The sequence below is a fragment of the Denticeps clupeoides genome, unplaced genomic scaffold (assembly GCF_900700375.1).
Source record: "Denticeps clupeoides unplaced genomic scaffold, fDenClu1.1, whole genome shotgun sequence".
In the NCBI taxonomy this organism is placed as follows: Eukaryota; Metazoa; Chordata; class Actinopteri; order Clupeiformes; family Denticipitidae; genus Denticeps; species Denticeps clupeoides.
In genome coordinates this window covers 4,538-253,322 of record NW_021630004.1, presented here as the reverse complement: position 1 = coordinate 253,322, position 248,785 = coordinate 4,538, and the positions used below count along the sequence as shown (strand labels likewise).

The window sequence follows — 248,785 nt, the reverse complement described above, 5'->3', positions numbered from 1 at the left end:
GGGACTCATCAGCAAGAACAATGAGTCAGCGTACAGAGAGGAGCTGCAACAACTTTTCGGACCGGTGTGAGCTCAACAATCTATTTCTGAACATGGACAAAAAGAAAGAGATGATTGTTGACTTCAGAAGACAACGGAGGGACCACTCTCCACTGAATATAAACTAATCTTGTATGGAGAGCGACAAGAACACAAAGTTCCTCTACGTTCACCTAGAGGAGAACCTCTCTTGGACTCAACACCAGCTCAACAGCCAAGAAAACCCAGCAGCATCTTTACTTCCTGCGGAGGCTGATGAAAGCTCATCTCCGACCACCCATCCTCACCACCTTCTATAGAGGGACTATTGAGAGCATTCTGACCAGCTGCATCACTGTCTGAATTGGCTCGCTACTGTTAACACCCACGGCGTCTGCAAAAAGCCTTGGAGTTTGGATTGATGACAAACTGAGTCTGAACCATCACGTTGCTGCGATCTCCAGATCCTGCAGGTTCACTCTCTATAACATTCGTAAGATTCGGCCTTTTCTCTCAACAGGCTACGCAGCTCCTCGTCCAGGCAATGGTCATCTCTAAACTCGACTATTGTAACTCTCTCCTGACTGGAGCCTCTTTAGTCACCATAAAACCACTCCAGATGGTCCAAAATGTGGCAGCCCATCTCATCTTCAAGACTGAAAATTCTCTCTTCATGGGGTCAATCAACTCTGTTCTCCATTGTTGTCCCTGGCTGGTGGAACCAACTATTAAAAAAATATTTCAGACAAATCTAACACTTACACATGCTCATGCATACACATTGCACAAACAATACAAATATATATATATATATATATATATATATATATATATATATATATATATGTGTGTGTGTGTGTGTGTGTGTGTGTGTGTGTGTGTGTGTATATATATATATATATATAAAAATTTTTCTTCTTCCTCTAGCACTGAACAATCTCCGAGCATGCTCTTTGCTGACAAGTTAGGCCTTATCAGTGCTCTTAGTTTTATAAATCGAACAAGAATTTCTGGTGTCTTCCTCTTGTAAGTCGCTTTGGATAAAAGCGTCTGCAAAATAAAGTAAAGTAAAGTAACTGCACCGTATAGAACCGCAACATTAAAAAGCAAATATTGAGGACAGCTGAGAAGATCATCTGAGTTTTTCTTCCCTGCATAACGGACATTTACAACATACGCTGCATCAGGAAAGCCACCAGCATTGTGAAGGACTCTACACACCCCTCACATGTTTTTTTTGTTAAATGTTATTCTTGCACTGCCTCTGTCCCCTGTTATGCTAACCAGTGTCCCCTGTCCCCATTTGCATTTTATATAGCCCAATTTGCCTGTCACACGTGCAGTTTCTGTCAGTATGTAACTTAATTTTTATTGTTCGAATGTTACATGTTGCACCAGGTTCCGGAGTCTAACTTCATTTGTCATTCTAATGTCATTTCAGTGTGTAACTGAAATGACAATAAAGCTTCAACTTCATCTTCAACTAAAAATGCATCTATATTTGTACAGTCAATGGGAAACTAGTCCATTGTTCTTCTCACAGTTTCCGTCACGTAGAGAAGTGTTTCTGTTGGTCCCACAAGCACCACTGTCAGCCTGTTTGCTGCATAGAGTTGAGACACACAGTAAATCTTATTCACTTTCCACCCCAGCAGCTCATAAAGAGAACGTTAATGAGATGCATAATTTTTTAAAACTATGCAAGACCTTTTTTTGTTCATATTTGCAACAGTGAGAAGTGTTATTGTCGGCTTTGAATATATTTGATATAGACCATCCAATTAAGGTAAATGTTATGTTCTCAGTTATAATCTGATGAGGATTGCCACCTTGTCATGGTCAGGGGATTTGTGTGCCTCAGTGACCCTTAGATAAGCCTTCAGGTGGGACACCCAAGATGGACAGGTCTTAGGATAGAGGCCTGACAAAGTACAGTTATCCACATCAGCACTCCACATCACCCATTTCCTGCCTCATTGCCACAATGTGCCTCCTTCACATTTCTGTGGCCCTCTGGCAAATGTGAAAAGAATGACAGAGATGGTACAGACTGTGCCAGTATGATGCACCTGACACCTCTTGACTGTAATAATCCAGAATAAGGACTGTGATTTTGCTGGGAACATGCTGTCGGCTGAGCTCGAAAGCTTGTGGAGCAAGTATGGCTCTCCAGGGATCTCTCCCTTCTGAACAGAGGTGTTCGATGCTTCACAGCGAAATTATTCTAAACTGTTCTTGGAGCGCACTTCCCTGGTCTTCCTTATTACACCTCGCACTGCACCTCGTATACTCCGAGCCTCCAGTACTGCTCGCCTGGTCCCTCCATCTCTGAAGGTAAAAGGAAGACGCTCATCTAGACTCTTCTCCGTCTTGGCCCCTCGGTGGTGGAATGAACTTCCCATCTAGGTCAGAACAGCTCAGTCACTGAGCACCTTAACACGGCAGCTCAAGACCTTCCTCTTTAAAGAATATTTAGATTAAATTGTAATTTTCTTGTTGTTGAACTTTGTGTACAGAATCTACAACAGAGTGAATAAAAAGATTGTATTCATATTTGGGGGTCCTAGTGAACTGGAATTGATCTCTTCATCGATGGTAACTTGAAAGCACGTTGTAAGTCGCTCTGGATAAGGGCGTCTGCCAAATGCCGTAAATGTAAATGTCATCCACACACTCTCTGCACTCACTGACAGTGGGTATCTGAAGTATTCATGAGCCAATGTGGTAACATCCTTTACAGAACGATGTTGGTTTTTAATGCAGTGCCACATGAGGGATCGAAGGTCACGGGCATCTAATGTTGGTTTTCATGGTAAGAAAATGGACCCATAATCATATGGTTGAATCTCAAACCACCAAGGTGCCACTGAGGTGCCACTGAGCAAGGCATCGTCCCCACACACTGCTCCTTTGGCACCTTAATGACTGCCCACTCCACACCATGTTGTATGTTGTCCTTAAACTCTCATTTATGAAACTTTCATTTAGAACTGATACTAAAAATGTTCATACACAAAGAAAATGTCAGATTTCTGAAAACATGCACACACAGACTTGCACGCAATATACGCCTTATAAAACCGGGCTCTACCCACTGTGCATAGACATCTTTGTGCGTCCCCTGTTGGTCATTTAAAGGTGCGTATATTGCGTGCAATCTTTGTGTGCATGTTTTCAGAAATCTGACATTTTCTTTGTGTATGAACATTTTTAGTATCAGTTCTAAATGTCGTCCCTTTCGAAGGGGCGGAAATCTAGGGGTTTTATGCGCCGTCAGGATTGGCCACCGGTGATGAGCCCAGCTGCAGTCAATCCTGACAGAGCCCCCCCTCCAAGGGCTACAACCTCGGAGCCCCAGCAGTACCATCAGTGGAAGCGGCGGGGCGGACGGCGGCAACCACAGGGCTCCTGCCCTGCTGTATGCCCTGCCGGTCCCTCGGGCAGGCTCCCCAGCAAGGTCAGGCGTGGCGGCCCCGGTCCCTCGGGCAGGCTCCCCAGCGAGGTCAGGCGTGGCGGCCCCGGTCCCTCGGGCAGGCTCCCCGGCGAGGTCAGGCGCGGCGGCCCCGGTCCCTCGGCTTGGCTCCCCAGTGTTGTCCCGCTTGGCGGCCCCGGACCCTTGGCCTGGCTCCCCAGCATGGTCCCGCTTGGCGGCCCCGGACCCTCGGCCTGGCTCCCCAGCGTGGTCCCGCATGGCGGCCCCGGACCCTTGGCCTGGCTCCCCAGTGTGGTCCCGCATGGTGACCCCGAACCCTCGGCCTGGCTCCCCGGCATGGTCCCACATGGCGGCCCCGGACCCTCGGCCTGGCTCCCCGGCGTGGTCCCGCATGGTGGCTCCGGACCCTCGGATCTGCACAGAAAAACCAGGGCCGATCCATCCGGGTATGTGCGGGCCCTGTCTCTGCACGTCCCCTCTGACGCGTCCTGCGTCTTTCCCTGCACCGCGCAGGGAGGTGGTCCTGGAGCCTCTGGCGACCATTCAAGGCACCCCAGACCAGACCATCCAGCTAGCCCCTACTGCATCCGTTGGGACAAGCAGGCCCTCTTCCTGCCTGTCCCAGCTGGGTCCTCATGCCTACCAGGGGGCCCTCTGGAGGCGGACACAGGCCCATGCCTGGCCCGCCTTCCATACCGGCTACCGGAGACTCCAGCTCTGTTGCTTCCCCACCTACCCTCCCCTCGGGAGGAGCCCCCAACCCAAACTGCACCCCCCCAAAAATTCTTTGGGGGAGCACCCCCACTGGCTGGACTTAGGGGTACCATGGGACTCATCCACCTTGCCTTTGACCAGTGCAGTCAGGTTGGGAACTCCCTCCCTGGGGTTCGGCTCCCCTGCTGGGTCGCCATCTGGTGGACACAAAGAGGGGAAGTGGGGGCAACATACGGACACAAATGCCACACAGACACACACAGACAGAGACAGACAGAAGAGAGGGTCGTCTGGCTCCCTCTCTGGGCTCTCCGGGACCTCCTCAGGGGGCACAGCCAGGATCTCGGGAGGCTCGACCTTCTCATTGCCCGCCAGTGCTGGGTCTTCTTGCCCTGGATTCTGACTGGCGCTGGATGTGGTGGAGGGGCAGAGTTCGATCCCTGGCTCAGGCCGATCAAACTCCGCCCTCAGTCTCTGCTGGAAGTCCCGAAAACTCCTGTCTCTCCCTGCTGCCAGAGGGCTGCGCCCCAGCCCCATGCTGACCCAGACAGACACGCGAGGATGGTGGTGATCTCATCGGTGTCTGCTGCCCCACTGAAGGGTCCCGGGGCCACACGGGGTTGGGCACATCGCTGGAGATGGTGGTGGGTGTGTGGCGTGGAGGGGGGTGGACATCTTCCCCAGCAGGCGTGGGCGCTAGTGCTGCGCTGCCATTCAGCTGGTGAACGTCCGGGCAGAGAGAAGTCGGGTCGGTGACCGGAGCTGGGAAGGCGTACTCCCCGCAAGGCAGTCCCGGCAGCGCAGTTGCTGGCTGGCGACCTCCTGTCGCCCTCTTCCATCAGCTGTCCTCACACTGCTGGGAGGGACTTGGGTCTCCACGGACCTTACGACGATCTGGGACGGGCACACTTTCTTCATCACTCTCGTCATCGTCCGTGTCTCCCTCGTCTTCCTCATACCCCCGGAAGTTACGTGGGTCATCACGGATGTCGCGACGATCTCGGACACTCGCAATGGGCGGAACCATCCCGGCACCGACCGCCCAAAGAAAATCAACGTCATTGCCGCCTTCGTCATCCGTGTCCTCCCACTGGTGACTCCGAGGGTCGTCCACCCTGCGGACATCCTGGACCCATGGCGCGATTATCTTTCATGGGCAGTACTCTGGCCATTCGGGCTGGAGCCTGCCCACCTCCTCGCTGGAGGAACCACCGCTGGGGTTGTCGCTTACCCCCCTGGAAGTGATATGGGTCCCCACGGACCTCGCAACGATCACGGACTGGCGCAAACGGCGGAGCCCAACTCGCGTCTCCAGTACTTTTGTCGTCGTCGTCGTCCGTGTCGTCCCAGTCCACGGGGACATGGAATGATATATAGACATGATCTGCACGTCCATAAGACCTTTAATGCTTAGTGGGATGTAGCATCCTGTTTCAGTGCAATGACAATAAAGGCATAACTAACTAACAGGTTAAATCAGCCGAGCAGTTCGTCAAGAAGTTATTCGTCCAGAGCAAACCCCCAAAAATGACTCATTCAGTTGCAGTTCTTTCATATACAGTCTCTCCTAATTTTAGTATGTCTACGACCAATACCAAAAAGCAACATGGAAGATGGAAAAGACAACTCTTCCAGCCCAGTTTTTCCAGCCGAGCAGTCCAGACCCCCCAGTGGGGCTGGCACGGTGTCGCTGGTGAATGGAGACCTGTACGGCAAAGCTGGGGACAGAGAGGACGGAATGAGATATTTAAAATGGTAAATTGCTTTCACTCATTAACGCAGTCCCAGCTAGCATGAAGGAGATGACCTGCTACTGGACCAGCCCCTTTAAGAGCAAAGTCCTAACCAAGGGATACAGTAAGCTGAAAGTCCAAGGGATGAAAGAATTGGGGTTGGCCGAACTCCCAGCAGTGGAGCCTTCTGTCGCTAACCAGCTTCAAACCAGTAGCGGTTCTATCTTATCCAGCATCTAAGATGATGCACCTCAGCATTTACCCCGATTTTGGCTAAATGGGGACAGCAGGGGCTGTATTCAGTGTCACTAAGCACTTATTTATCCTGCGGCCATAAAATTCTTACCAACGCATCCAGCCCAAGAGCCAAGGGCCACACACAATATAATACCGCCATTAGCCCTCTGGGGGGCGCTTCATCTCCATCAAATGGTGGTGACTTCATCAATGTGTGAGCACAGAAGCACACTGTCAAAATGCGCACACGTTTAACTAATGAGAAGATCTCACTTCATCAGTTAGGATCAAATTGCTTGTTGCCAGCTGATACATAACCCTCCCCAAAAAAAGCTGGTGGCTGAAACACCCTGAAACCTGCATCATGTACAACATGTATTTCTTATATAGCCCATAATCACATACAGTATGTCTCAATAGGCTTTGACAGGCCCTACAATTGACCCTTCCGACCACAAGGAAAAACTCTAGGCGAGAGAAAAAAGGTGGGAAGAAACGTTGGGAAGGAGTGATACAGAGAGTGAGCCTGCAAGTGGTGTCAGTACAGGGTGTAGGGCAATTCACATGGTTGTGTTCAGAGTGGAAATTGATGTCATTAAAAGCAAGGTACAGCATTTTCTTCTATTACTATTACACTGAAAGCAAAATTAAGATATTTATTCAACTTGAGGGAATAATATGGTTCTGTTTAACAGCATAAAAAGTGGAATAATGTTCATGTAAATGAATAAAAGGGTAAAAAGGGTGGAAGGAGATTGGAAGTGCATTCTTTTTCACATACAGTATGTTAATAACTCTGGGACATAAAGTAGACATACGTCCCAATATTATGGATGCCTGTCAATTCTGATCATTCATAATTCAATTCTATCGCACAGATTCTGGAGTTTCAGCGAAGAGCGTATTTTACGCGTATTTTACAAATCGTATTTACAATTCTTTAATACACATACATTTTAAAAGCTCTGGCCCAGTAAAAAACACACTTGTTAAGGGTAAAATAGGATGTGTAGAAATAGCAACTCATATCCCAAAACATTTTTCACTGTACAATTGACCTTGGAACTTTGCTCATTTGTGATGAATATGGACATATTAAATCATTATTAAATCCTCTGGGGGCTATAAAAGAAACAGTTATGCAACAATTATGTCACTACATAATAACACATTAGTAAAAAGGAACGTGAAACAGAGTAAATGTTATTTGACTTTGAAATGTAGTAAAATTCTGAAAGAACAGACACATGAAATACTATTTACAGTAGAAAATTATGTTTACTTTGTCACTGTCAACCTCTGATGAAGTGATGCCACCATCATGCCCAGGTGCAACTGTACAAGCCTGTGTGGGCGGAGCTATGGTCTGGGGCTGCTGCAGTTGGTCAGGTCGAGGTCAGCTGACTACCTGAATCTACTGAACTTCCAGGTTATTCAATCAGGGAATTTCTTCTTCCCTGACAGCACGGGCACATTCCAAGATGACAATGGCAGCATTCATCAGGCTCAAATAATGAAGAGTGGTTCATGGAGCATAAGTGCAGCCTTTAACCCCATTAAGAATTTTTGGTGTAAATGTGCTATAGATGAATCTTGGCTAAATACAACTCTGGACAGAAATAAACGTGTTGCAGAAGTTTGCTCTGGATAAGGGGACGTCTGATAAATGCTGTAAATGTAAATGTTAATGCATGCTGTAATCCAGGCTAAAGCAGGCAGTGTATATGGTCAGCGCAATGGCGGCGCTCTGCCCATAGTCCCATGGTACCCCTAACTCTAGGTATCTAGGTATCTTACTACATTCAGGCTTTATAATGGGACAGCCATTCTAATGAAGCCATTTGGTTTTAATTGAAGCCAACTGTAGTTTGGTCATTGTACTTTTCAGGTCACAGGGCAGGTACTGAGCTGTTTGTCAGTCCAACCAAATTGCACGTAAACAATTCACTCTACCTATGTACAATTTAGAGTTTCCAATTTTGTAAATTATGGAGTTTTGCACACTCCATACGCACAAAGCCAGGACTTAGATTTGACCTGCCAAGACCCCCTAGTTTTCATTTTAAATGAACAATGACAATTTGAACCTTAATGCAACCCTTAAATACCATTGTATTTCAAAGGGACTCAAGAACTTTCGAATGACACAATTAACATGTCAACATTTTAATACCCTCTTAGATTCTGGGCCTGAATCAGATTCATGATGTGACCTATAGTGCACACCCCTGGATAAAAGACATCCTATATAATGTCCTAAGTTGAGTTAATGCTACATGCAAATTAAATATATAGTGGGATTACGCAGTAGACATTATTTTACGTGCTTCATTGCAAAGATACAGGCATTTGAAAACAGCCAACAAATCCTTTTTACAAATAAGGAATTAAATCTCCTTCAATTTAAGCAAGTGTAACTACTAAATTCAGAGACAATCTAGAACATTTTTACATTTTTCACTTTAGAACAGAGGCAAATAAAATGCATTTCTGAGATGGCACAGGAAGAAAATAATAGCATGTTAACATCATCATATAATCATATAGGTCTTGAATGTTCAGTGTTCATAATGTTAATTCAGCTCTATACCATGAACAAGGCAGATTATTAGGGATATTAAACATTATCATAAGGGGTATAATGCAGTGGTTTATCCACACATGCAGAACAACTGCAATGCGGGTCTTGTCTTTGCTTGACACTGTCTTGTGGAAAGAGGAGCAGATGTGCATCAGTTAACATCAGTCTCTACTGCAAATGTGACATGAAGATGTGGCTGTGCATGTAGCTACTGGATAAGAAAGGATGCAGGACACTCCCAGTGGTGGGCAGTGGAACTGCACCAGTCGAATGGAACATCACGCTGCTTGTTCTGTATGGTGGGAAAATGTGATATGTGTTGGCAACAGAGCAGAGATTTGGATGCATGCTGGGTAAAGAGTTTGAGTCGGGTGGAAGGGTAGAGTCCACACTTGGATTCTGCTTTTTCCACTTGGTCCTACGGTTCTGAAACCAGATCTTCACCTGGGTTTCTGTGAGACTGAGGGACAGGGCAAGATTGAGCCTCTCACATACTGACAGGTAGCGTGTAACGCGGAATTTGTTCTCCAAGGCCACAAGTTGTTCGTACGTAAAGGCAGTGCGTGCACGGCGCGGCTTCGTGCAGCCATGGTCCAGGTTCTGCCTTTTCACAAGCGACATGCTGTTTGCCACAGACTTCTCACGCCTGAGGTCCTTGCTGTTTGAATCATCTCCAGCCTCTGTGTAAGCTATATCTGGAGTACCTGGCTTATCTTTAGCTGGAGAGTCAGAGCTGCCTTTTTGACATCTGGAGTTCATAGGATCCACCCTAGCACAGCTGGTGTCACCTGTTTAAAACAAATGGATCAACTAGAATACACGTAAAAAACACGTAAACCTGCTGCTATGGACAAGAAGCATTTACAATGAACATTCACGTTATTCACTATAGACACAAAAATAATATTATGTAAACCTGTCATATTTCTGCTCATTTTTATAATCTCCTCATTTAAAAGTGTACAATGGAAACAGAACATAAAAAAGTACTTTATATGAAACAAAACCATGTTATGTTAAATACATATAATATCATGAACTAATCATTTTTTCTGTCTTGCTTTTTGCAAGTCAAGTAAGACAATTTGTGTCAAACACAAATAGACAGATTATTCTATCCATATAAATGGATCCATATCCATATATACATGTTAATAAACTAATATTAATAAAAGTAGCCCTATATTTTCACCGTGTAGAACCACATACGATGCGCACATCCTCCTCTGTCACCTGCCATACTTTCGTACTTGTTGGCGGCTCGATAAATGTCATCTATTTAAAGGGAACTTTTAATCGAGCCATATTTGAGATCGGGCATGGAAGAGGCTTGGAGCTTGTAGCTGCAAGGTGCTGGAGGGAGATATGCAGGATGCTGTAATGGGATATCGATCAATGTGCGGGCGAGTATCCTCAACGGCGCGATTTACACAATTATCTGCTCCCCCCGTCCCGGTGCCAATCACGGAAAGACCTGACGCAAGGTCAGACAGACAGACAGACAGACGCTCTTCTTAACTCGACACATTAAATATGATCAATATACAACCAATGAGCAGACAAGAAAGGAAGTTTGAAACGGTACCGTTATTCGCGGGCGAACTTCGGAACTTCTGCTTCTTCCTGGGAAATTTGTCCGGATCCAAGATGTCGCAGATGGAGAAGGAAATCCTCTGGCTGCCTGGGGGTTTTACCTGCGACATGCTGGTCCGGTGGCCGAACTCCGGCTGGCTGGCGCGTCAGGTGTCCGTCTGGTCGCTTGAAAATGCGCACACGTGACCAGCCATGAGGTTCCTCGGAGGGGCTTTACGGCGAGATGCGTTTCATCCAATGGCACAGCGAGAAAGCATACAGAAGAATGTTCCAGCAGCACCAGATCAATAGTGAGTGCAGGTGTCCATCTTTGATAAGTCTAACCAACAATACTCTGAAGGGATAAACGTCCATCAAAATGTCCATCAAACAATAATTGTGGTGTGACTCCCTGTGCTAGAAAATCACTTCCAGGATATTTTCTTCTTCTTTACATGGAAGATAGTTCTTTATGACTGCTGTACATTTGGGGGTCATTGTTCTGCTGCAGAATCCTGACCAAGTCTCCAACTTCATTTGAAGAAACGCCACAAACTTGCAAGAAACCACTACCATGCTTCACCGTCGCCTGCAAACACCCGTTATTATACCACTCTTCAGACCTTCAGTTAACAGGTTTTCTTGGGTAATATAACCATTAACATGTATAACCAAGCAAGGCATCTTCAGAAAAGGGGGTTTAGTATAAAAAAAGGCCAAAATAAGGCAAACATGACAAACATGAGCCTCAAACAAATCCAAAGACACGTGGTATGAAGACCAGGAGCTGAAAAACAAACACAGAAGGTCAGGATTGCCAATTAATGATCTCCGTTTATCCGGTCCTAATCCTAATTTGATTTTTTGGCTGTGTGCCCGCCACCTGGTGGTAGTGAAGGGAAGCGAAGGGGCTTATCACCCAGGTAGCCAATATGGAAGATGTCATGATCTGGTTGGGAAGGGGTTACTCCAGGTCCGGGATCCGGACCGGAGTTTCATGTTCGTTCTGTGACATGTTTCCTGGTTGTTTTCACCTGTGTCTGATTGTATAAAGCTGCCCTGTTCGTGTCTGTTCACCGTCGGGTCATTGTTACAGGTTACATGTTCACTGTTACTGGATGTCTCCCCTGTCCTGTTCATCGCGTATTAAACCACCGTTTCAAGACGTCGTGCAAATGCGTCCTTCTTCCTCATCATGTCTTGCCATCGTTCCAGATCACCTGCCAAACGGCCGTGACAGAAGGCGGGTCAGTCGCAGTCCTGGGTCCACTTCCAAGGGGTCCCCAGGGTAGCAGGTGGGGTGCAGGTAGAGGGTCTGCTCTTCCCAACAGGTGCAGACTCGGCTGAGCCAGGAGGGGTCCCGCGAAGCCAAGTACTTCCAGCAAAGACATGCAGGGAGAGGGCCTACATGTCTCTTGCACCACTGGAGTCAGGGACATGCAGTGGCTGCACATGTCCTATATTCGCCCTGTGCTAAGGTAAACGGTCGCCAGATCCCCTGAGACACAGCGAGGGATGTTGGGGGATCCAGCAGGGACATGCAGAGGCAGGGTAGTGGACGTTCCCAGAAGGCGCCGCCCTGTGCCAAGGTAAACGGTCGCCAGATCCCCCGAGACACAGCGAGGGACACTGGGGGACACTGGGGGATCCAGCAGGGACGTGCAGTGGCAGGGTAGTGGACGTGCCCAGAAGGCGCCGCCCTGTGCCAAGGTAAACGGTCGCCAGATCCCCCGAGACACAGCGAGGGACACTGGGGGACACTGGGGGATCCAGCAGGGACGTGCAGTGGCAGAGTAGTGGACGTTCTCAGAAGGCGCCGCCCTGTGCCAAGGTAAACGGTCGCCAGATCCCCCGAGACACAGCGAGGGACGCTGGGGGACACTGGGGGATCCAGCAGGGACGTGCAGAGGCAGGGTAGTGGACGTTCCCAGAAGGCGCCGCCCTGTGCCAAGGTAAACGGTCGCCAGATCCCCCGAGACACAGCGAGGGACACTGGGGGACACTGGGGGATCCAGCAGGGACGTGCAGTGGCAGGGTAGTGGACGTGCCCAGAAGGCGCCGCCCTGTGCCAAGGTAAACGTTCGGCAGATCCCCCGAGACACAGCGAGGGACACTGGGGGATCCAGCAGGGACGTGCAGTGGCAGGGTAGTGGACGTGCCCAGAAGGCGCCGCCCTGTGCCAAGGTAAACGGTCGCCAGATCCCCCGAGACACAGCGAGGGACACTGGGGGACACTGGGGGATCCAGCAGGGACGTGCAGTGGCAGGGCAGTGGACGTTCCCAGAAGGCGCCGCCCTGTGCCAAGGTAAACGGTCGCCAGATCCCCCGAGACACAGCGAGGGACACTGGGGGACACTGGGGGATCCAGCAGGGACGTGCAGTGGCAGGGTAGTGGACGTTCCCAGAAGGCGCCGCCCTGTGCCAAGGTAAACGGTCGCCAGATCCCCCGAGACACAGCGAGGGACACTGGGGGACACTGGGGGATCCAGCAGGGACGTGCAGTGGCAGGGTAGTGGACGTGCCCAGAAGGCGCCGCCCTGTGCCAAGGTAAACGGTCGCCAGATCCCCCGAGACACAGCGAGGGACACTGGGGGACACTGGGGGATCCAGCAGGGACGTGCAGTGGCACGGTAGTGGACGTGCCCAGAAGGCGCCGCCCTGTGCCAAGGTAAACGGTCGCCAGATCCCCCGAGACACAGCGAGGGACACTGGGGGACACTGGGGGATCCAGCAGGGACGTGCAGTGGCAGGGTAGTGGACGTTCTCAGAAGGCGCCGCCCTGTGCCAAGGTAAACGGTCGCCAGATCCCCCGAGACACAGCGAGGGGCGCTGGGGGACACTGGGGGATCCAGCAGGGACGTGCAGAGGCAGGGTAGTGGACGTTCCCAGAAGGCGCCGCCCTGTGCCAAGGTAAACGGTCGCCAGATCCCCCGAGACACAGCGAGGGACACTGGGGGACACTGGGGGATCCAGCAGGGACGTGCAGTGGCAGGGTAGTGGACGTGCCCAGAAGGTGCCGCCCTGTGCCAAGGTAAACGGTCGCCAGATCCCCCGAGACACAGCGAGGGGCGCTGGGGGACACTGGGGGATCCAGCAGGGACGTGCAGAGGCAGGGTAGTGGACGTTCCCAGAAGGCGCCGCCCTGTGCCAAGGTAAACGGTCGCCAGATCCCCCGAGACACAGCGAGGGACACTGGGGGACACTGGGGGATCCAGCAGGGACGTGCAGTGGCAGGGTAGTGGACGTGCCCAGAAGGCGCCGCCCTGTGCCAAGGTAAACGGTCGCCAGATCCCCCGAGACACAGCGAGGGACACTGGGGGATCCAGCAGGGACGTGCAGAGGCAGGGTAGTGGACGTTCCCAGAAGGCGCCGCCCTGTGCCAAGTTAAACGGTCGGCAGATCCCCCGAGACACAGCGAGGGACACTGGGGGACACTGGGGGATCCAGCAGGGACTTGCAGTGGCAGGGTAGTGGACGTGCCCAGAAGGCGCCGCCCTGTGCCAAGGTAAACGGTCGCCAGATCCCCCGAGACACAGCGAGGGACACTGGGGGACACTGGGGGATCCAGCAGGGACGTGCAGTGGCAGGGTAGTGGACGTTCCCAGAAGGCGCCGCCCTGTGCCAAGGTAAACGGTCGCCAGATCCCCCGAGACACAGCGAGGGACGCTGGGGGACACTGGGGGATCCAGCAGGGACAGGCAGAGGCAGGGTAGTGGACGTTCCCAGAAGGCGCCGCCCTGTGCCAAGGTAAACGGTCGCCAGATCCCCCGAGACACAGCGAGGGACACTGGGGGATCCAGCAGGGACGTGCAGTGGCAGGGTAGTGGACGTGCCCAGAAGGCGCCGCCCTGTGCCAAGGTAAACGGTCGCCAGATCCCCCGAGACACAGCGAGGGACACTGGGGGACACTGGGGGATCCAGCAGGGACGTGCAGTGGCAGGGTAGTGGACGTTCCCAGAAGGCGCCGCCCTGTGCCAAGGTAAACGGTCGCCAGATCCCCCGAGACACAGCAAGGGACGCTGGGGGACACTGGGGGATCCAGCAGGGACGTGCAGAGGCAGGGTAGTGGACGTTCCCAGAAGGCGCCGCCCTGTGCCAAGGTAAACGGTCGCCAGATCCCCCGAGACACAGCGAGGGACACTGGGGGACACTGGGGGATCCAGCAGGGACGTGCAGTGGCAGGGTAGTGGACGTGCCCAGAAGGCGCCGCCCTGTGCCAAGGTAAACGGTCGCCACGTCCCCCGAGACACAGCGAGGGACACTGGGGGATCCAGCAGGGACGTGCAGTGGCAGGGTAGTGGACGTGCCCAGAAGGCGCCGCCCTGTGCCAAGGTAAACGGTCGCCAGATCCCCCGAGACACAGCGAGGGACACTGGGGGACACTGGGGGATCCAGCAGGGACGTGCAGTGGCAGGGTAGTGGACGTGCCCAGAAGGCGCCGCCCTGTGCCAAGGTAAACGGTCGCCACGTCCCCCGAGACACAGCGAGGGACACTGGGGGATCCAGCAGGGACGTGCAGTGGCAGGGTAGTGGACGTGCCCAGAAGGCGCCGCCCTGTGCCAAGGTAAACGGTCGCCAGATCCCCCGAGACACAGCGAGGGACACTGGGGGACACTGGGGGATCCAGCAGGGACGTGCAGTGGCAGGGTAGTGGACGTGCCCAGAAGGCGCCGCCCTGTGCCAAGGTAAACGGTCGCCACGTCCCCCGAGACACAGCGAGGGACACTGGGGGATCCAGCAGGGACGTGCAGTGGCAGGGTAGTGGACGTGCCCAGAAGGCGCCGCCCTGTGCCAAGGTAAACGGTCGCCAGATCCCCCGAGACACAGCGAGGGACACTGGGGGACACTGGGGGATCCAGCAGGGACGTGCAGTGGCAGGGTAGTGGACGTGCCCAGAAGGCGCCGCCCTGTGCCAAGGTAAACGGTCGCCACGTCCCCCGAGACACAGCGAGGGACACTGGGGGATCCAGCAGGGACGTGCAGTGGCAGGGTAGTGGACGTGCCCAGAAGGCGCCGCCCTGTGCCAAGGTAAACGGTCGCCAGATCCCCCGAGACACAGCGAGGGACACTGGGGGACACTGGGGGATCCAGCAGGGACGTGCAGTGGCAGGGTAGTGGACGTGCCCAGAAGGCGCCGCCCTGTGCCAAGGTAAACGGTCGCCAGATCCCCCGAGACACAGCGAGGGACACTGGGGGACACTGGGGGATCCAGCAGGGACGTGCAGTGGCAGGGTAGTGGACGTGCCCAGAAGGCGCCGCCCTGTGCCAAGGTAAACGGTCGCCAGATCCCCCGAGACACAGCGAGGGACACTGGGGGACACTGGGGGATCCAGCAGGGACGTGCAGTGGCAGGGTAGTGGACGTTCTCAGAAGGCGCCGCCCTGTGCCAAGGTAAACGGTCGCCAGATCCCCCGAGACACAGCGAGGGGCGCTGGGGGACACTGGGGGATCCAGCAGGGACGTGCAGAGGCAGGGTAGTGGACGTTCCCAGAAGGCGCCGCCCTGTGCCAAGGTAAACGGTCGCCAGATCCCCCGAGACACAGCGAGGGACACTGGGGGACACTGGGGGATCCAGCAGGGACGTGCAGTGGCAGGGTAGTGGACGTGCCCAGAAGGTGCCGCCCTGTGCCAAGGTAAACGGTCGCCAGATCCCCCGAGACACAGCGAGGGGCGCTGGGGGACACTGGGGGATCCAGCAGGGACGTGCAGTGGCAGGGTAGTGGACGTTCCCAGAAGGCGCCGCCCTGTGCCAAGGTAAACGGTCGCCAGATCCCCCGAGACACAGCGAGGGACACTGGGGGACACTGGGGGATCCAGCAGGGACGTGCAGTGGCAGGGTAGTGGACGTGCCCAGAAGGCGCCGCCCTGTGCCAAGGTAAACGGTCGCCAGATCCCCCGAGACACAGCGAGGGACACTGGGGGATCCAGCAGGGACGTGCAGTGGCAGGGTAGTGGACGTGCCCAGAAGGCGCCGCCCTGTGCCAAGGTAAACGGTCGCCAGATCCCCCGAGACACAGCGAGGGACACTGGGGGATCCAGCAGGGACGTGCAGAGGCAGGGTAGTGGACGTGCCCAGAAGGCGCCGCCCTGTGCCAAGGTAAACGGTCGCCAGATCCCCCGAGACACAGCGAGGGACGCTGGGGGACACTGGGGGATCCAGCAGGGACGTGCAGAGGCAGGGTAGTGGACGTTCCCAGAAGGCGCCGCCCTGTGCCAAGGTAAACGGTCGCCAGATCCCCCGAGACACAGCGAGGGACACTGGGGGACACTGGGGGATCCAGCAGGGACGTGCAGTGGCAGGGTAGTGGACGTTCCCAGAAGGCGCCGCCCTGTGCCAAGGTAAACGGTCGCCAGATCCCCCGAGACACAGCGAGGGACGCTGGGGGACACTGGGGGATCCAGCAGGGACGTGCAGAGGCAGGGTAGTGGACGTTCCCAGAAGGCGCCGCCCTGTGCCAAGGTAAACGGTCGCCAGATCCCCCGAGACACAGCGAGGGACACTGGGGGACACTGGGGGATCCAGCAGGGACGTGCAGTGGCAGGGTAGTGGACGTTCCCAGAAGGCGCCGCCCTGTGCCAAGGTAAACGGTCGCCACGTCCCCCGAGACACAGCGAGGGACACTGGGGGATCCAGCAGGGACGTGCAGTGGCAGGGTAGTGGACGTGCCCAGAAGGCGCCGCCCTGTGCCAAGGTAAACGGTCGCCACGTCCCCCGAGACACAGCGAGGGACACTGGGGGATCCAGCAGGGACGTGCAGTGGCAGGGTAGTGGACGTGCCCAGAAGGCGCCGCCCTGTGCCAAGGTAAACGGTCGCCAGATCCCCCGAGACACAGCGAGGGACACTGGGGGACACTGGGGGATCCAGCAGGGACGTGCAGTGGCAGGGTAGTGGACGTGCCCAGAAGGCGCCGCCCTGTGCCAAGGTAAACGGTCGCCACGTCCCCCGAGACACAGCGAGGGACACTGGGGGATCCAGCAGGGACGTGCAGTGGCAGGGTAGTGGACGTGCCCAGAAGGCGCCGCCCTGTGCCAAGGTAAACGGTCGCCAGATCCCCCGAGACACAGCGAGGGACACTGGGGGACACTGGGGGATCCAGCAGGGACGTGCAGTGGCAGGGTAGTGGACGTTCCCAGAAGGCGCCGCCCTGTGCCAAGGTAAACGGTCGCCAGATCCCCCGAGACACAGCGAGGGACACTGGGGGACACTGGGGGATCCAGCAGGGACGTGCAGTGGCAGGGTAGTGGACGTTCCCAGAAGGCGCCGCCCTGTGCCAAGGTAAACGGTCGCCACGTCCCCCGAGACACAGCGAGGGACACTGGGGGATCCAGCAGGGACGTGCAGTGGCAGGGTAGTGGACGTGCCCAGAAGGCGCCGCCCTGTGCCAAGGTAAACGGTCGCCACGTCCCCCGAGACACAGCGAGGGACACTGGGGGATCCAGCAGGGACGTGCAGTGGCAGGGTAGTGGACGTGCCCAGAAGGCGCCGCCCTGTGCCAAGGTAAACGGTCGCCAGATCCCCCGAGACACAGCGAGGGACACTGGGGGACACTGGGGGATCCAGCAGGGACGTGCAGTGGCAGGGTAGTGGACGTGCCCAGAAGGCGCCGCCCTGTGCCAAGGTAAACGGTCGCCAGGTCCCCCGAGACACAGCGAGGGACACTGGGGGATCCAGCAGGGACGTGCAGTGGCAGGGTAGTGGACGGGCCCAGAAGGCGCCGCCCTGTGCCAAGGTAAACGGTCGCCAGATCCCCCGAGACACAGCGAGGGACACTGGGGGACACTGGGGGATCCAGCAGGGACGTGCAGTGGCAGGGTAGTGGACGTTCCCAGAAGGCGCCGCCCTGTGCCAAGGTAAACGGTCGCCAGATCCCCCGAGACACAGCGAGGGACACTGGGGGACACTGGGGGATCCAGCAGGGACGTGCAGTGGCAGGGTAGTGGACGTTCTCAGAAGGCGCCGCCCTGTGCCAAGGTAAACGGTCGCCAGATCCCCCGAGACACAGCGAGGGGCGCTGGGGGACACTGGGGGATCCAGCAGGGACGTGCAGAGGCAGGGTAGTGGACGTTCCCAGAAGGCGCCGCCCTGTGCCAAGGTAAACGGTCGCCAGATCCCCCGAGACACAGCGAGGGACACTGGGGGACACTGGGGGATCCAGCAGGGACGTGCAGTGGCAGGGTAGTGGACGTGCCCAGAAGGTGCCGCCCTGTGCCAAGGTAAACGGTCGCCAGATCCCCCGAGACACAGCGAGGGGCGCTGGGGGACACTGGGGGATCCAGCAGGGACGTGCAGTGGCAGGGTAGTGGACGTTCCCAGAAGGCGCCGCCCTGTGCCAAGGTAAACGGTCGCCAGATCCCCCGAGACACAGCGAGGGACACTGGGGGACACTGGGGGATCCAGCAGGGACGTGCAGTGGCAGGGTAGTGGACGTGCCCAGAAGGCGCCGCCCTGTGCCAAGGTAAACGGTCGCCAGATCCCCCGAGACACAGCGAGGGACACTGGGGGATCCAGCAGGGACGTGCAGTGGCAGGGTAGTGGACGTGCCCAGAAGGCGCCGCCCTGTGCCAAGGTAAACGGTCGCCAGATCCCCCGAGACACAGCGAGGGACACTGGGGGATCCAGCAGGGACGTGCAGAGGCAGGGTAGTGGACGTGCCCATAAGGCGCCGCCCTGTGCCAAGGTAAACGGTCGCCAGATCCCCCGAGACACAGCGAGGGACGCTGGGGGACACTGGGGGATCCAGCAGGGACGTGCAGAGGCAGGGTAGTGGACGTTCCCAGAAGGCGCCGCCCTGTGCCAAGGTAAACGGTCGCCAGATCCCCCGAGACACAGCGAGGGACACTGGGGGACACTGGGGGATCCAGCAGGGACGTGCAGTGGCAGGGTAGTGGACGTTCCCAGAAGGCGCCGCCCTGTGCCAAGGTAAACGGTCGCCACGTCCCCCGAGACACAGCGAGGGACACTGGGGGATCCAGCAGGGACGTGCAGTGGCAGGGTAGTGGACGTGCCCAGAAGGCGCCGCCCTGTGCCAAGGTAAACGGTCGCCACGTCCCCCGAGACACAGCGAGGGACACTGGGGGATCCAGCAGGGACGTGCAGTGGCAGGGTAGTGGACGTGCCCAGAAGGCGCCGCCCTGTGCCAAGGTAAACGGTCGCCAGATCCCCCGAGACACAGCGAGGGACACTGGGGGACACTGGGGGATCCAGCAGGGACGTGCAGTGGCAGGGTAGTGGACGTGCCCAGAAGGCGCCGCCCTGTGCCAAGGTAAACGGTCGCCACGTCCCCCGAGACACAGCGAGGGACACTGGGGGATCCAGCAGGGACGTGCAGTGGCAGGGTAGTGGACGTGCCCAGAAGGCGCCGCCCTGTGCCAAGGTAAACGGTCGCCAGATCCCCCGAGACACAGCGAGGGACACTGGGGGACACTGGGGGATCCAGCAGGGACGTGCAGTGGCAGGGTAGTGGACGTTCCCAGAAGGCGCCGCCCTGTGCCAAGGTAAACGGTCGCCAGATCCCCCGAGACACAGCGAGGGACACTGGGGGACACTGGGGGATCCAGCAGGGACGTGCAGTGGCAGGGTAGTGGACGTTCCCAGAAGGCGCCGCCCTGTGCCAAGGTAAACGGTCGCCACGTCCCCCGAGACACAGCGAGGGACACTGGGGGATCCAGCAGGGACGTGCAGTGGCAGGGTAGTGGACGTGCCCAGAAGGCGCCGCCCTGTGCCAAGGTAAACGGTCGCCACGTCCCCCGAGACACAGCGAGGGACACTGGGGGATCCAGCAGGGACGTGCAGTGGCAGGGTAGTGGACGTGCCCAGAAGGCGCCGCCCTGTGCCAAGGTAAACGGTCGCCAGATCCCCCGAGACACAGCGAGGGACACTGGGGGACACTGGGGGATCCAGCAGGGACGTGCAGTGGCAGGGTAGTGGACGTGCCCAGAAGGCGCCGCCCTGTGCCAAGGTAAACGGTCGCCAGGTCCCCCGAGACACAGCGAGGGACACTGGGGGATCCAGCAGGGACGTGCAGTGGCAGGGTAGTGGACGTGCCCAGAAGGCGCCGCCCTGTGCCAAGGTAAACGGTCGCCAGATCCCCCGAGACACAGCGAGGGACACTGGGGGACACTGGGGGATCCAGCAGGGACGTGCAGTGGCAGGGTAGTGGACGTTCCCAGAAGGCGCCGCCCTGTGCCAAGGTAAACGGTCGCCAGATCCCCCGAGACACAGCGAGGGACACTGGGGGACACTGGGGGATCCAGCAGGGACGTGCAGTGGCAGGGTAAACGGTCGGCACGTCCCCCAGACACAGGGACACAGCGCACACTGCTGAAGAACCTGTGATCAGGGCCTGATCGCTCCCACCTTAAACAGGGCCGAGCTAGATGCAGAATGAATGTGGGAGAGACATTACATACCTCAGGCTTTACTTTCTTCCTGGCAATAGGCATACATCTGAAGGTTTGTATTTGTTCTCCTTATTTCACTGTGTTGGGCTCTCGTGCCGTTTCTTTTATGTTTAAAAATACAGATGCCCTGCGCTTCCTTCCCCCTTCAGCCCTCGGTTGTGACAATGAATAACACACTCATCTATGAACCCACTTACTATTTACATCTGATAAATGACATAAATGTATTTACATCTCTAACAAATACATTAATACAACACTACTCTGCACTCTCTGGAGATATATCTTTTCCTACTGAGCAGTTATGGTGGTTTAAATAATTGCCTAATTTCAGGAAGAAACATGATAATATAGAGCAGAGTTTGTCTACCCGAGGAAAAGCGGGTTCTGGAGACACCGGAGGGTTTAGTTGTTAGAGGAGATTTAGTTGGTTGGTGTTTTGTCGGGTTTACACTTTTGGCTGGTCCCTCGCCTCTCCAATAACTCATCATTAGTGGTGTAGACAGTAGGTGTAGTATTCATCCAAGTTTGGCAAGGTACTATTTTTCTACTCAGTCTTTCCAAAATCCTATCCACTGGCAGATGAGAAAAACATACTGCCGAATGCCGAGCCGCCAAGGTGCCACTGAGGTGCCACTGAACAAAGCACCGTCCTCACACACTGCTCCCCGGGTGCCTGTCATGGTGCCCACTGCTCACTCAGGGTGATGGTTAAATACAGAGGACAAATTTCACTGTGTGCACCGTGTGCTCTGCTGCTGTGTATCACATGTGCCAATCACTTCACTTTCACTTCACTTTTTTGCACACTGCTTTTTAAAATCTAGACAACAAAGACAATTTATTGCAAAGCAAATATGGGACAGGGTGGTTTGAACATTCTTTTACAGAACTTGAAACGTGATTTTATATGGATCAACAATGGTGTTGGTCTGAGAAAATAATTTGACGACACACCAGATGAGATATTTATGCTACATATTTATGCTTCGTGTTACACAGAAAGTGAAGTATGTTTGATGAATCTGTTTTTTCACGGCTGCTTTGTTCAACTGTCTTAGTTAAAAGCTGCTTGATGAGATGCTCATTAACATGCGTGAAGGATAAGAAAGTGTTGAGCATAAACCTTCATGACTGTTGGAAACCATCTCCGTTGTCCAACTTGAGTTGGTGGAGAGAATATCAGAGTAGGAAATGCTGCCATCACAGTAAAGGCTCCCCGATTTGGAGAGACGCAAATCTTTTTTTGTTTTTTACGTGTTGTTTCATAGTTCTGTGTCTTCATATTTGTTCTATAATGTAAATTATAAATGGGTAGGTGCATCCAAACTAGTACAAACAAGTCTATGCATTAATATATGACACTACAATTTGTCAAGGTAGCTTTACAATTCCAATAAAATCAAGTTTACAATTCTATTATATTTCATTTCAGTGTTCAAACTACAATTTGCATTACAGTGGCAATGCATGACCATATGCAGTGGTGCCCTAGCGGTTAAGGAAGTGGCCCCACAATCAGAAGGTTGCCAGTTCGAATCCCGATCCGCCAAGGTGCCACTGAGGTGCCACAGAGCAAAGCGCCGTCCCCACACACTGCTCCCCGGGCTGCTCACCAAGGGTGATGGTTAAATGCAGAGGACAATTTTCACTGTGTGTGCTGTGCTGCTGTGTATCACAATGACAATCACATCACTTTGTTTGTTTAAAGTCACAGAAACATGCACTTCCTGTTCATGTACTGGTCCTCTGGAGCAGAGACCTTTTAGAAGAGTGGCGGAGGAGCAAAAAACTGCAATATTTTGTAATGATAGCTTGGGGAGGCAGACCGTTAATATGCATAACCAGTTAGAGAGGCAGTTGCGTGGAATGAGCAGATGCTGACGTGCAGCAGATGTGAGGAGCATAGTGGTGATTTGTTAAGATCCACTTAACATGAGAGTGGAATACAGACGATGACCAGGTTCCCTTTGTTTGAAGGTAAAGGTCAGTTCATTCCAACCATAGACCATGCTACGACTGCTCTTGCTTACAGGGCTGGGTATATTGGGAGTGTTTTGTGTAATATAAAGGCAATTGTTGAGCTATAATAGGCTGTATAGCTACTTTGACCATGTGTGGTCAATATGAAAATAGACTTCAATTGTTAATTGTATGACAGTTCTACATAATGATTGTTGTAAACCTCATAGACCCCATAATAGTAACAGTATTTTCTGATAGCAGTTATAATGCTCACACTGCATAAAACGTTCAGGAATGACTGGAACATTACAAAGAATTCAAGGTGCTGACTTGACCTTCAGATTCTCAGTCTAATTGAGCATCTTTTTTTGTTATAATTTATTAGTATGGTTAAAAGCTTCTTTGATTTTAACCATCACCCTGAGTGAGCAGTGTGTGGAGGCGGTGCTTTGCTCAGTGGCACCTTGGCAGACCGGGATTCGACCTTCTGATTACAGGGCCTCTTCCTTAACCGTCAGGCCACCACTGCCCCCCACTAGGTCACATAAATGAGCTACTCCATTGGGGTACAACTTCAGAAACTTAAGAACTTAAATGACCTGTTAATGTTGTCAGATGCAGAGGTCTTGTGGTAACCATGTGGCTTGTCAGTGTCAGTTCTCCATTAATCTCCTTTTTAAAAATCAGCATTGATTGCTGAGAAAAAAATTGGAAAGAGAAAAAAATGACACTCACACTCACACACAGCTGACATATTTAAGTCTAAGCAGACTTAAAAGAATGTTTGCTGTGGGAGAGTCAAAGCTTCTGTACAAAGCTCTTTGTTCTCAGAAGGTTGCATCATAATTCATTAGTAACTAATGACTCCCCTGATCCCTCTCACACCTTCTCTCTCTCTGATGGCCATGCTAAATTACTGCCGGCACTCACGCTCCACACACCGCACAATGAAGATGTATTCAGCATTTGGTGGCAAGAGCTATTAGTTGCATTATTTGAATGGGCCTGTTAAAAACCAGGGGCAGCAGATTTCAGGAAGGGCAATTAAGTGCTAACTATAATTGATAATTCATACTGATCTCAATTAGCTTGAATAAATAGCATGCCTGGGATGAATAGCTGTCAACCAATGTGTTTGTGAGAGCAAGCATGAATGTGCCTGTGTGACGGAGTGTTTTAGATTGTGTGTGTGTGTGTGTGTGTGTGTGTGCTTACAGTCAGGCATGGCCAACACAGAGGCTATATCAGTTTTTGGTTTGTTAGGCAGATTGCTGGTTGTACCTTCATGTGCTACAGTACAGTCACCTTTCTAATCAAGAGTGGGAGGAATAAGTCACAGACTTCACCTGTCAATCATTTTCAATGTCAGACAGTTTTATGAATTCTCTGAAACACAGTCATAACTGTTCCCTCAAGTGATCTCATTTAAAGTTATGCAGTATATATATATATATACACTGTATATACAACTGAGAAAAAAACATCACAATTATTTAAACTTGGTTTAATAATAAATAAATTAATACAAAAATCTAATTTACTCTTTATGCTAATTTCAGAACAGTCTTGCCATTTGTCCATCAAATCTGCAACACATGTCTAAGCATGCATCAAAAACATTGTTGTGTCCTAGTGGGATGGCCAGGGTCTTCTCGTTTCTGCCCCTGGACGCTGTTTCATGGTGCTGTCAAGTCTCCCGCTGATGCAGGACCCTGTCCCCCTCTCCTGATCATGGCTGCCGCTCCCTGGAAGGGGAGGGGGTGCTGAGCTGGGATCCATGCACGCACCTCCACCATCACCATCACCACCACCATCAAGACATGAAAGACATATTTATATATTTTCACTGGGTGAAAGTGTTGTGGTCAGACCCAAATCGAGCTCTCTGGCATCAACTCACGTCATGTTTGGAGGAGGAAGAATCACTCCATGAAAATGCTTTGGGGGTGTTTTTCTGCCAAGGGGACGGGTCAACTGTGATTGCGAACAAAGGCCACATACTAAAGCCATAACAAGTACAAATACTAAAGCACATTTTGCAAAAGGGATCAAAGGGACAAAAATGTTAATTAATGTATCAGGATTTTCTTTTGTTATTGTTCTGTCTTTCACTGTTCAAATAAATCTACAATTGAAATGATATCATTTCTTTGTTAGTGGGCAAACATACAGAGGCTCAAATAATTATATCCCCCCTATATATACAGAAATTGATACAGCCCATAATCACATACAGTATGTCTCAATGGGCTTTGACAGGCCCTACAGTTGACACCCCCCACACTTGACCCTTCTGCACACAAGGAAAAACTCCACACAAAAAAGTGGGACCCCCTTCCAGGGTAGAGAGAGCCTGCAATTGTTGTCAGTGCAGGGTTTGCGATGATTTGTCAAAAAAGGCCTACAGTTGTAGAGGTCGAGAAGTCCAAAGTGTAGTCCAGTGTCATGGTGTACATTACGTGTCCATTATGATGCTACAGGTCCATTTGAAGATCCCTGAAGCTGTAGTTGTTACAGTGGTGGTGGCTGTGGTGACCCTCTGGTTCGTTTCATGCTAAGTCATCATTTACAGTTGTCAGGAACCAGGATTTACCCTTGGAGCAAGTCCATTAGTTAAAACCACCGCAACTGGTCTATTATATAGAAGCATTTAATACATTTACATTTAAGGCATTTGGCAGACGCCCTTATCCAGAGCGACTTACAACGTGCTTTCAAGTTACCATGGATGAAGTGATCAGTTCTGGTTCATTAGGACCACAACTATGAATACAATCATTTTATTCACTCTGTTCTAGTTTCTATACAGAAGTCACACAATAAGAAAAGTTACAAGTTCATCTAAATATTCTCTAAAGAGGAAGGTCTTGAGCTGCCATTTGAAAATACTCAGTGACTGAGCTGTTCCTCGACCTCAAGGGGAAGTTCATTCCACCACCGAGGGGCCAAGACGGAGAAGAGTCTAGATGAGCGTCTTCCTCGTACCTTCAGAGATGGAGGGACCAGGCGAGCAGTACTGGAGGCTCGGAGTATACGAGGTGTAGTGCGAGGTGTAATAAGGGCTGTGAGGTAGGATGGTGCTACTCCATGTTTGGCTTTGTAGGCCAGCATCAGTATTTTGAACCTGATGCGTGCAGCTACTCGGAGCCGGTGGAGGGAACGTAGCAGAGGGGTGGTGTGGAGAACTTGGGAAGGTTGAAGATTAGTCGTGCTGCTGCATTTTGTATGAGTTGTAGAGGTCGGATGGTACATAGTGGTAGACCAGCTAGAAGGGAGTTACAGTAGTCCAGTCGTGAGATTACTAAGGACTGAACCAGTATCTGGGTGGCCTGTGTTGACAGATAAGGGCGGATTCGTCTGATATATTAATACAATTTTGTCCCAAACAAAACTGTTCTAGAATAAAGAACACGTAAGACAATTCAGAGAAATGGTCTTCATTGTTGCTGAGGAATTCAACCATTTGACTCTCAAGTGTGTCTGTGTGTGCCAGGAAGTGGAACCGAAGGTTGCTGGTTCGAATTCCGATCCGCTGAGGTGCCACTGAGCAAAGCACCATCCCCACACACTGCTCCCCAGGCACCTGTCATGGTGCACACTGCTCACTAAGGGTGATGGGTTAAAATCAGAGGACATATGTTGTTGTGTGCACTGTGTGCTGTGCTGCACCCAGAAATGGATGGCAACAAAGTGCTGGAGGGTTCTGTAGTAACCAACAATGAGCCCAGATCTAAATCCCATTGAACACCTGTGGAGAGTTCTTAAAATTGCTGTTGGGAAAAGGCATTAAGTTAATGGTGCCAATCATTTTGTCCAGCCCATTTTTCAGAGTTTTGTGAAACATTATGTAAAATTTGTCTTCCTTTCCTCTTCTTTTTGTTTTGTTCCAATACACAAAAAAGGAATAAACATGTCTATAGCAAAACGTGTTAATGCAATACTTTTCTGGGAAAAATGACAATAAAGATCAACTTCAATCTATGGCCTTCTGTTAAAATCCCAGACACAGTTTCACTTATTGAGCCTATTCAAGGTGGGATTGAGGTGAAACCAACCTTGAGGATAAATTTGTGGGCACAAGCCAACAAAGTTCTGTGGATGCAGAATGAAACGTCTCCACATTAAAGAAAGAAAGTCCAGTTGCCACGACTCAACTTTCAGTCTACTGCACGCTCTTGCTACCCTGGAAGGGGGTCCCTCTCTGCATTGCTCCTTTCCAAGGTTTCTTCCGATTTTTTTCTCCATGGGAGTTTTCTAGGGAGTTGTTCCTTGCATCCAGAGAGGGTCTAAATCAAGAAGTATCATCTGTAGTGGCTGCAAAGCCCATTAAGACATAGTTCTTGTGATTTTGGGCTATAAAAAATGACTTGTTGTTGCTGCTCTGTGGCCTTGGGGAACTAATCCCACATTCCCATAGCTGTAGCTTCAGTGCGCCATAAGCTTTTTGTTTCTTCAGCACTACATTAGTGATGAGTGATGAGTATGAGTAGTTTTACTCCACAATAACTATACTCATGCACACATGTACAAAGTATCATTCCGAAAATTACTCTAGTATTGTGAAAAACTGCAGCAGAGCACACGGTGCCCACAACAAAATGTGTTCTCTGTATTTAACCCATCACCTTTGCTCAGCAGTGGGCGGCAATAAAAAAGGGGCCCGGGGAGCAGCGTGTGGGGACGGTACATTGCTCAGTGACAGCCACGTTTTCAAGTAGTCCACTGACTGTCCAGACTATGTGCTCTCTGTTAGACAAAAATCCAAGGTGCACAGTTTTAAATACGATAATTGCGTATAAACTCGAGTTAAACTCCCCTCCGAGTCTGACAAAAATGATGTGCTCAACTCATCGCTATGACATTACCCCCAATTTACTGCATATTTTGATATTGATCCATTTTCCATAATTTGGTTTCTAGTGCTGAGAATTTGCCATCCTGAAACAGAGGACCATACAGATGCTCTGATCATCATTGTTCATCTGCTGTTCCCTTCACGATTGCCTATATCTCCACTCTGATCATTAATCAATCATGTCCGCACTTCAAAAGGAGGAAAGATCTGTGTGTCATTATTTTTAATGAAAGTACATTCAGACATGTCCTCTTTTGATAAAACAGCCATGTATTGATCTATTGAGCTAAAAATACAAATAATAAATAATTAATTGTGTGGATACAAACTTAAAACAGTAATTATAAACAGCAGCATTATCATTTCAGCAGCATTACAGCACTTCTAACCTCTGATAAGGAATAGCAACCACCTAGGGTTTTAAAAAACTATTCATCATGAGAATAATGATGAGAAATTTATTTTGAGAATAAAATCTCTCAAAATAGCCCTCTTTGGGCTAAACTTGTCTATAAATGTCGCTCTGCATTCTTGATTTTCATAACAATAGATCTACAGTGACAACTCCTACCTTTAATTTACAATACAGTATAGATGGCTGGTTGTTAATGGTCAGTACTGGGAAGATGATTGTTTCCAGTGGGCTATTATTGTATTAAATAAATTCACAAAATACATTTTTAAGACAATAAACGATCCACATGATGAGGCTGTTAAACTGGAACAATGTCCACTTTAAAAAAAAGGGACCCATGACTTTTGCCCTTCTGCCTCCTTTCCCTTTGGTTGTTATTTTCTGAAAAATTAATGTTCCCACTCTCTCATGCACACATATGACTGTGGAGTAATTGGGCCTGCTTTAGTGATTGTCCTTCACTGGCAGTGAATCAGATGGGTCATGTCCTAGGGTGTGGACAGCACCATATGCCTCTCAACCACAGGATGGTCTTTGCAAGCATCAGTACACACAGGGAGGCACACATAATGGACTTTTGACTGAACACTCTTTGTCCTGTGCAGGCAAAACACAAAAGAGAGCATGCAATAAGCATGCATTTACAGACCCATCAATTTCAATACAAATATGCAGTCACACAGAAACCACTTTAGAATATATCTTATTGAGGTCATGCTCAATTTCCACATGGGCACTTTTTGCAGTGTGTGTGTGTATGTGTTTGTCACCTGTCTCAGTACACCTTAATTGACCCATAAGTCTCTGCATGACACATGGTGAATCAGACCACAAGGTGAATAGGGTCACGGTCGCATAAGAGTGGAGCGTGTTAACATACAAAGCCCTGTCCCATTAATACAAAAACAAAGCACAATCACATGTCTTAGAAATATGGTATTGTATTATTACCAGTCAAATCGTTGCATTTTTGTGTAATATTGTGGTGCAATATGAAGTTATCAAGTTCTGAAAATTATTGCATACATATTGAAGTAGTTCATTGGATCTTGGCTCTCTATCTGTCCTAATCCAGGCCTTTTTTTGCATTTTCTGCTAATAGACCTGGTTCTCATGTGTCACACTGAGCAAAAGGGAGCAAAACAAAAGGTTATATATTATTAGGCTATAGTCCCATGGTCCAGTCAAGATTTCTCGGTCCTGTCAAAGAAATTTACATAGACATTTCTTCATTTAATATTTCTTAATGTCAGAAACCTCTAGACTAGTGCAGAAAGTCTATTCTGGGACAGTGATAAAGAAAATTCACCAGCCAGCATTGCCATCCCCACATGCGTATCATTGCAGCCCACTACTGCACATATGAGATAAATGCAAAGGTCACATTTTGTGTGCTGTAATCATTTCAATGTTTTGTATAGTTTGAGGACATCAGTGTGAGATAATTAATAAGATAATAAGATCCAACTGCATATAAAAATGTTTGGGCTGGGTAGTATATTGTTTTATTAATTAGGGTTAGTACAGGGTTTTGTAATGCTGCGTTTAAAGTGAAGTGATTGTCACATGTGATACAGAGCAGCACAGCACACGATGCACACAGTGAAATTTGTCCGCTGCATTTAACCCATCACCCTGAGTGAGCAGTGGGCAGCCATGACAGGCGGAGCAATGTGTGGGGCGGTGCTTTGCTCAGTGGCACCGCAGTGGCACCTTGGCAGATCGGGATTCGAACCGGCAACCTTCTGATTACGGGGCCGCTTCCTTAACCGCTAGGCCACCACTGCCCCCGGTTTACCTGGGTTGCATTTAGATCTCAGTGAGCAGTGTCTGTACCATCAATCTTGTGTATTAAAGAATGGTTGTTACCTAGTGGGTAACACAGCCACCTATGATCCAGAAGAACCATCCCTTTAACTAATGATTGTACGGTGCTCTCTCGCAGTCGTACGCGCATGCTCATGCCTACATTCAGGCCCCACTGTGCATGCGATCTACTCACTTGTTGGCACTGTGGAAGAACTACTAGCTCTGGTTGTTCTGGTTTATAAATATACAATATAATATAGAAATGGTTGATTGAAGGACGATTAACACATTATGATTCACAGGAAGATTAAGTAAATATGGCCACTGCAGATAGGTACCTACAGCTTTAGGCCAATTTCAAGTGAGGGTTTACTACATTGGCCAAGAAAGCACAGCAGCGTCTTTACTTCCTCCGCAAACTTAGAAGAGCAAGAGCACCAGCCCCCATCATGCACACATTCTACCGAGGAACCATCGAGAGCATCCTGTCTAGCTGCATCACTGTGTGGTTTGGAGCCTGCAATGCGTCCTGCCAAAAAACTCTCCAACGCACAGTAAGAGCAGCTGAGAGAATCATCGGTGTCCCTCTCCCCTCCCTCCAAGACATCTACAGTACACGCCTCACCAAGAAAGCCCTCGGCATAGCAGCTGATCCCACCCACCCAATGCAAACCTTCTTCAGCCTGCTGCCATCAGGGAGGAGACTGCGGAGTCTCCAGGCCAGGACCAGCAGACTGAAGGACAGCTTCACCCATCAGGCGGTCAGGAAACTCAACTCCCTCCCGGCTCTGCCCCCACTCCCCTCACTCCCCTCTTCTGCTCCACAAACTTTCTGAACTCTAAATCACACAAACTGACCATGCACCAGTCACTCTGTGCAGCTCTGGTCTGCCATCTACCTCACTTTCACTTCGTCACTTTAAACTTAAAACTCTGTTGCACTATTGGTTTTTGCACTCTCCTGATGTTGCACTCTCCACCATGTGCCCTTATTTGTATATGGTGTCTTTAAAATTGTATATTGTGCCTTTCTTTTTAAATTGTATTTATACTCTGTATTCGTTACTGTTACTGTTTTTGTATTTAATGTTATTTTATGGGTCAGAGAGTAACGTAATTTCAATTCTCTGCATGTCCTGTACATGTGGCAGAATTGACAATAAAGTTGACTTGACTTGACTTGACTTGACAAACTAAACACTATACTAAAATGACTTTCCCCACACACTGCTCCCCGGGTGCCTGTCATGGCTGCCCACTGCTCACTCAGGATGATGGTTAAAAGCAGTGGACACATTTTGTTGTGTGCACTGTGTGCTGTGCTGCAGTGTTTCACAATGACAATCACTTCACTTTCTCTTCTGACGAGTATTCTAGGAACCACTTGACTAATAAAGACAAATGGCAGTCCATCATTACTTTAAGACTGAAAGTCATTCAATCCATAACAATCCATAACAAGTTTGAACATATCCTGACGTGCACCGCTGATGGAACGGCTCTCATGAGGACCACGTCCAGGAAAGCAAGAGCAAGAGTTACATCTGCTGCAGACAAAAACTTCATCAGAATTGCAGCCTCAGAAACCTCACAGTAACAGCAGACACACCTCAACATCAACTGTTCAGAGATTGAATGAATCAGGCCTTCAGGGTATTAAATATTAGATATAAATTTTTAAAAACAATATTCAAAACTGATGTTCTGTGTTATGTTCCAAGTATTTTTTTAAAAATGCAGCTGATGGCTCCAGCTTTAACCAAGGAAAATTTTACTCTTTCATGTACAACTTCAAGCATAATTTCAGAGAGGTACAAAGTTTGGTCCAGCCAGACCATATTTCTTGTCCTTGCTGTAGAACCTTCCATACTCTCCAAAAAACTGCAGTTCCATGTAGATGTTCCATTGCTGAAGCGTAGTCCAGAGTTCAGGGTCGACGTTTAAAAACCAGCGATGTGACACTGTTGCCTGTCACTCCTCCAAACTGGAAAACAGGGGTGGGTAGCTCCATCTCAACATCAAATCCTACAGCAAAAAAAAAAAAAAAAAAATCAGATTTCCCCATCAGATTTCTCAGCAGCATAAGAAGTTGTATGTTTCAATGGGTGTCCTGTACCTTGGTGGAAATGCTGAAACAGCTCATCTTTGGTCCAGTTACAAGAAGTGATAGCGAAAAAGCCTTCTGGGCGTAAAATACGTCTCAGGGATGACACATACTGTCGCTTTCCCTGCTGCGTGTCCACAGGGTTAAGACTGATGGCATCAAATGTGCCCTTGTCAATGCACAGGTCAAAAGTTCCCAAAGTGGATTGAGGATCAAGGAAATCCATCTCCTATAAAAAATATTGAAATTATATTATAGCAACATGATGTGGGTGTTGTTAATCTAGTGGTCATTTTTCGAGTCCTCCTCTTATCTGCAGACTAAACTAATGCATCTACTATTGTAATACTGGGAAGCTATTTAAACTGTTACCATACATATCTGATGAGGAAAAAAAGGCTGATATGCAGTGTTCGAAAGAAAAACTATCCGAATCACAATTAGAATAGAGGATATTACAGCATCTTGATTTCTACTTACTAAATTTCTTTCTATAAATCCACTGCAACTGCAAAAAAAATAGCATCATATTTTGCAATTATTTCTGCTTTTTCAAGCTTTTCAAATGCAGGTTTGGACTGTAAGCAAGTAACACCGCCAGCACACACTTGTGTGTTGAACAGATGTACATAGGCTAAGAGAATCTTATATGGTACGTCAACCAACCAACTTGCAAATCCCCTGCCAGCCAGGTCAAGTCAAGTTGAGCAACTTGTAACTTTTTACAGGTTAGTGATGTGATTGTCATTGTGATAAACAGCAGCACAGCACAGCACAGCACACGGTGCACACAGTGAAATGTGTCCTCTGCTTTAAATTATCACCCTAAGTGAGCAGTGGGCACCATGACAGGCACCCGGGGAGCAGTGTGTGGGGACGTGTGCTTTGCGGCTCGGGATTCGAACCGGCAACCTTCTGATTACTGGGCCGCTTCCTTAACCGTTAGGTCACCCCTGCCCCACCACTGGGTAATATTAGATATTACATATGGTAATATTAGATGACTATAGATATTAAATAGGTAATATTAGATATTTATCTAATATTACCCAGCTCTATGAACATCCCAATCAAAGGTCATTTGGGCAATTGCCTCACTTCAAATAACAAATCAAGGTGAATTGGGTCTTGAGACAAAAGCCATTTAGAAGGCACTAATCGGGTATACACGCTTACATTTATAATTTTTTTTTGTGTCTACATATAACAATTGTAACCGTGTGGGAGACATCTTCTAACGACGCTCCCGTAACACCAAACATACCTCAACTTTCACATCGGTGAAACCGTCTTTCTTAAGTATAGTCCTTGCCAGCTCCACAGAGGATGCACTGTAGTCTATTCCGGTGAGGTTCTTGAATCCATACTTGGCCTGTTACAGAATATGTGTACATATGACATGCATTTAGTAAACAATAGTTGTGTGTTCATATTTACCAGCTCTAGGAGAAATATGCCATTCCCAGTCCCTATGTCAAGAACAGCAGTGCTTCTTGGCAGATTCTGTTCCTCCAACCATCTTATGACTCGACTCATGCTCTCTTCTCCAAACCTTGAGACAGGATACATCAAGCTCAGATCAAATAAATAACTCATTATTTATGCCAACAGTAAGCTTACCAAATCTCACCCACTCCCCCAAAGTCTGAAAAGGTCTGCAATTCCTTTTGGTAGACTTCATCCCAGCTGAAACAGGAACGGAAAAAAACTGAAACACCGAATCGGAAACTTGTTGGCGTGCTTTAACGACGACTGCGTGATCTCACTATTCTTTCGTCCCGAGTCGAGAAGGCGCGAACGTCGGGGAGTCTTCCTCCTTCATAGTTCTGCACGGACACGGAGAGAATCGCAGCCAAGGCTGACGCACATTTCAGTGCACGTCGCGCACGGATGACGTCATGCCGCCCAGTCGCTGCGTCTTATGCTGTGCATATGATAACCTCATAAACGCAGTCACATATCATATGTATAATACTTCCGTTAATAATAATGTGTGGATCCCCGACGCAACATGGCGGCGGTTTGGACGTGTGTCTGCACAGCAGCAGGCCAGGTGTGGGGATCTGAGCGCCGAGTCCTGCAGCGGAGAACCTCCCGCTTGGACCCGCCCCCGTCACCACACAGACGTCGCCTTATTGGCTGAAGATTTTAGTCACGATGTGTGACGTTTGTATCCCACGAAGTTCCTCTGCGCGAAAATAATCCATAGCAGCGACTTTACCCGATAATATAAAGTTTAAATAAATGCATTGCTCGTTTTAACAGGTTAGTGATTTTATTATGAGACAAAGATCCGCCTCGAAAGCGTCTCTCCTGTCGAGCGAAGTGACGCGTTAAAGACGTGGACGTGTGGCCGCGGTGCACGCTGGGATCGCTTGGGATGTTTTCATCATGGCGGCGTTCATTTCGGGCTATACCTTTAGTTCTGTGTGCTACCACAGCTCCAATAGCGACTCTGATCATGTAAGTGTTCGGTCGGAGGGACCAGGGACTCTGCGCTCGCCCAGTCGGGTCTGATTAGTCGAGGCCGCCGTGTTCTTTCCCGTCAGTTCCACCAAACTCCGATTAGTCGGTGTCACTGAAACGAGCTTCTGGTTCAGTGTGTTTCTGCATTTCCTGTATTCCTCGACCGCCCTTGTCAAATATCATTTTAATAATTTACATTTTCACATGCTTCATGTATAAGCTGCTTTATTGCCTCCGATTATATTTGTGGTTGAAATGAAAGTGCAAGGTGCAATGTTCATCGTGCAGGAAGGCTTTCTGCTGGGAGAGGTGCGGCAGGAGGAGACTCTCAGCATCAGCGACTCCCACATTGGCACTTCGGAATTTCTCCAGGTTGTAGGTAAGACTTCAGTGAAAGATGGACTCATTCCTGGAATGTGGTTCCTTTATCTGCAGATACCATCTCATGATCACCTTCACCGCCTCTCAGTTCGCATTTCACGTGTTTTCTTGAAATACAGACTCATTTAGCTACTTCCAATTTCAACAGCTCTAGTTCTGAACTTTGTCTACCCCATAATACACATGGAACATTGTACTCAGATCATGTTTTACTGATTATTAAATATCTGGAACGAGCTTTTTGAGGATTCTCGAGATTCATCTGAAAAGTACAGATAGCAGTTGCTGAAGCAAAAGTTAGTGGACGGGAAGATTTTGGAGTCACCACAGAGAAGCACTTCTGGACAGCCTTGACACTATACTGGAAAAGCATTGTGTGGTGTGACCAGAGAGGGGGCGTTCCACCACCCCTGAGGAACTTGCTGCATTCTTCTGGAAATGTTGAAGGAGTTGCATGGTTAACACTAATCTTCAATGCTGCAGATTGAGGTGGTGCTCTCATGTTTGAAAAAAGACACTGATTGTGGAGGATCAACGTGGTTTGTGATTGAATGGTGTTTATCTTGGGACTGCCTCTCGAATCTGCTGGCCAGTCATCCAAATCGTCCGTTGAGAATGTCCTGTTATCCGGTTGCGTACAGGAGAACAAAAGCATACAGCAAGTTAATTTTTATTGCATTATTTTATATTGCATTGTGAGCAAATCTGGTCCAGTTTTATCTTTTTAGATTTTTGTTATTGGATTTATATTATTATAACGCTATATAGATCAATTCTAATATCATATATGAGCATTCTTTCACTTATTACATATACTTACAATGTAAAATAATTAATATTAAAAAAATTTCCCCCTCTGAATTACTTCTTAGTTACTTAGTCCTGGGCACCGTTTGGGCTCTAATAGATCTAGGGCTGCAACAACAAATCGATTGAATCGATAAAAATCGATTACTAAAAGAGTTGGCAACGAATTTCCTTAATCGATTCGTTATGTCGCGTGACGCGGAGACGTTTGATTATTAAAAAAAAAAAAACTATTTGAGAGCGGAGTGAACGCACTCGGTCTCTCTCGCGCACAGATGCTAGCAGAGTTTGGCGCCTCATAGACAGCGCGGAGCAAAAATAAAAAAAAAACGGAGCGGAGGTAGAGGACGGATACATGGCGGATACATGACAGATACATGCAAAAGCGACATGGCACAGCACGGGAGCACCACGGCAATGATCCTGCACCTGAAACGCAAACATGTTGGAGTGTTTGAGGAGGAAGAGGGAGTTCAGCAGCAGGGTAAGTCGCTACAGAATCCTACTTTAGTTCCGTTTTGAAGTGAGGAATGTAATGTCCCTGGTGCTGGTGTTTAACTCACCGTGGAGGAGAACTAGACGGGGACGTACAGCGCCACCTACAGGTGTGGAGGGGGGATGAAACAGCGTTCGGACTCTTCTCTGTGTCTCCGCGTGGACGACTCGTGTCCCTGAGCAAGACACTTAACCCTAAGTTGCTCCAGGGGGACTGTCCCTGTAACTACTGATTGTAAGTCGCTCTGGATAAGGGCGTCTGATAAATGCTGTAAATGTAAATGTTTACCCGTCATCCAGCTTGACAAGCATGACAAGTTAGCGTTAGCGGGTTAATAACAGTAGTAAAGCAGGGGTGTTATAGTTACTTTGCATTAAAAGACTAAAGACATGTTTTTATTCACTAGCCTTTTTTGGACCATTCATTTTTCAATCTGTTGTCATGTATAGCTACACTGCAAAAAAAGCTTTTCTTACCTAGTTTTTTTGTCTCGTTTCCAGTCCAAATATCTAAAAAAATCTTAAATCAAGATTACTAGACAAGAAAAATGGCATGAGAAAATTAAGTGATGCTTAAAACTTCAGTTTGAGATTATATCTCATTAAGATTAGTTTTCTTACCCCATTTGGACCGAAAAAGTTAGAAAAGCATTTTTTGCAGTGTGTGTCAGTGTGAGAGTTTGTGAGTGTGTGCATCTGCAGTGTAGTGTAGAGAACAAGTTCTGACATTCAAACAAATCCTGTTAAATTTTCTGATTTGTATTGTTCTTTATTTTTTTATAAATGATTTATCGTTCTGGCAGCTCAGGTGGCACTTTATTTAAAAAAAAAAAAAAAGAAAGTCTATATTTGGCAGATGTAAAGCATACATCCATTTTTATTTTATTTTTATTATAAAAGCTCAAGGAGCAACATGTTTGTGCACTTTCTAAAGATTTTGGTTCTGTTTTTGAATAAAGGGTTGGAAATTAATGCTTTTCTTGTTTTTTTTTTTTTTTTTTTTTTTATCCGATTCTACGATTAATCAAAAACAAATAATCAACAGATTAATCGTTAGTTATTAAAATAATCGTTAGTTGCAGCCCTAAATGGATCTCTAAATGTGCCCAAATTGATAGTTTCGTGCAGGTGGTGGTCATGATGTTGTACTGTGGACTACCTGAGGTTTTGCAGGTTCAGATGGATAATCACTGTAAAGGTGTACACCTTTATTCTAGGTTGCCATTGAATCTTTGATCTTTCTCACACCTGGTGCCATTTCTGAAATGTTAACTTTTATGATAACAAAACAAAATGTTTTAGGATTTAGGGCCCAGTATTGAACAGGTTAAAGGGATTATTTAGAATTATAAAATTCATTGTGGTGTTTAATAACCAGTTTTTCTCTCCACAGAAGTCCATAACCATGAACCTTGTACACATCTCTTTAGGTAAAGGCCTGTCTTTATCTGGCTGTTACATTTTGGAAAAGGTTATGTCATTATAAGGAATCTTTTTCTCTTTGTTCCATTTAAGCTTTTATGACTATGCAGGAAACATCAGTGAAGAAAATCTCAACCGGATTCTTAAAGACAGAAGGAAAGTAAGTGTAATCTAACGTGTGTAAAGCTTCTTCTTTTCTGTAATATAACTACAAAATCTAATTTTTTTTTGTTCTTTTTGCAAATTTGAATGCCATTTGAAAAATGATTGATCCCCTGTGATTCCAAAAGAATGTTATTGGCTGGTATCGTTTTCGGAGGAACACCCAGCAGCAGATGTCATTCAGAGAACAGGTGATCCATAAGAAGCTGAGCAGTATCCTTGGGGTCCCTGATCTGGTCTTTCTGCTTCTAAGCTTCATCTCCACCGCCAACAGCTCAACACATGCTTTGGAGTATGTTCTGTTCAGGCCAAACCGCAGGTGAGGATGTTATATATTCCTTTGAAATAACTACTGTAAATTCTGGATTATAAGACGCTGCTGCTTTTACAACAGCTAATTTGTGGATTTTTTATAGGCCAACTAGCTTCCTGCCGCCAACACGCTTATATCAGACTGATCTGGCTGCATGATTCACTTGAGTCAGTATTGCGAAATAGACAACTGTGACTCAACTGAAGTGTTTCAATAGTCTTTTAAAAGAAAATAAAATGCCTTGTGTCACGTTCCTAGGTCTAGGGGTCTAAGAAACGCGACAAGGGTGTGGAGAGGAGGAGGTCCATTGTTACATACAGGACCAAACAACGAGTACTAACAGTGCTTTTATTCACAGTGAGCTAACAGGTACAATAAACAGCGGACTCAGGACAGCTAATAAACATCAAAACAGCCTAAAGGAAGGGATGGGATAACAACAGGGATATCTCAAAATGCGCACAAGTCAACAAAAAGGGCACATAACAGGCTAACAGCTAACAGGCCAACACAGGCAAACAACAAAGGGTCTATCACACAAAGCAACAAGAAATACAAATGAGATCCCCAACGGCGCTCCATGCAGATCTCCGTGGACCCTGGGGACGTCCCAAAAGCATAAGGGCCTACCAGACCCTGGGGACCTCCTGAACACAATCTGAAGTCTCTTTATATAGGTGGAGGTGACCAATGGCAGATGGTAGGTGGAGCTGGAAGGCTTCAACTACTCCCATGAAGTCAACCTAAAAGAGACAGGATGCAAAAACACAGCCAGACACACAGAACACTAAGATGTCTTAATTTAAGAGAGTTTACAATTTAGACATGGTATAGTCAGGACTAGAAGGATCCAGTTCATCCAGTAATTAACCCGGCTGAGTCATGAATCACAGTACTAGACTCGCTCGGTTATGGACGCCACATTGCATGCCCCTCTGGATTGATTGCTACACCCATATTATGAGTTGAACCTGTTGCTTTAAGTTGTGGGAAATTGTCATCGGGGGTGGTGTGTCGGTGGAGAAAAAAATTAGAAGAAAGAAGGAAATTAATATTCCCGTTCCAGGAAAATACAAAAAGGACCAAGTCTCATCTGATTTGTCTTGGACCAACACAGTTGGCGTGCCTGTTAAACCAAAATGAATAAAAGACTACACCCGGTACAAACCAATTTCTGAAGACGCCAAACCTTGCCCCGTCTCCGCTGCTTCCCACGAACACTGTACAGTCACACTAAGCGGCGATCTTCAGAGCCATGTTACCATGGGAGACTGCGGTCTACGCCATCTTTTCACTCTTAATTTTCATTTCTATTTATTGTTATATTAAAAAATACTAGTATCATTCTTTCGAGTATGATACTAGTCTTGGTCATAAATGTAAATATTAGATATGATTTGATATTAATCGTATATCTATATATCAGAATAAAATACATATTACACTTAGCATGCCGTAGATGTAGACTACAGAGTACCCTACATCCATGTTTCAATCATTTTAAAGCAATAAAATCTTGAGTTGAATCAGGTTTGGTGGGTCAGGGAAAAAGTAATCTTTGCAGTGCCCTCCAGGTACTAGTACCTTCTGGGGTAATTCTGGGGTATAGGTAGTTGCAGCCCCTCTTGATGTCTCTGTCTTTCTTTCTGTTCAGGTATAATCAAAGGATCTCGCTGAACATCCCCAACCTGGGCAACACCAGTCAACAAGAATACAAGTTGTCCTCAGTCCCAAACACATCTAAAACATATGTCACTGTCATCAAAGAGCATGGGTGAGGAATGAATAATAATTGTAATATTTTAAAGTACCTTTCAGACAGACTGAAGAGCCAGAGAGAAGGAGACAGAATTCACAGCAAGTGATCACGTAGTACTCTGGGCAACCATAAATGTTTGTTCTTTTCCAATGACTTACTGAGGTAGTCTATACTTTTCTTACAACAAATCAGGCAGGCATTAGATTATATTTAATTTATTTACTTAACTTAATTTGTTAATTTTAGATTTTCAGTTATTAGTGACCGTTTTTCCTCCCCCAGAGCTGAGTTCTTTGACATGGATGGGGTGATGAAAGACATCAGAACCATCTTCCAGGTCTATAGTGCACTGCAGGAGAAAGTCCAGGTCAGAATGACCTTCAATCATATGTGTGTGTTCATACTGTTGAGTGTTATAGAACTTTATTTAATACGAGTTTCCCTAGCCTATGGTCCTGTAATGGCTAGAAATGGTGATAGGTGTAAAGCATGCTCAGAGAGCAGCAGCTCAGACGGCCATATCTGGAATTATCTCTGCTTTATTTTTTTCTGAAAAAACTCTTGACACGACTTCCTGTCTGAACCAAACATTGTGGTTGATGAATGATGGCATCATTTCCACGAAATACACTCTCAAGTTCTATAGGCTTCTCTCCTCCTCATCCCGCCTCTCTCCTCCTCATGAACATTTAAAGCTACAAACACCAAAACGGGGAAATCTCATTGTGGGGCTCAAAGTGGCTGTAAATCTGCACCAATGCTGAATTTCAAAAAGAGACTTCAGATACAGTATTAGGGGATGGCTATGACTGATATAAAAGCAAAAAAAAAAACCTTTAATAATAGGGGACCTTTAATCATTTAAGTCAATATTGCCAGTATGCGCACAGATTTAAAAAGAAATGTGAACCTGTTAAACTGCATTGTTAAAAGCAACTAACTTTAGTGCTGGCACACCAAAGTTTGTTCGAGCCGTGTATTCTGCTGCGAGCCAAATGAGTGTCAATGAGGCGAATGAAATTTTTGTTAGAAGTTGAAGTGGATTCACATAAAAAGGAAAATCCTTGTTATTTCTTTAGAGGAATGTACAACATATGCTTTATTTTTTTTATTAATCAAATGTCGATCCATTTTAACATTAAAGCAGTAAACAGGTGACAGATTAATGCTTGCGGCTTCTCGCGCTCTTGTCATGAGCTGGCTAGCTGCAGTAAAAGTAAAGCATTTTATTGGTTTAAAGTGTTTACATCAAAACAACAGACCTTATACACCTTATACACCTTTCTGAAAGTAACTAGTAGTGTTAACATAGCTCAGATCTGAGATGACCTAGGTGCGCTCTCTTTTAATGCATGTACACAATGGGCAGGGATCCCAAATGTTGACTTTCATTTGAACTTCCTGTCAATCTTCTTAAAAACATTTTTCCACAGATACATCACTTTCAGGTATTGTAGGACCTGGAATCATCTTTCCTTCCATCATCTATTACAACAGTGGCATATCCACCACAACACATGTATATGTGGTCCTCAGGATTTTTCTTATGGAGTTTGCCCAATATGTAGTAACACTCTTGCTTGATTTTAAGTGTGATAAAGCTTTCATAATGGATAACACACTCAATAACAGCTCTTAGTATACATTATTTCTGATGTAGGCAATTCACTTAATCTGTTTTTCATGTTTAATGTGTTATGGTAGAAACAAAACAGTTTAACTTTCGTGCTCATAAAAACATAACATAGTATGTGAAAAGCAGTGAAATTCTGCAGCCGTGGAGATGGAAATATTTTTTTTAATTCTATCATTCTACATCAGGTCAGCGATTTGCTGTTTTCGTTATTGTCTGTAAAAACATTCCTATGAAGACCAAGTAATATACTGTACAGTTTTATAACCATGGACTTTTCTGTAGCTATTTAGCCACATTTTCAGCCTTTGTTGAGAGCATATGCAATTCAAGGTTGTGAGCTGGGATCAGGGTGCTTTTATCATTTTCTCTGGCCAAAACTGGGCTTCTCAAACTTTTTTTTTTCTGTCTAGGCTGTTTGCGGAGAGGTTGACCAGAGTGAACGTGTCAAAGAAAAAATTCAGGAGGAGGTGAATAAACTCAAACAGCAAATTGAGCTCAGGAAACACAAAACTGTAGAGGAAGAGAGTAAGTGATCACATTCTTTCCATTGTGGGTGCAAATCTGTTTAACCACCAATCAAGAAGTTCTTAGACTTGTTGATAGGAAATTTCTCAGGAAATACATCAGTATTCATTGAAAGCTTACAATTCATGCAAGGATTGTGCTATTGTATACAGTGTTTGTTTTGTATGCTACAATTAAAGTAATTACACATGAACAGGAAGAGTAGAAAAGTGAAGAGATCCGTAATATAATGACTTGGAGCTCATGGGTCTAGGTCTTAGTTTTTAAAATTTCAATTGAATTTAGTTCATTTTTGGGAGCTTTTGAGCACCCAAATCATAAATAATTTAGTTTAAACCTGTATTACATGCTTACATTGGAGTGTTGCATTGTGAGTATTTCACATAATTTATTCAAATACACCCAGGGACAAAAGTATACATAAATGCTCAAATACATGCATGTGTGTGAGTGTGAATATGCTCAGAGAAGTTCTCATCGTCTTCGTCGCCTTTGCCTTTTGTCCACTTATCCGGGTCGAGGGGGCATCATCCCAAGTAGGGATTCCAGACAGCCCTCTCCCCAGCCACCTCCACCAGCTCCTCCGGCAGGACCCCAAGGCGTTCCCAGGCCAGACTGGAGATATAATTTCTCCAGTGTGTCCTGGGTCGACCTGGGACCCTTCTGCTGGCAGGACATGCCCGAAACACCTTCCAGGAGGCATCCTGAGCAGATGCCCAAACCACCTCAACTGGCTCCTTTTGATGTGGAGGAGCAGGGCTTCTACTCTGAGTCCCTCTCAAATGTCCGAGCTCATGACCATATTTGAGGATTGGGACGTAGATCAACTGGTAAATCACCACGACAGATCAGTTCAGCGGTTCAGCCCCAATCCGCCTGTCGATCTCCTGCTCCCTTCCTTCACTTGTGAACAATACCCCGAGATACTTCACTTGAGGCAGGACCTCTCTCCTCCACACCACGGCTGCGCACCCTCCACACCAGGGCTGCGCCTAGAAATTCTGTCCATATAGAACCGATGACAAAGGGCAGCACTGGTGGAGTCCAACCCTCACCGGGATCAGGTCTGACTTACTGCCAGCTATGCGGACAAGCTCACGTTCCTCTGGTACAGGGACTGAATGGCCCTTAACAAAAGGCAATCCACCCCATACTCCTGACACGCTCATAAGCCTTCTCCAAATCCACTAAACACATATGGATCGGTGGAGGGGGCATGGGAGTTTGCTCGATCACCCTAGAAAGGGTAAAGAGCTGGTCCACAGTTCCATGGCCAGAAGGTAAACCACATTGCTCCTCCTCAATCTGAGATTCAACTATCGACTGGACCCTCTTCTTCAGTACCTTGGAGTAGACCTTTCCAGGGAGGCTGAGGAGTGTGATCCCCCTATAGGTCCCCCACCCTCTGGTCCCCTTCCTTAAAAGCGGGGACCACCATCCCTGTCTGCGTGGACATCGGGGGCAGTTCCGGTAGAGTGGCAATGTTGCAGAGACGTGTCAACCATGACAGCCCTACAAGATCCATAGCCCTGAGATACACAGGACTGATCTCATCCACCCCCAGGGCTCCACCGCTGTGTAGCTGTTTGACTACCTCAGCAAGGTGCCCCAGAGATTGGACAGTCCATACCCAGTTATCCCAGCTCCGCGTTGGTGGGATTGAGTTCCTCAAATTATTCCTTCCACCGCCCGACTATAGCCCCAGTCAACATCAGCAGCTCCCCATTCCCACTGTAAACAGTGAGGCATCGGATGGTTTGCCAGAACCTCTTCGGCGTCGATCGGTAGTCTATCTCCATGGCCTCACCGAACTCCTCCCATGCCTGAGATTTTGCCTCTGTGTTTGTCACTGCTGCACCCCACTTTGCCATCTGGTACCAGTCTGCTGCTTCTGAAGACCCACATACCAGCCATGCCCTGTAGGCCTCCTTCAGCCTGACTGCACCCCTAACCACTGGTGTCCACCAGCGGGTATGGGGGTTACCATCATGACTGGCACCGGCCACCTTGCAACCACAGCTAGCAACAGCCACCTCAAAAATCACAGAGAGCAACAAGGTTCATTCTGACTCAATGTCCCCCACTGCTCTCAGGACGCGGTCAAAGCTCTGCTGAAGGTGGGAATTGAAGACCATCTTGACAGGATCTTCTGCCAGACGTTCCCAGCAGACCCTCACTATTCATTTGGGTCTGCGTGGCATTTTCCCCTGCCATCTGATCCAACTCTCCACCATGTGGTGATCAGTTGACCGCTCCGCTCCTCTCACCCGAGTGTCCAAAACATATGGTCGCAGGACAGATGATATGACTTAAAAAGTCAATCATCGACCAACAACCTAGGCTGCCCTGGTACCAAGTGTACTGATGGGCATCCTTTTGTTCGAACATGGTGTTCCACATGGCCAAACTGTTCCTCCCAATCACGCCCCTCCAGGTCCTGCTGTCATTGCCCACGTGAGCGCCCCCCAACAGGACAATGGAGTCCCCAGTTGGAGCACTATCTAGCATTCATCCAAGGGACTCCAAAAAGGGTGCTATTTGGCGCCTAAGAGCAAACAATAGTCAGGATCCATTCACCGACCCGAAGGCACAGGGAAGCTACCATCTCGTCCCTCAGGGTAAACCCCAACAAACAGGCTGAGAACTTGGGGCTAACAAAAAGCCAACCCTGGCCCTCCGCCTCTCACCCGGAGCAACTCCAGCAAAGGAGACTCCAGCAAACCTCTCTCAAGGACTTAGGTTTAAGAGCCAATGCTATGTTTCGAGGTGAGTCCGACTATTATCTACCCGGTACCGTTCAACCTCTTCCACAAACTCCATCTCCTTCCCTGCCAGAGAGGGGAGTTTCCATGTCCCAATAGCCAGTTTCCTTGTCCAGGGATCGGACCACCAAAGCTCCCATCTCTGTCTGCTACCTAATCCACATTACACCGGACTATTCATGTTCCTCCTGCGGGTGGTGAGTCCACAGTTTGATGAGGCCACTTATCTGTCTGGACCTGGCCGGTCTCCATGGGCCACCAAGTCGCTTGCTCATGGGCCCTAACCACAGTCCTGGCTCCAGGGTCCCTGGTAACCCTCCAGGCCAGGTACATGAAGGAACAAAGAACTGAAGGAACAAAGAACTGTACTTTCTGAGTACAGTTTTGAACTGTACTTTCTCTCACCCTTTACCTAAGACCAATTTGTCATGGGAGACCCTACCAGGGGCCCCAGACAACATAGCTCCTAGGATCATTAGGGCTCTCAAGCTCCTCCACCATGATAAGGTGACTGTTCAAGCAGGAGTCAGTGAAGTTCTAAGAAACAAAATTGTCTGTCCCAACTGTATAATCCACTGTAAATTAAGGCTGCACTGTTTATAATCAATTTCAAAATTAAGAATACAATTAGAAAGCACACTATATTAGTGCTTGAAAGTTTTTGACACCTAAGAACTTTATTTCTGTGTATAAAGTTGAGGCCCAAATTATTATCCCCCCCTTATGAAATTCAACACCATTTTTTCATGTAAATGACCATTAACAACACTATAAATAACAATTTCCACTAAGTTTAATTAGGATATTTTATTTGATGCACCAAGTTGAAACAAGAAAAAGCAAAAAAGAGATCCAAATTGTTATTAATAATCAAAACTACCATTTCTGAGTCACAACTTACACAAATCTTTTAGAGTAGTTCTTACGGTAGTTCTCCTGCGCTTAGGTCAACGACCAGGTTGGTTTCTTACAGAATTTGTCTCTTACTTGCAAGTTATGCAACGTCCAGGAATTATAGACCCTGTGAATCATGTGGAGATGGCAGCATAGCCTACTCCTTAGCATGAGCCTATCTTCTTTCTGAGCTCCAGACTGATTTCCTTTGAGCAAGTTTTCCCTCTCATGTGGTGATGTACCCTGTTCTTTTTATGCTGATTTATTTATTTATTTATTTTTTCCTTTTGAGTTTTTAGGAAGCCAATTTCACAGGTGTGGTTTCAAAGCTGATTGGTTACCTTAAATTCTGGACTATAAACCGCTACTTTTTTCACATGCTTTGAGAACTGCTAATTTATGGATTTTACTGGGCTGACTAGCTTTCTGCCACCAACATTTAACCTAGTCATATCAGACCGGTGAAATTACCGAACAGGTCACAGTGGACCAATGAAACTGTTTCAGCAGCCTCACTGTAACGGTAGTCACATGTATGTAACTTTTACCTCAAACACTGGATAGGCACTCTCATGAGAGCGAGGCTAAGAGAGGAGAGTTCCTGGTCAGAATGCGGGGAGGATGGAGAAGGCTTGGTTTGAGAAGGCTGGTTCTTGCCCCTTCTCTTCCACTTCTTACCCCGTGCAGTGTATACCGATCTGTCACGGTTCCAGACCGCCCTTCCAAGGGGGCGATTGGTCGGACCCGTGGAATATGACCCTGTCACGGACAATGATGGTGAGGGTTCTAAAGCTGGGCCGCAATCTTGGATCCTCGCCCACTTAACATTTGTGGAATTAACCTGGTGCTGCTTCTAGCTATAATAATCGTCTGACAAACCTTAAACTAAGCCCTTTCACCAGCTTCGAACTTCAGCTTTTGGATCGCACTTGCCTGTACCGTTGCCCGAGTTCTCTCATGAATGACTTCCGCCTGAACCTGACCAACCCTCCTGAACACTCCCCTTGAATGTTCCTGGACTCAGATCTCTCCTGCTGACCGCCTGAATATCACCACGCTCCCCAGTCCCTCTATGCTGGCTGAAGCCAGCGACTTTCTGCTTCCACTCTGCCACTGCAAAGGCATCTTTTCTCTTGCCTCCATGCGCGTCTCCCAACCGTGGTGCTGCAGCTGTTCCTCTTCCCTCTGCTCTCCCACTCTGCTCTCATGCCGTCTGACCCGCGCTGCCTCCGGCATGTTACTGACTTTGATCAAACGAATTTAATACGAACTCCAGCAATGTCTGCGTCTGTGTTCTCAGCCTGAAGCCCTCCGGCCATGGCGTTCGCCTTCTGCTGCACAATCCCGGCTCGAGATGTGCACCGCACACTCCGACAGGACAGAGCGTTACATGCTGTTAAAAGCACTGTTCTGAAAAAAGCATTTGCGGTATGTATGTAGTTGTGGATGTCACCGTCGATTAATTGAAAAAAAAAAAAAAAAAAAAAAAAATTCCCTTAATATCTTGCTCAGTTAATGTCATGTTTCAACGGGGACACATGCGGCTTATTAATCTACAATTTCTTGAAAGGGATTTAAATTTAGCAAATGGGAGAGAAATATCCACAAAAATTTGTCACAAAATCTGCGCAAAACCTAATTTCATCTTGAGGCATTTGTTTTGGGGAGCACTCAGGGTTTCTGCGGAAAGGGAAAAAAAAAAAAAAAGACTAGTAAAATGTTGATCTTAAATCTTGAGTTTAGGGGTGTTAAATTCTGCAGACCCAATAAATAAAATGGTTGGGGTTATTTTCTGACTTTTCTGACTCTGTAAAGCTGAAAACCCTAAAATGTTATATAATCACTCACATCATACAAATACCTGGTATTTCTCTGGCCTTATGGTGTGACAACGTTCACTTTCAGTAGAATTACCCAGATATTGCTTTATCTGGTATACAGTTCAGCTCTATGTTGATGTATCTGTAAAAAAAATCATGCTGCGGTACCTTTGCTATTGACAAATGTTACCTTTTCAAAAACTGTTGCATTTAAATGTACATTCAAAAGTTTGGACACCTTGTCATTCAATGTGTTTTCTTTATTTTATATATGACTATTTACGTTGGTAGATTCTCACTGAAGGCACCAAAAGTATAAATGAACACGTGGAGTTCTGTACTTAACAAAAAAAGGTGAAATAAGTTTTTATTTATTTATATGCTAGTTTCTTTGCTCTGGTCGATGAGCTTCAAGAGGTCGTCACCTGAAATGCTTCTCCAACAGTCTTGAAGGAGTTCCCAGAGGTGTTTAGCACTTGTTGGCCCCTTTGCCTTCACTTTGCAGTCCAACGCACCCTAAACCATCTGGATTGGGTTCAGGTCCAGTGACTGTGGACGCCAGGTCATCTGCCGCAGCACTCCATCACTCTCCTTCTTGGTCTAATAGCCCTTACACAGCCTGGAGGTGTGTTTGTGGTCAAATTAAATGATTGTCCAACTAAACACAAACTGGATGGGATGGCATGTCGCTGCAGGATGCTGTGGTAGCCATGCTGGTTCAGTGTGCTTTCAATTAGGAATAAATACCAAACAGTGTCAGCAGCAAAACACCCCCACACCATCACACCTTCTCCTCCATGCTTCACAAGGGGAACCAGGCATGTGGAATCCATCCATTCACCTTTTCTGCGTCTCACAATGACACGGTGGTTGGAACCAAAGATCTCAAATTTGGACTCATCAGACCAAAGCACAGATTTTCACAGGTCTAATGTCCATTCCTTGTGTTTCTTGGCCCAAACAAATCTCTTCTGCTTGTTGCCTCTCCTTAGCAGTGGTTTCCTGGCAGCTATTTGACCATGAAGGCCTGATTTATGCAGTCTCCTCTTAACATTTGTTCTATAGATGGGTCTGCTGCTAGAACTGTGTGGCATTTATCTGGTTGCTGAGATGATCTGAGCTGCTGATAACATGCGATTTCTGAGGCTGGTGAATCTGATGAACTTGTCTTCAGAAGCAGAGGTTACTCTTGGTCTTCCTTTCCTGGGTCGGTCCTCACGTGTGCCAGTTTTGCTTGATGGTTTTTGCGATTTTCTGAACTGACTGACCTTCATTTCTTAAAGTGATGATATGAATTTCAACAGTTGTCCAATAGGACTGTTGGCTGTGTAGTAACCTGACCTCTCACAACACAACTGATGGTCCCAACCCCATTAATAAAGCAAGAAATTCCACTAGTTAACCCTGATAAGGCAGACCTGTGAAGTGAAAAGCATTTCAGGTGACGACCTCTTGAAGCTCATCGAGAGAATGCCAAGAGTGTGCAAAGCAGTAATCAGAGCAAAGAAACTAGAATATAAAACATGTTTTCACTTATTTCACCTTTTTTTGTTAACTACATAACTCCACATGTGTTCATTCATAGTTTTAATGCCTTCAGTGAGAATCTACCAACGTAAATGGTCATGAAGATAAAGAAAACACATTGAATGGAAAGGTGTGTCCAAACTTTTGGCCTGTACTGTATTTATTAAATTATATATTGCAATATATACTGTTTATGGTTCAATTTATATCGCAATATGAATTTTATTGTGTTGCATGGCCCTAGCCTACAAACAGGTGCACACTATAGTTTGGAATTTACGGTAATTACTGAGGCACGTTTTGACCGCAAACATTCACATGGAGCGAATATATTTGACCTGCTTTTTTCGCCACTATATTTGATAAAGCAAGCATAAAAATATATTTTATATTTACAAAACTGCACTGGTTATTGTATGATTTATATCAAGTTTCATCAATGCTGCAAACATTGGGAAGAAGTTTAGGAAAATTTTCAATAATTCCTGGGGGTGTAATAATATTGACCTCAACTGTTTTTTCACACTAGTACATAACATTAATGTAAATTTACCAAATCATTCAATAATTGTATGACAGACGTGTGCTGTGTCTGTGAATTTCAGTGTTTACTATATATTTTTTTATTGTTCCGCGATGTTTGATGAATGTCACGTTTCCACCTGGGAAAAAAAGAATCACCTGTTGTGTCCCTTTTGTCCTCTCCAGCCTCCGCTCTCCAGGAACCAGGCACTTCTACGTTCAGTGCGTCTCTTGAGAGTTCAGCACGTCTGTTGAATTTGTCTGGGCAGCAGCCACCACTTCTTACACAACAGACATCCCATGTGCCCTTACAGCAGGGATCTCTGCCACTGGACTGGTCTGGGACCACCTCCCCACTCACTCTGCCAGCAGCAGGAATGGCAGTAGGAGCTGGTACCTACACTGGCCCTCCCAGCCAGGACTCCCCTAGTGCACTGCTTCTGCCCAGGCCTCAAGCAGTGGGTTCCCCTGGACATCCTCCCCTAGGCCTTCGCCTTGGGAACGATGATGGATCCAGTTCCAACTCCCTGGAACGCCATCCCACAGGGTGGGATGTAGACGAGGAGAATGAGGACAATGTAGAAAGTGAAGAAGAAGATGATGATGAGAACAGTAGTGAGTATGAGAATCTGATGAGTGAAGCGCTGTCACCACTGGTGACAGAGACCCTCATGTTGGGTCGACCTGCTGCGCTACAACCAGATGGCGATGTGCAAAGTTCCCCAAGCTTGTAAACATTTGTGTGGGAATACAGGACCAGAGGAGGGGAGTGGAATGGTGAAAAGAGGAAGAGTGCCTCAAGTGACCCTGCAAGGTTGTTCATTTAGAGAAGAACAAATTAAGCATGTGTGTTCTGGTCTGTTCTGCCTGCTTGAGTTGCTCGTAGGACACTTTCCACTTACTTCCAGGAGATTGCCCGAGAACAGTGGGCAGTATAGCAAGGTCCACCTAACTGTTTATCTTGCCTTTCTTTATTTGCAGATTGTTTCACATATGCACACAAGCTTAGATCTATCACATTATGCATCTGTTTTGGGCACTTCTTTGCTTTCTTTTATTATTAAAAAATATATCATGGTTGGAGATGATAAAATGAGTATTTTGAAGTATGTAATCTGAATGACACAAACAAATCAAGTTTTTGGTGTTCCTTGGTTCTATTGTGCTTGGAGCTCCGTAACCAGGTTCCAGGGCATGAGGTATCTGCTCTCTCCTTTGCCACTCAACTATTATGACTGGTACTTTTATAGGTTATGTTTGTTTTTTGACTGCATAGACTATAATAATCCAAAAAAAGTCAACCTCACCTGTTTAAATATATATTGGTCCTGATTCTTCTGTGTTGCAGGTTTGCTTGGGCTTTCTACTTTATGACCCTTCATATGATCTGATGTCATCAGTTTGTTTCTTTACCCGATTTATAGGGGAAGTTTGAAATCTGCTGACATATGTATGCTTTCCTAGCCTGCTTGCTATGATTATTCTCCCTGTTCTATAACCAAGTAATGCTCCCATCACTGCTGTGTCAGCACAATAGCCATTCAAATTCATCTTAAAGCACTAAGCCAGCTTTTTATTCATATAGCTTATGTGCATTATGTGAGTGTGTGCACTGGCTCCCCAATCGCAGCGCTGATAGAGGCTGTTATGTAAAATTTGGTTGATTTTCTTTTTACCATGGAAGCTTTGATTGAACTCATGCTTCTTAAAATCTGTGTAGAGAATGTGTAATAAGTAAATGAATGTGTGTGTGGGCCAGAAGACTTTGTTATATATGATCTTCATTACAGGATCCCTCGCCTGAACTCTATAACCTACAGGGAATACTTAAGTTGGCTTTAGGAAAAGATTTGTAGATTCCATCATGCACTGGTGTGCCCACCTAACAGTGAGCTTATACTGAGCATTAAACCTTACACACATCCTCATTTTCATATATGAAACCTTTCATGCACTTAAGGTGTCTGGAACTGTTTTATGTACACAGTGAAGGATTGGGAAAAACCAAATGTCATCCATGTATTAATGTGTACATGTGTAACATACTTGGATGGTAGGTGACTGTTAATTCTGGACTGCTATGAACTCTGTATAAGCCTCTTCCATTAATGTGTCATGGGATAACCATTGGTGGCTGTCATTCTTTACTTCTCAATGTGAAATACAAGGCGTGACATGGTCAGTGCATGAGATTGGAGACCCCTGTTCTACTGCAATATGTCTGGACTCAGTGGAAAGTGGTTTGGGGGATTGAACTGGTTCAAGTAATGGGACTGTGAAAAGCTAAATACTAATAAAGTTAAATGGTTGCTTTGGTCCCCCAGGGCTCATTGGTGATTAATTTTGTTTTGAATTTGGTCCCTATTGATAAGGTTTAACTTTGTGTTAGTGAAGTGGTAACTAACTAAGAAAATATTTGCCTCTCCCCATACCACAATTATGACAAGTGTAGTGATTGTCATTGTGATACATAGCACTGCACACAGTGCACACAACGAAATATGCCCTCTGCTTTGTACCCATCACCCTCTGTGAGCAGTGGGCCGCCATGACAGGTGCCCGGGGAGCAGTGTGTGGGGACGGGGCTTTTCTCAGTGGCGCCTTGGCAGTTTGTGGACTTTCGAATTACGGGTCCGCTTCCTTACTAGCTAGGCCACTACTGCACCACTGCACCAATCTATGGTGGGCTGGTTGCCTGTCCCAATGGTTAATTAATGTTACTGTAATTTTTTTAAACAAATCAAGTTAGGAAATCAACTGTCTATTTGACAGTTTAAAGCATTGAAGTATTGACTGTAAATTTAAATAAATGCTATTATACTATAATTACCCTACCAGTGAAGAGCTTTCACAGTAACAGAACTCTTCTGCTTTGGAACAGCCTTACTGTTAATGTTTGAAAAATTCGACAATGTGTCCATATCTATTCTGTGATGGGATGGGTCTCCTGGGTTGTCCTATATAGACTTCTCGGGCCATTGTTGCACTTGACTTGTATCCAGGCATTCTACCATAACCATTTTTTTGTAAGCTGCTCTGGATCCTGACACCAAGCAGCAGTGTGCAGGGTATCAGACCCTAGCTTCTCACACAATTAATGCTGAAGGGTTTTCAAAATGGACACATCATATAGATGATGTACAGTATACTAGGACTAATATCTGTACGCTTGTCAGTGCACCTAGTTTTAGAATGGGTCTGTTCAGAATGGGTATATGTTTAGTGGTTGCAACTGTAAGCGTCTGTCGAGAGTACCCATTGAGATATGAGAAAATAAATGTAACCTCATTATAATTCATTTTGTTATACTTGGCACCTTACTTCACTTCTAGTCCACAGAGCACCAAGCATTTTAACTTGGACCTCTTATCATAAAAAAGACATGTATCCAGAATCTATTTTAGTTTGGACCTATCACCTCCTGACCTCAGTTGCACCTTGGTGGTTCAAGATTTGAATTAGCAAACCTTTGCAGTACACCATAGACTGATTGAAGCCTAAAATGAGAAACCCAAGTACAAAGTTCAGCGAAATATATGTAGAATACCAACTTTAATCAACCAACTTCTGACCCCTACAGTTATTTTTTTTTAAATCGGAAAAAATGTGGGAGCTTATACAGCCATCGGAGGCCCAAGAAAGGGTTTAGTAAACTTTTACTTATTGCAACCGTTTTTGCATTTATTCAGCAGCATCTGAGAAAGTAGCACATTACATGCAGAACACAATTCTACACTGTACTTTTGGGGGGTTATAAATTCACTGGAAATAGCAGGCTACAATTTCACAGTGTTACAATAAATCTGCAACTGTATACAGTGATTTCACAGAAGCCATGGCCATAGAATTACAGTGGTATAGCAATTTGTAGCTGTGGAATAAATGAATTACAATAAAATCCTTTATATTACATTTTTACTGAAAAAGTAGTTCACTGTAGAATTTACATATTTTACCACAACAGATACATTGACTTAAACATTTTATTTAACTTTTTTGACAATATATGAAGCAAAAAATAAATGAAATAGCCTGGTGGTTAGACTGATGCAGGGTGGTTTTTGTGAAAAAATGAGGGCAGTGGTGGCCTAGTGGTTAAGGAACCAAACAAGGTTGTCTGCCGAGGTGCCACTGAGCAAAGCACCGTCCACACACACTGCTCCCTGGGTGACTGTCATGGCTGCCCACTGCTCACTCAGGGTGATGGTTAGAAGCAGAGGACACATTTTGTTGTGTGCACACAATGGAAATCACTTCACTTTCACCTGGTGCTGCATGTAACATTTAAACAAAGTTACACACTGACAGGAAGCGGCCCCGTAATCAGAAGGTTGCCGGTTCGAATCCCGATCTGCTGAGGTGCCACTGAGCAAAGCATCGTCCCCACACACTGCTCCCCGGGCACCTGTCATGGTGCCCACTGCTCACTCAGGGTGATGGTTAAATGCAGAGGACACATTTCACTGTGTGCAGTGTTTCACAATGATAATCCCTTCACTTTTACTTTACTTCAGAGGTAGTGTGTGTGTGTGTGTGTGTGTGTGTGTGTGTGTGTGTGTGTCAGTCCAGAGTGGAAAGTCCCTGAGTGTTCATGTGTCTGATGGCCTGTGGGATGAAGCTGTTGCAGAGTGTGGCAGCGAGGGCCTGGATGCTTCGGTACCATTTGTCCGGATAGTAGGAGGGTGAAGAGTGCATGTGAGGGATGTGTAGAGTCCTTCACAATGCTGGTGGCTTTCTGGATGCAGGATGTGTTGTAAATGTCCGTTATGGACAGAAGAGAGACTTCAATGATCTTCTCAGTTGTCCTTACTATCCGCTGTAGGGTCTTGTGGTCTGATACGAATGCTCTCAATAGTCTATAAAAATGGTGAGGATGGGTGCTGGGAGATGGGATTTCCTCAGCCTCCGCAAGAAGTAGAGATGCTGCTGGGTTTTCTTTGCTGTCGAGTTGGTGTTGAGATTCCAGAAGTGGCTCTATTCAAGATGAACACAGAGGAACCTTGTGTTCTTGACAATCTCCACACAAGATCCATCAATGTTCAGTGAAGAGTGGTCCCTCCGTTATCTTCTGAAGTCAACAATCATCTCATTTTGTCCACGTTCAGAAATAGATTGACCTTAGCTTGACGGACTGGTGTAAGGTTGACCTTACACCAGTCCATCAGTTGTTGCACCTCCTCTCTGTATGCTGACTCATTGTTCTTGCTTATGAGTCCCACCACGGTCATGTCATCAGCAAACTTGATGATGTGGTTGGAGCTGTGAATCGCTGCACAGTCATGGGTCAGGGTGAACAGCATTGGACTGAGCATCCAACGCTGTGTGTCACTGCTGTCCTGGAAGTGGCTGTGAATTTTCTGCTCGTGTACATGCTTTGCTGCTCTAATGGCTCGAGAAAGTTTGGCCCTTGGTGATCTTAGGGCCACCTTGTCACCATTTCTGAACGCAGAGTCTGGAGCTTTGAGCAGCTCATGTACCTCTGCAGTCATCCAGAGCTTCTTGTTTGATCATCTGCTGATTGACTTGAAGACTGTAACGCCATCAGGGCATTTCCTGATGTAGCTGTTGAGTGATGTCGTGTACTCCTCCAAGTTGATGGTGCTTTCGGCATTGGCTGCAGCCTCCCAGTCAGTGCTTGCAAATCACTGCCGGTCAGGTTCTCACCTGCTTCAGAACCGGTTTTGTGCGTCTGATGAGTGATCTGATTGCCTGAGATGGGGGTGGGGCTTCATCTGGTACGTGCCAGGGACATTCGTGTAGGCGAGATCCTACGCCATTTCCCCCGGGCACCGGCATCAGGCAACACCGGGGCAGTCCGGGACACCGGACGTCATCCTGTCGGTCAGCAGGACGACCTAGCTGAAGGAGTTTTTTTTAATTTCCCAGATGACCATGTATCTTTTCCCATGCGCTGAAAAACAGAAAAGCATAAAAAACGCTATTGTGGAACCGGAGAAGCCGCTGTGAGCTACTGTCGTGCCGCCATCTTGGAACACAAAACACAATCTACCTTCAATATACACCACACATGTGTTAGTCCTACACAACCCTACATTCGAGGTTCTAAACAGAAAGGAAACAAAGTCTAGATTCCTACCTTTCCAGAAGAGACGAACACAAAGAAGGATTTGAAGCACTTTGAAGGAATACACGGGTTGCACATTGATGACAGATCTGGATAGTTTTTTGCAATCTGATTTTTGCATAATGCAGTCTGTGCACAACCTTAAACTGAATATGGTGTAATCTAGAATATATATATTTTGGCAAGTTTTTGCATCAAGCTGTCGTTTTAGTCTTTATTAGTCTCAGTCATGTCCAGACTTATTTTAGTCTAGTCAAGTATCAGTCGACTAAAATTCAGAGCATTTTTGTCAGATTTTAGTCAGAATTATTTATGAAGATTTTAGTTTGTCATCGTGAACTGATTACATTTTAGTCTAACTTAAGTCAGTGAAAACTGTATTTTAGTCTCTTTTCTTTAGTAATGCAATTCTATTTAACCCAGTCAAGATAGTACAGGTATCTAGTAGAACACGCAAAAACAACATTTTATTTTAGGCAAATCCACGTCATAATCTTGTTAATAAAAGTATTATTATATTATTGTTACCTTATAGACTCATTCCAGACATGGAAGATGCTGATTTGTTCTTTGTTTTTTGACCACACATTCGATTTTCTTTAAGGTCTTGTCTTGTTTTCATCTATAAAAATGAAGAGACATTGTAGTATAGTTTTATCTTGTAAACCATATTTAGCCTTGTTTTTATTCTTCAACAATATGATAGATTTTGTTATAGTCATCTTCACATGACCAGCGTTTATGTAAGTTTTCATCACGTCAAAAAGGTTTGTTGATTAAAATATTTCATCATAAATTTCGTTGATTAGCACATCACTAGTCTGAATTTGATAGAACAAGTTTTAATTCCACTCAGGGTATCAGCCCAAGAGTCACTATCAATCCAGGAGTTTACAAGATTTCATTTTGATGACGGTGGAGCTTCATGTGACCCAAAAAGAAGAGCTAGAAGAGAGGTGCCTGAGCTTAAGCCAATTTCAATACCAAGCCATAGGACAGTCATGAGATGTCCTCAACTTGATTTCCATATTGCCAATATGTCAAGCCCAACCTTGATTTCTGAAGGTGAATCTATGGATATCCTGTGGGCATCCCCCAGATAAAAGGCCTAATGATGGTGTCAGAATAATTTGGGTATAAACAGTGACATTTTTTTAAATAAATATAGAAATCTTGATAAGGACACAATTTTGACAATATTTACCTGCCCAATCTGGTATGGTTTTCAACCTTTTAATATCTGACATCAATTTATTCAGCTTCTAAGAGAAGTTAACTTTAAATAGTTTCCGCGTTATTGACTTATGAATAAGTCAATGTTTAGTAAATGAATCAGTAATAATCTGTTTAATAAAGTTCTTTATTTGAAGCACAATTGTACAAAACAAATACAGAAAATGTGTTGGTGCTTCACTGAAATTAAAACAAGATAAATGAAATAAAAACAAATCTAAAAAAGTGCAAGTATTTTAAGGGCTTGACATTGATTATCATCTCGGCCTAATGATCTGTTTTCTGCTGCCTGTTGCTGAAAGGCAATGGGGGAGAAGGGGACACTTGACCTCAGTGATCAGGTACTGTGTCTAACTTTTTAGGCCAAATTAAAGCTCTAATCTATGACTATGGCTATCTCACCTCCCTCTGACTGCAGCATGTGCACTTTCAAACATGCAGGAGGCCAATCAGAGGCGGGCCCCACCCTTTACAATCTCTGTTTGTGAACGGCTGGTCCCACTGGTACAACTTTTGAGAAATTAGGTTGCATCATCTACACCTGGAATTCTTTTCTTGAAAGAATTTGCAGACTTCACATAGTTAGGGATTTCAATGTACACATAGAAAGTTAAAATGATTCTCTTAGAACTGAATTTAATTGAATTCTTGATTTCTGTGATCCAGAATCCAAACTAAATATTGTTGGACCCACTGACAGCCATAATCACTTATTTACAACCTTGTTTTTTACTAGTCAACAACATAGCATGATATATTGATCTATTTCATTATGGTTATCAAATGTCCAGCATTTATGTCTCGTTTTTGTCATGTTGTAAAAGGTTCGATGACTGTGATTTTCATCAGAAATTTTGTTGAGGAACACAACACTAAATGATAGTATCCATGAACTCAAGCTTGCTACCAAAAGGATGGACTGAAAATGGCAGAAACACAAAATGGAAACAGAAGCGATTGCCTGGAACGAAAGCCTTCATCATTTCAGGAAAGCAATGGAGACGGTCAAGACAGAATATCAGTACAGTCAGTAGCAAGAATAACAGCAGACTGCTGCTTAACACAATATCTAGATGAACTCCATGCAGAGATCTCACCCCAAATCCCACCTGCTTTTAACAAAATACAATTAATCCAAGAAACAATGTCAAACAGAAGTGGAATCTATGACAGCCTGGAAAGATTTCATCCTACAAAAGTCTTCGCCTCACTGTGCGTGCAAATGACACTTGCCTGTTGGCATTCCTGAGCAAGCTCTACACTAGTGGCACTCCGATCCCGCAGCTGAATTATCTTTAGGAGGCAGTCTTGGCTATTGCTGGACTTTCTTGGGCGCCCTGAAGCCTTCTTCACTTGAACCTCTCTCATTGAAGATTTTGATGATCCAATAAATGGATGATTTAGGTGCAATCTCACACTCTCACCTGTGTTAATGAGAGGATCACTGAAATGATCTCAGCAGGTCTTTTTGTGTCAAGGCTCCTGGAAAAACTGGTCCTGTCCCAGATCCAGCACAAGATCCTTGAACCTTTACAGTCAGGTCTTGAAGGCCTCCATAGCACAGAGACTGCCTTGTTGAAGGTTTATAATGATCTTTTATTAGCTGCTGATTATGCCATCCTCGTACTGCTGGACCTTTCAGCAGCATTTGATAAGGTCGAATATGATATTTCATTCTATTTCATGTGATATTTCATTCATATTTTATGCCAATGATATGCAAATCAACCTGTCCCTAAAACAGACACATATAAGCTTTGGTGGGTAGCCTATGGATAATTTGACATTACTTTTTCTGTACCCCAATAAACTCTTTTAGTTTTTCATTGAACCCCTCAGTGTCCATCATTCCTCTGCACCTCAAAGTGACAGTCAGGGCCAGCAAGTGGCATAGGCAATATAGGCAAATGCTAAGTGCACAAACGGCTAAAGAGTTTCTTAAGACTAGTTTGTATTATTGAACCAATGATACACATGAATTTACCTTCATAGCAAAGCCTATTAAAGTCCCCATCATGAAAATTTCACTTTACGAGATGTTGTATTAATGAAACACCCCCGGAATCATTACCAACCCTGCACTGACAACTATTGAATGCACAGGGGATCCCTCTCTGACAAGTTTCTCTTTTTTTTTTGTGCAATTTTTCCGTGTAGTAGCCTAGTGGGTAACACACTCGCCTATGAACCAGAAGACCCTGGTTCGAATCCCACTTACTACCATTGTGTCCCTGAGCAAGACACTTAACCCTAAGTTGCTCCAGGGAGACTGTCCCTGTAACTACTGATTGTAAGTCTCTCTGGATAAGGGCGTCTGATAAATGCTGTAAATGTAAATGTGTGTTCAGAAAGGGTCAAAATGTGGGGGGTGTCAACTGTAGGGCCCACTGATACATACTGTATGTGACACCTGTTTTCAAAACCCGAGAGGCTTGAATATTTATAATGCCATGTCAAGAGCCGTAACATTATTAATGCCCACGTCCCCCGCCCAGTCTCATCCTGGCCTGTCCTTTGTCACTGGGGACGCATTCATACTGCAAGTGAAACTCAGTGAAAATGAAGGGATTATCATGGTCAAGGAATTTGACCAATCATCCTTTGTGAGCAGTGGACAGCCATGAAAGACAACCGGGGTGCAGTGTGTGGGGACGGTATTTTGCTCAGTGGCACCTTGGCTGCTCGGGATTCGAACTGCCTGATTACGGGTCCACTTCCTTACCCGCTAAGCCATCACTGCCCCTGAAAAAATATGAAATGCTTCATTGATTTGCGTGTCATTGTATGGAAGAAAAGCTGTTTCATCTGACTCAAATTTCATTAGCCTTTAAATTTCAATAACTTTTTTTGCATTGAAACAATGTGTATTTGGAATATCTAAATTTTCTGTAAATAATTTCAGTGTATATTTTTGAATGCCAGTAAATTCACAGTAGAAGATTCAAGGACCAACATTTCTAGTAATATTATTCATCATGCTCAAATTCAACTTATGGCAAACTAAGCATGAGCAATCAATCAGCAATCAAGGCCACACCCTGCCGGTCTTTCAGGTCAACTGACCAGCTACTCCTAAGTGTGCCTACAACTAAGCGTAAGCAGGACTGCGCTTTCATGTAGAATGATCTGCCCATGCATGTTAGACAGGCTCTGTCTGCTTTAAATCTCTTTGGCTTTCAACTCCCTGTGAGATGTTGATTTTATTTAGTTATTGTTTCATTTTAATTCTGTGTTAAAAGCCCTTTGGTCCTGCGTGGTTGTTTTGCATTGCTTTATAAATAAAAAGTTGATATGCTATGTTGTGGCATAATGCATCTTTGTGATAATGCAGCTTTATGCGCCATTCATAATATGAGATCATAGAACAGTCATCAGTCATTTATTTCTTATAAATATGGCCATACAGTGTGTCTCAGGGGGCTTTGATAGTTGGCCCTACAGTTAACTCCCCCCACCCTTCTGCTGGCCCCTTTTTTAATATCAGTTTAAGTTCTTATATTTTCTTTTTGTCGTGGGTATCATGAGGAGATAACTGAAGGAGTTATTTATAATAAATGTTCATCTTCTTACTAACCTTTTTCTGAACGGCTCCGCGCTGTTTGAACCCTCCCGGATGCCGTAGAGCCTGCGTCATTACGCACGGAGCGTCAGCCAATGAGAGAAGAGCGAGGTGATATGGCAGCTGTGGAAGCAGCTTGGCGGAAACGGCTTTCTTAATTCTTCTTCTTGTTGCTAGAAATGCTTTATCTTGTCTTAATCTCCGCCATCTCCGGCGCGCTGCTCACGATGCTCCTGCAGCTCCTCCTGCTGTATCGCCGGAGTCCGGAGGCGGCGGGGAGAACCGTGCAGTATGTTAAAGTGGAACCGGAGCGCCTGCTGAAGGATTACTTCGCCGAGCAACATGTCGACTCGGGGCAGGAGGCGCAGGACGGTGCGGGGACGGAGGCGGGTACCCAGAAGCAGCAGCAGCAGCAGCAGCAGCAGCAGGAAGCCCCTGTCCCGGTCCCCACGTCCACGCCGCCACCGCCGCCACCCTCTCTTCCCTCGGACCCAGAGAGCTGCGCCTTCCTCAACGCGATATTCCTCTTCTTGTTCCGGGAGCTGCGCGACACGCCGCTGGTGCGGCACTGGGTGACCAAGAAAATCAAGGTGGAGTTCGAGGAGCTGCTGCAGACCAAGACAGCCGGGCGGCTGCTGGAGGGACTCAGCCTCCGGGACATTTCCCTGGGCAACTCGCTGCCGGTCCTCAAGACGGCGAGGCTGATGAAGCCCGTCGCGCTGAACGCCGACGGGGTGCCGGAGGAGCTCAACTTCGAGCTGGACGTCGAGTACAACGGCGGCTTCCACCTGGCCATCGACGTCGACATGGTGTTCGGCAAGTCCGCGTATCTGTTCGTGAAGATGACCCGCGTGGCGGGCCGCCTGAGGCTGCAGTTCACCCGCATGCCCTTCACGCACTGGTCCTTCTCCTTCCTGGAGGATCCCGTCATAGACTTCGAGGTGAAGTCGCAGTTCGAGGGACGACCCCTGCCTCAGCTCACCTCCATCATCGTCAACCAGCTGAAGAGGGTGATCAAGAAGAAACACACGCTGCCAAATTATAAAATAAGGTAGGTCTCCCACATCCGTCCAGCTGTCCTCAGCGTCCAACTCATCATGGAATGAGGATTTGCACCTCGACATGTTTCTGGATGGTGGGATGAAGCATTACAAACAGCACCTTTTGTTTGTTACACAATTAATTCGATTAATTTCCACGTTATAATTACCGCCCTGATGTCTATATGTCTTCACGTCCATATTAGTCAAGCTTCAAGTTGACTAAAAGACTGACTTTTTAGTCTTATTTTAGTTGGAATTATCCATGAATTGTTAGTCTAGTTTTAGTCAACGAAAATTGTATATTAGTCTTATTGTTACATTGTAAACTCAGCAACACTTTGCATCCATTCCAGACACGGAAGATGCTCTGATTTGAATTTACGTCGTATTTATTTTGCCAAGATGTAAAGGGCGGGAACCCTCCATATACAAGGTCATGTCACATGCCGCTCTGCGAAAATGCAAATTCCGAAGTGCAAGCTTCAAGATCCTGGAGCAGCACAACCTGTCATTTACACAAGGGCTAGAAATACCGCAGAATAAACTAAAATAACATGATTAAATGAGAGGAAATAACATCTCGTTTAGTTTGTCATTAAAATGAAGATGTTTTAGTATAATTTTTATTAATCAACAATATTACACGATAGATCATAGTCACATGTCTGGAAGTATGCTGGCCATGCAAGAACTGGGACGTTTTCGGCTTCCAGGAATTGTGTACAGATCCTAGCAATATGGGGCCTTGCATTATCATGCTGTCACATGAGGTGATGTGGCACACGAATGGCACAACAATGGACCTCAGGATCTTGTCATGGTAGCTCTGTGCATTCAAAAGGCCTTCAATAAAATGCACCTGTGTTGTCCATAATAGGGCTGCAGCTATGAAATATTTTTGTAATAGAATACATGATACATTTTTTTCATCAGTTACTCAGATAAGTCCTACTGTTGTGTTTTTAAAACCATTAAATCTATAGTGTGTTATGCAACATGAAAGGCCTCTTAAAATGAGCAAGCAATTTGCAGTTATTTCTTACAAAAAAGGTTTTTATTTTAAAACCTGTGGTTTATCTGCTCTAGAACTAAAAGGAGAAGCGTGTGAGAGAGGGACGGACGGTCTGTAATTTACTAAATGTTGAGAGTTGAGACCAGGCGGCTACGGAGCCGAGGTAAACGGGGATCGTCGGTCCCAACGCACCCCAAACCAGGATCGTTACACTTGAAAATAGGTTAACCTTTTTTGCTAATGTCAGCTTTTGAATTTCAAATTACAATACCAAACGCAAATTTCTGAGCATTCTAAATAAAATTATTCAGCTTGCTCAGTGTAAATTAAAACTTTGAAATGTGCTTCAGTTAAAACAATGACCCTGCACAGGAGCCTACAAAGCAGGACTGATACAATAGTAGATGAGTCTACCTCAAATATTTTTTGGTAATCAAATCATTAGTTACTTGAAGACTCAGTTCAGCCCTAGTCCATAACATACACCTGCCCATACCATGGGCCACTCGATCCACAACATCTGCTCTGAACAGTGAAAACTGTGACTATGTCCAGACCCTGATGAGGATGACGAGCATGCAGAATAGCTTTGATAGTTTGACCGTTTGTGCAGAAATGATGCTAACGGATTGTTTCTGCAGCTGTCTTGGGATTTAGGTGATCATGGAAGTGAACATCCTGGATGGGGCGTCCTGGGCTGACGTGGTTACACGGCACACCTGTGCAATATTCATGATGTCCAATCAACAACTGAATATGTGTGGACCTGTGTGGCCACTGCTCAGTAACACAGATTTAGACAGATTTGTGAACAATATTTGAGCATAATTGGACTTTTGTGTATGTACAAAGCACATTTTTTTGTGTAGAGAACAAGTTCTGGCAGCTCAGGTGGCACTTTATTTTAAAAGTCTATATATATGGCAGATGTAAAGCATTTTTGTTCGGCTGTTGAGATTCTCCTCGATGACTTTACACAAGACAATAAAGGAGCAAGACGGGCCTTAAGGAGAGGTTTGTATCAACATAAGGACCTGCTGCATGGGTATGGACATACAAGGAACTGCTGCAAACTGGAGCAACAAAAACAGAAATAATATTTTGCTTTGCATAATAATGGTCTCCTTTCTTTTTTCTCCACAGGTATAAACCATTTTTCCCCTTTCAAGTTCAACCTTTCCCAGCATATTTTGACCTTGACCTTTCGCTTGGAGAGACACGGTTGGTTGAGGGTCGTCTTCGTGTGACACTCATTGAATGCAGCAGGTAAGATGAATCTCTGTGAAATGCTGGAGAGATTTTATCACATAGTGCTCACATAATAATACAGGGTCTTCTCATGGTCAGTTCCCTGATTTCCATTGGTTTAGAAATGGATTGGGAGTAATGGCTGCTGCTGGAGATGTGCCAGGCCCACACCATTCATCCAAAAGTTACAGGTTGTCCTAATGCATGATTGACATTGTGAGACATTGCAGCACAGCACACGGTGGAAACAATGAAATAATCACCCTGAGTGAGCAGTGAGCAGCCATGACAGGCACCCGGGGAGCAGTGTGTGGGGACACTGTGGGTCTGATTATGGGGCCGCTTCCTTGGCCGCTAGGCGAAGTATCTGAATAGGCCCATGGCTTTAATTCTGTTATTTGAAGGTTGTAATAGTCTTTTTGAGTTCAAATTACAAGTGTTTAGAGACTTATGCCTGGACAATGCTTCTAAAAGAATTATTCTTTTGCTACAGAAACTTTTGATGTTGAGCCGTATCATGTCATTTACAATAATGCCAGTAATTACATTTTTCCTAAGGGGAAATAAACTCATAATATGCACCACACCATTGCACAATGGTTTAAGCCCTGATTTTTAAAATGTGTTTTCTGGTGGAAGGGCTGTGGGAGTGGGGTTGGTTTTGGGAAGTGCTGCCCTGTTTACACATTTAACAGTGGGTACGGAAGGTATTCAGACCCCTTTGTAATTGCTGCAAGTAAATGTACACACAGCAGCCCATAGTGACAGAAAAATACAGAATTGTTGACATTTATTAACAAAGGAAAACTGAAATATCACATGGTCCTAAGTATTCAGACCCTTTGCTGTGACGTTCATATATTTAACTCGGGTTCTGGCCATGTCTTCTGATCCTCCTTGAGATGGTTCTACACCTTCATTTGAGTCCAGCTGTGTTTGGTACTGGATTGGACTTGATTAGGAAGCCACACCCCTGTCTGTATAAGACCTTACAGCTCACAGTGCACGTCAGAGCAAATGAGAATCATGAGGTCAAAGGAACTGCCTGAAGAGCTCAGAGACAGACAGCTTTATAACAGCCCTCCCTGTCCCTCTCGAAGAATCTGATGGCAAAGTATCGACTGTGGATTGATACTGATAACACTCATTATCAGTGAAATGAAACACACGCACACGCAAACCCTCAAATAAATACTGATAGAGAAAAGTTGCACAACTTGCTCACTCATTGTTTTTCATGCTGTACATTGCTGTGTTTGGAATAAGATTTAGTGTGCACTGTGAGGCAAAATTTTAAAATGTGGCATGTCTGCTAATACCTCTGATGCATTGTCTGTGACTGGCAGGGTCCCGTTCCTCCACTTTTTATTTTTACGCTATCATTTTACTCATTTACATTTATCCTACAGTTATAAACCACTGCAAAGTCAAATATTTAACATTCAAGAATACTGAATAACATGAGGAACTTAATGTTTTGTTGGTCCTCCAGCACCCGCTCAAAGCACACCTGGCAGGCCAGTAGCGTCTATAGTATCTTTGCGTATTGAAACATGTCATGCGGTGCTTCCATATTCCAACACCTGCACAGCTGCATGTCTCCTTTTAAATGTCACGTAATTATGTACTAATTAACATGTCATTTACATGTACAATTACTCTGGCTGTGCAAACTTGGAGGAAGAAACAGTCATTTAAGTTAAGCTTTTCAGCGTTTTTAAACTTTTCAAGTTTAGTTTAACAATTTTCTCGTAAATTTTAATTTTGTAAAAATGTGTAACAACCCTGCAGACAGCAGTTGTAGTTCCTTTAAAATGCCTTCATAGAACTGACCATGTTGCTTTTATGCTTATCCTTACCCTGCAGTTACATTAAGCTCATTGAGAAGTTCAGTAAGATCTAAATGTAAAAGGTTGTTCTCTAGCTGTACATATTCACATTGGAAACTTTCAGAAAATCATTTATTTCATGCAGCAACCCAGTGCAACTCGGGAAGCACCAGTGCGGCCAACCATTGCTCAAGCACCATCAGTTGTGAGGGAAATTAGCAGCTCTTATTAACAAATATTACACAACACAAAGGCCACATCTTTCTGATCCTGTCTCTCGTTGGCAAAAAACAATAAAAACGTTGGATAGATTTTATGCCATTTGGCACTGCTATCGATACTTCAATTCTAGTTTTGCATCAGCCGGTAGTTATCACAGACTACAATTTTCACCAGGCATTGCAGCGGACAGCCTCTGCCCTGGATACCTAGAGGACCTGGTGAGAGACACACTTTAACAATAATTCTGCAGAACCAACCAACCTAGATAATATGATGAATGGATTTGTAAGGCTGTTCTCATCACAAAGACCAAAGAATAATGCTTTTTTAGAAGAGCAAAATGTACAGTACTCACCCACAACTTTTTCTATGTTTGTCTGAGATGTTTTGAACTGCAGTGATGAAAGCATTCAGGCACTACGATGGACCTGCCGCACTATGATTTTTTAAATATATATATCAGGTTGATCCAGAGATCTAACTGTACATCTGAGAGGCGCATCCATAGTCAAAACAGTGATATGAGCAATGAAACACAACTCATGTTAGAGCGGTAAATCTTGGCGGGCTCAGGCTCAATACAGTTGGGCTAGTGTCGGGTCGAACTTGCATGGAAAATAATCTGTCAGCAAACAAAGTATTTGTGTATGTATCCTTTCTGTATGATTTTCTACCTTTTTAAATGTTTTGCAGATTGGTAAAAGTGGTTTGCAATTTGTACATTTTTATTTTGATTTGCACATCTTGGCTGCTGATGCGTTTTCATGAAGGTGAAAAAGGATGCTGAGGACATGAAACAGAGCTTTGTTGAGATGCAATCCTCTCCTAAAACCATTTTATCAGTCCTCATCAAGGGAAAGTTTTGGCGAGGGCCACTTCCAGGCCAGTGGTGACCCACATTGCATGTGGCAGGGCATCCAAGCAGTCCCAAACTACAGGACTACAACCTCTGTGACGATGCGCCTCCCTACCAAGATGCGCTGAATGACTTCAACACACAAATCAACAAATAGAACAACGTGACTGCGAGGAATTCCACCCTTCTTGTTGTGATCAGGTGTTTTCTAACCTGGAAGATGGTCAGAGAATGTGCAGGCCAGCTGGCAGATGTTCTAATCAACATCTCACTGAACACCACTGTCTTTTCTAACATGTCTGAAGGCCACCACCATTGTGCCTGTGCCAAAGAAGTCTTTGTCTCAATGACTACCATCCTGTTGCACTTGCACCTATCATGATACCCTCGCACTGCCTCTGTTATATTGTAATATTATCTATCTGTAATATTAACTATTAATGCACCGCTCCATTTTGCACCGCAATATTTGCACTTTTACTTGCACATTTATTATTCATATCACCTGTTTAGCGCGGTCTGTCTCATTGTTGTATACATATTTTTTATTGAATGTGAATCTTGCACTGCCTGTGTCCCGTTCGCACTGTTGCACGTGCACTTTGTCAGTATGTAATTTTGATAGTTTTTTTTTTTTTTTTTTATTAAAAAAACTGATCATTTATTATATATAAAATGTTGATTGCAGTCAGCTTTCAAATTATAGACCAATATCCAACCTTCCGTTTATATTCAACAACATTCATGAAGTACATCAATTGGGTTTTAGACCTCATCATAGCACTGAGACAGCGCTGGTTAAAGTGGTTAATGACCTGCTGTTGGCCTCTGATCAGGGACGCATCTTGCTGCTTGCAGTGTTTGAGTGAGTGCAGTGTTTGACACTTGATCACGCAATTCTCCTTGCTAGGTTAGAGAATTTAGGGAACAGCTCTTGTATGGTTCAGATCATATCTGATTGATCGGTATCGGTATTGTGGACACCAATGGTGATTCATCTTCACATAGTAAAGTAGAGTTTGGTGTTCCACAAGGTTCTGTCCTAGGTCCGTTACTATTTTCCTTATTCATGTAACCTTTAGGTTACGTCATCCGCAAACATGGTATTAGCGTTCATTGCTACGCTGACGACACACAGCTGTATCTGTCAGCAATGCCAGATCAGAGGCAGCAGCTGAACAAAATCGAGAAGGACATTGGACAGTGGATGCTCACCAACTTTCTCCTGTTAAACCCTGACAAGACAGAAGTGCTTGTACTTGGGCCTCAAACAGCCAGACATAAGCTGGCTGACTACATCATAACTCTGGATAGCCTTTCTATTTCACCAAGTATTGAAGTAAAGGATCTAGGTGTCATCATTGATGCAGGTCTCTCATTCAGTTCGCATGTAGATAATGTCACTAGAATAGCATTCTTTCACCTTAGAAATATTGCGAAAATAAGAAATATCATTTCAATGCATGATGCAGAAAAGTTGGTCCATGCATTTATTACATCAAGGTTAGATTACTGCAATGCATTACTGTCTGGATGCTCTAGTAGGTGCATGAGTAAACTCCATCTAGTACAGAATGCTGCAGCCAGAGTTCTAACTAGAACCAGGAAATTTGACCACATCACACCAGTCTTACAATCACTGCACTGGTTACCCATCAAATTTAGGATTGACTACAAAATCCTACTTTTGACTTATAAAGCTGTAAATGGTCTCGCCCCGCAATACCTGAGTGAACTTTTAGTTTTTTTTACAACCTGCCACGCCCCCTTCGATCAATGGTTGCGGGGTCACTTCTGGTACTGAAAGTACAGAAGGTCACAGCTGGGAGCAGATCCTTCTCTTACAGAGCTCCCCACAGGTTTGGAACGGCTTGCCGGTCAGTGTCCTGGACTCCGGCACAGTCTCAGTGTGGCACACATCTGTTTTCTCTGGCCTTCTGTTAAAATCCCAGTTACTAAGTCCACTTTATCATATAGTTACCTTGTTAAGCACAGACAGTGTTAAATTCACCCTAGTTAGGCTGTCCTAGTTAGGGTACCGGGCCACTGTAGCACCAATATACCACTATAACCACAGATTTCAGTATCGGTGGTACAGTGCAACCGTCTGCTGCTGCTTCTGTTTGTTTTCTCCGAGACACGGAATCAAGCACCCAGACTACTGGCAGACACCAGTGAAGAGACCAGCAAATAAATCCTGGTTCCAGGACAACTGCTAAATGAAACGAACCAGAGGGTCACCACAGCCACCACCACCGTAACAACTACAACTTCAGGGATTTTCAAGTGGACCAGTAATACCATAATCAACACGTAATCTAGACCATGACACTGGACTACATTCTGGACTTCTCCAACCCTACAACTTTAGGACTTATTATTATATCATCCCCAACCCTGCACTGACACCATTTGCAGGCTCACTCTACCCTGGAAGGGGGTCCCTCTCTGTATCACTCCTTCCCAACGTCTCTTCCTTTCTTCTTTCTTTTTTTTCTCTCTCCTAGAGTTTTCTTGTGTGGAGTTTTTCCTTGTGTGCAGAAGGGTCAAGTGTGGGGGGTGTCAACTGTAGGGCCTGCCAAAGCCCATTTAGACGTACTGTATGTGATTTTGGGCTATATAAGAAATAATTAATGTTTAGGAAAAGTTCTGGTGGTTTTGAACTTCCCCTTATGGATGATTGAGGTTACTGTGCTCATTGGGACCTTCAAATCAGCAGAAATATGTCTGTAATCTAACAATCCCGTATCAGAGGTCTACAAACAATTCCATTGACTTCAGGTTTGTGCTCTGACATGAATGGTCTGTGGGACCATATATAGACAGGTGTGTGTCTTTCCAAATCAGGTCCAATCAACTGTTCCACAGATGGAATCCAATTAAGCTGCAGGAACATCTCAAGGATGATCAGGGGAAACAGGATGCACCTGAACTCAATGGATTCATGGCAAAGGCTTTGAATACTTAGTACATGTGCTTTCTCGGTTGATTTTTTTAAAAATAAATTGTAATTATGGGGTGTTGTGTAGAAGTCTGAGGGGGAAAAATGAATTTGATCCATTTTGGAATAAGGCTGTAACGAAAAAATACTTTTTGGATTCACTGTATATCATGAATATTGTCAGATAATGCAATTTTTTAGGAAACTGGAAGTCTGTGGTCTGGACTTGTGTTGACCCATCCCTCCATAACCACAGTAATCTCATTTTCTTGGCCCTTTGTTGCGAGACACACAAAGGGTTTTATTTCATTTGGTTACCCTGAGTAACATAATGCAATTGGGAAAGACCCTCAGCAGCAGTCAGGTGGATTCTGAACATGCCATTTTTTGTATTCTTGTTGCAGTGCATACAGAGGAGTACAATGAAAACTGAAACCTGTAATCTGCCTTCACCACATGCTTTACATCTGTGTGTAATGTCTTTAATGGCCTTTTTAAATGTGCGAGGATTTGGTAAGAAAACAAGACCTGGAAATGATTCTGGTCATCGCCATCTAGCCATCAGTAATTGCTCTCTTGGATTAGATCCCACATCCCTTCTATTCCCCACATCTAATAATGAGAAGCTGTCTGATATTTCTTTGCATTGCATTGAGTTTGTTTTTGCACATCACCATCACCAGAGGTCGGTATTGAGTCATTTTGGGGGTTCCAGACTGTGTCAGATAGCATGTTGCTGTGTTTGTCCTGTTTTTTCAACCACATTGGGTTCTTCTGTAGCAATAGAGGGCAGCAAAGCTCTTTTTGGCAGTTTGTCTAATGTTTGGTAGTGACCACAGTATGGGCCTGAAACCAAAATCCTTAATGGAACATATAAATGAGAATTTATGCAGATCCTATTTTCACCCAAATGGAGGAATTTCTTTTTATCAAAAATCCTCTCATGTCATGATCTGTAAACCTGTCAATGTTCAGAAAAATGTTTGATCTGCCCTGGATAGTAAAAGAAAAATCTCTGTGTCATTCATATATATATAAAAAACATACCTTCATTGTAACACGTGAAGATGTTGTACTTTTTTTTCTTTTTTTTTTTTTTGGTCAATTGCCATCAGGTGTTCAGTTTTCTCTCTTTATTTTTCAGGCTGTTCATACTTGGCTCATACGAACGAGAGACGTATGTGCACTGCACCTTGGAGATAAGTGAGGACGAGTGGAAGCAGAAAATTCGCAGCTCCATCAAAATGGTCAGATTTAATTTTTCTAATTTTCTGTTTCATTTGTTTGTTACCCCTACATTACAAGACCTTAACATGAAGTTTTGTAATTTTCCAAACATTTCAGTTCAAAAGTTGAAAACATTTGAAAATTCTTTGCTATTCATCTGATACCTTTTGTCAAAATGCTTTTGTACTTTGGAAATGTCTTCCTCTGTGCTACAGCAGATGTACCTGCTGGTATTTCAGTTGTTGAAACTAAGGTCTGGACTGCTGGGGGTCTGGACTGCTGTTTTTTTTTTTTTTTTTCTCGCTTCTAATTTCAGCAGGTTCTTTTGTTGCTTGTACAAAAGTAGCTTGTAGATTTAGCTACAGCGGATGAACAGTCTACATTTCCGCCTATTCTCTGCAGCTTCCTCTTCCCACCAACCTCCTCCTTTCCTCCTGCCTGGTAGCTCCATCCTCAGCATCCTTCTCCCAATCGACTCAGTGTCTCTCCTCTTTAGGAGGCCAAACAGACGCAATCTTGCCTCTCTGACTCTTAATGCGCTCATTCTTAATCCTGTCCATTTTAGTCACCCCCGCAGCATCTTTAGCTCTGCCACCTCCAGCTCAGCCAAACACATACAACATTGCTGGTCTCACTACTATTATTGTAAACCTTCCCTTGTGCTCTTGCTGGTTCTCGCCGATCATAAAACATTCCTGCCACGGTTCTTCACCTAATCCACCCTGCCTGCACATTTTCACCTCTTTCACACTTCCAAGTTTAAGGGTGCTGTCTCTAGTGGCTTTAAAGCCCTTTGAGACATACTGTTTGTGTTTTTGGGCTGTACAAATTGCCCTGAACTGTTGAATCCAAGTATATGAACTCCTTCAGCAGCTATGCTCCCTGTAACCTGACAATCTTGCTGTCCTTCCCCTGTTTCACACACATTATGTTTTAGAATGTGAGCATGCCACAAGATGGTCTGTTCCAATTAAAATGTCTGCTTGTGTCAAGGCGCCTGCCCATTCTTTTTAGGAAATGATGTTCTGTTCTGGACTTCAATATGAGAATCTTGTGACCTGAATGAATGCGTTTGGGTCCATTTTTTTATACCAAGCCAAAATTTGGTTCATGGAATTGTGTGTTGCTGGCTACTGTAATTTAGAATTTTTACACACTTGATGAGATCAGACCTGGCATTTGAGTTGCTTTATCAGAGTGCACCAGACCCCAGACTCAGCAAGACTCCAAACCCAGGATTATTGGAGATACCATCTGGAAAATGTCATCTTTTCTCTCTCTTTCTTTCTCTCTCTCCCCCTCTCTCTCTTTCTCTCTCTCTCTCTCACGCTCTGTCATATTTAGGCATAATTTTTTGCTTGCTGTTGTATGTTTACATTTACATGTATGGTAGACACCCTTTAATAATTTATTTTATTTTGAGGCCTAGTCTGCATAACCCACCTGTTTGGCTGGCTCTTAAGAGGTGGAGGTCCAACTCTGTATCAACCATATAGGGTGGTTGTAGCCTAGTGGGTAATATACTCACCTATGAACCAGAAGACCCAGGTTCAAATCCTGCTTACTACCATTGTGTCCCTGAGCAAGACACTTAACCCTGAGTGTCTCCAGGGGGGGACTGTCCCTGTAACTACTGATTGTAAGTAGCTCTGGATAAGGCCGTCTGATAAATGCTGTAAATGTAAATATTGATTGGCTGATGTCTCTACTAGATTTGCCCTCCTGCACCCATCTTCTCAGGGAAGATTGAGCACATCTGCCAGACATTATTCACCTCTTATAACATTATAACACCTATTCTACTTTCTGAAGACTCTCCAGCTGCTCTTTTCAAAGCTTATATCAGATGAAATGATAATTTCTACTGGCAATAAAACCACCTATCCACTGGATCGATTCCCTCCACACTACTTCAAACAATCTCTCCTGACTGTGTCACCTTCATTCCTCACCTCGTAAATGGTTCAATTTACATCTGGTCATGTGGCAACTGCCTTCAGAACAGCCAGGGTTCTTCCGCTGATCTTGCAGACATCAACAACTACAGACCAGTGTCTCTTCTCACCTTTCTTTCTAATGTCCTTGAGCGCTGTATCTACAATCAGCTATCTTTTCATCGTTCTCAGAACAACGTCCTAGATCCCAACTAGATCCAACACCTCTGAAGGTAAAAGGAAAAAAAGCTGTTCCTCATCCTGGCAGATCTGATGCTGCAGTACCTTTTTTAGGAAAAGTCCTTGTGAGGGGTCCTGCTTTTGTGGAATGTGTCCAGTAGTGGTGGAAAGTCATCCTGATGATTATCTCAGCAGTCTTCACTATCCTCTGTAGGCTCTTCAAGTGAAGTGATTGTCATTGTGATACACTGCAGCTCAGCACACAGTGCACACATCGAAATGTGTCCTCTGCCTTTAACCATCCATGACAGTCTCCCTGAGAGCAGCGTGTGGGTATGGGGCACCTCTAGCACCAAACTGCTTGGGACCTGTCTGTGAGGAAGTTTGGGACCCAGTTGCAGAGAGTGGTGTTCAGGCCAAGCCCACTCAGTTTCACAACCAGCTTTAGGAGGATTTTGTTAAAGGAACCTGTTCTCTCCTCTTTGGTTCTTTCTGTACCTCATGTACACTGCTCAAAATAAAAATTAAGGGAACACAACATATGTATATCCTAGATCTGAATGAATTATATATTCTCATAGTTGAATGTGCAGACAATAAAATCACACAAAAATTATTGATTGAAATGTATCAGCCCATGGAGGTCTGAACAATTATCCAGCGGTAGTGTCCTTAAAACAGGTCAAAATGAGGCTCAGTAGTGTCTGTGCCTGTCTCCCTACAACACCTGGGCATGCTCCTGGCATCTTTTCCTAGACCTGGACCAAAGCATCCACCAACGTCGCTTTGGTGGGTGTCCTAGATGTGCTTAATTAGATTCAGACCAATCCATAGCAATAATGCCTTTGTCTGGCAATAACTGCAGACATATCTCCAGCCACATGAGGTCTAGCATTGTCTTGCATTTGGAGGAATCCAGAGGCAACCACACCAGCATATGGTCTCTGAGGGTCTCATCTTGGTACCTAATGGCAGTCAGGCTACCTCACAATACAACCTCCTCCACATGTCCTGATGTACTGCGCCTCCATGTTCTGGACACTAAGTGACAGACACAGCAAGCCTTCTTACCACAGCTCTCATTGATGTGCCATCCTGGATGAGCTGCACGACCTGAGCCACTTGTGTGGGTTGTAGACTCGTACTAATACTGGACCGCCAGCATTCAAAAGTAACCCAAACATCAGCCAGAAAGCATAGGAACTGAGAAGTGGTCTGTGGTCACCGCCTGCAGAATCACGCCTTTACTGGGAATTTATTGGGAAATTGCCTATAATTTCCACCTTATAATTTATATTCCATTTGCACAAGAGCATGTGAAATTGTCAGTGATGCTTCTTATGTGGACCATTTGATTTCACAGAAGTGTGACTTTTTGAGCAGTGTATGTTTAAGAGATCAGTGCTCCTTCTCTGTTGCTAATGACTACATATGTTTTAATGAATTTTGGATGTGCCTCCCCACACCTCCCTCCGTCTTTGTTTGATGGGACTGTATTTGTGTCTTTCCTGAGTATTTTTCTGTGGCTCAGCTGGTCGAGTGTGGTGTTGTCAGTGCTGGAGTTATGATGCTATATGTGGTTGGTCAGGTTCCATAGATGAGTGTTAAATGTAATATCCTGTGGCAGGTGAGTACACTGTTTGTTCCACCTTAAATTTGAGAATTCTTTATTTTTTTTCCTTTGGGGAAAAACATTTGGACATTTTTAAATATGAAAATGCAAACACTAAATATCTTAACCAATTAAACAAATCTAGCAATAACATTTACTGCTCCTGATAATAACACACACTGCGTGTTATCATCATAGAGCTTCTATAGAGCTCAGAGGTTTTAATCCTGTGGCTGATTCAGGAAAATATGCACACAATCGAGTATCTGCAATTAATCAGAATAAGGTTTTTTCCACAACATTACTTTGAATGACAAAGTATTTGAATGTAAAAGCAATCAAGGATAAATAACATGGAGGAGACTGCAAACACTTTCTAATGTTATAGTTTATTGATAGTAAGTAAAAGGAAACCATTTTGAAGCTAAATGCCAGAGTGATAAGAGAAGAGTCCTTGAATGAAAATTAGGAGCTTTTCCTTTTTTCACTTATTCTCATTTGGCTCTACCTGAACATTAAAGCTCAGCCAATATGATGTGCAGATGCTAAAAGAGCAGGGGAAGTGTTCAGTTGGTGGGGGTTGGGGGTCACGCTTACAAGTGCAAATTAGAGAGTTCGTTTTTTTATGTCCCTGTTTCCATAACAACTTCTGTTATCCTTTTTTCTATTGAAAGGCATCCTTCACTTCAATTGGATCAGAAACAATGGGGGAAAATGCAAAACCACCTTGCAAGCAACTCTAAAGCTTTCTCCAAAACCAGATCCTTTATGAACATTCACACATCGAAGATATAGCAACAGTGTTTTTGTCTTTTTGTAGGACTGCATTTTGTAGGACTGCATATATTTAAACATGACAAATGATCCGCCAGGACGTTCAGAGAACTGGCCTACACGTTTTTATTGAGGTTAATTTGTGCAGGTTCCAATTTGGCTTGGAATGAGTGTTCAGGAAATTGTTAGTGACGAGGCTGAAATGTCACCTGAGCAAAATGATTGAGGGCTGATTGAGTTATTACAGCTGAGGAAAGGGTAATTATTAGCAAATGTTCCCCAATGAAACCTCTCACGATCCTGAAATCAGAACACAAAACACTGCGGTTTTGTCATGTTTGATTCATTTTTATTGTCATTACAAAAAGAGTTTGCTGGAGCTTTATATGTGCATTGATATATAACCCCCCCCCCACACACACACACACACACACACACACACACAGGTCACTGATTAGATGTGACAGCAAATTGCTTGTGTGTCTGCCTGGAAGCAACTTGTACCCTATAACCATGCTCTAATCGATTTGACATGTGCTATTAGATTTGGTTAGATTACGGTGCAGAGCAGTCATGGGCAAACAGATTTGCCTTTTTTTTTTTTTTTTTTTTTTTTTTTTTTGGTAACTCTTCATTCTGCTCTTTGTTCACAAGACGGGCTGCCCAGCCCATTTACAGGCTGCATGGTGCCATGTGTGAAGAAATTCCAATTTACCTGTTTGTATCTCTTTCACTACCGAAGATCAAGGAAACATCTGCAGTTAACATAATTTCATTAACTCTAAGGCCCTGTAGTCGCCACATGAATTTGCAACATTTATTCTGTGAATACAGAGGGGTAAAGTTGTCCCACTTAAAAATGATTTTTTAAATATTTTTTTAATTCATTTGTATATAATGCAGAAAATAACTATTTTGGTAACACACAACGTTGTCATGGATTTAAATCCTGCAGTGCTCGAAAGGTCTTCACACAGTCACACATCTACAGGTTTGCCAGAGACCATCTGGATGATCTAGTGGAGGATTGGAATAATGTTATATCTAGTCAGATGTAACATTTACATTTACGGTATTTATCAGACGCCCTTATCCAGAGCGACTTATCAGTAGTTACAGGGACCGTCCAATCCTGGAAACACTCAGGGTTCTGTGTCTTGCTCAGGGACACAATTGTAGTAAGTGGGATTTGGACCTGAGTCTTCTGGTTCATAGGCAACCTTTTTTTTCACCAGACTTTTAATTGCTTTGCTTTGAATTTCATTGAAATTAGTAAAAACTTTACATCATGAGAGTTCAGTGTTTCAAATGTCTGCAAAACCTTGAGGTTTTTAAGTTCAGTGAAATTAAATGATTTTCCACATTATCTGAGTACCCATCTTAAATATTATTAAATGTCCATTATGGAGGCAAGAGAGATTCCGATGATCTTCTCAGCTGTCCTCACTATCTGCTGTAGGTGCAGTGCAGTTCCTAAACCAGACAGGGATGCAGCTGGTCAGAATGCCCTCAATAGTCCTTCTATAGAAGGCGGTGAGGATTGGTGGAGGGAGATGGGCTTTCATCAGCCTCCGCAAGTATAAAGATGCTGCTGGGCTTTTTTTTTTAGCAAACCAGCTGGTGTTGAGAGCCCAGGCGAGGTTCTCGAGGAGCTTTGTGTTCTTGACTATTGCCACACACTCCATTCTCTTCTGAAGTCAACAATCATCTTTTTTCTTTTTTTGTCCACGATCAGAAATAGATTGTTGATTGTTGATCGATTGTTACACCAGTCAGTCAGTCGTTGCACCTCCTTTCTAATTCATCCCCCTCTGCTAATTCATCTTGCTGATGTCCTCCTGCTTCTTCACCCTGAGTGAGCAGTGGGCAGCCATGACAGGCTCCCGGGGAGCAGTGTGTGGGGACGGTGCTTTGCATAGTGGCACCTCAGTGGCACCTTGGTGGATTGGGATTCGAACCGGCCAGCTTCTGATTATGGGGTCACTTCCTTAATCACTAGGCCACCACGGCCCGGGAGCTGTGCATCGCTACATAGTTGTGGGTCAGCAGGGTGAACAGCACTGAACTGAGCACACAGACCTGAGGAGCTCCAGTACTCAGTGTGGTGGTGCTGGAGATCCTTTTCTCAATCAGTCCATCAGTCAGGAAGTCCAAGACCCAGTTGCAGAGGCTTAGCTTCTTGATCAGGTGCTGAGGAATTGTGTTGAATGCTGAACTGAAGCCTCTGAACTGCATTCATGCATTTTTATTATCCCGATGGGTGAGGATGGTAGCAATGGCACAGTCTGTGGCGTGGTTCGTACGAGGGGAATTGCAGTAGGTCCAGGGTGGAGGCAACAGCTTCTTTATATGTTTCATCACCAGCCTCTTGAAGCAATCGGGACTGTAGTCATTGAGACAAAACACTGGCACGATGGTGGTGGCTTAAGACAGTTTGACCCTCACTGTTCTTAGGGCCACCTTGTCTAATCTTTGAAGCTTTGAGCAGTTCATTGACCTCTGCAGTCATCCACAGCTTCTTGTTGGATCATGTGGTGGTAGACTTGTCATGAGTTATTTACTGTGATCCACTGCCCCTTTTCATTCTGCTACAGTGGTGCAGCTGTTGTAGTGTTTATTTTTTATCAATCTCTCCATCCATCCACTTCACCTTAATCTAGGTTTGTTTTTTCACCAGTATAACACCATCACACATCGTGCAGGATTATTGTAAAACGTTTGTCTACAACTTGAAGGCAAAACGTACAGGTAATTTTATCAAATTGTCCTCATTGAAACTGTTTTTAAAAATCCACCTTGTAGCCACCTTGTTGAATCACCTTCCAATTTAATTACACCATTCAGTCGTCTTGGATAGGATTCTATCAGCACGGCACATCTTTACTTCACAATATTTCCCCACTCTTCCTTGTAAAAGCATTCCCAATCTGTCTGATTGCAAGGGCATCTCTTGTGCACAACCCTCTTCAGATCAATAGACCTCCTCGGGTATTACTTGTATCATACTCGTATACATGCATTCCTTATTTTCATTGTCATCTTATAAACTCGTTTATTTTGAAAATGAATTTTATTTGCATATGACATTAAGTGTTTTTGTAACAGCCTGGAAAGAAATGCAAACATTTTTTTAAATGTAAGGTTGTGTTCATCGTACTGTTAATTGTACATTTCTGCTTAGCATGTCGTCTAACATTAACGCATTTACATTTGTGTGTGTCTATGGGCCTCTCAGTATTTGCACTTCTGAAGACCTTAGTACTGATAAGCTAATTGGCAGCAAGCTAAAAGAAGATCAGAAGACAAAAGGCATGCACACAGACACTCCAAGCAAATGCATAATAAACACGAGCATCTGCTGCATAATGGCAGTAAAGAACACCTGTCACCTACAATTCGCCAACCCACACAATGTACTTGCATACATTGTATTCATGCATCACAGAATGCAGGCCAGATGCTGACATGGGGATCTGTCACATGTCTAATGTCTAACACTAAACCCATAAAACTTTTCTTAAGGAGACGCGGAGGGAGGAATTTGTTTGGACAAAGATCTGTATTTGTTTGACTAATAAATGTTGTCAGTCATCTGTTGCATTGTGTTGCAGAGGCATTTATTGAAGTTTGTATGTTAACTAGCAAGCAGTAAGGCTTGCAACTATTTTGTAATGCTTTTCAAATAGTGCAAGAAAGATGCGAAAATGAAACCTGTATTTGCCTGCACCTTTACCTCTTAGCCAGGGGCTAGTAGCACACACAAAAGCATGCATTTACATTTACATCATTTATCCAGAGTGACTTACAATCAGTAGTTACATGGACAGTCCCCCCTGGAGACACTCGGGGTTAAGTGTCTTGCTCAGGGACACAATGGAGGGATTTAAGTGGGATTTGAACCTGGGTCTTCTGGTTCATAGTGTGTTCCTGTCATTTATGTTCAGCTTTTCATGTTTCATTGTGCTGGAGGATCTGAACCAGTTTAAATAAATCTTTGTTTAACAATATTTTTAGTTTAGAAATATTTTAGTTCATTTGACCGTTTTCTTCTTCAAATTGGCCTTAGAGACACTGGAAGGTCATGGATTTTTTTTTTTGTAAAAATGTTAATGAACCAGTTCAGTACGCACAGTTGTGTGGACATGTCCATTTTGCAAAGAAATTAATTTCCTTTGCAAGTGAAATAGGTCCATGCATTCATAATGAAACTTGTTTGATTCCGCAGAAACTTTCAATACATAGACATCCCTGCTGCGGAAGAGCTATGCACTTTTGCTCTCCTGGCATTTGCTCTTTTCTCTTCCAGTGAGCAGCTATATCAAACTCTGACCCACTCCTTTTGACATCTGTCTATTTCCCATTAGGGCAGTAGAGCGCTGTTGTACAGCTTTGGGGATCTGGCCACAGAGTGAAGAAGATTTTTGCTTGTGGGGATTTTTGTAATGTTTTGAGTCATAGCTTTGATTTTGTAGAGCCCAGCTTGTCTGCTTTATTCTTGAGAGTTCAGGAAATATAGATTTGTGCAAAGATAAAGATCAACATAATGTGAAACGTAACTTGACTAAAAATTTGCTGTTTTGAGCTGGATGATGCCATACGCCATTCGCAAAGACACTCGACTGCGGTCCAACTGCATCTGCAACTGAAGGGCTTAAAGACCTAAAAATGCTTGAGGGAGGTTTCAGCAAACCAAATCTTTTTTTTTTTCCTCATTGAAACTTTGACTGCCTTTATTTACCTTAAAAAGGTCCAGGTCTATATTATGAACAAATAATATGCCATCCCCAAATGAATTGTTACCATGTAATGACTGGTTTTAACTGTGTAGTTATGGACTTTCCTTTATGTGCTCGAATACAGTTGTGCTGGTATAGAAAAGGGCCTTCCTCAAACTGTTTTCTGAAATATCTGCTCCACCAACCGTTACTTTATTTCCAGTATATGTTTGAGGTGGAGAGTTAATGATTTTTGCAGCATTTTGAGTCTGGTCATGTTTGTTTTTTTGTGAAATGATCTATTCAAAAATAAATTTGTCATTTAGTTTTTGAAGACATGTTTGCATCCTCCTTTGAAATGACTGTATGTTCAAATTGTCTCATAGATTTATTGATGTGACATTTCCCAATGCTTTCTGAGTGATTTCTAAGTCAATAAACAGTCTAGATGTCAAGCGCTTCCAGCTTTACTTATCATATCAGCAATCTAGCGTTTCCCTGTTTGGTGTGAGAAGCTGAAATTAATATGGAATTTTGTTTGAGTATGTGTGTGTATGTGTGTGTGTGTGTGTGACTCAAGACCTGAGCTATATTAACGTCTAAATTGTGTCTTAGTGTGTGTAGCACGTGTGGTCTGAAGAGGCGTAGTTTATTTACCTATGGCCTGCCATTCTGGGACTGAATAGATCTTACCCATGCCTCAGCTACACTGTACTAATGGTGTTTGTGTGTGTGTGTGTCCGACACCCAGAAGATCACTTATAATTGCCGATCAACACCAGATCATTAAACTACAACTTCCAAAAGGTGCTAGCATCTGGCACTCTCTTGCAAAGAAAGGTGTTGTGAGACCTGGCAGTAGTGTCATTCACAATAACTTTTATTCATATTAAAATAAGACACAAAATGGCACACTGCACCTTGCTAAGAATGACACCCAAAAGAAACCGAGGATATCTTAGCCAGTACAGGGTCTATTAGTATATTTTGGTATCATTATAAATATAACAATTTTGAGATTACTATATATAGACTCTTCTGTCTCGGCCCCTCGGTGGTGGAATGAACTTCCCCTTGAGGTCCGAACATCTCAGTCACTGAGCACCTTCAAACGACAGCTCAATATATCAGAATATTTAGATTAACTTGTAACTTTCTTATTGTCTGATTTATGTACAGAATCTACAACAGAGTGAATAAAATAGATGTATTCATAGTTGGGGTCCTAGTGAACCGGAATTGATCTCTTCATCGATGGTAACTTGAAAGCACATTGTAAGTTGCTCTGGATAAGGCCGTCAGGCAAATGCCGTAAATGTAATGTAACCATAAGCTAACTAGGGCAGCCTAACAAAGGTGAATTGATCACTGTTTATACTTGATTAGGTGACTTTGTGTTAGTGGTCTTCTTTCAGGATTTTGTAATCAATCCGAAGTTTGATGGGTAGCCAGTGCAGTGATTTAAAAGACCTGGGGGGTTTGGTCGATTTTTACGGGTTCTAGGCATTCTGAACTAGCTGGAGTTTACTTATTCACCTACTAGAACATCCACACATTAATGCATTGCATCAATCTAATCTTGATATGATAAAGGCGTGGACCAACTTTTCAGCATTGTGATCATATTTCTTTTCTTTGCTATATTTATAAGGTGAAAGAATGTGAATCGAATGAGAGACCGGTATCAATGAGGACACCTAGATCCTTTACTTCAGTACTTGGTGAGATAGAAAGGTTATCCAGAGTTATGATGTAGTCAGACAGTTTACATCTGGCAGACCTGAACTAGGAGAGGGCTATTCCCTTAATCCCAACAATATTCTGTAACCTGTCAAGGAGAATAGCGCTGTCTCAGTACTATGGTGAGGTCTAAATCCTGACTGAAATACTTCATGCTGTGTAGGTAAGCACACAGCTGCTTGGGCCTATTTGAAAAATTTCAACATAAACGAGAGGTTGATTATTGGTGTATAGTTTGAAATCTGACTGCGATCAAGAGAAGATTTTCGATAGCACTATCAACAAAGCTGTTTTTTTTTTTTTTTTTTTTTTTTTTTTTTTAATCTTCTCTATTCGTAACTATTTCAGCATTAAAGTACATAAAATTGTTGCTAATATTATTATATAGAGTGATTTTAATATCTTATTCTATCTGTTTTATTCCTTGTTAGTTTAGCTATATTATTAAACAGTATTCCATGTTAAGATAGATATATTACTAGCTATATTATTAATCGTATTCCATGTTGATACGATCAATTTACTTCAAAGCCATTTACTTTCTAATTTCCAGGTGGTCTGGTTTAGTGTGCATGTGTGATTACCAACATATTAACTTTTTATATCTGACTATTTTCCTTTTCAGGGGAGCAACATTATCTAACGTACTATAGTGTGTCAGTTTTTAGCATTTAGCCACTTGGTCGAGGGTGGGTGGATCAATGGGATTCAATCTGGTAGGAAAATAATAAACATCTGCACTGTACTTGATGTAATTTTCCATTTGCCTCTATTTTGTGAGTACATTTTTTTTTGTTGTTTTTGAAATCGTTCATTTTACTTTTACTCAAGGGGCAGTGGATGGCCTAAGCAACGCACCGTCCCCGCGCACTGCTCCCTGGGTGCCTTTCATGGCTGCCCACTCTACACTGAGGGTGATGGGTTAAATTCAGCAGACTAATTTTGTTGTGTGCAATGTGTGCTGTGCTTCAGAGTTTTACAATGACTTTCACGTCACAGTTTTGGATATTTTGTTTGATTATTTGTATTGTAATGTTTTAGTTGGACCATACAATTCACAATTTAGCACTTTTGCCAAATCCATGACGTGAAAATTTTTTAAAATAAATAAAAATAAACAAAAATGTATTTGCGAGTGTCTGTGTACATATAATATAAGTAAGAGTAGATATGTATGCACACATATTGCACATAATATACACATTGAACATAAGAAAAGCAAAAATGTTATTGGATGTGTGTGTTTGTCAGAGTAGGTCCTATTATATTTTGTTTAACTGAGTCTAGTATAGACAGGAATGCTGTTCCTAGCGAGTCTTCTAATTTATCACAGTGGATGTTAAAGTCGCCGACAATTAGGGCTTTATCCACAGATACAACCAGGTTAGAAACAAAGTCCGTAAATTCACTAAGAAACTGAGTAAGGTCCAGGGGGTCTATAAATAATAATTAGTGGAATAAAGTTATGTTTTTTTATTTTGTGAGACTACATAGGTAATGTTCGTTTAGTCAATCTCATAAGAATTAAATCCATATCTGGCTTTATTACTGCGATGCCACCTCCTCTTCCAGTTAAGCGAGGTTGGTGTACATAGCTGTATTCAGGAGGACTAGACTCGTTTAATGCTACAAATTCATTAACCAAGTTTTGTTCAGGCCCCATAAATCAAACCTCTGATCTGTAATAATTTCATTAACAATGAGCGCTATATATAAGTAGGAATCAGTAGGAATGATAATAATGGTTAATAAGTTGCTGAAAGTCACCTTGCCCTGCCCGGGGAACTGACCGTGTCAGCATATTTCTGCATTCTATTATTAATCTTTCGGTTTCTTGTTTGAGCTCTTGTTTAAATATAGTGAGGTAAAGACAGTGTCAATATTGTACATGCTGGGTGGCTCTACGCAAAAGGCAGACACTCTGCCGCCTGGTCTCAGCTCTGGCGAGACAGATTCGTTTTTTTGGTTCTAAGGCTATGAGAGTCCGATTTTTTGATAACTGAGTGGCGCCCGCCCAGTTGGGGTGGATGCCATCTCGCCCAAAAAGACCAGGCTTCCCCCTAAATGTTGGCCTGTTATTTATCAAATCCACTTTATTTTTTGGACACCACTCCGACAACCAGCGATTTATATCGAGGAGCAGCTACAGGTCTCGTTGCTACGCCAAAACTGATGTAAAGGGCAGGAACACACCAAACAGTACCGGAAACTCAAGGTTTGATCTGGTGAAGGTGCTGGAGTTTAGATACTTGGGCTCAATTGTCCAGAGCAATGGGAGGTGTGAAAGACAGCTGCTGCTATTTGGGTTGGAGACTTTTTTTGGCATTGATGAAAACAGAGTTGGAGGTGGCAGAGCTAAAGATGACGAGGATGGATAGGATTAAGAATGAGTGCATTAGAGGAACAATCAGGGTTGGATGTTTTGGAGACAGTCAGAGAGGCAAGATTGCCTTAGTTTTAGCATGTGCGCTGATTATTTGGGAGAAGGATACGGAGAATGGAGCTACCAGGCAGGAGGATAAGAGGAAGGCCTATTAGGAGGTTTATGGTGAGAGAACATGCAGGTGGTTGGTGTGGAAGAGAAAGATGCAGAGTGTAGGGATCAAATTGAGATGACTGATCCGCCGTGGCGACCCCAAACGTGAGCAGCCGAAAGTAAAATGTAGAAAAACAAAGATCTTGGATATTGTTTGGTGGTCTTACACCATTTCATGATATTCACTTTTTTTATATTTTGTCTGTCCTGGACCATCAAATGACATTGAAAAAAAAGTAATAGGTCATAATAGGTAAGTAATAGGTGGTAGTAGCCTAGTGGGTAAGACACTCGCCTGTGAACCAGAAGACCCAGGTTCGAATCCCACTTACTACCATCGTGTCCCTGAGCAAGACACTTAACCTTAAGTTGCTCCAGGGAGACTGTCCCTGTAACTACTGATTGTAAGTCGCTCTGGATAAGGGCGTCTGGTAAATGCTGTAAATGTAAATGTATAATCGTTCTCATTTTAAATGACTGGAAGGACGATGGTGAGAGCCTTTTGCTGATTTCTGTTGTCAGAGCTCTTTCCTCCCTCTGTTATCCACACATGTTTAACTTGATTAATCCTCAAAGAGGAAGTTATAGCAAATGACAAGTGGGTAAATTGCAGCCATCCATCATTGAGAATATTGCATTTCATGCTATATTCATCTGCTTATGTACGCTCTCACACACACACACACACACACACACACTGGGCAAAAGTCAACTGAAAATGTTTCAATTGTCCTACCAGTTGGCCTTACTGTTAGATATAAAGAATGTGTTTAAAAAATATTACATTTAGCAAAACTAAAGTTGTGTGCCTTGAATTATCTGGGGAAACTGGGTTAAGGGCGGTGAAGTTTTTCCATAAAATGAGTCACTGTACAAATACGTTAAGACAGTGTTGAAAGCAGGACAACAGATGAACATCATAGAATATAAGAAGATTAATATGGTATGATTATAACATTAAAGTAATAGAACTGTAGTGCAATAAGTAAAATAATGCAGAAAGTATATTTACACCTTCAGTAAATAGTCCTCAAAAAAAATGATTTAGCAATGAATCACAGCACAAACAAATGACATTTTCAATAACTTAAACTCTACTCGAAAACTCTTTATGTTATTGGTAACAATGCCATCAACAAATGGAAGCAGGTCTTGACAAGTCATCAAAGCCTATTGTGGGTTGGTCATTTTTCTATTCAATTCCAATTACTTAAAAAAAAATTTAATTGTAATACAATTGGACACACCTTCTCATTCAATGTGTTTTCTTTATTTTCATGACCATTTACATTGGTAGATTCTCACTGAAGGCATCAAGCTCTGTTGCACTACATTGTTCACATTGTTTATGTGGTTTGCACTCTCCACCATGTGCCCTTATTTGTATATTGTGTTTTAAAATGTTATACATTTGCTTATTTTTATACCTTTGTATTTAATGTTACTGTTTGTATTTAATGTTACTTGTAAGCACCATGGGTCTGAGTAATGCAATTTCAATTCTCTGTATGTCCTGTACATGTGGCAGAATTGACAATAAAGCTGACTTTGGGGGGGGAAAAAAAAAAATAAAAAAAAATAACTATGAATGACCACATGTGGAATTATGTACTTAACAAAAAGTGGAGACCTGACCTCCACAGTCAAAGGACCTGAACCCATTTGAGATGGTTTGGGGTGAGCTGGACCGCAGAAGGAAGGTAAAGGGGCCAACAAGTGCTAAACACCTCTGGGTAATCAGAGCAAAGAAACTAGAATATAAAACATGTTTTCACTTATTTCACCTTTTTTTGTTAAGTACAGAACTCCACATGTGTTCATTCATAGTTTTGATGCCTTCAGTGAGAATCTACCAACGTAAATGGTCCTGAAAATAAAGAAAACGCGTTGAACGAGAAGGTTTGAATATATAGAAACACACACCCACACACAAATATATATATATATATATATACACACACACACACACATACATACAAACACATACAGGATGGGTCATTTATATGGATCCACCTTAATAAAATGGGAATGGTTGGTGATATTAACGTCCTGTTTGTGGCACATTAGTATATGTGAGGGGGCAAACTTTTCAAGATGGGTGGTGACCATAGTGGCTATTTTGAAGTCGGCCATTGGATCCAACATTTGTTTTTTCAATAGGAAGAGGGTCGTGTGACACATCAAATTTATTGGTAATTTCACAAGGAAAACAATGGTTTTAACGTAACTTTATTCTTTCATGAGTTATTTACAAGTTTCTGACCACTTATGAAATGTGTTCAATGTCACCAAACATTCCCATTTTATTAAGGTGTATCCATATACATGGCCCACCCTGTGTGTGTGTGAGAGAGAGTGAGAGAGAGAGAGAGAGTGCCTACTATGATGTGTAATATGCATTGTTTTTGTGTGTTGCAGACTGAAGTGGTTAAAGGTCCATCAGGCAGTGTGGGAATGACCTTTAGGCAAGTCCCGGCCAATGAGGGCGATGCTGTGCATGTCAGCATTGAGACGGTTATGCCCAACTCTCCTGCTGCCCTGGCTGACCTGCAGAAAGGAGACCGTCTCATCGCCATTGGAGGTCAGATGTGACTGAGATGTTATAGATTGATTATTTTATTTTAAATTTAACCACAATGTAACATTTATTCTTTGGCCTGCATTTTACCTTTCAGAATGTGAAGCAGATTTATACACGAACCTTTGTTGTACCTCATTAGTGGACTGAGATCTGTGCATTCAATTGCTTTCAACACACTTTTCATGGAATAAGCTTGTGATTGAGTCGGCTACATGACAAATGTGTGCATTTTGTGCACAAGGGCATAACTTCTTCTGCTATTATGGTTGATAAACAGTGGTTAAAATAAGTATTGAACATATCACCAATGAAGATGCTATTTAAATGATGACCCATCCAATTCACACATGCAAAGAAATCAAACCATAAATTAAATTGTGTAATGAAACTGAATGACACAGGGGAAAAAACATTGAGCACGCTTACAAAACCCTTTTTGGTTATGACCGCTTCGTTATGCGTTGATCAAATGGGATTTTGGCCGGTTCTTCCACACAGTCTTCAAATTGTCCCCTTCAACCAACTCAGAATTTTTCTGTAGGATTTCTGTAGGATTCATGGCAGGTTATATGCTGGGCCATTCTAACAGCTTTATTTTCTTACTCTAAAAACAATTAAGAGTTTCACTTTTCTGTGGTTTTGATCATTGTTTTCCTAAAACGTCCACCCTTGATTCATCCTTATCATTCTGATGGGTGACACAAAGAATGTCTCTACATATTTCCATTTATCCATCCATCCATCCACCCCACATCATGATGTTCAAACTTTAATGTTGAGGTTTAAATGCAGTGCCTGTTGACCTACAGACACAGGGTGTATTATTGCATCCAGTGAATTCAATTTTGATCTTATCTGACCACACTATAGTCTACCAGAATTTTACAGGTTTGTGCTTAAATGGGCAGTGGTGGCTTAGTGGGTATGAAAGTGGACCCTTTATCCAATGGTTCTGGGTTCAAATCCCAAACAGCCAAGGTGCCACTTATGAACCCTTGATCAGAGACCAGATTTCACTCTGTGCACTGGGTGCTGTTCTGTGTTAAGTTAATCACTTTCAAAGAGAAATGTGTTTCAATACACCTTTTCTTCAGTGATCATGAGTGCATACAGGCCATGACACTTACTTATTGTTTTCTTTGGAATAATCTTGCAGGGAGCACCCAGTCATGGCTTTTTTATGGTGAAAAGATGTTCTTTGCACTTCAGGATTATGGCCCCAACCGTGCTCAGTGGAACCTTCAATAGTTTAGAAATTCATAATGAGATCCTACAACTCCTCACTTCATCCAACCCAAACACTTGTTCAATGGATCCAATCTGTTTCTCACAACCTCCTCACCTTCATCACATCCATCATGAATAAATCCATAAGATTTATTCCAACTTATCCCAACTGCCTTCAACTGGGCTAGAATAATTTCAATCCAATCCCTCATATATGTCCAACTGCAGACCAGTCTCTGTCCTCCCCAGTCACATTTTCTGATCACTCTACAGATACTGCTCTTCTGGCGATTACAGAGAAATTACATGCTGCAATTTTCATCAGTTCTACTCTTTCTGGACCTTTCAGCAGTATTTTACAGAGTCAACTACATGACCCTCCTGACCAAGTTTAGGAGATTTGGAAGTAGTGGCTCTGTATGCCAGTGGATAGCTTCTTATCTTGATGAGCAATCTCATCATGTGACATATCAAGGAACTACATCTGATCATTGCAAGCTCTCTTCTGGCGTCCCTCGGGGCTCAGTACTTGGCCTTCTCCTGTTGTCCCTTTACACCAAATCTCTTGGATTATCCTAATAATCCAAACTCCCCGTCTCTTTTTCACCATCAGATGTACACAAGTCTGCCAAGATCTCTGCTTGCATGTCTGATATGTCATCCTTGATGGCGAATTTAACTATTCATCCCAGCTGATTGGCCTAAGGACACACTTCATGTAATAATCCTTTTGTAGTTCATGATCACACTGGAATAAAATGTTTGAGATGTGAGTGCATATGTATTTGAAGTGTGCATGTTTACTGATTTGATCTGATTCTTTATATCTTGTAGTACACAGGAATGACAGTGCATGTTTGAAAAACAGCCTCTTACAATCACACAATGTTTTAAAATGACAAGCCGATATTGAATAATTGCTGGATTTTAAGGAGAATAAAACAAGTCTATCCTTTTTTTCACCACTTAAAACAGGAGTATTGTAGCAGCTGGGTGCAGTCATTGGCAGCGTAGGAGATTTGTCCTTTGGTGTGGACATACTTTCTGTGTTCAGATTGGTGGTTTTATGGCACTTTCACACAGGGGGGTGTTATTATAAGTGATTTTAAGCAATTCTGTTGCAACCTATAAAAACCATGAACCTCGAGATTATTGGCCCTGACTGCTTGCTATACATGACCGCTCATTTACTGCACAGGCCAGTGTAAAAAAATAGTCGGGTTCAGGCTAAGATCTTCAGCTCTATCTGCGCCTAATGCGCCAACTGGTGTAATGCCAGGCATTACAGGGAAAGGTCAAACTAATGCAGTTATAATTATGGGCAATTTGGTGCTGATCTACGGCAGGCTGGATTAAAAAGACCAATGGGCCATATGTGGCCTGTGGGCCCATAGTTTGCCCACCCCTGGGTTAAATGCGGAGACCACATTTCACTGTGTGCAGTGCTGTAATTTTTCACATTGACAACTAATCACTTTGACTTCATTTCACTTTCCTCTCAAACACTTTTTCACATTTCCAATCTCTCTTACTCATACCGATTTTTTTCTCTTTAACATTTTAAGGATTTGTACATTTTTATAAACACATGGTCTGCTTCTAAGCACTACTTAACCTCTTCAGCTGATCCAGAGCACTGCAGCACATCATCTTCTCAACCTTCCCAATTTTTTTCAATCCACTCCATTGCTACATTCCATCCACTGCCTACCTGTAGCTGCCTGCATCATATTCCAAATACTGATGCTTGTCTACAAAGTCAACGACGTGTCTGCACCCTCCCACCTCAGACCACTCATCACTCCTCGCTTTACCACCATCTCTCAAGGTACCAGGAAAGCATTCATCTAGATACTTATGACTCTGCGGGTGGTGGAATGAACTTCCGCTTAATGTTAAAACAGCTGTGTCAAAAAAGGTCTTCAAACATGAGCTACAAACCTTTTTAGGAAATACTTAGTCATCTTAAATATATTTTTTAAAAGAAAATCTATTGCAATATTAAGCTAATGGTTTTGTACAGACTGGTCCCTAGTGAAACAAATGTTGTTAGTCTGCCATCTAATAATGATAGATTTCAGCTCTTTTCATGACTTTGCATGGCTTTTGCGCCTTCGTTCTTCATGTGTACTTCAATATTCATTTCTGTGTCATTCCATTCTATTACACATAACTTAGTTGTGTTGACGTTTGATTTCATGTTAATTAGTGTTTTAGTCTAGGTGATTTAGGACTAAATATCTATGTCAAGAAATCCTTTTGATATGATTTAAGATGAGACGAGACGTAAATGCTTGTCATATTGTATCTGGGTAAAATGCAACACAACCACCATTGAAAAAGCATCCTGCAATACTTTGTGTTTTGCTACTTGTAACGAAATCTTACAAATATTTCAGTGACCCCTTTCATGGTCGCTTCAGGCACAGAGGAAGTTATCTTTAATGTTACAACAAATTCACAACCGCTGTTAAGAGAAGGTTGCCCAGATAATTAGCATCAGTTTTTCACTGCTGAGTGTCTGTTGCCTAAACCTTTACAGCCTGTTCGCTGACAACACCTGTTCAGAACAAGTAGTCTCAATCATATTTCTTTATCACAGGATGAATAATCATCTCTCTTATTTTGCGAAATAGGCTAAATGATATTATTTAATTGTCTGTACTATGTATCAAATCTTTTATTCCACAAGTTACAACAATAACATCAAAGTAACATCAAAACTTGAGAACCCTCTGTCTAATTAGCCTTCACCTTCTACTTGGGGGATGGTCAATTTTTGATGTAAACAAGCTCAAGTATTTTAAATTTGCAATTGTTTTTTTAAACAAGAATTTCTAAGACAAAGCTATTCAGTTTCTTGTGAGTAAATCTACACAAACAGTAAAATTTACTGCAATGCAAGGTGGCGCCACCTAAAATCTTGCCTAGGGCTCTAAATTTGTTAGGGCCTGCCCTGAATAATATAATAATAACATCTTGTTTTAATTATGAAATGGGTATGACTAAAATGTAGCTTTTTTCTGTTCTACTAGGTGTGTGTACTATATTGAAAAAATATTAAAATTGACTAAAACTAGACTAAAGTGTACTCATGGATAATTCTGACTAAAATAAGACTAAAAAGCTCTGACTAGTCAACTTAACTAGACTAAAATTATTTTGGATGTGATTAATAATAACTAAAATGACAGTTTTACTCAAAAGACTAGACTAAAACCAAATCAGACCACCAAAAATAACTATCAATAGCACCTTTAAGAAATATATTTACTTACAAAATTGTTGATGTGTTCAATACTTGTTGCAGATACCTGTTGAATAATGGTTGTAATTGTATTGTTTTCTTATAGGCAGCAAAATTGTATTCAGTTTTTAGACCTTAAAGCAAAAACTAATTATGATTGAAATTGTTTATTTTATCAACAAATGATGTGTTTATGAGAGTCTGACAGTGCTTTTCTCATGAATACCAGGGATCAAGGTGACTTCCTCCGTGCAAGTGCCAAAGCTTCTGAAACAGGCTGGGGAAAGGGTGCAGGTCCTGTACGAGCGCCCTGTCAGGCCTCAGACCTCAAGCATGGGTGTTACCCCCCCACAGGAGTTGCTTAGTAGTCTGGAGGAACCAGGGCCTATGCCTCAACCAACCAGTTATGAGGAAGATCCTGCTCCCATTACTACTCTTGATATTATGGAGAACATGGAATCTGAATTTGAAGAGTTAATAGTTGAACACAAACTAGGTTCTCCAGCACCACATGTCAATGTGGAAGGAAAGGAGGATTTCCTGCTGACCATTAGCCAAAGCCCCAAAAAGACAGTGGCTACATTAGCTTCAAAACCCTTAGGTACAATCTCACCAATTCTTAATCGCAAGCTGAACTTGACTGGACTTCAATCTCCTTTGAAACCCATGCCTAAAGAAATACCAAAGGCCTCACCACATAAGATTGTTGATCAAATTGATGGACCACTTCGACCAACAGTTGTCCCTCCTGTACAGTTACCCTTTCCCCTGGCACGCCCCCCAGTGCCTCCCCGTCCACACATCAAGGTCCCCACAAACTCTGAAGCACAGAAGTTTTCAGACACATCCGATTCTGCTGTGGAAAAGACACCAGAGAAAAGCCCACCCTCCACTGCAAGCAATGGAGAAAAAACTACTTCTGAGAAATCTCCTGTGAAGCCCCCTGAGCCAAAGCCTGTAACCAAATCATTGGAACTTGCTGAGGACAACCCCACACCAATAACCAGTAAAAATGAAACACCCAAAGACAAGATTTCTGATAGTTCATGTACCACCAAGGACAGCTTAGATGAACAGGGATTTTGGGAATCTTCAGAAACTATGTATCGAAACAGAGTTGCACATTGGTCCAAGGCTTCAGTTGTGTTTGAAGTGGAGAGCCAGCACAGATACCTAAATGTAGCACTGTGGTGTAAGGATCCATTCAAGCTGGGAGGCCTGCTCTGTCTAGGGCATATCAGCTTGTGTCTTGAACATGTAGCCCTAGAATGTCTATCAACATCTTCATCTGAGTACCAAAGTTCCTTCCGACTGAATCCCCCAGAGCCACGAGCGAATGTGAGTCGCACAGCTTTGCGCAACCTCAGCACACACAAGGGCTTCAATGAGAAGCTTTGCTATGGAGATGTGACTCTCAACTTCACCTACTTAACTGAAGGGGAGCCTGACGTTCCTGTTGGCGGACCACATGAGCGTGAACAAGAAGGAAACAGCCAGGAGGATGATCCAAGAGAGAAAGAGCGAGACCAGACTCCAGCTGCAACTCAAGAGTACCTTGCTCCTCAGACTGTTGGTGAAGTCAGGCACAACTTCCAAGATACACAGTTCCAAAACCCAACATGGTGTGAATATTGCAAGAAGAAGGTTTGGACCAAGGCAGCGTCACAGTGCATACTCTGTGCATATGTGTGCCACAAGAAGTGCCAGGAAAAGTGCCTCACTGAGTACCCTCATTGCATGGCAGCCAATGAACGACGTGGCACTGATTCAGAGGCTAAATCTACTATCAATCGTGCCACAACTGGACTGACACGCCATATTTTGAACACCAGCTCTCGTCTGCTCAACTTGCGGCAGGTCCCTAAGGCAAAGCTGCATGAGCAAGTGTCCGAGACAGTCGCTGGTGTAGCTGAGCCCTCTCCGAAGCATACGCCAAACACTTCTGACAATGAAAGCAGTGACACTGAAACGTATGTGGGAGCCAGTCCTTCCAGACAACCTGGTGGAGGAAGCAGTGGAGCTAAATTAACATGCAAAGAAGGAGGACTAGATGACAGTGTTTTCATTGCAGTGAAAGAAATTGGCAGAGACTTGTATAGGGGTCTGCCACCGGATGAGCGCTCTCAGAAGCTGGAGCTGATGCTTGACAAGTTACAGCAGGAGATTGACCAGGAGCTAGAGCATAACAATGCCCTGCTGCAGGACGAACGAGAAGCCACTAATACTGTGGACTCTCGCAAAAAAATTCTCCTTACTGCTGCCCTGGCCAAGTCTGGTGAGAGACTTCAGGCTCTCACACTCCTCATGATTCATTACCGTGCCGGCATTGAGGACTTGGAATCAGTCGAAGGTACATCTCCATCTGAGATTCATGGTTTTTCCAAAGCCAAAACATTTGATAGTGTCCTGAAGGAAGAGGATGTGATGATAGAGAATGATGTATATGGTGGTGACATCTGCAGCCCTGTAGATCTAAGGTCACTTGAGGACATCACTGAAGAGCAGATTTGTGTGGAGGCACTTCCTTAATTAGAGATGGACTTGTCCCCCTAATGTGCTGATCCAAAATCAAATATGAGGAAATCCAAATCCTTGTCCGTCTCCCTCATTAAAGGGTAGTTTCATGAGTTCATGAGATCAACTTGATAGATTTTCCTTGCTTTCCTCTCTTACATCGGTATACTTCCATTCTGATATCAGCCAGAATATGAAAATGATAACTGTTATTGTTAGTTCAGTCATGGGTATAATGGATAAAATCCCCTTGCAATGGCTGGGGATACATTTATCTTAGAAACATCTGTTCTTTTACTGCCTTCAGAGAAATTCTCTGAGCCCATTCATCGTGAGGCACAAGGACACATTAACAGTTCACTGGACAATGAATTTAAAGTATCAAATGGCTAGGGTTGTGGATTTGGTAATTGGTTAGTAGCTGACTGTCTGAGTTTGTTTGATACACAATGCATTCATGTATATAGTGTGTGGTCACTGCAGCTACAGTTAATGTGTGTGTTACTGTCATAATATGTTTCTGCAACTTATCTTTATGTGCTTCCTTATCTCATAGTAGTTTCCAGTGTTCTGACTATGTCAGCCACTGGACTATGTTCTGACCATGTCACCATTTTCAGGCTCACCCATATGGCCTCATTCAGTTATTGTATGAGTCAACATTGTGGGTTTGGTTTTATTCCATGCTAACTGGGAATATGTTTTGTCCTTTAAAGGCTGCTAGGGAATTGCCCTCCTTTAAAATGTGCTGCAAGTTCTTTTTGCAAACATATCATATTTGCTTATGACCTTAGAGATTAAAAAAGTTGATCTAAAACAGAAGTCTGTTTCTTGTTCTGAATGTCTGGGGGAAAACATTTTTCCAGCAGATAAATATTTGAAACACTCTTTTTACGAACATGATCCACAGCTCATAGCTTTAGAGAATGTGTAGTATTACATACATTTTGTGGGTGCTCTGTCTTTTTGTCATTGTGATCAGATCACTACATATTGCACCCCAAATAAATGCATGGTAAGGAAATCAATTGCATGGGTGGGAAATAAATGTATCGGCTTTTATGCGACTTTGCCATTTTGGGTGGCAGTTTGCTTGTAGCAGTGACAGCTTGGTGCTAGTTTTATCTGAACACAAGTCTCAATCATTTGACATATATTTTTTAAAAATTTGCATTGCTTCAGATGTGATTGCGCTCTTTTAAATGGATAATGCTCTGTAGGCAATCATCTAAAAAAAAAAAAAAAAAAGGGAACCCACCCACTACAGCACCTGTCACACAACAAACTGCCCAGATCTGATCATTTTACACCAAGCAGGTGATCTTGTGGGTACCATGGACGGTACCATGAGAAGAACTCACGGGGAAGGCTTGCTAAATACCAAGAGTTGGTGGAGCATTGTGGAAGCTGACGCTGGCAGGTCCTCTGTGAGCCAATTGAAGTAGGCTGCAAGGGCTCTCAAGTTCTAAGAAGGTTTGGAGTACCTGGAACCTAGTGGCATATAGACAATATTAAATGCCCACTGCATTTTTAAGATGTTTGAATGCTGCCTGATGTTTTTTTTTATATTTGCTGCTGATTGTTTCTGAAAGGGAGAAAGGGCCACTTGAGTAATTACATTTTAAACTGGACTGAAGGCCAAAGTGTTTTCAGTTTAGATTTAAACACTGGGGCTCTCTGAATCCCGAAAACTGAGGAGCTTTATGCGTGATATATCTGCTCCCAGCTTTGACCCTTCACTATTTAGATTTTTTTTTTTTGTGTGTGTCTGCGTGTGTCCAATGTCTATATAAAAATCAGAAAAAGATTAATCAAATGAATCACTGTGATGACCCCAATAAACAATTTACAGGTCACAATTCATGAGAATGCACAATACATTCACACATTTGAGTGTCGCTTGCACCTCTATTCTGAACATGGCAAACCGATTACACACGTTGGTGGTCATCAATAGTTTAAACCAGCAAACTAGTTCTTATAGATGGGTAGGTGACGTAACTCTGCGTACGTCTCCTTCGACCCCGTCCCTTCCAGGGAGGTTGGTGCACCATCCGGTAGCGTGGTTGTCCTGAGCGAAGGCTGCGAAGTTAAATTAAGGTCTTAATTTTACAAGGTCTCATTGTGCCTGTCTGAAGGTACAATGGGGGTTTTGTATCTGAGCTTGGGTCCTTTACAGCCGAAGTCCCATTAAAACTGGGACTGGTTTCTAGGTAATCCGCATTTGGGAGGTAGGAAATCGCTGTAGCCTTTTGTTTGATGTGTATAACAGGATCCTCCGGTTTTAATTGTCACCTCCTCGTAGTTTTCTGTGGAATGTACAGCTGATTACTAGTAGAGTGGTTTCACCACCAGTCCAGCCTTCAGGAGGTAGGATTCTCCTCTTTTTTTGTGGTATATTTCATTATATATGGCTGCATGTGTCTGGATTTAGTGTGTGTGTGTGTGTGTCTGGGGGGGGGGTTAGTCAGGATCCCATCATTTGGGACTGGGTACCTCCATCAGCAGGTAGAAGGTAGGAAGCCTAGTGTTTTTAATGTTTTGGTTTACATTAGGGCTGCACGATTTGGGGAAAAAGACATATTGCGATTATTGAGATCAATATTGCGATATGCGATTGCGATGTGATAAAAGGCACTTGCTTGTACATCAATGAAAAGTCGCATACTAATAGAGAAATGTTTAATTTCAAAGTGAAACATACAAACTACTTATAACAACTTTCAAAATACAATATTCTACAAAATTAAATAATCACAAAAACTCTTTTACCTTACTGTTAAGATTTGTAAACTGAGGTAAATTTCTTTAGGAAACCTTCAAAGTTTTAGAAGTTAACTAAACAGCTAAGAACAGTCTAAATAGTTAATGCCTACGTTTAGCCACAACGTTGTTTGGAGGCTGACTTGAACACAGGAATGCATAGCTTCGCTAGCTTAGCCTAGCTTAGCTAAGGTTAAGACTTATAAAACGGGACTTTATAATGGCCAAATATATTCAAAACAATTGTCCAGCCTTACCTATGAAATGTAATCCCCCGGGATCTGTTTTGGTGCGTACAGCGGTTTGTACAGCCCCAAGCAGCACAAGAGTGAGGCATTTTTATGCACTTCTCTCCATAGACACGTATATGCTTCACTCCACAGCAGAGCCTCTCGCAATATGGCGGCGACGCTGACGTACCATGTGTCTCCGAATCGAAAGTCATGTGACCAAACACGTCACATCCGTGATGTGAGACGTGAGATGTGAGACTTCAGTCAGCTCGCAAACTTTGAGAGAATGGATCGGCAACATATCCGATCCAATCCATGTACTAATCATTTAAATCACAGCTTTTTGCGTTCATGTAATCACACAGACTGAAATCGCGATTACGATTGCGATTAGATTAATCGTGCAGCACTAGTTTACATTTACAGCATTTATCAGACGCCCTTATCAAGAGCGATCAGTAGTTACAGGGACAGTCCCCCCCTGGAGACATTTTTTTGTCCTTATCTCATCTTAAAATTGTTTTGCTTTTCATGAGGAGCCATTTGGTAAGCCAAGTGGTCAATCTGGGTGGGAAGTCCACAATTACCATGTAGTGTCTCCCTTTTCCTATTTCTCCCTGTTGTGGTAAGCTGAATTTTGCTTTGTTTATTTTATGCTTTTTAATAAACTTTTGGATTTATTTGTAATCATGTTTCAGGCCTGTTGATGTGAACGAATCTGTGTTTTTCATTTCGAGTCTTTCATTTCATTCATAGTCTCCTACTCGTGCTCCTGCTCTGTTCTGCCACACAAACTTTTGAGAATCTTTGTACCCTGTTTTTCAGGGTAAGAAGACCACCCTTCTGGAAAAAAAGTTATCTAAACTGCGTTAATGAAGTCAACCCTGTAGGAGTTGACTAGTGATGTGCGGTGTCGTGTGAAATGTGTTTAATCTCTGCATCCGAGGGGGCGTTCGTTCTGTGCAATAATAATGCGATTCCATGGGGTTGGTCTCTCCAACATTGCATATAGCTCCAAAAGCACACATCTAGGCCATTTAAATTGTCTTATGAGCCAGGCATCATCATCAGCCAAAAGATCTTTTTGGTCCGTAAACACCCATTCTCTTCTAATTCTGCTGTAGGCATAATCTTCGAACAACGGCAGTGCATCCATTATGTTATGTTATGTTATGTTATGCTGTGTCCAAATGTTCGTGATAATCATGACCAAAACACATCCAACATGTCAACAGCTGCAGCGCAGATTACTTTACTTGGCAGACGGTATTATCCAAAGCGACGTACACCAGCAATTCTCATTCGGTTTCTATAGATTGTGAGTTACAAAACTGAGAGCCCTGATAATGAGCCCCTGATAAGATTAAAGGTGTGGGTTAAGATAAGATTTAATTTGAAATATATATTTTACTTGGACACGCCTTCTCATTCAATGTGTTTTCTTTATTTTTATGACCATTTACGTTGGTAGATTCTCACTAAGGGTTCAAACAAAAAAAGGTGAAATAAGTGAAAACATGTTTTATATTCTAGTTTCTTTGCTCTGATTACTGCTTTACACACTCTTGGCATTCTCTCGATGAGCTTCAAGAGGTCGTCACCTGAAATGCTTCTCCAACAGTCTTGAAGGAGTTCCCAGAGGTGTTTAGCACTTGTTGGTCCAGCTCACCCCAAACCATCTGGATTGGGTTCAGGTCCAGTGACTGTGGACGGCAGGTCATCTGCCACAGCACTCCATCACTCTCCTTCTTGGTCTAATAGCCCTTAAACAGCCTGGAGGTGTGTTTGTGGTCAAATTAAATGATTGTCCAACTAAACACAAACTGGATGGGATGGCAGGTTGCTGCAGGATGCTGTGGTAGCCATGCTGGTTCAGTGTGCTTTCAATTTGGAATAAATACCAAACAGTGTCACCAGCAAAACACCCCCACACCATCACACCTTCTCCTCCATGCTTCACAAGGGGAACCAGGCATGTGGACAAAGCACAGATTTACACGGGTCTAATGTCCATGAATTGTATGAATTTTAACAGTTGTCCAATAGGACTGTTGGCTGTGTAGTAACCTGACCTCTCACAACACAACTGATGGTCCCAACCCCATTAATAAATCAGAGCAAAGAAAGTAGGATATAAAACATGGTTTCACTTATTTCACCTTTTTTTATTAAGTACATAACTCCACATGTGTTCATTCATAGTTTTGATGCCTTCAGTGAGAATCTACCAACGTCATGAAAATAAAGAAAACACGTTAAACGAGAAGGTGTCCAAACTTTTGGCCTGTATTGTATAATAGAGCTCAAAGGATTTTCCTTCAAAGACAGAATAAAATTAATCCCGTAAGCAATCTGACTGAGGGCTTAATTCAAAGTGTGGCTGCAGTAAATGAAGTGTACAAAATAAATAATTTTTTACAAGAACACTACCCACAATGCTTACCAGTGCTGAGAGTTTACACAGTGCAGTAATGTTCATGCTATAGTTAAAGAAACACTGCAGACTACAAAAAGTAGTCAAGGAAGAAAACTGATCATCATGTGGATAGCAGAGTCACTTACAGAGAGAAGGTAAGGCAGCAGAGACACTTTTCTGCTGGAAAACCTTGGCCCATGCATTAATGTGGATGTTACTTTGACATGAACTACACTTATCTAACAATGTTGCATATCTGGAGATCTTCATTCTCCAGATCTTTCAAAATAGTAACTTCTTTCTATTATCCAGTGCATCCGAGAGTCATTTACAGCGTTCACATCACCGGAATTGTGATGGAGCTGGAGAGGTGCTGCAAAGGGGAATGGGCCAAATTGGCCAAGGATACGTGTGCCAAGTTTGTAACATCATATTCAGAACTTGTTCTAATTGCTGCTAAAGGTGCATTGACAAAGTATTGAGCAAAGTATGTGTATACTTATATACATGTGATTTCTCAGATTTTTTATTTTTAATAGATTTGCCAATTGTCATTATGGGGTGTTGTGTGTAGAGTTCTGAGGAAAAAAATGGATTTAATCCATTTTGGAATGTGTCATAACAAATAACATTATAAAAAAGTGCTGTGATTACTTTGAGGATGCACTGTATGTGTCTTATGCCTTATGGAAACAGTAGCATTTCAACGATGTCATCAACTTTATTAACAGAAAATCATAAATTAGACATTTGAAGAGGAGGGCACCATCAGAGAATTGACATTAAAACTTAATCGAGCCTCCTTTTGCAAATACAGCAGCATCTAAACACAGATAACATTAAAAAACGTACGGATTGTGGATGGAAGCATTCAAAATCTCTCCAGTCAGTTTGATGGCTGCCCAGCATAGACATCCTGCTTCAAATCATCCCATAGATTTCGATGATATTCAAATCAGGGGACTGTGATGGCGATTCCAGAACATTGTTCTTCTCCCTCTGCATGACTGTCTATACGGATTTCGAACTGTATTTTGGGTTGTTGCCTTGTTTGAATAGTCAACCCCTGCATAACGTCAACTTTGTGACTGATGCTTGAACGTGTTCCAAGAATTTGATTGATATTGGCTGAATGAACCTGAACCTTGACTTTAAGGACTCCAGCCAGTCCCACAGAACCTCCGCTACGTTTGACCCATTGAGTAAATTTTGGGTCTCATTTTTTTTACATTTACCAGACGCCCTTATCCAGAGCGAACTTACAATCAGTAGTTACAGGGACAGGCCCAGATGGAGCAACTGACTGTTAAGTGTATGCTCAAGTACACAATAAGTTATTTGGTCACAAACAAAAAGTGCCTTGCATGGCAGAAGAAGAACCCCACATTCCAAGAGGCAGACAGTAGCTTAGTTTCTGTGAACCAGAAGGCTTGTCAAAAAAAGCTTTTGCATAAAAGTTACTCAGTTTATGGCATGAGTGCAGTAAACGTGAAGTGATTGTCATTGTCATACACAGCACAGCACATGGTGCACACAACGAAATGTGTCCTCTGCTTTTAACCATCACCCTTCGTGAGCAGTGGGCAGCAATGAAAGGCGCAGAAGAGCTGTGAGTGGTCTCAGTGGCACCTCAGTGCAAGGCTTAATGAGCTAATAAATTTGCTGTTGCAAGAAATCAGTATTTGCATGCATGTGGTACCTGCATTCAAATCACGGAAAATAAGGGTACACACAATTTGCACAGCCAGTTTTTCCTCATTTGATTTTATACAAGTAAATACTGCTTCACTTAAAATATTTGTTCTGAAAACCCCCCAGTACTCAGATGTTCATACATACCACTGTTATTTTTTTCAGTGAAAGTAATGTAAATTATTAAGCAAGCTGCTGGGGGGATCCCAAACTTTTTCAAATTACTGTATATCAGCGGACCTGCTCGGTATAGTAATGTAACGTCAAGGCCACTATGCAGCTGGCATGTAATACAAAAATATTTTTTAATCTGTTCATTTGCACACAAAGTGCTGCTGCAGCATGCAGTTGAATAAATGTTCATTTGTGTTCAATATGCTTGGCACCTTAATGTCCTAGTCGCATTTGTATTAAAATTCCAAATATGAAAAATAGTCATCCAATACATTTATTTGCTGAAAATAAAACACCAAACCACCAAAATACAATATTGTTTCAATAATGATATACAACTCCACATATACCCAGTCTTCTATAATATAATATTTAATATTTATATGAAGGGTCCAACCATAAAAACAGGATAAAATAGGATTCAGTCCATAGCAGTGGTTCCCAGAACTTCCCTGGTTAGGTGAAATTTGGTTAATCTGATCCTCTATCCCTAACGTAACTTTTACCAGAATTTTGACCTAACTTTTAGTATTTAATAGTTATTAGTTATAAAGATACTCATGCATAACCATTCATTTCACATATAAAATAAAGTGTGATAGTGTTAACTTCAGTGGGAACAACTGTCAGTGTGCAGCGTTAACTCAACACTTGTGGTTTTAGTATGAAATAAGCTGACTGAAATATGTTCCTGTACTTTAATGTACTTAATCCTGTGCAGACTGCCAGCTCACTGCACTGGGAGGGCACACCTAAATAATACTATAAATAAACTATAATGTGGTAATAAATGATTATGTTTCCAGAGAAATAGACCGCTTTTTAAATATGGAGGGTTCTGTAATGGTATTTTCAGGTCTAGTTTTAGCAGTTACTGTATTTCCTTATTAAACATGATGATCGTAAACACCCAATTTGGGAGACAGACTTCATAATAAGATAAATTTAAAATATTTCCAGTATTGGGCAGCAGTTTTTATCATCCCCATGCTGAAAAATTGACCACCCTAAAATGCCTCAGCAATTTCCCCTGTTAAAGACACACGTAATGATTGGCTGCATTTGCCTAATCCCGTCCTTGTCACTAATATGGGTAAAGATAATGCGCTCAAACTCAAGTACTGTTTCTGTAAGGCTATTGGCATAAATAGTGTCTCTCATGACTAACATAGTAGCCACTGTTATTTGGTCTTGGTTTCTGTACAAGAGCAACAATAAAGATCAACCAATGGCACTTGCACAAGGTCTGTTTTGTGTTTGTTTCTATTTTTTGCTTTTTACAACAAAATAAATTCTCTTGAAGGACACATACATCTTGCTAGTCTTCACTCTCTGTCTCAAATTCATTGCTCATCTGAGGGTAGGTTCCCTGTGTAGAATAGGAGCAGGTCTTCATTGAGCAGTTGGAGTCCATCAGAATGGCCTGGAAACAAAAAACAGCATAACTGAAGCACCTGATGATAATGTTTCTTATTTCTTAACTGTCCCCCTTGCTGTAATGCAATTTAACATCATATATTCATTAGATTCTTTAACCTTTTTTTGTGTCTATTGGACCAAATTGTAATGTTTAATCAAATGTGCATAAGACAAAACTACACTGAGTGCAGTAATCATTGACCATGCACAATACCTTAGTTCATTTTAGATACACAGTTTTCTGTAGCGTAGACCAGGCAGAAAAATTGCAGATCATTGTTTGCTGACAATAAAATGTGAAAGGTTTGTAAAAAGCACATCTGTCTGTGTATCAAGAATAAGAATAACCTAGTGTTTATATAGAACCAAGCAGAAGAGCAGTGTAATGATCAAAGGCGTTCTAAGGATACTGGCATGATGTAGTCATGTGTAGTGCATCCCATTCTTTCATCATTCCCTAATAGCTCTTTTGATCAGTCACAATTTTTTACCATTTTCTCCTCTGTGGCTGGGGGGCTCCTGAGGAAGAAGCAGAGGGGGGCAAACAGGATGTCAATGATTCCGATAATAGTCATGAGCCACGGGAAGCCGATGCTCCGTGCAATTGCTCCTCCAACTGACGGCCCTACAAATAGAAGGGTGGAATTCTGCTTAGCCTCAACACAGAGCTCGAGGGTTTTTTTGGGGGGGCCAGCACTGTTACATTGGGGGGGGGGGTCTTGATCGGCTTACCTAAAGCAAAGCCCATGCAGAAAGCAACGTCGGCAATAGCATACACACTTCCATACACAGAGACATGCCTTAAGTCCACCAGATATCCCATGATGGGCATCATGGATGAGTCCACCATTCCTGAAATTGAAAGACAGGATACAAATTTGAATAGTCTTAGAAGATTTTTTACCTCTCTGATAACCTGCATAATGAAAGAGCCTTGTTGCATTCTTTGTTCATAAACCTTGGATTTGGAACACCTCTCCCAAAGAGGTCCTGGCCTCCAATGGACAACCTGTCCAAGGGTGAAGCCTGGGCCATGATTCAAGTGTACTCGGACCTATCCCTAAAACAAAGAACCCAAGGACCCCACATCATAAACTATTGTTGCCCACAGACTGCTTCGACTGGAAAGCTACATTTTGACGAGATCTCTACTCTCAGGACAGTCACAAGCTTAGAAACATAGAAAACATTCACATTCAGGACCAGCATCTGCTGAGTCCTGAAAACCACCGGCTCAAGTCATTGGCAACTCCATATTTAGAAATGTGAAGATATACCAGAATGGTGATTCACATCGGTGCTAACAATGTCCGGCTATGCCAGTCAGAAATAACTAAAGACCATTTCCTAGAGATGCTTGAATTGGCTAAAACAGGTAGCAGAGCCGAGACCAGGTGGCAGACATACTGGCTAAACCGAGCGTCTACCATTTGCATAGAGCAGCCACCCACCTTCTACACTAATGAAACTGTGTCTGTACCTTGCTGTTATAAAACAAGAAACAGAAATATGCTGTCGCTGTCTGTTCGCCGGGCTGGACGTGGTGTCTGTTTCAGCAACTTATCACCCGTCACTATCATTCGTAAAGAATAACATTCTTAAATGTTAGACCTCTCACACCTAAAGCGCTCAGTTAATGAAATTATTACAGATCAGGGATATGATGTACTGTACCTGACCAAAACAAAACGAATTTGTAGCCTTAAACGAGTCTAGTCCTCCTGGATACAGCTATGTACACCAACCTCGCTTAACTGGAAGAGGAGGTGGCCTCGCAGTAATTTATGATGTTCTCAGTATAATACTGAGAACCTTATTGTCGGCTACTTAAAGCCCTAATTGTAGGCGACTTTAACATCCACTGTGATAAATTAGAAGACTCGCTGAGAACAGCATTCCTGTCTTTATTAGACTCAGTTAGAGGTAACCACCAATTAGGATCTAGAAGCGCTCGATCTTGTACTGACCTTAGTTTTTAATATAGAAGACAGTCACTCTGCCACAATCTGAGATAATCTCAGATCATTTCCTTATTGCTTTAAAAATGTCTTAAACACAATGAAAGCAGCTCCCTGTGCTATAGACACCAAAGGACAATAACACCAAGCACTATTTTTCTATGTTATCATCACTAGCAATTATTTTATGAACTTCTTTAATGCTAAAATTGTTACAAATAGAAATAAGATTTAAAGTGTAACAAACAGTTCCATTGACATTACTACGGAAAAAAAATCTTCCGATAGCAAACCACTGATTTGAACACTTCAACCACCTTAAAGAGACTGAATTAATGAAAATACTTTATCAAATCAATGTACTTGTGTATTAGAGCCGCTTCCTGTTTCCTTACACGAGTAGCACCCAATGTTATAAATCCTATCTTTAAAATGATTCATTTGTCACTTAGCACCAGCCACATACAAACTTTGTTAAAGGTAGCAGTCAATTACAGCATTTTCAGGCAGCTTTATCCAGAGCAACTTACAATCAGTAGTTACAGGGACAAAAAAAAGTGAAAGTGAAGTGATTCATCACCATCACCCTTAGTAAGCAGTGGGCTGCCATGAGTAGCACCTTGGCGGATTGGGATTTGAACCTGCAACCTTCTGATTACGCTTCCTTAAGTGCTAGGCCACCACTGCCCTTTACAGAAGTAAATGATCTAGGTGTCCGCATTGATGCTAATCTCTCATTCAATTCACACGTAGATAATGTCACTAGAATAGCATTCTTTCACCTTAGAAATATTGCGAAAATAAGAAATATCATTTCAATGCATGATGCAGAAAAGTTGGTCCATGCATTTATTACATCAAGGTTAGATTACTGCAATGCATTACTGTCTGGATGCTCTAGTAGGTGCATGAGTAAACTCCAGCTAGTACAGAATGCTGCAGCCAGAGTTCGAACTAGAACCAGGAAATATGACCACATCACCCCAGTCTTACAATCACTGCACTGGTTACCCATCACATTTAGGATTGACTACAAAATCCTACTTTTAACCTATAAAGCTCTAAATGGTCTCGCCCCACAGTACCTGAGTGAACTTTTGGTTCTTTATGAACCGCCACACCCCCTTCGATCAATGGGTGCGGGGTCACTACTGGTACCAAAGGTGCAGAAGGTCACAGCTGGGAGCAGATCCTTCTCATATAGAGCTCTGGCTTTCTTTTAGTGTCAATTATTAAGTCCACTGTCTGCCGCTGCTTCTGTTTGTTTTTCTCCGAGACACGGAATCAAGCGTCCAGACTACTGGCAGACCCCAGTGAAGAGACCAGCAAATAAATCCTGGTTCCTGACAACTGCTAAACGAGGACATACCATGAAACAAACCAGAGGGTCACCACAGCCACCACCACCGTCACAACTACAGCTTCAGGGATCTTCATGTGGACCAGTAGTAGGGCTGTGCAATATGGACAAAATAATCATTTTGCGATTTTTTTGAACGAATATTGCGATTTTGGCAAGAAGTGCATAAAACATTTCACAATGAAATAACTTAGTATTGTGTTTAATGAACAAAACTGTAGTAAAATTGTCTTTAAAACAGACAACATAAAATAAATAAAGATTAACTAACCTCAATTCCAGTCAAAACAATAAATCAAAACCAAAAAACGGATTTCTCTCTTAAAGGTTTTTTGCAAGAAAGTGCGAGATGGCAGCTGGTGTTTGAATTAGTCTTCGAAGCGCTTGCAAATGCTTGAACAATGGGTACTTGTTCAGTCTGTTTGGTCTGTCTTTGTGTGCTTTTGTTTGTTTCGATGGACTTTGTCAACATGCATTGATCATGCAGTTTTTATGACGCTGTTTTAAGTGTTTAACAGATTTGAAGTATTGCTCCGTTTCATTGGAACAATCATTCCACAAGTCTTGCAAATTACCTTGCTCTGTGTCACATCCTCTCTCCTGAATCCAAAATGCTCCCAAATGACTGACGTTGATTTTCTCTGATTGGTTAACATCTTTCTCCCGCTCAGCTTAGCTGTGATTGCCCGGTGTGCAGCGTCAGCTCTGATTGGTTAACATATTAAAATCATGTGCACAAGAACGTATTCTGCATAAAAATCTAAAAAAATTAATGGACTAACCAGTAGCATCATAATGTACATGCAATGTAGACCGTGACACTGGACCAAAACCGACTCTGCACTCAGTATCTTCAAACATGGACAGATGCTCTGTACTACACATTGGACTCTTTCTACCACTACACCTTGGACAAATTTTTCTTCAAATCATCACCAATCCTGCAGGCTCAGTCTACCCTGGAATGGTGTCCTTCTCTGTATCACTCCTTCCCAAGGTTTCTTCCTTCCTTTTGTTTTTTTTTTTTTTTTGTGTTTTTCCTTGTGTGCAGAAGGCTCAAGTGTGGGGGGTGTCAACTGTTGTTGCTGCAGGAGAACTTTAGGTTTGCCATGTTTCCCGTTAAACTACTGCGTGGTCAAGACTAGACCAAACCAGAACAGTGGGAAAACATTTGTCAAAAACCTGAAGCATAGCCAGCAATTTGGAATGTTCTCAAAAAGAAGGAAAACATTTATTCTGAGCAACAAGCATCAAACTGGTCATCCCAGGAAATCCAAGGACAAATTGTGAGAGCATTAAAGCAAACACATAAACCACAGTTCCTCATACTTGAGGATGCTCCAAAGGTTCTCAATAGGATTAAGGTGAAAGGAAGATGGGGGTCATGGCATGAGTTTCTGTCCTTTCATGCCCATAGCAGCCAATGATGCCGAGGTATTCCTAGCAGCACAAGATGCCATGCATGAAGATGATTTTGTCATGAAAAGAACAATTCTTGTTTCTTTACTAAGAGGTCAATAAATACATGACTCTCCACCCCTTGCTGATGTTGCAGCCTTGTTGGGACATGGTGGCCGTCCACCAACCGTTCACCACTCCATCCATCTGGACCAGCTATTGTTGTATGGCACTCATCAGTGAACAAGACAAATAGTGGCTCTTATGTACTCACTCTACACACATGACTACTGACGACTCTGACGTCACCGTGAAGCTAGCTGACCACACTACGGTGGTGGGTCTCATCACCAACGGTATACAGGTGATTAGTAGACAGGATTGAAATCAGATACAATAATCAGCCACCTTAACCTCGACATGACCAAGGAACTAATAATGGACTTCAGGAAGAACAGCGGAGAACATTAACAATGCTGTGAGCAGTTTTTGTTTTCTTTGAGTGCACATCACAAAGGACCTCAACTGGACAGTTCACCGACAAGACAAAACCGTGAAGAAGACACAGCAGTGATTCTTTTGTCTCAGGAGACTAGTTGTCTCAGGTTTGTCATGAGCCTTCAGGAATTCCTTAACTAGATCACCACCTGGTATAGAAGCAGCACTGACTACATCATCTGCATCATGATATCTACATCAAGCAGTGCCTGAGGAAACTGAGAAGTCACCAGTCACAAACCGGTCAACCTTCTACAATCAGGCAGACAGTACTGCAGCATCCGGACATCATTGGATTTGCCAGTTCAGTCAGCAGATCTTTACCCAAATAAACATGCATTTCACCTCCTAAAGAGAGGACTGAAGAGAGTAACAGATCAAAATAGAAAACATTACAATTGAAGCATTACAATTGGTAGATTCAATGAATTGTATGTTGAATTTAGTCTTTTCCAATACTTTTAAGTAACTGAATAACTTGGTGGTTTGAAATGAAATGTGTTGTTTAACATATTTAGCTGTAAATACCTGTGAATAAAACTGGAGACTTTGATATTTCTTTTCATATTCATTTTTGATCTCATTAAAACAATGAATTGCTGATCTTGGTTTTAATAACCCTGGATAAAAGCAGCTACATAAAGTCCCTAATAGCTGTACTAATTGACTTTATGAAATAAAAAAAGGCTTACCAATTGCAAAACCGACGCCAAAGTTTGGTAGAATCAACCCATAGATGTCTTTGGCTAAAGGAACCTGTTATAAAGAAAAGTTAAAATGTTTAGGGTCCTTCAGAAATGTCCTTGTTTGTCAATAAAATAAATTTTAAATATTCACCAACAAATGAAATGAAAGAAAGTGAAATGAATGTCCTTGTGAAACACTGCAGCACAGCACACGGTGACAACAAAATGTGTCCTCTGTTTTAAACCATCCTTGCTGAGCAGTGGGCAGCCATGACAGCCGCCTGGGGGGAGGTCTGTGGGGATGGTTCTGTGCTCAGTGGCACCTCAGCGGTACCTTGGCAGATCGGGATTCAGATTTGTTTTGCTAGGCCAACCACCGGCAAAAAAATAAGTCAGAATATCAATCAAACCCACCACATACTTCTCGATTTATTGATTACTATGGTACTGTGATTGAAATTAACCTTTAAAAGTGACAAACTTGCATTGGTGAAGGCAGCATTACTTTGGAAATTAAGACACATTGATTAATTAAAAATTATTTTTTAACAGTCATTGCAGATACCATAGTCATTAAAAAAATGTCTGGACAGTACCTGATAATTAAGATGTGCCCTCCACCTCTTGAATGGCATATATAAAATATGTACAAATGAATGTATGGTAAATTATTACCTGAATTATCACTGCAAAAATGATTGTTTGCTTATACAAAGAATATTTGGAAGAAGAGAATATATGGCTAGATGCTATAGCTTTTCACTCCTAGGCCAAGGATGCTGGCCACTGAACTCACACGAAAGCTCCAGAATGGCACTGCAGTGGTAATTTGATCAAATGTTTATCAGAAATTATTGGACTTCCTGCTTAAGAGGAAGCAGTGCTTCTGGGCTGATGTTTAGTAGCTGCTTTTCTGTTGTAAATCAATCATGGTTGCTTCTACTGGGCCTTTAGTCTCCATAATGCTGTACATTCTGAAAACATAACTCAAACATCAGGCACCTTCACTGTCTTGCTTCCAAACACCGAATTACTGCTTGCAATGATCAAATGACAAAGTATCTGTACATGGTAATGATGTACCACATGCCCTGCATATGCATTTAGGAATATAGTTGAGGTTAGGGTGCATGGAGCTGCATTTTGTTGCATAGACCTTAATGTTTAAATGCAGGGCCACTGTCATAAAATGAAGGGTTAAAAAATAAACATAAAACATAAAACAGTTTCAATTAACATTTAGCAAAGACAAAGTACTCACACACAGAATGCTGATCCCCACAAGAATCATTCCAATTAGAGAGCACAGCCACCTGGATTAGAGGACAAGATAATATTTATAACTCAATTTGCATAAAATACTGAATATGTTTTATATCTAAATGTGATCACTATGAATCAACTTGATCTGTAGTCTTGCCACAATGTGGTAACACATCAAAATGATCATGTTACTCATTGTGATTATTTAACACATTAAAATAAATGTAGGAAGTTAATGATATGGCTGCAAAATTCATCCTAGCCAGACACAATTCATGCAAAATGTTGGCAGTGAAGAGTTCTAGAGATGATTCAAAGAAAGCATCTGATCACTCCCTGTTTTTGCTATAATACATATGCTAGAGAAATGAAATGGGTTCATTTTGTAATATTTGTTTAAAAAAATGCAACTTGCATAATGTGATTACTTTCGAACTGGATATCATCAAACTGGTGTAAATAACGTCTGATGTGTAAACTCGTTTAATAGCCACTACACTGAGAAAAAGGGACGTGAAAAAGGGAAATAACTGACAAAACTGATTTAAAAAACAACAAAAGTCAGAAGTAAAAAAAGTGGAAAAACTGACAAACTGACGTTTTTTTTTTTTTGACTTTGTAATTTTTTTCACTTTTTCGCTTCTGACTTTTGTTATTTTTTGTATTTTTTTTTTAACCTTTTCACTTCTGACTTGTTTTTTTTTGGACTTTGTAATTTTTTTCACTTTTTCACTTCTGACTTATGTTTTTTTTTACTTTGAATATACTAATTTAAATAATAATACATAATAAATCCATACCAGGCATAATCCCTTAAGATTTTATCATATAGTGGGGTTTTGTTTCCTCCTTTTTTGTATTTATATTATTAGGACCAGCACCTTATGAAGAAGCCCACAGTGACAATACAGTGAGAATAAAAAGAAAATCCTCCCTATCTAATCTGTTGCTAAATGACAGGAAATATAGAACTACATTTACACAAATCAGTAATTGAGATCACTTTCAAAGGAAATGAAGCTGAACGTTTAAAAGTTTGCAACATAATTTTTAGAACACAAAACACCACATTATATGAATGTGTCGATCACACAGTTCCAACAGGAAAGATCAGTCAATATCATAACATAAAATATTTAGCGTTAACTAAAAAAGCATGAAAAGCACAAATCTCATTTGGATACTGAGAAAGGCAACACAAACAGAGAGTAGAAGGCCAAGATAAGAAAATATGAATAGAAAGAAAAAATAATTTCCCTCCATACCTTCCCATTTTGTGTGCCAGAACAGCAAATATGTGAGTGCCAATGAGGTATGACACGCTAGCTGGAATGAAGGCAACACCTAAAAGAGAGAAAAGGAGGGAAGGAAGATAGACCAAGATTGAGAGTGTTCAGATAGCATTATCAGTCTCCATCACACAGACTCTGAACGTTTTCCAGACACTCTAATGAAGCTCATGCTTTCCTTTCATCTGAGACTGACACCCTAATATCCTGTCATTCCTCCATCTCTCCCTGCCATCTCTCCTTCATTTATAACTCTCCACTCCCCTGCTCTCCACCCCTCTCCAGCTCCCAGCTTGGTTATCTGTCCTCTTTTTGAACGATAAAAAGGCTTTAGAAACAGTACTCCATGCTAATCCAAATATAAAACCAAGCTAATCCAATCAGTTTTGTTTAACATCACCATAATGAATCAAATTGTCATGTATGTTTAAACTTAATATCCAAACTGCAATTTTGAATACAACAAAGGTTTTTACAAAAGTTCTCATTTTGGAGAATAAGATAATATGTTACACAGTCTTCGTTTATCTTTGTACATTTATAACCAAATCCTTTGTGCCTCCCTTAACTGTGAGCACTAGGTAGACTGGGGTAGTGGTGACCTAGTGGGTAATGAAGCAGGTAATAAAATCCCGAGGTGCCACTGAGGTGCCACTGAGCAAAGCACCGTCCCCACACACTGCTCCCCGGGCGCATGTCATGGCTGCCCACTGCTCACTAAGGGTGATGGTTAAATGCAGAGGACACATTTCGTTGTGTGCACCGTGTGCTGTGCGTCCGTGTGCTGTGCTTCCGTGTTTCAGAATGACAATCACTTCATTTTCACTTTAAATATGTAGCCTCACACTTGACTTTAGTATTCAGGTATTATATATGTAGTCTCCAGAATACATAATCACAGTCTACATTTAATGGAAGAACAACTAACCAAACTGGAAAGTGCTTGTTTTTGTCTAAATTTAATGTCAGCTGATTTTAGTACACTGATATTGAAAACTGAAAAATACAGTCTCATGACTTAGACTTAGCTCAGAGGGCCACAGACACAAGGCATCACTGTACCTAGCTGCCATTTCTTGGCACACATAGTTTCCATCATCCAAATGGGCAGAGCTGGCTCCAGCATAGCAATTCCCATGTTAGCAAAGCAAATGGCACCTGGAAAAGAGCATAGACAGAAGAGAATAAAATCAAGCCCTTGGTCTGTTCTTTGTCTTTTTACCTCTTTTCTCGCTCTTCCCCCTTTCCTTAGTCTTTTACTACGTAATACCCTTATTAGCCAGACTGTTTTCTGATGGAAGGGAAATTGGAGTGGCTGAATGTTTCTGTGACACAAATATGCTCCCTTCCAGCTCTTCAGCTACAGCTCTGGTTGTGATACACGAATGGTTGTTTTTACAATATGTTGAGCATTTACAGTAGTATGCTTGTGTGTAATAATTTTATTTAAGAATTGTACATTAATTGTTAAATATACTGTACAGAAAACACTGACGTGATTTTTTTCTGAACAGTTTTCATTTCAATAATCCCCAACTTATCCGAACAGATAAAGATGCAGCTTTTTACCTATGTGTCTTTTTAATGGCCCCTTATCTTACCTGCAGCTATAAGGATATATGGATCCCTCATGAGGGTCACAAGAGAAGTGCCTTTCTGACTCTATAAAAACGAAAATGCACAAAATGATATTCTTCAACCCATTTTGTTTATTCACCCTATATTCAGTATGAGAATATAGATGAAAACAGAACTGAACTGGTCATTCTTACAATCATGCCACATGATTACATTATGGAGAACAATTTGATATGGTGTAACTATTCAAAAGAAAATGCTGATGGCTGATGCTTTTTCAGTTTTCAGACCTACTGGAAGTTGTCAGGATTCAACAGACAGCATGTAATTACACCCCCCCCCCCCCCCTCCCTCTAATTACAGCAGATCTGCTTCATCCTGCACTCATTTTCAGGCTTTGTTAAAATAAGTATCATGTCAAAACAAAGAAAGAGGCAAATCCCATTTTAGCCTCCATTAACTCTCTCATATTAGCGGATTAATGGTGGATGATGCCTCATTCAAACAGAAATGACAGTTAATAAAATATTACCACTCTGGTTAATGATTAATTACTCAAATGGTCATGCATAAAAAAATAATCATTTCTGAATGCAGACTACTTGTTTGATTCAGGGCTGGAAATGGATAGACTGAATAAATATACAATAGAGCATGCTTGCAGCCTCACACTCACCTCTGGTGCCACTTTGGATGGTTGCAGAACAAACAACTGCAATGCTGTTGAGAATCATAATAATGAATTTCCCTTTGGGATGCATAAAGTTAACATCTGTCTGTCTGTCAAATATCCTTCAAATATCTATCAAATATTTTTTTTGATGTTAAATTAGCAGTATTATCCAAGTTACTTGGATAATACTGTGTCACACTAGAAATAAAGCAACAATTATAAACAGTTAAGTTACAAACTTACCCCCATCGAGAATAGCTAAAACTGCCAAAATGAGGAAAGGTGCAGTCTTTCCTACAAACTCATACATCACACTGCCAAATGGAGGTCCAACTGTCCAAAAACAGACATTACAGCATTTGTATTTGTTTTGCAATCTTTAGAAATGCTAATGGTTTTCAATTCCCTTCAAATGATACGTTTCTATGTATGTTCTCTATGTTTTTGAGATATTACGGAACTGCATTTGAAATGACAAAACATATTTCTTAAAAATATACATATATTTAACCCACAAAACGGAATAAACCTACTGATTTCTCTTAATATAGCTTAGCTCATTCAGCTGCTCCTGTTAGGGGCACCACAGAGGATCAACCAATCTTGTTGTCCATTTAATTGTTTTGGCAAAAATTTTACGCCAGGATGCCATTCCTGAGGCAACCCTCCCCATTTACATGGGCCTTCGCTCATTCACAGGAAATCAGAAAGAAGCAGAACTGGATTGATCATGTTGTATGCATTCACAAGCCTACTTGCTCACAGTTAATAAAAACCAAATTAGAGCTTGTCTTTTTAAACTTTTACTCAATAGTTAATAAGAAAGGCTAGGACACATACCCAAAACTCCCATTGCAAGTCCACCCAACGCAATGCCAATGGCATTTCCCCTTTCCTCATCATCAGTGTACACACTTGCCAGCATCCCCATCCCTGGAGTAAAAAGAAAAACACTTCTTTTATGCATATATACAGACAGTGAGGCAAAACATTTGGCAGCCACTGATTATGCAAGTTGATGAGAGAGACCTGTCATTTTTTTACACCTCAGCTATGAGAGTATAAGGACAAGTATGATTTTTAGTACAGTGTACTAAAATTGTGGTTTATTGTGGCTTTAATGTGTAATTTTAATTTACTGGTTAAATAAATTATTTTTAGGTAAATTTTTTACATAATGCCATTACTCTGGCACTGATAACTATTAAAATGATCATATGTGTACTTTTACGACATTTATCAGATGCCCTTCTCCAGAAATACTTACACCCACTAGTGATAAGGACAGTCATCCTGGTGACACTCAGGGTTAAGTGTCTTGCTCGAGGTCTGTGGCTTCAGACCACCTTTAGATTTTTGGCACAGTCTTTGCAAGCTGAATCTGTGAAAATTGTAAAACTGAATGCTAATACTGAGTCTGAGTTTCTGAGCGATCACAAATATTTTGCTGGGTGGTAGTTGCCTAGTGGGTAACACACTTGCCAATGAACCATGTTCAAATTCCACTTACTACCATTGTGTCCCTGAGCAAGACAATTAACCCTGAGTTGCTCCTGGGGGGGACTGTCCCTGTAACTACTGATAAATGTAAATATTTTTAAGCAAATTGGTTTATAAATATGATCTTCTCCTCTAATCCAGATGGCTTGCTATCTAGTTGGAATGCTTATTTTGGGAATCAACCTTCTCTGTTTGAGTACTTTGTCTTTGCTAAATGTTAATAATAAGAGTAAGTTGCATTAAACATTATATCATTCAGTGTTTGATATGTGTTATAAGATTTTTTGAGCAACGTCTGTGTCACGGAACCAGCGCGGGACCAGAACGTGAGCACTTGTTTGAAGAAACGAGAAGCCCCAGTGCGATTGGACCCAAGGAGTCAGGTAAGTTTCCTCCAGCTTAATATGAGAACAAGAGCCGGTGTGAGCCGCAACACCACATGGATGTTGTCATTTGCGTTTTTGGTTGAATTGGGGAAGGAACAGGATGAAGGGGGAGAGTTGAGGAGATGAATAGGATCAATATTACTGGGTTGAGGTGGAGAAGGAGTCTATGATCCGTTCGACCGTATAAGCGGGTCCCCCGTCAACGATCCGTGACAGTGGTGGATCCGGAGCCGGTGGATGAAGGGATGATGTTACGAAGAGTTTCAGTCTGTTGACATGGAACACTGGATGGGCATGGATACTGGGTGGCAGTTGAAAATGGTAGGTGAGGGGATTCATCTGGCTGAGGATACGAAACAGCCCGATGTACTGAGGGGACAGTTTGTGTCACTCGTTCCAGAGACAAAGATTTTGAGTGGACAGCCACACTCTGTCCCACTTGGAAGTGCAGTCGGTGTGGGTGTCGTCGATCATACTGGGCAGACGTCCGGCGGGTGGATGTGACGAGGGTGGATGTGACAACTGTGCTGTTCTCCAGGCGTTTCAACAGCCACGGATCATCTGAAGGGCCGACGGGCCCCACCTGCGGGCACCTGGTGGGCGAAGATGGCCTCAAAAGGGTTGTGACCTGTGGCAGAGGAAACCTGCAGGTTATGGGCCCGCTCCGCCCAAAGGAGGTAACCTGGCCAGGTGCGCTGATGGTATAAAGCGAAGCACCACAGGTGTTGGTTGGTTCTCTCCATCTGGCCGTTGGTCTGAGGGCGGTAGCCAGAAGAGAGACTGCAGGTGGAACCGATGAGGTGGCAGAATGCCTTCCACACAAATTGGGCTCCCCGGTCGTAGACCTGGGGGAACCCGTGAAGGTGGACAAAGTGCTGGGGCACGAGGTCAGCAGTTGTGGCAGAGGAAGGTAGGCTTGGCCAGGCGACCAAGTGGGCCACCTCGGAGAAGCAATCTACTATGGTCAGGATGATGGTGATGAAGTCTAAGGTGATGTGGGTCCAGGGATGATGAGTAATTGGAAGTGGATGCAGGGGACCAACAGGTGGAGTGTTTGGAGTCTTGTCCTGGGCACAGACATCACAGGCATCCACGTAGGCCTGTACATCGACGATGGCCTCCAGAATGCCCGGCGAATGAACGTGATGGTCTGAGCTCACAGTCCCCCACCCCGTAACGCTGCTGCGTCGGAGGGAGCTTTCGTGAGAAGAAGCAACACGGGTGCAGTTTCTGGTCTAGGCTGTGTTGAGAGAGGGCAGCACCAGCACCAACCTCTGACGTGTCCACTTCAACAACAAACAGGTCTGGATGTTGGAGGACAGGGGCGGTGGTGTCATGTGAAAAGAGCGTGTTGAGGGTTTGGTGACACCAGTCAGTGGGATGGATGCCATCCCTCCTAATTAGTGCAGGCCTCCCCTCAAAGGATTTTCAATTATTAAAAAAGCCAGTATTGTTTTGTGGACACCACACAGTCATCCAACTATTCAGCAATAAAATTCTACTATCCATTTCATTGTCACATTGTCTTGGGATTGGACCAGAGCAGATTACAGACCTATTAAAGCTCACAGACAACTGAAACGCTATTGCTTCTTACTTTAAACACAGGGAGTGAAATAAAAACAAGCTTATGTCCACATCATCAAAAACTTAATTTTTTTCAAGGAAATTAGGATGTCTACAATTTGCATTTGCCTGCCCTCAAAGGGTTCAGGTAGTGTAGAAGTAGTGTCACCAGTCCAGCCTCTGAGTTTGTGTGGGTGGGGAACCCTGGCCAAAGGCCTCAGCTCTTGTGCCAGCTGGACTGTAAGGAGGTGGTGACATCGGTTGACACCGGTTCTACGATCAGTCTAGTCAAACTAAACAGAATACCTCTGAAGAACCTCCACCCATCTGGAGACTTTTACGGGCCAGGTAACAGAAATGCAAGGCCAACAGATGGACCTCCACCTGTGAACATTGTTTCTTTGTAGCAGATGTTAATGATGACTGTATCTTGGGTTTTGATGCCAGCTTGCAGTAGAGGTGTGCTAGGCAAGGGGAGAATGCATTGGCATGAGGAGGCCTGCCCAGCTAACAGAACCACAAGAAGCTTGTGCTTGAGGAGCTTGACGTGGAAGAGATGGCTGGATTGAAGACCCTTTTATGTGAGTGTTTGAGGGGGCATCATTCAGCCTTCCCAGAGCCCCTGGGCTTCACTGGTGGTCCTTGACAAAAAAAATAGGTGGCTCAATGCGCTTCTCTGTGGACTTCAGGCATTTGAATGCAGTGACAAAAAAGGATTCATACCCACTGCCCTGAATTGACAAAGCCCTGGACAGCCTGTCCTGGTCCACTTAGTTCAGTTTGCTTCATCTGGGGTCTAACTCCTGGCAGGTGCCATTTGGCCTGTGTAACAGCCCGGCTACATTCGAGAGGCTGATTTAAAGTGCATTGTGTACCTGGATGACCTCCTGGTGCATTCAACCAACACTGGGACAGCACTGGCAAATCTAAGGTTGATGTTTCAGCAAATTGAGCAGGTGAAACTCTTGCTGAACCCAAGAAGTGTAAGCTGCTGTTCCTGGAAACTGAATTCCTCAGACTTGTAGTGAGGCCTGGGAAGGTGGAGGTGGTGACCTGGGGAGGGGTTTCATCCTGGACATGGATGCGAGCGAAGCAGGGCTGGGCGCAGTGTTGTCCCAGCAGTAAATGAATCACTCTTTTTCTTCAGCATGATGAGGGGGAGCAAGTAATCATCTACTTCAGCTGCTCCCTATGCCACCCTGAGCCTGGTGGGAGCTGCTGGGGCTGATGGAGGGGGTCAGGCACTTTAGGCCCTACCTACTTGGTGTGGAATTCTAGCTGCAGATGGACCATATTTGGAAGAAGGACAAAGAGTGAGTTGACTGCCATCACCATTCCGGAGCATTGGGCCCATGGCAGCCAGACAGGGGGCAGCAGACCCAGCAAGAGGACCCTGCCACCCGGTCGGTGCTGGAATGGAAAAAGACCTAACCCTCAAGAGCTGGCCCCGCATGGCAAAGCCACAAAAGGCCTGGAGGAAATATGAGATTCCCTGCGGCTGAAAGAGGATGTGCTCTTCCGCAGCTGGGGTTCATGAGGTGCTGCAGCTGGTGGTGGCTAGGGGAATGCACACCCTGGTTCTCCATCTGGTCAAAGATGAAAATGATGTTCACAAATAAAAATGTGACTGACCTGGGGTCTCATTTATAAATGTGTAAAACTCAAACAGGTGTGTGTAGGGTGGTGCTTGAGAAAGAAGGAAGCGCATGGGTCAGAGTTTAAGTAAATATGCGCACATTTTCTGTGTACACAATGGTTATAAATAAGGCCCCTGGTGTGTGGGCGGCCTCCTGATGACATGCTGCTCAGCACCCCAAGCATGGATTACATGATGGCTGTGCAGCTGTGTTCGGGGGCGGTACATGAGTTAGCCTGTGAACATCTGGGGCAGGCTGGAGCGCAAGTTCAGCCGGTGGTGCACATCTGGGTGTACAACAAAGTCCACCAGTCAAGTCCAAGGGGCATTGGATTAGGTGAGACTGTTGTGGGGGTTGCAGTGGAAGGACAATCATGCGCAGGGGGTCAGGCCAAGGTTACCCAGAGAATATTTCTGAAGGTTTGAGTTGGTAATTTCAGGATAAAACTAATAAAATTACATTTTGATGCAAGAAAATACAATATTGAGGTGATTTTTTGCTATTAACCAAACACCATTATACAAATAAGTTCTTTAAAAAAACATACAATGTGGATTCCTGGATTTTTTTTACATTCTGTCTCTATAATGAAAATTACAGACCTCTCTCATCTTATCAAGTGGGACAAAAAACTATTTGGCAGCCACCAATTGTATTTTGTATATATTAGTGGTGGGCCGTTATCGGCGTTAACATGCTGCATTAACGTGAGACTCTTATCGGGCGATAAAAAAAATATTGCCGTTAATCTATTCACAAAGTTGGGTTGGGAGTTGGGTCTATACTACGCAAGCTATTGTGCTGGAGTTAAATGGTTACACTAGATTTATAAGTATACTTCTTCTTTCTTGTGTCTTTTATTTTCTTACTTTCTAAAGACTTTTATTTTGTTTTTGAGACCCGGTTCAGGTCTCTTGGACACATGGCATGAGCTGTGAGAGTTGCGTGGGGTTTGTGTGCAAAAAGTTAATTCTTTCATTTTAATTTATGTACATATTAGGAATATTTTGCATGTGTGTTATTTTGTGAATATTTTTTTATGTTCTTTTAATACTGTATATTGTAGAGAGAGGTGCAGAAAGACGCGATGTTCTTGCTTTTTGTACACAATACACTTTGCACAGAAAATCTCTTGGGTGTCATCTCATCATTTGTGGTTCAAGAAACGAAATCAAATTACACAACGCAGAAGAAGAAGCGCTACACTATGATGACTTTCACCTTGATAATTTAGCGCGGATGTATACCTAGCCGAATTGCACTGTAGGGGGCGAGAACGAGTCTTCGAACTGTGAAATTACCACATCAAACGTGACGCGGTAACATGGATGCAGATATTTAACTGAATAAACAGTTGGTAAACACTAGTACATCTTACAGAACATAATTTATTTTCATCACCAATTATAATAGTAGAGCAGCTTTCTCAAGCAGTTTGTGATTCATTTTGCAAACAGGAGATGAGCCCCTGGTCTAATGCGCCACCTGGATTGATAAACCCGTTCTCAAAGACTTACTTCTAGTCATTATTTGGGTAGCACACATATTCTGAATGCCTTCGGCAGAATTCAAATGAGCCATTTTAATGTAGATTAATCTAGATTAATCTAAAATATTGATTAATCTAGATTAATTACAAGATTACAGTGAGATTAGTCTAGATTAAGAAAATTAATCTATGCACACCTCTAGTATATATACACCAACATAACCCAAAAAATCAAGCGCATTGTTGCTTCATTTTTCAGCATGGCAGAAAATGTTTACACTTATCTCATCATTAAAGATGACTAAAATGAAAAACATATTAAAAGTTCATGATGTCTAAATATTCATATTTTTGGATTGGTATTGCATTATGTGAACCAAATGATATGTCTTATATATCACAATTGCATCTGAAACACTGAAATTCAAGGCACCTGGGCATTGGTTTAAGAAACTGAAGGGAGATGACCTTACCAGCTACCGAGGAACACGAGGACCCCACACCCTGGAATGATCTGGCCAAAAACAGCAGAGTGTAGCTCTTTGAAAACGCAAACACTAAAACAGAAAGGTATTGTAAGAAAGGGGACAAAAACAGGAAAAAAATATAAAAAGACAAACTAGGGTCAGGATCTGAAATATTTGGTATTATGGACCTATAGAACTATGGATCTAACTGCTAACTGAACCTGGTGAATTTACTTCCTCCAATCCTTAAAATGCGTACATTTAATTTTTTTAGACTGATCTGCAAGAACATTAACAACCTGCTTAATATTTTAGGTGCTCCTCATGCCAGGAAAACAGTTCCTATAAGTCATGTAAGATGTGCAGTGAGCTGAACTAAGAGGTTAGTACTTTCCCTTACCACCTTAAAATCTACAGATGAATGACCTTTTGATGAATGACTCATTTCAACGGCTTTGCTTCCATTCTTGTCAAACACACATTCACAATGATTGCTTAGGCTGTCTGTAGCTGTCATCAGAGTAAATTTACTGAAACATGCTATTGTATTTAAGTTTGTAACTAGGCTGCTAGTGCTACATGGTCTGAGGCATTTACAGTCCCTGCCAAAAGTCTTGTCACTTATCTATTTTTTCAGAAACACTTGCTATTAACCTGACTTTTAATTAATTCATTGGTGTTAGAAATAGCTCATATGAAAAGCTAAAACCTACGAAATGATGTTTAATGCATTGAAATGAATTAGTTTCACTGAAAAAATATTTCTCATTAAATAAAAAAAAAGTCAAATTTTGGCAAGACAAAAGTTTTGTTGCAAATTTGCTGCAAATACCAAAATATGTCAGCAAATTAAGTAGTGGTGCTGCGAGATCAAAATGTAATATCTTGTATGAGCTTGAAGGACTGCATCCATTCGGTTTGGCAAGGATTCATACAATTTATTGATGAAGTCATCAGGAATAGCAAAGAAAGCAGTCTTGCATGCCTCCCATCAATATGCTTTGGTTTTGTCTTCCATGCTTCCTCTTTCATCCTACCTCAATGTTCATGTCTGGTGACTGGGCTGGCCAATCCTGGAGCACCTTGATCTTCTTCACCACCAGACTTCATTGTTTTCTGGGTGAATCTCAGATCCATGTTGGCTCCAATATGTCTCCTGCAATATTTGCGGTGACTGTGGTGTAATTCAACAGAAGATTCATCTGAAAAGTCCACCTTCTGTCACTTTTCCAGCATCCATCCTTTTAGCAGGCTGTGGGCCTTGGAAAATGCAACACATTTTATTAATTGTCTTTTGTTTAGTGGAGGCTTCTGATTCCACCATGGAGGCCATTTCGAGACAGAATCCGACAAACTGTTCTGTTTGACACAGGGACTTCAGGTGACCAGGTCTCGTGGAGCTCTGCTGCAGTGGAAAATGGGCTGGCTTTGGATTTTTGAGACAACAAACGGTCCTTTCGAGCAGTTGTCTTGCGGGGTCTGCCTGTCCTGGGCTTGTCAAAAATGTCTCCAGTCTCTTCAAATCCTTTTTTTATCCTCTGTACTTGACACTGAGACACATTCAAGGTGTCTGCCACATCAGCAGTGGATCTGGTCTTCAGCCTCTTGATAATCAACACTTTAGTCTCAGGTTGAATCTTAGGCATGTTTGCAGAGGTCTAGTTGCAGTTGATGTGGAGGTCTAGTGCACTTTTAACTGTTTCGTTTTGCACTGAAACATTATTACAAAACATTTGGGAATAAAATGAGCCATTTCAAATCTTGAATAGAAAAATATTTCAGCGGCACTTGAGGTCAATTTGTACTCAAGCGACAAGACTTTTTTTCAGGGACTGTACATTTAACCTGCCATTGCAGACCATTTAAAGACTATGGCACTATGCACACTGCAGCGCTAGCAGTATTATTAGTTTATTAGTTAAATGATTATTCAGCTCTAAAAGCAAATACCAAAAAAACACTTCAAAGAGAACTGGGCTTCTCGAAAATAATACAACATTTATTAATAAGCACATCAAATGAATTTCCTGAATAAATTGCCTACAGCACAAATAGATCTATCATACTTATGATTTAAAGTTCCACTGTGTGTACAGCAGCCTGACTGGCTAATTGGATGAAGTCAAACCATTGTTGATCACTCCCTACACTCATGATTTAACCCTATATTTTTTACAAATGGATTTAAGCTTTCAAAACTAGTTTTAATTATATCTGAAAAAGCTTGTATTAGATAAAAAAACAAAAACAAACTTGTCCTGCAACATCCTTCAATTTTGTAAAAAAGTGTGAAGTATACTTTGGGTATTTTAATGAAAAGTTTAGTCAAAAACATTAGAAAATGTGTAGTAATTTTGACATATATTCTGTCTATTGTAATTTACAATAAAAAAGTTCAGTTCTGTCATCAGCAGGTTTTCCTTCTGTTTCGTATCCTCAACATTTTCTGGATTTACATAAATAGATAAAACAAGAAAGAATTGCTTTGTATTTATCTGTATCTTGAGGAGGAGAAATTAACTTTTGGTTATGTGTAATTGTTTCTCTCACCTTGAACATGATCGTTGATCTTGTTTTATTTAACAGAATCAAAAATGGGAGGAGCCTGAGGAGCTCTCACACACTTATTTATCTTGAAAACATCTTTACAGTAGTTCCACACATACAACATAATTAATTAGTATAAAACATTGCAAAAACACCTTAATTTAAAATTTGGATGAAAAAATATATGCATTTTAATGCTCTGTTTATAAAGTATTTAAAGACTCCCTGTACCAATTCAACAAAAAATTAAAACAGCACTTACTTATGGTGGACAGGAACATAATGCAAAACCCAGCAAACAAGGGGATTTGATATCCAATTCTGTAACAAGATAAGTATACAATATTACATATAATTTGGGAACTATTTTCAAACTAGCACTAATTGGAGTGCTATGTGTTTAGAATGGGCTTCATTTGCTAGTGTACAATCAAAAACACAACAATAAAGAACTTTTGGAACTGTTATCTGAAATAAAATTAATTAAATTGTAAGACAGATTGCTTAGTCATTTCAACACAAATTAATTTGTCTTTGACACTAAGCATATTCTTATTCACCACCCCTGCAAGCTTCAACTGATTGGACAGTCCTGCAATTTTACTAGCTGAAAATAAAGGCTGGTATCTACAGATGTATGACCTTTAAGCATGCTAAGATAATTGCACTGCAATATTGACTCTTTGCAGAAACTTGACAATAATTGTCACAAAAGGCCTTTTAAATTATACTTCAATACAACAGAGAAGCAAGTGACAAAAACTGAAAAGTGAAAAACTTTCACTTTTATTTGTGTCATTCTCAAAACCTTTGGCCACAACTGTCGACGTCAACAGGGTAAAAAGGCGCATCGATGTCACAAGGTACTGATTATTGTATTTTCACACTTTGTGTGTGGATAATTTGTCAATTTGTACTGTAATGTTTGTACTATAACTGGTAAGATCATGCCCACATTAGATGTTTGAACATTTTAATATATGTAAGACTTTGTGTGTACTTTTATGCTTCTTCACAGGCTTGTGTGTACATTGCATGTAGCAGTATAATGATGATTGGTGCAAATGTTTGCATGTGTATTAGTGTGTGTGAGCATGTGTACATAGTGACCAAGAGAAGCAGTAGCAGAGCAGCAGTTATATTTTACAGGGACTGTAGTGCTTTGTCCTCCTCAGCTGGAAAGTGACAGGGGGACAATTACGGATATCAGCAGTTTGCTTCAATAGCAGAACACTTTTCAGCTCAGATCAAGTGCCATGCTTCCTGAGGCATTTTATATTTATGTGTGACGGGTAATTTGCCAGATTCCCTGTCAAGACCATGCACAAATATAGCATCATCCGAATGAAACCAAAGAACACAAAAAAGAACACATATGATTCTGAATATGTGAAGGAAAGCATATTTTTAAATGGGAAAAATTATGTGTAGTGTTTGTGTGATGCTGCCTAAAACAGAATATAAATATATACATAAAATCATGTACAAATCCAATGTAAAGTTCGACTTTCCTATAATAACAACCTGAAATACAGATGCCATTTGCACCCATATAGCAAAATCCAATCCTGGTTTCCTCATTACACTTGCACTCCAATCTGAGCAGCAATGTTGGCTATGCTAAGACACGATCCTTTATTAGTCCCACAAGTGGGAAATTTACATTGTCACGCAGACGTGGACTGTACAAGAGCAGCAAAATATAAATAGCATAAGGACTATGCCAACAGTATAATATAAAAAGTTCACTATACTAATAAATAATTAGGAAATAACTGTAAACTATTGTATTTAAAAATATATATGTGTGTGTGTACATATTTAAAGAGAGGTTATATATACACATATTGCAGATAACAAATCATACATACGGTGTATTGGATGTGTGTTTTTGTTGTACAGTGCATTTGGAAAGTGTTCACAATGCATCACTTTTTCCACATTTTGTCATGTTACAGCCTTAAAGGCACCTGAAGGACTCTCAGACCATGATGAGACAAAGATTGAAGAAACCATGCACTGCTCATCACCAGGCCAATACCATCCCTACAGTCAAGCATGGTGGTGGCAGCTTCATGCTGTGTTTTTCAGCTGCAGAAACTGGGAGACTAGTCAGGATAGAGGGAAAGATGACTGCAGCTATGTACAGAGGCATCCTGGATGAAAACCTGCTCCAGAGCGCTCTTGAACTCAGACTGAGGCGACGGTTCATCTTTCAGCAGGACAACGACGCCAAGCACACAGCCAAGATATTAAAGATGTGGCTTCAGGACAACTGAATGTCCTTGAGTGGCCCAGCCAGAGCCCAGACTTGAATCCCATTGAATATCTCTGGAGAGATTTGAAAGTGGCTGTGCACCGACGGTTCCATCCAACTGGCCAAGGATACATGTGCCAAGCTTGAGGCTGTAATTACGCAAAATGTATTACGCAGAGGCAATACTTTTGAATACGTATGTAAGTGAATGCTTATGCATATGTGATTTCCCAGTACTGTTTTCTTTTTAATAACTCAAGTAAAACCTCAAGTAAACTATGTTGTCATTATGGTCATTTTGTTTGTAGAATTATAAGGGAAGAATTATTTATTCCACTTTGAAATAAGGCTGTAATAAAATGTGGAAAATGTGATATGCTGAGAAATCTTTTTTTGGATGCCCTGTATATGTGTTAGCGCATTGTGCCCTCCCCCGATGTGGCGTCACGACTGCCAGCCAGTCATGACATAATGTAACAGACACACAGGGGTGTACACACATAGTGAGCCACCTCCCTCAAGCTATAAGAGGATCCATATACTGGATGCTATAGATACAATAATAATTTATCTAAAGAATACTTTGCTAAAAATATAAATTATAATACATTTATTATAATATACCATTGAAAAAAAAAAGAAGAAATCCCAAACACATGCTGAGATACCCACCGATTAGTAAGAGGTCCGATGAATGGATTTGTGATGAGCTGTACAGTGGCTTTGGAAGCAAACAGGAGTCCCACTTTCACATTTTCGTTGAGGAGCTGCTTGCTGTTGTTAGGACAGTCCAGCTCGGAGGTACTGGTAAAGACATTAGAAGTGGTAGGAAGCAGGGGTTGCGGGATGGAGGGCAAAGCACCCCCTGTGGTCAAGCGGGTGGAGTTATCATACAGGGAAACAATGGTCTGGAAAGAGCTGGAAGGAGGTTGGGTAGGTGCAGTGACGCTCTCAGCCGCAGTACTGGCATTGTCGTCCATTGCATACAGGTAACTAGGGATGATGGGAACTGCCATTGAAAAAAACGCAAAACTTTTGATCATTCACACACATACACATATAAGATGTTTACTGATGCACTTTTTATTCTGTACTTTTGTCATTTTCCTTCCTAGCCTGAATCTATATATGTATACTACCATAACTACCAACATAATGAAATGAATGAATTTGAAAATAGATTTTAAAGAAGACATAATTGGAATTTGTTGGAATGGAGCATGACAGTCTGCTCAAGAGACATAAAAGCAACTAGCAAATATTCTGGCACACGACAGAAAAAGAAATTCAACACAGTTCGTTCAATAAACCTAATTCTGCAAATGTTGAGCAAAGATGACTGGTGCTTGTGGGTGGAAGTAACTGTGGAGTAACAGGTGCGCGACTCACCGACCACCGTCAGCAGCATGTTGTCCAGCAGAAGCGCGATGAAGACGATGAGCAGGATCAGCCTCCTCGACTGCCTCCCTTCCCTCAGCCATGCTAGCAGCCTGGCCAGCGCTCCCATCTTGGTGGCCGGGAGGCGACAACGATCACCAGGCGCCACCGACCCACGGCGGAGACTCGGAGGAAAGTGGGGAGCCGTGGAGAGACTCGCTTCCAAATGGTACCGTGATGTCGCGGCGCCAAAGGACGTGGGGCGTTTTACTTTCTTGACGGCTTTTGACGTCACGCAACGCTTATCTGTCATGGACATCAGCAGAGACAGCGCTGCGCGACAGCGAACGCACAGAAACAGACTGTAGGAACACAATTCAATTACTTTCAGCGCTCTTTGTGTGTTTGTGGGAAGAGACAGACGTGTGTGTGTGTGTGTGTGCTAATATGACGATTTAAGGGATTTCCTAATAATGCTGATATATATTACGCATTATGTCATTCTGTATTATTATTATTACGTCCCTTTCACGAACCAGAAAAGTCGCAGGAGAAATCGTGACAGACCCCTCACCCACTGGACACGGACTTTTCGACCTGCTGCTCTCTGTCAGACAATACAGAAGGCTGCAGACACACTTTCTTCTCTTTCTTTATATGGGATTTAGTCTACACTGCTGTTCCTTTTTACTGTACCATCGACCGGAATCGAATTCTTTCTACGTGTTCGCTCACAGACTTGGCCAATAAACGCGATTCTGATTGTGAAATACATGCAGCCTTTAACGTCACAATTCCACAAACGGGCAATCGCGCCATCTAGCGGCCAGTTGTAGACTTGCTTCTTTATTTCTGTCGCTCGTTCACAATCTTTTTTGTCAAAAGATAAAACCACTCCTACCATTCTACCTAGATAACCAATGTTATCCACTTTACTTTGCAGTATAGCAAAGATTACTACTGTAATATTATGAATGTATTGTCTCTGTAAAATGCAAATTCCAGTCCTCATACAGCCTGTCACCAGCTTAACTTCATTCTGAGAGGTTTCTTTAATTCTTATTTTATTTTTTATTATTACTTAATTAACAGTTTATAATCAAGTATGTATGTATGTGTGTGTGTGTGTGTGTACCACCAAACCACCAAGCCTATGAACCAGAAGACCCGGGTTCAAATCCCACTTACTACCATTGTGTCCCTGAGCAAGACACTTAACACTAAGTTGCTCCAGGGAGACTGTCCCTGTAACTACTGATTGTAAGTCGCTCTGGATAAGGGTGTCTGGTAAATGCTGAAAATGTAATGTTAATATATACACATATTGCAGATAACAAAACAAATATATGGCGTATATGATGTAGTAGCATATTGTTAGACATTTCTGTAAATTGTACAATTATTTACTGTTTATCACTGAGCATAACACATTAAACAACTGACATTTCCAATTCATCATGCACATTTTTGCTGATGATTACTACCATATAGATGTAATGCTGGGATGCTCTTGGAGAAACATGTGTTAGCAATCGCTCTCTTCTACTTCAAAGTTAGAAGCCGGATGATTAGGGATCTTTAGGAGCAGGGGAGCTCCCACACTCCCCTGTCGAGTATTACCAGATATTTGATGCAGAGTGACTTTTCCTTTGTTTGGATGTGTTTCCAGGTCATCGTGAATATGAATGTGGACATTACAGTCATTAGTAATATTGGACAGTAGAATACATTTGCTGAAGTAGAAACGTTTACTATCCAACCTTTCAGAACTGGAGAGGATCTGCAAGGAGGAATGGCAGAGGATCCCCAAATCCAGGTGTGAAAAACTTGTTATATCTTTCCCAAAAAACTGATTGCTGTATTTTATCAAAATGGTGCTTCTAATAAATATTGAGGAAAGGGTCTGAATACATAGGACCATGTGATATTTCAGTTGTTAATAAATCTGCAAAAATGTCAACAATTCTGTGTTTTTCTGTCAATATGGGGTCCTGTGTGTACATTCATGAGGAAAAACAGAAACTTACATGATTTTAGAAATGTCTAGAATGAACACTGCGTAGTACGTTAGATAAAGTCGTTCCCCTCAAAAGGAAGATAGTAAGAGATAAAAACTTAAGAAGAGCGCCCGGAAATTATAACGTAAATGGCATCAAAGTAAAGTAAAGTAAAGTAAATTGAACGTATTCAGAATAGTGTGGAAGGAGAGCCTACTTAACTATAAGAAGGCTCTTAGCACAGCTCAATCAACGCATCTTCAACCTTATTAAAGTTAATTCATCTCGTCGTCAAATCAATGTAATTGCGCTTTGGATCCGATTCCTTCAAGGTTCCTTAAACAAGTAGCACCCGATATTATAAATTCTATCCTCAAAATGATTAACTCGTCGCTTAGCACCGGCCACGTACCAAGTTCGTTCAAGGTAGCAGTCATTAGACCCCTGATTAAAAAGCCGGATCTTGATCGCAGTCAGCTTTCAAATTATAGACCAATATCCAACCTTCCGTTCATATCAAAAATCTTTCGAAAAGTCGTAGCCCAGCAGCTGAGCGCATACCTAGACTGTAACAACATCCATGAAGTATATCAATCAGGATTTAGACCTTATCATAGCACTGAGACAGTGCTGGTTAAAGTGGTTAATGACCTGCTGTTGGCCTCTGATCAGGGACGCATCTCGCTGCTTGTCCTGCTTGATCTGAGTGCAGCGTTTGACACTATCGATCACGCTATTCTCCTTGCCAGGTTAGAGAATGTTATTGGGATTAAGGGAACAGCCCTTGAATGGTTCAGATCATATTTGACCAACCGATATCAGTTTGTGGACATCAATGGTGATTTGTCTTCACATAGTAAAGTAGAGTTTGGTGTTCCACAAGGTTCTGTCCTAGGTCCGTTACTTTTTTCGCTATACATGTTTCCTTTAGGCAACGTCATCCACATACACGGTATTAGCTTTCATTGCTACGCTGACGACACACAGCTGCCAGATCAGAGGCAGCAGCTGAACAATATAGAGAATTGTCTGAAGGACATTAGACAGTGGATGCTCACCAACCTTCTACTGTTAAACCCTGACAAGACAGAAGCTCTTGTACTTGGGTCTCAAGCAGCGAGAAATAAATTGGCTGACTACATCATAACATCAACAACAACAACATTTATTTCTTATATAGCCCAAAATCACATACAGTATGTCTCAATGGGCTTTGACAGGCCCTATAGTTGACACCCCTTAGACTTTACCCTTCTGCACACAAGGAAAAACTCCACACAAATAAACTCTAGGAGAGAGAAAAAAAAGAAAGGAAGAAACGTTGGGAAGGAGTGATACAGAGAGGGACCCCCTTTCAGGGTAGACTGAGCCTGCAAATGGTGTCAATAATGCTGGATAGCCTTTCTATGTCACAAAGTATTGAAGTAAATGATCTAGGTGTCCTCATTGATGCAGGTCTCTCATTCAATTCGCACATAGATAATGTCATTAGAATAGCATTCTTTCTCCTTAGAAATATTGCGAAAATAAGAAATATCATTTCAATGCATGATGCAGAAAAGTTGGTCCATGCATTTATTACATCAAGGTTAGATTACTGCAATGCATTACTGTCTGGATGCTCTAGTAGGTGCATGAGTAAACTCCAGCTAGTACAGAATGCTGAAGCCAGAGTTCTAACTAGAACTAGGAAATTTGACCACATCACCCCAGTCTTACAATCACCTCACTGGTTACCCATCAAATTTAGGATTGACTACAAAATCCTACTTTTGACCTATAAAGCTGTAAATGGTCTCACCCCGCAGTACCTGAGTCAAATTTTAGTTATTTACAGCCCACCATGCCCCCTTCGATCAATGGGTGCGGGGTCACTACTGGTACCAAAAGTACAGCTGGGAGCAGATCCTTCTCATATAAGTAATAATAATAATAATAATAATTAAAAAGTGAAGTGATTGTCACATGTGATACACAGCAGCACAGCACACGGTGCACACAGTGAAATTTGTCCTCTGCATTTAACCCATTACCCTGAGTGAGCAGGTGCTCAGTGGCACCTTGGCGGATCAGGATTCGAACCGGCAACCGTCTGATTACGAGGCTACCACTGCCTGTTTCACCATATAGCACTCCATAGCTGTGGAGAGGCTTGCCAGTCAGCGTTCGGGACTCAGACACAGTCTCACACATCTGTTCATTGTTAATGTCCCAGACACAGTGTCAGTTACTATATCCACTTTATTACACAGTCACCCTGTCAAGCATAGACAGTGTTCAGTTCACCTTAGTAAGGCTGTCCTAGTTAGGGTACCGGACCACTGTTGCACAAATATACTATTATAGCTACATATTGTACAATGCCACTGTCTGCTGCTGCTTCTGTTTGTTCTCTCCGAGGCACTGAATCAAGCGTACAGTCCACCTGCAGAGTCCAGTGAAGAGACCACCAGATGAATCCTATTCCCTAGCAATGAACTACTTACGTGACAACTTAGCATGTAATTTACCAGAGGGTCACCACAGCCACCACCACCGTAACAGCTAAAGCTTCAGGGATCTTCAAAAGGACTAGTATAATCGACACAATGTACACCATGACACTGGACTAAAACCACTACAACTGTAAGACTTTTTCTCTTCTTGGACAAATTATCACCAACCTTGCACTGGCACCAATTGCAGGCTCACTCTACCCTGGAAAGGTGTCCGACTCTGTCTCAATCCTTTGCAAGGTTTCTCAATTTTTTCTCTCTCCTAGAGTTTTTCCTTGTGTGCAGAAGGGTCAAGTGTGGGGGGTGTCAACTGTAGGGCCTGTCAAAGCCTATTGAGAGATACTGTATGTGATTATGGGCTATGTAAGAAGTAAATGTTTTTATTTCTCAAGGCTAAGTACTAGGTCCTCTCCTTTTCTCCTTCTACATGAGATCACTTTGTGAGGTCATTTCCTCACATGGAGTATCCTACCACTGCTATGCTGACAACATTCAACTCATCATCTCTTTTCCTCCCTCAGATCTACATGCTGCTTCCAAAAATCTCTGATTGTCTAACTGACATCTCATCTTGGATTGAAGCCCATCACCTCAAACTCAGTCGCACCAAAGCTGAACTAAAATTCATTCCAGCAGATTCTTCACATCTTCGACTTACATCACATCAGTCTTTCCCGCTCATGTAGATTCCTTCTCTACAATATCAGACAAATCCGTCCTTATCTGGCAACACAGGCCACCCAGATACTGGTTCAGTCCTTAGTAATCTCAAGACTGGACTACTGTAACTACCTTCTAGCTGGTCTACCTCTATGTACCATCCAACCTCTACAACTCATACAAAATGCAGCAGCACGGCTGATCTTCAACCTTCCCAAGTTCTCCACACCACCCCTCTGCTACGTTCCCTCCACTGGCTCCCAGTAGCTGCACGCACCAGGTTAAAAAAACTGATGCTGGCATACAAAGCCAAACATGGTGTAGCCCCATCCTACCTCACAGCCCTTATTACACCTCGCACTGCACCTCGTATACTCCGAGCCTCCAGTACTGCTCGCCTGGTCCCTCCATCGCTAAAGGTAAAAGGAAGACATTCATCTAGACTCTTCTCCGTCTTGGCCCCTCGGTGGTGGAATGAACTTCCCCTCGAGGTCAGAACAGCTCAGTCACTGAGCAACTTCAAACGACAGCTCAAGACCTTCCTCTTTAGAGAATATTTAGATGAACTTGTAACCTTCTTATTGTCTGATTTATGTACAGAATCTACAACAGAGTGACTAAAAAGATTGTATTCATACAGGGAGTGCAGAATTATTACGCAAGTTGTATTTTTGAGGAAAAAAATTATTATTGAACAACAACCATGTTTTCAATGAACCCCAAAAAACTCATTAATATCAAAGCTGAATGTTTTTGGAAGTAGTTTTTAGTTTGTTTTTATTTTTAGCTATTTTAGGGGGGTATCTGTGTGTGCAGGTGACTATTACTGTGCATAATTATTAGGCAACTTAACAAAAAACAAATATATACCCATTTCAATTATTTATTTTTACCAGTGAAACCAATATAACATCTCCACATTCACAAATATACATTTCTGACATTCAAAAACAAATCAGCGACCAATATAGCCACCTTTCTTTGCAAGGACACTCAAAAGCCTGCCATCCATGGATTCTGTCAGTGTTTTGATCTGTTCACCATCAACATTGCGTGCAGCAGCAACCACAGCCTCCCAGACACTGTTCAGAGAGGTGTACTGTTTTCCCTCCTTGTAAATCTCACATTTGATGATGGACCACAGGTTCTCAATGGGGTTCAGATCAGGTGAACAAGGAGGCCATGTCATTAGTTTTTCTTCTTTTATACCCTTTCTTGCCAGCCATGCTGTGGAGTACTTGGACGCGTGTGATGGAGCATTGTCCTGCATGAAAATCATGTTTTTCTTGAAGGATGCAGACTTCTTCCTGTACCACTGCTTGAAGTGTCTTCCAGAAACTGGCAGTAGGACTGGGAGTTGAGCTTGACTCCATCCTCAACCCGAAAAGGCCCCACAAGCTCATCTTTGATGATACCAGCCCAAACCAGTACACCACCTCCACCTTGCTGGCGTCTGAGTCCTGAGCTCTCTGCCCTTTACCAATCCAGCCACGGGCCCATCCATCTGGCCCATCAAGACTCACTCTCATTTCATCAGTCTATAAAGCCTTAGAAAAATCAGTCTTGAGATATTTCTTGGCCCAGTCTTGATGTTTCAGCTTGTGTGTCTTGTTCAGTGGTGGTCGTTTTTCAGCCTTTCTTACCTTGGCCATGTCTCTGAGTATTGCACACCTTGTGCTTTTGGGCACTCCAGTGATGTTGCAGCTCTGAAATATGGCAAAACTGGTGGCAAGTGGCATCTTGGCAGCTGCACGCTTGACTTTTCTCAGTTCATGGGGAGTTATTTTGCACCTTGGTTTTTCCACACGCTTCTTGCGACCCTGTTGACTATGTGATTGTTCGATGATCACGCTTCAGTAGCTTTGCAAGTTTAAGAGTGCTGCATCCCTCTGAGAGATATCTCACTATTTTTGACTTTTCTGAGCCTGTCAAGTCCTTCTTTTGACCCATTTTGCCAAAGGAAAGGAAGTTGCCTAATAATTATGCACACCTGATATAGGGTGTTGATGTCATTAGACCACACCCCTTCTCATTACAAAGATGCACATCACCTAATATGCTTAATTAGTAGTAGGCTTTCGAGCCTATACAGCTTGGAGTAAGACAACATGCATGAAGAGGATGATGTGGACAAAATACTCATTTGCCTAATAATTCTGCACTCCCTGTAGTTGTGGGTCCTAGTGAACCAGAATTGTAAGTCGCTCTGGATAAGGGCGTCTAGTTCAAGTTCAAGTAAACTTTATTGTCATCTCTTCTATATATTGTACAGATATACAGAGAGACGAGAAGACGTGGCTCCAGTTTACACAGTGCAACATAAAAGTAGACAACAAAAAACAGATGCGGCACATGAAATACAATATATAAATAAATAAGATACAAAGTCTGCCAAATGCTTTAAATGTAAATGAATGTTGATTTACATTGGATTAATTCCAGAAGTCTGGCGAGTGTGACTATGTGCTAGGTGAGAGACAAGATTCAGAGAATAAGGCCGAAACAAGTTATATGCTGAAATTTTCCAAACCTGAGCTGCAATCAACATGTTTAAAGCATCGTCTGTCATGAGCACCACATCTTCTTCTGATAGCTGCCATCCTTCCACAACATGAGACAGAAGGTCTGCCAGATGCACACCCATGTCAGGCTAGTACAGAGCTCTTGTCTGTAGCACATGGGACATTATCTGCCAGTCCTTGCTAATGTAATGTGCTGTAACTCAAAATGTCAGAACAACCAATGTATATGGACAGTGTCGGGGAGTGACGGAATGCATGTACCGTTTAAATGAGTGATAATCAGAATACAGTTACTTTGTTAAAATAAATGTATACACGGCTGTCTGATCTGCGCTGCCACCAGGACGACCATCTGCCCGTTCCAGAGCAAGCACAAGTGTGCGTAATATAGCGCGTAACAGTGCCAAACGGTACCACAAAACATTCCATTTTCTCCAAGTACAGTATGAGTGCGAGGAATAATTAATTCATGCATTTTTATAATAATTATTATAATAATTATCTCGGTATTGTTCACTGATAAGACCTGATAAGACCTCATTATTTAGTAAACTTAGTGTTTGTTTGTTTTTTTGCAAGCATTAGAAAAGCAGCACCTCATATGTTTATGCCTATTGTTAGCCAATTATTGGAATTTTGGGGGGGATTTAAGTTTTTCAACCAAACAGTTCAGCACTGACACCTTAGAGGGTTCTTGTAAATGGCCATGAAAGTAGTGTTGCTGGGTTGCATTAAAACATATATTGTCTTGTGTTTAAAAAGATATGTGGTGGTAAGGTTTAAAGTGCATTTTGTCATTGTCACATCAAGTTTAAAATATCTGATTTGTATTGAAGGATCTTTAGTATTTTTAAGTTATTTGTGGAAGAGTAATATTGACAGTAAATGCCAAAAAGTATATTTAATTTAACTAGAAAACTGAAGACTGGAGAATTATCAAAACAATTTAACATTCAGTTGGTAGGGTCAAAATGTGGTGTAATCAACATGTAAGCATGGATGCATCCAACCCTGGATCTAGTGGTTCAGGCTGGTGTTGGTCTCATGTACACATGTACACATAAATTAGTATTGCTGCTGACATGTCATCCCCTTATTACCACAGTGTACCCCCTTTTTGATGGCTACTTAAATACAGCATAATACACCAAGTCACAAAGCTCAAACCATCTCAGACTAGTTACTTGAACATGACATTGAGTTCGCTATACTCTACATTCACCAGGTCTCAATCCAAACAGAACACCTTCGGATATTGGCTTCGGATATTATAGACAACCAGCAGACAAATCTGCCGCAGCTACATGATGCTATCATGTCTGTATGGACCAATGTATCTGAGGAATATTTCCACACCTTTTTGAGGCTATGCCATGAAGAATAAGGTGGTTCTAAAGACATAAGGTGGTCCACCCGAGTACTAACGAGGTCTACCTAATAATATGACCAGCGAGAATCAATCATACAGATAGAAAATCTGCGAACAATGAAGCACTTCAGCATAAAAAGGATTAAAAAATACAAATATACTGTAGAAAAAAATATACAAATAAATGAAACTTTAAATTCTTTGATATTAAAGCAGTAAAGTTGCAAGACCCCTCCCTAAAAATCACATCCTTGATACGATTTCAGAAAATATGAAATTGTTAACATGAGAAATTTATTTGAAGTTACTTGATAATAATATTAAAAATCATGTCTATATATATGTCTGATGTGAACTATATTAAAAAGTGGTTAGAAAGTGTGTAGGTATATTTTTCAATATTATCATTACATAATCCATAGTGGAAAAACATGATTAAAAAGATATCAGTTTGATAAACAGAAGTCTGTGTGAGGTTCATTAAATAGAAATTATAGTTTGTTAACGTTTTTGTGCGGCATATCTTCTGAAATCCAAAGATGAGACACCTTTGGAGAACGGTTTGTTCATAAATCAGCATTATGATTAGTTTTATTTTGGCATGGAAAAGTCTTTTTGTGTGTGTGTGTGTGTGTGTGTGTGTGTGTGTGAACAGGTTATGTCCTGTGTCAATGGTGTGATGCTTCCTACATACCATTATGTGATGTATCTCTTGGAAAATGACTGATGGGATAAACATATTCAGTAAGTATATGAACAGTGTTTGCGTTGTATTAAAATTAGTATTTTGTTTAGTATGTGTTTTTCAATCCTTGAGTGAAAAACAAGGTTTCTATTTTAAAAAGATAGTCTAAGGGTGTGTGAACTGTGGGTCTGTGTCATTGATATGAGGGGTCGTAAAACACCAACAATGGTCATTTTTGCAAACATCAGTTTCAAGCGAGCACTAAATAGTAGTTGGTTATCTGCTGGGTGGTGAAGACCTTGTTACTGCCAATGAGGAGCGGTCACAAGCTGGGATAGTTTCAGAGGAAATTAACATTGTTAATAAATGTAGGATTTTATTTTCTGAAAAGAATCTTGAAAAAAAAAAAATCTTTTTGTAGAAAAAAACAGAAGTTGTTAAAAATAGGTAATTCACAGGCTTATCCATATATCTCTCTGTGCACTGTTCAACTAAATAGAAATTATAGTCTGTTAACATTTTGTGTGACATATCATCTGAAAACCATAGAATAGACAACTTTGAAGAATGGATTATTCATAAAACAGCATTACAATTCGTTTATTTAGCAGTAGTGGTATGAAATCAACTTTGTTTGAAAGCAAAATAGTTTTTCTTTAACTAGAAACAGTTTTAAAACATATATCATTTAAACAAGGTTTCTGTTTTAAAAGAAATTCTAAGGGTGTGAAAGTCTAAGGGTGAGCACGAGCGCGTGTGTGACATTTGTAAGGCCACGCGTTGATTCAGTGTTTGCGAGAATGGTGGTTAGATGGGTCCTAGACCATGGAGATGACCCTAGTTGTAAACATTGGTAAGATTAGGGTGTTAAAGATTGTTAGAGGATGTGCTAGGATCTGCGTGTGTGTGGGTCAGGGAAATCATAAAAGGGTTTCATTTATTTTAGCAGTAGGGGTATGAAATTAACTTTGTTTGAAAAGCTGTATAGTTAACATACCCTAGAACACGAAGCCTTTCACATTTTTCTTTAACTAGAAACACTTTTAAAACATATATCATTTAAATAAGGTTTCTGTTTTGGTCTGTGTGTGTGTGTGTGTGTGTGTGTGTGTGTGTGTGTGTGTGTGTGTGTGTGTGAGACATTTGTAAGGACACATATTGATTCAGTGTTTTGCGAGAAAGGTGTAGAGGTATACCGGCGTATGACCTATCCCACAGCAACCATAGTTTGTAAACAATTGATAAGACATCTGTTTTTTTAAAGCTTGTCTATGTGGTTATATGACATCTATGAATGTGAGAGGATGTGCGGGTGTCCATGGGGTAGAAATGAGGAGAGGGAAGGAAGGTGGTCATAAATTACGCGCAGGGTGTCCGGTGGAGAAGGTAGAAGGGTAGGTGGTCATAAATCACGCGCTTTTTCCTTATGCCGATATGTCATCAATCATTTTTGACATAAAGTATATCTTAATCACTACTAACATTTACACACGCACATGCACACACACTCACAAACGTTAGACAAGTTTGGCCTTATCAGGGCTCTTAGTTTTGTAAACTCAAAATCTATAGAAATCGAACGAGAATTGCAGGTGTTTTCCCCTTGTAAATCGCTTTGGATAAAAGCATCTGCAAAGTAAAGTAAAGTAAAGTAAAGTTGTTTGGTTTTTCAGGGAGAGAGATGAAACTTTCACAGCTGTTCTACAGTCTCTGGTCTTTTCCTTCCAAAAGTCCTGTAATCATGGTTCTGAATAAGTAGATGTCTTCAATGTCCTGTTGTACTGACAATAAATCTCTGTTGAATCTTGAATTTTCAGAACAATGGTGGCCTAGCGGGTAAGGAAGCGAACTCAAAATCAGAAGGTTGCCAATTCGAATACCTAATTATCTTTAATGCTCTCTCTTGATGGAAGGAGGTTTTTTTCCCAAAAATGTCACAGCATCCTTTCCTTAATACAGATCAGTTGTCCTGGCAGCCCTAAAGCATAATGTTTCCACTCCAATGCTTCACAGTGGGTATGGTGCTCTTGGGATGCAACTCAGCATTCTTTCCCCTTCCAAACATGAGTACTATTTTGATCTCATCTAACCCCATGACCATGTCCCAATCCTCCTCTAGATCATCTAGATGGTCTCTGGCAAATTGTTGATGGACCTGGACATGTGCTGGCTTTTCAAGCGCAGCATAATTAGTAATAGTAACCTTTGTTACTGTTTTTTAGTTCTCTTGTTTGCTCTCTTCAGGTCATTGACCTGATCTCCCTGTGTGATCTTGCTGGGAGCCCCAATTTTATCTTATTCCCTAGACTGGTTTGCCACAGTCTTGTGCAGGTGTACAATCTTGTCCCAGGTGTCCTTAGACAGCTATCTGGTCTTGACCATGGTGGAGGTTAGAGTCTGACTGTTTAAAGGTGTGGACAGGTGTCAGATAACCAGTTCAAACAGGAGCCATTAATACAAGTAACAAGTGAAGGATAGAAGAGCTTCTTAAAGAAAAAGTAACAGGTATATGTGATGGCAAGAATTTTGTTTGTAGGTGCTAATTATCTGCAGCATAGGTGTGACGCCCCGGGGCCAGGGGGCTGTCACAGCAGTTGCCCATGCACCTGATAAGGGAGTCAGGATCATTTGCAGCTGGCACCAATTGGGCTTAAAAAAAACAGAACTCCATAAAAACTGGAATGCAGCAGGCAGACCAACACAGCAATTGCCACATTCCTGCAGGTTTGTTTTTGTTTGTTCCCTTGGTTTTGGACCTCGTGCCATTTTTCCTTTTTTTGTTGGTAATAAATCAGTATGCCTCCAGTATGTTTCCAGTATTTCTTCTCTCTATGCTTCCTTCCTCGATTTTGAACGCCTCCAGAATCCAGAAGTTATCACAGATGCATCCTACAGTGAAGGGCGAAGGGTGAAGTTTTATATTGTAAAAGACAGTATGGTATTATTATTCACGTTTCAAAAATCTGGATCAGCCAATAATGAGTGAGTAATAACAGAATGATCACAAACAAGATTTAATTAAAAATACACGACAAGCTGTTACAAAGCTATGTTCAGAGAAGACAGAAATGAGAGGACAGTTTAACTTTACTAAAACTTTACTAAAGTTTTGTATAAAGCTCTATTATGTTAAAAAAAGAATAAATGAATAAATTACAAAACGAGCATAAATAACAATTTTACAATTAAGCATCAAAATATACATAGAAGCAGTCGATGCTGCATTAACCCACAAAGTCAAAGGTGCTGTAAAAGGCTTGGACTTCAGGCCACTTTCCATGTCCATGGAAACCTTCCCCCTGGTGTTTGTAAGAGTGTCAACACATCCGGCATTCAGAAATCATGTAAATATAAGAACATTTTTAAAATTAAAAATTCATTTCAAATGCAAATCTGCAAGATGTTGAATAATTAAGCAATGATTCCATCTAACAAGGAAAGAAAAACGAATTGGTGGTAGTAGCCTTGTGGGTAACACACTCGCCTGTGAACCAGAAGACCCAGGATCAAATCCCACTTACTTATTGTGTCCCTGAGCAAGACACTTAACCCTGAGTGTCTCCAGGGGGGGACTGTCCCTGTAACTACTGAGTGAAAGTCGCTCTGGATAAGGGCATCTGATAAATGCTGGAAATGTGATGTACGTTTTTTTTCTTGTTTACAGAATGAATTGTATCATAGAGGACCATCCTTCAATGTTTTGTGATTTTTACATCATATTGCAGGATTCTAAATATATATATCTATATACGTTAAAGCCTTTAAACATTGGTTTGTAAGATGCATTTCTCTGGCCTCAGTGTTGTGCAAACATACCTCAGAGTCAAAAGACCCTCCCAGCACCACATACAGTGAATACTATAAAAAATGGGGGTGAAGTTGTACTTGACACAGTAACCTATAAATAACAGTGTGTTTCACCATAATCACAAACATGCCACAGCTCAAAGTCATGTGGTTTAGATAATAATAAATAAAGTGAAGTGATTGTCATTGTGACACACAGAAGCAGCACACGGTGAAATGTGTCCTCTGCTTTTAACCATCAACCTTGGTGAGCAGTGGGCAGCCATGACAGGCACCTGGGGAGCAGTGAGTGGGGACGGCACTTTGCTCAGTTGCACCTTGGCAGATTGGGATTCGAACCGGCAACCTTCTGATTACAGGGCCGCATCCTTAACCGCTAGGCCGCCACTGCTCCATGAGGAATGCCCTAAATTGCCTAAAGAAATGTTCATATCAAGTATCATTTTAGAGTGTTTTGAGAAGTTGTACTAAATATATTTAAGTGAAACTTAATGGTGTCTCAAAATAGTAAAATAGTTTTGTCACTGTGTCTATTCACTCTTAATGCAGAAATAACATATTTCCTGTGCAACTTGTCATGGCATTAGAAGTTGTATTGTACATTAGTACCACCTTGTGGTGTTTTTGTTCAGAACATGTTGCGATTTCTTTTGACATTCCTGAGAGGTCATAGTGCACGTACACAAGGAAGTGAAAAGGTGCTCACACTCCTTTGAATGTTACTGTACAACCTCAAATAACCAAGTTAAAAAACAAGTATGCTCAGGCACAACTAATTTAAATATACTCAACAACAACAACAACTGCATTTATTTCTTCTACATGTCTCAATGGGCTTTGACAGGCCCTACAGTTGACACCCCCCACACTTGACCCTTCTGCACACAAGGAAAAACTCTTTACAACTGTAGAAGAGAGAAAAAAAAGGAAGAAACCTTGGGAAAAAGTGATACAGATACCCTCTTCCAGGGTAGAGTGAGCCTGCAAGTGGTGTCAGTTGAGGGTTGTGATTGTCCAATAAGAGAAAAATATGTGTCCATTATAATGCTATTAGTCCATTTGAAGATCACTGAAGCTGTAGTTGTTACGGTGGTGGTGGTTGTGGTGACCCTCTGGCTTGTTTTATGCCGGTCTCTTCACTGGAGTCTGCCAGTGCGCTTGATTCAGTGTCTCGGAGAAAAAAAACTGAAGCAGTGGCAGAAGGCGATACTGATACTGAAATATGAGGTTATAGTGGTGTATTGGTGCTACAGTGGCCCGGTACCCTAACTAGTACAGCCTAACTTAGATCAATTAAACACTGTCTGTGCTTAACAAGGTGACTGTGTGATAAAGTGGACTTAATAATTGACACTGTGTCTGGGACTTTAACAGAAGGCCAGAGAAAACATATGTGTTTTCAGTTTAGATTTAAACACAGAGACTGTGTCTGAGTCCTGAACACTGACCGGCAAGCCGTTCCACAACTCCGAAGCTCTATATGAGAAGGATCTGCTCCCAGCTGTGACCTTCTGTACTTTGGGTACCAGTAGTGACCCCGGACCCATTGATCGCAGGGGGCATGGCGGGTAAAATAGTAAATAACTAAAAGTTGACTCAGGTACTGTGGGGCGAGACCATTTAGAGCTTTATAGGTCAAAAGTAGGATTTTGCAGTCAATCCTAAATTTGATGGGTAACCAGTGCAGTGATTGTAAGACTGGGGTGATGTGGTCGAATTTTCAAGTTCTAGTTACTCTAGTTAGCAGCATTCTGAACTAGCTGGAGTTTACTCATGCACCTACTAGAGCATCCAGGCAGTAATGCATTGCAGTAATCTAACCTTGATGTAATAAATGCATGGACCAACTTTTCTGCATCGTGCATTGAGATGATGTTTCATATTTTTTGCAATATTTCTAAGGTGAAAGAATGCTATCCTAGTGACATTATCTACATGCGAATCGTATGAGAGACATGCATCAATGAGGACACCTAGATCCTTTAATTCAGTACTTGGTGAGATAGAAAGGCTATCCAGTGTTATGATGTAGTCAGACATCATATTTCTGGCTGCTTGAGGCCCTTCTGAGCTTCTGTCTTGTCATGGTTTAACAGAAGACAGTTGGTAAGCATCCACTGTCTAATGTCCTTCAGACAATTCTCTATTAGCTACTGCTTCTCGTCTGGCATTGCTGACAGATACAGCTGTGTGTCATCAGTGTAGCAATGAAAGCTAATATTGTGTCTGCGAATGACGTCACCTCAAGGTAACATGCATAAGGAAAATAGAAACTGACCTAGGACAGAGCCTTGTGGAACACCAAACTCTACTTTTCAATATGAAGACAAATCACCATTGATGTCCACAAACTGATACCGATTGGTCATATATGATCTGAACCATACAAGGACTGTTCCCTTAATCCCAATAACACTCTCTAACCTGGCAAGGAGAATAGCGTGATCGATAGTGTCAAACGCTAAACTCAGGTCAAGCAGGACAAGCAGCGAGATGCAGCCCTGATCAGAGGCCAACAGCAGGTGAACTTTAACCAGCACTGTCTCAAGAAGGTTGAATCGTTCTAATTGGTAGCTATTTGAAGATTCTTTTCCATATTATTATCGACGGAGCTGTTTGCAGTGCTTTTAATCTTATCTCTATTCATAACAATTTTAGTAAAGAAATTCATAAAATTGTCACTACTATGATGATATTGAGTAGTAGTATCAGTTTCTGTCTTATTCCTGGTAGTTTGGCCATAGTGTTAAACAGGAATCTGGGATAATTTTTTGTTCTTGTCTATTAACGAGGACAGATACGTTGATCGAGCTATACTAAGAGCCTTCCTATAGTTAAGTAGGCTCTCCTGCCACGCTATCCGGAATACGTTCAATTTACTATGATGCCATTTACATTCTAATTTCCTGGCGGTCTTCTTAAACGAACGCATGATCTGAGATTATTTCAGATTGCGGTAGAATGACTATGTCTTCTATATTTTAACCGAAGGTCAGTACAAGATCGAGTGTGTGACCACCTTCATGAGTAGGTCCTGTTATATTTTGGTTAACTCCAACTGAGTCTAGTATAGACAGGAATGCTGTTCTCAGCGAGTCTTCTAATTTATCACAGTGGATGTTAAAGTTGCCGACAATTAGGGCTTTATCCACAGATAAAACCAGGTTAGAAACAAAGTCTCTAAATTCACTAAAAAACTCAGAGTAAGGTCCAGGGGGTCTTAATAATCAATGGGATGAACTTATGCTTTTAATATTGCGAGACTACATGTCCTCTCTAGGGTAACCACAGGGGTTCCACAAGGCTCTGTCCTTGGCCCCCTTCTATTCTCAATATACACTCGCTCACTTGGTCACATCATCCAATCACATGGCTTCTCTTATCACTCTTATGCTGATGACACCCAGCTGTATTTGTCTTTCCCACCAGAAGATGCCACTATTGCATCAAAAATCTCGGCCTGTCTCTCAGACACCTCCAACTCAACCTATCCAAAACCGAGATTCTGATCTTTCCGGGCAACAACTCCCCTCAGCAAAACCTCTAAATTCAAATTGGCTTGCTACTGTTAACACCCACGGCGTCTGCAAAAAGCCTTGGAGTTTGGATTGACGATAAAGACGATGAGTCTGAACCATCACGTTGCTGCGATCTCCAGATCCTGCAGGTTCACTCTCTACAACATTCGTAAGATTAGGCCTTATCTCTCGCAACAGTCTACGCAGCTCCTCGTCCAGGCAATGGTCATCTCTAAACTCAACTATTGTAACTCTCTCCTGGCTGGAACCTCTGCAGTCACCATAAAACCACTCCAGATGATCCAAAATGTGGCAGCCTGTCTCATTTTCAACCAGCCGAAACACACCCATGTCACGCCTCTTCTCACCTCTCTCCACCGGCTCCCGGTAGCTGCTCACATTGAGTTTAAATCCTTGATGGCGCCTACAGGGCTGTAAATGGAACTGCACCCTCCTACATCAATACACTACTAGCCAGTTACACTCCTGAAGGCCCTCTCAGATCTGCAAATGAAATGAGACTGAAAATTCCCTCTTCACAAGGTCTCCGATTCCAATCAACTCTGTTCTACTTTTTTGTTCCTGGCTGGTGGAACAACTTGCCCTGCTCCATTCGACTAGCTGAGACTACTACCACTTACACACGCACATGCATACACACTGCACAAAATAAAAAAAATAAATGTTTTCTTCGTCTAGCACTTTCTTCGTCGAACAATTTCCGAGCATGTTCTTTTTCAAACAAGTTAGGCCTTATCAGGGCTCTTAGTTTTGTTAACTCAAAATCTATAGAAATCGAACAAGAATTGCTGGTGTCTTCCTCCTGTAAGTGGTGTCTTCCTTCCTCTGCAAAATAAAGTAAAGTAAAGTAAAAGTACATGTGTTATGTTGGTATAGAGAATCTCATAAGAATTAAACCCTTATCCGGGTTTATGAGTATTACCGAGGTTATCATTATAAATTACTGCGACGCCACCTCCTCTTCCAGTTAAGCGAGGTTGGTGTACATAGCTGTATCAAGGAGGACTAGACTTGTTTAATGCTACAAATTCGTTTTGTTTCAACCAAGTTTCGGTCAAGCACAGTACATCGAACCCCTGATCTGTAATAATAGGTGTGGGAGATCTAACATTTAATAATCCTATTCTTATATCAGAGGTGCTGGTGGTACATTTAGTAGGAATGATAGTAACGGGTAATAAACTGCTGAAACAGACACCCCGTCCAGCCCGGGGAACAGACACAGTATCACCATATTTATGAGTTTTGTTATTAATCTTAATGTTTCTGGTAATATCTCTTGTTTTAATAGAGTGAGGTAAAGATACAGCGTCAATACTGTACGCGCTAGGTAGTGGCTCTACGCAAATGGCAGACGCTCGGTTTAGCCAGTCCGTCTGCTGCCTGGTCTCGGCTCTGGCGAGTCAGATTTGGTTTTTGGTCCTTAGACTATGAGCCAGATTTTTTGATAACTGAGTGGCGCCCGCCCAGATGGGGTGGATGCCATCTCGTCAATAAAGACCAGGCTTCCCCCGAAATGTTGGCCTGTTATTTATGAAACCCACTTTATTTTTTGGACACCACTCCGACAACCAGCAGCTACAGGTCTCGTTGCTACGCCGAAACTGCGGTAATGATTAGATTACTTTATCCGACATTGTTTTAGCCAGTGAGATAAGCATCTCTATAAAATTATCTTTAGTTATTTCCGACTGGCGTAGCCGGACGTCGTTAGCGCCGACGTGAATACCTGCGGTTATTTTTGCCAGCGCTTTTAAATTTGCGCAGATGTCGGGCGCTCTGGCTCCAGGAAAACACAGGATTTTATTTGCTGGTATCCTTACGTTTCTAACTATGGAGTGACCAGTGACTAGAGCCGGTGGATTGTAGGACCCAGTGGATGCCTCACTGAGGGGGGATTTACATGTGATTCTTAATTCAGAGGTAATTCAGGAAGTTCTTGTAAGTAACACCAGCTCACGCCAAACACACCAAACAGTGCAGCACAGGAAGCCTACAAAAACCATTATGATTACACTACAAGTGTTCTATTTTCACACACTTATTTTGTACTTAATGTGATATAAATTTATATCATTAGTTCAACTTTTTATTCAATTAAAATGTGCAAGTAATGCAATTAAAAAGTACTTATTGATTACGTTAGTATTACTGAAAAAATATTTGAAATGTATTTGAATCCATCTTTTGTATAAATGTTAAGACACTTATAATGTATATGACTGCACACATATAAATAGTACAATAAGTACTCTACAGTACATAAGATTTTTTGTACTAAAAGCAATAACTGGTAGTTCAATTTAAAATGTATACTTAAAAACATGTTTTTAAAGTACAACACACACACACACACACACACACATATATATAGTACAGGCCAAAAGTTTGGACACACCTTCTCATTCAACGTCTTTTCTTTATTTTCATGACCGTTTACGTTGGTAGATTCTCACAGAAGGCATCAAAACTATGAATAAACACATGTGGAGTTCTGTACTTAACAAAAAAAGGTGAAATAAGTGAAAACATGTTTTATATTCTAGTTTCTTTGCTCTAATTACTGCTTTGCACACTCTTGGCATTCTCTCGATGAACTTCAAGAGGTCGTCACCTGAAATGCTTTTCACTTCACAGGTACTTTATTAATGAGGTTGGGACAATCAGTTCTGTTGTGCAGAGGTCAGGTTACTACACAGCCAACAGTCCAATTGGACTACTGTTAAAATTCATATTATAGCAAAAATCAATCATCTAACTAAAGAAAACCAAGTGGCCATCATTAACTTTAAGAAATGAAGGTCAGTCAGTCCGGAAAATTGCAAAAACTTTAAATGTGGCCCCAAATGGAGTCGCAAATACCATTGAGTGCTACAATGAAACTGGCACACATGAGGACCAACCCAGGAAAGGAAGCCCAAGAGTAACCTCTGCTTCTGAAGACAAGTTCATCCTAGTCACCAGCCTCAGAAATCGCATGTTATCAGCAGCTCAGATCAGAGACCAGATAAATGCCCCACAGAGTTCTAGCAGCATGAATCAGGCCTTCATGGTCAAAAAGCTGCCAGGAAACCACTGCTTAGGAGAGGCAACAAGCAGAAGAGATTTGTTTTGGCCAAGAAACACAAGGAATGGACATTAGACCCGTGAAAATCTGTGCTTTGGTCTGATGAGTCCAAATTTGAGATGTTTGGTTCCAACCGCAGTGTCTTTGTGAGACGCAGAAAAGGTGAATGGATGGATTCCACATGCCTGGTTCCCCTTGTGAAGCATGGAGGAGGAAGTGTGATGGTGTGGGGGTGTTTTGCTGGTGACCCTGTTGGGGATTTATTCAAAATTGTCCTTTCAACAGGACAATGACCCCAAACACACCTCCAGGCTGTTTAAGGGCTATTTGACCAAGAAGGAGAGTGATTGAGTGCTGCAGCAGATGACCTGGCCTTCACAGTCACTGGACCTGAACCCAATCCAGATAGTGAGCTGGACCAACAAGTGCTAAACACCTCTGGGAACTCCTTCAAGACTGTTGGAAAACCATTTCAGGTGACGACCTCTTGAAGCTCATCGAGAGACTGGCAAGAGTGTGCAAAGCAGTAATCAGAGCAAAGGGAATGAAACTCTGAATATATGGAATGAAGTCTGAATATATATATATATTGAATGAAGTCTGAATATATGGAATGAAAGTCTGAATATATGGAATGAAACTTGAATAAATGGAATTAAACTTGAATAAATGGAATTAAACTTGAATGTATGGAATGAAATCTGACGTCACCAAGCCATTGGCGCCATTTTGAGAATGTAAACCTCCGTCCATTAATACGGAAACTGAGGTAAGTAAACAGGGAGGAATTACAGGGCAAACTAACTTTAACATTTTAAATCCGATATACCAGTGCTGCCCAATCCCAGCGCGCCATGCAACATTTAGATTCAGGCTGCACACACAAAGTCTATTCTATTCTATTTTATACAGGCTGTTTCTATTTTGCACTTTTTAAAATTAGCAGAACCTTTGTGTCTTAAATTAAACACGCTAAACCGCGCTGTAATTTTTATAAAATCGTCCCTGTGGCTGATTCACACTATAGTGAGTTGAGTTTATGATGAACCCGGTGTAGCTGGTAATATTCCGCTGGTACAGATTTTACACGTTAAAACGGCACCGGAGAAACTCGCACAGGCAGCGACGAGTGTAAAATAGAATAGAATAAACTTTGTGTGCAGCCTGAATCTAAACGTTGCATGGCGGATATCGGATTTAAAATGTTAATGTTAGTTGGCTCTGTAATTTCTCCCTGTTTATTTACCTCCGTTTCCGTATTAAAAGGAGGTTTTCTGTAGGAATGGCGGTGGGAAGCTTGCCTGATGTGGAAATATAGAAAAATCTCTTCATCAGTAGTCCTATGCTGAATGTTGGTAGAATTATTAGCGGTGTTACTGCATGACGTCAGATTTCATTCCATATATTCAGACTTTCATTCCATATATTCAAGTTTAATTTCATATATTCAAGTTTCGTTCCATATATTCAGTTCCCTGTCATTATATATATATATATATATATATAGAGAGAGAGAGAGAGAGAGAGAGAGAGACACACACACACACACACACACACACTGTCACGACTACGGACTTACGGGGGAAGGAAGCGCAGAGGTCTGACATGTTGGAAAGGGGTTTTATTCATAAACAAACAATAAACTCAAAGAAACAATGGCGCGGTGGCCGAAAACGATTTAACTTAAATAAAGAAAAACTAAAACTAACCCGTAGGCGTGTGGCGATTGCCAGAACTGAAAATACTAAGACACGGTTACAATGTCAAGTTCACAAAAATGCCGGAGACCTAGAAGGGGCGGAAACATCCGGCATTTATGGGGCGTCAGGATTGGAGTCAGGTGTGGAGCCCAGCTGCAGGCAATCCTGACAGAGCCCCCCCTCCAAGGGCTACGTCCTCGGAGCCCCAACAATACCATCAGTGGAGGTGGCGGGGCGGACGGCGGCAACCATAGGGCTCCTGCCCTGCTGTATCCTCCCCTTGGAGGACCCGGTCCCTCGGGCTGGCTCCCCGGCGTGGTCAGGCGTGGTGGCCCCGGACCCTCGGCCTGGCTCCCCGGCGTGGTCCCGCATGGCGGCCCCGGACCCTCGGCCTGGCTCCCCGGCGTGGTCCCGCATGGCGGCCCCGGTCCCTCGGCCTGGCTCCCCGGCGTGGTCCCGCTTGGCGGCCCCGGACCCTTGGCCTGGCTCCCCGCCGTGGTCCCGCTTGGCGGCCCCGGACCCTCGGCCTGGCTCCCCGGCGTGGTCTCGCTTGGCGGCCCCGGACTCCCGTACCTGCACACAATAATCAGGGCCGATCCATCTGGGTACGTGTGGGCCCTGTCTCCACATGTCCCCTCTGACACGTCTTGTGTCACCCCCTGCACCGCGCAGGGAGATTGTCCCAGAGCCTCCGGCGACTGTTCCAGGCACCCCAGGCTGGTGCCTTCTGGGACTATGCAGCCCCTCTCGCTGCACGGCCCTGGTGCCAAGGGGGGGGGCATTGCCAGACCATCTGGCTAGCCCCTTCTGCGTCCGTTGGGACAAGCAGGCCCTCTTCCTGCCTTTCCCAGCTGGGTCCTCATGCCTACCCGGGGGCTCTATGGCGCTCCACCCCTCTGGAGGCGGACGCAGGCCCATGCCTGGCACGCCCTCCTCACCGGCTACCGGAGGACCCAGCTCAATCGCTTCCCCACCTACCCTCCCCTCAGGAGGAGCCCCCAACCCGAACTGCACCCCCCCAAAAAATTCAGGTTGGGAACTCCCTCCCTGGGGTTCGGCTCTGCTGCTGGGTCACCATCTGGTGGACACAAAGAGGGGAAGTGGGGGCGACATACGGACACATATACCACGCACACACACACAGACAGAGACAGACAGAAGAGAGGGTCGTCTGGCTCCCTCTCTGGGCTCTCCGGGACCTCCTCAGTGGGCACAGCCAGGATCTCGGGAGGAGCGACCTTCTCATCGCCCACCAGTGCTGGGTCTTCTTGCCCCGGATCCTGACTGGCGCTGGATGTGGTGGAGGGGCAGAGTTCGATCCCTGGCTCAGGCTCTAGCCGATCAAACTTCGTCCTCAGTCTCTGCTAGAAGTCCCGAAAACTCCTGTCTGTCTCTCCCTGCTGCCAGAGGGCTGCGCTCCAGCCCCATGCTGACCCAAGCAGACACGCGAGGATGGTGGTGGTCTTATCAGTGTCTGCTGCCCCACTGAAGGGTCCCGGGACAATTGGGCTGTCCCACACGGGGCTGGGCTCGTGGGTGGAGATGGTGGTAGGTGTGTGGTGTGGAGGGGGGTGGACGTCTTCTCCAGCAGGTGTGGGCGCTGGTGCTGCGCTGCCATTTCGCTGGGGAACGTCCGGGCAGAGGGAAGGCGGGTCGGCGACTGGAGCAGGAATGGAGGATTCCCTGCGAGGCAGTCCCGGCAGCGCAGTTGCTGGCTGGCGACCTCCCGTCGCCCTCTTCCACCAGCTTTCCTCACACTGCTGGGAGGGACGTGGGTCTCCACGGACCTCGTGACGATCCTGGATGGGCGCGATGGGCGGAGCCATCCCGGCATCGACTGCCCAAACGGCGTCATCCTGGTCGTCGTCCATGTCAACCTCGTACCCCCGGAAGTCACATGGGTCATCACGGACGCCGCGATGATCTCGGACGCGCACGCTGGGTGGAGCCATCCCGGCAACGACCGCCCACCGAAAATCCACGTCATCATCGCTTTCGTCATCCGTGTCCTCCCACCGGTGACTCCGAGGGTAGTCCACCCTGCGGACTTCCTGGACCCATGGCGCGTTAAGCTCCCATGGGCAGTACTCTGGCCATTCGGGCTGGAGGCTGCCCACCTCCTCACTGGAGGAACGCCGCCGTTGTTGCCGCTTCTCACCCCCCTGGAAGTGACGTGGGTCCCCACGGACCTTGCGACGATCGCAGACTGGGGCGATGGCCGGAGCCCAACTCTTGTCTCCCGTGCTATCGTCGTTGTCCGTGTTGTCCCAGTCCCCAGGGAGCCTTGCCAGCAGAGCGCAGAGTTCTTGGCTCGACATGCCGAAGATCGTGGGGGTCGCATCTTCTGCGCTCGCTGCCCACGTCACTTCCTCGCTGCTGCCGACGCCAACGTCCTCGCTCCGCCCACTCACCCGCCGACATGAGTTTCCCGGGGGTGACGTCATCATTCTCGGGGTGAAAACCAGAACGGGCGGCGCGTCTCTCCCCTGGCGTCCGCGTTCGCCGCGCCGGGCTTCGTCCTTCACGGCGTTTCTTCTCCTCTGTTTTTTACCTCTGCGCTTTTGGGTGGGTCTCCGGCATTCTGTCACGACTACGGACTTACAGGGGAAGGAAGCGCAGAGGTCTGACATGTTGGAAAGGGGTTTTATTCATAAACAAACAATAAACTCAAAGAAACAATGGCGCGGTGGCCGAAAACGATTTAACTTAAATAAAGAAAAACTAAAACTAACCCGTAGGCGTGTGCCGATTGCCAGAACTGAAAATACTAAGACACGGTTACAATGTCAAGTTCACAAAAATTCCGGAGACCTAGAAGGGGCGGAAACATCCGGCATTTATGGGGCGTCAGGATTGGAGTCAGGTGTGGAGCCCAGCTGCAGGCAATCCTGACACACACACACACACACACTTATATATATTATGGCAAGCCAAAATTGAAATATTTACAATGAAAGCTGATATTTATAAAATGAAACTTGAAATATTTACAATGAAAGGTGATATATATAAATTGAAAGATGATATTTATACTTATTCTTGAAATTATTGTTTGCGCGCAGACTCATTGTCATTTAGTAAAAAAAAAGATCATACTATGCTATATATATCAAGCCCTTTTGTCAAATCTTACATCTGAAAATTTTTTTAATTACTTATTCAGCTGCTACTGAAACTTGACAAGTTCAATTATAAGAATATGTAATACCTTATCTTGACTCTTTACTCCATTTACTACTGCATATAATATACTGCAGGGTGGTAGTAGCCTAGTGGGTAACACACTCGCCTATGAACCAGAAGACCCGGGTTCGAATCCCACTTACTACCATTGTGTCCCTGAGCAAGACACTTAACCCTAAATTGCTCCAGGGAGACTGTCCCTGTAATACTGATTGTAAGTCGCTCTGGATAAGGGCGTCTGATAAATGCTGTAAATGTATAACTCTTCGTTATAACTTTTTTATTTTTTATTTCCTGGATTTCAAATTTTGTTGCCATGCCACAACATGCTAGTCGAGCCATCCCTTCTGAAACAACTGATTAATCAAAAATCCATTTACGTTCAACCCGAAAAGCTCATTTTAAGTGAGGAAAGTGTTTGTGAATATTTCTATAAATGTAAATGACAAGCATAACATAGCCGTTGCTTATGCTAATATAGTATGTATTGTAAGGATAAATTCATAACAATATTAATTAACCCAGCCACTGTTTGGTGACTGTCCCAAGCCCTGGAAAATGGAGAGAGTTACATCAGGAATGTTTTCATGTTTAAAACTTTTGCCAGGTAATTTGTGCAGACAACTAGACTCAAAAGTTTATTATTATTGCATTGTGTATTTATTTGACTACAAATAATCAATCATGTCTACTCTAGTTTATTCGTGTCATGAATGTGTACGTTTTAACTTTTTGTCACGACTACGGACTTACGGGGGAAGGAAGCGCAGAGGTTTGACATACTGGGAAGGGGGTTTTATTATAACAAACAATAAAGAAATACAAATAAACAATGGCGCAGTGGCCGAAAACAATTTAACTTAAATTAAGAACTGAAACTAACCCGTAGGCGTGTGGCGATTGCCAGAACTCAAAACACATGCAACTAAATCAGGTCAAGTTCGTGCAGAGAGTTCACGAAAATGCCAGAGACCCAGAACGGGCGGAAACTTCCGGCATTTATGGGGCGTCAGGATTGGATTCAGGTGTGGAGCCCAGCTGCAGGCAATCCTGACAGAGCCCCCCCTCCAAGGGCTACGTCCTCGGAGCCCAAACAGTACCATCAGTGGAGGCGGCGGGGCGGACGGTGGCAACCACAGGGCTCCTGCCCTGCTGTATCCTCCCCTTGGAGGACCCGGTCCCTCGGGCTGGCTCCCCGGCGTGGTCAGGCGTGGTGGCCCCGGTCCCTCGGGCTGGCTCCCCGGCGTGGTCAGGCGTGGTGGCCCCGGTCCCTCGGGCTGGCTCCCCGGCGTGGTCAGGCGTGGCGGCCCCGGTCCCTCGGGCTGGCTCCCCGGCGTGGTCAGGCGTTGGCGGCCCCGTGTCCCCTCGGGCTGGCTCCCTGGGCGTGGTCAGGCGTGGCGGCCCCGGTCCCCTCGGGCTGGCCCCCCGGCGTGGTCAGGCGTGGCGGCCCCCGGTCCCTCGTGCTGGCCCCGCCGTCTTGGTCAGGCGTGGCGGCCCCGGTCCCTCGGGCCTGGCTCCCCGGCGTGGTCCCCGCTTGGCGGCCACCGACTCGGCCTGGCTCCCCGGCGTGGTCCCGCTTGGCGGCCCCGGACCCTCGGCCTGGCTCCCCGGCGTGGTCCCGTTTGGCCGGACCCTCGGACCTGGCTGGCCCCGGCGTGGTCCCACTTGGCGGCCCCGGACCCTCGGCCTGGCTCCCCGGCGTGGTCAGGCGTGGCGGCCCCGGACCTCGGCCTGGCTCCCCGGCGTGGTCAGGCGTGGCGGCCCCGGACCCTCGGCCTGGCTCCCCGGCGTGGTCCCGCTTGCCGGCCCCGGACCCTCGGCCTGGCTCCCCGGCGTGGTCCCGCGTGGCGGCCCCGGACCCTCGGCCTGGCTCCCCGGCGTGGTCCCGCGTGGCGGCCCCGGACCCTCGGCCTGGCTCCCCGGCGTGGTCCCGCATGGCGGCCCCGGACCCTCGGTCTGGCTCCCCGGCGTGGTCCCGCATGGCGGCCCCGGACTCTCGTACCTGCACACAATAATCAGGGCCGATCCATCTGGGTATGTGTGGGTCCTGTCTCCACACGTCCCCTCTGACACTTCTTGTGTCACCCCCTGCACCACGCAGGGAGATTGTCCCAGAGCCTCCGGCGACCGTTCCAGGCACCCCAGGCTGGTGCCTTCTGGGACTATGCAGCCCCTCTCGCTGCACGGCCCTGGTGCCAAGGGGGGGGCATTGCCAGACCATCCGGCTAGCCCCTTCTGCGTCCGTTGGGACAAGCAGGCCCTCTTCCTGTCTGTCCCAGCTGGGTCCTCATGCCTACCCGGGGGCTCTATGGCGCTCCACCCCTCTGGAGGCAGACGCAGGCCCATGCCTGGCCTGCCCTCCTCACTGGCTACCGGAGGACCCAGCTCCATCGCTTCCCCACCTCCCCTCCCCTCAGGAGGAGTCCCCAACCCGAACTGCACCCCCCCAAAAAATTCTTTGGGGGAGCACCCCCCCCGGCTGGACTTAGGGGTACCTTGGGGCTTGTCCACCTCGCCTTGGACCAGCACATTCGGGTCAGGAACCTCCTCCCTGGGGTTCGGCTCCGCGGCTGGGTCGCCATCTGGTGGACACAAAGAGGGGAAGTGGGGGCGACATACGGACACATATGCCACGCACACACACACAGACAGAGACAGACAGAAGAGAGGGTCGTCTAGTTCTTGGTCTTCTTGCCCCGGATCCTGACTGGCGCTGGATGTGGTGGAGGGGCAGAGTTCGATCCCTGGCTCAGGCTCTGGCCGATCAAACTCCGCCCTCAGTCTCTGCTGGAAGTCCCGAAAACTGCTGTCTGTCTCTCCCTGCTGCCAGAGGGCTGCGCTCCAGCCCCATGCTGACCCAAGCAGACACGAGAGGATGGTGGTGGTCTTATCAGTGTCTGCTGCCCCACTGAAGGGTCCCGGGACAATTGGGCTGTCCCACACGGGGCTGGGCACGTCGCTGGAGATGGTGGTAGGTGTGTGGTGTGGAGGGGGGTGGACGTCTTCTCCAGCAGGTGTGGGCGCTGGTGTTGCGCTGCCATTTCGCTGGGGAACGTCCGGGCAGAGGGAAGGCGGGTCGGCGACTGGAGCTGGAATGGAGGATTCCCTGCGAGGCAGTCCCGGCAGCGCAGTTGCTGGCTGGCGACCTCCCGTCGCCCTCTTCCACCAGCTTTCCTCACACTGCTGGGAGGGACGTGGGTCTCCACGGACCTCGTGACGATCCTGGATGGGCGCGATGGGCGGAGCCATCCCGGCAACGACCGCCCACCGAAAATCCACGTCATCATCGCTTTCGTCATCCGTGTCCTCCCACCGGTGACTCCAAGGGTCGTCCACCCTGCGGACATCCTGGACCCATGGCGCGATAAGCTCCCATGGGCAGTACTCTGGCCATTCGGGCTGGAGGCTGCCCACCTCCTCGCTGGAGGAACGCCGCCGTTGTTGCCGCTTCTCACCCCCCTGGAAGTGACGTGGGTCCCCACGGACCTTGCGACGATCGCAGACTGGTGCGATGGGCGGAGCTCTCGTCGTCGTCCGTGCTCTCGTCGTCGTCCGTGTCGTCCCAGTCCACGGGGAGCCTTGCCAGCAGAGCGCAGAGTTCTTGGCTCGACATGGCGAAGATCGTGGGGGTCGCATCTTCTGCGCTCGCTGCCCACGTCACTTCCTCTCTGCTGCCGACGCCAACGTCTTTGCTCCGCCCACTCACCCGCCGACGTTGTCGCTTCCGGGTTTCGCGGAGTTTCCCGGTGGTGACGTCATCACGTGGCGCCGCGTACCATGGCTTCTCGGGGAGAAAACGCTCCACAAGAACGGGCGGCGCGTCTCTCCCCTGGCGTCCGCGTTCGCCGCGCCGGGCTGCGTCCTTCGCGGCGTTTCTTCTCCTCTGCTTTCCACCTCTGCGCTTTTGGGGGGGTCTCTGGCATTCTGTCACGACTACGGACTTACGGGGGAAGGAAGCGCAGAGGTTTGACATACTGGGAAGGGGGTTTTATTATAACAAACAATAAAGAAATACAAATAAACAATGGCGCGGTGGCCGAAAACAATTTAACTTAAATTAAGAACTGAAACTAACCCGTAGGCGTGTGGCGATTGCCAGAACTCAAAACACATGCAACTAAATCAGGTCAAGTTCGTGCAGAGAGTTCACGAAAATGCCAGAGACCCAGAACGGGCGGAAACTTCCGGCATTTATGGGGCGTCAGGATTGGATTCAGGTGTGGAGCCCAGCTGCAGGCAATCCTGACACTTTTTTTGGTTTTTGATTCCCTCTGGCAGTCTTCCTCTGATGCTGAAAGCAGCAATGTGATTTTGCCGAAGTTTCGGACAATTATATATATGGTAAATATTTTTGCTACATGCATCTACAAAGTTTTAATGCTACAATATATTACTCAAATCAAATTGCTTCATGACACTGAATGCATCAACTTGTCCAGTGGAACATCTGCTATCTTCAGTGGAAATACCCATGGCTTGTCAGTTGACAGTGGCATCAGTGCTAGTGGTGACTTGCATTCCTTCTCTGATGAATAGAATTCTCTATCCCATGGTCCCGCCCAACCCAGTGCATCTGGCAATAGTTCATCCAGCACATCATACAGGTCCATCTTTCGTAGATATTGTATTCTCTGTAAAGTGTGTATAGGATGAATTGATGCTAAATGATGGTGTATATGCTTTGTCCATTGTCCATTTGTCAAGTGATGCTTTGTCCATTGAATATTTAACATATTTGACAAAGTTTTTAAATGCCTGGTTTATATGTGTATGAATCGCATACACTTAGTCCATTCTGAAACATTGCATTTAATTCTGTAGGACATACATTGATCTGTTTGAGGAAGAATACATTTGAATAAGTGTATGCGATTGTGTATGCGATTCATACACGAGGTGGTGGTAGTAGCCTAGTGGGTAACTCACTCGCCTATAAACCAGAAGACCCAGGTTCAAATCCCACTTACTACCATTGTGTCCCTGAGCAAGACACTTAACCCTAAGTTGCTCCAGGGAGACTGTCCCTGTAACTACTGATTGTAAGTCGCTCTGGATAAGGGCATCTGATAAATGCTGTAAATGTAAAATGTAAAAATGTAAATCTGAATACATCTGTTGATCCTAATGTGAAAGAAGCCATTTCAAGGTCTTTAGATTCCAGTGCAAGTGAAAAGTAAGTAGATAAGGTATTGTTTATTACATGTCAAATTAGTACATGTATAATTTTATATACATTTTTGGACACATGGAATAAAGCACGTATTGGTAATTTTGGTAGACTTTTTGGATGTAGTAAGGTGTATGTATAGGCTGACATTGGTAGTCTCTAGGAAAGCTTGAAAACACTACAACTCTGCTTTTAGTAAATATTCCTATATCTTGAGGAAGTCACATTGAAGTCCAGTGGACAACATTTACATTTACATTTACAGCATTTATCAGATGCCCTTATCCAGAGCGACTAACAATCAGTAGTTACAGGGACAGTCCCCCTGGAGCAACTCAGGGTTGTGTGTTCTTGTTTCAGGGACACAATGGTAGTAAGTGGGATTTGAACCTGGGTCTTCTGGTTCATAGGCGAGTGTGTTACTCACTAGGCTACTAGCACCCCCTTTTTGCAAGCATATACTAATGAGATATAAGAAACAGTTTTTCACAGATCACTGATTCTTTAAAATACAATTCATGACTGTTGATAAAAAAGCCTGTATAATATGCCTTTTCTGGCAGTATCACTTGCACCTGTCTCTGACACCTATATCACACCACTTTCCTCCTCTGGGAGAATGACATTGAATGACTGTCTGTCCTGATGTTGCTGTGCAACTGTCATTTGCAGTATGTATTGCTGGACTTTCCTTGCCACTTTCACTTGCCTCAAAACCAGAAAATATTTCATTAGAAAACAAAACAGACCAACTGAACATATTCTGAACATTGGTGGAAGACCTTCTTCAACATCCGTCCATTCATTTGTTGATGGGGTGTCAATGATGGTCTCAGAAGTTGCAATCTAAAAATGAGAATTTAAGTTAATTTCTGATGCTATGCACAAACCTAAATAAACCTACATACAACCTTCAACCTGTGGCATGAAGGTCCTTCGAATGTTGGCCATCACCTCAGCCTCATCCCAATCAATGATAAATTCCACCGCCAATTTAACATAGCCACTATTGAACAGCCAGGCCTTGCTTGCATGCCTCGGTTTTGTGATGTTGTCGGGAAGGAGCACAAACTCTTTTGAATAAGTGACATGTTGATCTTGAATTTGTCTGAATTTGTCTATCTTAAATATAACAAATTATAATTTTGAAGTTGACCATGCAGTGCCTGTCTATAAATATATATACACACACACACACACACACACACACACACACACACACACACACGCACACACACATACACACACACACACATATGTACTGCACTTTTTTGACACATAAGACATACCCTTTCTGGAGTAGGACTAGAGGAATCTGTACTTATGCTACCACTCCCAATTCCAGGTGGCAGTGTATTCATGATCTTTTAGGCATTTAACCAAGGTTGGTATTTCTGGATACAGGGAAAAATATACAACAGATAAACATGTAATAAATATATACCTTTAGATATCTTTCAGTGCCTCCATGATTTATTGATTGATGTCTACATTTCTTAATGGCTGATTTAACTGTTCTTTACTTATTTTTTTTAAAAGAAAAAGAAAAAATGTACTCCAGTTGGTGTGGAATTATCACCAACTTCTAATTCACTGTAATGAATAATATAACTTTATCTGTCACTAATTTCACTAATTTGTAATAATTACTGTACTAAAATTTGTTTAAAAAACTCTTAAAGCACGAATCCCAGTGAAGCTATCAGTGCGTTTACTTTTTAGTGTACGTTGGCCTAACACAACTTTTGGTTTTCATAGTAAATGAAAACATGGAAATAACCCAGGAGCTGGCTGGATTTGAGACTGCGCAGCACAACAAAAAGTGAGGACTTGTTTGCAGCCGTTGAGCGAGTGTTGGATACGAACAGGCTGAGCTGGGAAAAGTTGGTTGGGATAAAAACTGATGGAGCACCTGCCATGGTTGGGAGGAAAGCAGGCCTTACCACACTAATTTCCCATAAGTTTCCCAATGTGGAGGTAAGGTCGCAAAATACCACTGCATCCTGCACCAAGAGCAACTATGTGCCAGATCAGTTGGTATGGGAGACGTGGTGCGTGACGTGATTAAAATCATAAACTGCATATGATGCATAAACTGAATCAGAGCTCTTCTAGAGGAGGTTGATTCACAATACAGAGTTTCTGACAAGCAAGAACAGTGACACTCAAGTCCCCACAGATGAAAAATGCTTTGACGTGGCTTTTATGGTGAACATCACTGACCTGCTCAACACCCTGAATATTCAGCTTCAAGGGAAGGATCAGATCATCACTGAGCTGTTTGACCACATAACGGTCTTCAGGTCGAAGCTGCAGCTACTCTGCAGCTAAATAAGTCCCGTCCTTGTTAACTGTGTTGCGGAGGGACGGCGCTGTCCATGGTTCTTAAACTTGATTGACAGCTCTTGGAGCTTGTATATTTTTTGTGATTGTAAAAATGCTTATGATTTAATCACGTGATAATGGAGAGGAAAGGTGGCAGCATGTACCTGCACCTCACATGATAAAAGTGCAGTTACTGTGATTGATATTATGTGGAAAATGTTAGTAAGTGCATTTATTCCACTGCAGTTAAAATGTATTGTTAAAAAAATTAAATTGTAATGCTAACTCTTTCAAAGTACATAAAACAACATTTATGTTGCAATATTTATTATTATTTGACGACTTAGCAGCTCTTTCACTTCTTCCCAGGAAACCTTGCATACTTCCCTAGTCTGAGAGAGGTCAACCTGGTGAAGCAGAGACTGCCTGAATATGCAGCACTTCTCAGACACTTGGACCAGGACTTTGCGTTGCGTTTTGAGGACTTTAGGGAAAATAGAGGTGACATGGAGCTGTTTCCTCAACCCTTCACCATAAGTGTAGACTCAGTGCCTGATCACATTCAGATGCAGTCAATTGAGTTTCAGTGTGATTCTGAGCTAAAATAAAGTCATGTCACTACACCTGAAAGACTTCTACACACATGTCTCATCTGAAAGGTACTCAGACATTAGGAAATATGCACAGTTAATTTTAGCTTTTTTTGGTAGCACTTACATCTGTGTCAGAGTTAAACCTTGTTCTAACACTTATTAAATAACTGGAGAAGGAAGACACGAAGCAGGTCGAGTTCGTTTACTTGCAAGGAGAGCTATCAGAAACACACCCACAGGTTGCCTCCAACAGCTCTGTGGTTTCTGACGTGCCTCCTCTTTTTATTCAATACAGGGTGATACAATCAGACGTCAGATGGGTTTGTCCCGAACATAGAAATTCGTAGAACTTCACTGTTGTTTATCTCATGATTGGTGGTCTCCTTCTTTTTCCATCTGCAAGTTCTCCGTTCGCTGTTTTCCCAGATCCCGCCAGGTCTCGGTCACCTCGCCCCGGCGACTTTGTGTTGCAACACTTCTCTTGTTCCTCGGTTTCTCTTCCAAGCAGCTAATGATTAATGCTGATGTCATTTAGATGTTAGCATTACAAATACAGATGTTGGCTAGTGTTTAATATAGCTGATGTTTTCCAAAGGTTAACATTCCAAATACAGAAGTAATACTAAAAGATGATTGCATGATAACTTATATACATTTTCCAACATTTCCCTCCTGTTTATCATGTAATTGACTCTTTTTGTTACTTTCCCCAATAGTCGCTTCCTTCAGGATTTTTAACTATTAGTTCATAAACAGAGCAATACATTTTACACACAGAGTTAGTGGCTCTCATTCTTGTAGAAAGATTCTTGGAACAGCTGGCTCAGCTGCAAGTCGCTGAGGTCTATTGAATCATCCAAAAGCGGGTATTCCTGTGCTTCATCAGTTTTCTTAGTTGATAAGGCCGCGGTTATGAGGCGGTTCACAAGGCTGCGCAGACAAGGAACACAACAACATCCACACAAGGTCAGAATTGCAACAAAAACAGCTACAGATACTAAAACAGATTGGATTAGGGCTTTGTATTTCCCAAAGACACTCATCCAGGAATCCCACATGGAAGTTTCCACTCCCGAATGTTCTTTCATCTTCCGGTTGAGGGAGCGCAGGCCATCGATGGCCAGTGTCAGACTGCCTCCTGCAGCTGTGTTGTTTGGGATGAATGAGCAGCATTGCTCTCCAAACATGACGCAAACTCCGCCCTTTTCCGCCAAAAGCATATCTAACGCAATCCTGTTCTGAAATGCCATGAGGGAAGTGGCTGACAATTGCCCATGCACGGCCTCAAAACAGTCTTGTGTCCAATTACCTAATTTTTGAACATTGTAGTGGATGTAGTTGATTCTGTCTACGTTCTTGTTAATTGTACACCACCAGCATAAGGCTGATTCAAATCCCGCCGCTATTTGATTAGCTATTTTATATTCATCAGGCACCCCCCTGGGAACCCCAATTGCATCTATGTATGTTGGATCAGTTAGCTTCTCCCAGGGCAGGGTTGACCTCTTCCTCCTGTGCCAGTCTGCAGGTGCCAGACTGTTTAATTTGAACAACAGATTAGTTACGTTTGTTGGATAAATGGACACTGGTAATAAAAGGGTTACTAGGGCACACAACCCGGTGGCATTGGGGGGCAAACGGTCAAACAGCTTATTGCCTCCACACCACCACCATATATCACTTCGAGACAGTGGGTTAAAATAAGTTCCCACATTTTGTATTGTGCTACACCAATCTCTCGGTGCCCCTTCTCCCAATAGGTTCTGTCCCCCCAGTAGGTTGATACATGTAAAATTTCCTTGTGCTATTTTACTGGAGAAATTTGGTTTCAGCTTCTCTGGTCCTGTAAGAGGATAAACTTGATCCCAAGCTTGGCAACCTTTATACGGTTGAGTTTTGATCATTACTTCAACAACACATTCATCCGCTATTACTGCTGGTATTACCTGTAATAGTGGTCGCGGCCCCAAACACACAACGCAGTCTTGTTGAGTAACATTAGCAGCCTGTTCCACTAGTAGGAACCAATTATTATTTTTCCCCGTTATCCCCGTAGTTACCCCGAACCAATCATCGATTGGTTGGTTCTCTTTTAACTCTCTAATCTGTATACCTTTATCAAATGCTTGCCAGTTCACTCCAGTTTTGTTCATCTTACGCTCGGGTATTTGACAAACTCGGAGTGGAAAGTAAGGAGGTTGGTGAACATGAATATATGGCCACAAAAAGAATACCCAGCATCTTCCACCCCGGTCTTCTTGGTACGTATCGTTTTTCCCGTGGACAGATGGTGGCCACAGGTCTAGATCAGTGAGATTGAAAAACATCTTGAATACAGTAACGTGATTTGCAGGAGTCGACTTAACAAATGAAATTAATTTCCTATGGTGTATTGCATAAGGGTGGGTTGTCCAGTCTTTCCAATAATAGTCAGCTGGGTCTGCTACTAAGTTATCCCATCCCCTATTAACTTGTTGATCAGTCATATACCACGGGTACTGTGCGTAAGAAATTGCTCTATACTCCCCATTGACAAGGGCAGTTAATGGTACAGTTACAATCGAGGTGGTATTGGCGCTTACACACACCGTAGGAGTAGGGAAGATATATGGTGTACTTATACCGTCTGTGCCGTTACATCGATAAGTGGTGAAGTACTTCCGCTTCCAAGCACTAGCTCTGGCCACTCTAGATTTAGCAGTTATGGCCATAGTCCCATTTACTTTTTCTTCAACCTTTCCTTCATCTCTGTACCACAACATCACCCATACAGTAATTATTACTGTTAACCCGATTATAACCGCACACGTTCTTTGACACAACATGTACTTCCTAAACGTCTTCATTTCTGCCAACATTTTTTCCCCCCTTCTGCCTCTTCTTGGATTGGTGGCTGTAAAGCGTTCTTCACTGACTTTCGGGTCTACCCAGATTCTACACGTCTGAGTCCACCCTATTATCAGACTTTTGCTCACCTTTCCCGTCGGCAGGGTTAGCAGAAATGACCTTTTTACAGTGTGACTGATGTATCCAAGTTCCCCTTTCTGTTATCTTAACAGCCGTCGGTGTTGTCAGGATCACTTGGTAGGGCCCTTCCCACTTCGGTGAGTGCCAGTGCTTCCGCTTTATGCTTTTTACAAGCACCCAGTCTCCGGGCTCCACCAGTGGAAGATCCTGCTGAGAAATAGGGAATTCATCATCAGGATTACTCTGTTTTTTCGTTTCTAGCATTTTTCTCATGTAGTCTGCCAGTGACACATCTTCCTCTGTTTCCCATTGGTTTTTAAAGTAAGGTAATCTATATGGTCTTCCAAATAAAGTCTCATATGGAGTTAAGCCGGACGTGCTAGTAATATTGATGTATAGTTTTACCAGCTCTAAACATTGAGTCCATGGTCGATGCGTTTCTTCCATGCATTTTTTCAACCTGTTTTTAATTGTACCATTCATTCGCTCCACCAGCCCCGCGCTTTGTGGATGGTAGCTGCAATGGTTTTTTAGATTAATGTGAAACATTTTCCCAATATTGGTTACCATCTGATTCACGAAATGTGTCCCGTTGTCGCTATATATTTTCTCTGGTATTCCGTAGCGTGGGATAATGTCTTTACACAAGGCTTTTGCTACCGTTAGCGCGTCTGGATGTTTGGTTGGAAATAATTCTACCCATTTAGAGAATGCGTCAATAATGACTAAACAGTACTCTTTCCCCTCACTTTTGTTCAGTTGGATAAAATCCATGTGTATGACCTGAAATGGATATTGTGGCTTGGGGAACTGGCCACGCTTTGGTCTTAAGTTTCCTTGAGCATTATGTTTGGCACATATCAAACATGTTCTACAGAAGTTTTTTGAAAATGAGCTAAACCCATATGCCGTGAAATGTTGTTGTATTAGTCCTACCATCCCTCCTGTTGAGACATGAGATTTCCCATGGCTCAATATAGCAGCCCATTTAAACATATTCTTTGGTAGGATTGGTTTCCCCAGGGGTCAAATGTATATCTTGTCGTGGATTGAAGCCCCATGTTTCACCCACGTATCTATCTCATGTGGTGTGCTTTGTTGTTGCATGTCAATGAGAATGTCAGGAGAAATGATTTGGACTTGGTCAGTAACAAACACATGTATGGTTTTTTCAGCGGCCTGCTTTGCAGTGCGGTCAGCAAAGGCATTACCGTGTGAAATTGTGTCTTTGGAATTAGTGTGAGCTGCACACTTACATATGGCTACTTTAGCGGGTAGGTGCACAGCTTTTAGCAATTCTCGTAATAATTGAGCATGAGTCACTGGCTTGCCAGTTGAAGTAACCATTCCCCGGTTGTGCCAATACTGAGCAAATGTGTGTACTGTTGCAAATGCATATTGACTGTCAGTATAAATGGTGACGTCTTTTCCTTTCATTAGTTTACAGGCCTCTGTTAGAGCGACAATCTCGGCGGCCTGTGCTGAAAATGAGGATGGCAAGTGTTCTGCTTTGAGTACGGTGTCTAATGTCACAACAGCATAACCCGTCAGTGTTTTGCCCAGGTCATTTTTCTTAGAAGAGCCATCAACAAACACTATCTCACCCTGAGGCAATGGTTGGTCACTTAAATCTAATCTAGATTTGGCTGTATGTTCTGCGAGTGCTTGGCAGTCGTGTTGTTCTCCGTCACCCGGCAAAGGTAACAATGTGGCTGGGTTCAGTGTGGTGCAACGTTCGATGGTGAGGTGGGGCTGTGACAGCAACGTCGCCATGCAGGAGAGGTGCCTTGCAGGGGATAAAAAGATCATGTTGGTTTGCAGTAGCAAAGCCGCCACTGCATGTGGGACCTTAAGGGTCAATGGATGGAATAAAACTATTCCAGCACTTACCTCTACTGCCATTGACGCTGCTATGACCGCCCTCACACAGTGTGGCAATGCGCAAGCAACATTATCCAATTTAGATGAGAAGTAAGCAATTGGTCTCAACTTGTCTCCATGTTGCTGGGTGAGAACAGATGTCATGTACTTGTCTTTACAGTCCACCATTTGTATAAATGGTTTACTATAGTTTGGCAAGGCTAGAGCTAAACTGGAGGTCAGCGCCTGTTTGATATCACAAAAAGCTTTTTCTGCTTCTGACGTCCAGTTTAGCGTTGATGTCATTTTTAGGTTTTCGGAGTAAATTAAGGCGGTGAGTGGGGAAGTAATTTCAGCGTAATTTGGCACCCAGCTTCTACAGTAATTGGTCAAGCCTAAGAATGACATCATCTGTTTTTTAGTGATTGGTTTAGGCGCCTGTAGGACTGCTGTCTTTCGTTCTTCCAGAATAGTTCTGCCCCCTGCACTGAGGTGGTGACCCAGATACTTTACTTGTGGTTTCCATAGTTGCAATTTGTTTTTGCTAACTTTGTGCCCCTCCTTAGCCAAATGAATTAAGAGGGCCACAGTGTCTTCTTTACATACTTCCAGGCTTGGAGAAGCCAGTAGTATGTCATCAACGTAAAGTAAAATCTGGCTTCCCCCTGGTGGTTGAAATTTGGACATGCAGGCATGCATGGCTTGTGAATATATAGTGGGGCTTTCACAATAGCCTTGGGGAAGTCTAGTGTAGGTGTAACGCTTTCCTTGAAATGTAAAAGCAAACCAAAATTGACTGTCTATGTCTATGGGAATGGAGAAAAAGGCATTGCTAATGTCAACCACAGTGAAGGCTTGAGCGTCAGCTCTTAAAGAATTTAGCAGTGTGTGTGGATCGGGCACACACGGAGCTCGCTGGATTACTGCAGCATTTACTGCTTGCAGATCTTGCACCATTCTCCATCCTACTGAGCGAGCTTGCTTTTTCACAGGAAATATGGGTGTGTTACACGGGGAATCATTGCATTCAACGATAACCCCAGCTTTTTGTAGATCACGTATAACCGGTGTGATGCCCTGTAATGCATCAGGTTTGAGAGGGTACTGCTTAATGCAAGGACGATATTCAGTTTTGGGTCTGATTTGTACTGGTAAAATGCCTTTAATCAGTCCAACATCAGACGGTCCTTGTGACCACAATGATTGGGGAATTTGAGCCAGTTGTGATTCGTCTTCTTCAGTGAGCAAAAATTTTCACTGGTTCCTGGAGTTCATATGAACTCCAGCCTTGGTCTGTATTGTCCAATACAGCCATTTTCTGGTGAAGCCTGTTTGTGCACTATATTCCATCCTGTCACCCAGGTTGGTCCAGTCCCTTGCACTGTCACCTTGTTGCACGATGTTACCTAATGACATCCAGCTCCTCTCTCTGCTTTTATACAGTGAGATGTGAGGCGGGTACCATCCGCGGAGCATCGCACGAAGTGGTGTAGGTAAAGTGACCTCTGCCACCACGTTACCTTGGCCATCAGAGTAGACATAAGGTACGACAATAGCCATTGGCATGAGTCGTGACAGCTTGTTCTCGTATGTCGAATCAGGTCCTGGAGAATTTTTATACCACATGGTGACATGTAGTTCATCTGAGGACATAGGTTCCATGCCTGTAATGTGTGGCTGATAGCTTGCCAACTGTCCTCCCACCTTTAACAATTCGGTCCCCACTTTATGGGGGTCACTATCAGAGATGTCAAGTGTGTAGTAAAAATTTGGAGTGCCTCTTCCTTCCAAAGGGAAAAGGTCCCCTCTCTGCAGTTCGGCTCTGCATTTGATTACCAGTCTCCTGTCGGGTGTGGAGACAAGTGCCAAGCCAAGTTTGAGCAGGCCATCTCTTCCTAACAAATTAACAGGACATTCTGGCATAAAAAGGATGGACATTTGACATGATATGCCCTCAGGATCCCTTACCCAAACTGGTTTAGAAGCAGTAACTATTGTCTTACCCCCGTTAGCTGACCGGACTATTACTACCTCATCACTCACTTCACTACAGGGTATGTGTTCCTTGCATGTAGTTCGGCATGCCCCAGAGTCACAGAGGAATACAATTTCTTCCCCATTTACCAGTAAGGCTATTTCTAGTCTTTCTTGATTTAAAGAGAAAATTTCTTCCAAATTTAAATCCACATGAGTTTCCTCATTGGCCTGTGCCGTGTGCTCTGAGTCATGCAGTTTCCCCCCTAGTCATGCTGAATTGGCTCCTGGCCCTGTTGGACAATCCCTGGCAAGATGCCCAGACTTCCCGCAGGACCAGCAGCCTGCTCCCAATCGGCTACGTGGTCTCCACCCTCGACTCTGGACGCCCCCGCCTCTCCCTGCTCTGTCTCTCTGGAAGCGTCCTCTCTGTCTCATTCTGCCTCTGCCTTCTTGATAAAATGCGTCTTCACTCCCCCCGACATCTCCCCAAAAGGTGTCAGTTTTCTTTTTTGTGGATTTATCTACTGCTTTCTTGGTTCTGATTAATTTATCTATGTGTGCGGCGTGGTCTAGGTACTCTTCCAATGTCTTAGTGGGCAGCCCTATCATATGTTTGTCTACCCAATTACGCACCCCGTCTTTTGACCCACTATGCAAGGCATTTTTAAGTTGTTGACGATACACTCCTTCGGGCCCACCTTCATCCACAAGACCACTATGCTGTTTGAAGACCTTCTCCATTCTAACTTTATAATCCTCAAACTTCTCATCCTCCTCCTGCTTCACTCTCCCAATTTCACTATAGTTTGCTCTCTTCCTATACTTTTCCCGAATCCTATTTAACAAAGCTAACGTTCTGTCTGTTAACTCTTCCTCCTCCTGACCCAGGGGTTCACCGTTCGTTGCTAATGGTGACCAGTTACCCTCTACATGGTGCCAGTCCTGCCCCATTGCTTGCATATATATTTGTTGCACTTCAACACCGTTCAAATGGTAAGACCTTCGAATCGCCTCCATGTCTCCCTTAAACTTTTCTATATCCTCTTTATAAGGAGTCACGCCTTCTACCACCTTTTTTATATCTTTCTGAGTCCAGGTCCGATATACTAGGATGGTACGAGACTGCTCATCGTCACTTGGATTAGGGTTGGCCACTTCTATAAGGGGATATTGATCCCCCTCTTGTAAATATGGCATTTTGGGGGGACTGTCCCAAACTTTGCCCAAGGTTTTAGACCAGGGTCTTACTTCCCCTCGAGATCGAGTATGCGGTGTTGGGGAGTAGGCGTCAGGTTTATAAGCAGGGGGGTTTTCTTCTTCAAATTTAGGTATCTCAGGATACAGTAAGTTCGTAGGAGGTGGTGGTAATGTGAGAGGCTGTGGCGTAGATTCCATCGCCCCCTCCCCTTCTGCTCCTCTCTCCTGAGCTGCGCTCACCCCTCCCCTACGGCTCCCTCTGGTTACAGACTCGTCGTCCTCCTTACGATGAAACAGGACGGCGCCTTCAGTTTTTTTAACAATGGGTACCTCCTCCCCCTCGCTCTTCGCTCTCGCTGCAGCTTCCCTGGCCTGTCTATCCCTTCTCTCTCCTTCTTCTCGTTTCCCCGCTATCTTTATCCATTGCATTAACTCGTCAACACCTTCTTTCTTCATCTCTTTTTCTTTATTTTTACATTTTAACTTAATGGCCCCCTGTAACTCTACCAAGCTTCTTACCCTTAATTGCCCTTCGAACTCGTACTTTACTATCCATTTATTTAATGGTTCAACGTAGGCTTTGTTAATTTGTTCAACGTATTTCCAATCTTTACATTTTAAGGACTCTTTTGGTTCTGGTTTGCTGGATCCTTTACCCATTTTGACTTAAATTTGGACCAGTGGTTTTGTGTACCTGGGGTAGCCTAAGACACTGGTGTTTAGATCACAGGACAGTGTTAAAATACCTCTCGTGGTGTATTCAACTTCTACCTCAAATGTTTTGGGGTGTGAATACCTTGCGTAAAAGCTTCCACAAAAGTCACACTGTTCCGTTTCCTGTGAATTTTTTACATGGAGTGTCGGTCTAGCGACTTTCACTCCCTTTCATCCACACAAGCACTCCGCATGCGCGCTCTCATACACCTGTATGAGTTTTACACAACTTTTTTTCTTATTGAACGTTCCTTTTACCAGGGCAGAGGGGTCCGTTTCCCCGCGGATTTTAACCCTTTATGGGAGGAGTCCGCCCTCCCCGCAGAATTTAACTGCTACCTAGCAGAGGAGTCTGCACCTCCCCACGGAACTTAACTGCCACCTGTCACCTGCCAGAGTCTAGAATACCCAGGGTTTGTTTAAGTAACCTCTTGTTACTTCAGTTACCTCTTGTAACTTCTTTTTATGTAACCTCTTGTTACCATACCATTCATACCTTTTGAATAAAAGTCAACTTACCCCGTGTCTCTTCTCCTGGAATTCCTTCAACCCTCCGGAGCCCAGCAGGCGGTCGGCCCTCCAGTCCCCAAAGGGGTATTCTACTGACCCTTGGGGGTCAGCCTCGGCCGAGGTTTCTTTGCTGGCGTCCACCGTCCCGGCCACTGGGGTCCGGGGGTCTCTTGGAATCCGGCTCGAAGGACCAATTAAATGTCAGAGTTAAACCTTGTTCTAACACTTATTAAATAACTGGAGAAGGAAGACACGAAGCAGGTCGAGTTCGTTTACTTGCAAGGAGAGCTATCAGAAACACACCCACAGGTTGCCTCCAACAGCTCTGTGGTTTCTGACGTGCCTCCTCTTTTTATTCAATACAGGGTGATACAATCAGACGTCAGATGGGTTTGTCCCGAACATAGAAATTCGTAGAACTTCACTGTTGTTTATCTCATGATTGGTGGTCTCCTTCTTTTTCCATCTGCAAGTTCTCCGTTCGCTGTTTTCCCAGATCCCAGACTTTGTGTTGCAACACTTCTCTTGTTCCTCGGTTTCTCTTCCAAGCAGCTAATGATTAATGCTGATGTCATTTAGATGTTAGCATTACAAATACAGATGTTGGCTAGTGTTTAATATAGCTGATGTTTTCCAAAGGTTAACATTCCAAATACAGAAGTAATACTAAAAGATGATTGCATGATAACTTATATACATTTTCCAACAATCTGTGAACAGACTTTTTGTGTATTGAACCTTAACAGGTCCAGGCTCAGACCCACACCTACAGGACATCCTCACCCTCTCAGCTGCAACCTAATATTGACAAGCTGATAAACACCAAAGAGCAGCGTCATTTTTCTCACTAGTGGTGCAATTATATTGTTGCTACTCTTTGACATTTTGCACTATATGTGATTACAAAAGTTTAGACGTGTTCTAAATGCCTTATTTATGGCATATATAATATGACTTATTTGTCATATTTTGTTTAATGTTATTTACACAGAAAGGAAGGTTAGATGACTGTTTGATAAATAAAAGTACTTTACTTTAATATTAGTGTTTGTATTTTGTGTAAAATATTACATTTGGCCCGCGGTCCTCCGATAGATTTTCATTTTGGCGCACTAAGGGAAACTGTTTGGGTACCCCTGCTCTAGACGAAGAAAAAATTATTTTTAATTTATTTTGTGCAGTGTGTGTGCATGTGCATGTATAAGTGTTAGTATCTGAAATACTTTTGAATAAGTGGGTTTTCAACTGCTTCTTGGTGGTAGTAGTCTCGGCTAGTCGTATGGAGGAGGGCAGGTTGTTCCATCAGCCTGGGACAACAACGGAGAACAGAGTTGATTGGGATCGGAGACCCAGTGAAGAGGGAATTTTCAGTCTCATTTCATTTGCAGATCTGAGAGGGCATGCAGGAGTGTATCTGGCTAGTAGTGTATTGATGTAGGAGGGTGCAGTTCCATTTACAGCCCTGTAGGTACCATCAAGGATTTAAACTCAATGCGAGCAGCTACCGGGAGCCAGTGGAGAGAGGTGGCGTGACGTGGGTGTGTTTCGGCTGGTTGAAGATGAGACGGGCTGCCAAATTTTAGATTATCTGCAGTGGTTTTATGGTGACTAAAGAGGCTCCAGCCAGGAGAGAGTTACAATAGAGATGACCATTGCCTGGACAAGGAGCTGCGTAGCCTGTTGTGAGAGAAAAGGTCGAATCTTATGAATGTTGTAGTGAGTGAACCTGCAGGATCTGGAGATTGTAGCAATCATAGCAATGTGATGGTTTTGTCATCAATCATCTGATTTGTCTGAAATGTTAAATGTTATATATTTGTGCATACAGACACAATGTGACAGATCCACTAGATCAATCCTTTTCATTTTAGGAGGAGGCAGTGACCAGTCCAGCACCCTTCCAGCAATGAAGAGTGCTGCAGTTAAAGAAGGTTTGTGCTGTTGCAGCCATGTACTTTTGCCAGGGCATTTTATACACACCTAGAATTTCAAATGTTTTTACATGTTAATTTTGTTGGCAAGATACTTGTAGGTGCATCAGCTTAGTTCTTTTCTATGTGTAACATGTCGTTGTTTACAAATTTAGATATGACTTTGAATTATTCACTCAAATCAAATTTGTGATGTCTAATTGCTTTCATTTACATCATAGAGAAGTCTATGTAAAAATACATATTTTTCTTTCCATTCCCTACTAATCATATGCTTTTCAGGTGGTGCTGGTGCTGGTGAGGGAGACCCTAGTTGCAGTTTCTCCACTATAGGACCATCGTAATGTTCTCCACCACTAGACAGTGTTAACAGATTGCTTAACCATCATTATTCTATGTTAATAGTTCACCCTTTTTAGTTTGAGGAATTAAGTTAAACACGTTCTAAGAGAACCTGTTTTTGAAAGGAAGTAAGATTGTCATTTCAGCTACATGTTAAACAGTACATAGTGAAACGAAACAATGTTTTTTCCGGAACATGGTGCTAAATGTAAATGTAAATGTAACATTGCTTTGTTTTATTAGGCCCCTGTTGTTGAGTGTCGTTGGGCACGTGCTGCCTCCAGGAAGACACCGGCAGAGCAGCATTTAACTTTACAATTAACTAAATTATTATTATTTTTTTTTAGGTAGGAGTTTGGGAGGATAGTTGATTTGCATTTGAATCTAGATTCATTTCAAAGTTTTGTATTGATCACATCCATTTTAGGTGGAAGTGGTACCAAAAAAGGCTGAGACTGTTGCTGATTCGTCCCCCATTCTAGTGGAGGACAGCGCACTGGACCAGGTAATTTTGATGCATGCTTTACATACAATGAGTGAGATCAAGTCAGCAATGATCTTAATCATTCTTATTCAATGACAAAATAATTGAAAGTTGAATTCAGCAGTGAATTGTAGTGTCAGGAACTGTAATTCCAAGTAAATGTTAGTGTCATACTTTTGAATTGGTTATTATGATAAGTCATTGACAAATGTACTTTTCACCTCTATACTTTCCATAAAGGCTAGTAATTGTTTTCATTTTCGGAGGAGGCAGTGACTACCAGTCCAGCACCTTGCCAGCGATGAGGGGCGTTGCAATCAAAGGCGGCTAGTGATTACATACTTGGGCATAATTTTCTATGGTATTTGTAAGTACTGAAGGGGCAAAGTACAGAATTAAAGGTCAGTTGTACATTAATTCCAGAAAAACAAATGTGTTATTTCAGTCTACTTTGGTTGAATTAAAAAAATGTATTCAATGGTTATTGAAATATTTTGATGAATAATGTGACAATTCTGAAAAAGGAAATTTGAGGAAATTTTAAGGAAATTTGTCATTACAGGATTTTTCCCCATAATCACCAATGCACATGCATGGCTCTTCCATTTTTCTCTGGTGTCTGGTTCAAAATGTTCAACATGCTTTTATAATAGTTACCCCTGAGTGCATCGCAGTTTTCCGGGATGGGTCAGGAAGATATGGGGTGTTTGATTACCATTTAAGATGTTCAGAAGGCCTGCCTCATCCCAATGGTACTGCGATAATGATTACTTTTAGAAACCTGTCAGACTTGGTTGAGCATCTGCACAAGTTTTTGGGAACCGTGGTCTCAATGCCACTTATGAGTTTGTACCAGTAGCTTTTGTGAGTGATGAAGCCCCACCCCCACCTGTAGACGTGGGGATTGAACACGTTTCACAATCATTCACAGAAAGACTTCAGTGTGGCAAATCCCAAAAACACATTTCAGATGAACGTGAGCGTACTCATATGATCAATCAAGTGCCCAGTGAATTAGGTGGAACCATACCAGATTTGATTAAAATAACCAAAGCAAGGCAACGCAAGTGAAGGTGCAGGACTACAATGCAGCATGAGAAAAATCTGCATATGTTTGTAAACAAGAACGGAACAAACAATACCACATCAAATGCTACAAAAATGATCCCAACTTCCGGATCAGGCGAATGAAGTGTGTGACGCGAAGGTACAGTACTGAGCCTGAATTCCGGAGCAGGCAAATAAAGTATGTGATGCAAGTTACAGTACCGATGCTGACTTTAAAACAAAACAGAAGACATTCATGAGAAAGTATGTGTCAAAACGTTACTGTACTGATCACAAATTCTAAAGAAAGCATAAAACCTTTATGAAGAGGTATAGGAAGGAAAGCGCTGCATTTCTTACCAACAGAGCACTGCAGTGTGCTTCGAGAATCAAATGGAAAGAGAATGTTGAGTAACTTACACCAGGAAACCGCACAGCCTCTGGTGAGAGAAGAAATGCAAGCAGCAATACAAACATTCCGAGGGAGGATTCAAAATATGCCGGCGTATGTTTGTACGGTATGTCACAGAGTGCTTTTCGCGAATCAACTGAAGCGTTGTAACAGAGGCACATACACAGAAAATCGGCAATTGATTGCTGAATGTTTAGCGGTCTTCGTGACCTACACGCCATGGTAAGGCAGTTGAGCAGACCCATCTTTTACGTCACCTTTTCCGCTGCCGAAACCAGATGGCATTAAAGTTCAGCAGGGAGAGCAGGTGGAATGTTCCCAGCTTGACTGGAATGCCAAATGTGACATTCTTCGGAGCAACCCGGTCACCGTAATGCACGTGTTTGAGAGAAGGGTGGAGGGTCTCTTAAAAGAATTAACTGTTGTTTATCTCATGATTGGTGGTCTCCTTCTTTTTCCATCTGCAAGTTCTCCGTTCGCTGTTTTCCCAGATCCCAGACTTTGTGTTGCAACACTTCTCTTGTTCCTCGGTTTCTCTTCCAAGCAGCTAATGATTAATGCTGATGTCATTTAGATGTTAGCATTACAAATACAGATGTTGGCTAGTGTTTAATATAGCTGATGTTTTCCAAAGGTTAACATTCCAAATACAGAAGTAATACTAAAAGATGATTGCATGATAACTTATATACATTTTCCAACAATCTGTGAACAGACTTTTTGTGTATTGAACCTTAACAGGTCCAGGCTCAGACCCACACCTACAGGACATCCTCACCCTCTCAGCTGCAACCTAATATTGACAAGCTGATAAACACCAAAGAGCAGCGTCATTTTTCTCACTAGTGGTGCAATTATATTTTGTTTAATGTTATTTACACAGAAAGGAAGGTTAGATGACTGTTTGATAAATAAAAGTACTTTACTTTAATATTAGTGTTTGTATTTTGTGTAAAATATTACATTTGGCCCGCGGTCCTCCGATAGATTTTCATTTTGGCGCACTAAGGGAAACTGTTTGGGTACCCCTGCTCTAGACGAAGAAAAAATTATTTTTAATTTATTTTGTGCAGTGTGTGTGCATGTGCATGTATAAGTGTTAGTATCTGAAATACTTTTGAATAAGTGGGTTTTCAACTGCTTCTTGGTGGTAGTAGTCTCGGCTAGTCGTATGGAGGAGGGCAGGTTGTTCCATCAGCCTGGGACAACAACGGAGAACAGAGTTGATTGGGATCGGAGACCCAGTGAAGAGGGAATTTTCAGTCTCATTTCATTTGCAGATCTGAGAGGGCATGCAGGAGTGTATCTGGCTAGTAGTGTATTGATGTAGGAGGGTGCAGTTCCATTTACAGCCCTGTAGGTACCATCAAGGATTTAAACTCAATGCGAGCAGCTACCGGGAGCCAGTGGAGAGAGGTGGCGTGACGTGGGTGTGTTTCGGCTGGTTGAAGATGAGACGGGCTGCCAAATTTTAGATTATCTGCAGTGGTTTTATGGTGACTAAAGAGGCTCCAGCCAGGAGAGAGTTACAATAGAGATGACCATTGCCTGGACAAGGAGCTGCGTAGCCTGTTGTGAGAGAAAAGGTCGAATCTTATGAATGTTGTAGTGAGTGAACCTGCAGGATCTGGAGATTGTAGCAATCATAGCAATGTGATGGTTTTGTCATCAATCATCTGATTTGTCTGAAATGTTAAATGTTATATATTTGTGCATACAGACACAATGTGACAGATCCACTAGATCAATCCTTTTCATTTTAGGAGGAGGCAGTGACCAGTCCAGCACCCTTCCAGCAATGAAGAGTGCTGCAGTTAAAGAAGGTTTGTGCTGTTGCAGCCATGTACTTTTGCCAGGGCATTTTATACACACCTAGAATTTCAAATGTTTTTACATGTTAATTTTGTTGGCAAGATACTTGTAGGTGCATCAGCTTAGTTCTTTTCTATGTGTAACATGTCGTTGTTTACAAATTTAGATATGACTTTGAATTATTCACTCAAATCAAATTTGTGATGTCTAATTGCTTTCATTTACATCATAGAGAAGTCTATGTAAAAATACATATTTTTCTTTCCATTCCCTACTAATCATATGCTTTTCAGGTGGTGCTGGTGCTGGTGAGGGAGACCCTAGTTGCAGTTTCTCCACTATAGGACCATCGTAATGTTCTCCACCACTAGACAGTGTTAACAGATTGCTTAACCATCATTATTCTATGTTAATAGTTCACCCTTTTTAGTTTGAGGAATTAAGTTAAACACGTTCTAAGAGAACCTGTTTTTGAAAGGAAGTAAGATTGTCATTTCAGCTACATGTTAAACAGTACATAGTGAAACGAAACAATGTTTTTTCCGGAACATGGTGCTAAATGTAAATGTAAATGTAACATTGCTTTGTTTTATTAGGCCCCTGTTGTTGAGTGTCGTTGGGCACGTGCTGCCTCCAGGAAGACACCGGCAGAGCAGCATTTAACTTTACAATTAACTAAATTATTATTATTTTTTTTTAGGTAGGAGTTTGGGAGGATAGTTGATTTGCATTTGAATCTAGATTCATTTCAAAGTTTTGTATTGATCACATCCATTTTAGGTGGAAGTGGTACCAAAAAAGGCTGAGACTGTTGCTGATTCGTCCCCCATTCTAGTGGAGGACAGCGCACTGGACCAGGTAATTTTGATGCATGCTTTACATACAATGAGTGAGATCAAGTCAGCAATGATCTTAATCATTCTTATTCAATGACAAAATAATTGAAAGTTGAATTCAGCAGTGAATTGTAGTGTCAGGAACTGTAATTCCAAGTAAATGTTAGTGTCATACTTTTGAATTGGTTATTATGATAAGTCATTGACAAATGTACTTTTCACCTCTATACTTTCCATAAAGGCTAGTAATTGTTTTCATTTTCGGAGGAGGCAGTGACTACCAGTCCAGCACCTTGCCAGCGATGAGGGGCGTTGCAATCAAAGGCGGCTAGTGATTACATACTTGGGCATAATTTTCTATGGTATTTGTAAGTACTGAAGGGGCAAAGTACAGAATTAAAGGTCAGTTGTACATTAATTCCAGAAAAACAAATGTGTTATTTCAGTCTACTTTGGTTGAATTAAAAAAATGTATTCAATGGTTATTGAAATATTTTGATGAATAATGTGACAATTCTGAAAAAGGAAATTTGAGGAAATTTTAAGGAAATTTGTCATTACAGGATTTTTCCCCATAATCACCAATGCACATGCATGGCTCTTCCATTTTTCTCTGGTGTCTGGTTCAAAATGTTCAACATGCTTTTATAATAGTTACCCCTGAGTGCATCGCAGTTTTCCGGGATGGGTCAGGAAGATATGGGGTGTTTGATTACCATTTAAGATGTTCAGAAGGCCTGCCTCATCCCAATGGTACTGCGATAATGATTACTTTTAGAAACCTGTCAGACTTGGTTGAGCATCTGCACAAGTTTTTGGGAACCGTGGTCTCAATGCCACTTATGAGTTTGTACCAGTAGCTTTTGTGAGTGATGAAGCCCCACCCCCACCTGTAGACGTGGGGATTGAACACGTTTCACAATCATTCACAGAAAGACTTCAGTGTGGCAAATCCCAAAAACACATTTCAGATGAACGTGAGCGTACTCATATGATCAATCAAGTGCCCAGTGAATTAGGTGGAACCATACCAGATTTGATTAAAATAACCAAAGCAAGGCAACGCAAGTGAAGGTGCAGGACTACAATGCAGCATGAGAAAAATCTGCATATGTTTGTAAACAAGAACGGAACAAACAATACCACATCAAATGCTACAAAAATGATCCCAACTTCCGGATCAGGCGAATGAAGTGTGTGACGCGAAGGTACAGTACTGAGCCTGAATTCCGGAGCAGGCAAATAAAGTATGTGATGCAAGTTACAGTACCGATGCTGACTTTAAAACAAAACAGAAGACATTCATGAGAAAGTATGTGTCAAAACGTTACTGTACTGATCACAAATTCTAAAGAAAGCATAAAACCTTTATGAAGAGGTATAGGAAGGAAAGCGCTGCATTTCTTACCAACAGAGCACTGCAGTGTGCTTCGAGAATCAAATGGAAAGAGAATGTTGAGTAACTTACACCAGGAAACCGCACAGCCTCTGGTGAGAGAAGAAATGCAAGCAGCAATACAAACATTCCGAGGGAGGATTCAAAATATGCCGGCGTATGTTTGTACGGTATGTCACAGAGTGCTTTTCGCGAATCAACTGAAGCGTTGTAACAGAGGCACATACACAGAAAATCGGCAATTGATTGCTGAATGTTTAGCGGTCTTCGTGACCTACACGCCATGGTAAGGCAGTTGAGCAGACCCATCTTTTACGTCACCTTTTCCGCTGCCGAAACCAGATGGCATTAAAGTTCAGCAGGGAGAGCAGGTGGAATGTTCCCAGCTTGACTGGAATGCCAAATGTGACATTCTTCGGAGCAACCCGGTCACCGTAATGCACGTGTTTGAGAGAAGGGTGGAGGGTCTCTTAAAAGAATTAATCCTATCACCTGGCCAATTGGCCTGGTGGAAGATTACTTCTACCGAGTGGAGTTTCAGGCACGAGGGAGTCCCCACATTCACATGCTGGTATGGGTCAAGGATGAACCTGAATTAAATGAAGAGGATGGAAGCTACGACAGAGTTATTGGCTTTATCGATTGATACATATCCTGCCAGCTGCCGGAAGAAAACGTGGACCCAGAGCTTTACAAAATTGTGAGTGAGGTTCAAATGCACAGCAGGAATCATTCAAAGTCTTGCAAGAAAGGCAATGTATAATGCAGATTTGGATTTCCCAAACTACCTACAGACACAACCAGGATTACTTTCCCGGCCACAGTGGTCCCCGGCAATGAGGAAGATGATGCACAGAAAGGCGGTGGGAAAAAATCCAAGCTAAAAATGCTGTCCAAACTGCAATGGGAAGCGAAGCTAAAGCTGAAACCGCTCCGAGATTAAATGATGGATGAAAAGGCGGTTTTCAATGATTTTTCAGCGTTGCTCACAGCTTGCAACATGACTAAGGAGGATTACGAGTCTAGCATTGATGCACTCTGTTCAGGAATGGCTCTTGTGATGAAACGCAATCCCATGGACTGTTGGGTCAATGGATGTAATGCTGATCTGCTTAGAGCGTGGGATGCTAACATGGACATCCAGTATGTGGTCGATGAGTACAGCTGCACTGAGTACATTATTTAACTAAGCTGAGCATGAAATGACTGAGATCCTCAACACAGTCATTGACTGTGTAGCTTGCCATTAAAAAAATGCTCACGAAATGTTCTTTTCATACAGACTGATGAGGATGGTGTAAAAATGAGCCTGGCTGAGTTTGTGTCCGTGTGCAGGGTTCTCTATGGAGACCAAGTTAAATCCCCAAGCGCGGTCCCACTGTTGAACGATGCTGGCTACATACAGAAAAGGACATAAAGAAAACCGGCCATTATACGATTCTCCCGTTTCTCCCTAACCAAACAACCGGAAAAGTATTACAGACGGACACTGCAATTATACCTTCCACACCAAAGAGATCAGGACCTGAACAGTGAAAACTTCCCAACGTACAAAGACTTTTATTTTGATTACCTCACCAATGAAATAAAGGACTGTGAAGGACTTCAATCAGATGCGTTATAAAGGACATGGTGAAAAAATCGACAAGGTGATGGAAACGCTCCAGCTTAAAGGACCGATTGTAAACGCATGGAACACTTTTGTGCCAGAGGTCGAATTGGACCGGCTGGAATATCTGGCAGAGCGAGAACCGATTGAGCAAGATCCAGAGGAAGAAGTTGAGCCTCTTCCAAATTATCAATTACATGGGGACCTGCCCTTAATTCAAGCCCCAAAACCGAGCTTTGAATTTGTTCGAGCGATGCACAGGAGTCTCAATGAGACCCAAGCTTCTTTGTTCTATGCTGTTCGCGACTGGTGCCTGCGACGTGTCTGGGGTTGTAACCCAGACCCGTTTTATTACTTTCTTACTGGAGGAGCTGGCTGCGGGAAATCACACGTCATCAAGTGCGTTTATGAGGAGGCCACCAAGGTGCTCCGTCAGCTTCCTAGGTTTCGCAATGTTTGCGACATGTCCCGGCCCACCGTGCTCCTCACAGCCTTCACTGAAACTGCAGCTTTTAACATTTCAGGGAAGACATTGCACTCAATCTGAGACTACCAAAAAGCTTGAAGCCCCCATACAGAGGACTTGGAAACACGTTGGATGAAGTGAGAGCATTGCTTGGGAATGCGGAGATATTTATCCTGGATGAAGTGGCCATGGTCCCCAAAGAGCTCTTTGCTTACGTTGACATTTGAGATTTCAGCAGATTGAATGGATCTCCAAGCCATTTGGAGGAATGTCAGTCCTGGCTGTAGGAGATTTCTACCAGCTGCCACTGGTTGGCAGGGCACAAGCTCTTTGTCAACCTTTCTACCCACATCCCCCTATCCTCCACTCCTCCTTTTATCCCTCCATTCTCCCATTCACTCTTATGCATTTTACACAGCAACATCACACTTTCAGACCTCAAACCACCACACAATTCACTCATTTAACCAATGTAACCAATTCAACCACAATCAACCTTCATGTGACGCATCGTGGCCATGCTCTGTTAGCATTTTTGATGTTAGCATGCTAGCGCAAGCATGCTAACATGCAAATTTTTAAACATGGCCCAAATGTCACCAAAATTCATGTGACGCATCATGGCCACGCCCTGTTAGCATTTTTTATGTTAGCATGCTAACATTAGCATGCTAACATGCAAATTTTTAAACATGGTGAAAACGTCACCAAAATTCATGTGACGCATCATGGCCACGCCCTGTTAGCATTTTTTATGTTAGCATGCTAACACTATCATGCAAACATGCTCATTTTTAAACATGGTCCAAACGTCACCAAAATTCATGTAACACATCATGACCACACCCTGTTAGCATTTTTGGGCTAGCACATAAATTTTTCAGAGCGACAAATGTTATACTTTCAGCCTTCCAGTTGCCACATATTTTAACTATTGCACCACTGTTACCAAATAAACCACAATTACCTTCTTCTACTTATCCCTCTATCCTTCTCGGGCAGTGGTGGTCTAGCGGTTAAGGAAGTGACTGTAATCAGAAGGTTGCTGGTTCAAATCCCGAGCTGCCAAGGTGCCATTGAGCAAAGCATTGTCCCCACACACAGCTCCCTGGGTGTCTGTCATGGCTGCCCACTGCTCACCAAGGGTGATGGTTAAAAGCAGAGGACACATTTCAGTGTTTCACAATGACAATCACGTCACTTTCACTTTCCACTTGTCTTTTTCATCCCTTCATCATCTCATTGAAGCCAATTCATTTTACTAAGCAGCAATGGTCACATTTACAGTCATCCAGAGATAACTGACATGCCACAAACGTCATTTAATTTAATTTAGCCTTTAGCATTATTTTTTTAGCATATCTTTTTGGTCCAAATGTCACCAAATGTAATGTGGCTTATATTGACCATGCCCTTTCAGCATTTTTTGGCCTTCCAACCACACTATATTTCACCTATTCAACCATTCAACCAAATTCAACCTTTCACCTATTCAACCAGTTTAACCCAATTTTACCCTTTTTTCACTCCTCCCTTATCCTAATCCAGTTTGAGTGCCCCCCTCCTTGTCCACTGGTTTTTTTTTAACTGTTATAAGTGGACGCATGTAGAAAGATTTCTCAATGTGTTACATGTGAAAATTACCATTTATTTTTTTATAAACAGGTTGACTAATGCATTTACAGAAATGATTGAAATTAAAAAAAAAAGTTAAATGAAAAAAATACGAGGGAACAAATTTTGAAATGTTTATGATTGGGTATGTTTTTGAGTGTGAACCAGAAAGTGTCCCTGTGGGCACACACAGATGTGTTTGTTGAAAACTAAAACATAATAGCAAAAAACAAGACTAAACAAATACAGAGTATACACAAATTGAAACATGCCAGGAGATTACTATAAAATACAAAAGTTGTAAATAAATATATACATACTTACATTCACACACATACACACAAACACAACATTTGGAACCTCTGAAGCTGAGCAATGGAGGAGACATTAACCTCTACATGAATTAAAGTAATATGAATATGAATGTTATTCTCTTTCTCAGTTTGACAAAAATGGCCTAATTTTGCTATGAAGCCTAAAACCATCAAGTTGAGGGCCATCCAGGCCTTTACATCCTCACAACATTGGACAACAAAAACAAATCATGTCATAGGAAGGTTAACAGTAGATCCACAATCTAATAAAAAGTGGAATTAAAACATCCAATACATTATAACAGTAATGCAGAACACTGAGATAAATAAATACCATTTAAGGATGCACCCTAACTTACGCTAATATAAGTCAAAAGGCTAATATTTCCTGCCACCAGAGAGTGGCACAAGTACCATTTCTACTGATCAGCATCTCTTTTGAGCATCATTATTTGTTTGTAGAAATTAATACTTTAATGTGTTACATTTTGCCATCATTAAAGGTAATTTGCATGATTCCATTTGTACAGCATTCAAAGATATTATGAGTGTGAACAGCTGACAAACTAAACATTTCAATTGCTTATTACCAATGTCATGTTGGTGCTTCTAACCTATCCAACACACAAAAGTTGGCATTGCTATCGATTACATTATTATTTTAAGTATTGTATGTGTCCATAATTCCTAAATTGGTTCATCCCTAATAAAGCATATAAATACACTTAATTAATTAAATCTTAAGACCGGAAGGAAGTGAATTGTAAGCATCTTTTTTTAATGCTTTTAAACAGGATGTCACCCTCTCAAAAAAACGAAATAAATAAATCAATAAAAAGAAAAAAATTAGAACACCATAAGTGTTAAAATATTACTTATTAATGAATACTCCCTCTGTTCTTGTTGATCACTGAGTTTGTAATAAAACAACAAAAACTATTTAAAAAATAATAAAAAAGAAAAAAAAATTAAAAATTAGCCATTCCACCGACTCTCCAGAACTAAAAAATAGCATAAAATATAACAACATAAAACAAAATATAATAACAAATCTATAATCTGTTCACTAAAGTGTATTCTTGGATAGACCAACAATGAAGCCATTGGACTGAGCTTGCTGCTGTTTTGTAATATTAAGTCTCTACCACATCTTTACCTGGTGTGCCTGTCATGCTGGTTTGACTGAATACTCTGTATAAAAAAAAATAAAGTAAATAAAAATAACTGGTGAAGATTTGTATGTCATGCTCCTGTGTCAGATTATATTCCAATATATGCTGTTTTAACGTTAGGGATGCTCCAGTTCCAAATGTGTCTCCATTGCCACCCCATCTTTCTTTTGTATGTGACTGAGCTGACTGTTTTTTCATCTCTTTATATGTTGGCCATCCCTTCCCACTCCATCTGCTGGTGTACTCTTGCAAGCATTATGTTATTCTCTTTTGGAAGAAGAGAATTGTGAACCGGCATTGTCAACTGCAGTGTTGTCCTGTAGGCCCAGTCACTAAGACACAGTTGAAGGCCCTTAGTCTAGAGCAAATCCTGCTGCAACATCTCTACCTAGCCATTTGATACCCCTGCACAACCTGCAACTCCATTTTTCCTTTGAAGCCAACATACACCAGGTGTCAGGATCACATTCATGGGTTCATTTGCAGACGTCACACTTGAACTCAGGGCATGAATGTCTGATGGGGTCATGGAGTGGGAAGCATGAGCAAGCTCTATTGGCTGTTATAATAGCCGAGCACTGTGCTCAGCACAGCACTACTCGTCTGGAGCACATAGAGGGCAGCACCACTTATGTGGGTAATGGGAGACAAGAATGTAGCAGTCCCTGTACTGTGTAGAGATGTGGCACTGCAGGGTGCCTTGGAGGGGTGAGCTGGGGCAGGGTAAAAGTCAGAACCAGGGAAACATGTCAGAATCAGGAGGCAAGAAGAAGTGCCGGTCAGCAGAAGTTGGTCAAAGTCAGTGAAATGGCAGGAAAAGAGAGGAGTTTTCAGGAACAGGTGTCAGATGTCAGAAGCCATCAGAAGGTCATGCACAGGGAAGCAATCCAAAAATGCAGCTAGCACCACTCCATGGAAATAATGAGTGATGCCCGTGGGGGGCGCTTCTGCTTTTATATCCCATTCTTCATATTACTGGTGACTGCTCAGTGAGGAGGTGTGTGCCTTCGCCACCCACTATGACATCTATGAAACTATGGTATGACGTCATAACATGATGGAGTCGTCTCCACTGTGCTATGTAGAAAACGGTGGAATCTCCTTGTTAAGCTAGTGACATTGGAAACCATCAGGACCAGGTTTAAAATGTTCTTGTGAGAAAATAACAGAATGTCCCAGGTTTGATTGCCTTTGCAAAAACTAAATCAATAAAAGAAAAAAAATTATAACACCATAAGTGTTAAAAGAGTTTGTTTTGTTGAGTTTGGTGTGTCTACAATAAGGCATTTTACCACCCCATCAAATTATATATTGTTTGTTTAATGTGAAATGATTAATGTGTTGATTAATGTAATAATAAAACAACAAAAACATAAAAAAAAAAAAAAACATAAAAAAACCCCCATAAAAAATAGAGTGGAAAGGTATACAAAAAGTGTTTCCACCGACTCTCCAAAACATATATTTTTAAAAAGTGTATAAATATCATCTTATCTTAGTAAGTTAGTGGTGTTAAAGGGCATTTGAAGGGTTATTGGGTTGTAAGGCCACAATTTGGGTGAAGACAAAGGCCGGTCTTAAGATTTCATTCAGGAGTGTATTAAGGAACAGTCAACAAAATCGGTGTTAGCTGTTAGCTGTTGATGTAGTGTTAGCTGTTTTAGCTTAAGGGTGGGTTTGGATGCTCCTGTTCCAAGGTGGTCTCCCATCTTTGTTCTGTATATACTGTCTTGTTTCTCAGTCAGAGAAACAAGACAACACTGGTTGGTAGTCTGAACGTCATGAGGTACCATCCCTTCCCACTCCATCTAATTATGTTACCTGCTTAATTTTTTGACATTCCTTGAACATTTTCAGTATATTTTCTCTTCATATGTCCATGTGTCTGCCATCCCATCCCTTCCCTGCATCTAGTTATAAGGGGGTTGCCCTTGGTATTTGACCAAAAGCTAAAAACATACTGCCATCTGGCAGCTTCTCATGGGGTTAGTTTTTTTTACAACCTCACATGGCTTAAAAGCCAACAGGCTGTATGAGTTTTTATGCCCCTGTTGTTCCTTTCTCTTATATATTTTCTGTCCATCCTGTTTTGACCGTCCCTTCCCACGCCATCTCATTATCCTGGCTATCTGCTTCATTGTTTGTTGAGCTGCATTTCTCTATATTTTTTTTTGTCAGCTGTGCTATATTAAATGATGCAGTAGACAGGATTATGGTAACTATAGTAAGTTTGCATGACTCCAGATTGTATGTCTTGGTTTGAGCTGCAGATAAAAATTGGATCCAGAAGTGTATTTTTCTCTGTTGTAGCTTTTTTAATTACCTGTATGTATCCTTTGTTTTGAAATGCAGAAGATATTGGCTTACCTCCTTGTAAGAGCTGGTCTTCATTGAAGTCACCGCACACTACAATAGGCCTGCAATTCATGACTTCCAAAGCATTCAAAAGAGCATTAAGGTTTGGCATAAACTCTGACAGCCTATAAGTTGGTGGTCGATAAACAGCAGCAATGATAGCTTCATTGGGGGCTTCCACTTTCAAGACCAAAAATTCCCGGTCTGTTACATTTTGTATGTACTGCAGAGGATGTGCCTGGAGGTTGTTCTTGACGTACATAGCAACTCCACCACCATTCTTGTTAGAGAGATTTGTGTAGTTTGTATATGATGCATGTCTGTTGCGCATGAACATTCTGTATCCATTTAGCTGGAGATTGTGTGGAATAACTGATCCATGCAGGTGTGTTTCGGTTAGGCACAAAACGTCAGCTAAATCAAATTCATGATGGCTCTTAATGTCATCTGTGTGGCTTTGCAGTCCTTCTGTATTGTGATGAACCACTTTAAGTCTTGCATTCAGATCTGATTCCATTACCAAGTGCCGAAGGGGTTGGGCTGCAGACAAGTCGGCTTTCTGCATGGAACCAAGTGATGCACTTATTTCAGGGTCACAAAATATTTTATCTTCATTAAAATCCATGATATGTAGTCCACTGAGCGAGGTTGTTCTGCTAAGTGCAACATAAGCCATGCCTGGTTCAAATATCTTTTTCAGAGACACGACAGCACATTGAGTGGTCATCCCTTGGACTTTGTGACAAGTACAAGCAAAAGCAAGCTTCGTGGGAAATCGTCTTCTCACTGTCCCTTTTTTCCTCAAAGGTTCTTCTGCTCTCTCTATGTACACAATATAGTTGGATTCGCCAGGTACTCTGTTTCGATATTTCCGACCTGCTGTTGCATTGTCAAGCTCGAGACCAATCATTTGCACAAATGACTCACCCATGTGTGGTTTTGTGAAGATTGTTGCCACTTTACCAAACGTGTCATTAACTAGACATCCTCTACATCAATGTTTCTGGTAAGCATCACTCGTGCTCCAATTGCAAGTGGCAGTGTGTCATTCAGATCAGATTTTTCCCCCTTAAAAGGCACAGGTTGCCTCTGCATTTGACCTGACCGTAGATCTTTCTTATAATCATTGGCATGTATGTAGACAATATCTGTGAAGCGTGAGGACAATGTGTTAAGAATTGTGTTCATCCACTTCTTTGTTTGTGGCAAAAATGTGTAATGCATCAGAAGGACATTGTTCAGGGGATCTTGAGACCATTTTCAGCAACTCTCTGTCAGCATCTGACAAGGGTTCATCCCTCTGCTTCAATCGCAGTCTGTTCAACAGCTCAGCATAGGGCATGTCATCCTTCTGACGCATTATTTCCGTTAAGGTTATGACTTTAAAATTGTCCTTCCAAAAGTCCAAAATATGAGGTTCAAGTACACAAAGCGGTTTTGCTTTTCCTAGCGGTGGTAACTGTAAGAAATCACCCACGGCCATTATAGAGATTCCACCAAATGGTCTTTTGCTCCCTTTAATCTGCTGTAATCTCCAGTTCACATATGAAAACAAAAGTAAATGCAGTTAATAGGACTGTGAGCTGAGACATGTCCATCTCCTCACTTATACTTCATTGTTTTGACAAGAGGTTTGTTGCTTCAGCATGCACACATTTGATCAGGTGACTTTTCCCAGTGCCTGCGGTTCCTGATACATACCAGAGATACTGGTCAGGATTTTCACCATCAACTATTTTCTTGCACCAATCTCGAATTGCGTAGATGCCTGTGTCTGATTCAGGCTCTGGTACATTTTGCGCATCTGTGCCGGATTAAGCACTGGACTCTCAATTGCTAATGCAGCATGACTGTTTGTAGCAGCTACTATATTGAAGTCAGGAATGTCACCCTGTTCATTTTCAAAACTGGGGTCAGTAGATTCAAGTTCCATCACACTCTCCAAACGGATGAGTTCATTGGTTGGAGCTAACGTTATCCATGCATCTTCAATTGGACCATTTTGTTCAAAGTTTTCAATGGCTTGTTCAATAGCCTCACTGTGCTTTTCATATTTCTTTCTATTCTCCTTCACAATGTGGGACACACGCTCAAGTGTCTCAGAGTCCCTCAGCCGTACAGAAGCAAATTTGTGAAAAGCCTCATATGTAGCAAATCGTGTAGATTTAAGCTGTGAGTCTGTCCTGTAAGGTAGATATAGCTTTAGTAGAGTTCCATAGAACTTTTCTGGGGTTTTTTCTGGTGAGAATCGTGCATATCGAATGACAGCTGGTTTTCCTCTGGATCTCTTTTGTATGAATCCCATGTCATTATGAAGTGGCAAAACATTCTTTCCATCTATCTGTCTTCCATATACAATTCTGTAATCGCTAGCAAATTCAGCCATACACATATTTTCAAATTCTGGCAAGTACGGTCTGGCTTTGTACTTCTCTGGTAGACCAGTCATCCACACGTCCTCTGCATCAGGATCTTTATTTTGCAAGTACTTCATTGGTAAACTCATCTTTACTGCATTGTCATCAGTAGGTATGAATATTACAGCTTGTGATGACGATTTCAGTTTCAGACTGCAAGTACGTGCCACAGCTTCTTGTGCACTCACTTCTCGGTTTTTGGAGTAAGCTTGCATGATTTGCTTCATGCTGTCATGTTCAGATGTGTTTTGACACGTGTCTTTCATGACTCTTTTCAAATAACCACTTAGTTCAGTGTAAACTCTCCTCATAGTCATCATAAGATATACCAGCCTTCTCAAGCAGCTCTGTTATGTTTGTGAAATTTTGTGTTGAGTCCTTTAATAAGTCCCATACTGTTTGAAGCCTATTTTGGTTATCTGTTGCATTGTTCTGTGGTCTGAGTTCTGAATCAGGTTCACTGTGCTCATCCGTGGGTGGCCTTGGTCGGGTGATCATAGTTGTTGGAATGGGTGGTTTAGGAAATCCAAATCTGCAATGTTTATTATGCTTTTTACAAGATTTTGAGTGGTTTCAACTGTGTGTTTGTACTTCTGTTACAATTCTGTGGAGCTGTGGATCAGATTTTTGGTCTGGCAACTTACACGAGATGAATTGGTCAATAAAGTCACATATCTCTTGGTCTGGTTTGTCTTCAAACTCAGGTGCATCCTTAATCCAAAACATCGCATGGATGTGTGGTGATCCTCTCTGCTGAAATTCCACTCTATAAAACCAGTCCAGTACCTCTCCAATAGGTTGTGCATCTGTGCTTCCACACTTTTTTCAAACATTCGCATTGCAGTGACAGGGTTGCTTCGCAGCATGTCACACTTTTGAGACCAATCCAATTCAGAAATTCACAGATTCACCCTGTTGCGTTTTAATGGCAGTTATCACTTCTGGCCATCTCATCTCAGCCTCACTGAATGTGCAAAAAATGTCGGACATCCCAGTTGTCTGAGCATTGCAAACAAATCTCGCAGGGTTTTTTCCCAGTAAGCAGGTGTCCCTCTAAGAGGCTGCATAAATCTGGTAATCTCATTGTTTTGCAAAAGTTTTTCTAACTCCTGTTTGTCTTGTAACATTGAGCTATTGATTCTGCGGCCATCACATGTCCTGGACTTCGCTTTTCTCATTTGAATTGACATACTTGATCTGGCTAGATGGACTTCAGTCACAAACTGTGCAAAGAAAATGTAATTGGTGTCTCGGGCAAAGCGATTATCGACAGAGAAGAGTATTGCGTTGAAATATCTGCTGCAAGATAGAGCTGCCTGTCTATGTGGTTCATCAAATGTGTTGCTACCATCAGGGAACAGTACAGGAAATGCCATAGCTTCAAGCTTTGGGACCTTAAAAATGCTTACAGGTTTGTTTCCCTCAGCGGGGGCAATGCAGAAGATACCATCGTCAAAACTAAGAAGCTGCTGTCCAATGTCTGAAGGCATGTGTCTAAGACAAGGCATGTGTCTAAGTCCGGGACTCAGACACAGTCTCAGTGTTTAAATCCAATCTCAAAACCTATCTGTTTTCTCTGGCTTTTTGCTAAAGTCCTAGACCCTCATTTCACTTCATTTTGACGCAGGGTCAATTATAAAGTCCAGTTTATCACAGAGTCCCCCTGTTAGACACAGACAAAGTTAAATTCACTGTAGTTAGGCTGTCCTAGTTAGGGTACCGGGCCACTGTAGCACCAATATACCACTATAACCACATATTTCAGTATCGGTGGTACAGTGCAACCGTCTGCTGCTGCTTCTGTTTGTTTTTCTCCGAGACACGGAATCAAGCACCCAGACTACTGGCAGACCCCAGTGATCAGACCAGCAAATAAATCCTGGTTCCAGGACAACTGCTAAACAAGGACATACCATGAAACAAACCAGAGGGTCACCACAGCCACCACCACCGTTACAACTACAGCTTCAGGGATCTTCAAATGGACCAGTAACATTATGGACGTGTAATCTAGACCATGACACTGACTACATCCTGGACTTCTCCAACCCAACAACTGTAGGACTTATTATTATATCATCCCCAACCCTGCACTGACACCATTTGCAGGCTCACTCTACCCTGGAAGGGGGTCCCTCTCTGTATCACTCCTTCCCAACGTTTCTTCCTTTCTTTTTTTCTCTCTCCTAGAATTTTTTTGTGTGGAGTTTTTCCTTGTGTGCAGAAGGGTCAAGTGTGGGGGGTGTCAACTGTAGGGCCTGTCAAAGCCCATTGAGATATACTGTATGTGATTTTGGGCTATATAAGAAATAAATGTTGTTGTTGTTGTTGTTGTGTTCTGTGTCATGTCTTCAATCTCATTGTTTGGATTATTTTGAGGCACATTGACTTCCTCAGTGTTCTCCTCAGTGTCCGTTTCTTCATCTGATATATTACTGTCACTTGTGGTTTCAGGAAAATCATTTAACATTTAATCTTCAGCATTCAATGGGCTCAGCACAACATCTTTTTACTCTGAATGCATTTCCTTTAGTTTAGTTAAAGCAGACAGGACTTTATGCATATTAAGAGTCTGAAACTGATAATGACCTTGGTAACAAAGTCTTCTTTTGAGTTTTACAGTAAGAATTTGTGATTCACTTCTTGGGCGTGGAAGAACACTTACAGCAGTTTCAACCTCTGAAGGCACAGACACAACAGCTCCTTTAATGGCTTTCTGCTGACCTTTAGGCAGGGTTACAATTTTGGCAAAAGGGATGTACTTTGCAATCACATGTCTTTCAAGTACATTCAATTCACAGAGTTCAGGTGGAATAGGGGTGAGCTGAAGTTTATTTGAAGCAGATATTGCTGGCATTTTCCCAACCTTCAGGTTCTGATGGCAGCTGTGGCAGATCCACTCACTTCGTCTTTCCTCACACACAGTTTCATTTTCACTAATATCCACATATTTACCAGTGAGACATATGGATGACAGCCTTGGATTTTTCTGATAGTTACAATGATCACATGGTCGAACTTGATTAGAAAACAGTGCTCTGTGACAAACTGTCCAAACAAATGTTGGTCCGTCTTTGATCACTTCATTAAATTTGTTTATGGCTTTAATTTGCTTTGGATTTTCAGTCTGACCTTCATTACAATTTTGCTTTAACTGCTGTTGCAACTGATAGACTCTATACTTTTTTTTCTTTTCTAGCACATAGCATCAGTATACTTTCTCTTCCCTTACTGCAATTGAGACATTGCTCTCTGTGCTGAGATCTGAAACAGACATCCGTTTGATATTTAGTTCTAAATGTTTGTTTCTTTTGCTGCTGATAATTTAAATCATTCCTGTATTTATGAAAACTATAATGCCTTTGTTTATTTCTGAAATCACAGTCTTTATATCTGTTAATAATGTATTGTCTCTGCTTTTGTCTGAATGTAGCATTATTCTGGTAGTTCCTAGTGATATAGTCTCTCTGCTTTTCTCTAAATGTAGCATTATTCTTGTAATTTTTACTGATGTACTCTTTCTGTTTTTTTCGGAATGTAGCATTATTTCTATAATTATCGATCACAAACATTTTCTTCTTTTGTCTGTATGTCATGTTCTCTTTATAATGTCCTTTTTCATATTCTTTCCTTTTTAACCTATAAGCATGATTTTGGGAATAGTCCATGTTTTTGCGGTGTTTCTCTTTGTTCCTGAAACTAGGATCATTTGCATAATTATTTTGTTTCTTGGCATGTTTCTTTCTTTGAACTACTGACTTTTGTTGGTATATTTGTTGATATATTTTCCGCTGTCGTGTTTTGTTTACCTTTTTTGCATCTTTTTGTACTGATGCAGTTGCTTGAGGGCACAGTTTTACTGGGACTGCATGGGACTGGACAGTCTGGTTGTTTTCATATTGTTCAGGACCTCTTGTCAAGATATCACAAACTTCATCTGCAACTGGAGAGTTCACAAAAGAGATAGGCAATAGTTCATACTGTACATGATTCCCTAAGCCAAGGATTTTATACAAACACAGCAACCTGTCTGTCAGTTCTTCTAGATCAGAGAATGTCAGCATCACAGCAGAACCACTCTGATTGTCATCAGGTACCAAGCCTTCAGAAGTTCTACAATGTGAATCAAAGAATCCAAATCTCCAAATCACAATCTTTGAACACAGCGATACAGACACAACCACTTAATAACAGTGTATCGGTCATTTAATCTCTGAGAGATTGCAGTGCTGTTGGTAAATTCACATAATCTTTCGTTCCCGGTGGGGACGCATTTCTCAAGCTGCCAATTTTTAAGGAATGTTGAACAATATTGTATGAGTGCATACTTGTGTCAATTGTGGATGGCAGTTCATCAAAGTTTAGAATGTCACTAACATATTTACCTTCATTCATCAAGGCCAGTTTCCCACTTGTGTAAAGATCATCACCCCGCATTAGGATATTGTCTAAATTCATGGTTTGAAGGTCATTGCTGTCATGATGTTCAGCAAGAAATGCCAAGGCATGACATGTACATTGCTGATTTCGAGAAAAAACATTGTATCTTGCATCACCTTGCCAGTGTGAAGCCACAACGGATGTACATTTAGGTTGTGTTGGTCTACCATTTACCAGCTCTGAGGGACCACTGTGAGCATTCCATTGAGGGCAAAACTCAAGTGGGACTGCATGGGACTGGACACAATTAGGAAACACACTCTTATTGTTTTCATTCAGTTCAGGACCACTTGGCAAGATATCACAAACTTCATCCGCAGCTGGTGTGCTCACAAATAAATGGGCAATAGCTCGTACTGTGCATCATTCGGTAATTGAAGACTCTCATATAGATGTAGCAATCTGTCGATTAGGTCACCTAAATCTGAGAATGTCAGCATCACAGCAGAACCGTTGTCACTGGAATCGGGTATTAAGCCCTCAGGAGTTCAGTTGTGTGAATCAAAGAGTCAGAATCTGCCAGCACGATCTCTGAACACGGCTATGCACAAACCACCAGTCAGCAACAGTGCATTGGTCACATCATCTCTCAAGGACTTCAGATCTGTTTGTAAATTCACATATTCCGCCATCCCATCTGGAGCAGGATTTCTCAAGCTCCCAATTTTGACAGAATGTTTCACAAAATTGTATGAGTGCACACCAGTCTCAATTGTAGATGGCAATTCATCAAAGCTAAGAAAGTCATTTACATATTTACCTTGACTAATCAAGGCTAATTTCAAACTGGTGTAAAGATCATCACCCAACATTAGGATGTGGTCCAGATCCACACTGTGAAGGTCATTCTTGTTGTGATGTTCAGCAAGAAACACCAAGGCATTACATGTACATTGGCGATTTCGTGAAAAAATTTTATATTTGGCATTACCTTGCGAATGTGAAGCCACAATGGATTTACTTTTAGGTTGTGTTGGTCTGGCATCTACCTGCTCTGGGCGACCGCTGTTAACGTTCAAATACATACCCTTATGTGGAGCTGCACATATCTGCTGTTCTTCCTTTGTTGTGTTTGTAGGGTGGCTCTGTTGAGATGATCTTCCAGACTCACGCTGTTTCGCAGCTTGCGACCTTTTCCCCTTTTTCGGCATAGTTGTAGAATCAGATAGGCAACACTAAATGTAGGATTTGATACAGCAATAAAAGTCCAATCAAGTTCAGACAGCAAATGTCAATCACTTATAAATCAAAATCCAAACAAATTATGAGCAGTGTACAGTGATCAATGGCAAAATTACATACAGTTAAATAACAAGTACTTCTCTTAAAGATGTGATATTAGCAAAGGAAAATATCAATATGTTTGAATGCTTCTAATAGTATAATAGCTATAGCAATCAGAAGAATTGGAGATGCAGGCTGTCTTCAGTGCAGTCTGGATTTCAAGTTGGTCCGGTTTTCAGCTTGTACAATGTAAAAGAGAAAAGTCACTTTTTAAAAAATGTCAAAGTAGTTGTATAATTATTGTACTATTTATTTTGTTTTTCTGATAATGACACAGTGTATAGCAATTTTAACTTATGGCAATAAGAATAGGCAAATGTATTTATACTGAAAAGTCCAATATTAGGGATTGTTTGAACCTTCGATTTGACAGGTTTGTTTGAACCTTCGGCTTGACAGGTTTTTTTTAACCTTCGGATTGACAGGTTTGTTTGAACCTTCGGATTGACAGGTTTGTTTGAACCTTTGGATTGACAGGTTTGTTTGAACCTTTGGCTTGACAGGTTTGTTTGAACCTTCGGGTTTGGTATTTCATTTTGATATTTCGTTTTTGTGCACCTTCGGGTTTGAGAGGGACCCAGTATAATGGGTACTTGTGGTAGTCAGTGGGGCAGGGTTTTCAGGAAGTGTAGTGAGGCCAACGGGCTGGTGCAATATTGCTGGGCAGCTGGCAGCAGCAATATGAGCTAGGCCACAGGCTGTAGCAAAAAAAAGTGTAAAATGCATCCAAGGAGAACCTGTGAAAGAGAAAAAAAGTTATTAAAAAAGGCAAAGTTTTTAATAACAGTGAATATCAACCCAGGTCTGCCTTATCAGTGCTTCCTGAATGCAAATCTAGCACATATATTAAAATGTATGCTTGTGTTTGGTTTATTGATTAATTAAAATTTTATTTTAGGCTTGTGGTCACAGCTCCTAATACATCTGACACTCATGAACAGATAAAGAGTAACAAAATTCCTAGTAGAGGGCTGAGAACCACTGTTATAATGGAATACAGAATAAGCTGTTATATTTATGACAGTTCCTGGGAGTCTACATCTCAGAAGATCTCACTTGGACCACCAACATCACCTTCATTACCAAAAAGACCCACTTTCTGAGACGGCTGAAGCGAGCCAACCTGCCCCCTCCCACCCTCACCGTGTTTTACAGGGGCACCATAGAGAGTGTCCAGACCAGCTGCATCTCCACCTGGTTCGGTAACAGTACTGTTGCCAATATCAGGCAGCTCCAAAGGATCATCAAAGCAGCTGGTAACATCATCGGAGCGTCTCTTCCGCCGCTGCAGGACATCTTCTACAAGCGCTGCATCAGAAGAGCCTCCTGCATCATTGCACATCCATCACATGAACTTTTTACACTCCTCCCATCCGACAGACGCTACCGCAGCATCAGGTCTCGATCCTCCAGGATGCGTGATAGCTTCTTCCCACAAGCCATCAGGCTCCTGAACACACTACCTGCACTCATACTTCCCCCCACACACACTCGCACTGTGGACTAACTCGCACTGTGGACTAACTCTGTTGCACCTCTGCACTTTATACTTCATTGCTGCAATTATGCACACGCTGCTATACGGACTACCTCTTCTTGTTGCACTGAAACCAATAACTGTACTATCACTACTGTTGTTTATTTGCACAGTCTAAACATGTATATACCACTGGTCAATTGAAATGAATCTATCTCGGGGCATTGTCTCTTTGATTACTGGCACCAGAAAGTTTTCTGACCAGCAATCCACAATGGCACCAACGGGACACATGGTTGCTCTTACAAACAGAATTGAAATGAATGCCATCATTTCATTAACTGCTAAATTCCAGTCCGGCTCTATTCTGAGATTTACATGAAACTCACTCTAAATGGGTTTATATAAATATCATATGTACTATGACAATGACAAACTTTAGCAGACTTTGTGGGTCCAGCTTGCGCAGTGAAGCACAAGTGATTTGCTTCTGCACTGGGCACTCCAATGGTCTCCTCTACCTACACAGTGCCGTCCTTTGCCGTCTGGTTCAGACAGGGCTTCCCAATACCACGGTGCATCTTCCGTCGAGGCATGTTGGGTTCTTGTTTCATCTCCTTTTCAGATTCTTCTGAGGAGGTATCAGTGGCCTGCTGGACAAATGAAATCTCTCCTCCATCAGAGTCTGCTTCGTCCCTTTCCTGAAGCAAGACCAAAGCCTGTTGCATGGAGAGGTTCTTCCTGCGTTGCCGTGATACGGAGGCCATTCTGATGTGCATTCTTAGAAAAGCGCAATTAGAGGGCAAATGCAAATGTGCCAGGCATCAAAAAACAACAAAAGATTGAGGGGAATCCAGTTGAAGACCTGTGAAAATCTCAACAGGGGTGGATAACACCTTGGGCCTTGCACCAGAAAATAAAATTTTATTCCATCAAACATAATCTGCATTTATTTTATAGAGAAGTGAATTTGTTCTAATATAGAACATGGCACCTGATGCCACAATACAGGCATAATATAACTAAAAGTTAAAACATGTTATTAGATATCGTTTGTAGCATGTCAGCACTTGTGCAGGGGAAAGATGCATCAGGAACTTATTTTTTCTTATAATAAAGTTTTTGTTCATTATCATGCTGCAAAATGCAATATAGATGTATTGACTGATATATGTCAGACTGATAAAATACTAGGGGCTTGAAATTGGGGAGAGGGGGTGTCAAAGTGATTTAACAATGTGTCAGTTGTACTCACAATTCATTATTGCATTTATCCACACTGAAATAAACTATGGTGCAGTATTGACTCAACCACTATATTTGCTGTGTACTTTCAAACATCAGAATTAATAAAAAAAAAATCTTTAAAATATCTTACTTGAAATAATGTGATGTTGAATGATGAACTCTAAAAAAAAAAAGGCAATGATCAATACACTCACATTTACAATAAGATTCATATTCATATTCATCTAAAACACTGACAGATGCTTAATACTTGAGAGGTTAAACTTACAGAAGTGGAACTTGACCTGAAGAGAAAAAAAATGCAAACTAAGAGAGTATACATTGTTTTCTCTAATATGAACATTAAAGATTGTGTGTGTGTGTGTGTTTGTGTGTGTGTATATATATATATACATATATTATGGCAAGCCAAACAGGAAATAAATAATATATAGTGACAGGGAACTGAATATATGGAATGAAAGTCTGAATATATTAAATGAAATCCGAATATATGGAATGAAACTTGAATAAACTGCTAATGTTTATTCAATGTTTCACCGTGGAAGACCTAATGCAGCGACAGTAGCTGCTTATTCATCATGCATCCGCACTGACCGAAACAGGCCTTCCATATCAGGCGAGCTTCCCACCACCATTCCTATTAATACGGAAACGGAGGTAAGTAAACGGAAGAATTACAGGGCAAACTTACTTCAGCATTTTAAATCCGATATACCAGCACTGCCCGATCCCAGCGCGCCATGGAATGTTTAGATACCGGTGTGTTAAATTAACACGCTAAACCGCGCTGTAATTTGTATAAAAACGCCCGTCGCTGATTCTACTCTATGGAGAGTTGAGTTTATGATGAACCCGGTGTAGCTGGTGAAATTCCGCTGGTACAGATTTTACAGTCAGGCATTAAAACGGCACCAGAGAGATACTCGCACGGGCAGCGACAAGTATAAAACAGAATAAACTTTGTGTGTGCAGCCTGAATCTAAACATTGCATGGCGCACTGGGATCGGGCAGCGCTGATATATCGGATTTCAAATGTTAAATTTCAAATCAAATTCAAATTAAAATTTTATTTGTCACATACACAGTCATACACGGTATGATGTGCAGTGAAATGTTTTTGCGACTGCTACAGACCACAGTATTGCAAATGTTGCAAGTAAACAATGAACCAATATGCAAATATTGCAAACATAACCAAATATTACACTTTTAACATAAAATATGTGTAACTGGTAGGGTGAAGGTGTGCAAATGAGTTACAGTTTTTTTTTTACAATGTTTAAAGAAAAGAGAAAAAAAGCCATAAAAAAAGAGCAGTAAGGTAAAAAGCGCAGAGTCATTTTGTGCAAAGTGGTTTTGTGCAAAGTGATTTTGTGCAAAAGAGTCCGGAGTGATTGGAGGTGAAAGTGCATGAGTTCTATGTACTGTTGTTGAGAGCTCGGACAGCCTGCGGGAAGAAGCTCCTCCTCATTCTCTCTGTGTTGGACTTCAGGGAGCGAAAGCGCTTCCCTGATCACAGCAGAGAGAAGAGTCCATTGTTGGGGTGGGTGAGGTCCTTCACTATCTTCCTGGCCCTGGTGCAGCACCGTTTGCTGTAGATAGATTGAAGGTCAGGGAGCTTGGTACGGATGATTTGTTCGGCTGATCGAACCACCCTCTGTAGTGCTCGCCTGTCCTTCATGGTGCTGTTCCCGAACCAGGTTGAGATATTTCCCGTCAGGATGCTCTCTATGGTGCAGGAGTAGAAGTTCCTGAGCACCTTGGAGGGCAGTCTGAAGTCTCTCAGGCGTCTGAGGTGGTAAAGACGCCTTTTTCACCACAGTGTTGATGTGAAATTTAGTTTGCCCTGTAATTCCTCCCTGTTTACTTACTTCCGTTTCCGTATTAAAAGACAGAGGTTTTATGTAGGAATGGCGGTGGGAAGCTCGCCTGATGTGGAAATATTGAAAAATTTCAATGCTGAATGTTGGTAGAATTATTAGCGGTGTTACTGCATGACATGAGATTTCATTCCATATATTCTGACTTTCATTCCATATATTCAGACTTCCGTTCCATATATTCAGATGTTCATTCCATATATTAAATTCACTGTCAATATATATATTATTTATTTCCTATTTGGCTTGCCATAATATATATACACACACACACATACACACACACAGGATGGGCCATTTATATGGATCCACCTTAATAAAATGGGAATGGTTGGTGATATTAACGCCCTGTTTATGGCACATTAGTATATGTGATCGGGCAAACTTTTCAAGATGGGTGGTGACCATAGTGGCCATTTATTCTTTCATGAGTTATTTACAAGTTTCTGACCACTTATAAAATGTGTTCAATGTCACCAACCATTCCCATTTTATTAAGGTATATCCATATAAATGGCCCACCTTGTGTATTATATATCACATCACACACAGACACACAAACATACATATGAAATTATGCTTTACACTAAACATAAACTTACACTGGTTGAGGCAAGTCACAAAAGCAACCTGCAGAAAAAAAATAGCAAAATCACTGCATATACTACTAAATCACTTTTTATATAGGTTTGACCTTTGTTTTGTTATTTAAAGTTGACTATCCTAAAGAAAAAAGGCAAAGCTGTTTTAAAAAGGAAAGACAAGGCTGAAGTTGGAGTCTGCTTTGACTTTTCCTGTCCACATTAAAATCTTTAAATTAAACTAAACTGCCACTAAAGAAAATTCCACAGTAATATTCCACAATAATCTGTTTTCTGGTTGTCAACAGAATCTGACCACAGAATCTGATACTGATTTGGATAGACATTTTGAAATGAACAATCTGGGATTTAAGGAATAGTGGAGAAAACATGCCTATTAAACATGCAGTTATCATAATGAAAGAATACCACAGTAATATTTCGCAATAAGCTGCATAATAATGTATACAGATATGCTATTAGCTAATTACGAATCAACATAATATAGATAACTGTCCAGGCCACACAGAAACAGGATATATCTGGTACTGTACACATGTATCTAACTACTATCAGAAAAATGACATGACAAAGTGGCTAAGGAAAAAAAAAAAAGCTAACCTCTACTGCTTGCCAGAAAATCTGCATAGACCCATACATGGGTTACAGGAAACATCCACTACGACAAAGTGCACAAATATGTTTAGCAGGTTGTGCAAAGTGGCTAACAGAATGCTAATCGCTATCTATAGCTGTATGCAGAAAGCACACAAACAAGGCTAACAGGGTGCTATTTGCTATCAAGTTGTGGCCAGAAAACCTGACGTGACAAAGTTCACAAATGTATTTAGCATGTATTTAAATAGAGTGAGAAACTTTGTGTGATAAAAATGGCTAACAAAATGCTAACCGCTAACGGCTTCTTGTTAGAAATGCTGCATTCCCACAACACACAAACATGGCTAGCAAGATGCTAAACGCTATCAACTTTTGGTCAGAAAAAGATAACGCCACAAAACTCTCTGAGGTGATAACCTACCTTCTGGTTCAATGACGAGAGGCAAAGTGCGGGAAGTCTGTGCTGCTGACCATATGCTCTCTGAATAAATGTTCACATAATTTTTTTTTTCTGTTTCTGTTTTTTTACTCTTTTATATATTTCAACATACTTTTTTAAAAGTATGTTGAATAAAAAAGTATGTTGAATAAAAAAAATAAATAAATAACACAAACACACAATACATCAAAAACATACATGGCAACAGAACAAAAAAATATATATTAATGCATATTTACTGACCTTCCATGCAAAAAGACATCCAGTTATGATCGTTGCTAGAAAAAAACAGACTCTTTGCACCTTAAAGTCAATTCCTAATATAAGAGCAGGGGTTCTCTCAAACTCATACTCATGAGCTGGGGCCACTGCTGCCACTGTCATCGCATTGGAAGATTAAATCACAGTTCAGACAATAATAATAAAAAAAAAGAACAGATATCTGAAAACAAAGCATATTTTTTATCTTAAGTAATGTATAACATGAAACTTCAAACAGTGTGAGCATTTCCCTTATTAAATAACTAACTATAACAACAATATAAGCTTATTAACTAAAAAAAGCTTATTAAAAAAATAAACCTTTCAGGTCAGACTTGACAGCACCTCTTAATATTCTCTAAGCGCTTGTCAGGCAAAATATACAATTGAGCAGAGGAGGCAAGACCAGCAGCAAAGCAGAAGGAAGGTTAAGACCTGCTCTTTAGTGGCCTGTAGGCCATATGCACAGGTTGGTGCACAATCAGAATTCATTCTAATGAGGTCTTTAAACAAAACCCGTGACTTGAATTAGCTTCTTCTAACAAAAACAAACAGTGAATATAAGATAAGATAAACCTTTATTAGTCCCACAAGTGGGAAATTTGCATTGTCACAGCAGAAAGTGGACAAAAGTAAGAGCAGCACAAAGATCATAAATCAATTGTAATACAAGTTCTAAAATCCTTGAAAATGTGTATTCTGCAATCTAGCACAGCATATGTCAATGACATCATAATTTAATACAACATTTTTTTTAGAAAAGGTATCAAATTCATTCATAAAACAAAATAACAATACAAATATTAAATCATTTCAGAAGAAAAATGCACAGAAACGAATAACTATACAACACAATAAAAATTCATGATTCAACATGCACAAAAAATTATTATAATAAATTTAAACAAAATAACACAATTTTCAAAACTGAACATTAAAACAACCAGTCAAAAAAGGACAAACTATTTACACTTAACCCTGATTGTCTCCAGGCTGTCTCTGTAACTTTTGATTGTAAGTCACTCTGGATAAGGTTGTCTGATAAATGCCACAAATGTAAATGTTTGTGTAAATGTTTTAGGTGGGCAGGTTCAGTTAACATTACACATTTAACACATTTAATTAAACCAACCACTCTGCATGGCATGAAGGTGAGTGATACTGAGAGTAGAGCCCACTTCAGTGCTAATGAGGGCTACTTCATGCCAGAGGTGGACCCGTACCACCCCTGTAGAATGTTCAAGTTCGATAGGCATTGTTGGTATGGTCTGTATTTACATTTACATATGAGCCAATCGGCAGACGCCCTTATCCAGTGCGACTTACAATGTGCTTTCAAGTTCATTCCACCACCGAGGGGCCAAGACAGAGAAGAGACTAGATGAGTGTCTTCCTTTTACCTTTAGCGTTGGAGGGACCAGGCGAACAGTACTGGAGGCTCGGAGTATACGAGGTGCAGTGCGAGGTATAATGAGGACTGAACCAGAATCTGGGTGGCCTGGGTTGACAGAAAGGGCGGATTCGTCTGAGATTGTAAAGAAGGAATCTATGAGCGGGAAAGATTGTTGATGTGAGTCGAGAAGGAGAGTTGGTTGTCTATTGTTACTCCAAGGTTGCGGGCTGTTGTAGAAGGAGAGAGCTGTGAGTTGTCCAGGTAAATAGCATGTGGTGGTCTGGCCCCTCAACGTGCGAAGTTCAGTCTATAATAGTGACATAGTGAAAAGAAAATGATAAGGAAAAATATGCTACAGTTGTCAAAATTGTAAGTGAGTATGGGGTGGTAGTAGCCTAGCGGGTAACACACTCACCTATGAACCAGAAGACCCAGGTTCAAATCCAACTTACTACCATTGTGTCCCTGAGCAAGACACTTAAGCCTGAGTGTCTCCAGAGGGGGACTGTCCCTGTAACTACTGATTGTAAGTCGCTCTGGATAAGGGCGTCTGATAAATGCTGTAAATGTAAATGTAATGTAATGAGTCAAAACTGCATAATATTTTGTGTATAATTGTGAGTATAAACAAACTATTTGAAATTGTTAGTTCAGAAGTGGCCACTGATGCAAAATCCTACCTTCAGAAGTCTTCTTGTGTGGTGAAAAATGTCGCCCCAGCACAAACCGCCTCTCCAGCTCTTTTGAGGGGGCGAAACAGCATGGCAGCAAGCTTGTCTAGGCTAACCTAATGGGTGGTTGTAGCCTAGTGGGTAACACACTCGCCTATGAACCAGAAGACCCAGGTTCAAATCTTACCATTGTGTCCCTGAGCAAGACACTTAACACCAGGGGGGACTGTCCCTGTAACTACTGATTGTAAGTCGCTCTGGATAAGGGCGTCTGGTAAATACTGTAAATGTCGTCTTACCTCCTGGAGATCAGCTAAGTCTGAACAGCCAAAGACTATAGTTTGGGGAGTAAAAAATTATTTGTCTGCCCTGTAGCGGGAAGTAAGGTTGACATATATTTATATAATAGCTTCGACCTTCCTATTTGGGGCAGTGGTGGCCTTGCGGTTAAGGAAGTGGCCCCGTAATCAGAAGGTTGCCGGTTCGAATATCAATCCGCCAAGGTGCCACTGAGCAAAGCACTGTCCCCACAAACTGCTCCCACTCAGGGTGATGGGTTAAATGCAGAGGACACATTCCACTGTGTGCACCGTGTGCTGTGCTGCTGTGTATAACAAGTGTCAATCACTTCACGTTCACTGAAGCCCATTTGCGAGCAGTCATTGCCTTTCAAATGGTGGTTACCATCGCTCAGCCCTCAAGTTACAACGGACCGAGCAGACTTGCTTGCCACCATGCTGTCATATATCTCATATTCAGTTGTACAGGTTGCCTCACGCCTTTCCATACAAATCACCCAGACAGGTGTTTGCCTTTGGTACAGCATTGTCTTGGAAAACATGTCTAGGAGGGAAAAAAATAATATAGTACTAGAAACCAAAATTCCAAGAGAAATTTTGATGGGCCTGTCCGGGCATTTTTCATAGGAGCGCGGGCATAACCCCCTGAGCTGGTCTCAGCTGTAAGAGCAAGCGAGCATTTTAAAATAGCTGATGGGTCAAGCAGTCTGTTAAAGTGTTTTGATGTTTGTAACAAATTAGCAGGTTAACATTCTAATGCAAGCATCCTAACATTTACATTACATTTACATTTACAGAATTTATCAGACGCCCTTATCCAGAGCGACTTACAATCAGTAGTTACAGGGACAGTCCCCCTGGAGCAACTTAGGGTTAAGTGTCTTGCTCAGGGACACAATGGTAGTAAGATTTGAACCTGGGTCTTCTGGTTCATAGGCGAGTGTGTTACCCACTAGGCTACTACCACCCTACTAACATCAAAAATGCTAACAGGGTGTGGTCAAGAAGGATGTGGCTGAAAAAGCTTGCATCATAATGAAGTGGCAGCATTGTGATTGTGTTGAAGGATAGTGCTGGTAATGATTCTGTAGCATTCAATGCATTCCATTAGAAATGCATTAAATGTTTAAGCGTTAATAACTTGGCCACGCCTCTTCAGATCGCTTAGAAAAGTAATAGCACACATCACACAATAGAGAAGTAATTTTTGATATATAGCTTGCCAGTGTACATGTTTCGCTACAACCCATATGGCAGAGGATCCCCAAAGCCAGGTGTGAAAGACTCATGGCTGTATTAGATGTATTAATAAATAGTATAAAATGCATGCTTGTCAGTTTCATATGTGAATGTGTGTGTGTTTCACATGTGTTTGTGTGTTTGAAACATGTGTTTGAAAGGAAGACACTCATCTAGACTCTTCTCAGTCTTGGCCCCTCAGCTCAGTCACTGAGCACTTTCAAACGGCAGCTCAAGACCTTCCTCTTTAGAGAATATATAGATTAACTTGTAATGTTCCTATTGTCTAACTTATGAATAGAATCTACAACAAGAGTGAATAAAAAGATTGTATTCATAGTACAGGGTCCTAATGAGCTAGAACTGATTACTTCATAGATGGTAACTTGAGCTCGTTGTAAGTCGCTCTGGATAAGGACGTCTGCCAAATGCCGTAAATGTAAATGTGTAACAAAAGTCTGAAATATTTCCTAAACGACCCCTCATATATATTAATGAAAAGGCAATAATTATTTAATTTTAATGTTATGTTCATTTTTATCATTGTGTGTATATCTTAAGGTTCACTGCTTAACATTCGGCGGTGACTGTGACTAATGGAAAAAAGAATCTTCATATTAATTGGATACACAGATCAGCTCTACGTTTTCCCTTGTTTCACACTTTATTAATGATCCCTAAAAGCAATGTTTCTTTTCAAATCGATTGGTTGCTATGCTGTTTTGCTGGCTGATGAGGACCAATAGGGATGCGTTATTCATGAGCTATATAAACGCCCTACCTCCATTTGAAAGTCGCAGTTGTTTGGGCGTTTGGTTGTGGATAGAGTTGTTTTGCTGTGGCTATATTGTTGGATCTTTGGTTCACGATTCCTGTGACCGAATTTGGACATCGATCAGGTAATCATGTAATTCGTGCTTTTTGGCAGCAATTCGCCGATTTGCGTTGCGGTCCATATTCGTTGTTTCCCGGCGCTCGCCGGCGTTTCCCGTCCCGTTCGCGGCCTCGCCGGCGTTCGCGTCCCCGTTCGCGGCCTCGGACGGGGCAGCGATGGGACGGGTCACGGCCTCGTCGACATTCGCCATCAGGCTGTTTAACACACAGTAACTGAGGTTCTCTCTCTATGTGCAATAATTCTATTCTTTGCATAATGTCGAATACTGGAACACAAATCAATGTAATGCCTTGTCACCTTACGCTTTACTACATGCAACTTTATGCTTATTTATTGCTGTTGCACCACTTTGTCTTCTGTGTATTTTGTGTTCGTTTGGTCGGCTTTGTCATGTCTGTCTGCAGGCCTTCATTCTGTCTTGGAATAAATTATTTTGCAATGTTCTGTTTTTTTCATTTTAAGTGTAATGGTGCAAATTGCTGTAAGTGTGTAGTTTTGCATCAGAATGTATGCAGGGACTTCATTCTGATTATTTGCAATGTTATTTTGCAATGTTCTGCATTTCATTTAAGTGTAATGGTGCAAATTGCTGTAATGTTGAGGATACTAGCACTTGCTAAAGCAATTCACTGCACTTTGTACCATATATACCTTGCCTCCTTTATTCAAATGCCAACAGATTTTTATTTTTGGTGCATTTGGAATTTGGCTCTTTTACTTTGGCAAGATTTTGTTAAATAATGTTCTATAATACTAATAACATGTCTGTTTTGGTTTTCATTTGCAGGTACTGATTTTGCAAGAGCCGCTGTGTTTTGCATACATCTAAAACATACAGATTTAATACATTTCAGCAAATTTAAGTACCCACCCACAGATATAACACCACACTCTCTCTCACATACACACACACATACCACTTAAATAGTTTAATATTTCCAACTTTAATTTGCACTGTTTTGCTTCTCTGCTCTCCATCCAGTTTGGGTGGAGAACATTGTTTTTCGAGTGATTTTTATATTTTGCAGGTTTCCTGAGACAATGCCACGGAAGGGGGGTCGCTCTGAGGCTGCCAAGAGGAGATGGCGTCGGCTGGATTTGGCAAACCCTCAGAGTTGGCCAACTGATGGGACCCAGCAGGTATATAAATTAGAAATTGTAAAGGTTTTCTTTTGTGATTAGCTGTTGGTAATTTTATATTATGGTGTCGTGAATGTTTTTGCTCATATCTTCAGGCCAGCTGCACCACACCAGTCCCGGCCTGCACCCCAACACAGTCTCCACAGACGAAGGTACGGCTGTCACTTACAGCTTTTTAATATGTGAAATATGTATTGCCAATTACAGATTTAGTTCCTTCGTGTCCCTGAGCAAGCCACTTGAACCCTGAGTGTCTCCAGGAGTCCCCTTAACATTAGATTGCTCTAGATTACAGGTAAATGCAATTTGACTTTTCTTAACTGCAGTCATTTGTGTCTTCAGACAGCAAAGCTGCAGGACTCCACTGCTGAAGTATGTACATGACCACAAATACAGAAATGTGTGACTCATGTAATTGACATTTTAGTAATTTTTTTTTTTTTTGTAACTTTTGTAGGTGTCCTATGCCAATGACTTTCAGAGGGATCCCTGGCATTCCCGAGTGAACCTTGGTTCACGTAAGTAATTATGAAGTGTATATATTGTGTGTGTAATTTTTATTGTTTTTTTCTCTCATCTCACTAAGACTGAACTGTATTTTGTCTGTGTAAATAGGCCGCGGGACGGGCTTCAGTCATCGGGTGAGGGAATGGCCAACATCCCGTGTGACTGGCCGGAGGCATCGGTTGGTCATTCCAGCTGGGATGCCGGAGGAGAAGGTAATTTTTTTTTTTGGTTTTTCATGTCAAATCATAACACATTTAACTTGCACATTTATCATTTTTAAATAAATGGTTGTGTACATGTGCATCTCACACTAGTTTGCTCTCTTGGTTGGTGACTCCCATTTGCGAGCAATCGTAGATGGATTTGTTGCCATGCCAGAGGGTGGACTCTCCTTCGGCGTGATGGCGACCCCGGGGGCGACGGCGGACGTTGAGGCGAGAGGTGTTGAACGCTGTTCTGCCTTGGAACCCTGAGGTAGTATGCGTTTTGGCACCTAGCAATAACTTGTCTGCCAGGAAGTCCGTTGGTGAGTCTGGTGTAGATTTTCGGAGGCTCTTGATCACTCTTTGTGGCCTCTGGCGCAACGTAAGTGTTTAATTTTCTTATTAATACATTTACATATGTGCTTTCTTTACTTCACGTGGGTGATGTGCTCCAAATTTCTTTTTCACTTTATGAAGGTGGTGGTTCTGGATTTCCCTCTGCGTCTCACCGTGGCGGAAGCTGACCAGGACCGTTTGCGGTGGGAGTATGCCCATGTCGCTGCACAGGAGGGTATGTACAAAACTGTACTCTGTGTAATGTTTATTCTACTACATTTAGCCGCTATTTTATTCCACACATCCTCATAAAGGATTAACTCTTTCTGTGTGCTCTTTGGGATGAGAACCCATGGCATGTGGAAGATATTGCTCAGTAATAAATCATGTTGAATATAAATAAGTTACATTTTATTTTGAAATTTGTTTACTTTCTTTTTTCTAGGTGTGCCGTACCTGCCTGTGGTGGAGCACTTCCCGCGGACGTGCCTGAACCTGTGGTGCAGAGATGGTGTAAGTTAAAAGTGTTATTGGGATATGGCAAATGAACAATTATTTAATTTTTTTTTTTTAATTAATGTCTGCCATTTGTTTTCAGATTCATTTGAGTGATTCTGCGGGAATGAAAGTTCTTGCATGGTTGCTCTGGGATGCTGTCTCTTTGCAGCTGCAGGCACCGGCTGCCCCGAGTCTTCCGCGAGTGGCCAGCCAGATGGTCCAGACGGTGGTAGTAAGGATTCATTTATTACGTCATAAACGTAAGTATGTTATAGCAGACAGATTTTTATATTTACTTGTTTAAATTTCAGGCTACTCCTCCGCCAGTGCTGGATGTACCGAAGACGCCGCCGCGGGTGGTGAGGCGGAGCTCCCCGAAGGTGGTCGTGGTTGGTAAGGAGAGGTTGCCCTGTGCTTCCGACCCTTTTGAGTCGACCCTTGCACGACGCGGCCAGAAGGTAATTGTTGCGTTGTGTAACTATGTGGCCAGTATTTTAGAACAATGGATGTTTCACCAAATTTACAGTTTTTATTTGTTCAACTAACCTTTTTATTTATTTCCATTACAGACGACGCGGAGCCTGGTCTGAGATGGTACCACTGCAGAGACCAGCCAGCGTGTTTGTGTTGCTTTAACTCTAAATATACAGTAAAAAATGCTTATTTTCCAGATTACAAAGTCATTTTGTTTGTCGCAGTGTCCCATCTCCCTGAACCCGGTGTGGTTCAGCCCGTTGCTGATGGAGCAGATGAACAAGTTCACAGATGCTCTGAGTGACGAGAAGGTAATTTGAATAAATCAACAATTTATTTGAAACATTGTGTGACAAATGGTGTAAAATAACCTCTACTGCTTTATAATACTCTTTCTGTGGAACAGCATTCATGTAAAGTAGTGCTGCACAATTAATCTAATCGCAATCGTAATCGCGATGTAAGTCTGTGCGATTACATGAACGCAAAAAGCTGAGATTTAAATGATTAGTACATGGATTGGATCGGTAACATATCCGATCCATTCTCTCATTCTCTCAAATTTTGCGAGTCTCACTTCAGTCGGATGTGACTTATTTGGTCACATGACTTTCGATTCGGAGACATATGGTTAGACGCCGCATGACGCGCTGCAGCCTACGTCAACGTCGCCGCCATATTGCGAGAGGCTCTGCTGTGGCGTGAAGCATATACATGTCTATGGAGAGAAGTGCATAAAAATGCCTCACTCTTGTGCTGCTTGGGGCTGTACAAACCGCTGTATGCTCCAAACCAGGGATTTCATTTCATAGGTAAGGCTGGACAATTGTTTTTAATATATTTGGCCATTATAAAATCCCCGTTTTATAAGTCTTAACCTTAGCTAAGATAGGCTAAGCTAGCGAAGCTATGCATTCCTGTGTTCAAGTCATCCTCCAACTAACATTTTGGCTAAACATAGGCATTAACTATTTAGACTGTTCTTAGCTGTTTAGTCAACTTTTCTCAAACTTTGAAGGTTTCCTAAAGAAATTCACCTGTTTACAAATCTTAACCTTAGCTAAGCTAGCAAAGCTATGTATCCCTGAGTTCAAGTCAGCCTCCAAACAATGTTTTGGTTAAACGTAAGAACTATAATACGGGATTTTATAATGGCCAAATATAATCAAAACAGTTGTTTAGCCTTACCAGGGTTTGTCGTTCGACAGTAATGTAAGAGTTTTTTGTGATTTATTTAATTTTGTAGAATATTGTATTGGATATGTTGTCCATTCCCTGCTAATCATATGTCTTTTTAGGAGGAGCTGGTGCTGATGAGGGACACCTAATTGCGGTTTCTCCACTGCAGAAGTGGAGGACGTCACGGTGGTCCTCGTCAACATTCCCAGATTGCTTACTCATAATCTGCCTTATAGTTTCCTTTTAGTGTGAGAAATTGTGCTACAAATACGTTCTATGAGTGTTCTATTGCATTGTAATTTAAACTTTTTTTTTTTGCATCAGGCCCCTGTTGTGGAACGTCGTCGGGCACGGGCTGCCTCCAAGAAGAGAACCGAACAGTGGCAGGTATTTTATGATTTTAAGAATCTATGATTACAGGGTCTATATGAGTACAGGTTTTTTTTTTTGTTTTGTTTTTTTTTCCCTCTCCCTTTCCTTGCATATTGTGAAATTACAAGTTTATACCAAAACTAATGTAGAAGTAATAAATATTTTCTTTTTTTAGGAGGGGGCAGTGGTGACTGTGCCGGCCAGTCCAGCTCCTGCCGTCAAAGGAGGTTAGTGCTTAACCTGTGCTACTAAGTATTTTTGCAGCTGTATAGTTTAGCAAGGATATTTTGCACACACACCTATTATAAAAGAGTGAGTACGTATGTCTGTCCAAAAATGGGTATGACCTGAATTGCATTCATTCTAATCAAAGTTGTAGTGTCAGATGTATATTCAAAGCATGCTATAGAGAACCTGATGTGAAAATGGTTTTATTTTCTTTGTCCATTCCCTACTAATCATATGCCTTTTAGGTGAAGCTGGTGAGGGGCACCTTTGAAGTTTCTCCGCTAAAAGTGGAAGACATCATGGTGGTCCTTGTCAATGTTATCAATGTCCTTACACAACAAAGTCAATGCTAATAGATCTTTATCTGAAATGGTTATGCATGTTCTAAGAGAATCTGTTGTACTTCCTTGTGTTTTTATTAGACCCTTGACGTGCACCGTTCCCGCCAGGCACGTGCTGTCTCCAAAAAGGAACCAGAAGAGGAGGAGGTGATTTTTATGACTTTTATGATTTTTATGAAAAAAGCTATGGATTTTTCCCCCCTCTGTATTTCAAGAGGAATTGGGGGCAGTTTATTAAAATGAACATATATAATGAATCATTATTCTATGTTAATAGTTCACCTTTTTTAGTTTGAGGAATTGAGTTAAACACGTTCTAAGAGAACCTGTAACATTGTCATTTCAGCTACAGGCATGTTAAACAGTACATAGTGAAACGAAACAGTTTTTCTAGAATATGGTGCTAAATGCAACATTTGAACAATTTAAACAGTTAAATATTGCTTTGTTTTATTAGGCCCCTGTTGTGGAGTGTCGTCGGGCACGGGCTGCCTCCAAGAAGACACCGGAAGAGCAGCAGGTACATTTAACTTAACTATTAACTATATTATTATTATTACTTTTTTTAAGAGTTTGGGAGCATACTTGTTTTGCATTTGAATCTACAATCATTTCAAAGTTTTGTATTGATCACATCCATTTTAGCTGGAAGTGGTGCCAAAAAAGGACGCCGAGACTGTTGCGGATTCGTCCCCCATTCTAGAGGACGACAGTGCGCTGGACCAGGTAATTTTGATGCGTGCTTTACATACAAAGGATGAGGTCAAGTCAGCAATATTCTTAACTATTCTCATTCAATGAAAAAATAATTGAAAGTGGAATTCAGCCGTGAATTGTAGTGCCAGGAACTGTAATTCAGTAACTAGTTCTTTATTGCTCTTTACCTTATATTTCCAAATAGATTTTAATGTCATACATTTGAATTGGTTATTGTGATGTCATGGAGGTTAGTGATTACATACTTTGGCGTAAATTATTTTTTTTTGGTATTTGTAAGTACTGAAGGGGCAAAGTACAGAATTAAAGCTCAGTTGTACATTAATTCCAGAAAAACAACTTTATTATTTCAGCCTACTTTGGTTGAATTAAAAAATTTATTCAGTGGTTATTGAAATATTTAGAAGAATAATGTGACAATTCTGAGGAAATTTGTCATTACAGGATTCAGCCATCGACCGTATAATCAGTGGTCCACCAGTCCAGTCAGTAAGGGCTACACATTCCCAGGCGGATGAGAGGTATGGCAGTTTTTCCCGTAATCACCAGTGCACATGCATGGCTCTTACGTTTTTGGCTTACCACAGTGAGGGGGTGCAGTTTGATTCAGTGTCTCTAGACAGATTGCTAGACAGTGGCAATACACTGTATACCAGCGTTAAAATGCAGCTCTTGGCAGACCTCACGTTTGAACAGATGCCGAAACAGGTGATGACTGACAAATGCATGTATAATGTACATGCACCAGAGCTCAGAGTGGGTCACGTGTTTCTTCATGAAGCTGGAGGGCTGGGTTTGCCCCTTGCTGTTCAACTTGAGTGTCTGTCTCAAAATGTTCAGCATGCTTACATAATAGTGACTCCAGAGTGCATCGCAGTTTTCCGGGATGGGTCAGGAAGATATGGGGTGTTTGATTCCCATTCAAGATGTTCAGAAGGCCTGCCTCATCCCAATGGTACTGCGATAATGATTACTTTTAGAAACCTGTCAGACTTGGTTGAGCATCTGCACAAATTTTTGGGAACCGTGGTCTCAATGCCACTTATGAGTTTGTACCAGTAGCTTTTGTGAGTGATGAAGCCCCACCCCCACCTGTAGACGTGGGGATTGAACACATTTCACAATCATTCACAGAAAGACTTCAGTGTGGTAAATCCCAAAATCACATTTCAGATGAACATAAGCTCAATCAAGTGCCCGGTGAATCAAGTGGAACCATACCCGATTTGATTAAAATAAACAAAGCAAGGCGACGCAAGGGTAGGCGCAGGACTACAATGCAGCCTGGGATACATGGAGTTGTTAAACACGGAACAAACAATACCACATCAAATGGTACAAAAATGATCCTGAGTTCCGGATCAGGCGAATGAAGTATGTTACTCGAAGGTACAGTGCTGATCCTGAATTTAAAACAAAACAGAAGACCTTAATGAGGACGTATGTGTCACGAAGGTACAGTACCGATCCTGATTTCCAGACCAGGCAAATAAACTATGTGACGCGGCGGTACAGTGCTGATCCTGATTTCCGGACCGGGCAAATGAACTATGTGACGCGGCGGTACAGTGCCGATCCTGATTTCCGGACCGGGCAAATGAACTATGTGACGCGGCGGTACAGTGCCGATCCTGATTTCCAGACCAGGCAAATGAACTATGTGATGCGGCAGTACAGTGCCGATCCTAATTTCCAGACCAGGCAAATGAACTATCTGTCACAAAGATATTGTACCGATCCTGTCTTTAAAACAAAACAGAAGACATTAATGAGGACATATGTGACTCAAAGGTACAGTACCAATCACGAATTCCAAAGAAAGCATAAAACCTTTATGAAGAGGTATAAGAAGGAAAGAGCTGCATTTCTTGCCAACAGAGCACTGCAGTGTGCTTCAAAAATCAAATGGAAATACAGATTGTTGAGTAACTTAGACCAGGAAACCGCACAGCCTCTGGTGAGAGAAGAAATGCAAGCAGCAATACAAACATTCAGTGGGAGGATTCAAAATATGCCGGCGTATGTTTGTACGGAATGTCACCGAGTGCTTTTCGTCAATCAACTGAAGCGTTGTAACAGAGGCACATACACAGAAAATCGGCAATTGATTGCTGTCTGCTTAACTGGGGCTTACGTTCATGTTTGTGTGCCTGCTTGCTCCAATCCTTGTTCTGTACGTACAGAGAGGATGCAGGAATGGATCTGCTACACTTGTGATCGGCACCTGCAAGGAGGAAGGATGCCACCAATTGCTGTTGCAAATAATTTGCAACTAGCAGCCATTCCCTCAGAGCTGTCTGATTTGAATGTGCTGGAAAGGCAATTGATTGCAAAGATCATTCCTTTTGCAAAGATTGTTGCCTTGCCGAAATGCCAGCAGAGAGCAGTTGTATGCGTGCCTTCTGAGATGGAAAAAACAGTTAATAGTCTCCCAAGGACCGGCACTGATGCAGAGTTGTTGCAAGTAAAGCTGAAGAGGAACATCAGATATAAAGGATATCAGCATTACTTCACAGTCAACATGAAAACTGTATTAGCGGGACGAGCCAAGCTTAAAGAGATCCATCCAGATTATAACAACGTGGAAATACGCGAGGATGCAACGTTTCACATTTCTGCAGATGAGGAAACTGACATGCATGAAGAGACAGATGCGGCCAAGCCATGTGGGTGAGGAACACCAAGCTCTTCGACCTGGTTTAATATTGGACATGTGCATGCAGCCCCCTGACATAGCTCAAGACATTCTTTCATATGGGGCCGGAGTCTTTAGCATAGCTCCAGCCCAAGCAAACAAACCTGTCGGCTTCTTCAGTGTTCCCAGGCTGGAAGCTCATGCCTTTCCTGTTCTGTTTCCAACTGGCAGTAATACTTTGGATCAAGCCAGGCCGGTTTGCTTGTCCCCAAGCAAATACTTCAACATCAGGCTCTTTTCTGTTGACAACCGGTTTGCTTAAGACCAGAGTTATCTTTTCTTTTCTCAGTTTGTTACTGAAACCCACATGGCCAAGGAAAGCATGTCTATTTCGTAAAGGCCTCACGAAGACCAGAGATGGACTCAAGATTTCAAGCAAGATGCTACAGGACAAAAAAAGGAAGTGGAACATCTGATTCAAGACAGAGAGGCCACACGATTCATGCGTCCACTGAGAGGCACGCCAGCTTACTGGGAGAAGAGTCTTCGCGACCTACACGCCATGGTAAGGCAGTTGGGCAGACCCACCTTTTTCGTCACCTTTTCTGCTGCCGAAACCAGATGGCCAGAAGTTATCAACGCCATTAAAGCTCAGCAGGGAGAGCAGGTGGAATTTTCCCAGCTTGACTGGAATACCAAATGTGACATTCTTCGGAGCAACTCGGTCACCGTAATGCGCATGTTTGAGAAAAGGGTGGAGGCACTCTTACATGTATTAATCCTATCACCTGCCCAACCTATTGGCCAGGTGGAAGATTACTTCTACCGAGTGGAGTTTCAGGCACGAGGGAGTCCCCACATTCACATGCTGGTATGGGTCAAGGATGAACCTGAAAATGAAGAGGATGGAAGCTACGACAGAGTTATCGGTTTTATCGATTGATACATATCCTGCCAGCTGCTGGAAGAAAACGTGGACCCAGAGCTTTACAAAATTGTGAGTGAGGTTCAAATGCACAGCAGGAAGCATTCGAAGTCTTGCAAGAAAGGCAATGTATAATGCAGATTTAGATTTCCCAAACTACCAACAGACAAAACCAGGATCACCTTCCCGCCTGCGTTGGTCCCCGGCGATGAGGAAGACGATGCACAGAAAAGCAGTGGGGAAAAAATCCAAGCGGAAAATGCTGTCCAAATTGCAACGGGAAGCAAAGCTAAAGCTGAAGCCGCTCCGGGATTTACTGATGGATGAAAAGGCAGTTTTCAATGATTTGTCAGAGTTGCTTGCGGCTTGCAACATGACTAAGGAGGACTATGAGTCTAGCGTTGATTCACTCAGTTCAGGAATGGCTCTTGTGATGAAGCGCAATCCCAAGGACTGTTGGGTCAATGGATATAATGCTGATCTGCTTAGAGCGTGGGATGCTAACATGGACATCCAGTATGTGGTCGATGAGTACAGCTGCACTGAGTACATGATGGCTTATTTAACTAAGCCTGAGCATGAAATGACTGAGATCCTCAACACAGTCATTGACCGCGTAAAAAAATCTGACCTCAACCATGATGATGAAATGAAGATAATCATGCAGGCTTATTCCAAGCATCAAGAGGTGAGCGCTCAAGAGTCTGTGGCCTGGACGTGTAGCTTGGCATTAAAAAAGTGCTCACAAAATGTTCTTTTCATACAGACTGATGAGGATGGTGTGAAAATGAGCCTTCCCATGAGCAAACTAACAAGCATGGACCCAGAAGAACCCCAAAAGAACCGCTAGGCAGTGGTGGCCTAGCGGTAAAGGAAGCGGCCCCATAATCAGAAGGTTGCCGGTTCGATCCGCCAAGGTGCCACTGAGGTGCCACTGAGCAAAGCACCGTCCCCACACACTGCTCCCCGGGCGCCTGTCATGGCTGCCCACTGCTCACTCAGGGTGATGGGTTAAATGCAGAGGACAAATTTCACTGTGTGCACTGTGCTGCTGTGTATCACATGTGACAATCACTTCACTTTTTGTTTTAAAGAAGATGACTATGTTTGGATGTCAGGATTGGCTGAGAAATACTTTTACAGACCTGCAACGTTGGAGTATGAAATGATGTGCCTGGCTGAGTTTGTGTCCGTATGCAGGGTTCTTTATGGAGACCAAGTCAATTCCCCCAACGCAGTCCCACTGTTGAACGATGCTGGCTACATCCAGAAAAGGACTTTGGGAAAACCGGCCATTATCCAATTCGCCCGCTTTTCCCTAACCAAACAACCAGAAAAGTATTACAGACGGATCCTAAAATTATACCTTCCACACCGAAGAGATCAGGACCTGAAAAGTAAAAACTTCCCAACATACAAAGACTTTTATTTTGATGGCCTCACCAAGGAAATTAAGGACTATGTTGACTTCAATCAAATGCGCTATGAAGGACATGGTAAAAAAATCAACAAGGTGATGGAAAAGCTCCAGTTGAAAGGGCCGATTGTAAACGCTTGGAACACTTTCGCGCCAGAGGTCGAATTAGACCGGCTGGAATGTCTGGCCCAGCGAGAACCGATAGAGCAAGATCCAGAGGAAGAAGTCGAGCCGCTTCCAGATTATCAATTGCATGGGGACCTGCCCTTAATACAAGCCCCAAAACTGAGCTTCGACTTTGTTCGAGCGATGTGTAGGAGTCTCAACGAGACCCAGGCTTCATTGTTCTATGCTGTTCGCGACTGGTGCCTGCGACGTGTCTGGGGTTGTAATCCAGACCCGTTTTATTACTTTCTTACTGGAGGAGCTGGCTGCGGGAAATCACACGTCATCAAGTGCGTTTATGAGGAGGCCAACAAGGTGCTCCGTCAGCTTCCTAGGTTTCGTGATGTTTGCGACATGTCCCGGCCCACCATGCTCCTTACAGCCTTCACTGAAGCTGCAGCTTTTAACATTTCGGGGAAGACGTTGCATTCAATTCTGAGGCTGCCAAAAAGCTTGAAGCCCCCATACAGAGGACTTGGAAACACGTTGGACGAAGTGAGAGCATTGCTTGGGAATGCAGAGATCTTAATTCTGGATGAAGTGGCCATGGTCTCCAAAGAGCTCTTTGCTTACGTTGACATGAGATTTCAGCAGATTAAACGGATCTCCAAGCCATTTGGAGGAATGTCAGTCCTGGATGTAGGAGATTTCTACCAGCTGCCACCGGTTGGCAGGGCAAAAGCTCTATGTGTCCACGAGGTAGGAGAAATTGATTTGTGGAAGGACCATTTCAAAATGGTCAACCTAACAGAGATCATGTGACAGAAAGATGACAAAGCCTTTGCAGAACTTCTCAACAGGATGAGAATCAAAAGGAAGGCAGACTCGTTTAGTGCCGAAGACAAAGTCTTGCTTTCACGGGTCATTGTTGAAGCCGAACATTGTCCCACAGATGTCTTGCATATTTTCCCCACGAATAAACAGGTGGATGACCACAACGCAGCAGTTGTAGCCTCCCTGAGCTTGGAGGTTGTTGATGTTTGGGCTCAAGATTTTAGAAAGGACAAAATGGGAAAACGTTTGGTCCTGCTGCATTGTGTAAGTGGTAGAAAACAGGAATTGCCAGACAAGAGTCAGGCTGCTGTTGGTGCTCAAGTCATGCTCATAAGGAATCAAGATGTGGAGGACGGTTTGGTCAACGGAACCTTTGGAACGATCGCCAACATCGTGACCACCACCACAGAGGATGGAAAGCCTTTTGTAAAGCTCATTGCACTTCAGCTTGACAACCTCACAGCTGGAAGTAAACACAAATCCAAGGACAACTTGGTTTACATAGAGAGATTGGAGGAACAGACATCAATCAAGTCAGTTGCTCAACTTCAGTTCCCCATGAAGCTGGCCTTTGGGTGCACCACCCACAAAGTTCAGGGAATGTCCCTGACCTCTGCTGTCATATGTTTGAAGTGGACGTTTGAGCCGGGGATGGCGTACGTTGCTCTCAGCCTCACAACCTCTCTTGAAGGGCTGAGGATTGTCAATTATGATGAATCAAAGGTCTATGCTGATGAAAACATCAGAACAGCCATGGAGAGCATGACTCCAGCATCATTTCTCGACACATCACCACTGTTACACTTTGTGCAGTCAGGCCATCCAACAGCAACATTAATAATAGTCCACCACAATGTTGAAGGACTTCTCTGTCACATCGAGGACATGAAACGGCATCACCAACTATGCCTTGCTGACGTTTTATGTCTGACAGAAACCCATTTGTTTGGATCCTCTGTTGCTCCAACATGCCAGTTAGAAGGATACTCGTTGTTTTGCCGCAATCGACAAGTATCTTACAGCAACAGACCAGACATGGCCGCAAAAGATGGTGGTGGAGTCGCGATTTACTGCCGCAGCATTCTCAATGCAAAGGAGCGACGGTTTTTCCAAAGTGTTACTGACCTAGAGTTCACGGTTGTCTTAGTTGAGACTCCTTTCAGAGTTGTGTGTGCCACAGTTTACAGGCCGCCTACATATGACCGTGGCACATTCCTAAAGCCTCTTGGATTCCCTGGTTTCAATCGGTATTCAGCCCATTGTTGTATGTGGGGATTTTAACGAAGACCTGCTCTCCACAGGGAAAAAATTTATTAAGGAATTATTCCAATCCAGAGGCTTTACGCAGCTCATCTTTGAAGCGACCACTGAAAAGCAGACCCTGGTTGACCAGATGTACATATCGCAACCAGAATCTTGTATGCAATCAGGTGTTTTTCAAGCTTACTACAGCTACTACAATCCTGTCTTTTGTGTTTTGACATCTTTGTGAGTACTGCTAGAAGCTCCCCTATCTGATGTTTGACTGCTCCAATCGCACGCACCTTAACATTCACAGACTCACAAAACACTGGTGCGTATTGTTTGGTCCGGTTAGTTAGGGTGTCTCTTGGGGGTTTTGCTGCGTCAATTCCCTCCCTGCAGAGCACTACTTTTGTTATTTTGATTTCTTATTTTGCCTTCCTTTCTTTTGGAGCTACTCCGGGGGGAGGTACGCAGTCACACGCAGTAGGCCTCAGTTTGAAGCCGACTGGAGTGACGTTTGGCGTTTAAAGTGGCCTCTAACCGGTACACTCTGAAGACTAGCTAAATTTAGTTTAGTTAGATAGGGATTTCCATAGATTAGATCTGGATTCTCAATATTTCACCAGGGTGTTGTGACGTCAGGTACACTTATCCATGAGCATGGTGTGTGCAACTCTTTGTCAAAAATGATATTTTTTTAGTTGTGGAGCATGATAGGTTAATAAGGTCACTCTTGGAAATTGTTTTATGCATGCTTGTTAAATTAAGTGGTAAGCCAAGCAAAAAGAGCTGTGCACTGTGTGTTGGTTCCGGGTCTCTGCCTACTTCCATTAAAAGGAATGATGTCCTCAAGGCTGAGGTAAGTACAGCATTATTGCTTCGTGACTAAATTTATTTTTGTATGTATGTTTGGTGTATGAACTCACTGTAAACTAACTTTTGCTTTTTTTTTTTTTAAGGTGCAACAGAGAAGCAAACCAAAGCAGAAGAAAATGAATAGCACAAAGCTAAGTTATTCAAGCATTTTTCCATTAGTTTAATAAGTACAATGTTAGTGCTTTTGTTCTCATTCCAATTCTACTTAATCTTATAAACCATTCTTTTTCAATACAAGATCTTAATTATTTATTCGTATCCTATCCAAAATGCAACATGGGATCAAAAATAATCACACCAGAAGAAAAAGAAAAGCAGAAAGCTAAGTCATTTTTACAATTATTTTCCCACTGTCCTTATAAATAGTTTGATATATACTGCTAGTGTTTTTATCTGTAAATACTGACGTGTGTGTGTGTGTGTGTGTCCTTCTGATCCAGGTTGCAACAGATCCAGGATGTTTGCTTCAACCTTCAAAACTGATCAGGGTTGACCCAGGACCTTCTGAGATCCAGTGAATTATTTTAAAGTGGACTGGAAGCCTTTGGCTTGTTCTTTGGGGGACTGAATTTGGCTTCAGAGTTATGGAATTTGAGGAGTCTGTTATGAGTTTCTATTTATAATACTTGTTTTACCATTCTTTCTACTGTTCTGCTACCATTTTATTGAATTCTTCATAGATTTGTAATATTGAATTTGTAAATATACTTTTACTGTTCCAATTGTTTTATTAAATCAGTTTGAGAAGCATTTAGATGTTAATATGGTTATGTAACATTTTTATATGGTAAATTATTATTTTATTTTTTTTCAACTTTACGTTGTCTTTTTGGTCAAATTGACCCAGAACACATTTGAGGTTTCAATGTAAACTTGTAGTTCATGATGTACATATCATATTTATCTCTGAGTTAAAGAACATAGATAACATTTGTTAATGTTTAAAATATTAGTTAGCATGGATAAGCTGTTAACATCAAAACATGGTACATTTGCCACAGTATGTTTAATGCTAATGTATGTATAATACATTGTTTGTTTGGTTTTTTTTTTAAACTCCCCCACTTCAAAATCTGGACTTACCTACATAACTATCCACCTACATAATCATTACCGACACATTCCTACAAAATTACAGCAGCCACTTCTTCCCCTGGTTTTCTGGGTTTTTCCCAGGTTTTCCCTCTTAGTTGGCACTGACACATCCAATATGTCCGATTGTGTCACCTCGACTCCCATGTCATAAGCCCTGATGGCTAACCACAGGGAGCTGAGAAGTTGTTCTGCACAATAGTAAACCATACTTTTTAAACTGTGAACCCGATTTGTGGGCGGCCCATACCACCTACCAAAATAAATGTCATATTGTGCAAAGGCCTGGCCTCTCTGTTCTTTTTGTGCATTTCATGGTCTTAGAGTGGCAACCTTCTTTTTTTTGCCTTTTTCCGGGTTTTCCCACTCCCACTTGGCGGCACTGACTCGTCCCATATGTAAGGTTATAGGTCTGACTCCCGGGTCGCTAGCATTGATGGCTTTAAACCTGCTAACAGGTTTTTTTGTGCACCTCACGGTCTTAGCGTTGCAGCCACAAATGCAAGACGTGGCCTTTTTAGCCTTTTCCCCTATTTCCCATGTTTTCCTGACAACTGGTCATGGTAGCAACACATCCAATATGTCAGATTGTGTGTCTCGGCAAGGCCTTCGACCTCGCCTCGACTCCTGTGTCTCTAGCTTTTACGGCTGGTCACGGGAAACTGAAAACATCTTCCTCTGCACAATAGTAAACGGTACTTTTTACACTTTGAACCCGATTTGTGGACGGGCCGTACGACCTACCAAAACAAACAATATGTCATATTGTGTGGAGAGGTTTCTGTTCAGGTTTCTGTTTCTCCGTTGTTTCTGTGCGTTTCACGGTCTTATCATGGCGGCCTTGAATGTAAGACGTGTCCTTTTTTGCCTTTTTTCACAGTTTTCCGGGTTTTTCCAGGTTTTCCAAACCCCCGTTGGTGGCACCGACTCATCCCATATGTCAGATCGTAGGACTCGGCGAGGCCTTTGTCCTCGCCTTGATTTTCAGGTCGCTAGCTTCAGCGGTTTGCCTCTGGGAGCCAAAAACTTGTTCCCAGCATAATAGTAAACGGTACTTTTTACACTTTGAACCCGATTTGTGGACGGGCCGTACGACCTACCAAAACAAACAATATGTCAATATGCCATTCCTAGCACAATAGTAAATGGTCTGTAATGCTGACAGGCCCAAATTATTCATTAACAGGTGGTAGTAGCCTAGTGGGTAACACACTCACCTATGAACCAGAAGACCCAGGTTCAAATCCCACTTACTACCACTGTGTCCCTGAGCCAGACACTTAACCCTAAAATTGCTGCGGGGGGAACTGTTCCTGTAAGTACTGATTGTAAGTCGCTCTGGATTAGGTCGTCTGGTAAATACTGTAAATGTATGGTGGTGGCAGCATCATGTGGGGATGTTTTTAAGCTGCAGGTACTGGGAGACTAGTCATGATAGAGGGATAAATGACTGCAACAATGTACAGAGACATCCTGCATGGAAAAAACTCAGATAAAGGCTACAATTCTTCTTCACCAGGACAACGACCCTAAGCACACAGCCAAGATATCAAAGGAATGCCTGTTCACTGTCGCTTCCATCCTATCTGATGAAGGTGCTGAAAAGAAGAATGGGCAAAATTGGCCAAGGATAGGGGTGCCAAGCTTGTGGCATCATATCCAAAAAAACTTGAGGCTGTAATTGCTGCCAAAGGTACATGCGATTTCTCAGTTTTTTTTCCCATTTTTAATAAATTTGACAAAACCTCAAGTAAACTCTCACATTGTCATTATGGGGTATTCTATGTAGAATTCTGAGTGAAAAAATATTTGAATATATTTTGAAATAAGACTGTAACATAACAATGTGAAAAAACTGGAAAATACTTTCCAGATGCACTGTACCCATTGAGCACTGACAGATGCTTAATACTTGAGAGGTTAAACTTACAGAAGTGGAACTTGACCAGAAACCTGATGAGAAAAAAATGCAAACTAAAGAGAGTATACATTGCTTTCTCTAATATGAACATTATAGATATATTTATTTAGTTGTTTATGTGACACACACACATATACATAATAAATTATGCTTTACACTAAACATAAAACTTACACTGGTTGAGGTAAGTCACAAACCAAGTAACCTGCATAAAAATCTAAATCACTACATATACTACTAAATCACGTTTTAAATAGCTTTGAATAAGTTTGTTTTGTTATTCAAAATTGACTATCCTAAAGAAAAAAGGCAAAGTAGTCTTAAAAAGGAAAGACAAGGCTGAAGTTGGAGTCTGCTAAGACTTTTTAGATGCCGCCTCGCGCATCGGAGTCCGCAAATACCCACTCAGTATTAATATATAAAAATGCATGCTAAATATACAATTGTTGCAAACAAAAATGAAATGCCAAATCATTCTATCAACATGGGTAATTAAGTGCATGACATGAATCACACCTTTTTCTAACTAAACCATACACAAAACAAAACTTTCCACTTCACCTCGCGGGTAATAGTGGCTGACAAAAATGTGCATGTATAATAATACACGTCTCTCAAAATTCACACGAACCTATTGCGAACCAAAAACTGACAAAGATACATTTATAAGAAAAAAAATACAATCTTACCAAACAGGAATCTTACCAAACTTAGGTGAAATACAGAAGATGAAGCACAGCATTGAGACCAGAAACTTCCCGACTCCTTAACTGCCGCCGCGCGCATCGAGGCCTGTGAATACCCACTCAGATCACTATGGAAACGAGCAGCCGCAAGCGCTCGATTTATGACAGTGTCGCAAAGCCTCAAAGGCAACTAAACAGAATTCTACCATGCACTCACACTAATCACCAGGTAATCTACCAGTCACACTAATCACCAGGGCTACAGATATACTATTAGCTAATTACGAACATAATATAGCTAACCGTCCAGGCCACACAGAAACAGGATACATCTGGTACTGTACCCATGTATCTAACTATCTGTACCACGTGACTGCTTCGGGTAGCGGTTCAGATATTGTTGCGAGGTTTGAGGCAATATAAACCCCTCAGGCTCCATTCAAAATGTGTTTTTTTTTACAGAGTAGCGGTCAGTTCAGAGTTTGGATAGAGTTTAAATAGTTTGGAGATACTTTGGAGAGTGTAGATAGAGTTTAGAGAGAAAGAGAGGGCAGCGTCATGGCGCAGAAGAGGCATCAAAGCAGAAGTAAGGTTAAGACCTGCTCTTCAGTTGCCTGTAGGCAATATGCACAAGTTGGTGCTCAATCAGAATTCATTCTAATGAGGTCTTTAAACAAAACCTGTGACTTGAATTTGCTTCTTCAAATACAAATAGTTTATATCATAAATTTATTTTAATCCAAATTCTAAAATCCTTGGAAATGTCTATTCTGCAATCTAGCACAGCATATGTCAATGACATCATAATTCAATACAAGTTTTTTTAGAACAGATATCAAATTTATTCATACAACAAATAACAATAAAATTATTCCAATAATTGAGAAACAAATGCACAGAAACTAAAACTAATTATCCATCACAACAAGGTAGTAGTAGCCTAGTGGGTAAGACACTCGTCTGTGAACCAGAAGACCCGGGTTCAAATCCCAGTTACTACCATTGTGTCCCTGAGCAAGACACTTAACCTTAAGTTGCTCCAGGGAGACTGTCCCTGTAAATACTGATTGTAAGTCGCTCTGGATAAGGGCGTCTGATAAATACTGTAAATGTAAAAAAAAAAATGTACAACAACAAAAAAAAACATATAATTCAACATGCACAAAGATAACAATAAACCTATTCAAATAAATCAGATAAAAATGCACAGAAATTTATAATAATTATACAACACAACAATAAATACTTACAATTAAAAATGCACCAAAAAAATATATATATATAATAAATTTAAACAAAACAACATACACTATTCTCTAAACATTAAAAGAACCAGTGAAAGAAAAGAGACAAACTATTTACAATTCCATCCGATTAAACGTAATATTTTGAATTGTCTATCCACATCAGACAATCGTAGCTTGCAAGGGCAGCAGTGAAATGAGATCATTTACATCCTGCTCTTGCAGACAAGATAAAGCAACTGTAAACGTTGCCATCTTGTCTGTCAAGAGAGTTACTGTCTCCTCTTCCTGGGACAGTCCCACCACTTCCAGAGTTTCCTTGATTGTACCGATGCTTGAACTCTGTATTGCACAAAGACCATATTCAGATTGGCGATGAGAAATGTACATTTTAATACATTTACATTTGTGGCATTTATCAGATGCTTTTATCCAGAGCGACTTACAATCAGTAGTTACACAGTCCCCCAGGAGCCGCTCAGGGTTAAATGGCTCACTCAGGGACAAGATGGTAGTAAGTGGGGTGTTGAATCTGTGACCTAGCTGTCCTCTGGTTCATTGGTGAGTATGTTACCCAATAGGCTACTTTTAACTAGGGTTGCAAAGGGGCAGAACATTTCCAGTAAATTTCCAAAAGGTTTCCGGTAAATTTCCATGGTAAGTTAAGCTTGGGAATTTTGGAAATTAATAGGAATTAAGGAGAACTAACTGGGAATATATTATTTCCAAGCATAAATATAAACAGAAATCATAAGAAAACCTTTATGCAAAATGTTTTCAACAGATATTTCAACAGATTTATTTGTAAGTACAGTAGAATAGAACACGTTTCAATAACTTGTTTCATGGATGAATAAAAACAGAAATGTTGAGTTCAATATTACCATCCCCTAACCCCGCTCATTCAAAAATGCCCCCTGTTTAAAAATCTCCACAAAGTCCCATTGAAAAGTTTAAATGAAAAATGCCACTTATCCTCCAAAACGTCCCATTAAACATGCAAATCTTCCTTCAAGCAATCCTCTTTTCTCATTTTTGCTCAGTCAATAGACTCTTCCTGGACCTCATCATCATCCATCAACATGTCCACTTCCTCAGCATCCAACTCTGAGTCTTCCTCTTCAGTGTCACTTTCCAGCCTTGTTGAGGATGGCTCTGTGTCAGGCTCAAAGAGCCGTAGGTTTGCCCGAATGCCGACCAGCTTTTCCACTCTCACATTTGTGAGCCTGTTGTGAACCTTTGTGTGGGTGTTCCCAAACAGTGACCAGTTGCACTCGGAGGTGGCTGATGATGGTGGGATTTGGAGGAGGATGGAGGCTACAGGTGCAAGGGCCTCAGATTCACATAGTCCCTTCCACCAGGTGGCTGCAGATATGTGCTGGCATGACTGCCATATTCCATCCCCTTTCCAAAGGCCTTGTTCGATACTTTGCCAAACTGCCTAGAACTTTGCCTTTATCGAGACCCAGGTGGTCAGACATGGCTGAAATGACCGCATAGGCACCATTGATCTCTTCCCCAGAAAGTATGCCCTTGTCATATTTGGGGTCCAGCATGTATGCTGCTGCATGCACTGGCTTCATGCAGAACTCCCTCCGCTGTTCCAATGACTTGACTACAGCCGTTTCCTCTGCATTCAGTAGTAGGGAAGTGGGCAGAATTGTCTGGATTTCTTCTTTGAGTTCTGCAAAAAGGCACTGGACATCTGACAAGATGGCACCATCCCCCTCTATCTTCGCTATTGCTGCTGCAATAGGTTTGAGGATTTTCTGACTGCTAGATACTCTTTCCCAGAACACATCATCCAAGATTACCTTCTTGATGTCACTGTCAATGCCTTCAGACTGGGATATGGCTGTCACGACTACAGGCTTACGGGGGAAGAAAGCGCAGAGGTCTGACATACTGGGAAGGGGTTTTATTATAACAAACAATAAAGAAATCCAAATAAACAATGGTGTGGTGGCCGAAAACAATTTAACTTAAATTACGAACATAAACTAACCCGTAGGCGTGTGGCGATTGCCAGAACTCCAATTACGAACACTGTTACCAACTGAAGTTCACGAAAATGCCGGAGACCTAGAAGGGGCGGAAACTTCCGGCATTTATGGGGCGTCAGGATTGGAGTCAGGTGTGGAGCCCAGCTGCAGGCAATCCTGTCAATGGCCATCTCTTGCAGAGACTCCTTTCCCTTCAGAAGGCTGTCAAACATGATAACAACATCACCCCATCGCGTTATGCTGGGAAGCTTCAGTGTAGTACTCTTGTTCTTTTCCTTTTGCTTTGACAGAAATGTAGCAGAAGTTACTTGTTTGCCTTTAACATATTTCACTACTTGCTTCGCTCTCTTATTCAGTGTCCATTGTTTTTAGTGCCATTATGTCTTTTAGGGGAAGATTTAGTGTATGGGCAGCACAGCCAATAGTAGTTATATGAGGGTAGGTCTCCTCCACATGTGCCCAGGCAACCTTCATGTTGGCTGCGTTGTCAGTGACCAGTGCAAAAACCTTATCTGGTCCAAGGTCATTGATTATCACTTTTAGCTCATCTGCAATGTATTGGCCTGTGTGTCTGTTTTCCTTTGTGTCTACACTCTTGTAGAACACAGGCTGAGGAGTGGTGATTATGTAGTTAATGACACGCGAACCGGGACCAGAACGAGAGAGACGTGTAGGAGGAAACGAGAGACCTCAGTGCGGTGGGACGCAGGGAGGCAGGTAAGTTCCTCCACGTTAATCTGCGAACGTGGACGGCGCGAGCCGCAACACCACACTGATGTTGTCGTTCGCGTATTAAGACACAAGACAGGGCAGGACAGGGTGACAGGAAGGAGTTCAGGAATCAGGAGAACATAGAGGACAGGTACGGTCTTACTGGGAGCGGGTTTTCGGAGCCGAGTCGAATGGCGTGCGTCATTCAATGACTGAGCAATTGGCAGCTGCTCTCCAGCCTAATATATAGGAGTCACGTTACCTCGTTTCCGTGTTACTCCCGGTCACATGATGGGATCATGTGACAGTACCCCCCCCTCCAGGGCCGACCCCCGACGGCCCCGGAGCGGCGGCGGTACGCTGCCGGTACTCAGCCACCAGAGACGGGTCCAGGATGAAACGACTCGGGATCCAAGACCGTTCTTCTGGTCCATAGCCGGTCCAATGCACCAGGTACTGGACCCCCCGACCTCTGCGGCGCGAGGCAATGATGCGCTCCACAGTGTAGGCGGGTCCCCCGTCGACGATGCGTGGCGGTGGCGGATCCGGAGCAGGAGGATGAAGCGAGGATCGGACAAAGGGTTTGAGTTTACTGACATGGAAGACTGGATGGACACGGATGGCAGGAGGGAGTTGGAGACGGTATGTGAGGGGGTTGATCCGACTGAGGATCCGGAATGGTCCGATGTATCGAGGGGACAGCTTGTGTGACTCAGTCCTGAGACGTAGGTCTTTGGTGGACAGCCACACCCTCTGTCCCACTCGGAAGTGCAGTCGACGAGGGTGCCGGCGATCGTGCTGGGTGGACATCCTTCGGGAGGCGATGAGGAGGGCCGACCGCGCCGATTTCCAGGCCTTTCGACAACCGCGGATCATCTGACGGGCCGAGGGGACCCCACCTGCAGGCACCTGGTGCGTGAAGATGGGGGGCTGATATCCATGGCAGATCTCAAAGGGACTATGGCCGGTGGCGGAGGAGATTTGCAGGTTGTGGGCCAGCTCTGCCCACAGGAGAAACCCGGGCCAAGTGCGTTGGTGTTCGGACGCGAAGCATCGCAGGTATCGTCCCAGCTGTTGGTTGGCCCTCTCCACCTGACCGTTGGTCTGGGGATGGTAGCCAGAGGAGAGGCTGCAGGTGGATCCGATAAGGCGACAAAACGCCTTCCACACAGCTGAGACGAATTGGGGTCCCCGATCAGAGACGATGTCTTGGGGGAACCCATGGAGGCGGACCACGTGTTGAAGCACAAGGTCAGCGGTTGTGGCAGAGGACGGTAGGCCGGGCAGGGCGACCAAGTGGACCGCTTTGGAGAAACGATCCACTATGGTCAGGATGGTGGTCATACCACTAGCTTCAGGGAGGCCGGTGATGAAGTCCAAGGCGAGGTGGGTCCAGGGGCGATGAGGAATGGGAAGGGGACGCAGGGGCCCAGCAGCCGGAGTGTTGGGAGTCTTGGCCCGGGCACAGACATCACATGCATCCACGTAGGCCTGTACGTCCCGTCGTACTGAAGGCCACCAGAATGCTCGGCGAATGAAGGAGAGGGTCCGTTGGCGTCCTGGATGGCCTGAGAGGACGGAGGAATGGCCCCAATGTAGTACATCGGGCCGGCAGGTATTTGGGACGTACAGGCACCCGGGTGGGGTGTTGTCTGGGCCAGGGTCGGATGCCTGTGCTGCCCGGACCTTCGTCTCGAGGGACCACCGGAGAGGGCCTAGGATGCGATGAGGAGGAAGAACGGGTTCGGGGTCAGAGGATGGTGAGTCTGGGGCGTGTTGACGGGACAGGGCATCGGCTTTCTGGTTTTTGGAGCCGGGACGGTAGGAGAGTTGGAAGTCGAACTGTTCAAAGAATAGTGCCCACCTCGCCTGGCGGGGATTGAGCTGTTTGGTGGTTTTGATAGAGATTAGGTTTTGGTGATCGGTCCAGACCAGAAAGGGGGTGTCACTGCCTTGCAGCCAGTGCCGCCACTCCTCGAGGGCCCACCTGACTGCCAGCAGCTCACGGTCCCCCACCCCGTATCGCTGCTGTGCAGGGGTGAACTTCCGCGAGAAGAAGCAACACGGGTGCAATTTCCGGTCCGGACCGCGTTGAGAGAGGACGGCGCCAGCACCCACCTCTGACGCGTCCACTTCTACAACAAACGGAAGGGTAGGGTCTGGGTGTTGAAGAATGGGGGCGGTGGTGAAATGATGACACAAAGATTTAAATGCTTGAATGGCCTCCGGGGTTAGGTGAAGCGGACCTGGTGACGGTTTGGTGAGAGCAGTGAGGGGTGCTGCGACCGTACTGTAGCCACGGATGAAGCGACGATAGAAATTTGCAAACCCAAGAAACCGTTGCAGTTGCTTCAGCGTCGTGGGTAGGGGCCACGACGCCACTGCTTCTAGCTTCTTGGGCTCCATGGCCACACCCTGGGACGAGATGGTAAAACCCAGGAACGTGGTGGAGCGCTGGTGGAAGGCGCATTTTTCCAGCTTACAGTACAGTCGGTGGGCGAGCAATCTCTTTAGTACTGCCCTCACGTGTTGAATATGGGATTCTAGAGTGGGTGAATAAATGAGTACGTCGTCCAGGTAGGCGTACACCCACCGTCCCAGCATGTCCTGGAGAGTATCATTTATGAACTGCTGGAAGACGGCGGGTGCGTTGCATAGACCGAATGGAATTACTAGGGATTCAAAATGACCAGTGGGGGTGATGAAGGCGGTTTTCCACTCGTCGCCCTCCCGGATACGAATCAGATTGTAGGCAGACCGGAGATCCAGCTTCGTGAAATACTTGGCTCCCGAGAGGGCGTCCAGGGCGGTGTTGGTGAGGGGTAACGGTGTTCGATTTTTGATGGTGATTTTATTGAGCCCCCGATAGTCCACGCACGGTCGCAGACCACCATCCTTCTTGGTCACAAAGAAGAACCCTGCCGCGGCCGGGGAGGTCGAGGGGCGGATGGTGCCGTTTTGAAGCGCCTCTGCCACAAACCGCTCCATGGCCAATTGCTCTGCCTTGGAGAGGGAGTAGAGATGTCCTTTCGGAGGAGTGGTTCCTGGCAGCAGATCAATGGCCATGTCGCCTGGTCGATGGGGAGGCAGCTGGGCGGCTTTGGCTGAACTGAAGACGGTGGCTAGGTCATGGTAACAGGAGGGGATGTTGTCTAACACTGGAGGACTCGGTTCTGGGTTCGTGGAGACAGACGAGGAGGGTTGTGGCAGAAGGCAATGGTGATGGCAGTGCGCTCCCCACTCCAACACCATGCCCGACGACCAGGAGAGATGGGGTTCATGTAGGGACAACCAGGGGAACCCGAGGAGGAGTGGTGAGGTGATGATCTTGGTCACCAGAAATTGGATTTTCTCCACATGGGAGTCCAGCCGGAGTTGCAGAGGGACCGTACGGTGAATGATGGGTCCTGCGGAGATAGGATGACCATCCACGGAGGTGATTGTGAGGGGACTTGGGAGGAGTTCCAGGGGAATGTGATGTTGTCGGATGAAGGAGTGGTCTATGAAGTTTCCAGCCGCCCCGGAGTCCACAAAGGCTGTGGTGGAGATGCTTCGCTGATTACATTCCAGGACGGCCGGGAGAGTGAGTCGGGAGGTCGGTGGCATCAGATGTGGAGGAAGGGGCCTAGATGGCCGTGCCGTGCTGATCTGCTGGGTGTCCCGTCTCCCCGGACGAATAGGGCAGGTCAGGCGGATGTGTGAGGGGGAAGCGCAGTATGCACACAAACCCTCCCGAAAACGCCGTTGCTTCTCTTCAGGCGTGAGGGTTGTCCGTCCCAGCTGCATGGGTTCCCCCCTATGGTCTGGAGGAGTGACGGTGGGCTGAAGTGGTGATAGAGGCGGTCGAGGGGTCTGATGCAGGGTCGGAGTGGGGGCCGCAGTTTTCGGGAGAGCCAGCAGATGGCGATCAATCCGCATTGCGAGTTGTATGAGGGCCTCATACGTTGCTGGCATCTCCCGACTGACCATCTCACCCCGAATTCGTGGGGCCAGTCCCTCATAGTACATCATCCGGAGGGCGTGGTCGCCCAGCGGAGTCTTTGCAGCCAGGGTCCGGAATCTGGCGGTAAACTGGCTGACCGATGAGGTACCCTGGCGCAGATGGTAAAGCTGTGACGCGACGTCTTCCACACCGTCCGGATGACAGAAGGTGATTTTTAATTCCTCCACGAATTCGGCATACGAGAGGGACGCAGAACTTGGGGAATTAATTCGCGCAGCCGCCCACTCTGCGGCGGAACCACCGAGCCGGGTTAGGAGTAAGGCGATTCGGGACCGGGCACTGGGGTAGCGGCTAGGCTGTAGCTCGAAAATCAACGAGAGAGCGGTGAGGAGCACCTCGCCGCTCCCCTCGGTCCCGTTCCAGCGCTCCGGGAGCGGCAAACTGGGTTCGGGAACCGCGGGGGGGCGAGGGCTCTGCGCCACGCTCGCCGCTTCATGGTCTCGGTGCGCGGCGGTCACTTCCTGAACGCGCTGCCGCAGTAAGCGAACCTCCTGCGACAGACTTCCAAAAAGACTCTCCTGCCGCGCTATCCGATCGCACAAAGCAGCGAGTTGTGAAGCGCGTAATTCGGGCTCAGTCATTCTGACACGCGAACCGGGACCAGAACGAGAGAGACGTGTAGGAGGAAACGAGAGACCTCAGTGCGGTGGGACGCAGGGAGGCAGGTAAGTTCCTCCACGTTAATCTGCGAACGTGGACGGCGCGAGCCGCAACACCACACTGATGTTGTCGTTCGCGTATTAAGACACAAGACAGGGCAGGACAGGGTGACAGGAAGGAGTTCAGGAATCAGGAGAACATAGAGGACAGGTACGGTCTTACTGGGAGCGGGTTTTCGGAGCCGAGTCGAATGGCGTGCGTCATTCAATGACTGAGCAATTGGCAGCTGCTCTCCAGCCTAATATATAGGAGTCACGTTACCTCGTTTCCGTGTTACTCCCGGTCACATGATGGGATCATGTGACAGTTAATAAATCCTTGTCCCCTGATATTGGACCATCCATCAGAGATGACTGAAATACACTCAGCTTGGTCAGTGGTCTGTTTCACCTTTGCTTGAACTCGACTGAACTCTTCATGCAGTAGATGAGTAGACAATGCATGTCTGGTTGGGGGAATGTATGCTGGTCGGAAAACATTCAAAAATCTCTTCCAGTACACATTGGATGTCAGCATCAGGGGTGAGCCAGTTGCATAGATTGCACGAGCGAAACAATCATCTGCGTTTTTCTGGCTAGTGTCATCCATAAAATCAAAGAATCCTCTGATGCCAGAGGGACCAGGAGCTGATGAGTGGGTATCTGACTCTGATACAGCTGAAACAGATTCATTTTCCCCTTGAGTGGAACTCCTGGCGGCTGCATGTGTTGGGCCTTGAGGAATTTTTTTGCACTTTGCAATGTGCTGCTGCATTTTTGTGGCATTCTTCACGTACGTCTTATAACAATACTTACACATATATACAGAGTTCCCTTGTACATTAGCTGGTGTAAAATGTCTCCACACATCAGATAGTGCACGTGGCATTTTTCTGTAAAATAAAACAAGAGCTTGTAAAAATGCTAATGCAATGCAAGAGATCGTAATAACACAATTGCAATATGATAAACAGATATAAATAGTAAGGCTAGCTAAACAACTGGAATGATCTTCAAAACAGCCAAATGAGGAAGCTAGCATCTTCTTTATGTTATACTAGCTATGGCTTATTTAGCATCTAACAGATGCTAGCATTTTATTTAGCATCTTATCAGATTGCTATCTACCAGATTAATACATTTTATGTGATATTCACAATTTAAACATTTAATGAATATATTTTCCCATAATATCATCAAAACTTACCTCACTTGTTAAGTCCACAGGCTCAAATGTGTGCCTTCAATGCTCTTTGTCCTTCAGGCTCAAAAGTGTGGTCCCTGTGTACATGTGATGGAGGCATGCACAGTGCCAGTAGGTGGTCTCAATAGCCATGCAGCAAAGCATGTGCTCTGTACATGTGATTAAGGAATGGCATGGATATTCAAGTGTATTTGAATTGCATTTGTTTGTTTTTGTCAATATTATGCTAAAATATACTTTGCTCAACTATATTTAAGTTCCCTAAGAAGAGCCAACCTTCAATTTTGAAAATTCCCAGTTTATTCCCATAAATTCCCGTTAATTCCTGTTAATTGGAAAGTTTCCATCTTTGAAAATTCTGGGAATTTTTCAACCCTACTTTTAACTAAAGTCTTCATTTATTTAACACTTTCCAGAGTCAACACTGCATAATGTAGCAGGTGAAAGCATCCTAGAATGTAACACACTCGCCTATGAACCAAAAGATCAAAGTCCCAGGTTGAAGTTGAAGTTGAGGTTCATACCCCACTTACTACCAATGTGTCCCTGATCAAGACTCTTAACCCTGATTGTCTCCAGGCTGTCCCTGTAACTTTTGATTGTAAGTCACTCCGGATGAGATTGTCTGGTAAATGCCACAAATGTAAATGTTTGTGTGTGTGCTGCGTAATACTGCGTGAAGATGCGTAATACTGATAGTAGAGCCCACTTTACGCCAGAGGTGGACCCGTACCACCCCTGTAGAATGTTCCATTTCAATAGCCGTTGTTGGTGTCGTCTGGCCCCTCGACGTCCGAAGTTCAGGCATATCAGTCTATAATAGTGACGTAGTGAAAAGAAAATGAGAAAGAAAAATAGGCTAATGTGTAATGTGTCAAAAATGTGTTTAATGGTGAGTATAAACATAAACTATTGGAAATTGTCAGTTCAGAAGTGGCCACTGATGCAAAATCCTACCTTCAGAAGTCTTCCCGTGATGGGGGAAAAAAAACCCCCAGCACCAACCGTCTCACAGAGGCTCTCCAGCTCTCTTGAAGGGGGCGTAACGGCATGGCAGCAAGCTTGCCTTACCTCCTGAGGAACGGCTAAGTCAGAACAGCCAAATACTATAGTTTGTGGGGTAAAAAATAATTTCTCTGCCCACCGTAGCAGGAAGTCAAGTTGAAGTTTTTAATATAGTAACTCCGCCCTTCCTGTAGCCGGGAACAGTCATTGCCCTTCAAATGTGAAAGTATGCATCTGCTACCGTCACTCAGCCCACAAGTTGCAACAGATTGAGATGACTTGCTCGCCACCATGCCGTCCCGCATTTCGTACTCTAACCAGGTTCACGGCACACTATTTAACACTATGTTTTTGAATGCCATTACATCACGTTTTATTCATTGTTCATAGGAACTTTACTAACTGTGAACTGACTGCATTTAACTGCCTTTAAAATATCAACAAGTTATTACAAACTGTGCTTCTTACATTATTGGATACAATAATTCATGACAGTTTAATTAGCACAAGCTAACAATGACAGTAAACCACAGTAAAAGTGTGCAGTGAATGAAGGAACGGAAGGGCAAAATTACTTTCATAAAAATAATAATTGGCTCTGGTTCAGAAAAGCTATATTTTTAATACGTACCTACTGCCTGGCAGAGTTTTATGTAACTTTCTTTAATTTTTTTTAAGTAATTTACCTCAGTGTAGCTCGTTTTGTCTGGTTTCTCATCAGTGTCTCCTCTCTGTTTCTCGAGTGGCTCTGGCTCGTGCTGCAGTCACCGTTTACGTTTGGACGTCATGCGTTTCTACGCAGAGCCAGCCAATCAAAGGCGTTTATGCAAATTAAATGCGGTAAACAGGCCGTTTTTGCAGTTAGAAAGTGCACCTCGCTGCTGCGGGAGACTGTAATTCCCATAAACCATTGCGTGCGAAAGCTACTCTATACAGAAGAACACAGCAACGGTGTGTGCAAACGATGCAGTGGCGTAACTATAGCCGGTTCAGCAGGTGCGGTCGCACCAGGGCCCGTGATCTCTGGGGGCCCATCACTACCTCAGACCCGCCTCCTTAAAAAAACCAACAAAAAAAAAAAAACCCTCAGCATTAAAATCCAACCTTCAAATAAAAAGAGTTAAATAAAGTTATCATCTTTCATTGTCGCCAAACTGTCATGTCAGAGTATATTTGTTTCTACTGAGATACCGCAAGGGTTTCTGGGAAGGCTAAATGTTTTATTGTGATTTTTGGAATGGACGGCTGCACATTGCAATCATCGTGCTGACCAAAACAAGTAGCATGCCCTTCAAACCCAAGAGCGCCAGGAACGTAGAGAACTAAAGGAAAGGGTGGCAAAACTCCCGAAATTAGACCAATTTGGATTTTTAACCAAGAGTGGTTGTGAGGAGGACAGGACACGTAGCAGCAGTAACTGTGAACTGTCATGCAACAGTTAAGCTCTGGACCAGAAGCTAGCCTAACATATAACACAGAAGATGTTTGATTTAGACTAGGGCTGGGAATTTAGCTCATTAATTAGATTAATTAATCACAGAAAAAGTATGGAGTCCCAGATCGCTGCTGCGTGAGCCAGAGCACAGTTCGGTTCAGTGAGATTTGGAGGAAAAAAACACCAAAATGGCTAATAAAGGATGTCTTATTAATGTTTTTTGCCGATTTTGACGATATTTTCCTTTTGGAAAAGACGCTCGCGCGTCTCCCGGTTCAACTTTGGAGCGCAGATGAGCGGCCATGCAAGGCGAAAGTGCTCACGAAGCACAAACACACGTTTATTTCAACACTTTGCCCATCTGGAAAGTGTGTGGCATTGGTGAACCTGGTCATAGTGTCTGTAGGAGAGCTATTGGTCAAGCTAGAGGCAGCAGGAGAGGGAAAATTGGCCTGGAAAAGCCGCATTATCCAGACCTCCAGAGGGGCGGCGCTGTGGCCGGAGTGTGTGTGTGTGTGTGTGTGTGTGTGTGTGTGTGTGTCTGTGCGAGAGAGAGCGAGAGAGAGCTGGGAGACGTAATGTATCAACATTTACAACTGTCATATACTGTAATCTAATTCATAGGTTTGGTTCAGTCAGTGATAAAAATGCCATGACCAGTGTACCCTAAGTTATAGGCTTGCATTCAATAATTAATGGTAAAAGAAAACTGCTTCTTGTAATGTCTGTATGTATGTGCGATTAATGCGATCAATTAGATTAATTAATCGCCACACCATGTAATTAGATCAAAATGTTTAATCACTTGACAGCACTAACTTAGACTTTCAATAGATATTTATGTCTGAGTAATCTTCCAAGCAGACAATAAATTATTGAGATTGGTCTTAAGTAGAGAGTAGACCCATAGGATAACTGTGGCAAGGATTTTTAAATGTTAGCATTTACTATACTTCCTATTGTTTTTGTTGCAGCTCAAATCTAGAGTCAGAAGCTGGCAGTTCATTTGAAGTCAGTAGCGCAGGTGGCCCGACTGTAGATGACACTGTCAGTGGTCCAGACCGGGCTGAGTCCACAGTCAGTGGCAGTGCAGAACAGGAGCAGGACAGGACAGGAGCAAGGGAAGACCATTATCCTACAGACAGGGGACATTTTGGAGAAAATGTTTTGGACACTTCCATTAAACGTTACATCTTAACTTTGGGTTCTTGTAAACCGAGCGGTCCTTTCCCAAAAAAACAGCATAATCGCTGTTTTTCTGATGTGTTTTATCACACTGGAAAATTATATACAGATACTCTCTGACTATCGGAGTGCTTTTGACCAGGCCAAAGCTACAGCGCAGATGCTCGCAAGTAAATAGGGTGCACTTTCGCCATTCTAATTACCACAGCATGCACCTCTTCAACAATTTCAACCTATTCATCCACATTTAATCTCTTTCCTCTCATCTCCCTCTCTTCCGCTCCTCTTTTCACCTTTCCAACTTCCCATACATTTTACAGAGCAACAATGGTCACACTTTCAGACATCCAACCACCACAGAATTCACTCAATGTAACCAATTCAACCACAATTCAACCTTTCTACCCTCATCCCCCTATCCTCTGTACTTCTTCTTATCCTTCCATTCTCCCATTCACTCTAATGCATTTTACAGAGAAACAGTGTTAACATTTTCAGACCTCCAACCACCACACATTTCATCCATTCATCAATTGGGACCAACTTAACTACAGTCAATCTTTCTACCTTCATCCTCCTATTCTCCACTCCTCTTTTTATCCATCCATCCTCTAATAGAACTTTCTTCAATGTGTGCAAAAACTACCACAATCATTACAGTTTTCCAAAAGTCTGTGTTTGGTCATTAGGTCTCCTCAATCAGAAGCATTCATTTTACATCAAGACAGTAAGTGCTTCTCTTTGGGGTAGCTTCACTGAGCCAAGAGCTTCAGATTAGTTTGATTTTTTTTCCATTCCAGTTAATAGTGTACATTGGAATGTAAGGTTTAAGGAATGAAAAGAGACAACTCCCTCAACTTTAGCATCTTTCTTGTCAAATCTTCAACAGAAAGTGCTATCTAGTTGGGGTATTTGGCTTCAAAGTAATCATCTGTAAAAAGACAATAACTTGGCCCTAGTCCTGGATGAAAACGGGTCTTTATAAAAAAGGACTTCATGGATGACTGCCATGTCATTTTGAGTTGAAACGAAAGCAGGAAAAGAAAATTAAAACAAAAGACTATATTTAATCAATCCATTAGCACAGTGGTCTGTAATTGCTCAGTTTTGAGAAGAATTGACTTACAGGTTTCCTGAAATAAAAGGTGCATTGTTTGTGTCATGGTGTTAATTTCTCAGCCATTGACAAGATATTTGAATACTAAATTTGAGAGTGCATGTGGGTGGAGCTGTGATTTCTCCCATTATGCTCTTATCACCCAGCACGCTTTAAAGCAGAGTCCATACTTATCGTTCTTTAGTTGACAGAGAACATGGGAACAGACCTGTTGTCCAAGACATTTCTGGCTGTTGTGGTGATTCATCTGGAGGATGCCTAGGCTGGATGGTCCCTAGACTGGCAGAAAAAAGGGGTTGAATTCATTAACTTACATCTGACTCAGAAGCTTCCCAAATAATGACACTGACTTGCTTTCAGTTATTGGTAAGTGCTATTTGTTGGAGTAGTTTATTGTGACTCTAACAATGTCACGTTTTTCTTTTGTTGTGCCATGCTTGGCTAACTGTAACTGACTCCAAGCAAACAAAGCATGATGACTTTGGAGGACAAATTTAAAATAGCATTTTGCCTAGTACTTTTGTTTGATGAAGCCTTTTTTCTGCTGTGTAATACAATTGTCTGAATGTACCCCTGACTTTAGCATACTTACTTTGTCTTAAATGTAAGTGCTACCAAGTTAGGGCAGCAGTTAGTTCAAATGACTCAAAGATCGAAAAAGCCATCCATATTCTTACTTTGTGATATAAAGAGTCATTTAGAATATCTTTCATGCATCGATCAAGATCCAGCTTCAGAATGGACTTCATTAACAAAATGTTGTATATGTAGCTTGATTCCTATAGAGCAGCACCACAGTGACCAATCTGCAACATTCCTCTGTCATGTATCCTTAAACAGAAGCATTCATTCATATTATAGAAAATAAGTGCTTCTCTTTGGGGTAGCTAAACAGATGACAGTCATCTGCATGTAATTTGACCTGTTGTCAAAATGTGCAACTTACAAAGTAAAAATCCAAAAGCAGACAACTCCCTTAACTTTAGCAACTCTCTTGTCAAACCTAAAGCAAAAAGTGCTATTAAGTTGGGGTATTTGGCTTCAACATGTCATCTACTTCGGGTCATGGAAGAACTTTCTTCAATGTGTGCAAAAACCACCACAATCATTACAGTTTTCCAAAAGTCTGTATTTGGTCATTAGGTTTCCTCAATCAGAAGCATTAATTTTACATCAAGACAGTAAGTGCTTCTCTTTGGGGTAGCTTCACTGAGCCAAGAGCTTCAGATTAGTTAGATTTTTTTTTCCATTCCAGTTAATAGTGTACATTGGAATGTAAGGTTTAAGGAATAAAAAGAGACAACTCCCTCAACTTTAGCATCTTTCTTGTCAAATCTTCAACAGATTTGACAAGTAATCTGAAATTTGTTTAAAGTCCAAATAAAGGATTGCAATTTATTTGTTGTATTGCAAATAAAAGCTTACCACTCCAACTTTTTGCCTTTTCGGCATCATAATTTGACAGTAAAGCGGAGTTTTCACTCTTTGATATGTGTTCAAGCCCATTTGGTTTAAAGTTCAAGATTTTCAAGCAGAGTTGGTGTACGGACAAACCAGCTGAAGAATGCCCAATCTTGTCTGATCTCAGAAGCTAAGAAGGCTTGGGCCTGGTTAGTACTTCGATGGGAGACTACCTGGGAATACCAGGTGCTGTAAGCTTTAACTATTGAAAAACTTTTTAAATGAAAGTATTTACATGGCTTTGTTAGCTTTGCCTTGTTAGCTTTGCCTTTTCTCCATCATAATGTGAAAGTAAAGCGGGAGTTTTCGCACTTTATAATGTTTTCAAAGCCCTTTTGTTTAAAGTCCAAGATTTTCAAGCAGAGTTTGCTTACGGACATACCAGCTGAAGATTGCCCGATCTTGTCTGTTCCCAGAAGCTAAGAAGGCTTGGGCCTGGTTAGTACTTGGATAGGAGACTACGTGGGAATGCCAGGTGCTGTAAGCTTTAACTATTGTAAAACTTTTAAAATGAAAGTATTTACATGACTTTGTTAACTTTTTTTAAAGTAAGTTAAGGGGTATTTTCTTGCTTTGAAATGTTTTCCCGCCTTTTATCTTTTTTTTTTTTTTTTTAAACTTCTCTTCAGATTTCTTTGTCTGTGTGTGCTCTACAACGATCATTCACAGGCTTGGCTATGGAGTGGGGTGGAGCTGAATCGATTAGGTGGGGTTTTCCAGCCCTCGGCCTTAAGGTGCTATGCACCCTGATGTCAATTTAATATCTGATTCGTCATAGTAAGCGGATTTTTAGAACAGGGAGTCGGCAATAGGGCCTGCTCCATCTGCTCCATTCATCGACCCAGTATTGCATTGCCTCTAGAAGGTGTGCACTTTATTTGTTGTATTGCAAATAAAAGCTTACCACTCCAACTTTTTTCCTTTTCTCCATCATAATTTGACAGTAAAGCGGAGTTTTCACTCTTTGAAATGTGTTCAAGCCCGTTTGGTTTAAAGTTCAAGATTTTCAAGCAGAGTTTGTGTACGGACAAACCAGCTGAAGAATGCCCAATCTTGTCTGATCTCAGAAGCTCAGAAGGCTTGGGCCTAGTCAGTACTTGGATGGGAGACTACCTGGGAATACCAGGTGCTGAAAGCTTTAACTATTGAAAAACTTTTAAAATGAAAGTATTTACATGGCATTATTAGCTTTTTTTGCCTTTTCTCCATCATAATTATCACAGTAAAGCGGGAGTTTTCACTCTTTGATATGTGTTCAAGCCCCTTTGGTTTAAAGTTCAAGATTTTCAAGCAGAGTTTGTGTACGTACAAACCAGCTGAAGATTGTCCAATCTTGTCTGATCTCAGAAGCTAAGAAGGCTTGGGCCTGGTTAGTACTTGGATGGGAGACTACCTGGGAATACCAGGTGCTGTAAGCTTTAACTATTGAAAAACTTTTTAAATGAAAGTATTTACATTGCTTTGTTAACTTTTTTTTTCCTTTTCTCCATCATAATTTGACAGTAAAGCGGGAGTTTTCGCACTTTATAATGTTTTCAAAGCCCTTTTGTTTAAAGTCCAAGATTTTCAAGCAGAGTTTGCTTACGGACACACCAGCTGAAGATTGCCCGATCTTGTCTGATCTCAGAAGCTAAGAAGGCTTGGGCCTTGTTAGTACTTGGATGGGAGACTACGTGGGAATGCCAGGTGCTGTAAGCTTTAACAATTGTAAAACTTTTAAAATGAAAGTATTTACATCACTTTGTTAACTTTTTTATGAAGTAAGTTAAGGGGTATTTTCTTTCTTTGATATGTTTTCCCGCCTTTTATCTTTTTATTTTTATTTTTTTTAAACTTCTCTTCAGTTTTCTTTGTCTGTGTGTGCTCTACAACGATCATTCACAGGCCTGGCTATTGAGTGGGGTGGAGCTGAATCGATTTTTTTTTTTTTTTTAAACTTCTCTTCAGATTTCTTTGTCTGTGTGTGCTCTACAACGATCATTCACAGGCTTGGCTATGGAGTGGGGTGGAGCTGAATCGATTAGGTGGGGTTTTCCAGCCCTCGGCCTTAAGGTGGTACGCACCCTGATGTCAATTTAATATCTGATTTGTCTTATTAAGCGGATTTTTCGAACAGGGAGTCGGCAATAGGGCCTGCTCCATCTGCTCCATTCATCGACCCAGTATTGCATTGCCTCTAGAAGGTGTGCACTTTATTTGTTGTGTTGCAAATAAAAGCTTACCACTCCAACTTTTTTCCTTTTCTCCATCATAATTTGACAGTAAAGCGGAGTTTTCACTCTTTGAAATGTGTTCAAGCCCCTTTGGTTTAAAGTTCAAGATTTTCAAGCAGAGTTTGTGTAGGGACAAACCAGCTGAAGAATGCCCAATCTTGTCTGATCTCAGAAGCTCAGAAGGCTTGGGCCTGGTTAGTACTTGGATGGGAGACTACCTGGGAATACCAGGTGCTGTAAGCTTTAACTATTGAAAAACTTTTAAAATTAAAGTATTTACATGGCTTTGTTAGCTTTTTTTGCCTTTTCTCCATCATAATTATGACAGTAAAGCGGGAGTTTTCACTCTTTGATATGTGTTCAAGCCCCTTTGGTTTAAAGTTCAAGATTTTCAAGCAGAGTTTGTGTACGGACAAACCAGCTGAAGAATGTCCAATCTTGTCTGATCTCAGAAGCTAAGAAGGCTTGGGCCTGGTTAGTACTTGGATGGGAGACTACCTGGGAATACCAGGTGCTGTAAGCTTTAACTATTGTAAAACTTTTAAAATGAAAGTATTTACATCACTTTGTTAACTTTTTTTAAAGTAAGTTAAGGGGTATTTTCTTTCTTTGAAATGTTTTCCCGCCTTTTATCTTTTTTTTTTTTTTTTTTAAACCTCTCTTCAGATTTCTTTGTTTGTGTGTGCTCTACAACGATCATTCACAGGCTTGGCTATGGAGTGCGGTGGATCTGAATCGATTAGGTGGGGTTTTCCAGCCCTCGGCCTTAAGGTGCAACGCACCCTGATGTCAATTTAATATCTGATTCGTCATATTAAGCGGATTTTTAGAACAGGGAGTCGGCAATAGGGCCTGCTCCATGTGCTCCATTCATCGACCCAGTATTGCATTGCCTCTAGAAGGTGTGCACTTTATTTGTTGTATTGCAAATAAAAGCTTACCACTCCAACTTTTCGCCTTTTCTCCATCATAATTTGACAGTAAAGCGTAGTTTTCACTCTTTGAAATGTGTTCAAGCCCGTTTGGTTTAAAGTTCAAGATTTTCAAGCAGAGTTTGTGTAAGGACAAACCAGCTGAAGAATGCCCAATCTTGTCTGATCTCAGAAGCTCAGAAGGCTTGGGCCTGGTTAGTACTTGGATGGGAGACTACCTGGGAATACCAGGTGCTGTAAGCTTTAACTATTGAAAAACATTTAAAATGAAAGTATTTACATGGCTTTGTTAGCTTTTTTTGCCTTTTCTCCATCATAATTATGACAGTAAAGCGGGAGTTTTCACTCTTTGATATGTGTTCAAGCCCCTTTGGTTTAAAGTTCAAGATTTTCAAGCAGAGTTTGTGTACGGACAAACCAGCTGAAGAATGTCCAATCTTGTCTGATCTCAGAAGCTAAGAAGGCTTGGGCCTGGTTAGTACTTGGATGGGAGACTACCTGGGAATACCAGGTGCTGTAAGCTTTAACTATTGAAAAACTTTGAAATGAAAGTATTTACATGGCTTTGTTAGCTTTTTTTGCCTTTTCTCCATCATAATTTGACAGTAAAGCGGGAGTTTTCGCACTTTATAATGTTTTCAAAGCCCTTTTGTTTAAAGTCCAAGATTTTCAAGCAGAGTTTGCTTACGGACATACCAGCTGAAGATTGCCCGATCTTGTCTGATCTCAGAAGCTAAGAAGGCTTGAGCCTGGTTAGTACTTGGATGGGAGACTACGTGGGAATACCAGGTGCTGTAAGCTTTAACTATTGTAAAACTTTTTAAAATGAAAGTATTTACATCACTTTGTTCACTTTTTTTTAAAGTAAGTTAAGGGATATTTTCTTTCTTTGATATGTTTTCCCGCCTTTTATCTTTTTTTTTTTTTTTTTTTAAACTTCTCTTCAGGTTTCTTTGTCTGTGTGTGCTCTACAACGATCATTAACAGGCTTGGCTATGGAGTGGGGTGGAGCTGAATCGATTAGGTGGGGTTTTTTCAGCTCTCGGCCTTAAGGTGCTACGCACCCTGATGTCAATTTAATATCTGATTCGTCATATTAAGCGGATTTTTTGAACAGGGAGTTGGCAATAGGGCCTGCTCCATCTGCTCCATTCATCGACCCAGTATTGCATTGCCTCTAGAAGGTGTGCACTTTATTTGTTGTATTGCAAATAAAAGCTTACCACTCCAACTTTTTGCCTTTTCTCCATCATAAATTGACAGTAAAGTGGAGTTTTCACTCTTTGATATGTGTTCAAGCCCCTTTGGTTTAAAGTTCAAGATTTTCAAGCAGAGTTTTTGTACGGACAAACCAGCTGAAGAATGCCCAATCTTGTCTGATCTCAAAAGCTCAGAAGGCTTGGGCCTGGTTAGTACTTGGATGGGAGACTACCTGGGAATACCAGGTGCTGTAAGCTTTAACTATTGAAAAACTTTTAAAATGAAAGTATTTACATGGCTTTGTTAGCTTTTTTTGCCTTTTCTCCATCATAATTATGACAGTAAAGCGGGAGTTTTCGCACTTTATAATGTTTTCAAAGCCCTTTTGTTTAAAGTCCAAGATTTTCAAGCAGAGTTTGCTTACGGACATACCAGCTAAAGATTGCCCGATCTTGTCTGATCTCAGAAGCTAAAAAGCCTTGAGCCTGGTTAGTACTTGGATGGGAGACTACGTGGGAATGCCAGGTGCTGTAAGCTTTAACTATTGTAAAACTTTTTAAAATGAAAGTATTTACATCACTTTGTTAACTTTTTTTTAAAGTAAGTTAAGGGGTATTTTCTTTCTTTGATATGTTTTCCCGTCTTTTATCTTTTTTTTTTTTTAAACTTCTCTTCAGGTTTCTTTGTCTGTGTGTGCTCTACAACGATCATTCACAGGCTTGGCTATGGAGTGGGGTGGAGCTGAATCGATTAGGTGGGGTTTTTTCAGATCTCGGCCTTAAGGTGCTACGCACCCTGATGTCAATTTAATATCTGATTCATCATATTAAGCGGATTTTTAGAACAGGGAGTCGGCAATAGGGCCTGCTCCATCTGCTCCATTCATCGACCCAGTATTGCATTGCCTCTAGAAGGTGTGCACTTTATTACCACTCCAACTTTTTGCCTTTTCTCCATCATAATTTGACAGTAAAGCGGAGTTTTCACTCTTTGATATGTGTTCAAGCCCCTTTGGTTTAAAGTTCAAGATTTTCAAGCAGAGTTTGTGCACGGACAAACCAGCTGAAGAATGCCCAATCTTGTCTGATCTCAGAAGCTCAGAAGGCTTGCGCCTGGTTAGTACTTGGATGGGAGACTACCTGGGAATACCAGGTGCTGTAAGCTTTAACTATTGAAAAACTTTTTAAATGAAAGTATTTACATGGCTTTGTTAGCTTTTTTTTGCCTTTTCTCCATCATAATTTGACAGTAAAGTGGGAGTTTTCGCACTTTATAATGTTTTCAAAGCCCTTTTGTTTAAAGTCCAAGATTTTCAAGCAGAGTTTGCTTACGGACATACCAGCTGAAGATTGCCCGATCTTGTCTGTTCCCAGAAGCTAAGAAGGCTTGAGCCTGGTTAGTACTTGGATGGGAGACTACGTGGGAATGCCAGGTGCTGTAAGCTTTAACTATTGAAAAACTTTTAAAATGAAAGTATTTACATGGCTTTGTTAGCTTTTTTTGCCTTTTCTCCATCATAATTATGACAGTAAAGCCGGAGTTTTCACTCTTTGATATGTGTTCAAGCCCCTTTGGTTTAAAGTTCAAGATTTTCAAGCAGAGTTTGTGTACGGACAAACCAGCTGAAGAATGCCCAAACTTGTCTGATCTCAGAAGCTAAGAAGGCTTGGGCCTGGTTAGTACTTGGATGGGAGACTACCTGGGAATACCAGGTGCTGTAAGCTTTAACTATTGAAAAACTTTTAAAATGAAAGTATTTACATGGCTTTGTTAGCTTTTTTTGCCTTTTCTCCATCATAATTATGACAGTAAAGCCGGAGTTTTCACTCTTTGAAATGTGTTCAAGCCCCTTTGGTTTAAAGTTCAAGATTTTCAAGCAGAGTTTGTGTACGGACAAACCAGCTGAAAAATGCCCAATCTTGTCTGATCTCAGAAGCTAAGAAGGCTTGGGACTGGTTAGTACTGGGATGGGAGACTACCTGGGAATACCAGGTGCTGTAAGCTTTAACTATTGAAAAACCTTTTAAATGAAAGTATTTACATGGCTTTGTTAGCTTTTTTTTGCCTTTTCTCCATCATAATTTGACAGTAAAGCTGGAGTTTTCACTCTTTGATATGTGTTCAAGCCCCTTTGGTTTAAAGTTCTGGATTTTCAAGCAGAGTTTGTGTACGGACAAACCAGCTGAAGAATGCCCAATCTTGTCTGATCTCAGAAGCTCAGAAGGCTTGGGCCTGGTTAGTACTTAGATGGGAGACTACTTGGGAATACCAGGTGCTGTAAGCTTTAACTATAGAAAAACTTTTAAAATGAAAGTATTTACATGGCTTTGTTAGCTTTTTTTGCCTTTTCTCCATCATAATTATGACAGTAAAGCGGGAGTTTTCACTCTTTGATATGTGTTCAAGCCCTTTTGGTTTAAAGTTCAAGATTTTCAAGCAGAGTTTGTGTATGGACAAACCAGCTGAAGAATGCCCAATCTTGTCTGATCTCAGAAGCTAAGAAGGCTTGGGCCTGCGTAGTACTTGGATGGGAGACTACCTGGGAATACCAGGTGCTGTAAGCTTTAACTATTGAAAAACTTTTTAAATGAAAGTATTTACATGGATTTGTTAACTTTTTTTGCCTTTTCTCCATCATAATTTGACAGTAAAGCGGGAGTTTTTGCACTTTAAAATGTTTTCAAAGCCCTTTTGTTTAAAGTCCAAGATTTTCAAGCAGAGTTTGCTTACGGACATACCAGCTGAAGATTGCCCAATCTTGTCTGATCTCAGAAGCTAAGAAGGCTTGGGCCTGGTTAGTACTTGGATGGGAGACTACGTGGGAATGCCAGGTGCTGTAAGCTTTAACTATTTTAAAACTTTTAAAATGAAAGTATTTACATCACTTTGTTAACTTTTTTTAAAGTAAGTTAAGGGGTATTTTTTTTTTTCTTTGAAATGTTTTCCCGCCTTTTATCTTTTTTTTTTTTTTTTTAAACTTCTCTTCAGGTTTCTTTGTCTGTGTGTGCTCTACAACGATCATTCACAGGCTTGGCTATGGAGTGGGGTGGAGCTGAATCGATTAGGTGGGGTTTTTTCAGCTCTCGGCCTTAAGGTGCTACGCACCCTGATGTCAATTTAATATCTGATTCGTCATATTAAGCGGATTTTTAGAACAGGGAGTTGGCAATAGGGCCTGCTCCATCTGCTCCATTCATCGACCCAGTATTGCATTGCCTCTAGAAGGTGTGCACTTTATTTGTTGTATTGCAAATAAAAGCTTACCACTCCAACTTTTTGCCTTTTCTCCATCATAAATTGACAGTAAAGTGGAGTTTTCACTCTTTGATATGTGTTCAAGCCCCTTTGGTTTAAAGTTCAAGATTTTCAAGCAGAGTTTGTGCACGGACAAACCAGCTGAAGAATGCCCAATCTTGTCTGATCTCAGAAGCTCAGAAGGCTTGCGCCTGGTTAGTACTTGGATGGGAGACTACCTGGGAATACCAGGTGCTGTAAGCTTTAACTATTGAAAAACTTTTTAAATGAAAGTATTTACATGGCTTTGTTAGCTTTTTTTGCCTTTTCTCCATCATAATTTGACAGTAAAGCGGGAGTTTTCGCACTTTATAATGTTTTCAAAGCCCTTTTGTTTAAAGTCCAAGATTTTCAAGCAGAGTTTGCTTACGGACATACCAGCTGAAGATTGCCCGATCTTGTCTGTTCCCAGAAGCTAAGAAGGCTTGAGCCTGGTTAGTACTTGGATGGGAGACTACGTGGGAATGCCAGGTGCTGTAAGCTTTAACTATTGAAAAACTTTTAAAATGAAAGTATTTACATGGCTTTGTTAGCTTTTTTTGCCTTTTCTCCATCATAATTATGACAGTAAAGCCGGAGTTTTCACTCTTTGATATGTGTTCAAGCCCCTTTGGTTTAAAGTTCAAGATTTTCAAGCAGAGTTTGTGTACGGACAAACCAGCTGAAGAATGCCCAAACTTGTCTGATCTCAGAAGCTAAGAAGGCTTGGGCCTGGTTAGTACTTGGATGGGAGACTACCTGGGAATACCAGGTGCTGTAAGCTTTAACTATTGAAAAACTTTTAAAATGAAAGTATTTACATGGCTTTGTTAGCTTTTTTTGCCTTTTCTCCATCATAATTATGACAGTAAAGCCGGAGTTTTCACTCTTTGATATGTGTTCAAGCCCCTTTGGTTTAAAGTTCAAGATTTTCAAGCAGAGTTTGTGTACGGACAAACCAGCTGAAAAATGCCCAATCTTGTCTGATCTCAGAAGCTAAGAAGGCTTGGGCCTGGTTAGTACTGGGATGGGAGACTACCTGGGAATACCAGGTGCTGTAAGCTTTAACTATTGAAAAACCTTTTAAATGAAAGTATTTACATGGCTTTGTTAGCTTTTTTTGCCTTTTCTCCATCATAATTTGACAGTAAAGCTGGAGTTTTCACTCTTTGATATGTGTTCAAGCCCCTTTGGTTTAAAGTTCTGGATTTTCAAGCAGAGTTTGTGTACGGACAAACCAGCTGAAGAATGCCCAATCTTGTCTGATCTCAGAAGCTCAGAAGGCTTGGGCCTGGTTAGTACTTAGATGGGAGACTACTTGGGAATACCAGGTGCTGTAAGCTTTAACTATAGAAAAACTTTTAAAATGAAAGTATTTACATGGCTTTGTTAGCTTTTTTTGCCTTTTCTCCATCATAATTATGACAGTAAAGCGGGAGTTTTCACTCTTTGATATGTGTTCAAGCCCTTTTGGTTTAAAGTTCAAGATTTTCAAGCAGAGTTTGCTTACGGACATACCAGCTGAAGATTGCCCAATCTTGTCTGATCTCAGAAGCTAAGAAGGCTTGGGCCTGGTTAGTACTTGGATGGGAGACTACGTGGGAATGCCAGGTGCTGTAAGCTTTAACTATTTTAAAACTTTTAAAATGAAAGTATTACATCACTTTGTTAACTTTTTTTAAAGTAAGTTAAGGGGTATTTTTTTTTTTCTTTGAAATGTTTTCCCGCCTTTTATCTTTTTTTTTTTTTTTTTTAAACTTCTCTTCAGGTTTCTTTGTCTGTGTGTGCTCTACAACGATCATTCACAGGCTTGGCTATGGAGTGGGGTGGAGCTGAATCGATTAGGTGGGGTTTTTTCAGCTCTCGGCCTTAAGGTGCTACGCACCCTGATGTCAATTTAATATCTGATTCGTCATATTAAGCGGATTTTTAGAACAGGGAGTTGGCAATAGGGCCTGCTCCATCTGCTCCATTCATCGACCCAGTATTGCATTGCCTCTAGAAGGTGTGCACTTTATTTGTTGTATTGCAAATAAAAGCTTACCACTCCAACTTTTTGCCTTTTCTCCATCATAAATTGACAGTAAAGTGGAGTTTTCACTCTTTGATATGTGTTCAAGCCCCTTTGGTTTAAAGTTCAAGATTTTCAAGCAGAGTTTGTGCACGGACAAACCAGCTGAAGAATGCCCAATCTTGTCTGATCTCAGAAGCTCAGAAGGCTTGCGCCTGGTTAGTACTTGGATGGGAGACTACCTGGGAATACCAGGTGCTGTAAGCTTTAACTATTGAAAAACTTTTTAAATGAAAGTATTTACATGGCTTTGTTAGCTTTTTTTGCCTTTTCTCCATCATAATTTGACAGTAAAGCGGGAGTTTTCGCACTTTATAATGTTTTCAAAGCCCTTTTGTTTAAAGTCCAAGATTTTCAAGCAGAGTTTGCTTACGGACATACCAGCTGAAGATTGCCCGATCTTGTCTGTTCCCAGAAGCTAAGAAGGCTTGAGCCTGGTTAGTACTTGGATGGGAGACTACGTGGGAATGCCAGGTGCTGTAAGCTTTAACTATTGAAAAACTTTTAAAATGAAAGTATTTACATGGCTTTGTTAGCTTTTTTTGCCTTTTCTCCATCATAATTATGACAGTAAAGCCGGAGTTTTCACTCTTTGATATGTGTTCAAGCCCCTTTGGTTTAAAGTTCAAGATTTTCAAGCAGAGTTTGTGTACGGACAAACCAGCTGAAGAATGCCCAAACTTGTCTGATCTCAGAAGCTAAGAAGGCTTGGGCCTGGTTAGTACTTGGATGGGAGACTACCTGGGAATACCAGGTGCTGTAAGCTTTAACTATTGAAAAACTTTTAAAATGAAAGTATTTACATGGCTTTGTTAGCTTTTTTTGCCTTTTCTCCATCATAATTATGACAGTAAAGCCGGAGTTTTCACTCTTTGATATGTGTTCAAGCCCCTTTGGTTTAAAGTTCAAGATTTTCAAGCAGAGTTTGTGTACGGACAAACCAGCTGAAAAATGCCCAATCTTGTCTGATCTCAGAAGCTAAGAAGGCTTGGGCCTGGTTAGTACTGGGATGGGAGACTACCTGGGAATACCAGGTGCTGTAAGCTTTAACTATTGAAAAACCTTTTAAATGAAAGTATTTACATGGCTTTGTTAGCTTTTTTTGCCTTTTCTCCATCATAATTTGACAGTAAAGCTGGAGTTTTCACTCTTTGATATGTGTTCAAGCCCCTTTGGTTTAAAGTTCTGGATTTTCAAGCAGAGTTTGTGTACGGACAAACCAGCTGAAGAATGCCCAATCTTGTCTGATCTCAGAAGCTCAGAAGGCTTGGGCCTGGTTAGTACTTAGATGGGAGACTACTTGGGAATACCAGGTGCTGTAAGCTTTAACTATAGAAAAACTTTTAAAATGAAAGTATTTACATGGCTTTGTTAGCTTTTTTTGCCTTTTCTCCATCATAATTATGACAGTAAAGCGGGAGTTTTCACTCTTTGATATGTGTTCAAGCCCTTTTGGTTTAAAGTTCAAGATTTTCAAGCAGAGTTTGTGTATGGACAAACCAGCTGAAGAATGCCCAGTTTTGTCTGATCTCAGAAGCTAAGAAGGCTTGGGCCTGGTTAATACTTGGATGGGAGACTACCTGGGAATACCAGGTGCTGTAAGCTTTAACTATTGAAAAACTTTTTAAATGAAAGTATTTACATGGATTTGTTAACTTTTTTTGCCTTTTCTCCATCATAATTTGACAGTAAAGCGGGAGTTTTTGCACTTTAAAATGTTTTCAAAGCCCTTTTGTTTAAAGTCCAAGATTTTCAAGCAGAGTTTGCTTACGGACATACCAGCTGAAGATTGCCCAATCTTGTCTGATCTCAGAAGCTA

General features: G+C 43.0%; 7 protein-coding genes and 13 pseudogenes across 12 annotated transcripts; 16 read left to right on the top strand and 4 right to left on the bottom strand.

Annotated features, from left to right (window-relative positions):
* Positions 1 to 8,884: 8,884 nt before the first annotated feature.
* nkx1.2la (NK1 transcription factor related 2-like,a) lies at positions 8,885 to 10,419 on the bottom strand. The gene is made up of 2 exons (XM_028967553.1): positions 10,302 to 10,419; positions 8,885 to 9,504 (listed from the first exon to the last, which is right to left on the bottom strand). Exons 1-2 carry the CDS (start codon positions 10,417 to 10,419, stop codon positions 8,885 to 8,887), a joined length of 738 nt encoding a protein of 245 aa, XP_028823386.1.
* Positions 10,420 to 31,390: 20,971 nt separating this feature from the next.
* On the bottom strand, positions 31,391 to 33,910 carry eef1akmt2 (EEF1A lysine methyltransferase 2). Its single transcript, XM_028967574.1, has 6 exons — positions 33,605 to 33,910; positions 33,459 to 33,524; positions 33,276 to 33,390; positions 33,103 to 33,210; positions 31,851 to 32,067; positions 31,391 to 31,759 (listed from the first exon to the last, which is right to left on the bottom strand). The coding sequence occupies exons 1-6, from the start codon at positions 33,658 to 33,660 to the stop codon at positions 31,662 to 31,664; spliced, it is 660 nt and encodes a 219-aa protein (XP_028823407.1). The 5' UTR covers positions 33,661 to 33,910; the 3' UTR covers positions 31,391 to 31,661.
* A 100-nt stretch (positions 33,911 to 34,010) lies between these two features.
* abraxas2 (abraxas 2, BRISC complex subunit) lies at positions 34,011 to 52,627 on the top strand. Of its 4 annotated transcripts, none has more exons than XM_028967570.1 (10): positions 34,254 to 34,301; positions 34,593 to 34,683; positions 37,381 to 37,417; positions 37,503 to 37,569; positions 37,700 to 37,762; positions 37,846 to 37,890; positions 39,539 to 39,658; positions 39,926 to 40,010; positions 41,690 to 41,804; positions 49,516 to 52,627. In XM_028967570.1, exons 3-10 carry the CDS (start codon positions 37,393 to 37,395, stop codon positions 50,061 to 50,063), a joined length of 1,068 nt encoding a protein of 355 aa, XP_028823403.1. In that variant the 5' UTR covers positions 34,254 to 34,301; positions 34,593 to 34,683; positions 37,381 to 37,392; the 3' UTR covers positions 50,064 to 52,627. The 4 variants fall into 4 exon arrangements, with proteins under 4 accessions (XP_028823402.1, XP_028823401.1, XP_028823403.1 ...); XM_028967571.1 differs by having other exon boundaries at positions 34,284 to 34,301; positions 37,384 to 37,417; XM_028967569.1 differs by having other exon boundaries at positions 34,011 to 34,301; positions 37,384 to 37,417; positions 37,700 to 37,890.
* Positions 52,628 to 60,313: 7,686 nt separating this feature from the next.
* Positions 60,314 to 94,461, top strand: pdzd8 (PDZ domain containing 8). Its single transcript, XM_028967594.1, has 5 exons — positions 60,314 to 61,257; positions 63,405 to 63,527; positions 70,502 to 70,604; positions 86,494 to 86,656; positions 91,360 to 94,461. The coding sequence occupies exons 1-5, from the start codon at positions 60,386 to 60,388 to the stop codon at positions 93,657 to 93,659; spliced, it is 3,561 nt and encodes a 1,186-aa protein (XP_028823427.1). The 5' UTR covers positions 60,314 to 60,385; the 3' UTR covers positions 93,660 to 94,461.
* A 6,719-nt stretch (positions 94,462 to 101,180) lies between these two features.
* On the bottom strand, positions 101,181 to 126,596 carry slc18a2 (solute carrier family 18 member 2). 3 transcript variants are annotated; one of them, XM_028967565.1, is made up of 15 exons: positions 126,283 to 126,594; positions 125,566 to 125,902; positions 122,899 to 122,957; positions 120,096 to 120,179; positions 113,885 to 113,977; positions 113,288 to 113,377; positions 113,048 to 113,091; positions 112,395 to 112,455; positions 111,856 to 111,951; positions 110,770 to 110,848; positions 109,503 to 109,554; positions 108,248 to 108,311; positions 103,074 to 103,193; positions 102,833 to 102,966; positions 101,181 to 102,345 (listed from the first exon to the last, which is right to left on the bottom strand). In XM_028967565.1, exons 1-15 carry the CDS (start codon positions 126,587 to 126,589, stop codon positions 102,241 to 102,243), a joined length of 1,725 nt encoding a protein of 574 aa, XP_028823398.1. In that variant the 5' UTR covers positions 126,590 to 126,594; the 3' UTR covers positions 101,181 to 102,240. The 3 variants fall into 3 exon arrangements, with proteins under 3 accessions (XP_028823398.1, XP_028823399.1, XP_028823400.1); XM_028967566.1 differs by lacking the exons at positions 102,833 to 102,966; positions 103,074 to 103,193 and having other exon boundaries at positions 126,283 to 126,595; XM_028967567.1 differs by lacking the exons at positions 101,181 to 102,345; positions 102,833 to 102,966; positions 103,074 to 103,193 and adding an exon at positions 105,705 to 106,364 and having other exon boundaries at positions 126,283 to 126,596.
* Positions 126,597 to 162,246: 35,650 nt separating this feature from the next.
* On the bottom strand, positions 162,247 to 165,117 carry LOC114780074 (protein NYNRIN-like). The gene is made up of 2 exons (XM_028967597.1): positions 163,430 to 165,117; positions 162,247 to 163,157 (listed from the first exon to the last, which is right to left on the bottom strand). Exons 1-2 carry the CDS (start codon positions 163,552 to 163,554, stop codon positions 162,314 to 162,316), a joined length of 969 nt encoding a protein of 322 aa, XP_028823430.1. The 5' UTR covers positions 163,555 to 165,117; the 3' UTR covers positions 162,247 to 162,313.
* Positions 165,118 to 213,468: 48,351 nt separating this feature from the next.
* LOC114780070 (ATP-dependent DNA helicase PIF1-like) lies at positions 213,469 to 216,263 on the top strand (the record flags this gene model as incomplete). Its single annotated transcript, XM_028967593.1, has 3 exons — positions 213,469 to 213,797; positions 214,296 to 215,376; positions 215,602 to 216,263. Coding segments are annotated over exons 1-3 (2,072 nt in total), but the record flags the coding sequence as incomplete, so codon positions are not given.
* Positions 216,264 to 237,356: 21,093 nt separating this feature from the next.
* Positions 237,357 to 237,475, top strand: LOC114780082 (uncharacterized; annotated as a pseudogene).
* A 170-nt stretch (positions 237,476 to 237,645) lies between these two features.
* On the top strand, positions 237,646 to 237,764 carry LOC114780080 (uncharacterized; annotated as a pseudogene).
* A 1,092-nt stretch (positions 237,765 to 238,856) lies between these two features.
* On the top strand, positions 238,857 to 238,975 carry LOC114780081 (uncharacterized; annotated as a pseudogene).
* Positions 238,976 to 241,104: 2,129 nt separating this feature from the next.
* Positions 241,105 to 241,223, top strand: LOC114780075 (uncharacterized; annotated as a pseudogene).
* An 817-nt stretch (positions 241,224 to 242,040) lies between these two features.
* LOC114780083 (uncharacterized) lies at positions 242,041 to 242,159 on the top strand (annotated as a pseudogene).
* Positions 242,160 to 243,227: 1,068 nt separating this feature from the next.
* On the top strand, positions 243,228 to 243,346 carry LOC114780089 (uncharacterized; annotated as a pseudogene).
* A 1,000-nt stretch (positions 243,347 to 244,346) lies between these two features.
* Positions 244,347 to 244,465, top strand: LOC114780076 (uncharacterized; annotated as a pseudogene).
* Positions 244,466 to 245,560: 1,095 nt separating this feature from the next.
* LOC114780087 (uncharacterized) lies at positions 245,561 to 245,679 on the top strand (annotated as a pseudogene).
* A 161-nt stretch (positions 245,680 to 245,840) lies between these two features.
* Positions 245,841 to 245,959, top strand: LOC114780079 (uncharacterized; annotated as a pseudogene).
* A 440-nt stretch (positions 245,960 to 246,399) lies between these two features.
* LOC114780092 (uncharacterized) lies at positions 246,400 to 246,518 on the top strand (annotated as a pseudogene).
* A 1,095-nt stretch (positions 246,519 to 247,613) lies between these two features.
* On the top strand, positions 247,614 to 247,732 carry LOC114780085 (uncharacterized; annotated as a pseudogene).
* A 161-nt stretch (positions 247,733 to 247,893) lies between these two features.
* LOC114780078 (uncharacterized) lies at positions 247,894 to 248,012 on the top strand (annotated as a pseudogene).
* A 719-nt stretch (positions 248,013 to 248,731) lies between these two features.
* Positions 248,732 to 248,785, top strand: part of LOC114780091 (uncharacterized) — a 119-nt pseudogene continuing 65 nt past the window's right edge.

Excerpts from the sequence above, each read along its gene's own strand:
- nkx1.2la (XM_028967553.1), bottom strand. The coding sequence starts at position 10,419 with ATGTCGCAGGTAAAACCCCCAGGCAGCCAGAGGATTTCCTTCTCCATC. Across the intron at positions 9,505-10,301 it reads AAGTTCGCCCGCGAATAACG|GTGACACCAGCTGTGCTAGG; the intron begins GTACCGTTTCAA and ends TGTTTTAAACAG.
- eef1akmt2 (XM_028967574.1), bottom strand. The coding sequence starts at position 33,660 with ATGAAGGAGGAAGACTCCCCGACGTTCGCGCCTTCTCGACTCGGGACG. Across the intron at positions 33,525-33,604 it reads CGACTCGGGACGAAAGAATA|CTGGGATGAAGTCTACCAAA; the intron begins GTGAGATCACGC and ends TTCCTGTTTCAG. Across the intron at positions 32,068-33,102 it reads TCACCGATGTGAAAGTTGAG|GAGATGGATTTCCTTGATCC; the intron begins GTATGTTTGGTG and ends TATTTTTTATAG.
- abraxas2 (XM_028967568.1), top strand. The coding sequence starts at position 34,230 with ATGGCGGCGTTCATTTCGGGCTATACCTTTAGTTCTGTGTGCTACCAC. Across the intron at positions 37,570-37,699 it reads TTCTTAAAGACAGAAGGAAA|AATGTTATTGGCTGGTATCG; the intron begins GTAAGTGTAATC and ends TGATTCCAAAAG. Across the intron at positions 37,891-39,538 it reads CTGTTCAGGCCAAACCGCAG|GTATAATCAAAGGATCTCGC; the intron begins GTGAGGATGTTA and ends CTTTCTGTTCAG.
- pdzd8 (XM_028967594.1), top strand. The coding sequence starts at position 60,386 with ATGCTTTATCTTGTCTTAATCTCCGCCATCTCCGGCGCGCTGCTCACG. Across the intron at positions 63,528-70,501 it reads ACACTCATTGAATGCAGCAG|GCTGTTCATACTTGGCTCAT; the intron begins GTAAGATGAATC and ends TTTATTTTTCAG. Across the intron at positions 86,657-91,359 it reads CCGTCTCATCGCCATTGGAG|GGATCAAGGTGACTTCCTCC; the intron begins GTCAGATGTGAC and ends CATGAATACCAG.
- slc18a2 (XM_028967565.1), bottom strand. The coding sequence starts at position 126,589 with ATGTCCATGACAGATAAGCGTTGCGTGACGTCAAAAGCCGTCAAGAAA. Across the intron at positions 122,958-125,565 it reads ATCGGACCTCTTACTAATCG|AATTGGATATCAAATCCCCT; the intron begins GTGGGTATCTCA and ends ATCTTGTTACAG. Across the intron at positions 103,194-108,247 it reads TGGCGTCGGTTTTGCAATTG|GAATGGTGGACTCATCCATG; the intron begins GTAAGCCTTTTT and ends TTTCAATTTCAG.
- LOC114780074 (XM_028967597.1), bottom strand. The coding sequence starts at position 163,554 with ATGCCTTTGCTGACCGCACTGCAAAGCAGGCCGCTGAAAAAACCATAC. Across the intron at positions 163,158-163,429 it reads AACAACAAAGCACACCACAT|GTTCCCCAAGCCACAATATC; the intron begins GAGATAGATACG and ends AAAGCGTGGCCA.